At 49.5% G+C, this 218,444-nt stretch overlaps 2 protein-coding genes and 1 non-coding gene across 7 annotated transcripts; 1 reads left to right on the plus strand and 2 right to left on the minus strand.

Moving 5' to 3' along the window:
• Window positions 1-872: 872 nt before the first annotated feature.
• Window positions 873-112,024, plus strand: B4GALNT3 (beta-1,4-N-acetyl-galactosaminyltransferase 3). Of its 3 annotated transcripts, none has more exons than XM_034935066.3 (20): window positions 873-1,479; window positions 83,262-83,365; window positions 84,314-84,391; window positions 92,944-93,039; window positions 93,489-93,579; window positions 93,976-94,076; window positions 96,190-96,257; window positions 97,589-97,667; window positions 97,796-97,862; window positions 99,334-99,477; window positions 100,485-100,594; window positions 101,622-101,722; window positions 102,021-102,082; window positions 102,748-103,537; window positions 106,097-106,416; window positions 107,156-107,309; window positions 107,564-107,636; window positions 108,056-108,209; window positions 108,843-108,969; window positions 110,890-112,024. In XM_034935066.3, the coding sequence occupies exons 1-20, from the start codon at window positions 1,311-1,313 to the stop codon at window positions 110,996-110,998; spliced, it is 2,997 nt and encodes a 998-aa protein (XP_034790957.1). In that variant the 5' UTR covers window positions 873-1,310; the 3' UTR covers window positions 110,999-112,024. The 3 variants fall into 3 exon arrangements, 2 of the variants coding, with proteins under 2 accessions (XP_034790957.1, XP_034790956.1); XM_034935065.3 differs by having other exon boundaries at window positions 957-1,479; window positions 102,745-103,537; XR_004665550.4 differs by lacking the exons at window positions 108,056-108,209; window positions 108,843-108,969; window positions 110,890-112,024 and having other exon boundaries at window positions 951-1,479; window positions 102,745-103,537; window positions 107,161-107,309.
• Window positions 112,025-113,821: 1,797 nt separating this feature from the next.
• On the minus strand, window positions 113,822-214,509 carry NINJ2 (ninjurin 2). 3 transcript variants are annotated; one of them, XM_003820377.6, is made up of 4 exons: window positions 214,309-214,509; window positions 115,475-115,703; window positions 114,743-114,927; window positions 113,822-114,207 (listed from the first exon to the last, which is right to left on the minus strand). In XM_003820377.6, exons 1-3 carry the CDS (start codon window positions 214,477-214,479, stop codon window positions 114,761-114,763), a joined length of 567 nt encoding a protein of 188 aa, XP_003820425.1. In that variant the 5' UTR covers window positions 214,480-214,509; the 3' UTR covers window positions 113,822-114,207; window positions 114,743-114,760. The 3 variants fall into 3 exon arrangements, with proteins under 3 accessions (XP_003820425.1, XP_014202547.1, XP_034790993.1); XM_014347061.4 differs by lacking the exon at window positions 214,309-214,509 and adding an exon at window positions 194,554-194,690; XM_034935102.4 differs by lacking the exon at window positions 214,309-214,509 and adding an exon at window positions 161,455-164,405.
• Window positions 140,633-140,692, minus strand: LOC112436777 (U7 small nuclear RNA). Its single transcript, XR_003025471.1, has one exon. It is a non-coding gene; the product is annotated as a U7 small nuclear RNA (small nuclear RNA).
• Window positions 214,510-218,444: the final 3,935 nt, after the last annotated feature.

A 218,444-nucleotide genomic window follows, 5' to 3' on the forward strand; every position in this document is an offset into this window, starting at 1 on the left:
ATGCTTTACCTGCCTGAAGGCAGAGGACTGGAATACTGATTTTTTTTTTTGAGACAGGGTCTTGCTGTGTTGCCCAGGCTGGAGTGCACTGACGCAATCACGGCTCACTGCAGCCTTGACCTCCAGAGATCAAGAGATCCTCTTGCCTCAGCCTCTCAAAGTGCTGGGACGACAGCCGTGAGCCACCGTGCCTGGCTTATCTTGCTGATCTTTTCAACTCTAAGAGTGAATACCTTTCTTTTCTTTTTAAACTTCTTTTTCGGAACCCTCAAACACCTACTCTCTTCAAACAGCCATTCCAGCCCAGTCTGGGGAAAACTGCTTGCTGGGGTTCACCGTGGGGGCTGTGTGACTTCCCCAGCGCCTCTCGGAGATGTGGTTCAGGCTGGGAAGAAAGGTCTTCAAATCTCAACTGGAAAACGAAGCTATGTCTGAGTTAAGCGCCCAGTGGCTCCCGTGATATTTCACGCCTACTGGTTTCGTCAAGCAGGGAGTCGGGTCGTTGCTGTGGGCGACGAAAGACTCTGAGGCTAAAGCCTTGGGCGTCGCCCAAACCAGCCTCTACTTCGCTTCTGCTTAAAACCACACCGTTAGGCGCCTGGGTGGTGACTCGGTTTCCCTCGGTCACCCAGAGTCCGCATCATCACTCGCCCCCTCCTCATCCCACCCGTTCCCAGTCGGGGGAGGCACCAGGCACCAGTTCTCTGGCCCCACCTCTCGCTCCCCGAGGGAAGCCAGAATGGCCTCTTCGTGTCCCTGGCTTCTCGGGGGCGGAGCCCACCTGTGCCCGGGGCGGGGCCGGGGCGGGGCCGGGGCGGGGCCGGGGCGGGGGCGGGGCCGGGGCGGGGCCGGGGCCCGGGCGGGGGCGGGCCAGGTGCCGCGAGCAGGAGAGCCCAGAGCCGGGAGCCCTGTCCGGGGCTGGCGGAGGCGCGGGCGGAGGCAGGCGGGCGGGCGCCGGGGAAGCCTCCTTCTGGGCAGCGAGTGAGGGCGGGCGCGCAGGGAGGGAGGGCGGCAGCGAGCCTGCGACGGGAGAGGCGCGGGGAGGAGAGCCCGGCGCGGAGCACACGCGCGGAGGAGGAGCCGGGCTCGGCTCCCGGAGAGACCTGCTGGGCGCCCGCGCAGCCCGGAGACCCCTCGCGCCCGGAGCATGAGCCCGAGCCCCGCCGGAGAGCGGCCGGGAGAGACGGCCTCGGCGCAGCCCTGAGACGCTGGGCCGGGACGCGGGGCGCCCTGGGCGCGGGGCCCGGCCAGGGGGCGGCGGCTCGGGGGGTTGGAGCCCGCGCTGGCGGCGGCCGCCTCGGCGCAGCGCCATGGGGAGCCCCCGGGCCGCGCGGCTCCCGCTGCTCCTGCGCCCGGTGAAGCTGCTGCGGAGGCGCTTCCGGCTGCTGCTGGCGCTCGCCGTGGTGTCTGTGGGGCTCTGGACTCTGTATCTGGAACTGGTGGCGTCGGCCCAGGTCGGCGGGAACCCCTTGAACCGGAGTAAGTAGCACCCAGGGGAGGCGAAGGGCGCGGAGGTGCGCGGCGGCGGCGGCTCCTGCGTTGGGGGGACCCGCCTCTCATCCCATCCTCAGACCCGATTTCCCACCCATTTGTCCCTCAGGTGCCCGGCGCCGCCCCGCGCGTACTCGGGGAGAGCTGCGGGCGGGGGAAGCCGCGGGGCCGAGCGCAGAATTCCCGAGCCCGGGCCTGCCCGCCGGCCATGTGGGTCCGGGGCATCCTCGGGGCTCCTCGCGTCTCCCCTCGGAGAGCGACCCGGAGAGAGGCTCCCCGCCCGCCCCGCCGAGACGCTGGCGGAGACCGGGCCCCTCCAGCCGCTCCGGGCTTGCGGTTCCCGGGGAGGAGGTCCGTGGGGTCCACGCGCGAGCTAGGGATTCGGGTGCGGGATGCCCTCGGCCGTCCACACCCAGGCGCGCGCTCCAGTCCGCGCAGCCCAAACTTTGCCCACCGCCTTCTGTTTGGCTCACTCCGTTTCCTCTCCTGCTGCATCTTCTAGGGGGGTTCTTTTTTACCATACCTCGGAGAGTCCCGTCTCTTCCCCGCTTCCCATGCGTCGCTCCTCTCCCAGCCTCCGTCCTCGGTTCTTTGAATCTCCCACCTCCTCGCTGCGCCCTCTCTCTCCTGTTCGGGCCGCCCCTTCTGCCACTTTTCTGAACCCTGAGCAATCTACCAAACTCCCCAGTTTAAGGAGATGATGGACAGCACAGTGGACCGGGCAGCAGGTAGATTCCTACTTCTGTTTTTAACTTAGCCAAAGCCACTTAATATTTCCGTGCCTCAGTTTCCTCCTAGGAGAACAGGAGAGCGTGGTCTCTTTGCCTTTTTACATCAGTAGGTATGGCTGTGCGAGGTGGTTTTCAACGTACTGTGGATGGGCCTAACAAAGTAAAACTGACAGTGACAGGGGCCGTAAAAGATCCTGTAATAGTTGGGAAAAGAAATGGAGAAACTCCCGTTACTACCAGGTGCCCAACCCAAGCCCGGGGGGCCGAGGTTCAAAGTTCTGGCACGTGGCCTCCCATGCCTTCACTTTCCTCCCGCTTTGGGGAAACTCGGACAGAGGGGCTGAGCAAGTTGCTGAGAAGATACTCTGACTCTGACCTATCGTCGTGTCAGCTTCTCTACCCAGAGTTGGGTGTGGTGCTGTGCCTTCTCTTGTGGCCAAAGAGAGAGAATTACTAGGGACAGTCGCTGAGCTGGTTCAGGTTGGAAATGTATATTTATGGCCTAACCGTTCTGTGGTGATGGAAGTCATTCCGGCTGTGAGTTAGAGGAGACTGGCTCTGCCACTAACTAGCGGGGGAATCAAGGGAAAAACGACAGCTTCTCAGGTGAAAATGAGGCCTTTGGTCTAAATGATCTCCAAGGTGTCTTTCAGTCCGGATGCGAAGACTGATTCCAGGGCCAGAGAGCTCAGCACATCACCAGGAAGCCATAGCTTCCACCCCGGGGCCACGGCTCCATGCAGCAGAGCCCTTTCCTCTGATGCCCAAAATCTGCCGCCCATAGTGAATTCTTCCCTCCTCTGGGCCTTGTTCTTCCTTCTGAAAGACAGAGAGTGAATCTATTCTCCCCCGCCATGGCCACTCAGGCCCAAATGGATGAGCTCCTTTGGAGTGTGTGTGGGTGGGGGCCTGGGAGGCGACACCTCTTCCCAGTGTAGCCATCATTTTGTTTAGCCAGTGGGATCTTGTGCACAAATTAAAAACAGAGAGAAAGGCAGTTGCTTTGTGACCTTGGAATCAGTAACCTCCCTTTCTCCCTCTCCTCACTTTTCTTTTACCTCCGGTGTGTGTTTTCTCCTCAAACCTGGATCTAGTTTGCCACAGTCATAATCTGACACTCTGGCCCTCGACCTCTGCCTCTGTCTGCCGTGGGCCGCCTCATTCCGAGCCATCAATTCTTGAGTCTGTTGGTTTCCCCTCCCAGAAGAATCTTAACTCTCTGACTGGGTTTCCTTATTTTTTATTTTCTTTTCCAAACCAATTATCCAGAAAACTCTTCCCAGCCTCTATGCCAGAATTGACTTCGTTTCCTTACTCATGGTTTTTAACAGGAGGCTAAGCTCACACACTGATGCACCTTGTTTCCTCTCTCTTAGAACCCTGAAATTCATCTATTGTGCAGGGTGTCTTTTTGTCCTGGGCTGTCCCGTTATATTCTACTCTCGATTTCCCTGTGGAATGAGATTTAAACAGGAGCTGTGGTTTCTGCCTCCTTGTCTCCCATCCTTTTTTGTTGTTAAGAAGCCCAGACATCTTGCATCAAAGTTCCCTCTTTTCCTATAGGTTTCATTCTCAGCTCAGAGCTATTCCTCTGGAGGGACAGCCAGGGAGGAGGCATTAGGAAAGGAGAGGTAGGAAGGGGGTTGCTAGCATTCCCACCTCCACACTCTTGGATACCAACAGGAACCAGGGTAGTAAAACTGCACCTCCCAGGCCTGTACCTCTGGCCTCAACCACAGCAACCAGAACCAGCTTGTTGGCTCTGCTTTCCAGCAAGCCACCCTGCCTCCCCTCTCTAGCAATCCCTGCCAACTCACTCCACCACCCACCAGCTCCCTGTCATCTGGAAGGCCAGCCCTCATTACCAGGAACCTTTCATTTGCCTGTCCCTGTGTTGAATCTGGTGCTGGAAGAAGAGTATGGAGAGATGGCAGTCACAAACTCCAGGGTTACCAGTAATGACAGGGGAGCATATTTCCTTCTTTATCTTCGTGAAATAACCCAGTAGTTTAAGATGTGGATGATGTGCAATTTGGTTCCATATGCAGAAGGAGATACAACCACAACTGGAGTGGCTTCAGAGAAAAACAACCAAAATCCTTAACAAATAGAAAATGGACAAAAGAATTAGGACTGTTCACGCATTCATTTACACAAATATTTACTTAGCGCATACCTCGAGCCAGGCATTGTGCCAGGCCATGTAGGTGTGATGACCAGGATGTGGTTTCTAGCATCCACAGCTTCATTTAGGAGGAAAGCTAAGGTGCCTATATCAAAATGGTTGTAATATAAAGCAGTCATTAAGTTTTGCAAACATAGGACGCATATGTTTCTGTGACACCTCTCGAAATGGGGGCACAGCTCTCCCAACTAATATTTCATGGAAATGGTGACATTTTGGGACATTTTGAAGAGTTGGTAAGATTTTGGTGGATACAGAAAGGCTATTCGAGACAGAAAGAGTTACATCAACAAAGACCAAGAGTCAGGGAAAGTTTATGTTTGAGAATACTGAGCAGCTGAGTTTGGTGAAACAGAGGGTGTAAGAAGAATAGAGGATGATGCTGTATGTGGAAGGCTGAATAAAGACCTTAAAGAGTGGCATTTATTCAGTAGCTAGCAGAAAGCAGTTGAAAGTTTTAGAATACGGCAGCATTGTAGAATGGGACGGGTAAGGGTAACAATACTTTTGGTGTGGCATGGTGGTTCTGGAACAGGGTCCTGACGAGTCCCCTTGTTGAGCCCAACATTAACTCTTTAGCTGCTGGGTCATGAAGCTGTCCTGGGGAGGGGTCCGGGTGGCAGTGGGACACTCAGAGGGCCTGGGGCAGCCACTGTACTAACACATGCTTAAGGATTTCAGTGTTTTAATAAGTGGTACGGCTATCCTGGTGTGTACTGGCTGAAAAGCAGCCCTGGGAACAAATTGTTATTGGAAGTTAAAGATTCTCCAATTAGGCAGGTTTTCACAAGTTATATACCCATTTGTTCATATTGGATCAGCAAAGATTCTATCTGAAGGCAGAGTTCTGGACTAGAGGCCGGGGGTGGTGGCTCACACCTGTAATCCCAGCACTTTGGGAGGCCGAGGCAGGCGGATCATTTGAGGTCAGGAGTTCGTGACCAGCCTAGCCAACATGGCAAAACCCCATCTCTACTAAAAAAGATAAAAAAAATACCCAGGCATGGTGGCGCACACCTGTAATCCCAGCTACTGGGGAGGCTGAGGCAGGAGAATTGCTTAACCCAGGAGGCAGAGGTTGCAGTGAGCTGAGATTGCACCACTGCACTCCAGCCTGAGTGACAGAGCGAGGCTCTACTTAAAAGAAAAAAAAATGGTTTCTAGAGATGAAATATCTCAGAGCCAAGGGATGACATTTGGGCGCAAATCCAAGACGGAAGGATGGCATGTGCTGGCTCCTTTTAGATCTCCCATTTAAGTGCCAGGATTACTTGCTGGATCCCAAAGTATTCTGAAGCTCAGGAAGCCGTTGGCTTTCGCTGCCTTACCTCTATCTGTACCACATCTCTCTGGTTGGCCTTTGTGACTTCTGGCTGACTCGAGTGGGCTGAGGGAGGCACACCCACGGTGTGAGGCAGTGACTGCAGCTCCGGCCACCACAGCCGTTCTGATTTGGAAACGATACAAGCCCTCCAGTGACAGAGGTAATGCAGGGCACAGCAGTAATCTGAGACGCAGGCAGGGAGAGAGGGAGAAGCAAATGAGACAGATGTGTGGGCAGAGGAGGGATAGTGTGGCATGGAGTTGAAACCCAGTGAAGCAGCAAGCACAACCGCCTCGTGTGCTCCTGTGGGCAGGGACTGTGTCTCATGCAGCTCTGGCGGGTGTGCCTCTCTGTCCCAGGGAACCTCCTTTTCACGTGTCCTGTTTACCTCTCGTGTAGCTCCTTTTCACGTGTCCGGTTTATCGCTCTTTATGCTGATATTCCGGTCACCAGGCTACTATGTGTGTCTTCTAATCAACATTCAATTCTGGGCACATACTAGGCGCTCAGATAAGTACCTTCTCGTTATGAATGTGTCAGCTCTGAATTTCCAAGCACCTGATATTTTCCACTGGTAGATACTGTGTTTATCAGGGACTGATCCAAGAATAGAACTTAGGAATTTTTGTTCCCTGTACCATAATACATATACACAACAATGGCCTTTGAATACAAATACAGAAGATAAGCGATAAGACATCAATGTTTTTTTTTTATCATAAGCGTATTTTCTTTGGCATTGCCTATACGAGGAATGCAGTTTTTGACAATAGGTGACCTTACCCATATTTAGAGTCTCTCCTTTCCCTAGTCTCTCAGTCCCTGTGCTGATGTGGCCGGCGAACCTCAGCAACGCATCTGCCATCTTTACCCTGACTGCTACCCAGGGACCCTCAAGTTGAGGTCCCATTCCCCTGCTTGATGGTGCTGGGGCTGCCTGCCACTCCCTGTCCTGAGAGTTGAGGTCCCATTCCCCTGCTTGATGGTGCTGGGGCTGCCTGCCACTCCCTGTCCTGGGAGTTGAGGTCCCATTCCCCTGCTTGATGGTGCTGGGGCTGCCTGCCACTCCCTGTCCTGGGAGTTGAGGTCCCATTCCCCTGCTTGATGGTGCTGGGGCTGCCTGCCACTCCCTGTCCTGGGAGTTGTTCAGACGCTGTGCATGGTTATAACTGCTTTGTAGCACAAGGTCTTCTGAAAGTGCTTCCGTGCTGGCTTCTGGAGAGGCTGGTAAGTACGCTGCAGTAATTTTCCAGGCCATGGAGCCTGGGCTTGCCCTCTAGTGCTGAGCTTTGTGGAGCAGAGCAGAGCAGCCGACATAGCAGAGTTTGCTTTGGAAGGGGTCCTAGAGGCTGTTCTTGGAGTTGGCCGCTCGCTGTCTAGTTCTCCTCTGCAGCGTTCCACCAGTCTCAAAAACTACGCTTTTATTTTCCACAAGCACTTTTCGTTATATGTAAAGATTATGTGGTCTCAACTAGGCCAACCAGACATTTGGAGTTTTCAGACAATTCTTTGACCTTGTGATTCACATAATTAATAGATTTATATGTTAACCACTATACAAAAATGCGAGTGGAAGAGGTGAGAATAGTCAGATAGTGGCTCTAAAGGGCACTGGGCTGCATGTGTTGTATATTCTGAGCAAAGTGTGACAGATCTTTAAATTTTTGCAGACTCAAGTTAACAAGTGCTACTTTGAATTTAGAAGTATCCATTGGATAAGCAAAAATGAATATTCTTTGTATTCTTGTAATATTTTAGTATATAATTTATTTTTATGTTCAATATGTTCTTTATTTCATAACTACAAAAGGCCTGATACTGACCAACTTTTAAGAAAATAAACATTCAAATCGTCCCTGTGGTTCCTCTTTTTTTTCAAGTATATGTACAGAAAGCTTGATGAGCAGCTTTCACAGACTGAAAATACCTGTGTTGTGAGCACCACGATGAAGACACAGAGTATTACCAGTACCCCAGTACCCCAGGGGGGGCGGTGCTAGGAATCACTACCATCAGCATAGATTAGTTTAACATATTTTAATATTTTATATAAATGGAATAATACAGATTGTGGTTCTTTTTTTATTAGCAATTTTTTAAATTAAATTAATGAAAGTATTTTTTGAGACTGAGTCTTACTCTGTCTCTCAAGCCAGAGTGCAGCGGTGTGATCTTCGCTTATGCAGCCTTGAACTCCTGGGCTCAGTGACAGGAGTGAGCCACTGTGCTCAGCCTCATTTTAAAATGATATTCTTTATGATTATAAAAATAATGCAGCCAGGTGTGGTGGCTCACACCTGTAATCCCAGCACTTTGGGAGGCCAAGGTGGGCAGATCACTTGAGGTCAGGAGTTCGAGACCAGCCCGGCCAACATGATGAAAGCCCATCTCTACTACAACTACAAAAATTAGCTGGGTGTGGTGGTGTGTGCCTGTAGTCCCAGCTACTCGGGAGGCTGAGGCACAAGAATCGCTTGAACCTGGGAAGCAGAGGCTGCAGTGAGCCAAGATGGCGCCACTGCACTCCAGCCTGGGTGACAGCAAGACTGTGTCTTAAATAAATAAATAAACAAAATAAAATAGGGATAAAAATAATCCATGCTTATTATACTAGACAACAGCTGTGTATCTGGACCACGTTAACCCTGCGAAAGCACTTTTTTGCCTTTAGGCCAAGGAAGACCTAAGGCCAAGGAAGACCAGGGGCCTCAAGACTACAGGATACATAGTAGCCTCTGAAATTCCCCAGTAGCACTCTGCCAGGGTGGAATTGAGAACTTCTGCTCATTCCTGTATGAGAACCCTCTAAACATGTTTCTTCTGGGCTTGATCTTAGAAATAGCTGTGCTTCTCTTGAGCGGTTTGTTTTAATTTCTATTGGTCATGTAAGTTGCATAATCACTCTGATTTCTCCCGTCGTGTTGGTTACTAGGAAGCTTTAGGATTCAGTTTTTTCTTCACCTGGAGAAAAGTGTAAAGGATTTTATGATCTGTATTTTTCTACTAATTTTATGACTGTACCTTTATTTTATCTCCCCACTCCCACAACTAACTACTTCCAGTTTATGTCATCTTATATTATATGGTCATTGTAAACTACTTTAGTTTTTCCTGGACCCAATGAAGGCATAAAATAAATCAACAAAAGTGCTATGGTATACATACAAATATGAAGAAGAAATGAACAATCACCTAAAATGTCACCACTCTGACCTAGACATTGTTGAAAAAATGAAGTGTAATAAGCAGTGATAAGCAGATGTTGGATTCCAGGATGCCTTAGACAAAAAGTCTGGATTTAAAAACTTAAAAAGCCAAAAAAGTATTGCCCTGACCTTTTGGGGGGTCTTTATTTAGGTACTGAAAAGTTGAATCACATCCACAAATAAATTATTACGTCTTTCCATATAAGAAGACTACCAAACGCTTAGAATTTACTGACAGATATTGGGGACTGAGCCACTTTTGTTGAAAACAGTGACACCATAGAAGGCAAATTCAATAAAATTGGAGGCATCCTTGACACTACTGAGAGAACAGCTGAGAGACTGGCCAGGGAGGCCAGAAACCTGGTGTGTCATGTGGGCACCCATCCCTGCAAAGGTCTCACACCAGCTCCTCACACCAGCAAGGACACCTCAACGTGAAGATCTATGGCTGCTGCCAGCCTGTGGCTTTTGGATGCATAAAGTCACAAACTCATTTAGAGACCTAGCCCCTGTATTAGCAGCTGAGAATCCCTGCCCGGGGAATAGACTTTGTGTGTCTCTTCCACCCATTTCTTCTTTGAAATTGTGTTCTCGTGGTGCCTAGCAGGGGCTATGTGTGTGTCTCACTCTGCACAGCTCACATTCTGCTTTGTGGCCACACGACCCAGGAAGAGGGCCCACAAATGGATGAGAATAGAGAGAGGTGGGAGTGGAAATAGAGAAACCACATTCCAGGCCGACCAAAGACTTTATGTATAAATGCTCAGGAAATTGAACGTTGTGTATTCTGCAATTTTTATTTATTTTGCAAACCTTGAGTGGCTGCAGAAGTGATTCATTCTAAACTTAAAGCAGAATGTTTATGGAGCATTTACTTTTTGTGGCAGACTCTGAGTGGACTGAAAAGCATTGATAATTCCTGGAAAAACTGTGGAGTCTGAAGGCAGGGCAAGGTTCAAGTTCAAGTGCCATGACTCACCAATCGTGAGACCTTGTAGAAGGTACTTATTCCTTTGTAAGTCTCGGGAGCCTTGTCTGGGTAGTGGAGCTATAATGCTGTTCCCGTAGAGCTTTCCTTATGACTAAATGAGATTTAGTGAGCCTAGCACATATTAGGAGCTCAATGAATATTGGTTCCCATCTCTTCCCTCTCAGTCTGATAGGAATTAGAGAATGGCTGGGCAGGAGGGGGCAAATAGACACATTCCTCAACTGGCCCTTTTTCCAGTGCTTCTTAAACTTCTCAGCCCATGACACAGCTGTGTCCAGTACCCCGGCATTACTATGCCATCCATATCCAGCACTTGCCACCAAATACACATTCTTCAATCACTTTTTTCCTCCATGATGTTCAGCAATGCCTGCATCTTTCCATCCCAGGCAAAGATTTATATTAGGGGTGGGGGCCAGGTTAGGAGTCAAGGATTTTGCCGAGAATGAGAGCTGTCTGGGGGGCTGTACCAGGACACAGAAGCACAGCAACTGGGAAGCGATAGCCTCTCACTCTGCTGCATACCCCTGTGTACACACTGCGAGTTCTGGGAATAAAAGGCAGGAACACCTGGCAGTTATCTCATTAATTATTTATTTTAAAAAAATTTTGTTTTTAGAGATGGGGTCTCACTATGTTGCTCAGGCTGGTCCTGAACTCTTAGGCTCAAGGGATCCTCCCACCTCAGCCTTCCAAAGTGCTGAGATTACAGGCATGAGCCACCGCGCGTGGCCAGTTAATGTACACCGTGCATGGCCAGTGTACATCCTACTTTGTAACTGATTTGCCTGGTTTCCTGTTTACAGGAAATCAGTTTACCTGTAACTAATTTACTGTCCTTTTGAGGGCTTCAGTTCCATAATCTTTGGAGTGAGATGCTTCCTTGCAGGAGTAGATTTGGAAGTTGCCCACGTCACTAAGGGGTGAAAGGGACAGTCGGAAGGGAATATCTTTGACATCCTGGCCCTGGTCTTTCAAGGCTCAGTCGCCTGAACCGAGAGGTGGCAGCTCTCCCAATAGTTCTGACTGCTTTCGCCTCCAAGGTCATCTCTGACAACATGGTCTCCGTACAAGCAGTTGCCTAAAAGATTAAAGGCCTCCCTGCTGAGATCTTCTTACAAATCCTCTGATCCACTGCTTTCCACCCTGCCTGCCAAGCCCAGGTTCAAACGAATGTGTGCAGTGTGTGCTCACGCACACCTCCCTCACCAGCCAGCTGGTCCCGACTGCTCACCAGCACCTCTTAGCAAAGGTGGGCAGGAGGATGAGGACATGGAGGATTCCCTCATGGATCAGGCACACAGCGCAATACGTACTCTCTGTCCCGGGTCTCCTTTCTTTCCATTTCAGCTGAGTAGAGGGCCTGGGAAAGGGCAGTGGAGATGGGCAGCACGTCCCAGGTGAATGACTTCCGATAGCAGAAGGCAGGGGACGTTGCACAGGCACAGAAAATGGGTAGAGAAATGAGGGAACGAAATGGAGGGAGAGACCGCTACCCCATTTTTTCATTTTAGGGACTGTTTTGTTTTGTTTTGAGATGGAGTCTCGCTCTGTCACCCAGGCTGAAGTGCAGTGGCACGATCTCGGCTCATTGTAACCTACGTCCCCCAGGTTCAAGACATTCTCCTGCCTCAATCTCCCGAGTAGCTGGGATTACAGGCATGTGTCACCATGCCCAGCTAATTTTTGTATTTTTAGGTTTCGCCGTGTTGGTCAGGCTGGTCTTGAACTCCTGACCTCAGGTGATGCGCCCGCCTCAGCCTCCCAAAGTGCTGGGATTACAGGCGTGAGCCACCGTGCCCAGTGTAGTGACTGTATTTTTCATATCTGTAAGTTTTATTTTGTTCTATTTCAAATTTGTTGGGTTTTTAAACACTACATTGTGGCTGGGCGCGGTGGCTCACACCTGTAATCACAGCACTTTGGGAGGCCAAGGCAGGCAGAGTTCGAGGTCAGGAGTTTGAGATCAGCCAGGCCAACATGGCAAAACCCTGTCTACTAAAAATACAAAAATTAGCTGGACGTGGTGGCGCATGCCTGTAATCCAAGCTACTCGGGAGGCTGAGGCTGGAGAATCGCTTGAACCCAGGAGGCGGAGGTTTCAGGGAGCTGATTTTGTGCCACTGCACTCCAACGTGGGTGACAGAGTGAGACTCTGTCTCAATAAATAAATAAATAAATAAATAGGCTGGGCACGGTGGCTCATGCCTGAAATCCTGGCACTTTGGGAGGCCGAGGTGGGTGGATCACCTGAGGTCATGAGTTCAAGACCAGCCTGGCCAACATGGTGGAACCCCGTCTCTACTAAAAATACAAAAATTAGCTGGGCATGAGATTACATGCCTGTAATCTCAGCTACTTGGGAGGCTGAGGCAGGTTAATTGCTTGAACCTGGGAGGCAGAGGTTGCAGTGAGCCAAGATTATGCCATTGCACTACTGCCTGGGCAACAGAGCAAGACTCTGTCTCAAAATAATAATAAAAAATAAATAAAAAATAAATATAAATAAAGAAACTACATCCTTCTTCTGCATTTAAAAATTTAAAACAAATTTATTTAATTATCTAAAATTGTTGGTTGCAAGAGGCTGCCAATATGTTAGCATCTGCTTACTGCTCTGATTTTTACATCTTCAAATTTGGCTGCTGGAGATTCTCTTACCTCGTGGAGGGCTTTACTATGTAAATAAAACAGCAGTTTGTCATACTTCTAGCATTTTTAATATTTTGCTGTGGGTATTTTCCAAAAGGAAGTCCTCGGGCTTGAATTTCTAATACCTCCTCCAGCGACAGCAGGCTGTTGTTATTCGGGTGTGTGTGTCTAAGCAAAGGTGAATATTTCCATTTGAGGAATATAGCATAAGCTAAGTGGAAAGTCTGGGGAATACAAACTTTTGTAGGGAACACAAGTTCTGTAGTGCAGAGGCTTGAAGGAGATGAAGATGAAATGGTAGTTGCAACCTCATTGTGGACTCTCCTGAGGGCCAGGTTGCTGAGTTTGGACTTGGTAGGGAGCAACATACATTTATTTTATTGATTAACTGATGTTTTTTATTTTTAGAGACAGTGTCTCAGTCTGTTGCCCAGCCTGGAGTTTGGTGGCATGATCGTGGCTCACTGCAGTCTCAAACTCTTGGACTCAAACAATCACCCCACCTCAGCCTCCCAAGTAGGCAAGACTGCAGGTGCATGCCACCATGCCTGCTTATTTTATTTTATTTTATTTTATTTATTTTTTGAGACGGAGTCTTGCTCTTTCGCCCAGGCTGGTGCATCTTGGCTCACTGCAAGCTCTGCCTCCCGGGTTCACGCCATTCTCCTGCCTCAGCCTCCCGAGTAGCTGGAACTACAGGTGCCCGCCACCACGCCTGGCTAATTTTTTGTATTTTTAGTAGAGGCGGGGTTTCACAGTGTTAGCCAGGATGGTCTTGATCTCCTGACCTCATGATCCGCTGGCCTCGGCCTTGCAAAGTGCTGGGATTGCAGGCTTGAGCCGCCGCGCCCGACCTATGCCTGCTAATTTTAAAATTTTCTTTGTAGAGATAGAGTGTCACTATGTTGCCTAGGCTGGTTCAAACTCCTGGACTCAAGCAATATTTTTGCGTCTATCTCCAAAACTGCTGGGATTACAGGCACAAGCCACTGTGACTGTGTCTAGCCAACATAAATTGTTTAAAGCAGGAGTTTGATATGGAGGGAGTGTTTTCTTTTTTTTCATCCACTGATTTGTACTTTAATTGTTCAAACACTTTTTTTTTGGATACAGAATCTTGCTTTTTCACCCAGGCTGGAGTCTAGTGGTTCACTGCAGCCTCGACTTCTTCAGCTTAAGCAATCCTCCTGCCTTGGCCTCCCTAGTAGCTAGGACCACAGGCATACACCACCATGCCTAGCTAATTTTTAAACTTTTTGTAAAGATGGGCCTCAGTATGTTGCCCAGACTGGTCTTGAACACCTGGGCTCAAGCAATCCTCTTTCCTCAGCCTCCCAAAGTGCTGAGATTACAGGCATGAGCCACCCCACTGCCTTTAAATACTTACCAACCCCTTCTACATCCCAGGAACTTGTGACTGTAGGTTGATTAGGCTGTTGGAAGTTTGCAGGATGGCTAGGACGTAGTGAGGTGGTTACTGCAGTGACCGAGAGGGTGGGTGGTGAGTGCCTAGCCGGAAGGAGTGGCAGATGAAAGCTGAGACACGTCAAGGCAGGAAGTGACAGAGTTTGGCAGTAGGGTTGATGGAGAAGGTGATGGAATACCAAAGTTGTGGGTTTCATACGTGGGTCTCTGGCTGTACTCTGCCACAATCATTTAATTAAGGGTTGTCTTGTGCATCCAGCATCTCAGAAATGGTCTCCTGAGAAAAAAAATGCCTTCATTTGTCCTTGTACTTTCCTCTCTGGAGCTTGAGTACCATGGTGGTCCTACAGAAGAATGCAAAGGGTGGGGAGGCAGACATTCATTCAGCAGGTGTTTACTGAGCACTTGTTATATGCCAGGCTATGCTCTGGGTGTTAGGGAGATCATGGGGAACAAGAAGTTGGAAGAGTTTGCCATCACAGAGCATACATTTCTGGTGAGGAAGAGACAGAGGATAATCGCGTAAACAAACAGATCGGGATTTGAGATGGTGATGCTATTTGGGAAGAAAAAGAAGCAATAATCGCACAAAGGGACTAGCTTGGAGGGTGAGGGGGCTCTCCCAGAAGTGACAGTCCTAAGACAGATAACTCAGGGCTGGAGAACATGACACCAAAAGGGTGTCAGGATTACAAAGACCTCAGGAATTTGGAGAATGGGAGCTGGGTAGAAGAGGAAAAAAATGTAGAACGGAGTCGTTGCTGGTTTTCAGGATAAGCGTCTCCTTCCTAATCCATTGTCCTGAAAACAACATCATCCTTCACCTCACTGGCAGGAATAGAGTCAGCCTCAGACTTGGAGTTTTCTACCAGGAGTGCTTGAGAAAGAGGTACTGGCTAAAGACTGTCTGGGCTGGGCAGAAAATGATCGTGGCTGTTTCTTCTTCATCACAAACCCAGATCCCAAAACCAGTATGGGGGGATGGGGGATGTCCCGTTGAAAGCCAGACTGGAACTAACCCCGTCCCCTCCCTCACAACACTTTTTCCGCACGACCATTAGTGCACTTATCAACCTTAGCATTGGATCAGAGTTATTTTTGTCTGTTTGTCTTCCCCCATGAGATTGTAAATTTCTAGATACTGGACCTGGGCATTTCCCCCTCTTTGTGGAGAGATTTTTAACCTTTTGTGGATCACATACATCCGTAAGAATCTGATGAAGAGGCCAGGCACGGTGGCTCACGCCTGCAATCCAGCACTTTGGGAGACTAAGGTAGGAGGATGGCTTGAGCCCAGGAGTTTGAGACCAGCATGGGCCACATAGCGAGACCCTGTCTCTACATAAAATTTAAAAATTAGCCCAGGCCAAGCATGGTGGCACACACCTGTAATCTCAGCATTTTGGGAGGCTGAGATGGGTGGATCACTTGAGTCCAGGAGTTCAAGATCAGCTTGGGCGACATCGTGAAACCCTGTCTACAAAAAATACAAGAATTAGCTGGAAGTGGTGGCACTACTATAGTCCCAGCTACTCGGGAGGCTCAAGATCACTTGAGCCTGGGAGGCAGAGGTTGCAGTGAGCCAAGATTGCACCACTGCACTCCAGCCTGGGTGACAGAGGGAGACCTTGTCTCAAAAAAAAAAAAAAAGCCAAGTGTGGTGGTGCATGCCTGTGGTCCCAACTGCTCAGGAGGCTAAGGTGGGAGGATCACTTGAGCCCAGGAGTTTGAGGCTGCAATGAGCTGTGATCTCACCGCTGTACTCCAGCCTGGGTGACAGAGTGAGATCCTATCTAAAAAGAAAGAAAAGAAGAGAAGAGAGAAAAGAAAAAAGGAATCTGGTGAAGAAACGGTTACACTTTCCCCAGAAGTTTGCCCATCTCCTGTATATTTTGCATACTATTTTGGGAGGAGGTACACAGTCCCCTGACCCCTATCCATGGTTCCCTAGTTAAGAACTCTACCTGAAGCTTTACCCAGTGCCTGGTATGTTCTTGGAGGCTGATGACTTGGGAATATTCTCCTTATTAAATCTCCTTGCTCTAGTTGCAGGGGACAGATGTTAGGTGGGAGAAAGAGAGCCAGGAAGAGCCCTGCTGCTGGGAGATGCAGAAGAGTGTTTAAATCATCCATCTGGAAGCAGCCATCCAGAGAGCAGTAGCTTCACCCTCACTTCCTGTCCCGGGAGAACCGGAGGTGGGGTCTCCTCCTTGGGCTTGGTCTTCCCTTGGGCTCTGCCGCGCCTCCTCTTCGCCCTGTGCCTGCTGTTTTCCAGTCTCATGACATCCCTCTGCTTGCCTTTCAAAACTCCGCTTATCCTTCTCTCTCATCTCTTCCCTGAAGCCTTCCTCAGTTATTTTAGAACCAGCTGACTTCGTTCTTTCTGGAACTTATGTTGCACCTAAGTTTTCTGAAACTTACAATTGAGCACTGACTTTCTTTCATTCCTACTTCATCTGGGTTGGTCTTGCGTGTCCCAGCTAGGTTGTTAGAGAAGCCAAAGATGGCTCCAGAGTATCTGGTTAGGACAGTTTGCTTCACTCTCCCCACAGCGTTGATGGAATGCTTGGAAGAGGCAGGCAGTTCCCTTAGAATCGGGTCGGCGCAGGCTTCACTGTGCCCGTGTTTCCTCTGTATGGACATGGCCATCCTTGCTGCCTTAACTTCTGGCATTGCTGTTGTGCCCTCCAGGCCATCTGCTGCTGTCTTTGGTCCTCCATTTCTTCCTTCCTTTACCATGGCATAGTGGTGAGAAGCTTTGAAGTCAGACTACCTGACTTTGATCCCTGGCTCCTGTCCTTAGTAAGCTGTGCCTCAGTGAGCATATTATTGAGCCTCAATATGCCCCAGTTTCTTCTCTGTAAAATGGGACTATTAATGGTACCTGTCTCATTGTGTTTTTGTTGTGACAATTAAGTGAAATAATACAGATAAAGTACTTAGAACAGTTTCTAATACATAGTGTTTGATAAATGTTAGCTGATGGCTGGACACAGTGGCTCACATCTGTAATCGCAGTGCTTTTAGAGGTTAGAGGCTGAGGTAAGAGAATCCCTTGAGGCCGGAAGTTTAAGACCCGCCTGGGCAACATAGCAAGACCCCCATCTCTACCAAACAATAAAATAAAATAAAGAAAAATTAGCTGGGCGTGGTGGTGTGCACCTGTAATGCTAGTTATTAATACTTGGGAGGCTGAGGCAGGTGGATCGCTTGAGCATAGGAGTTGGAGGCTGTAGTGAGCTGTGATCACGCCACTGCACCCCAGCCTGGGTGACAGAGCAAGGCCCTGCCTCATAAATAAATAAATGCTTATCTGAGTGCCTAGTATGTGCCCAGAATTGAATGTTGATTTGAAGATACATGCAGTAGATGTTAGGCGCTATTGTTTATTATAACTTAATCAGCTTTTCAATACCCTCTGTCCCTGTTTTGATTGGTTTTAGCATGCTGACTTTCACATATCAAAGAATCCTAGGACAGGGTGGACCCCAGGGGTGCAGACATGGAAGAAAACCAAAAGCAAAGCAGAAGTCCAGAGATTTTAAATTCTGAAATGGATTATACCTGCATTTCTTCTTCTAGGCCCATGGCAGACATCTCCAATAGAACATGAAATTCTTTTACCGAGCTCAGCTGCAGTCTCAGAATTTTCTCAACATTTCTCACCAGGCAGTCACTACAAATTGACTTGAGCTGCCCCTTAAAAAGGTTATCTATTTACCCAGCCTCCTGATTTTACCAGTGAAGAATTTAAAGCCTGGAGAGCTTTAATCAACCTGCCCATATAGCAGTTTATAGGACTCCTGGTGCCTAGACTATCGTTTACAACACACCATGCCACTCACCCTCTGCCTTCGCTCATTCCCTTTTTGTTTGCTGAGGACGCCTGCTTTTAACATCTGAGTTTCACGAGGTCAGGGAGGGTCCTTTCTTTTTCTAACTGCCCTAGCAATCTGGTAGTATATTGTACCTGCATATAGACCGACCTCAAGTCTGTTGATCTATTTTTTTCTTACCAGTGAACTAGCTGAAGTTATTGCCACTCAGTTGGGGGTGGATCATGCCTGTTCCCAACTCAGCTGCCTTTAGGGGTGATCCATATACTGACACCCTGCATTGACATCGATATTGGAGAGTAACCTGCAAAGAAGTTATTGTTGATGTTGAATTGAATTTTCACGTTGCAAGAGAAAGGCCAAGGCTCGGCATTCTTCCTCCAGCAGGCTCCTTTGTTGCACACTCCCGTCCCGAGAAACGGAACCCATTCCAGTGTACAGCTCCTTAAATAAAAGGCAAATGGAGTCATGACTTCCTCTCTCACTTTCTTGAATTGAGAAGGGATGGGAAATAGTGAATAGATGAAGTTGATTTTAAATCACAAGAATCCTGGAACACATGAATGACGAAGCCCTTTGGCAGACAGATTCGTGATGTATTTAAAACATTGCTGTCTTCTCTGTTATTCTTCTCTCTGTGTAGAAATATACAAGTTGATAAGGGCAGATATTTTCATAATCCTAGTTCTGCTTAGCAAATGGAAGTCCACTACTGGCAGTGTGAGGGTAAAAAGTGAAATGGGTGACAGATTAAAGAAAAGTGGCATAGAGGTAGCAACAAATAGGTTCAGAACATGTTTGGAAGATTATAGAGGGGGCACAATGGTTCAGAATGCCTGCAATCCTGGCACTTTCAGAGGCTGCTGCGGGCATATTGCTTGCACCTAGGAGTTTTAGAGCAGCCTGGGCAACATGGCAAGACCCCATCTCTACGAAAAATTTAAAAGTTAGCCAGGCATGGTGGCCTAACCCTGTAGTCCCAGCTACTTGGGAGGCTGAGGTGGGAGGATCGCATGAGCCCAGGAGATCAAGGCTGCAGTGAGCTGTGATCGCACCATTGCGCTCCAGCCTGGGTGGCAGAGTGACACTCTGTCTTTTAAAAAAAAAAAAAAAATTAGAGGAGGTAAAAAAAAAAAATATTCAAGCCTGATTTAGCTTGTTGAGTGAGAATTCAATTTTGCTTTGATGCATGAAAATTGAAAAAATATTTGCATAAAGAAAATTCTCCAGTAGTAAAGCTTTAATTAGGTTGCTTAGGAAATACCACCTGTCTGTTTTAGGGAAGTATTTATTGACTGAAGCAAGAGCTATCAAATTGGAAGTCAACACCATTTTGAGAAAAAGAAATGGGCAAAAACTACCCAAGGTACTTGTTAATACAAAAAAGAATAGGGAAGTTCAGTTTCTGGGATATAGAAATTTGTTATGATATTTTCAGTGATGATTCGTCTAGCAGCTTTTTCAACAGGAAAAAGAATCCTTAAGAAAGGGTTTTTCTATCTTTTTCTGATCCTTTGTATCTCTAAGAAGGTTTGGAAAGTTCCAGGGTGGTGAACACTTTCTCCAGCCAGCAGGGTTTTCATGAACCAATCTTGGGAAGGAAGGGGTGGAAGGGCAGGCAAACAACAGTACCTTGTTTTTACATAGAACCTTTCTCCTGGGAAGTCACAGCTGTGGTTACCTTCAGGATCAGAGGTTGCTACTGCTCTTCTCCCTGAAGGAAGTTTGGTCCTTTTCCACCCATCTGGGAAGGTGTCCTTATGGACAATGGAAGTGGAAAATGACACCCACCTAGCGTGATGAATCCTGGAGTTCACTGGGAAGACAGAGGTTACAGCCTCCTTTATAGAGAGGGCAAACTAAGGCAAGAGGAAGCTGGCACAGACAAACCTATTAAGTCCTGAAGGAATCAAGGCTTCTGACTCAGCTCCAGGTAGGGGATGTAGCAGAGTTCAGAAGCTCAGCAGGCCACAGGAGACAGCCTAGAGTCTCTCTGCAGTGACCTGACTCTTGGTGAAGGTATTTTGTTTCATGGCTGTGGCTTTTTTTTATTATTATTTAAATGAAGCAGGGTCTCAACATGTTGCCCAGGTTGGTGTCAAACTCCTGGGCTCAAGCCATCATCCGACCTCAGCCGCCAGAGTAGCTGGGTTACAAGCACGTGCCACCGTGTTCAGTGATGGCTGTGGCTTTGATGGTGTCACTGTCCCACTCTGCCCAGATCCCTTCCCTGAGCTGTTGTTCTTGGACTGCCAAACTGGGTAGGGGCAGTGGGACTTTGAATCTGGTCATCAGCAGTAAAAGGGGATATACTTAGGGGACCTTTGGTCACCTAACAGCCAAGAGGAGAAACAAAGTGAAGTCAGGGAAATACGGGGGACAGGATCTTACTTCTAAGGACTCTTGATAAGGGGGAAGTTGAGCAACTGTGTCAGGTGCAGATAAAAAGTCCAGAAGAATGATACCTGGGAAGAAACCAGCAAGTTTGGCCAAGGAACAGGGAGAGTTACTGGTGAATTGTGTTAACTGAGACCTGCCGCAGCAGGAGGACGGCAGAAGCCACGTTGTAGAATCATAGAGTATTTAGGCTGGAGGGGAACACCGTGTCCAACTGAGGCCTTTAGTGGTCGGGTGATTTGTCTCTCGTTTTTGCTCATGTAAGTGCAGTGGATCCTGGAGTTTGTTACCAGGATGGGGAGTTCTATTCAGAACTGACCAATTAAAAAAAAAAACCAACCAGGATGGGGAGTTCTTTTTTTTTTTTTTTTTTTGAGATGGAGTCTTGCTCTGTCGCCCAGGCTGGAGTGCAGTGGCGCGATCTCAGCTCACTGCAAGCTCCACCTCCCGGGTTCACGCCATTCTCCTGCCTCAGCCTCCCGAGTAGCTGGGACTACAGGCGCCCGCCACCACCCCCTGGATAATTTTTTTGTATTTTTAGTAGAGACGGGGTTTCACTGCGTTAGCCAGGATGGTCTCAATCTCCTGACCTCATGATCCACCCGCCTCGGCCTCCCAAAGTGCTGAGATTACAGGTGTGAGCCACCACGCCTGGCCCAGGATGGGGAGTTCTATTCAGAACTGACCAATTAAAAAGGAAAAAACATAAGTCCTTTTTCTCTTAAGCATATGGTTAGGGTAAGAATACTCTTGTGGGATTCAGGCTGTGTGGGGTCCAGTCTTGGTTCTGTGGGAACTGGCTCTGTGACTTTGAGCAGGTCAGCTCTGCCCCCGGACGTCAGTTTCCTTTTCCGTAAACACAGAAGGCCTGACGGCGTGGTTCCTGAGGTCCCTCTGATTGACATTACGGAAGGCTTGATGGCGTGGTTCCTGAGGTCCCTCTGATTGACATTACGGAAGGCTTGATGGCATGGTTCCTGAGGTCCCCCTGACTCTGACATTACGGAAGGCTTGATGGCATGGTTCTTGAGGTCCCTCTGACTCTGACATTACAGAAGGCTTGATGGCATGGTTCTTGAGGTCCCTCTGACTCTGACATTACAGAAGGCTTGATGGCATGGTTCTTGAGGTCCCTCTGACTCTGACATTACGGAAGGCTTGATGGCATGGTTCTTCAGGTCCCTCTGACTCTGACATTACGGAAGGCTTGATGGCATGGTTCTTCAGGTCCCTCTGACTCTGACATTACGGAAGGCTTGATGGCATGGTTCTTGAGGTCCCTCTGACTCTGACATTACAGAAGGCTTGATGGCATGGTTCTTGAGGTCCCTCTGACTCTGACATTACGGAAGGCTTGATGGCATGGTTCTTCAGGTCCCTCTGACTCTGACATTACGGAAGGCTTGATGGCATGGTTCTTGAGGTCCCTCTGACTCTGACATTACGGAAGGCTTGATGGCGTGGTTCTTGAGGTCCCTCTGACTCTGACATTACGGAAGGCTTGATGGCGTGGTTCTTGAGGTCCCTCTGACTCTGACATTACGGAAGGCTTGATGGCATGGTTCTTCAGGTCCCTCTGACTCTGACATTACAGAAGGCTTGATGGCATGGTTCTTGAGGTCCCTCTGACTCTGACATTACGGAAGGCTTGATGGCATGGTTCTTGAGGTCCCTCTGACTCTGACATTACGGAAGGCTTGATGGCATGGTTCTTGAGGTCCCTCTGACTCTGACATTACGGAAGGCTTGATGGCATGGTTCTTGAGGTCCCTCTGACTCTGACATTACGGAAGGCTTGATGGCGTGGTTCCTGAGGTCCCCCTGACTGACATTATTCCCAAAGAAAATGCATTGGCCTCAGCACTGGGGATTCTGAGTTGGCCGTGGCTGGAGAAAGACTATGATAAGGAGCCCTGGGGAGATGCCTGGGTTCCTATTGGTGACCTCGCCTTCTCGTTCAAGCAGGACGGGGAGTGGGACCCAGGCCCAGCCTTATCTCCGGGACCGCGGCTGTCCTCACCCCTCCTCCTCTCACCTGAGAATAAAAGGGTAGCCTCCATAGGCGGGGGCTGTGAGGAGGGGTGCAGTTGCGTGGGTTGTGGACGATGGTCCTTTGACCGTGGCTGTCCTCACCCCTCCTCTCACCTGAGAATAAAAGGGTGGGCTCCATAGGCGGGGGCTGTGAGGAGGGGTGCAGTTGCATGGGTCATGGACGATGGTCCTTAGACATCTCTGGGGAGCCTTTGGTGGGAGAGGCGCAGGGACTTGGGGGCACTTCCCCAGGCCCTGGTGACCGTGGTCATCTTTGTCACAGCCTCCTCCTCTGCCCTTCCGGGCGAAGGACTGGACCAGTCCCTCTCAGCCTTGCCTCTATCTCTCCCTGCCTACTCGGCAGCCAACACAGAAACACTGCTGTGTGCTTAGCCCAGGGGTGGGAGGGATTTCTGCCCAGGGATTGGCCATGGAATTGGCTGCTTATTTTGGCAGCTCCCACCACAAAGACCATCAGACGCTGAGGGGAGGCGAGGTGGGAGTTAGTGAGTCATGGCCATGCCTCAGGGAGGGAGGGAGCTTTCACTAGAGGTGCCCCTCAAGGAAGCAGACTTCGCCTCCGAGGAAGAGGGGTGGGACTCTGGATGCTTCCTCCCAGGGTCACTGGCTTAGGTCAACTAAGGGGACGAGCATCCCCATGGCGTTCTGTGTAATGGGAATAATGGCCCTGACCTCACAGTGCCGTGGCAGCAGGTTGAAAAGCTAGCACATCAAGCTCTCAGTGAAGGTTTGCTTTCCTTTCCTTAGTGCGCCTTAGGATATGACGGGGTAGACACCATGGGTGCAGACATGGAGGAAAACCAGAAGCAAATCAGGAGTCCGGCTGCCCACACCCAGTCACTCTTGCTTCTCGTGGTTTCTCCAGTGCCCAGCTGAGGCTGGCCATGGTGGGAAAGTGGGACTTTGCTCTGTGCTGCCTTCTCCTAACCCTGTGTTGTCCTGAGGCCAGGCAGACAGGCCCCAGTCATTACCTCACCGCAGGGCCCCTGTCTGCCAGAGTGCATGGTGGAGCTGCTGGGTGGAGAGCGGAGCTAATTTTAGAGCTGGAGACTCTTTGCCAACAGCCGTGGCTGGGCCCAGGCAGCTGGGCTGGACGGCTGGGGGGAGTCTCAGCCGCCCTGCAGGGAGCCCTGGACACAGCGCTCCAGGTCTGCCCTTGGGGGCATATTCCTGCCTCAGCCTCAGCTGTGGGGAAGCCTGGATGAGCGTCCCTCTGCACAGAGGGTGCTTCCTTCCTCCCTCTTGCATCAAGATATTTCTGTCCTCCATCTCCTCTTTCTAGGTGGCTTTGTAGACCAGAAAACATTGATACGGCATCTTAGATGGTAGGTCAGTGGGCCTCTGAAATGGGGCAGGTAGGGGCAACAGGAAGAAAAGGGTGTCCCCAAATCGTTCTGGGTTTATAGGCTAAATCCAGCCTCCCACTCAACCCCGAGCCAATAATCTAATTGAGTGCTTCTCAACCTCCTTCCTGTTAGTACACAGAGAAAATGACAGGAAAAGATACTTGTAACACACGTAGGGGTATAAAGAGGTTTGTGGTTGGATGTTGCCAGCCCTCAGATTCTGCTGCTCCAAGCACTGAGGGCTGATACTTTGGGACACGTTACCATTTGGAGCCTACCAGCAGCCACAGCACACCAGTGGGGAAGCTCTGATATCGTCCGTCAGTGGCTTGCTACAGTCCATGTATGCCAAGTCCAAGCTTCAGGAAACATCTCCTTGGCTAATCATAGACCTGTGCTGGAAGGGAACCCAGAGAGCATTGAATCTGTGCTCTCTTTTTACAGATGAGGAAACTGAGGCTGAAAGAGGCTTGTCCAAGGTTAAAAAGCTAGTAAGTCAAAATCCCAGTTTTAAGTTCTGTTAGGACAGTCATCCCTTCACTTATCCAACATTTATTGAGTTCCAATAAAGATCAATATTTGGAGGATACAATGATGAAAAAAGTTGTGGGGATTCGTCTGTATTTGGTAAAAAGAAAACCAAGGAAGCCATTCAGGAAGGTCGTTATTTCCGGTGGGAGAGATGGGGATGTGATTGGAGAGAGGCACAGAGGGCTTCAAAACGTGTCTGTTTCTTAAGCATATGCAGCCAGGCACCGTGGCACACACCTATAGCTCCGGCTACTCAGGAGGCTAAGGCGAGAGGTTCACTTGAGCCCAGGGGTTTGAGGCTGAAGTGATGTATGATTGAGGCTGAAGTGATGTATGATAGAGCCTGTGAATTGCAACCACATTCCAGCCTGGGCAACATAGTGAGACCCCATTTCAGAAGGAAAGAAAGTGTACACAGGTGTTATTCTTCTTTTCTCTCTTTTTTTCTGGAGACAGGATCTCACTCTGTCACCCAGGCTGGAGTGCAGTGGCATGATCATGGCTCACTGCAGCCTTAACCCCCTGGGTTCAAGTGATTCTTCCACTTCAGCTTCCTGAGTAGCTGGCACTACAGGTGGATGTCACCTCATCCAGCTAATTTTTTTTTTCCCTTTGGAGAGACAGGGTCTTACCGTGTTGCCCAGGCTGGTCTTGAACTCCTGGGTTCAAGCACTCCTACCACCTCAGTCTCCCAAAGTGCTGGGATTATGGACATAAGCCAGGATGCACGGTTGTAGGTGTTATTCTTTAAACCATCCTATATATTCCTTTAGATGCATATTTCTTTTAAATAGCAATTGATAAATATAGAAAGAAAAGTGAGACAGCTAGAGAAAAGTGGCCTGTGGAGTTAGATAAGGAGAAAGACAAGTAGCTTTGCTGTTACAAGGCAGGGTGATAAGAACCATGGCAAAGCTATTATAGTAACAGCCCAGCTTGGCTGGACACAGTGGCTCATACCTGTAATCCCATAACTTTGGGAGGCCAAGGCAGATGAATCATTTGAGCTCAGGAGTTTGACACCAGCCTGAGCAACATGGTGAAACCCCCTCTCTACCAAAAATACAAAAAATTCACTGGGTGTAGTGGTGTGTGCCTGTGGTCCCAGCTACTCAGGAGGCTGAGGTAGGAGGATCGTTTGAGCCTGGGAGGCAGAGGTTGCAGAGAGCTGAGGTCATGCCACTGCACTCCAGCCTGGGCAACATAGTGAGACCCTGTCCCCCACAATAAACAGTAGCCCAGTTATGTGCACTTGGCACATGTGATCTCATTTAATCCTCACAACGGACACTTTCTATTGTTTCCATTTTACAGGTGAGAAAATTGAAGTTCAGAGGTACTTACCTTGTTCAGAGTTTCATGGTGAATCTTCTTTGCAGTCAGATTCAAGTGCTCACATCTTAGCCATGACACTGCAATGGTGGAGGGGCGAGTTGACTTGCATAGTGAGCTGGCCTTGGGGTGGGATAGGGGAGAAAAAGGCAGGAAAGTTACTAAATCTCTCTAATTTGTTTCCCATTTCATAAAGTGGAACTAACTTTACTTGCTGCTCCTTCTTGTCCAAATAATTTGAATATGAAAGCACTATATCAGCATAAAAGCTGACATTTATGAGGAACTAATCCTGTACCAGCTACTTTTCAGGTGTCACCTTCTCTAATCGTTCCTTGACCCCATCAGGAGCACACGATCCCTGTTTCACAGGCAGACTGCCTCCCTGCTCTTAGCATCCTCCAGTTACACATCTCTTTCCGCCCTGCCTTCCCCGAGGTGCTGGCTTTCACTTGTCAGTGACGGTCATTCTGAGGCTGAGATGTAAGAGATACGAAGTACCTGTCCTTACCCCACCCCTAATGCAAGCAATGCCATCCTGTTGGCACGTGCCACGGTTATCTCTGGGGCCATCACCCTTTGCTGAGAAGGCTGAGGCTTTGAAATCCTTGAGCTTTCACAGTGGTTCTCGGCCTGGCTGCACACTGGAGTACCCGAGGAGCTTTAAGGACTCTAGCTTTAAGAACTATTCATGTAAGACCTCACCCCAAGTCAATCAGTTAGATTTGAGAGGAGGAGTAGCCCAGCATCATTCTCCAGGTGACTCTGAAGGGCAGTCAAGGTAGGGAGCCTCAGGTGTACACTTTCTCTCCAGATGAGCTGAGCTGAGAAATAAAGGGTCAGGAAGAGATGAGAGAACACAGCTAAGCAATGACCTGGATGCCCCCTGGCCCCAGGCTGGCCCAAGGATTAGGCAGGACAAGTCAGGAAATGAGAAAAGAAACAGAGAAGGAAGGAGACAATGAAGTCGACAAGAAAGAGGAGAAAAATTAAAAAAAAAAAAAAACTCATTTTGGTTTGGAGGATGCTAAATTCCTCCCAATAATGGTCCCAGACCTTTCCAGTGGTGTGTATGGTGTGAATTCCGGTGTGTTCTGAACTCAGGTCCATCCTGTGGTGTATGTGGGCTTCAGGAGATACAAAGAAGTGTGAACGCTGTCCAACTGGTATTCCAAGAGCTACGGTGTTCTCGCATAGACAAAATATACACGTCACACATAACACATCCCTTTGGCATGTTCCCCCCAGCACCCAGAAGCCCCCTCATGAGAAGTGAATTCTGGCATACAGGAGGAAGACATGGTGTCGGAGGTGGGATTTGAACTGGGGTGTATGATGCAGAGGACTTAGATGATGAGGCAGGATGAAGACAGAGGAAACAAGCACGGATGTGCCAGGGACAGGACAAGCCTGGCCTGATGTGAGAGGAGGCTGCTACATCCCCAGCAAGCGTGGGCACTGAGAAGAAAGATGTACTTACAGTCCAAGGGCAGCAAAGTTGAGAGAAAAGGAGGGAGAAACCAGCTATGGGAAATGGGTCAGACTCAACAGATATGTGAATGATAGATTAATCACTTGACCACACAAATACATTTTCTGTCTCTACTTGGAGTCTGATTCTATGACATTAGGAACCAGCAAACTGGGACCCCCATGGTGGGGTGGTGTTTACAGATGTTCCACTAGGATCAAGAGATGTGAAGAAACCAAGACCCAGAAATATGTGAATGACCTCAGGGTCGGTAGACCCAAGGCTTCGGCTGGTGACTGAGAATGACAGCAATGATTCTCAACCTCGGCTACGAATGGGATTCCCTAGGAAGCTTAAAAAACAACTGAGGTGATACAAGCATATGATTTATCGACACTCACAGAACTGTTCGTGTAAAATGGATACATTTTATTATATATAAATCATACTTTAAAAAGTTGATTTTTAAACCTAGTCAACTTCTGGTCTACCATGTAAGGAGCTCAGAATCTCTGCCCTTCTGTCCTAACCACAAGTAAAGAGCTGAACAGACTGGGAAATCGACAGTTCTTAGATTCCTCAGAGAAGGGAGGTGAGAAGGAAAACTGCTGTCCCCAAAACTGGGGAGACAGGTAGGCAGATGCAGAGAATCACAACTTACCAAAGCAGAAATCCATGAGCAGAAACCTCTGCAGAAACCAGTGTCTAGGCAGGAAAACCTAAACTGTAATTGATGAATTACTGGAGGCTCAGTGTGAACAAGTCTGAGAATTAAAAATTCCAGGGGACTCAGTCCCAAGCTTGTGTGAGTTTTACCTCTAGGAGCCTGCCAAGTCCTCCCTGTACGTTTTGGAGAAAAATCCCCTTCTACTTCCAGCAGGGGGAGGGAAAAAGAAAGCATTCTGAAATACACCAGAATATTCTTTTTTTTTTTTTTTTTTTTTTGAGACGGAGTCTCACTTTGCCACCCAGGCTAGAGTGCAGTGGCGTGATCTTGGCTCACTGCAACCTCCACCCCTCAAGTTTAAGTGATTCTCCCACCTCAGCCTCCTGAGTACTTGGGATTATAGGTGCCTGCCACTGCACCCGGCTAATTTTTGTCTTTTTAGTAGAGATGGGGTTTCACCATCTTGGCCAGGCTGGTCTTGAACTCCTGACCTCATGATCCACCCGCCTCGGCCTCCCAAGTGCTGGGATTACAGGTGTGAGCCACCAAGCCCGGCCTATTCTGTTTTTCTTAACAAGGCCTGCCCTCAGGGGAAACTATTTTACGAGCCTGACTTGCTGTCCTAACCTACCTAGGGGAGGGGAAATACCCAACACCAGCCCCTTCTGGTCATCCTGTCCCATCTAGAGTGGGGAGAAGTCTGATGTAGATCACAGTCCAGAGGCAGAAGCTCATTTAAAGACTGAGATAAAACTAGAGAATGCATCTGCTCCTGGACACCTAACCACCATATCACTAAAGGCCCTTTTCATAATTTATTTTACTCAGCACATCACTTTCAACAAAAAGTTACGAGGCATACTAAAAGGGAAAAAACACATTTTGAAGAGACTGGACAATTAGAACCAGAGTCAGGTATGGAAGAAATGTTAGAGAGGCCAGACATTTTTTTAAACTATGATTAATAAAATTTTTAATGAAAAAAGTAGACAACATGCAAGAACAGATGGCCAATGTAAGCAGAAAGATGGGAATTCTAAGAATGAATCAAAAGAAACCCTAGAGATCAAAAACCCCTCTAACAGAAATGAAGAATGTCTTCGATGGACTCATTAGTAGATGGGACACAGCTAAGAAAAGGATCTCTGAGCTTTAGGATATGACAATATAAACTTTCAAAACTGAAAAGCATAGAGAAAAAGGACAAAAACATAACAGAATATCCAAGAACTGTGGGACAATTACAAAAGGTGAAATATACATAATGGGATATCAGAAGGAAAAGAGAGAAACAGAAGCAATATTTGAAATGATAGCGACTGACAGTTTTCCCCCAAATTAATGATAAACACCAAACCACAGATCCAAGAAGCTCAGAAGTCATCAAGCAGGATAAACACCAAAATAAAACAATAAACACAATACCTAGCCAGACCATATTCAAACTAAGGAAAATCAAAGATTTTTTTAAAATCTTGCCGTGTGTGGTAGCTTACACCTGTAATCTTAGCACTTTGGGAGGCTGAGGCGGGCAGATCACTTGAGGCCAGGAGTTTGAGACCAGCCTGGCCAACATGGTGAAACCTGGTTTCTACTAAAAATACAAAAACTAGCCCGGTGTGATGGCGCATGCCTGTAGTCCCAGCTACTTGGGAGGCTGAGGCAGGAGAATCACTTGAACCTAGGAGGCAGAGGTTGCAGTGAGCCGAGATCGTGTCACTGAACTCCAGCCTGGGCAACAGAGCGAGACTCTATCTTGAAAAAAAAAAAAAAAGAAAAGAAGAAGAAGACCAAGCAGAGCAGCCTGGGAAACAAAGTGAAACCTTGTCTCTACCAAAAAAAAATTTTTAAATTAGCCAGGCATGGTGGCATACGCCCAGCTACTTTGGGAGGCTGAGGTGGGAGGATCACTAGAGCCCAGGAGGCTGAGGCTGCAATGAGCTGTGGTTACACCATTGCACTCCAGCTTGGGCGACAGAGCAAGGCCCTGTCTCCAAAACAAACAAAAAACCCAAAACTTGTAAGTAGCCAGATAGGGGGAAAACACCTATCAAGAAGCAAAGATAAGAATTAACATCTGACTTCTCAGAAACCGGGTATGGGCCAGTATGGTGACTCATGTATGTAATCCTAGCACTTTGAGATGCAAACAAGAAGTGAGTCGAGTGAAATATTTAAACAGCTGAGAAGAAAAAAACAAAAAAACAAAACCCCATCAACCTAGAATTCTGAACCCTGTGAAATGATTCTTCAAAAGTGAAGCAGAAATACTTTCTCAGACAAACAAAAATTGAAGGAATTTGTTGCCAGTAGACCTGCCTTGCAAGAAATGTTAAAAGTAGTTCTTTAAAGAGAAAGAAAATGATAGGTCAGAAACTTGGATCTACATAAAGAAAAGAAGAATGTTGGAGAATGAATAACTGAAGGTAAAATAAAAATTGTAATTCTTCATTGATCCAACAGATAGGTTTATTCAAAATTATAACAATGTATTCAATTATGTATGCTCATATATACTGATGTATGCTTATATATAAGTGAAATGAATTGCAGCATTAATGCAAGAGATGAATAGGCAGAAATAGGAATATTTTGTTATTGTAAAGTACTTGCACTACCTGTGGAGTGGTATAGTGTTGTTTGAAAGTGGATGTCCCAGCCTGGGCAACATAGCAAGACCCCATCTCTACAACAAAATTTAAAAATTAGATTTTTAAATTTTTTTTAATGATGGCACATGCATGTAGCTCCAGCTACTTGGGAGGCAGAGGTGGGAGGACTGCTTGAGCCCAGGAGCCCAAGGTTGCAGTGAGCTATGATTGCACCTCTTCACTCCTGCCTAGGGAACAGAGTGAAACCCTGTGAAAAAGAAAAGAAAAGAAAAGAAAGAAAAGAAAAAAGAAAGCAGATGTGGATTACTTGTATGTTGTAAACTCTAGGGCTCCACTGGGAAAAAAAAAAGTATAACTGATATGCTAACAAAGGAGAGAAATAATGGAATCATTAAAATGCTCGCTTAAAACCACAGAAGACTGCAGCTATAAAAAAGAATGAGTTCATGTCCTTTGCAGGGACATGGATGAAGCTGGAAACCATCATTTTCAGCAAACTAACACAGGAACAGAAAACCAAATACCACGTTCTCACTCATAAGTGGGAGTTGAACAATGAGAACACATGGACACAGGGAGGGGAACATCATACACTGGGGCCTGTCAGGGGTTGGGGCGGGGGGCAAGGGGAGGGAGAGCATTAGGACAAATACCTAATGTATGCAGGGCTTAAAATCTAGATGATGGGTTGATAAGGGAAGCAAACCACCATGGCACATGTATACCTGTGGAACAAATCTGCATGTTCTGCACATGTATCCCAGAACTTAAAAAAAAAAAAAACCCACAAAATACAGAAAAAGAAAGGAAGACAAAAATAGAAAGAGAGCATAAGGGCAATACATAGACAATAGTAATAAATATGATAGATATTATTAACCCAGGTATTTTAATAATCATTTTAACTGTGAATGGTCAAAATAAACCAATTAAAAGATGGAGATTGTCAGAGTGCATCTAAAAACAAAACCCAGCTGTATATTTTCCACAAGATAACCACTTTAAATAGAAAGACTCATATAGATTAAACGTAAAGGAATGGAGGAAAATATACCATGCTAACACTAATAAAAAGAAAGCAGAAGAATAGATGAATCCACTGTTAGAGTTGAAGACTTCAACATCTCTCTAGAAATTGACAGATGCAGCAGCCAGAAAATTGGTAAAGACATAATTGAACTTAACAGCACCATCCGTCAACTGGCTATAATTGACATCTATGAACTGCTTCATCCAGCAATAGCAGATTACTAATTCTTCGCAAGCTCACATGGAACATTTACCAAGATTGACCATATTCAGGGTGGTAAAACACACCTTAACAAATACAAAAGAATAGAGTTATACAATGTCTGATCTCAGACCACGATGGAATTAAACTAAAAATCAGTAACAGAAAGATAACTGGAAAGTCCTCAAATATATGGATATTTTAAAATGTGCTTTCGAATAACACTTATGTCAAAGAAGAAATCTCAAGAGAAATGTAAAAATCTTGAACTAAATGAAAATATAACCTAAAATTTGTGGGATGCAGTGATAGCAGTGCTTAGAGGGAAATTTATAACACTGAATGCTTATATTAGAAGAGAAGAAAGATCTAACATCAATGACCTAAGCTTCTACCTTAGAAAACTAGGAAAAAAGAGCGAATTAAATTTCAAAAACAGAAGAAAAGAAATAATGAAAATTGGAACAGAAATCAATGAAATTGAAAATAGGAAATCAATACAGAAAGTTAATAAGACCAAAAGCTGTTTCTTTAAAAAGATCAGTAAGATTGATAAGTCTCTAAGCCATGCTAACTAAGAAAAAAAAACAAATTACTAATGTCACAAGTGAAAGAGGAGACATCACTACAGATCTCATGGACATTAAAAGTATAATAAAAGAATATTATGGGCTGGGTATGGTGACTCACGTATGTAATCCTAGCACTTTGGGAGGCAGAAGTGGGCAGATCACTTTAAGCTCAGTAGTTCAAGACCAGCCTGGGCAAAACCCCATCTCTGCAAAAAATACAAAAATTATCTGGGCATAGTGGCTTGTGCCTATAGTCCTAGCTACTCAGGAGGCTGAGGCTGGAGGATCATTTGAGCTGGGAAGTGGTGGTTGCAGTGAGCTGAGATCATGCCCTGCACTCCAGCCTGGGTGACAGAGCGAGACACTGTCTCAAAAAAAAAAAAATTACGGACAACTCTACACCCCAAAATTTGACAACCTAGATGAAATGGACCAATTCTTTGAAAGACACAATCTGCCAAAACTCACACAAGAAGAAATAAACCATCTGAATAGTCATATCTACTAAGGAATTTGAAGAAGTAATTAATAACCTTTCAAAACAGAAAGCCCCAGGCCCAGATGGGTCTGCAGATGATTTCTACTAAACATGTAAGGAGGAAATTATGCCATTTCTCTACAATCTCTTCTAGAAGATAGAAGCAGAGGGAATACTACCTAACTAATTCTATGAGGCCAGCATTACCTTAATACCAGACCCAGACAAAGACCTTACAAGAAAGAAAATTACAGATTAATATCTCTTATGAACATAGATGCAAAAATCCTCAACAAAATATTAGCAAATTGAATCCAACATGTGTAAAAAGATTATACATCATGGCCATTTTTTCTAGGTGTGCAAGGGTGGTTCAACACTTAAAAATCAATTAATGTAATTAATCACATAGGCAAAAAAAGAAAAATTACATGATCATATCAATAGATGCAGAAAAGATATTTGACAAAACCTGACACCTATTCATGATACAAATTCTTTTTTTTTTTTTTTAAGACAGTCTTGCTTTGTTGCCCAGGCTGGAGTGCAGTGGTGCAATCTTGGCTCACTGCAGCCTCGACCTTCTGGGCTCAAACAATCCTTGCTCTTTAGCCTTCTGAGTAGCTGAGATTACAGGCGTGCACCATCATGCCCAGCTAATTTTTGTATTTTTGTAGAGACGGGGTTTTGCCATGTTGCCCAGGCTAGTCTTGAACTCCTGAGCTCAAGCAATCTGCCTGCCTTGGCCTCCCAAAGTGCTGGGATTATAGGCATGAACCACCACACCCAGCCTGATTTGTGATACAAATTCTTAATAAACTAGGAATAGAGGGGAACTTCCTCAACTTGATAAGCAGTATCTACAACCTACAACTAACATTATACTTAATAGTAAGAAACTCAAAGCTTTCCCATTGAAATCAGGAACAAGGCAATAGGCTGGGCGCAGTGGCTTACGCCTGTAATCCCAGCACTTTGGGAGGCCAAGGTGGGCAGATCACGAGGTCAGGAGTTCAAGACCAGTCTGGCCAACATAGTGAAACCTCGTCTCTACTAAAAATACAAAAAAAAATTAGCCAGGTATGGTGGTGGGTGCCTGTAGTTCCAGCTACTCGGGAGGCTGAGGCAGGAAAATTGTGTGAACCCAGGAGGCGGAGGTTGCAGTGAGTGGAGATCATGGCACTGCACTCCAGTTTGGGCACCAGAACGAGACTGTCTAAAAAAAAAAAAAAAAAAAAAAGGAACAAGGCAAGAAAGCCACGTCTCACTGCTCCTTTTCAACATTATACTGGAAGTCCTATCTAATGCAATAAGACAAGAAAAGGGAAAAAAGGTATACAGGTTGAGAAGGAAGAAATAAAACTGTTCACAGATGTCATGATATTCTATATAAAAAATCTGAAAGAACTGACAAGAAAACTGGAACTAATAAGCAAGTATAGAAAGGTTGCAGGATACAGGGATACAGATGTCAATTGCTTTCTGATATACCAGCAATGAACAAGTGGAATTTGAAATTAAAAGCTCATTAATATTCACATTAGCATCCCCCCAAAATGGAATATTTAGGTATAAGTCTAACAAAATATTTACAAGATCTAGATGAGGAAAACTACAAAACTCTCACAAAAGAAATCAAAGAACTAATTAAGTAAAGAGATATTCTATGTTCATGAACAGGAAGAATCGATATTGTCAAAACATTTGTTCTTCCCAACTTGATCTACAGACTCAATGCAATCCCAATCAAAACCCCAGCAAGTTATTTTGTGAATATTGGCAAACTGATTCTAAAATTTATATGGAGAGGCAAAAGACCCAGAAAGTCAAGTCAGTGTTGGAGGCAAAGAACAAAGTCAGAAGACTGACACTATCTGAATTCAAGAGAGTATAGAGCTACAGTAATGAAGACACTGTTATATTGGCAAAAGAATGGATAAGTAGATCAATGGAATGGAATTGAGAGTCCAGAAATAGACCCATATAAATTATATTCAACTGGTCTTTGATAGAAACGCAAAGACATGCAATGTGGTAAAGATAGTCTTGTCAACAAGTGGTGCACACATGCAGAAAAAAAAAAACCTAGACATAGTTCTTACACCCTTTACAAAAATCAACTCAAAGACCTATATGTAAAATTTGAAACTGTAAAACTTCTAGACAACCACATAGGAGAAAACCTAGGTGATCTTGGGTATGCCAGTGACTTTAGATTTTTAGACAACACCAAAGTCAGAATCCATGAGAAACAACCGATAAGCTAGACTTCCTTAAATGTAAAATCTGTTCTGCAAAAGACAATGTCAAAAAGAACAAGAAGACAGTCTACACAATGGGAGAAAACATTTGCAAAAGACATATTTGATAAAGGATTGTAATCCAAAACATACAAAGACAATAAGAAAACAACCCCATTAATGGGCGAAACACCTGAACAGACAATACCAAAGAAGATATAAACATGGCAAGTAAACACATGGAAAGCTGTTTAAGATCATGTGTCATTAGGGAAATGAAAATTAAAACAACAATAAGATATCACTACACACCTATTAGAATGGCCAAAATCCAAAATATTGACAACCTCAAATGTTGACAAGGACATGGAGCAACAGGAACTCTCATTCATTGCTGGTGGGAATGCAAAATGGTACAGCCACTTTGGAATTCAGTTTGGCAGTTTCTTTCAAAACTCAACATACTCTTACCTATTCCTTATTGTAAGGAACTAAGACCTTCTGTACAGTGTTGAAATATAATGGTTTTTTTTTTTTTTTTTGGTTTTTCACGAGAAGGATATAATTCACCATTTTATCTAGCAAGATTTTGAAAACAATGAGAGCATCTCATCTCAACCACTTTCCTTAGCAGTTCCTGCTTTTATTCATTTGCTTTTTATGTTGCCTCAGACACAGTTTTTATTTCATTAAAACATGAATTGTGCAGATTTGGAGGCAGTTTAAAAAAAATGAAAAGTAACAATAGATAGAGGTGGGGGGTGAGTTTTATTAATATCCTGGAAATTGATCACCCAATCAGCAGTAGAGTCCGTGTTGGAAAGGCAGTCCACGCTTCTCCATAGTTCACTCAGCGTGAGGTTCCCTCAATGAAGTTCTCATTTTTAATGACATAGGTCATCATTAGAAAAAGGCCTGGTTGGCCAGGCACAGTGGCTCATGCTTGTAATCCTAGCACTTTGGGAGGTCGAGGCAGGAGGATCCCTTGAGCCCAGGAGTTTGAGACCAGCCTGGGCAACATGGTGAAACCCCATCTCTACAAAAAATACAAAAATTAGCTGGGTGTGGTGGTGTGCGCCTGTTGTCCCAGCTACTCGGGAGGCTGAGGTGGGGAGGTGGGAGGATTGCTTGAGCCCGGAAGGTCAAGGCTGCCGTGAGCCATGATCGTGCTACTGTACTCCAGCCTGGGCAACAGACAGAGTGAGACCTTGTATAATACCTTGAAAGAAAAAAAAAAAAAGCAAGAAACAAAGGAAAAGGTCTCATTGTCCGTTCTTAAATGTAAAGACTCTTAGCTTCATCAGTCAGCGTTCACATTGCATCTGGGGTCCCAAACAGCCAACCCCTTACATTAAACTAAATTCTGCTTAACCAGCCCTCACACTGAACTTAGAAGCCAAGAGTTCAGGAGTATGAGCCCTGGAGTCTCCCTCCCTCTTCCTCCATTTTCTACCATCCCATAGTAGTCATGCAGGATTGGGTGGGACCATAGCTTAAGGTGTTGAGGCCAGCACCCAGGTATAACTTGTATGGCTTCGGAGAATTTCCTGAGCATATGGTTTTCCCCATCTCAGAGACCCGTGTAGTACTGGACGCTGGGACATTGGAATAGGAGTGTAGGAGAAGACCCACAGATTGGCCCCTTGTCACCAGCCCTATCAATTAATGCACACCAAAAACTGGAGCACCAGGCTCCTGAGGCAGTGATGGGGGAGTAAACTGGAAAGGCTGACTGGGGCCTAATGTGTGCGGGGGGGAGTCTTTATTCTTATGTATTCTTTGATAACAGAATCATTAATGAGAGCATTGTCCGGATTTAGTCTCAGGTTTCACTCGTTAAGTTGAAAATGTGAAAAGCCTCTGCCCCTTTAGCTACAAGTGAGGAAACCTGGGTATAAAAAGGAGGCCTGGAGTTCTTGTTCTGGCTCTGCATAGCATAAGCACAGTGCCGGCATTTTACTATTAAATAATAAGAATGTGTGGACCACTTTCTGTGTTCCTGGCACAATGGATGCACTTTGTATGTGGCAGCTCATTTCAATCTTCAGAGCTTCCTTCTCTTTTACAGATTAAATAAACAGAAGCTCAGAAAGGTTAAATAACTTGTCTCAAGTTACACAGTCACACTGTAACAGCCAGGATTTGAAACCAGGTCTATCTGACTTCAGAACCCATGCTCCTAGTCACCTCAGGTCTGCCCCCTAAAAGGGTTTGCTTTAGGGGTTCAGTTTCCTGGGGAGGGCTTTCCAGTTGTTCTCTTTGAGGTTTCTCATTTCCTCCTGAATTCTTGGGTCGTTCTTTTTCCCCTTAGTGCCCCTAACTTTCTTTGTAAACCTTAGTTCAGCTGATCAATGTACCCTCCGCCAAACGTACCGTAAGAAACAAAAGGGTCATCTAGACCTCAGGCATGCAATAGGTGAGGTAAAATTACCTCTAAGGTTGCCTCCTATTTTCAGCACTTGGAAGTACCTGCTGTGTTTCTAGGCCTATGCTTGGGGCTGTTGTGTACAGCTATGCAGGTTGTTCACTGCAAAGATGCTCCCTTCTTAGGGGGTGAATGCGGACCAGAATCTAGCAAGAGCTTCACTTGCCAAACTGCGTGCCTGAGGGGAAGGCACAAAGACACTGGATGGGTTAATGGTAGCCCTGACTCTGCTGGGCTCAGGGGTAAGTCTGGCCCTTGGGTAGCTTTCTTATCTTTATTTAGAAAAGTATCCCCATGAAATAATGGAAGCCGGGTCTGCAGCTCTGCTGTGTTGCAGGTAGTGTGAGGAGTGCAGCAGGTGCTCAGCTACCAAGAATTACAAGAAGATCAATGTTCATGAATGATAGACATTTGAAAAGTTTACATGTATTAAACTTTATTGACAGTATATATTTGTGTTTATATATGCACATCTATAAATATAAAAGCAGATTCACATCATTCTCCTCCCTTGTATTCCAATACACTTTCTTGAGGGGTACATAAAAGGTTGGAATTTGTTAGCTCCTTGAGAGTTGCAGAGAACCCTAAATATGCCCATATATGTGTCATGCCATGTCCCCTGTCCAGGATCATGGCAGAAAAAAGATCCAGAGCTGTGGAATTTGCGAACAAATGGTAGCAATGTAGTCCCTTGTCCATCTCTAGCTCTCACGTTTCTTTTCTGGTATCCAGCAGCCTTGGTCCCTGGGCTCCCTGGATGTCTTCATTTACTCTTAAAAAAAAAATTGAGCTGGATTTCATGTAACATTAACTTTTAAAGGGTACAATTCAGCGGTGGCACATGCATGTAGTCCCAGCACTTTGGGAGGCCGAGGCGGGCAGATCGCTTGAGGTCAGGAGTTCAAGACCAGCCTGGCCAACATGGTGAAACCCTGTATCTACTAAAAATACAAAAATTGTCCAGGCATGGTGGCACACACCTGTGATCCCAGCTACCTGGCAGGCTGAGGCAGGAGAATTGCTTGAACCTGGGAGGCGGAGGTTGCAGTGAGCCAATGTTGCACTCTGCACTCCAGCCTGGGTGACAGAACAAGACTCCATCTCAAAAAAAATTAAAAAATAAAGTGTACAATTCAGCGGCATTTAGTACATATACAATGTTGTACCACCGTCACCTCTGTCTAGTTCCCAAATATTTCCGTCACCCCCAAAGGAGACTCTGCCCATGCGCGTTAAGCAGTCACTCCTTCCCCCTTCCTCAGACCCTGGCAACCTCTATTCTGCCTTCTGTGTCTGTGGATTTACCCAGTCTTGTGTGTGGCTTCTTTCACTTAGCATGACGTTTTCAAAATTCATGCATGTGTAGCATGTTAGTACTTCATTCGTTTATTCATTCTATTTATTTAGAGACAGGGTCTTGCTCTGCCGCCCAGGCTGGAGTGCAGTACAGAGCACGGCTCACTGCAGCCTCCAATTCCTGGGCTCAAGGGATCCTCCCACTCAGCTTCCCTCACTTTAAATTTTTTTTAGAGACGGGTTCTTGCTGTGTTTCTCAGGCTGGTCTCAAACACCTGGCCTCAAGCGATCCTTCCACCTCAGCCGCTGAGAGTACTGGGATTACAGGCATGGGCCACCGCTCCTGGCTTTCATTTATTATTATTATTTAAAAAAAATTTTTTTTGAGATGGAGTTTCACTCTTGTTGCCCAGGCTGGAGTGCAATGCCGCGATCTCGGCTCACTGCAACCTCCGCCTCCCAGGTTCAAGCGATTCTCCTGCCTCAGCCTCCTGAGTAGCTGGGATTACAGGCATGTGCCACCATTCCTGGTTAATTTTGTATTTTTAGTAGAGACGGGGTTTCTCCATGTTGGTCAGGCTGTTCTCACTCAGGTGAACCACCCGCCTCGGCCTCCCAAAGTGCTGGGATTACAGGCGTGAGCCACCGCGCCTGGCCCCTTCATTTATTTTTAAGGCTGAATCATATTCCATTGTATGGATATACCACGTTTTGTTCACCCATTCATCTGTCAATGGACATTTGGGTTGCTTTCACCTTTGGCAATTGTGAATAATGCTGCTATAAACACTGGTGTACAAATATTTGTTTGAATATCTGTTTTCATTTCTTTTGGGTATAGACCCAGGAGCGGAATTCCTGGGTCCCGTGGTAACTCTGTTTAACTTTCTGGAGAACCGGCTTTGTTCATTGTTGTTGAGCACCGAGCCAGGTGGTCACTCTTCCTCATGCTTGACCTCCCGCTCTTTGTGTCTAAGTCAGGAGGTAGTCATTTTGTTTGTCTTGTTTTCAGCACCAGCATTCCCAGGCCCTGCATCCCTGGGCTGTTTTTGTTGCTCTCCTGTTCAGTAGCACAGCCACTCTAGAAAGTGTTTTGATTCTTTACCCTAACCACTTCCTAGCCTGTTTACAGCCACCGGATTCCTAAAGTCTCCTCCTGGGTGTGACACACACTCGATTTCTCAGTCTCTTCTGATGCCTCCCCACCCGCAACTTCCAAACCCACCCCTGATTTCCCATTCAGTGACTAAACAATAAACAAACCTTCCTCTACTCCTCCAGTTTTATACACACACACCCCTTCACTGCCCTGTGGGTTGCGAAGTTCTTCATGCTGTCTCCTGGGATTACTAGTACCTTGGCAGTGCCCCACAGTTGCCCCTGAAGAGAGATTGTTTTTCTGTCTTTCCATTGGATGCTGTTTCTGATTGCGTATCATGAAGCCAGCCTTGTCACTGGCTCTTCCTGCCGCTGAGAGGTGGTTTTGAATGAGATGCTATCCCTCCCCAGCTACCTCTCCACCATGTCCACCCAAGTCCAGTTGTCACCCAGAGCCCAGACACTTCAGAAGCAGCTCACTGAGAGGCCACTGTGTGCTGGCTTTGGATGCTCCAAACCCTCTACCATGCACTAGAATGATGCCCTCTGGACCACGGTTAATTTAAATAACTCCATCTGTGGCCCCATCTCTAGTTGACTTCCTGCTTTTGTTTTGTTCTGATTCCTGTGTGTTTGTCCACACCCACATTGCTAGTTTTTTATTAGCTTTAGGAGACAAGGATCCCTGTGTGTATAAGATAATGGTCTTGGGGCAGGAGGAACAGGCACCATAGAAGGAAGAAAAGTTCCAGATTGGAATGACAAGCTGAGAAAAAGCAGTATGTGGGGCGACGCTAGCTGGTGGAAGACCTGGAAGATGAAGGTGGAGGAATTTACCTTGATAAAGCAGCGTTTATAACTTTGTCTTCTTGGATGTTCCCGCGTCTGTCTTTAAGAGGTTCCTTCAAGCACGCTGGACAGCTAGGGGCTTTCACCGTGGGTCAGAGAGCACCATTCTCGTGCATGGTACAGGGCTGGGAGCGTCCAAAGCCAGCAGACTGTGGCCTCACAGTTTCCATTGCCCTACCCTGGAAAGAATCTTCATGATGGTGTCAGCTGGACAGTAGAATTGGGAAATCCAATGATGAATGGCAAGTTGGTGGATCTGGGGACAGGATAATGGAGCTTTGGCTTACAGAGAGGACACAAAATCTGGTGGGGTATTCTAGAGCAGGGCCCAGAGCCCTTCATAATGTATAATTTGAGATGAGAGTTCTGGGGGAGGATAGAGGGGCATTTAGGGATTGGTGCTGTCCCTTCAGGAAGTTTGAGCTGGTGAGCAGGTGGAATCATGGAAATTGCCTACCTGGCTGTGGTCACTCTTACCTTTGTGTATTTAATTTAGGGCAGTCAAAAACTTAAGATCCATGCAGGTAGCTTCAGTCAAAGAAGCAGATATAAGTGTGAACAAATACTCTGTGTGAGGTATGAGGACTGTGGTGCAAGGGGAGAGCCCGTGCTCTCACTATCTAGAACAGTCCTGGCCCGTGGAGCCCGTGCTCTCACTATCTTATCTACTAGGCCGTGGTGCCCGTGCTCTCACTATCTACTAGGCCGTGGTGCCCGTGCTCTCACTATCTAGAACAGTACTAGCCCGTGGTAGGCACTCAAAAAAAATAATATTTGTTAAGTGAATGAATAAAGGAGTGGTCACTTTATTGGCTCCAGCCCTTACTTTCCATTTGGTTATAGGCCCTGTTTTGCCCATTTGCCCTACTTTTCAAGAGAAACAAGAAATTGAGGGTTTTATGTGAAATTTCCCAAGTTTTAAATGTTGGCTCAAATTTTTCTAAAATACAGTGAGCTAAAGTCAGGAGGCAGCTGTTTTATTTTTCTTGTTTTCAGCACCAGCATTTCCCAGCCCTGCCTCCCTGGGCTGCTCTTGCCGAGGCTTGCTGGCCATTCTCTTGTTGCTCTCTTGTTCGATAGCACAGCATCCTCTAACGTTAGGATTTTGCAACTTCTAACTTAAGGCTTTCATCTCCAGCAGATGCACAAACTTTTAGGAGAAGCAGCTTTTATTTTTTTATGTTTAATTTTTTTAAGAGTTGGGGTCTTGCTCTGTCACCCAGGCTGGAGTACAGTGGAGCAATCATACCTCACTGCAGCCTCAAACTCCTGGGCTCCAGCGATCCTCCCGCCTTGGCCTCCCAAAGTGTTGAGATTACAGGCATGAGCCACGCCCAGCCAGAAGCAACTCTTTAAAATCTTATCTTTCACTTATCAAGCTGGATAAAGGTTCTGAAAGCAAGTTTCAATAGGAGGTTAATGGGAGGATCAAATCTAAGGTTCTGATGCCTTAAATTGTGGTTGTGGCTTGGTTTCTCTAATGGCTTTCTGCTGAATCTAGTCCTGCATGTAACAAGGCTCCAGTGGCAGGTGGTGGGAGCCAGGATAACTGAGCTGGGCAGAATGATGTAGTGGGCAGAACCTTGGCTTTCTAGTATGGACATTCGGCTGGTACACACCTTCCGGTCATTCCACTTGTGCTGAAATACTGAAATATTTCTGTATTGGGAGGTAAATAGCTACTGCCCTGAATCCCGTGGGTGCCCCAACCCGGGACCCACCAGGCCTTCATACTATCCAGCAATGAATGGGGCCATGCCTGGCTATAGTGTGTCTCTAGGACCGTGCTTCAAGGCCAGGGCTGGCATCCATTCTCAGTGGTCAATGCCCGTATTATGGTGCTGTAAGTATTTTGAACTCACCCCTGGATAAATCTGAATTTGAATCCTGGCTCCACTGCTTTTTTTTTTTTTTTTTGACATAGGGTCTCACTTTGTCACCCAGGCTGGAGTGCAGTGGCAAGATCTTGGCTCACTACAACCCCCACCTCCCAGGTTCAAGCGATTCTCCTGCCTCAGCCTCAGCCTCCTGCGTAGCTGGGATTACAGGCTCACCCAGCCACTCCCGGCTAATTTTTGTACTTTTGGTAGAGACAGGGTTTCACCATATAGGCCAGGCTGGTCTCGAACTCCCGACCTCAGGTGATCCACCCCCCTCAGCCTCCCAAAGTGCTGGGATTATAGGTGTGAGCCACTGCGCTGGCCCCACTTTTTACTTGGCTAAGTATTTACTGACAAATTACTTAATCAATGTCTCTCAGCTTATTTCCTTCTTCCATAAAAGAGGGTCTTTCCTCCATAAAAAGGAATACTACTACTAAAACTAATCTATTTGCAGGGTTGTTGTGAAATGTAAGTGTGTAACTGAGATAAGGCTACTGTTATTATTCTATGCTCTAAACAGGAAAACAGCATCCTTTGTACCTTATCTTTATACAAAGGCTTGGAGACATAGGGATCAGATTAGCCAGGTGTGGTGGCGCACACCTGTTGTCCCAGCTACTCGGGAGCCTGAGGAGGGAAGATCACTTGAGCCCAGGAGTTCGAGTCTGCAGTGAACTATGTTTGCGCCGCTGCACTCCAGCCTGGGCATTAGAGTGAGACTCTGTCTCAAAATAAGAAAAAGGAAAAAGAAATAGGGGTCAGAGAACTAGAGGCTGAGGATTGCACAGTGACATGACCCACTGGGTCCCAAAAGTCGGTGGTGCCCAGTTGGCCACTCAACTAGGGAGGTTGTTAAATACAGATGCCTCTACATTTAGAATGAGAAATTCTAATTCAGGAGGTCTGGGTAGAGTCCAGGAATCATTGTTTTTACCAAGTGCCCTGCGATGATCCTGATTAAGAGCTGAATCTGGGAACCATGCTGTTCTCTTGTCGGTCATCTCTGCCTGTGTTTCTTCACACAGAACCGGTGCAGGCGGTACTGTACTTACGGCAGGTGCTCAGTCCACCGGGGATGACTTGATGGATTCACGTGAATCCATGAGTGGGCCTGGGCCAGCCGAGGCAGGGCCTTCCCCTCGCCCTTTATTGCTGCCTCTGTCACAGACCTCATTCCGTCTCCTAGGTGGGATCTAGGCCTCTCCTAAGGCTGAGAGCACAAGACAGGGGAGAACAAGCCTGAGCCTCTTGCTGGGCTTCAGGATAAACCAGACACACAGAATGAGGATTGGGTTGCCTTCCCAGGAGGTGGAGATCTGAGCTAGGCAGATTAACTTGTTTACGAGGGTGTTCTCCATTGCATCCCCCCAGGGCATGGACCCAGTTGGCTGACCTTGTGTGGACCACCTGTTGACAGGGCTTCCTGTGTCCCAGCCTCCTGCAGCCCTCGGCATCAGGTGCTCTGACTTGGAGCAACTGTCGTAGTTAAGCGCCTCTTCTGCCTGGCAGCTGCGCTCATTGCCTCCTAATTATATGCTCTGGGGCCTCCCTTGAAGGTAAAATATTATATCACAGCCTTAGGGGTCTGCTTCCAGTGTTGCATTGGTTCCAAATGATGAGGACAGGCAAGAGGTGTAGGGACACAGGGCTGAGAGACATGTTAAGAGACGGATACAAAGGGATTGGAAAGAGAAAGGAGAAACAGGCAGGGGTGAAAGATGAAATGTTAAGAGAAAGACTGAGAAAGAGGGAGGCCAAGAAAGACATGAAGCAAGGGAAGTTAAAATCTGGAAGGCAGTGAGTGGTGTTCTTAGCACAGATTTGCAGAGGGTAGTGACCCTTGCTATTATTTCAGGAGGAGTGACACATGTGAGCACTTTTTCCTTTTTGTTTAAACAAGTTCTTTTATTTTATTTTGTCTTTTTGAGAGGGTGTCTTGCTCTGCCACCCAAGCTGGAGTGCAGTAGTGTGATCATAGCTCACTGCAGCCTTAATTCCTGGGCTCAAGCAATCCTACCACCTCAGCCTCCAGAGTAGCTGGGACTACAGGCGTGAGCCACTACCCTGGCTAATTTTTTTATTTTTATTTTTTGTAGAGATAGGTTCTTGTTGTGTTGTCCAGGCTGGTCTCGAACTCCAAGGCTTAAGCTATTCTCCTGTCTTGGCTTCCCAAAGGGCTGGGATTACAGGTATGAGCCACCGTGCCCTCCTAAACGAGTTCTTGAGTAGGAACTAGCAGCTAGACAAGATGCAGTGACTCAACAGAGGCAATAATAGGAAGTTTTGGGTTTGCAGCTGCTGGCTGATGTTTTCTACCCTGTTTCCCAGCAAGGAAATCCTGGGGATTGTGAGCGTGTGTGCAGTGACTCACATGACCACAGCCTCCCTGGTTTACAGTCCCAGCCCTGCATACCTGTTCTCTCACCGACACACCTATCCGCTCAGTGACCACACCTCACGATCTCAACTCTGCCCCAGCCACCAAGCCATGGCTGCCACTCACACAGCCTCTTTTTCACTCTGTTGACAGCCACCTCCCTCCTCAAAGCCCATGTTTCCTGGGAGCTGTGACTTCTCTGCCATCAGCTGTCAAATCCTCCGCAGGCTCTTGCATAAAGCATTTTTCCTGTCTGCATCTCAGATTTCTGACCTGTAAAATGAACCTCAGGCTCACTGCTCACGCCTCTTTGCTGTGTGGAGCAGTGAATTAATGTCTTTAAGGAACTTGTTGCTTGTTGGATGAAAGATGCCAAAGTCAGCTTTGCTCCTCCACCCCCACCTGCACTCCTAACAGCCAAGCCCTCCTTTCTTACTGTTTACCATACAGATAAGCTCGTGATGCCTAGAGCAAGTCATTTAAGGTCTGTGAACCTGGGTGGACCTCAGTTCCCCAATCCACTGATCTCTGAACAGCTGCCTCCCATTCACCTGGCAACATTTGACACTGTTGATCACCTACTGCCTTCTTCTTAAAAGTGTAAAAGTGGCCGGGCATGGTGGCTCACGCCTGTAATCCCAGCATTTTGGGTGGCTGAGGTGGGTGGATTGCCTGAGGTCAGGATTTCGAGACCAGCCTGACCAACATGGTGAAACCCCGTCTCTACCAAAAATACAAGAATTAGCCGGGTGTGGTGGCACGCGCCTGTAGTCCCAGCTACTTGGGAAGCTGAGGCAGGAGAATCACTTGAACCTCGGAGACAGAGGTTACAGTGAGCCGAGATCATGCCAAGGCACTCCAGCCTGGGACACAGAGTGAGACTCTGTCTCAATTAAAAAAAAAAAAAGTGTAAAAGTAACACATGCTCATTGCTTAAAAAGAAAGAAAAGTGAAGGCTGAGGCAGGAGGATCACTTCAGCCTGGGAAGTCGAGGCTGCAGTGAGCTGAGATTGCATTACTGCACTCCAGCCTGGGCAACAGCGAGACCCTGTCTATAAAAAAAAAACAAAAACAAAAACACAATTTTTCAAAAAAAAGAAAATGAAATCCAATACTATACACCAGAATTTAAGTAAAATATAAAGACCACTAGTCTTCTCACCTCTATACAATCATGAAATGTGTCTCAAATCCAGCCTCCTCTCTCCACCCCGCAGCCGCCCCCCCACCCTCTTTTTTTCTGAGATGGCGTCTCACTCTGTTGCCCAGGCTGGAGTGCAGTGGCGTGATCTCAGCTCACTGCAACCTCCGCCTCCCGGGCCCAAGCCATCCTTCCACTTCAGCCCCCAAATAGCTGGGACTGTAAGCACAGGCTACCATGGCTGGCTAATTTTTAGCCCGGGAATTTGAGTCTGCAGTGAGCTTTAAATTGCACCCCTGCGCGCCAGCCTGAGCAACAGAGTGAGATTCTGCCAAAAAAACAAACAAAAAAACCCCACATACTGTTATTAATTATCATCACCATGTTGTCAAATCTTCTCTCTTAACCCTTCTGCCCTTAATTCCCTTAACCCTTCTGTCTCTTAACCCTTCTGCCCTCCCCCACAAAAACCCTTGTATGAAAATGTAGTCTTAAAAAGAATTCACCACAGGTTTTTGTTTTTTTTTTTTTTGAGATGGAGTTTCGCTCTTGTTGCCCAGGATGGAGTGCAGTGGCGCGATCTCGGCTCACTGCAACCTCCGCCTCTTGGGTTCAAGCGATCCTCCTGCCTCAGCCTCCAGAGTAGCTGGGATTACAGGTGCACACCACCAAGCCTGGCTAATGTTTTTTGTATTTTTAGTAGAGACAGGGTTTCACCATGTTGGCCAACATGGTCTCAATCTCCTGACCTTGTGATCTGCCCGCCTTGGCCTCCCAACGTGCTGGGAGTACAGGCGTGAGCCACCGCGCCCGGCCTCACCACAGGTTTTAACAGATGTTCTCTACTATGTAATGAGTGAATTAATTAGTTATTTGGTAGCTCTGTTTTGAGACAACTTGGGGCTTCCCTCTCCTCCTAGAATTAACTAACAGCTGGTGAAAGAGCAGAGGGACAGTGACCACCAGGCCAACCTCGCCCAGAGAACTGACAGCAGCATCAGCGGCTCTTACAGCAGCCCCCTTTCCTCTGTTCCCACTGCAGCCTCCAACCCTGGACTCCCTAAGCCCAGAGGGGAAAGGAAGGGCCATCTGCCCAGCCATTTGAACCCTGATCTATCTTGGACTGGAGAATGCTTTGGAGAAACCTGAAATCAAGAATTGGCGCTTGCTGAGATTTGCCTGGGGGAACATTTGCCCCATCCTTGAGTTTGGCTTTTGCATTTTCTGGCCTTTCTCATGCTTTCCTGTCCATTTTCAGAATGTTCCCACTGCATGAAGTATCGTCTCCCTGCCACACTTCATTGTCATGGGGGAGAGTGTCCTGAAGACCCTTGTTTCATGTTGCTGGGGCCCAGGATTGCTGTCTGCAGAGAGATAGGGGTCTGAATAGGTCTGCCTCTCAAATTATCCTGCTTCTGGGGTTGATAGGAGTTGGGGGAGGAGACTGAGGAGCTGGAGACAAAGCTCTGTGGAACCCACCAAGGATTTTAAACCCTCTCCCATGAAGAGCCCTAGATCAGTGACAAGTGGGAGAGTTGCCATTTGCAACTCCATCCATCTATTTTTGTCTTCTTTCATTTGCATAGATCTGAGCCAGGTAAGCATCAGCTGATACTCTTCTTATAAATCAGATTGTAACCCGATTTGTCTGTCTCATTTTTTTACCCTCTAATACAGCACAGGTACAGTATGCCTATAGGTATGTCCCTGAAACATTCTATGCAGTTCAGATTTTTTTTTTTAGGAACTATTTTAAATTCATTAGGCAGGCTTTATTATTTCAGGCATCCATGATGGATCTGCTAGCAACAGGAAAATTGTTCTTCATTTGTGTGTGTTTATTATCAAATCATAGAGTGTAACACTTACAATGGTCCTTAAATATCATCATTTTATAACTAAGAAAACCAAGGATCAGGAGGTCACTGGGATCACAAAGCCAGTGAAAGAACAAGGACCAAAACCTTGGTCTCCTGACTTCTAGCCCACGGCTCTTTCAATCACAGGGACAATGAAATACAGAGAGGTTTAAAACTGTTATCTTCCTATATTTTCATTTCCATCTCTTTTTTCTACTTAAAAACATTTTATTTCTATTTTTTAAAATTCAAAGGTCTATAATATTAAAAGGTGCTTTCACAGAAGTAAGCGCCATAAAAAATTCAATATGCCTTCTAAGTGTTTTCTATGCCTCTGTGATGCCTGCACACATACACATAGAGGCTCCTATACTTACAAGTGCATTTTTATTTATTTTTTATTTTATTTATTTTTTTTGAGACAGAGTCTCACTCTGTCGCCCAGGCTGGAGTGCAGTGGCGCGGTCTCGGCTCACTGCAAGCTCCGCCTCCCGGGTTCACGCCATTCTCCTGCCTCAGCCTCCCGAGTAGCTGGGACTACAGGCGCCTGCCACCACGCCCGGCTAATTTTTTGTATCGTTAGTAGAGACGGGGTTTCACCATGTTAGCAAGGATGGTCTCGATCTCCTGACCTCGTGATCCGCCCGCCTCGGCCTCCCGAAGTGCTGGGATTACAGGCGTGAGCCACCGTGCCCGGCCAAGTGCATTTTTAAATGAATTTTTCATCTTAGAATAGTTTTTCATTTACCCAGCATTGCAAAGGTAGTCTGGAGAGCTCTCACTTAGCTCACACCCAGTTTCCTCTATTATTAGCATCTTGCATTAAGCCCCGGTACATTTGTCATGATTAATGAACCAATATCGGATGTTATTATTAACTCAAGTTCATACTGTATCCTGAATTCCTTTCAGATATCCCTTTTCTGTTCCTAGACCTCTGTAGTCGTTGGGTCTCCCTAAGTTCCTACTGGCCATGACAGATTTAAGCATTTTTTTGATAGCGTCACTTTTGTAATATATATGGCAACCTTTTTTCACATAACTATATGTTTTGAACACCTTTCTGGGTTAGTGTGTGTGGCCTTCCACACCCTTTTAACTCACCACAGTGTTCTGTTGAGTGGCTCTACCCCATCATTTTACACTGCCCTTGGCACAGAGCCCCCGTCTGGAAGTGTCACTGGGCCTGGGTGCTGTCTGGTGGATTAGACAGACGCTTACGCTGTCTTGGAATTTGGACACTGTGGGAACAGAGAACATGGATGTAAATGACCTGACAGAGCTCAGAGAAAAGGAGCCACGTGGCCTGGGGCACTGCTGTTGTGGCGACCCTTCACCCCACGCCCTTCACCCTACATCCCTCACCCCACATCCTACACCCTGCGAGTGGCTCTGTGTTTACATACAAGAGTTTACATCTGTGGTGGAAGCACTTTCTCACAAAAGGGTAGGGCTTATTCTAGGAGGCCCTACCAAAGAAAAGCACTAGGTAGCAGCATGAATCATCCAGCTGTAGGGCCCGTGACTGTGGCATGCGGAACATTCCTGTGCCTGGAAGTCCAGTAGTAGCTTGGTGGACACCTGCCCCTGGAAATCCAGTAGTAGCTTGGTGGACACCTGCCCCTGGAAATCCAGTAGTAGCTTGGTGGACACCTGCGCCTGGAAGTCCAGTAGTAGCTTGGTGGACACCTGTCCCTGGAAATCCAGTAGTAGCTTGGTGGACACCTGCACCTGGAAGTCCAGTAGTAGCTTGGTGGACACCTGCCCCTGGAAATCCAGTAGTAGCTTGGTGGACACCTGCCCCTGGAAATCCAGTAGTAGCTTGGTGGACACCTGCGCCTGGAAGTCCAGTAGTAGCTTGGTGGACACCTGCGCCTGGAAGTCCAGTAGTAGCTTGGTGGACACCTGCGCCTGGAAGTCCAGTAGTAGCTTGGTGGACACCTGCCCCTGGAAATCCAGTAGTAGCTTGGTGGACACCTGTCAGGAGTGCTTGAGTAGAGCGTTGATACTAACCTGTGAAAGAAATTTCTCATGATCATCCATTGTAACTGGAAGAGATCTGAAAAATGACTCGGCCCAAGGTCCCACAGCCAGTGGAGACAGAATGTCTTCTCTTACTGTCTTTTCCGCTGGCCCTGCCAGCCCAGACCTGTCCCTAGGGGGACATCCAATTCATATTCGTTAATGAAGAGAAAGCTTCCAGATCCTTCAAGGTGTCTCTGTTACCTCAGAAGGGCCAGTGCATATTTTGAAACAACTTACTTTTGTTTTTTTTAGACAGGGTCTTGCTCCATCACCCAGGCCACCCAAGCTGGAGTTCAGTGATGCAATCATGGCTTACTGCAGCTTCGAACTCCCAGGCTTGAGCAATCTTCCCACCTCAGCCTCTTGAGTGCCTGGGACTACAGGTGTGTGCCACCATGCCTGGCTAATTTTTAAAAATTTGTTATAGAGATAGGGTCTTACTACATTGCCCAGGCTGGTCTCAAACTCATGGTCTCAAGCAATAAAACAGCTTTTTAATGTTTAAATTACACCCGAGGTTTGGTTCTCTGCAGATGTCCCCCAGAATTGCGCACAGCCTCCAATCGGCCTTATTCCTCTCACTTAATATTTGTCACTATTCCAAACCCCATGTTCAACACTTCACCCATGACCTTTTCCCTCTGACCTCTGATTTGCACAGGCCCTTCCAGCAGAGCTCCAGGCTGTTCTTGCCCAAGCAGAGATTACAAACATACTACTTTGAGGACTGACCCTCCCAGACTTAGCACTTCAGCCTAAGTAAGGGAGAACTAGACAACTCTCTCTGTCTCATGCTACAAAGTGCCCCAGGAGGCCTTTCATACACAATTATTTTTCAGTAAGGAGCCAGGGAACCAGGGTCTTTTCCCCTCATGCACCTTGTGAGGTTGGCAGGACAGCGTGTGACTCATGCCTGGACAGAGGCGCATGCCTTTAACAGCCTTGCTGGGGAGGTGCCCCACTTAGGAGAGGTGGAGATGCACTCTACTGGTTTTTCCTACCCAGCAGGTGTCTAAGACAGACACACTCAGACAACACTGCTTTCCCCATCACTGCCTGTCATCCAGCACTTCAAAGATGATGGACAACGTGTCTGAGGCTGATGGGGCAGAGGACCCCTGCACACCTGCACCTACTAACCTACTGCTGTACCTTTGCCCCACCCCCAGCCCCCTTTGAGAGCTCAGATCCCGCCTAGGAGGGGATGGATGGGCTTGTTAACAGCTGAAAAGTGCTCTGCAAAATGCAGCTGTTTAATCATAAATGGACATTAGAAGGTGGCCTGGGGCCACTGTGCTTTAGGAAACTCATGCGCGTGGAGAGGACAGGAGGAAAGGAGATTTCCAGGGCAGGAGAAACTTGGGAAGCAACACTGAATGGGAAGAGAGGGAGGCTTTCTAGGGGATTTAAATGATACTGAAACCCGGATACGGAATAGGAGAAAAAATACCAACTTGCTCTCAGGGTGTCTTTACTCTCCCCAGTGCAGATTTCATTGACCTAAATCAGGTCTCTGCTCCTATTTGCTGGTACCTAGTTCAAGAGAGTCTTATAAATACACAAAGCCGGAAATGCCTGGGTAGGGGGGTGGCAAGAGGATGCGGTTCCACTCCAGGACAGGATCTGACTCAAATCACACTTCCCTCCTGGATTCCAGACTGTCAGGAGGGATGCCTCCGAGGTGGTGTTTGGAAGGAGGTGCTGAGAGCGGAGCTGGGTTATTCTAAGCGTGGCCCAGGGAAGATCTTGCCAGACTTGTTCATGTGTGACCCCACCCAGTGCCGTGCTCAGCAAGGCAGAGAAGTGTGCTGTGGGTGGTGGGAGCAAGAAAGAGAGGAGGCCGGGACATCTCTATTCCACACATACCCTGTTTCATCCCTTGCTGCATTTCACTAAAATTATCCACTCGCCCCTACGAGACCTGCTGTGTCCTCCTTGAGTCCTTGTTTGGCATACCTTTGTTCCCTTCCATGGCCGAGTGAGTTCAGTCCACATTCATTGAACTGAAAGCTCACAGGTCTTGGAGCCTGGAGAAATAATCGGAACCATTCCCTTTCGTCTCCAGGCAAGATGAGCGATGGGCCCAGGTTGCCTAACCTAGTTAGCTGCATTACACTCCAGAGCATCCAGCTCAAAGCAGGCATTGACAGGGATGGGGCACCCAGAGAAATGGCGCTGGTGCTGCTGTAGGGGTAAGATGTAGCAGCAAGGGGCAGGCAAGAGGGCTCCAGATGATTTCTGCCATGCTGAGCTAGCTGCCTGCTGGCTTTGTAAGCAGTGGAATAAGAAGGCTATTGTGTCAACTCTTTGAGGGGGTGTGGCCTTCCTTGGGGTGAGAAAGCACAATGGGAAGGGCTAGCAGCTCCCCCTGATCCTCTTCCTATTGTGACCTGAGAAACACTCCGTGGGGGGGTTGGACGCTGGGGGGCTGGTCAGGGGAGTTGGCTGGGCTGGGAGGGAAACAGGCCCTTTCAAGAGCAAGTCAGACTCTGGTGAGCTGTTTACCCGCCTCATGCCCAAGGGTGCAATGTGAGTCATTTAATTTAATTGGTTTAATAAGTAAACGGTCTGGGTACAAAGAGGAGGGGGTTGGGTATGAGAGGGAGGGGCGGGGCAAACCCTGCAGAGCTGCTTTGGAAAGAAACCTGTTGCCAGCCCTCTAGGGATGGTCACAATTAAACAGGGAGTGGAGATGCTTTGGGAAGTAGGGAGAAGGGAGAGCCCCAGATGTTGAAGTGGAAAGAGGAGTAGAGGCTATAAGTCGGCCAGCCTCAGATTCTCAGTGCCCATCTGAGTATTCGATTCACTGGGGCTGTGCAGCCATCGCCACTACCTAATTCCAGAGCATTTTCCTCACCCTAGAAAGGAACCTCACCCATTATCAGTCACTCCCAATTCTCCCCACCTCCAGCACTGGAACCACGACTCTCCTTTTGGTCTGTATGGATTTGCCTATTCCTTTTTTTTTTTTTTTTTTTTGAGACAGGGTCTTACTCTGGTGCCCAGGCTGGAGTGCAGTGGCAGCTCACTGCAATTTCTGCCTGCCAAACTCAAGGTATTCTCCCACCTCTGCCTCCCGAGCAGCTGAACTACAGGCGTGTGCCACCACGCTCGGCTAATTTTTTTGTTTTTTGTTTTTTTTTGGTACCTTCCACCATCCACCTTCCATCTTCCGCCTTCCACCTTCCGCCTTCCACCTGCTTCCACCTTCGACCTTCCACCTTCGACCTTCTTCCACCTTCCACCTTCCGCCTTCCACCTTCTGCCTTCCACCTTCTGCCTTCCACCTTCCACCTTCTTCCACCTTCCGCCTTCTGCCTTCCACCTTCGACCTTCTTCCACCTTCCACCTTCCGCCTTCCACCTTCCGCCTTCCACCTTCCGCCTTCTGCCTTCCACCATCCACCTTCCACCTTCCGCCTTCCACCTTCCACCTTCCACCTTCCACCATCCACCATCCACTTTCCACCTTCCGCCTTCCGCCTTCCACCATCCACCATCCACCTTCCACCTTCCACCTTCCGCCTTCCACCATCCACCATCCACCTTCCACCTTCCACCTTCTTCCACCTTCCGCCTTCCGTCTTCCACCTTCCGCCTTCCGCCTTCCACCTTCCGCCTTCCGCCTTCCGCCTTCCACCTTCCGCCTTCCGCCTTCCGCCTTCCACCTTCCGCCTTCCACCTTCCACCTTCAACCTTCTTCCACCTTCCACCTTCCACCTTCTTCCACCTTCCGCCTTCCACCATCCACCTTCCACCTTCCGCCTTCCACCTTCCACCTTCTGCCTTCCACCTTCGACCTTCTTCCACCTTCGAGCTTCCACCTTCCGCCTTCCGCCTTCCACCTTCCACCTTCCGCCTTCCGCCTTCCACCTTCCACCTTCTTCCACCTTCCACCTTCCGCCTTCCGCCTTCCGCCTTCCACCTTCCACCTTCCGCCTTCCACCTTCCACCTTCCGCCTTCCGCCTTCCGCCTTCCACCATCCACCTTCCACCTTCCGCCTTCCACCATCCACCTTCCACCTTCCACCTTCAACCTTCTTCCACCTTCCACCTTCCACCTTCTTCCACCTTCCGCCTTCCACCTTCCACCTTCCGCCTTCCGCCTTCCACCATCCACCTTCCACCTTTCACCTTCTTCCACCTTCCGCCTTCCGCCTTCGACCTTCTTCCACCTTCCACCTTCTTCCACCTTCCGCCTTCCACCTTCCTTCCACCTTCTTCCACCTTCCACCTTCCGCCTTCCGCCTTCCACCTTAGACCTTCTTCCACCTTCGAGCTTCCACCTTCCGCCTTCCGCCTTCCACCTTCCACCTTCTTCCACCTTCCACCTTCTGCCTTCCACCTTCCACCTTCCGCCTTCCACCTTCCGCCTTCCGCCTTCCGCCTTCCACCATCCACCTTCCACCTTCCACCTTCTTCCACCTTCCACCTTCCGCCTTCTGCCTTCCACCTTCGACCTTCTTCCACCTTCCGCCTTCTGCCTTCCACCTTCGACCTTCTTCCACCTTCAAGCTTCCACCTTCCGCCTTCCGCCTTCCGCCTTCCGCCTTCCACCTTCCACCTTCTTCCACCTTCCGCCTTCCGCCTTCCACCTTCGACCTTCTTCCACCTTCCGCCTTCCACCTTCCACCATCCACCTTCCACCTTCCACCTTCTTCCACCTTCCGCCTTCCGCCTTCGACCTTCTTCCACCTTCCGCCTTCCGCCTTTGACCTTCTTCCACCTTCCGCCTTCCACCTTCCACCTTCCACCTTCTTCCACCTTCCACCTTCCGCCTTCCACCTTCCGCCTTCCGCCTTCCGCCTTCCGCCTTCCACCCTCCACCTTCCACCTTCTTCCACCTTCCACCTTCCGCCTTCCACCTTCCACCTTCCGCCTTCCACCTTCCGCCTTCCACCTTCTTCCACCTTCCGCCTTCCACCTTCCACCTTCCGCCTTCCGCCTTCCGCCTTCCGCCTTCCACCTTCCACCTTCTTCCACCTTCCGCCTTCCGCCTTCCGCCTTCCGCCTTCCGCCTTCCGCCTTCCGCCTTCCGCCTTCTGCCTTCCACCTTCCACCTTCCACCTTCCTTCCACCTTCCGCCTTCCACCTTCCACCTTCCGCCTTCCACCTTCCGCCTTCCACCTTCCACCTTCTTCCACCTTCCACCTTCCGCCTTCCACCTTCCACCTTCCACCCTCTGCCTTCCACCTTCCACCTTCCACCTTCCGCCTTCCACCTTCCACCTTCCACCTTCTTCCACCTTCCACCTTCCGCCTTCCGCCTTCCGCCTTCCGCCTTCCGCCTTCCTTCCACCTTCCACCTTCCACCTTCCTTCCACCTTCCACCTTCCACCTTCCGCCTTCCACCTTCTTCCCCCTTCCACCTTCCACCTTCTTCCACCTTCCACCTTCCACCTTCTTCCACCTTCCACCTTCCACCTTCCGCCTTCCGCCTTCCACCTTCTTCCACCTTCGAGCTTCCACCTTCCTTCCACCTTCTTCCACCTTCCGCCTTCCGCCTTCCGCCTTCCGCCTTCCGCCTTCGACCTTCTTCCACCTTCCACCTTCTTCCACCTTCCGCCTTCCACCTTCCTTCCACCTTCTTCCACCTTCCACCTTCCGCCTTCCACCTTAGACCTTCTTCCACCTTCGAGCTTCCACCTTCCGCCTTCCGCCTTCCGCCTTCCACCTTCCACCTTCTTCCACCTTCCACCTTCTGCCTTCCACCTTCCACCTTCCGCCTTCCACCTTCCGCCTTCCGCCTTCCACCATCCACCTTCCACCTTCCACCTTCTTCCACCTTCCACCTTCCGCCTTCCGCCTTCCACCTTCGACCTTCTTCCACCTTCCGCCTTCCGCCTTCCACCTTCGACCTTCTTCCACCTTCAAGCTTCCACCTTCCGCCTTCCGCCTTCCGCCTTCGACCTTCTTCCACCTTCCGCCTTCCGCCTTCCACCATCCACCTTCCACCTTCCACCTTCTTCCACCTTCCGCCTTCCGCCTTCGACCTTCTTCCACCTTCCGCCTTCCGCCTTTGACCTTCTTCCACCTTCCGCCTTCCACCTTCCACCTTCCACCTTCTTCCACCTTCCACCACCTTCCACCATCCACCTTCCGCCTTCCACCTTCCACCTTCCGCCTTCCACCCTCCACCTTCCACCTTCTTCCACCTTCCACCTTCCGCCTTCCACCTTCCACCTTCTGCCTTCCACCTTCTGCCTTCCACCTTCCGCCTTCCACCTTCTTCCACCTTCCGCCTTCCACCTTCCACCTTCCGCCTTCCACCTTCCACCTTCCGCCTTCCGCCTTCCGCCTTCCACCTTCTTCCACCTTCCACCTTCCACCTTCCGCCTTCCGCCTTCCACCTTCCACCTTCCGCCTTCCGCCTTCCGCCTTCCACCTTCCGCCTTCCGCCTTCTGCCTTCCACCTTCCACCTTCCACCTTCCTTCCACCTTCCGCCTTCCACCTTCCACCTTCCGCCTTCCACCTTCCGCCTTCCACCTTCCACCTTCTTCCACCTTCCACCTTCCGCCTTCCACCTTCCACCCTCTGCCTTCCACCTTCCACCTTCCACCTTCCGCCTTCCACCTTCCACCTTCCACCTTCTTCCACCTTCCACCTTCCGCCTTCCGCCTTCCGCCTTCCGCCTTCCGCCTTCCGCCTTCCTTCCACCTTCCACCTTCCTTCCACCTTCCGCCTTCCGCCTTCCACCTTCTTCCCCCTTCCACCTTCCACCTTCTTCCACCTTCCACCTTCCACCTTCTTCCACCTTCCACCTTCCACCTTCCGCCTTCCGCCTTCCACCTTCTTCCACCTTCGAGCTTCCACCTTCCTTCCACCTTCTTCCACCTTCCGCCTTCCGCCTTACACCTTCGACCTTCCACCTTCCACCTTCTTCCACCTTCGAGCTTCCACCTTCCTTCCACCTTCTTCCACCTTCCACCTTCCGTCTTCCGCCTTCGACCTTCCACCTTCCACCTTCTTCCACCTTCCACCTTCCACCTTCCGTCTTCCACCTTCCGCCTTCCACCTTCCACCTTCTTCCACCTTCGACCTTCCACCTTCCACCTTCTTCCACCTTCGACCTTCCACCTTCCACCTTCTTCCACCTTCCACCTTCCACCTTCCACCTTCCACCTTCTTCCACCTTCCACCTTCCACCTTCCGCCTTCCACCTTCGACCTTCTTCCACCTTCCTTCCACCTTCCACCTTCGAGCTTCCACCTTCCACCTTCCGCCTTCCGCCTTCCACCTTCCACCTTCCACCTTCCACCTTCAATCTTCCTTCCACCTTCCACCTTCCACCTTCCGCCTTCCGCCTTCCACCTTCCACCTTCCTTCCGCCTTCCACCTTCCACCTTCCACCTTCCGCCTTCCACCTTCCGCCTTCCGCCTTCCACCTTCCACCTTCCACCTTCAATCTTCCTTCCACCTTCCACCTTCCACCTTCCGCCTTCCGCCTTCCACCTTCCACCTTCCGCCTTCCGCCTTCCGCCTTCCGCCTTCCACCTTCCGCCTTCCGCCTTCCGCCTTCCGCCTTCCACCTTCCACCTTCCACCTTCCACCTTCCACCTTCAATCTTCCTTCCGCCTTCCGCCTTCCGCCTTCCGCCTTCCACCTTCCACCTTCCACCTTCAATCTTCCTTCCACCTTCCACCTTCCACCTTCCACCTTCCGCCTTCCGCCTTCCACCTTCCACCTTCCGCCTTCCGCCTTCCACCTTCCTTCCGCCTTCCACCTTCCACCTTCCACCTTCCTTCCACCTTCCACCTTCCGCCTTCCGCCTTCCACCTTCCACCTTCCACCTTCCACCTTCCTTCCACCTTCCACCTTCCGCCTTCCGCCTTCCACCTTCCACCTTCGATCTTCCTTCCACCTTCCACCTTCCACCTTCGATCTTCCTTCCACCTTCCACCTTCCACCTTCGATCTTCCTTCCACCTTCCACCTTCCACCTTCGATCTTCCTTCCACCTTCCACCTTCCACCTTCGATCTTCCTTCCACCTTCCACCTTCGATCTTCCTTCCACCTTCCACCTTCCACCTTCGATCTTCCTTCCACCTTCCACCTTCCACCTTCCACCTTCTCCCACCTTCCACCTTCTTCCACCTTTGACATTCCACCTTCCACCTTCCGCCTTCCACCTTCGACCTTCTTCCACCTTCCACCTTCCGCCTTCCACTACCATTCTTGGATTTTGCCAACAAAGAACAAAGAATTGAGGGCAAATCTGTAGAGTAAAGTGAAAGCAAATTTATTAAAAAAGTAAAGGAGTAAAACAATGACTATTCCACAAGCAGAGCAGCCCTGAAGGCTGCTGGTTGCCCATTTTATGCTTATTTCTTGATTAGATGCTAAACGGTGTGGGTTATTCGTGCCTCTCATTTTTAGGCCATTTAGGGTTAACTTCCTGATGTCGCTGTGATGTTTGTAAACTGTCATGGTGCTGGCGGGAGCGTAGCAGCGAGGACAACCAGAGGTCACTTTTATCACCATCTTGGTTTTGGTGGGTTTTAGCCGGCTTCTTTCCTGCAGTCTGTTTTATCAGCAAGGTCTTTATGACCTGTATCTTATGCCTCCTATCTTATACCTCCTATCTCATTCTGTGATTAAGAATGGCATCACTTACTGGGAATGCAGTCCAGCAGGTCTTAGCCTTATGTTAGCCAGCCCCTATTCAAGGTGGAGTTGCTCCAGCACCTCTGACAATAGCTCACTGCTGCCTTGGCCTCGAACATTTTTGTATAGACGCGGTCTCCCTATGTTGCCCAGGCTGATCCCTAACTCCTGGCCTCAAGCAGTCCTCTGACCTCAGTTTCCCAAAGCATGCGGATTACAGGCGTGAGCCACTGTGCCCAGTCCATTTCTTTTTATTGCTAAGTTATGTTCTGTTGTGTGGATAGACCACATTTTGCTTCTCCATTCATAGTTGATGATGGACATTTGCATTGTTTCCGCTTTTTGGCTATTAGGAATAATGCTGTGCTGAGGCTTTCATTTCTGTTGGGTGTATACCTGGGAATAGAACTGCTGGGTCAAGTAACTCCATGTTTTGAGGGACTGTCAGATTTTTCCAAATCGGCTACACCATTTTACATTCTCACCAGCCATGTATGAGGGTTCCAATTTCTCTATGTTCTTGCCAACACTTGTTATTGTCTGGTTTTTTTTGTTGTTGTTTGTTTGTTTTGTTTTTTGAGACGGAGTCTCGCTCTGTCCCCCAGGCTGGAGTGCAGTGGCGCGATCTCGGCTCACTGCAAGCTCCACCTCCCGGGTTCACGCCATTCTCCTGCCTCAGCCTCCCAAGTAGCTGGGACTACAGGTGTCCGCCACCACGCCCGGCTAATTTTTTGTATTTTTAGTAGAGGCAGGGTTTCACCATGTTAGCCAGGATGGTCTTGATCTCCTGACCTCGTGATCCGCCCGCCTCGGCCTCCCAAAGTGCTGGGATTACAGGCATGAGCCACCACGCCCAGCCTATTTTTTTTAAATAAAAGACTAATAAATTCTATTAGTATGAGAGCAAGGAGGAAGGCATGGAAGGTTGTTGCACTGTCAACATTAGTTATGGTGGGGAGGCAGAGAAGGAGAAGAGATGCTTTTTTTTCTTATTTATGTCTGATCACTGGTTGTGGTGAATACTTGGGATTTCTAGGAAACAAAAAAGGGTCCATGTATAAGAAGAGTTTAGAATTGAATCAGAATAGTGGTTAAGAACACAAATTCTGGGCTGGGCGTGGTGGCTTACACCTGTAATCCCAGCACTTTGGAAGGCCAAGGTGGGCAGATCACCTGAGGTCAAGAGCTCGAGACCAGCCTGGCCAACATGGTGAAACCTCGTCTCCACTAAAAATACAAAAATTAGCCAGGCTTGGTGGTGGGAGCCTGTAATCCCAGCAACTCGAGAGGCCGAGGCAAGAGAATCGCTTGAACCTGGGAGGTGGAGTCGAGATCGCACCACTGCACTTGAGCCTGGGTGACAGAGCAAGGCTCTGTCTCAAAAAGAAAAGAAAGAAAGAACACAAATTCTGGAACCAAAGACCTGGAGTTCCTGGCTCCACAACTTACTAGCCATGTGGCAAGTTACTTAACCTCTCTGAAGTTCAATTTCCTCATCTGTGAAAGGAAGGCAATAATAGTACCTACCTCAAAGGGTTTTTTTTTTGTTGTCGTTGTTGTTGTTTTTTGAGACAGTCTCACTCTGTTGCCAGGCTGGAGTGCAGTGGCGCAATCTTGGCTCACTGCAACCTCCGCCTCCCTGGGTTCAAGCAGTTCTCCTGCCTCAGCCTCCCGAGTACTGAGTAGCTGGGGCTACAGGCGGGCACCACCACACCCAGCTAATTTTTTTTTTTTGTATTTTAGTAGAGACGGGGTTTCACCATGTTAGCCAGGGTGGTCTCAATCTCCTGACCTCGTGATCCGCCTGCCTCGGCCTCCCAAAGTGCTGGGATTACAGGCGTGAGCCACCGCGCCCGGCCTCAAAGGGTTTTTATGACAATTAAAAGGGATAAATTTGTAAGATGTTTAAGACACTGCCTGGCATATTGTAAATGCTAAATGTGTTAGCTCTTATTATTTTTATCGTCTCGTATTTATCGAACATTTACCGTATGCCACTCTCATTTGATCCTCATAACCCTATTTGGGAAATACTACTAATATAGCTGTTTCACAGAGATGAAAACCAAGGCTTAGAGATTAAGCTAGATGTCTTAGCGCCTGACTCTAAAGTTCTTCCCCTACTGCCTAGAGGGATACTATTATCAGTAACATTGTTTGTTGAACAAGTACCTATGTGCTGGGCATAATGAAAAAAGTAGACAAAAATCCTGCTTTCAGCCGGGCACAGTGGCTCATGCCTGTAATCCCAGCACTTTGGGAGGCTGAGACTGGTGGATCACGAGGTCAGGAGATCGAGACCATCCTGGCTAACGTGGTGAAACCCCGTCTCTACTAAAAACACACGCACAAAAAAATTAGCCAGGCGTGGTGGTGGGTCCCTGTAGTCCCAGCTACTCGGGAGGCTTAGGCAGGAGAATGGCATGAACCCGGGAGGCAGAGCTTGCAGTGAGCCGAGATAGTGCCACTGCACTCCAGCCTGGGCGACAGAGCGAGACTCCGTCTCAAAAAAAAAAAAAAAATCCTGCTTTCATGGAACATACATTCAAAGTATATGTGTGGGGAGAAGATAGATTTTATACACATGCACACATAATATGTCAAGTGGTAATAAATGCTATTGAGAAAAATAATACAGAGTTAGAAAGATAGAGAGTGATAGGCTGGAGGTAGAGTGTTATTATAGATAGGATGATCAGGAAAGGCTTCTGATATTTGAGCAGAGATCTGAGTAAAAAGGGCAAGAAACCTTCTCAGGGAAGTGTGTTTTAGGTAGAGAACATGCAAAGGCCCGGGGTACAGCATGCCTGGCATATTGGAAGGACAGCAAGGAGATCAGGGTAGCTGGAATGAAATGGTGGTAAAGAGATGGGAGACAAGGTCGGAGATTTAATCTGCAAGGCCTTACTCATTGAGCAACCATATAATTGATTGTTTAAATTGGAATATTTTTGAGAGTGAAAGCAGGTACCATTAATAATTGTCAGGGTAACCAGTGTAAACTGGGTCTTTCCCCAATAAACGTTACTCATTGGCCATCAGAAGGATCTTGGATTGTATTTGAGTGATTTGGGAAGTCACCGGAAGGTTCCAAGCAAGGATTGGCGTGGCCTGACTAACATTTTGGTGGAGTTCCTCTGGCTACTAGACCATAGGTGCAGGGGTGGATACAAGGGGACTGGAAGAGCGATGATGTCTAGGACTGGAGTGGTGGAGACGGAGGAGGGAGAAGTCATCAGATTTTGGATGGCTTTTGAAAGTATGGCTGATGAGACTTGCTGAGGGATTGGATATGGGGAGAGGAATCAATGAGGGATTGGATATGGGGAGAGGAATCAAGTAGTTTGAAGATTTTTGACCTGGATGGTTGGAAGGCTGGAGTTGTCATTTACAGGACTGAGAGGTGCAGGTTTGGGAGGAAAAATCAAGAGTTAGGTTAAGTTTCAGATGCCTTTGGTATCCAAGTGAGAGAGTGAGTAAGAAAATTCACTGTATAAGCGGGGAGTTCAGGGAGTGGTCAGGCTAAGGCTAGGGAAGTCATCAATGTACAGATGGTTTCCCAAAAAACCTGCTGAGATCAGCAAGGCAGCAGTGTTGATGGCAAAGACAAATATCGGGGACTGACCCTAAGGTAAGCAATCCAGTGTTTAAAGGTTAAAGGAAAAATGAGGAGCATTTAGCAAAAGGATGAGGAGTAGCCCAAGGGAGAAGATCAGGGATTACAGGGGAATCATAACCTTCTGCTTGACACACTTCTGTACTCTGTGATTTAGGGGGAGGGAGGTAAACATATGTTACTTGTATTTTAGAAACAAAGCTTCTGGGTTCCAGTCAGGGACCCAAGACAGGTGTCTTGTGGGAGGCGAGGGGGTTGGAGGTGGCCCTGTAAAATCTAGGTCTCTTTAGGGACAGTGATGTTATTTCCGTTTTATTTTATTTCAGCGATTTATTTACATTCCCAGACCCAGCAATTCCACCTTCCCCAAAATGCCTATTCATGACCTACTTCACCATGATGTCTTCCCTGACCACCAGGATCCTCCTCTCTGGATTCCAGGAGACTTTGCTGAGTGCTCAGTTATGTACTTGTCATGTTATCAAACCCATCCTTCCTGCGTGAAGCAGGGCTGTGCCATGGGGAAAGCATAGGAGAGGCAGGCTGGGTGTGAACTCCAGCCCAGCCATGCATTAGCGGCCGTGGCAGGACCGTCAGCCATGACTTATCAATTCCTCACCAGTGGGGCTCCACAATACTGGCTTCACAGGATTGGAATGAGAATTAACCAGGCAGTAGTGGGAAGAGTGAGGTCTTTGAAACCAAACAGAATTAGTTTGAATCCCAGTTTAGCTATTTTTAAGATCTGGGGCAAATCATGTAAACTCTTTAAACCTCAGTTTTATCGTTAGGAAAATGGGGAGAATAGTACCTTACAGGGCTGTTGTGCATTGGAAATTAATTCATTCATTTACCTAATTCATCTTTCCAGCTGAATTATGAGGGTAGAGGGGTGAAACAACTGGGCTTTAAGATATTAAGGAACTTGCCAAAGGTCACAAGCTAAAAAGTGGCAGGGCGGGAATTCAGTTCCAGATCTTTCTGCTCTGAAAGTGGTTCTTACCCATCTTCGATCATCCACTCAGAGCCAGACAAGGCAGCTATGCACAGTTGTCTCTTGGTATCCACGAGGGATTGATTCCAGAATTCCCCATGGATACCAAAATCCGAGGATACTCAGGTCCCTTACATAAAATATGGTGCAGTATTTGCATATAACCTACATACATCCTTCCATATGATTTTTTTAAGACTCTGGGTCTCACTCTGTTCCCCAGGCTGGAGTGCAGTGGTGATCATAGCTCACTGCAGCCTCCAACTCAGGGACTCAAGCAATCCTCCCTCCTCAGCCTCTAGGACCACAGGCATGTGCCACCATGCCCGGCTAATTGTTGTTGTTGTAAAGATGGGGTCTGTTATGTTGCTCAGCCTAGTCTCCAACTCCTGGGCTCTAAGCTATCCTCCCACCTCAGCCTCTCAGAGTACTAGAATTACAGGCATGAGGCACTGTGCCCAGCCCCTCCCATATACTTTAAATCATCTCTAGATTACTTCTAATACTTAATACAATGCAATAGCATTTGCAGTTACATAGCATTGTAAATAGTTGTCATGCTGTGTATTTTTAACTTGTATTTTCTATTATCGTATTTTTTATTTTTATTTTTCTGGATATTTTCAATCGCTATTGGTTGAATCCATGGATATGAAACCTGCGGGACCTGTGTATACCAAGGACTGACGATATACATAATAGATGCTCAGAAAATCTAGCTTGTTGTCTGCCCACGTGGCTTCTTCTTTAAAGTCTCTTTTAAAGCTTCCTTCCCACTGTAAGCCATTTCGTGCAACCATCAGAATTCTAATAAACTGATCCAAGAAGCCAATTCAAAATAAATACCAGACTGTGCAGTCTTTGTGAGAAGCCTGTATCTGTTTTTACATGCTGGTGAACTCCAGGGAAACCTAGCTCAGTGCCTCAGCCCACTCAAGGGAATATTTGCATCTTACCCTACAAATTGCCTACAACAGGCTCTTTGAAAGATGGAAAATATATTCCCCTAAGACCTGGGAAGGCTAAACAGTTAATAGCTTCTCAAGGGTTTTATGTATTACTAGGATACCGGCAGCTATCACAGGTCATTAAATATCAAAGTTTATGCTCAAGAAGCCAAAAGAAAAACAATCCAGCTTCTCTGTGCCTCAGTTGTCTTCACAAATACCCCGACTAGGAGAATGTTTCAGAAACCATTTAAGCATCATGCAGGTAAAATGAGAGTCGCACAGATCTGAAGGGTTCAAATGTTCACCGCTGGCAGAACGCGGCTCGGTGGCAATAAGGCTCCCTCCCCTTTCATCCTGGAGCTTTCTCCTAGCATTGGCTCCTTCCCCAAAGCGTCTCTCTTTTCCTTTCTGCTTTTTTTTTTTTTTTTTTTCGGTAAGGATCAGAGTCATCCATCCCATCCCAGGCAGTTTTTATCAGCTCATCTTCTGAGATATCCTTGATTTTCTCTTTGATTCCCACCAGACCGTGTTGATGTGTTGGTTCACTGAGGCTCTTTCAGCCGAATCAGGGACACAAATTTAGGTTGAGCGACTGCTGTTTCTTAGCAACTTAGCAACTGCAGTCTCATCAGCAAAAGGTGAGTAGAGGTGAGCTCCTCACTCAGCCCTCAACAGCGCTCGCCATAACCCTTGGGTTGTTTCCACGGAAAGTACTCTCTCATTGGCCGGGTTAGTCCCTTTCATATTCTCAGCTTTCTACCCTCTTGTTATGTCCTCTGTGTAGGGGAATTTCAACATATATTTGACCTAGCATTGGTTCTATTGCTGCCTCCACTTCATACTCCACTGTTTATGGTTCGGGCCAGCTGTCATGTCCCTCCAGCATGGAGTTAGACCTGGATCAACACGCTGGCTCAGGGAAAAGGGAGTGGTGGGGGAAATTGCTGGGGGTTAGGGGCAAGACAGGACATGGGATAGAGGGTTTTGGAGTAAATTTTGATCCTCTAAAGCTATCCATGCGTCTTAGCAACATCTCTGTTGACCCAGCTATACATGGGTTAGATACAGTTGTATAGAGCAGTTCCATCTGGTCCTTTGACCCGTGATTTTAGCAAATGTGTGAGGCTAAGGACAATAGAGATCTTTGAAACTGATAACAGTGCCAAACAATGTAACTGGCCTGGTTTTCCAGGAGAGATGAACTATTTCAGACATTCTATTGCCATAGCCAGACCACATATCCTGATTTTGAGTTCAGAAAATATGGTCATTAACACATCAAATAACCAGTTGATTTAGTAAGGTTCTCACTTTTCTATTATTATACTTTTCCCTGTAGACATAGAGCTGTATGGGATGTAAAAACCCTGCTCAGTAGTTTAATCAGCCATCATAACGGTCGACGTCTCATTGCATTGCTGAAAGGTAAGAGTAGATCAGTAGAAATTATCTTATGGGATTGTGACTAATAGTATCTGAACTAAAGTAGGTATTTTGACAATTTTCCTGAGGCAGGAGAATCTCTTGAACCTGGGAGGCGGAGGTTGCACTGAGCCGAGATCGTGCCACTGCGCTCCAGCCTGGGTGACAGAGAGAGACTCCGTCTCAAATATATATATATATGAATTGGAGTGTTGCTTTCAAAGGCTCTGACTGTTTTATCTCAACTTTCCAAGAAATACTTGCACATTGTCTGCCTGCATGGGAACTCACTTTTCCCTGGGAACTCACTTTTCCAGGGGATATTCTGAATAGTCAGCTCTTCCATCCTGTAAAGTTTCTTAAGTATTGTAAAACTAACTCCATATGTTTGTATCTTTGATACCTTCAGCTTCCTTTTATGTGCCTTTACATTAAAAACGTAATGACTCTCAGAGAAGTCACACCCCCGGTTCAGGAAGAACAATCAGTTATTCAGAGTTAAGCTGTTTTCACAGGGAAGATTCAGAACATCGCCCTCTCCCCACCCGAGTCTAATGGCGTTAGAAGGATGTGCGGTCCCTCTACCAGCAGGACTCTCGTCATCACCCCTCCTGATGTAGCCCACCCCTCCACCACCATGGGACACCTGAGGATTTGAATCCTGGAGTCACTTAGACCCTCTTTCCCAGGAATTTAAACCCTAAGTCACTTAGACTGTCCTGGGAATTTGAATCCTAAGCAGAGACACACTGAGGTGTCTGGAGCCGGGTCATTGGGTGGCTGTTGAGATCTAATCACTGCCGTGGTTCCTGGCCTTTCCGGGGCCCAGTCGTGTGGTTCTGTCTTTGATTCTGTGAGCTACTCTGTGGTCTTTCCCAGAATTACTCTTGGCCTGAATTAGGAAGGAAGAGAGGGCGGAGAGGCAGGCCATGATGGTAACTGGAAGAAACTACAGTGAAGGACCGTTCTTACCCGCCTCTGTTTTTAGTTCCTGGGCCGTCACTGAGTGACATGGTCCTGCCACACAATCCCGGTATGCGGCTTGCTCACCACGGGGTTCAGAACATCCAAAATGCCACGTTCAGTGGGACGATTCCACTGACACGTCGATGTTGCCGCAACGTCCGATTGCACTAATTCTACGTGCTCGCTCTAAGTTCCCGTACCGGCCTCACTGAGGACAGGCAGCCAACAGTTCGCAGACCTCTGTCGGCACTGAGCTGGAGCTTCCATGGGAGCAGGTAACTTAGCCTCTCTCTGAAGCTGGGATGTGTTGGAACTGCTGCTTTCCACACAGGCTAGTGGACTAGGACCTCCCTGTCCCTGGGGAGAGCCCTACTCCAGGCCCGCTCAGAAGTTCTTTTTTTTTTTTTTTTAACTTATTGGCTGGGATTGCCCCAACCTGACTCTACTCACCTGCCACCCCTCCTCTTTCCACCCAAGGCTTCCCAGACTTTCTGCTTTCTCCATCAAACATGAGCTTTGCCACCAAAGAAGAGAGCAGCCTGGCCTCCCTTGGCCTGCAGCACCTGCTCCTTGTGTGCAGTTTAAAAAAATGTGCCTTCCAAGAGCATGGCAAGCAAGGGCTCTGAGAGATATTTGCACACTCTTGTTCACAGCAGCATTTTCCACAGTAGCAAGAGGTGGAAACAGCCCAAGTGTCTAAGACAGACGAATGGATAACCAAAATGTGGTCTGTCCATACAATAGGATATTCAGCCTTAAAAAAGGAAGGAAATTCTGACAAATGCCACAACATGGGTGAACCTTGAGAACACGTGAAGTGAGAAAAGCCAGACACAAAAGGAAAAATATTGTATGATTCCACTTCTGTGAGGTCAAATTCTGTGAGTAGTCAAATTCATAGAGACAGAAAGTAGAGTGGTGGTTGCCAGGCCCTGGGGGGAAGGGAAAGTGGCAGTTCGTGTTTAATGGGTACAGAGTTTCAGTTCGGCATGATGGGGAGGTTCCAGAGGTGGATGGTGGTGAACAACAGTGTGAATGTTCTTAATGCCATTAAATGTACACTTCAAAATGGTTGACATGGGCCAGGCGTGGTGGCTCACGTCTGTCATCTCAGCAGTTTGAGAGGCCACGAAGGGAGGATCACTTGAGCCTAGGAGTTCAAGACCAGCCTGGGCAACAGAGAGACCCCTGCCTGTACCAAAAAAGAAAAAAAAAAATTAGCCAGGCATGGTGGCACACGCCTGTGGTCCCAGCTACCTGGGGGCTGAGGTGGGATGATTGCTTGAACCTGGGAGGTCAAGGCTGCAGTGAGCCGAGATTGCACCACTGTACTCTGCACTCCAGCTGGGTGACAGAGGGAGACTCTGTTAAAAAAAAAAAAAAAAAAAAAAAAGGTTAAAATGGTAACTTTTATGTTATAGGTATTTTACTAAATACACACTCCCCCTAAAAATTAAATTTAAAAAAGAGAGAAAGCATTCCCTAAAGAAAGCACTTCCTTCGAGGCACCTTTGGACTGTGCCTTTGACATCTGTGCCATTGTGAGTGTCCACAGGGTGCTGGGCCAGTCTTCAGCTGGTTGTTAATTTATCCATGTCAGGGCCAGTGTCTGTCACTGCATTCAGTCCCTAGCCCAGAATCGTGACCCGCAGATGCCTAATCGGTTCTAGCATGATAAATATGCCAGGCCTCTCACTAAACCCTCCTTGTCCTTCCTTCATTCATTCATTCACTCCACATGCATCAAATGCCTGATTTCTATAGTGAGAATATAAAATCAGGCCCAGGCAATGTAATCCTTTTCTGAAGTGGGGATGTGTTGAAACTACTAACTTTAACTCATTTATACAGTGAGAATCTAATAACAAACAAGACCTGGTTTCTGCCTGCATTGTGCTCATTTTCAGCCCTTTCCTAGATTAGGCTCAGCCGGCGTCCTCCCCGGAATACTCTACCTGCAGCTCACTTAACTCCAGCAGCTATGGCTAAGTACTGTGCTGTGGTGCACGAAGTCTTGGGCCGAGAATCAAAGTCCTAGGCTCTAGTCCGGTCCTTAGCACAGGCTTCCCTTTGACATTGAACAAATTAATTAACTTTTCTGCAGGTCTCCATGTCTCCATCGGCAAAATGGAAAGGATTTTTGGCATTGGGATAAAAATAAGAATAAACTAAGAATATGAATCAGCTCCGATAGAAAACATCAGATATAGGCTGCGTGCAGTGGCTCACGCCTGTAATCCCAGCACTTTGGGAGGCTGAGACAGGCAGCTCACGAGGTCAGGAGTTCAAGACCAGCCTGGCCAAATAGTGAAACCCCGTCTCTACTAAAAATACAAAAAATTAGCTGAGTGTGGTGGCAGGCACCTGTAATCCCAGCTACTCGGGAGACTGAGGCAGGAGAATTGCTTGAATCCAGGAGGTGGAGGTTGCAGTGAGCCAAGATCATGCCATTGCACTCTAGCCCAGGCAATGGTGAGAGACTCCATCTCAAAAACAAAAACAAAAACAAAAAAACACACATCAGATAGACTGATCCGTGGTGGGATGGTTGACTAAACCATACAACCCATTCCTCCACCCCGATGTGGTCTAACCTGAAGTTCCATTAAAATGATGTTTCATGGGGAGCAGGAAAGCAGATCCCCATATTCCTTTCTTGAAGAACAAAGTTACTGTCATACATGCCTTCTCCGTCCTATTTATCACTACCAAGGACAGGTTACAACAACCTCAGTTTGACTTTGGCAAGTTATAATCATCAGACCTCGCAGATCTAGCAGCTGGCAGCCCTCCAGATCAGATAATGTACCTTATTTGTTTTCAAGCCTGATGCAGAAAAGAGAAAGGGCTTAATAAGATCCTTAAAAGAGTGTGTTTTTCCAAAAGGAGCCGTCAGGTGGGGAGAGGGCAGGGTGGCCGTGGCTCCTGGCTGCTGGTCCCAAACCCCGTCCCTGTGTGGGCCTGGAAAACTTTTTTGGCCTCAGGGCCATACCTCTTTCTGCTTTCCTTGGATTCCATTGCTTTTGCATTCAACAAACAAAAGGGTCTGTGTGAGATACTTGTTAAGACATGTAAAAAAAAAGAAAAAAGAAAAAGAAAAAAGAAAAGAAAACAAACGAGTTAAATCTCAGCTCCATTATCTAGATGTTGTAGTTCTTGGGCAGATATGCACTCTTCTTACCAGTCAGGACCTCAGTTTTCTCATCTGTAAAATGGGAATAATAATACCTACCGTAAGGACTGTTAGGAAGATTAAATGAGACCATTTATGTCAAGTGCTTAGCGTGATGACTGGCCTGCGCAAACGCACACTCGTTAGCTGTTGTGTTTGTCCTCTGTTAAATGCATGTGGTGGGTTAAACTTGCTGTGTTAAACCTGCCGCTATCCTCTGTTGAACTTGTTGGTGGGTTAAGTGGGTTAATGTACGGAGGAGGGCTTTGTAAACAGTGTTGTTTCCCACCCAGGTCCCTTTTGACATCTTACTGTAGTCAGCCTACAAGTCTAGCCTCTTCATAAATAACACAATTTTATTTATTTATTTATTTATTTATTTATTTATTTATTTATTGTTGTTGAGATGGATTCTCGCTCTGTCGCCCGGGCTGGAGTGCAGTGGCATGATCTTGGCTGACTGCAATCTCCACCTCCTGGGTTCAAGCAGTTCTCCTGCCTCAGCCTCCCGAGTAGCTGGGATTACAGGTATGTGCCACCACACCCCACTAATTTTTGTATTTTTAGCAGAGATGGGGTTTCACCATGTTGGTCAGGCTGGTCTCGAACTCCTGACCTCAGGTCATCCGCCCGCCTCGACCTCCCAAAGTGCTGGGATGACAGGCGTGAGCCACTGTGCTCGGCCAGTAACACAATTGTCATCAAGTATTTCCCATGTCTCTCCTCCTGTCTCCGTTGCTGGCGAGGTGATGCTCTCTTTTCTCCTTTCCAAAGCCACACTCCTGACTGTATTCTTCTCTCCCACTCTTTTTCCAATCTTCAGTTTTTCATTCTGGTTCCTTCTCTTTGTTTCTGTAAGGCGTGTGTCCCTGAAGGCTCTCCAACTATGGAAACCGCCTCCCTCCTCAAGTTAGGGCAGAGTCACTTCCGCCAAGCTGGGAAGAGTTCCTGCTCCCTCCTTCCACCTGGAAAGGAATAGGAGGAAGAGCACAGGCTTTTGACCAGCTACGGGGCTACTGTTCCACTGTGGCCCTAAACCGTTCAGAGCTTCCGTGGGCAATGGTAAACATTGAGGTGAGTTCTGGAGATGTTTCTGCTGAAACGACTCCATTGCCATCTTACAGAGTCAGGGTTTTCCTGTAGCTCTGTTGCTTTTCCTGGACTCTTTGGGACACTGAAGACCAGTTTTCCAGTCCCGGAAAATGTGTGCAGAACATTCTGCCTGAGGTTCCTGCAGGCCTGAGAAACGGAAACTTACTGAGCAATGTCATGTCATTAGCATCCAGTTAGCCCTGATGTCTAATGAGTGTCTGCTCGTTTGCATAATGCAGAACTGGCTTGTGTGTGCCCGGCATGTGGGCATGAGTATGTGTGCCAGAGCGCATCCTCAAGTCCATGGACGCCCGTTCTAACTGCACCTAGGGAAGGGTGGAGCTGAATGTCTCCATTGGTGCTTTTCTATGTATCACAGCGGGTAGCAGAGGACTAAGTACAGCGCACAACAGGTGCTCAGTAAATGCCTGCTGATGGTTGGTTCACTGACTCATTTGCTCATTCTTTCTCAGCCTGCTGATCGCTTACTCCTGACCACCACTAAACTTGCTCTTTGAAAGACTCCAGGGAGGAAAAGGATTGCCCCACATCTTCCCTCTGCATGCAGAAACTCATCCTGTCCCAGGCCAGAAAGAAGATAGGAAAAGACAAGCCTAGCGGGTTCAGAAAAGTCAGTACTGACCTGAGGGATCCCGGAAGCACCTCTGTGGCCCTTCGCTAGGTCCATGGGCTCCGGCCAGTCTTAGAGGTCCCGGGGCCTATTACGTCTAGATTTTCCTAAATCACCCCATTGTATCCAGGGTCTTAAGTCAAAATTCCCCTTCACAGGACTGTGTTTGTTGCTGTAATTGTCACAACACTTACTACTAAATGGGCCCTTAAATGTTGTAGGTGTTTGTTTGTTTGTTTTGTAATGATGATGATGATAATGATGATATCTTAGAGGTGACCCTACGGCCTGGCTAAACCTTCTGTGGCCTCTTCTGATCAAATTCATGGCTTGGAGAATGGATATTTACTGAGCTGGGCTGGGTCCAGACAGACTCCACATTCCCAGAGCAGCGACAGCAGAATAGAAAGGGCGTCTGCCCCCTCTTCCTACCTCCTCTCCTTATCTGCCCCCTTGGTTTTAGACTTTGTGTTTTTGTTTTTTGTTTGTTTGTTTGTTTGTTTGTTTGTTTTAGTAAAAAAATGTTTTATTTATTTATTTATTTTTTTCTTTTTTATTGATCATTCTTGGGTGTTTTCGCAGAGGGGGATTTGGCAGGGTCACAGGACAATAGTGGAGGGAAGGTCAGCAGATAAACAAGTGAACAAAGTTCTCTGGTTTTCCTAGGCAGAGGACCCTGCGGCCTTCCGCAGTGTTTGTGTCCCTGGGTACTTGAGATTAGGGAGTGGTGATGACTCTTAACGAACATGCTGCCTTCAAGCATCTGTGTAACAAAGCACATCTTGCACCGCCCTTAATCCATTCAGCCCTGAGTGGATACAGCACATGTTTCAGAGAGCACAGGGTTGGGGGTAAGGTCACAGATCAACAGGATCCCAAGGCAGAAGAATTTTTCTTAGTACAGAACAAAATGAAAAGTCTCCCATGTCTACCTCTTTCTACACAGACACGGCAACCATCCGATTTCTCAATTTTTTCCCCACCTTTCCCCCCTTTCTATTCCACAAAACCGCCATTGTCTTCATGGCCCGTTCTCAATGAGCTGTTGAGTACACCTCCCAGATGGGGTGGTGGCCGGGCAGAGGAGCTCCTCACTTCCCAGTAGGGGCGGCCGGGCAGAGGCGCCCCTCACTTCCCGGATGGGGCGGCTGGCCGGGCGGGGGGCTGACCCCCCCCACCTCCCTCCCGGACGGGGCGGCTGGCCGGGCAGAGGGGCTCCTCACTTCCCAGTAGGGGCGGCCGGGCAGAGGCGCCCCTCACTTCCCCGACGGGGCGGCTGGCCCGGCGGGGGGCTGACCCCCCGACCTCCCTCCCGGACGGGGCGGCTGGCCGGGCAGAGAGGCTCCTCACTTCCCGGTAGGGGTGGCCGGGCAGAGGCGCCCCTCACCTCCCGGACAGGGCGGCTGGCCGGGCGGGGGGCTGACCCCCCCACCTCCCTCCCGGACGGGGCAGCTGGCCGGGCGGGGGGCTGACCCCCCACCTCCTTCCCGGACAGGGCGGCTGGCCGGGCAGAGAGGCTCCTCACTTCCCGGTAGGGGTGGCCGGGCAGAGGCGCCCCTCACCTCCCGGACAGGGCGGCTGGCCGGGCGGGGGGCTGACCCCCCCACCTCCCTCCCGGACGGGGCAGCTGGCCGGGCGGGGGGCTGACCCCCCCACCTCCCTCCCGGACGGGGCAGCTGGCCGGGCGGGGGGCTGACCCCCCCGCCTCCCTCCCGGACAGAGTGGCTGGCCGGGCAGAGGGGCTCCTCACTTCCCAGAAGGGGCGGCCGGGCAGAGGCGCCCCTCACCTCCCGGACGGGGCGGCTGGCCAGGCGGGGGACTAACCCCCCCACCTCCCTCCCGGACGGGGCGGCTGGCCGGGCCGGGGGCTGACCCCCCCACCTCCCTCCCAGACAGAGCGGCTGGCCGGGCAGAGGGGCTCCTCACTTCCCAGTAGGGGCGGCCGGGCAGAGGCGCCCCTCACTTCCCCGACGGGGCGGCTGGCCCGGCGGGGGGCTGACCCCCCCACCTCCCTCCCGGACGGGGCGGCTGGCCGGGCAGAGGGGCTCCTCACTTCCCGGTAGGGGTGGCCGGGCAGAGGCGCCCCTCACCTCCCGGACAGGGCGGCTGGCCGGGCGGGGGGCTGACCCCCCCACCTCCCTCCCGGACGGGGCAGCTGGCCGGGCGGGGGGCTGACCCCCCCACCTCCCTCCCGGACGGGGCGGCTGGCCGGGCGGGGGGCTGACCCCCCCACCTCCCTCCCGGACGGGGCGGCTGGCCGGGCGGGGGGCTGACCCCCCCGCCTCCCTCCCGGACAGAGCGGCTGGCCGGGCAGAGGGGCTCCTCACTTCCCAGAAGGGGCGGCCGGGCAGAGGCGCCCCTCACCTCCCGGACGGGGCGGCTGGCCAGGCGGGGGACTAACCCCCCCACCTCCCTCCCGGACGGGGCGGCTGGCCGGGCCAGGGGCTGACCCCCCCACCTCCCTCCCAGACAGAGCGGCTGGCCGGGCAGAGGGGCTCCTCACTTCCCAGTAGGGGCGGCCGGGCAGAGGCGCCCCTCACTTCCCCGACGGGGCGGCTGGCCCGGCGGGGGGCTGACCCCCCCACCTCCCTCCCGGACGGGGCGGCTGGCCGGGCAGAGGGGCTCCTCACTTCCCGGTAGGGGTGGCCGGGCAGAGGCGCCCCTCACCTCCCGGACAGGGCGGCTGGCCGGGCGGGGGGCTGACCCCCCCACCTCCCTCCCGGACGGGGCAGCTGGCCGGGCGGGGGGCTGACCCCCCCACCTCCCTCCCGGACGGGGCGGCTGGCCGGGCGGGGTGCTGACCCCCCCACCTCCCTCCCGGACGGGGCGGCTGGCCGGGCGGGGGGCTGACCCCCCCGCCTCCCTCCCGGACAGAGCGGCTGGCCGGGCAGAGGGGCTCCTCACTTCCCAGAAGGGGCGGCCGGGCAGAGGCGCCCCTCACCTCCCGGACGGGGCGGCTGGCCAGGCGGGGGGCTGACCCCCCCACCTCCCTCCCGGACGGGGCAGCTGGCCGGGCGGGGGGCTGACCCCCCCACCTCCCTCCCGGACGGGGCGGCTGGCCGGGCGGGGGGCTGACCCCCCCACCTCCCTCCCGGACGGGGCGGCTGGCCGGGCGGGGGGCTGACCCCCCCGCCTCCCTCCCGGACAGAGCGGCTGGCCGGGCAGAGGGGCTCCTCACTTCCCAGAAGGGGCGGCCGGGCAGAGGCGCCCCTCACCTCCCAGACGGGGCGGCTGGCCAGGCGGGGGGCTAACCCCCCCACCTCCCTCCCAGACAGAGCGGCTGGCCGGGCAGAGGGGCTCCTCACTTCCCAGTAGGGGCGGCCGGGCAGAGGCGCCCCCCCACCTCCTGGACAGGGCGGCTGGCCGGGCAGGGGGCTGATCCCCCCACCTCCCTCCCGGACGGGGCGGCTGGCCAGGCGGGGGGCTGATCCCCCCACCTCCCTCCCGGACGGGGTGGCTGGCCGGGCGGGGGGCTGACCCCCCCACCTCCCTCCCGGACGGGGCGGCTGGCCGGGCAGAGGGGCTCCTCACTTCCCAGTAGGGGCGGCCGGGCAGAGGCACCCCTCGCCTCCCGGACGGGGCGGCTGGCCAGGCGGGGGGCTGACCCCCCCACCTCCCTCCCGGACGAGGCGGCTGGCCAGGCAGAGGGGCTCCTCACTTCCCGGTAGGGGCGGCCGGGCAGAGGCGCCCCTCACCTCCCGGACGGGGCGGCTGGCCGGGCGGGGGGCTGACCCCCCCACCTCCCTCGCGGACGAGGAGGGAGGACGCTCCTCACTTCTCAGACGGGGTGGCTGCCGGGTGGAGGGGCTCCTCACTTCTCAGACGGGGTGGTTGCCAGGCAGAGGGTCTCCTCACTTCTCAGACAGGGCGGCCGGGCAGAGACGCTCCTCACATCCCGGACGGGGCGGCAGGGCAGAGGTGCTCCCCACATCTCAGACGATGGGCGGCCAGGCAGAGACGCTCCTCACTTCCCAGATGTGATGGTGGCCGGGAAGAGGCGCTCCTCACTTCCTAGATGGGATGGCGGCCGGGCAGAGACGCTCCTCACTTTCCAGACTGGGCAGCCAGGCAGAGGGGCTCCTCACATCCCAGACGATGGGCGGTCAGGCGGAGACGCTCCTCACTTCCCAGACGGGGTGGCTGCCAGGCAGAGGCTGCAATCTCGGCACTTAGGGAGGCCAAGGCAGGCGGCTGGGAGGTGGTTGTAGCGAGCCGAGATCACGCCACTGCACTCCAGCCTGGGCGCCATTGAGCACTCGTTTGTTTGTTTTTGTGATAGAGTCTCCCTCTGTCACCCAGGCTGGAGTGCAGTTGTACACTTGTGGCTCATTGCAGCCTCTACCTCCTAGGTTCAATCCTCCTGAGTAGCTGGGAACACAGGTGCGCACCACCACGCCCAGCTAGTTTTTTGTTTTGTTTTATTTTGTTTTTTTTAAAGAAACGAGGTTTCACCATGTTGTCCAGGCTGGTCTCGAACTCTTGAACTCGAGCAGTCCTTCACCCTCCACCTGCTAAAGTGCTGGGATTACAGGCGTGAGCCACCACACCCAGCTGGTTTTATGCTTTAATGTGGATGTTTGGGCCAAGCAGGGATGTTTGGGTGAGCAGGAAGCACTGTCAGCAGGGCAGAAATTCCCAGGCAAACACCTGGCATGGGCTCAGATGCCCTCTCTCGGGCCCCCTTAGTTGGCACCCAGTGGGGCAGTAGGTACAGTCCCTTGTGCCTGTAGCTCGCAAACCTCAGCCTGCCTGCAGCCACAGCCGTTTCAGTAGCTCAGGTGCTAGCTTGGCAGGAAGCTGGGGGAAAGGACAGCTGGTTGTTCTTCAGGTGCCTGCCCTGGCCGTGAGCATCAGCAGGTTCAGGGTAGCGTCGGGGAAGAGACTTATCATGGCCCCGCCCATATCCATCTGCTCATCTAGAGGAACAGGAGGCCTTAGGATTCCACCTTTCTGCGGCTCCTCACTTGCCCCCCACCATGCACACCTGTGCTGGGAGGGAGCATGAGATGGGGCCAGGGGCAGTGTCTGCTTGCAGACACACAGCTGGGTGGCTTACGTGGAGAAGGAAGAGCTTGGGAGCCAGGAAGAGGGGAGCAGGCTCACACTCAAATGCTGTCATGTCCAATTCTCCAGCTGTTTGGGACCGTGGGACAATAGAGTTGGGTCTCCACACTCTCCCTTGCATTTTGGGGGCTTACATGGAGAGATGTTAGTCAAATGAGAGAGAATAAGGAAATGGTCTGGGGGGGTGGTGTGTGTGTGAAGTGTGGGTGGGTGGGTGAGTAGGAGGTCATTGGAGAGGGGATAGGGGAACAGGGGTAGCTGGTGACTCAGTGGGTACCTGACACCGGGTGATAAGATGGCAATAGTGGAGGCAGACACAAATTCTCAAGCACGTTCAATGTAGAGTAGTGGAATTTGGTACACAGGTTTTTGTCCTGGGTTCAAATACTGGCTCGGTCACCTACTGCCTATGTGACTTTTGGCAAGAATTTTAACCTCTAAGCCTTCTTTTCCGGTTTATTCTATTAATTTTTAATTTTTAAATGTTTTTTAGAGACAGGGTCTCATCATATGGCCCAGGCTGGAGTTCAGTGGCAATTCACAGGTGCAGTCATGACACACTACAGCCCGAACCCCTGGGCTCAAGCCATCCTCCCACCTCAGCCTCCTGAGTAGCTGAGATTACAGGTGTGAGCCACTGCACCCAGCTGGTTTATTATATTAAATAAAACACCCAATGTTTCATTTAATATACATATAACAGGCATATGCATGTGTATATAAATGCCTAACACGTAAGTGTTAACCGTTACTGTCGCATTACTAATAATTTTTCTCGCATCAGGTTCCCTGGCGCATCGTGTACTAGAAAGGATAGGTTTAGCCACACAGCCTGGCTCTGCCATTGGAGCATTGGGTTTGCCTTAGGGACTCCCTCCCAGGTGGCAGGCCCCTGGCTTCACCCCTGACTCTCTGTGCCACTTCAGGTTTCTGGCGGGGCTCAGGCCCTGCTGGCTTCTAGCCTTAGCAGCTTTGTCCTGCTGAGGACGTGTGACTGGTCCCACATGCTCTCCAAGGACAGAGCCACAGCCCCTGCTTTTCCATCCCAGGACTCAGTGCTGGTTCCTGGCATTTGCAGAACTGCGCCCTGGATGTCGTGGCCTCGTGTTCATTCCCTTGACAACCTCCTGCTCTCTAGTGGGAGAAGGGCTCTGTTTCCGTTCAGCTCCTCTGGATTTCATCACCTTTTCTCATTCCAGTTTGAGTGTCTGGTGACAGTTCTGTCTACAGACCCCGGGGCTTCTTAGCCAATCATGTACGTTCACCCTGGATCCTCAGGTCCTTTGCATGTGGTGGTGTACATGGAACCAGCCCTCCCGGGCCTCTCCTTCTCCCTCGCTTTCCTAGGGCCCTGGTAGGGCCCGTCCTTCCCCTCTTGCATACCCTTGCCCAGGGACAAGCCCTTTCTAATGGAGCCCTGCCCCAAAAGAGCTTCAGAAAGACCTTTCTGCATCTCCGCCTGCAGGTGTCACCCCTACACCCACTGCTTCCACTTCTTTCTCGGGCTTACTCTCAGCCCCACCTCTCCTGTGGGCATTCATGAGTTGCCTCTAGGCTCCCTACTGATAGAGGGAGCTTGCTTTTGGTTGGGGTCGGGGTTAACCCTTTAGCTCCCTGTCTACCCCCTTGTGATGGACTTGCGCCATCCGCTGGGTTGAGCAGTCTCCACCCAGTTACATCTGTAGGCAGGCAACGTTCGTTTCCACACGAGCAAGCAGTAAGATGTGGAGTGATGGGTGAGGTGAATCTAACTCATTTGGGGCCGATGATGCTACTCCCAGCGTAGATCAGCAGATGATTGGAACAGATTCTGGAGATATATATTGGGCTCCCTTGCCATTTACCATGAAGTGATGTGTGTGCACGTGGCACATTATCTGCAATTTTACTCAGTGAAATAAAACTCCTAGCATAGTGCCTTGCATATGATAAGCACTCGGTAAAGGTGAGCTGCTATGAATATTGCCATTATTACAACTACTTAGGAGCAAAAGCAATACATCCTGCCGTGTACCTTGTAAAATGCCCTGTTGGGCATTGGCAGAAGTTTGAGCGTTGCTATGTCTTAGGCTGATTTAGGGAAGATTTTCCTGTCGTGAGCCATGGCCCTGGCGTGTGATGGGTCAGCTAGTTAGTCCTGGGCCTTTATTAACAGGGTTTAGGATTTATACTTACATGAGAACTTAGTCTGAATTTTTTGCCTGCTAAGTTGAAAGTGCTTTGAAGGGTTTTAGCCCTGGAGTGGAGTTGGGAGGCTCAGGCCTGCAGTCCCAGCACAGAATCTGTAACACCAATGCCAGCCTGGGCAGCGAGAGACTTCCTTTCTCTTAGGTATGAATCACACCAGGCGTCAGGAGAAATAATTGTGAGTTCCAGATCTGCAGCATCATGACTAATAATGCAAATAACAAGCTGCCATGTGTTAAGGGCTTATTATGTTCTGGGTAATAAATCCTTGACACGGATTATCCTGTTCACTGTGTGGCCTTGAGCGGATGACTTTGCCTTTCTGTTTCTGTTTCTTCATCTCTAAAATGGAGAAGACAACACCTAACAGGGAGGTTGAGAAGAGCTAATGAAATAACATATGCGAGAGTCTTAGAAAAAAGCACAAGGGGATATATGCATGACTTATTTTTACCAACGAGGAAGATGGTAATCTTCAGGCCTTTGAAGAGTCTGCATTGCACAGAGGAGGGATGTTGGCAAAGCTCCGGCTGATGGTGAATTTGATAGCCCAGCTTTGTGAGGGCAGAATATGAGGCCCACGGTGGTGCTTTATCTGTCACCTGAGATTGGGGTGTCTGTCTCCTGGCACAAATGTGACACCTGTTGTAGCAGAAACAGGCCCTGGCAGCTGGTGCTCTGGGAGAAGAGGTCTGGCTAGGAGCAGGAGGAGTTCGCTTACCAGAGGGTAAGCGACAAATGTCAGTAGTTAAATCAACACATTTTTCAGCTCCACATTCCCCCAGGGGGGCTAAGCAATGCCTGGTTATTCACTGGCAGGATTAACACAGAGGCAAGGATACAGGAAGAGGAAATATCCCAATGCACAGCACAGCGCCTGACACCTGAGATGCACTTGGTGAATCTTTATGGGGGATGCGGGAGGGTGGGGGGCAAAGAGCAACACTGTGAAACAAAGAGGGGGTGTTACCTATTGCCATGCTGCCACTGCTGGCCCACTGCTTACTACTCTGGTCAATAACATGGAGAAGGCTGAGCACGGTGGCTCACATCTGTAATCCCAGCACTTTGGGAGGCTGAAGTGGGAGAATCACTTGATCCCAGGAGTTCAAGACCAACCTGGACAACATAGAAAGACCCCATCTCTAAAATTTTTTTTTTTAATTAACCAACTATGGTGGCATGCACCTGTAGTCCTAGCTACTCAGGAGGCTAAGGTGGGAGGATTTCTTGAGCTTAGGAGGTCAAGGCTTCAGTAAGCTATGATTGTACCACTGCATTCCAGCCTGGGGGATCCTGTCTCTTAAAAAAAGAAAAATAAGAAAAAAAGAAGCATAGAGGGAAAAGAGTCAGAGAGATACTGAGTATTTTTTAAAGGAGTTGAAACTCATATCTTCTGACTCCCAAATCCAAAACCTCAAACTTGGAAATTTTTAGGAAGAAAACATTTATTGGGTACTAAGACCCCACGCTAGGTCTGGCCCACATAATTTAATCTTCACAGCAGTCCCTGTGGGGCAGGTGTTTTTATTTCCACCATTCAGATGAAGAAACCAGGGCCAAAGAAATTAAATTGTTCAAGCAGTCACAGTTTATAATTGGTAGATATACAATTAGATCTTTATTTTTTATTATTTTTCTTTAAAAAAAAAAGGGAGGGTCTTGTTATGTTGCCCATATGTTGCTAGTCTCAAACTCCTGGGCTCAAGTGATCCTGCTGCCTTGGCCTCCCAAAGTGCTGGGATTCCAGGCATGAGCCACCATGCCAGGCCACAATTAGATCTTTCTGACTCAGAAGGCTTGCTTGTCTTCCTACTCTATCATGAGGACTGCAAAGGAATTTTCCTACTCCTTAAATCCATGAGGGTTGGGCTGTTGACTAGCCCAAGTTTTAGGTATCTCACAGCCACCTAGACTCACCTGTTACCCAGGGGCAAGACCTGACTGGGTTTAACTTCACTGAATTTCCTACCTGTAATCCACTCACCTCCCTAAATGGATTTGTCTTTTGTCACTGAGAGAGCTGCCTCTTACCTTCTGTTAAAGAGAAATAGAACTGCACACTAGTTACAGGTCGTGAAGATGGATTTTATCGAGTACTGCTGCAACACGGGAGAGAGGCTTCAGGACAGGACTGAGCTCAACTCTGAATACAGCAGCAATGACTGCTGATTTATAGCCAGCCAGCAGAGTTGAGGGGTCAGTGGTTGGAAAACGACTGAGACATCAAGAATGGAGGGATTCTTGCTGAACTGGCCTAATGGGACTCTTGCTAAAGGCAAGGGTGGGAGATGAGAAGCTTGGTCAGATGTTAGGGGGCGGGGGGTTCTACTAAACTGACCTAGAAGAATTCTTGCTGAAAACTGGACTAGGTAGGCCCAGGACAGGGCCCAAGGATGAGGTCTCGTAAAAAAGAGTGCTCAGAGGAGCATCTAAGGTTTGGTCAAGGAGAGAGTCCTTGTCACTTCCCAGCAGATGCCAGGACAAGGGCAGCTGAAGACCCACAATGCTAGTTCATTGTGAGGGTTAGTCATCTCCCCTTGGTGTGACTCCCAACAGTCAAGGACTTTGGCTGAACTGAAGACCGTCTTGGAGAAGGAATGTGCACCTGAGATGCACTGTAACTCCCACTGATGGGGCAGGCAGCATTTCGTGCGTATTTCCCCACAAGCTTCTCTTGAGTAAGAAGTTTTTAGTCATAAGAATGAAGATGACCCAGTCATTCAGATGCAGGAGCAAGGCAGGGCCCATCCTCCTCCTCCCCACAGTGTAACTCATGTGTCACCCAGGCACACCTGAACCCACAACTGCTAGCCAGCAGATCCTCGGGGCTGGGAAGGGATGAGCTCTTGCTTTAGATCATGTGTTTGGGTTGGGATTAGGAGATAAACAAGCAGTTTTCCCCTGAGCTCATCCAGAAATGGAGGGTATAGTCTGGGAGCATTCTTTCTCTTTCTCCCTCACTCCTCATATTTTCACATCACTTCAGTGGCCCCAGCATCCTGCTTCCCCAGAACAAACCCCTGCCCTGAACTCACCAGACCTCTTCCTGCCAGCTGGGCCAGCCTGGAAACAGGAGAGACCTTGATGGCAGAGGGATAAAGCTACAGAAGTCCCTGCAACCATAACACGAGTGGAGGGTGAACATCTGCAAAAACCCAGAGACAGATCCCCTGCTGAGGCCTCTGCGCCGGCACTCCTCAAAGTCTATGCCAGAAAGTGACTACAGGAGAAATGTGGGCAGAATGAGAAAACCGGGGCCTGTGAGACAGGGGAGCTCTCTGTTCTGATCCTGCCTGCGGAACAACCAGCTCTGTGACTTTAGACTTGGAGCGCTCTTTCCCTATCTGTGAAATGGGGTCATGGAGCTGGCCTCTCAGGAGATTCATAGAAGGTTAGGATGAAATCATGCCTGTGAGACACTCAGTAAGCATGAAAGGGCCCACACAAAGCATAGTCATGTAAGAAAAGCACTCTCACCCCACACCTGCATTTCAGCGTGCAGCCCCTGATCCCACCCCCTCCCCAGGCCTGTTACAGAAACACTCGTGCATAGCGTGGGTGGCCACCTTCGGTGAAGCCCATATTCGTGGGTGGTGCTCTGTGTTCTGTGTCTGCGTGGCTGTCTGTGTCTCTGCTGGTGCTCACGTAGGGGTTCCTGTGACACTTCTGCCTACTGTCGACTCTTGGCTCCCAGGGGTTGGGGACTGTCAGGCTAATTCCTTCTAAGCAGTGCCCAGCACAGCATCCTGGGGACATCGTGGTGAAGCTGTTGAGGGAAAGGGGAGCTCAGTGGAAATCCGTGGCACACTGGTGTCCTAGTCTTAGCCTTGCCACTACTTGCTAAGTGAGCCTTGATCAGCCATTTGACCAGTGTGGGTCCCATTTTCCTCACTTGAAGGGAGGATGAGGTGATCTCAAAAGCCTCTTTCGCTTCCAGTGGTCTACGGTTCTGGTTTGTGCCTAACAGTGGTTTGATTCCACTTATCCAAAGCCCAGCAATCTCCTCTGAGATGTGAGTCCCAGCCCTCGGGAGTGTCAGCAGTGGCCGGCCGCCGGACTGATTCTCCCCGGCCCTCACCCTGGTGCAGCCCCTTGCCTCCTGACTTGTTGTGAATGCGCGTGCACCCCCCAGTTTCCTGTTCCCTCCCTCCCTCTCTCCATGGTTTGGCTTTTTGCCTTCCCAGGTGCGTGTAAGCCAACCTGGTCCAGAGCCTTCAGGGTACAGACAGCATCAGCCACACACAGCCTCCCGGTGACTCCAGTAATAGCAGGGCCTCTGATCTTGTATCTCCAGTGGTTTATACCTTTGTTTGACAGACATCACATCCCAGGCCCATTCTTTCCTGCCTCTCTCAGCTCCGGCTCTATCCAGCAACCCAGTGATCAACGGTAGGGGGTCCCCACCCATTAGTAAGCCCCTGCTGTTCCCCGGGCTCAGGGCACAGAAACTGAGCAGGAAGGCAAGAGTGTACCACCTGTCACGACCATCTCTCCACGGCAGCTCTTGGGATAAATTGGCCTCCAGAGGCAGCTGGGGGAGAACGAGCTGGTAGTGGGAGGCCCATGGTCCATGCTCACCTGGACTGGCTCCTTCTCTGGTTTCTGGAAGGCGGTGACTGCTGATGGGATGTAAGCTCATCTCCTCTCTCTGCCCTGTGGGCCTTGGCCAATCTGCAGCTATCTCCTGCCCCCAGCCCAGCCCTCTTCCCACCCACCCTCTGAAGAGAGGTGAGAAGGGAAGACGGTTCCCTCCATTAACCTGCCAAATCTTTTAGGTGTATGAGGTTTCCAGGTTACGCTGACCTGAGGGCTCCTCTCTTCCCCTTCCACAGGGTACGGCAGCTGGAGAGAACTGGCCAAGGCTCTGGCCAGCAGGAACATTCCAGCTGTGGATCCACACCTCCAGTTCTACCATCCCCAGAGGCTGAGCCTCGAGGTAGGTGACCAGCCAGTCCATTGTCCCTGCTGATGCCTTAACAAAGGTCCGCAGGTGCTCTGCCCAGTTGCCTTAAGGGTAACCTCTGCTACTCTGGGAGGAGAGGCAGAGGATAAACAGCCCCCAGAGTCCTAGTCTGGCCTCAGGACCTCCTAGCTGAGCCTTAGAGATGTCCATCCAGCCTCCTCAAAGCCAGTAAAAGGAAACTGTTACTGGGGCTGCCACTGGGCCTGGTTTTCTGGTGTCTGCCCTTGTTCCCTAGTTCAGTTTGCCCATGCCGGAACCACTCCAGGCCTGTGACCTCCATCACCCATGGCATGTGGTGCCTCTCACTAGGGTGAGGGCTGGGCTGTGCTGTGCTTGCTGCTGAGATCAGAGGTGACGAGGTGGATGGACACCCCTCCCTGCCCGTAGCTGGGAGTACAGACTTGTGGTGGAGCATTTCCCTGCAGTGCTTCTTGAACCAATGGTCCCTAAGGAGGCAGATTAGAGAAACTGGGGACTAATTCATTCAGGAGCCCCAAGGCTGAGCCTAGAACAGACATGGATCCCAGAGCTGGACCAGCGCCAAACTGAACCTGTGGACCTGCACGATAGAGAGGGTTTGGGGGTGTCCCTGAGGGGCTCCCACTTGTTGGAACCCAAATCTAGAGAGCTGGGGGATAAGGAGGAAGAGGGAGCTGAGGTCCCTGCCCTCAAGAGGTCCTGACCTAAAGAGGGTAAACTGCTTTCCCATATGGGGAGGACAGAAAATTCAGAAAAGTGAAGGAACCCGAGGAGCAGGCACTGATGAAACTATGGAGATGTATTCCCAGGACATGGTGTGAATGACAGACGGCAGCGTGCTCCGAGCCGACGCCTCCTGGGAGCAGGCACTGTGCCTCCTGTCCTGCCCGTAGCTTCTCATCCTAATATTCCTACCAACTTCCTTCTTCATTCTTCCCCTAGGACCATGACATTGACCAAGGGGTGAGCAGTAACAGCAGCTACTTGAAGTGGAACAAGCCTGTCCCCTGGCTCTCAGAGGTGAGGGACTTTCTACTGTACCTGCCCTTTGAGAGAGCTAAAAAATAATGTTTACAGATAATTCCAGAGATCACAGAAAACTTCCTACTAGGGACTTTCTACCGTACCTGCTCTTTGAGAGAGCTAAAAAATAATGTTTACGGATAATTCCAGAGATCACAGAAAACTTTCTACTAGTGAATTTAAAAATTTTTTAAATTATTTATTCAGTTAGTTTTTTGTTGTTGTTTTTAGAGAAGGGGTCTCACTATGTCGGCCAGGCTAGTCTCAAACTTCTGGGCTCAAGCGATCCTCCAGCTTCAGCCTCCTGACTAGCTGGGATTACAGGTGGGCATTACTACACCCAGTTTAGTGATTTCATGAAAATTTTTCACTCCAAGCATTCCAGGTTGATTCAATTTCTCTCTTTAGAGAAGGAACAATCACATTTGCCAAAGGCCTACTGTGTGGCAGGCTTTGTGGATCATGTCATCTCAGCTTTGCGACCCTGTAGAATAGTATCATTATCCTCATTTTATAGGCGGAAAAACAAGGCTCAGGAAAGCTACAAGACTTGCATGGCCATGCCAATCCCCAGTCTTAAAGATAAGCATCCCAAACTGTCTTTCTTGGGCCACTATCTTAAATCCCGTAAGATATTGCAGGAAGAAAAGAGTCCATTGTTAAATAAGCTTTTAAAACTTTAATATACTACCTTGCCTTCCTGGAAAGGTACATTAGCATATGAAAGAGTATGAGAAGTTCTGCAGCCATCTGTTTAACTTGGTTTAGCTCAGCATGTCTCAAACTGAATTGCTGTTTTCCATGAAATGCCTATTATACTCTATGAAACTAGTGCTCGAGGATCCGTAGAAATGCTGTAACGAACATGCACTGGGAAACTCTGCTTTAGAAAACTTACAGGAAGCAGTTAAATGTGAATAAAAGTTATCAGAACCATCATAATATCTTTCATTTTTACAGGCTTTGATAGATTGTGTTTCATCTTTTGGTTTTTTATTTTTTAGAGACAGGGTCTTGCTTTGTTTCCCAGGCCGGAGTGCAGTGACACAATCATAGTTCACTGCATCTTTAACTTCTGAGTAGCTAGGACTACAGGGGTGTACTACCGTTGCCTGGCTAATTTTTAAAATTAATTTTTATAGAGACAGGGTCTCACTATATTGCCCAGGCTGACCTCAAACTCCTGGCCTCAAGCGATCCTCCTGCCTTGGCCTCCCGAAGTGCTGAGATTACAGGCATGAACCACCATACTTGGCCCCAGATTCTTTTTCCTTTGGTGAAGAAACTGAGGCTCAAGGAAGTTAATTAACATACACAAGATTACCTTGAGTAAATAAATCGTTATGTCAAGATTTCCGAGTAGCACGGTGCTTTGGGGATGAAAATTTTAAATTTGAGTTTCCCATTTTACAACTTGTTTAGAACCCAGCGTCTTTAGTCTCGAGGCCCTGCGGACACAGATTCCTTTTCTTGGCTGGGTGGTACTGGCTAGCTCATTGTCTTCATCCATACCTATCATAGAGTGAGCTCTTCAGCCTGGGTGGTTTTATTTGCAATCCACCCACTTGCTCTGGGGCAGGAGTGAAGGAGGCAGTATTGTACTGAATGTGACGTTAGTTATCCACACTGTGAAACTACCTCCTTTTAAAGCCCTGGGAGAGGATGGATTACAATGCTGGCACACCTGCACTGGATGACATCACCAGGTAATTATGCCCCGCCCTACCTGGAGATAGTACTTTGAAAAGAACTTGCTTTACAATCATTTGGTCTGGTGATCCAGCCTTCTCTCCTTTAAGGATAGCATGGATCCTTTTTCTTAATAAACCAATTATTTTGAAAGCTTATAGCGCCATAACATTCTGCATTTATTAATAATTAATTTATCCACTTGTTTTTGCCAATCAAGGCCATATGTATAAACCTATAATGAAACAAAAACAGTGGACAAATAGTAAACAGTGATCAAAATTGGGCTGGGCTTGGTGGCTCAAGCCTGGAATCCTAGAACTTTGGGAAGCCGAAGTGGGAGGATTGCTTGAGCCCAGGAGTTCCAGACCAGCCTGGGCAACATGATGAGACCTTGTCTCTACAAATAATAAAAAAAATAGCTAGCCGTGGTGATGCACGCCTGTGGTCCCAGCTACTCGGAGGGCTGAGGTGGGAGGATTGCTTGAGTGTAGGCAGTTAAGGCTTCAGTGAGCCGAGATTGTGCCACTGCACTCCAGCCTGAGTGACAGAGTTGAGAAGCCCATCTCAAAAAAAAAAAAAAGAAAAAGAAATATTGGCTATTTTAGTAAGTGTGTATGGCCTTTTGGTGGTAAATGACTGATTTCCATTTTTAAATACTAAAAATAGCTTACAAAATCTTCATTACAGTCTTCATGGATGTTCGGGGGTTCACTGATCCAATCCTCTTATTTTATCAATGAGGAGAATAAGGAAGGAAGGTCCTGGAGAGGCCAAACCACACAGCAGTCACACAGCTGCATCATGGTGCCAGCTGGCTTCCAGCCCGGCCTTGCGGTCTCACCACATTCTGGGGACTTCTGTTCCCATCCCCTTGCCTGTCCTTGGCCAGCAGGAAGTTCCCAGGTTAATAATACACGTCGTTTATTGAGCATCTACTACTGTCTGGTAGCTGTCAGGTTGTTCTGTTATCCCTCTTCCAGATAATGGCTCAGAGAGGTCAGCTGAGGGTCACAGAGTTCATGCAGGGCCCTGCTAAAGGTGAGCAAGGGCAGGAGATGAGAAAGATGACGATGGCCTCCTCTTTCACTGTTTCCCTGCCCCGGGCTTTGGCTGGCAGCCCAGGGTCTCTGAGGCCAGAAGTCACTCTGGAGACTCAGCAGCCTCAGACGTTTTACTTGGTGCACCAGAGGCTGACTGATCAGATTGGATGGCTAGGGGCCTGGGCTTCATGGAGTGACTGTTTCAAAACTTGTTCACACTGACACTGATCACAAGACACTCATTAACAAACCCCAGTGCCAATCTGTTCACGTGTTGGTAAATACACTGCTCCATTCACCAAAATGCTATGTCTGCCAGCCAGGCCACTCCCCAAACCCAAAATAGTTACAAGAAAGAAATTTGGTGAGTACAAAGTCAGATCAAAGCAAGTGAGATCAGAGTTCTCGTGGGTTGTTCACACAGGCTTTGAGAAGGCAGTGTCTCTCTTTTGTGGACAGAGCTGTGACACAGACTCCTTCCTGTTCTCAGCCTTTCCTTTAAAAAAAAAAAAAAAAAAAGAAACAGCTTTATTGAACTGTAATTCACATACCATACACTTCACCCATACACTTCGTTTAAAGTGTACTATTCAAGGCTGGGTGTGGTGGCTCACACCTGTAATGCTAGCACTTTGGGAGGCCAAGACGAGAGGATCGCTTGAGGCCAGAAGTTTGAGACCACCCTGGACAGCATAGGGAGACCCCATTTCTACTAAGTAGAAAAATGAGCCAGCTGTAGTGCCGTGTACCTGTAGTTACAGCTATGTGGGCAGCTAAGGAAAAAGGATTGCTCGAGGCCAGGAGTTTGAGGCTGCAGAGAACCATGATTGTGCCACTGCACTCCAGCCTGGGCAACGGAGTGAGACCCTGACCTTAAAAATAAAATAAAATAAAATAGATCGAGTACCTCGAAACTCTGAACAGGACATAGGAGTTCCTGGTGTGTAGGAACCGGTGACCTGATCACCCTGCTGTGTTCCTCTGGGGGAGGCCCCACTGCCGCATGAGTTAGAACTGAACCACTAGCCAGGTACCCTTGGTCTTGCAAGTTTGACTCTGGTTGAGTAGCAGAGGGTATAGCGGAAGCAGAGGGCCAGTCAGCACTCATGTCCTGCGATGGGCTTCCGAGTGCTCCTGGAGGAGGCTGACGGTGCCTGCCTTCGTGCCCCTCTGAACCTCGTACCTCTGCCAGAGCCCCTGGCGCAGGTGACACCCTTTTGTTTACATGTCTGCCTCCTTTGAGGACCAACCTCTGTTTCATCTTTAAGGGGTACAGTGCAGACACTCAGTGCTTATAGAATGGAGGAAGATACTGTTCTGGGCTTAGCTCCTCCAAGCGTTTGTTCATTTAAATAATTAGGATGTGCAGGGAACACAGGGGAGGGAGCTGTTCCCTCTGCCTGGGGACGTCATAGACGGCCTCGGAGAGAACTATTTGAGAAGAGCTTTGAAGGATGAACAGGAGTTTGCCACGTAAGGAAGAAATGAATGGGCCTTCTAATCAGGAAATGGCATTTGTGAAAGCATGGAGAAGGGAAACAGCATGACGATTTTGGCAAAGACAGGGGTTTTGGTGTGGGTGGAGCAAAGGTGTATGGCAGGGAGTGGTGTGAGGTGAGGCTGGAAAAGGTAGGTCAGACTCCGTGTGCTGGGTGAGGCTCTGTTCTGAAGCCTTCTGGGAAGCTTCAGAGGTTTTTTTTTTCTTTTTTTCTTTTCTTTTTTTTTGAGACGGAGTCTCGCTCTGTCGCCCAGGCTGGAGTGCAGTGGTCGGATCTCGGCTCACTGCAACCTCTGCCTTCCGGGTTCACACCATTCTCCTGCCTCAGCCTCCCGAGTAGCTGGGACTACAGGCACCCACCACCGCGCCCGGCTAATTTTTTGTATTTTTAGTAGAGACGAGGTTTCACTGTGTTAGCCAGGATGGTCTCGATCTCCTGACCTCGTGATCCTCCTGCCTCAGCCTCCCAAAGTGCTGGGATTACAGGCGTGAGCCACCGCGCCCAGCAGCTTCGGAGGTTTTAAGCAGCAGAGTGACTTGGTCAGATCCGAGCTTTAGAACGAGAGTTCTGGAAGCGGTGAGGACTCCGTGTGGGGGAGAAGCTGAGATCCAGTTGGAGGCTCTGCTGCGGCCCAGTGAGGGCCTGGCAGGGCCAGTGGATATTCGTGTGTGACCCACACCCCTGCACGATGCCCTCCCCTCTCCCAAGGGTTACTTGCTGTGTGTCCTTGGGGAGTCATTTTACCTCTCTGAGCTTCAATGTCCTCACCCTTAAAATGAGAGGGTTCCAACAGATATCTTCTCCAGCACTTCTGACTTTGGAAGTTTCAAAACCACCATTGGCCATAGACATGCTCTGGTGCTTGGAGTGACCAGTGCCCCTCCCTGGGCCTTAGTCACTGCTGGACAATGGAGCGAGTGGGCAGAGGGCAGGGCTGGTGTGCTGGAGTCCCACGTCCCTGCCAGATACAAAGTCTCCAAGACTCAGAGGGACACAAATCCTTGGGGGACGGGGGTGGTTCTCATCCCAGGCCCAGGGAGGAAGAGGGTACCCTCTGGCCCCTCAGAGACCCCCACCTACAGCCTGAGAGTGGGGTGAAGCATGGTTTGAGGGCTAGCCTAGTGCTGCATAAGGGCCTGGGCTTAGCGCAGGTAGCTCCTCTTCCCACACTCCCAGCCTCTCTGCCTGGGGCTGCCTGCATCATCTGATGATTCCTTTGCTCAGGCAAGAAAGGCCCTGAGGGTGAGGCAGGAGCGGCCAGCCAGTGCCTCCCTCGCCCCTCCTCTCCCTGCCCAGTCCCCCTGTGGCCTCTGGCCTCCAGGCTGAACACAACAGGCTTCTCTGGTGGCATGCCCTCCCCCACTGCCCTCCCTCCTGGGATCTGTATCTCCTAGGGAGGGGGCAGAAAGAAGCCTTTGGAGGAGACAGCTGAGTCTTATAAACTGAACTTGAGGATTTTCCCCCAAAGTAGCACAATGTCCCCATTCTTTCCTTCCTTGAAGCCTTAACCCGCCACCCACCTACCCAGCCCACATTCCCTCTCCCATCCGTTCCAGTCTCCCACTTCTGTTTCTGTGAGTAACGGCTGCTTCCCAAGGCCCACATTCCTGGCATTGACCAGGCCAGTATGCCCCATTAGCACCACACTGCTGCAGGGCAGGGAGAGACAGGTTCTCCTGTGTCTTTCTGGATCCAGCGTTGAGGCAGTGTTCCCCAGAGGCTGCGCCCACCCCACCAGCCACACCAGGGACCTCGGGCACTCCTGTTGAGGAGTTATTCCCTGCCCCCTCCTCTCCCCGCCTGCCCATCCTCCCTCCTACAGATCTCTTGCAGAACTTGTGCCACTTCTTATCTGGGTGTCCCCTCAGAGCTCCTAAGGGCAGCCCAGATTTTGCTATCTGGTGGGCATGGCGGGGAGGCCAGGGCAGGCTGCTGGTAGGGAGTCATCAGGCCCCACCTCCCACAACCTGGACAGAAGCCCTGGGGGAGGGGAGGACATGGGGTGATCCGAGGCCCACTGTCAGGATGATTGGCACAAAGTCCCCACGCTTCCCCTCTCCTCTCAAATTTCCAGCCCTGCCACCCACTCAGAGTGCTGGCTCCTGCCTTCCCCCTTTCTGGGGAAGGGAGTCCTCTGCTCGGGGCCTCCAAGCCCAGTCCTGCAGAGGAGAAAGGGGTTCCGACCCAACTGGCACTGCCCCGAGGCTGTCCCAGGAGCAGCTTGCTCAGAATGAGTCTAGGAGGCCTCAGAGAGCTGTGGGAGACCAAGATGCTGGGAAGCCCAGATGGGCCCCAGCTCACTCCTGCAGTGCCTCCCAGCTGCTTCCCAAGGGGAGCCAGAAGCATGGAGACCACTGGGTAGATAAGGTTTCACCGGCAGACAGCTGTGGCGCTTTCCTCTCCTCAGGATCAGGGACAGGGAGGGGAGGAGAGCAAGTCTTTCCTGAAACCCCAGCCGGCTCCTCCTAGTTCCCTGTCCTCTCGGCTATTCTGTCACGACCGTTGCCCCCCTTGCCTGGGGAATGAACACCAGCCCCCTTCCTGCATGGGAGGTCCAGGGAGAGTATGTGTGTGTGTGTGCATGGCCAGAGCAGACCTTGTCCCCAAGGCCAGGCCATGGGGTGAACATCAGGAACCAGGTTCCTGAAAGAAGTGCTGGGTGCTGGGCTGGGAATGGGATAGAGCGGGCCGGACCCGCACAGTGAGAGGAGCACAAGCCCCTTTCTGCCCAGCCTCCCGGAGCTGAGGAGCTGGGACGGGCATGGGGTGCTCACGCTCCCGGAGCTGAGGAGCTGGGACGGGCATGGGGTGCTCATGCTCCCGGAGCTGAGGAGCTGGGACGGGCATGGGGTGCTCACGCTCCCGGAGCTGAGGATCCGGGACGGGCATGGGGTGCTCACGCTCCCGGAGCTGAGGAGCTGGGACGGGCATGGGGTGCTCAAGCTCCCGGAGCTGAGGAGCTGGGACGGGCATGGGGTGCTCACGCTCCCGGAGCTGAGGATCTGGGACGGGCATGGGGTGCTCACGCTCCTGGAGCTGAGGAGCTGGGACAGGCATGGGGTGCTCACGCTCCCGGAGCTGAGGAGCTGGGGCGGGCATGGGGTGCTCACGCTCCCAGAGCTGAGGAGCTGGGGCGGGCATGGGGTGCTCACGCTCCCGGAGCTGAGGAGCTGGGACGGGCATGGGGTGCTCACGCTCCCGGAGCTGAGGAGCTGGGGCGGGCATGGGGTGCTCACGCTCCCGGAGCTGAGGAGCTGGGACGGGCATGGGGTGCTCACGCTCCCGGAGCTGAGGAGCTGAGACGGGCATGGGGTGCTCATCCTCCTGGAGCTGAGGATCTGGGGCGGGTGTGGGGTGCTCATGCCCCTGGAGCTGAGGAGCTGGGGCGGGCGTGGGGTGCTCATGCTCCTGGAGCTGAGGAGCTGGGGTGGGCATGGGGTGCTCACGCTCCTGGAGCTGAGGAGCTGGGGCGGGCATGGGGTGCTCACGCTCCTGGAGCTGAGGAGCTGGGGCGGGCATGGGGTGCTCACGCTCCTGGACCTGAGGAGCTGGGGCGGGCATGGGGTGCTCATCCTCCTGGAGCTGAGGAGCTGGGGCGGTCATGGGGTGCTCATCCTCCTGGAGCTGAGGATCTGGGGCGGGCGTGGGGTGCTCATGCTCCTGGAGCTGAGGAGCTGGGATGGGCGTGGGGTGCTCATGCTCCTGGAGCTGAGGAGCTGGGGCGGTCATGGGGTGCTCACGCTCCCGGAGCTGAGGAGCTGGGGCGGTCATGGGGTGCTCATCCTCCTGGAGCTGAGGAGCTGGGGCGGTCATGGGGTGCTCATCCTCCTGGAGCTAAGGATCTGGGGCGGGCGTGGGGTGCTCATGCTCCTGGAGCTGAGGAGCTGGGATGGGCATGGGGTGCTCATGCTCCTGGAGCTGAGGAGCTGGGGCGGGCATGGGGTGCTCATCCTCCTGGAGCTGAGGAGCTGGGGCGGGCATGGGGTGCTCATGCTCCTGGAGCTGAGGAGCTGGGGCGGGCATGGGGTGCTCATGCTCCTGGAGCTGAGGATCTGGGGCGGGCATGGGGTGCTCATCCTCCTGGAGCTGAGGATCTGGGGCGGGCGTGGGGTGCTCATCCTCCTGGAGCTGAGGATCCGGGGCGGGCGTGGGGTGCTCATCCTCCTGGAGCTGAGGAGCTGGGGCGGGCATGGGGTGCTCATGCTCCTGGAGCTGAGGAGCTGGGACGGGCATGGGGTGCTCATGCTCCCGGAGCTGAGGAGCTGGGACGGGCATGGGGTGCTCATGCTCACTCACCACTGGCGTCTCCGCCCTGCAGTTCCGGGGCCGTGCTAACCTGCATGTGTTTGAAGACTGGTGTGGCAGCTCTATCCAGCAGCTCAGGAGGAACCTGCATTTCCCACTGTACCCCCATGTGAGTGCCTGAGGGCTGCCTTGGCCACCTCCCTCCACACCTGCCTCCTCTGCCCACTTCTGTCTCTCATCTTTCCTTGCATCTTTTCTGGTCCATATTTTCTCCTTTATCTCTTGAGCTCTCTTTTTGTCTGCCCATAATAGTTCCCTTGTTTCCTTCCTAGGGATTCTTTCAATTTCATCCCCTGCCTCATTTCAGTTTCAGGCTCTCTGGCTCACAATATAGTGTACCCAGGGCCACCATGTACAGTTGTGCTGGTTGTGCACTGTACAAGGTCTCCTGGACAAAGAGGCAAATGGGAGCTGAAATTGAGCCTGCACTCCACTCACAAAGCCACAGCCCTGGTCCCTCCTGTCATAGTCCCCTCCTGGTCTTCCCGCCAACCCTGGCAGGAAGTTTCCTTTTCCCTCTCTTCTGGGTAACTGTTTCCTTCCCCTTTCTTGGCATAGATTCGCACAACCCTGAGGAAGCTTGCTGTGTCCCCCAAATGGACCAACTATGGCCTCCGCATCTTTGGCTACCTGCACCCCTTTACTGATGGTGAGGCCAGCCCCAAAACCCCATCCTTCTTCCTGCTCTAGAGTTCTGCATGGGACCCAAAGAACATAAGATAAGGTTATAGGTAGACTGGACTAACTTCCTGTTAGTCCACCCTCCGGAAGAGAGGGGAAATTGAGTCACATTGCGGTCTTGTCCAACTCCCACAGGCTGCTGCTTTGCTCCCTGGTTTGCAGCGTGGAACCAGCTCATCTCTCCATATAAGTCTTTTCCATCTTCACACTGTCTCCCAGGATGTAGAAACCCCCACTTTACAGAGAGGGAAGCCACAGCATCAAGCCCTGAAGGGAATTTAATCGCTAAGACACTCACAAAAGCCTCCAGCTTTTATGCTGATGCCCTCCTTGCCCTCATCTGGAAACTCTCCCCGCTGCCCAGGGAAAATCCAGTTTGCCATTGCTGCAGATGACAACGCGGAGTTCTGGCTGAGCCTCGATGACCAGGTCTCAGGCCTCCAGCTGCTGGCCAGTGTGGGCAAGGTAGGGCCAGCTCAACCCCGGTCCCTCCCATCTGCTCCTGGAGCCTGTTCATTGAGTCCTCCAGCAGCTGCTCATTACTGTTAGCATCTCTGGTGTGACAGCGGGGAAGAAGGGGTGGAAAAGCGGTCTCCTCCCTCACCCCTACCCCTCTACAAAGGGATAAACTGAGGATGGGGAGGAGTGAGGAGTGGGGAGGAGTGAGGTGTGGGGAGGAGCGAGGAGTGGGGAGGAGTGAGGAGTGGGGAGGTGCGAGGAGTGGGGAGGTGAGAAGTGTAGGGAGGAACAAGGAGTGGAGAAGTGAGAGGAGTGGGGAGGAGCGAGGAGTGGAGAAGTGAGAGGAGTGGGGAGGAGCAAGGAGTGGGGAGGAGCGAGGAGTGGGGAGGTGAGAGGAGTGGGGAGGTGAGAGGAGTGGGGAGGTGAGAGGAGTGGGGAGGTAAGAGGAATGGGGAGGAGCGAGGAGTGGGGAGGTGAGAGGAGTGGGGAGGTGAGAGGAATGGGGAGGTGCAAGGAGTGGGGAGGTGAGAAGTGTAGGGAGGAACGAGGAGTGGAGAAGTGAGAGGAGTGGGGAGGTGAGAAGTGTAGGGAGGAACAAGGAGTGGAGAAGTGAGAGGAGTGGGGAGGAGCGAGGAGTGGAGAAGTGAGAGGAATGGGGAGGAGCGAGGAGTGGGGAGGTGAGAGGAGTGGGGAGGTAAGAGGAGTGGGGAGGAGCAAGGAGTGGGGAGGTGAGAGGAGTGGGGAGGTGAGAAGTGTAGGGAGGAACAAGGAGTGGAGAAGTGAGAGGAGTGGGGAGGAGCGAGGAGTGGAGAAGTGAGAGGAGTGGGGAGGAGCAAGGAGTGGGGAGGAGTGAGGAGTGGGGAGGTGAGAGGAGTGGGGAGGAGTGGGGAGGTGCGAGGAGTGGGGAGGTGAGAGGAGTGGGGAGGTGAGAGGAATGGGGAGGAGCGAGGAGTGGGGAGGTGAGAGGAGTGGGGAGGTGAGAGGAATGGGGAGGTGCGAGGAGTGGGGAGGTGAGAAGTGTAGGGAGGAACGAGGAGTGGAGAAGTGAGAGGAGTGGGGAGGAGCGAGGAGTGGAGAAGTGAGAGGAGTGGGGAGGAGCGAGGAGTGGAGAAGTGAGAGGAATGGGGAGGAGCGAGGAGTGGGGAGGTGAGAGGAGTGGGGAGGTAAGAGGAGTGGGGAGGAGCAAGGAGTGGGGAGGTGAGAGGAGTGGGGAGGTGAGAGGAGTGGGGAGGTGAGAGGAGTGGGGAGGTGAGAGGAGTGGGGAGATGAGAGGAGTGGGGAGGTGAGAGGAGTGGGGAGGAGCGAGGAGTGGGGAGGAGCGAGGAGTGGGGAGGAGCGAGGAGTGGGGAGGTGAGAGGAGTGGGGAGGTGAGAGGAGTGGGGAAGAGCGAGGAATGGGGAGGAGTGAGTAGGGAGGAGTGAAGAGTGGGGAGGTGAGTGGGGAGGAGTTGGAGTTAGGGTGGGGAGTTGTGGGAAAGTGGGGAGTGAGAAGGAAGGAAAAGTGGGAAGGAGTCGGGAAGAGGGAAGAGGAGGGGGGAGTGAGAAAGAGGGAAGAGTGAGAAGTGGGCAGGGGGTGTGGTAGGAGGGAGGAGGAGGGGGTGTAGGGAGGAGGGGGAGTGGGGAGGTGGGGAGAGGAGTAAGGAGTGGGGAGGTGGGAGGAGTGGGGCAGAGAGTGCGGACAGGGAGGAGTGGGGCAGAGAGTGCGGACAGGGAGGAGTGGGGCAGAGAGTGCGGACAGGGAGGAGTGGGGCAGAGAGTGCGGACAGGGAGGAGTGGGGAGCGAGTCTGAGGCTGGGGAAGGACCACAGCGATTCGGCTTGGGACACCCAGCGCAGCATCTCTGGGGCCCTCTGGCCTTGGCCGGGTGCTGACTCGCACTGCAGGTCATCCGGCTGCTCCGGGCTCCTGGCAAGGCGGGCTGCCTCCTGCGTGGGCCACGCTCACTCTCCTTCACTCCCTTCTGTTTTCTCTCCTGCCTCTCTCACCTTCATTCCTCCCGTCTTCCCCCCTTTTTCTCTCACTTCTCTCCTTCGTTCTCATTCCTGGTCTCTGCACTCACCGCCTCGCGTGCTTCCTGTTTTCTCTGCTCCTCCCTCCTCTTCTCTCTTCCACACCTCTAGACTGGAAAGGAGTGGACCGCCCCGGGAGAGTTCGGGAAATTTCGGAGCCAAATTTCCCAGCCAGTGAGGTGAGTAAGGGTCAGGGCAGACGCTGTGAGCACCTCGGTGCCGAGGCCAGGCCTCGGTGGAGCCCGGCTGTGCCCCTGTCCGCCAGCCCAGCTGCCGACTCCAGAGCTTCCGTGTGTCCGGCACCCACACATTCCAGGCAACCGGGACTTTGGCTCAGAAACCGCGAGCCCATCCGTCCTCATTTCACAGATGGGGAAACTGAGGCCCAGAAGCCTGTGACTTACTGCAGGTCACGCAGCTACTTAGTGACACGCGGGACTGCAAAATAGGTCTCCTTCCTCCCGGTCCTTGCCCTCCCCCGTTTCTCCACACCCACAACAGCCTGGACCCCGGACCTGGGCCGCAGGGAGCTCCTCGCCGACGTCCCCCTCGGTCGTCTGGGGACACGAGTCCCTTTCCCTTGCGGGGAGGGAGCGTAGCGCGGCCTCAGAGCGCCCCCTGGTGGCCCACGCGCGCTCACGCAGGCGGGAAGAGCGGGCGTTGCTGGACGTTGCTAACGCTGGGAAGGACGGGTGTGGGGGTGAGCAGAGGTGGGGTGCAGACACAGCTAGATGGAAGGAATACGTTCTGATGCTCGACAGCACAGTAGGGTGACTATAGTAGCAACAATGGATTGTGTATTTTCCAACAACTAGAGAAAAAGATTTGGAATATTCCCAAAACACAGAATGCCAAGTGCTCGAGGTGGGTGAAGGGATCCTAAATCCCCTAGCTTGATCCTTACTCATCCTACGCATGCAACAGAAGACCGTGTGCACCCCATAAATATGCACAAGGGTTACGTATCAATAAAAATAAATTTTAAAATTTTAAGGAGACAATCTTGCTTGCAAAGAGCACTCGCCTGCCAGCTGCCGTGGTGGGTGCTCCATGTGCAGCTCCGCAGAGCAGCTAGTGCGTGGTCCCTGGGGCAAGTCGGCCGGCGGAATCCCACCTCCACCCCTCATCACTCTGGCAGACTACCCAAGCCTTCTGTGCCTCTGTGTTCTCCTCTACGAACAAGGATTACATGAGGTCACATATAGAAAGCATTTAGAACAGTGTCGGCCACAGTCTCTGAGCTCTGACGGCTTCTGTTACTGTTCTTTGGGTTCTTCTGATCATCCTGTGGAGTAGGTACTCTGATTACGCCCATCTCACCAAGAGAAAACAGCTCACACTGTTAGCAAGTGATAGAGTGGGGGCTCAAACCTAGGCAGTTAACTCCTGGCGTTCTAAGAGCAAGGAGAAGGGATGAGGGAGTGTAAGGTGCTGGAAGGGGGTGGGACAGAGCCACGACCCCAGGGCCCATGGAGATGGCGCTCTGCTTCCCTGCCCTCTCTCCCGCCAGCCTGTCAGCCTCCCACAGGTACTACTTCGAGGTGCTGCACAAGCAGAATGAGGAGGGCACCGACCACGTGGAAGTTGCGGTGAGTTTCCTGCTGCTCCCGCCTCTCCCAGCTCAGTTCCTGGCAGTCATCTCCCCTTGTCCCTTGACCCCTGTTGGAAATCCAGCTACCTCCCACCTTCTGCATCTACCCTCTCTCTCCTCTTCCAGTGGCGACGGAACGACCCTGGAGCCAAGTTCACCATCATTGACTCCCTCTCCCTGTCCCTCTTCACAAGTGAGTAGGCTCTGGCCCTGCCCTGGAGATGGAGGCCAGGTGGGGACAGCCTACCCTGGGGGATTTGGCAGGGGAGGAGGGGAGGAGGGGAGGAAGGAAGCTCGAGATGCTTGGGACACGGGTATGAAGGGGTCCAGAACAAGAGTGGGACCTTATGACCAGGAGTCCTTAACTCCCCAGGGTCAGTGACCCCTTTGAGAACCTGCTAGAAGCTCTCTGAGCCCTTGCCTCAGAAAAATGCCCTTGTCTACCCACCCACACACAACATTTTGAATACAACTTCAAGGGAGTCCAGAGACTGTGAGCTCACACCAGATCTAAAAACTCTGAGGCTGGGTGCGGTGGCTCATACCTGTAATCCCAGCACTTTGGGAGGCCGAGGTAGGAGGATTGCTTGAGCCCAGGAGTTCAAGACCAGCCCAGGCCACATAGCGACACCTCATCTCTACAAAAAATTAAAAAATTAACTGGGTGTGGTGGCGCATGCCTGTAGTCACAGCTACTGGGAAGGATCGCTTGAGCCCAGGAGTTCGAAGCTGAAGCTACAGTGAGCTGTGATTGGATCACTGTGCTCCAGCCTGGGCAACAGAGCAAGACGCTGCCTCAAAAGCAAAACAAAACAACACAAAAAAACCCTCTGAGCGAGTCCAATCCCCTATTTTCCAGATAAGGTAACCATGGTTCTTGCAAAGCCATGGCCAGGGCAGAGGAAACCTGTTCACCTGCCTTCAGTGTACAGGAAGTGACCTCTTTCTTCAATGGCATTTTCCATTTCATATCATTTCCTCAGTGAGACTCCCATTCTCAGGCCCCATTGAAAAACATGCCATCCATAGGCCTCCGTGGCAGGTGTAGACAGATGCGTGAACCCAGGAGACAGAGAGCAAAGAAGCAGCCAGCCCCCCACCCCCCTTCTCTGTGGCTGCTTTAACCTGGATGCTGAAACTAGATCACCTGGCTTCAAACTCAGCTTGGCCACCCGTCTGTTGTATGATGTTGGGCAAATGACTTAGATTCTCTATGCCAAAGTTCCTTATCTGTAAACTGGGAATGATCGTAGTACAGAAGGCATGTGGTGCTTTTGGAGATTAGAAGGGTTCATATTTGGGATATTCTTAGAGCAGGGCCTGGCTTATTATTAAGTGCTCTGTAAGCGTTCAATAAATTAGGCATACTTAATGCCACATTTCTAGCAGTCTGCAGTAACACATTTTGAGAAAGTGATGTCTTTCTCCAAGTACGCAACACAGTCGTGTGGGTCAGCCGTGGGGCTGGCAGAGGGGGCCGAAGGCAGATGAATCGTGAAGCCACAGCTGTGGCGGGGGCCAGAGGGAGTGTGGCTGTGCACGTCCTACACCGTCGCCGCTGGAGTCAGGAGCCCCTTCTGCGTCTCTTCCCTCCCCTTCAAGGGCAGTGGGCTGCTGCGCTCCAGGCCACACAGCCTCCTGCTTTCTTTCCTCCCTGTGCCCAGATGAGACGTTCCTACAGATGGATGAGGTGGGCCACATCCCACAGACAGCAGCCAGCCACGTGGACTCCTCCAACGCTCTTCCCAGGGATGAGCAGCCGCCCGCTGACATGCTTCGGCCTGACCCCCGGGACACCCTCTATCGAGGTAAGGCCTCGGCCAGCGCTTGGCGTCCTTTCTGGGGACACTGCACTGCCAGGTCCACTGCTGATGGTGGAGAAGGCTTGAGAGACCTGTCAAGTATCCCAAACACCGTAGAACTTTTTATCTTCCTTATAACATAGAACATGCATACAGAAAAGAGAGCATGTAAATAAGTATAAAATATTTACGTGTAATTTTACAATTCTGCATATCATTATAGAGTGAACGTTTGTGGAACCACCACCCACGAGAAGAAATAGAGTTAGAGCCCGGAAGTCCCCCACACATCCCTTCCCAATCTCACACGTCCCCGCCTCTTACTGCATTCCAACTCTCGTCATCCAAGGAGAGACATATGTGGACACCACAGTGTTAGAGTCTTAATGCATGATTCCTCTTGGGAGTGTTTACATTTTAAAAGATGGCAAAGATGGCCAGGCATGGTGGCTCATTCCTGTCATCCTGGCACTTTGGGATGCTGAGGCCGGAGGATCGCTTGAGCCCAGGAGGTTGAGGCTGCAGTGAGCTGTGATTGAACCACTGCACTCCGGCCTGGGCGACAGAGTGAGATCCTGTCAAAAAAACAAACAAACAAACAAACAAAAAAGTTTCTTTACTCCTCACCCCTCTCAAAAAAATGACAACTGATGCTAAGGGGATGTTCAGCCCATGGTAGGAAATCCAGTTATCGGAGCTGCACGAGGGAGGAGACCTTCTGGCCTCTTAGAAGTTTCTAGACCTTATTGAGGCTATCCCTGCACAGTGACTCTAAGATCAAACGGTGCCTTGTACCTGGGGCTGTGTGCTGAGTCCTCTGCTGCCAGGGTGCTCCTCAAATGGCCCTGCTCCAGGTGCGTGGGGCAGCCTCCAGCTGGCAGCCTCAGCCACAGACGTCGGCAGAACACAGCTGCCGCTTGCGAATACAGAAAGGGCCCTGCTCAGGGCAGAGGACTTCAGCCCCAGTTTCGTGCTCACCTTCACCCTCACTCCTCCTCCTCCACTGTCCTCAGTGCCTCTGATCCCCAAGTCGCATCTCCGCCACGTCCTGCCTGACTGTCCCTACAAACCCAGCTATCTGGTGGATGGGCTTCCTCTGCAGCGCTACCAGGGACTCCGGTTTGTAAGTCTTGGGCCTGGGTCATGGAGAGCAGGGCTGGCAGAGGGATTGCTGCCTGTGACTGGGATGGGAGGTGGTGAGGCTGACTTTCCCATCTTCCCAACATCCCATCCCAGCAGACAGGACGGCCTCACAGGTCCCTGGGCTGGGAAGAACTTGCACTCCCAGATGGACCGCCCTGAATAGACTGTCCAGCAGAGCCTGCACGTGGGTGCTCTGCCTCAGGGCCCCCCCCACACACACCAACTCAGCCCAGCCCCGTGATGATATCAGGTGGCCTAGCTGAGGCTTCTTAAGCTCCCTGCTCCAGGGGCCACACAACCCTACCCTGCCTGGTCAGTCCCGCCAGCTAGTGAGCCAGCAGGACTTACTAAACCCAGAGACCAGGCACTGGGGGAGAAAGAACTATGGAGGTAGCTTTAAAGAACCCAGAACCCATGCGGAAGCCAGACAGGCAGCGTGGCCACTCTCCTGTGCATCCAGATCTAGAGATGATTATAAGGAAGAGCTGGAGGGCAGAAGAAAGAGGTCAGGAGGCATCACCAGGTCAGAGAATGGCTGGGGTGTAATTGAGAAGTTCTTTGGTGGTGGTGACCACGAGCTATGTTTAAGGGGGGCAAAGGAAGCAGTGAAGTAAATAGGAAGAGGGGTTGTTCCAGGGCTGTGGCAGGTTGCAGGTAAAGGTTCAGAGGTTTCAGGAGAGGATCAGGTGGCAGAGGGAGGAAGGAGTGGTTTTGGCTGAAGCTGAGGGACGGGAGCTGGTTCAGGAGGGGAGATGTGGACCAGGGGCTTGACTCAGGGTTGCATTTGGTCCATAGGGCCTGGGATCACTGGCATAACAAGGGGAATGAGAGCCCCATCTGCATCACCACTTTTCATTCAGCGCTCAGAGCAACCCTTCTCTCCCTGCCAAGGGCGGGTCCCTAGCAGCCCTATGTGATCCCAGCCAGGGGCAGGCTTAACCCTGGCTGGCTGATTTCTTACCAAGATCTCACTCTCTTACTCCTGGTGCTGATTTTTCCACTTCCAGGTTCATCTGTCTTTTGTTTACCCCAATGACTATACCCGCCTGAGCCACATGGAGACCCATAATAAATGTTTCTACCAGGAAAACGCCTACTACCAAGACCGGTGAGAGACACTGAGTGGGGCAGGAAGGTGACCTTGCAGAGGGCTCTGCGGGAGCCAGGAGAGCTGCCTGGACCAGGGTGATGGTGGCACCCCAGCCCAAAGTCTTTGCTTTTGCCCTTCCTGAGTACTACACACACACGCGCACACACACACACACACACACACACCCCGCTCACCAGCCTCCTTCCTCCACTCTAGTCTGGGGCAAAACGTCAGACTCCTGCTGAGACTTCCAGCAGAGCCAGGGCTGAGCCCGCCATGCACCGGGTGCCAATGCACACCTCCCTTCCTCCTGCAGGTTCAGCTTTCAGGAGTACATCAAGATTGACCAGCCTGAGAAGCAGGGGCTGGAGCAGCCAGGTACAGAGTGACAGCTGAGGCTTCCAGGTCAGGCTGAGAGGGGCGACCATGGTCTGTTTCCAGGGGAAGTTCAGACCATGCCAGCCCCGCCCCTGAGGAGCTCAAGATCCAGATCACGTGACCTCTCCCTTCATACCCAAGGGAGTGGAGAGCATGACTCCTGCCTTTTCCATATCCAGGCACATGTGGAAAATGACACTATTTTTAGCAGCATGCTGGGGTCAGCTGGAGGAGAGTGAGAGCCCGGGGGAGGTTACTTGGACTGCTGGAGGGGCTCGCTGTCCCTGGCGCACCATTTGGGAGGTTCTGGTTTAGAGAAGCACTGTCTTCTGGGGCCTTTCTTGGGGGATTAGGGCGTGGCTGGGACCATCTGCTGGGTCCCTCAGGTGCTATGCACCTGCCGGGCATGTGATGCCGTTTATCTCACTCAGTCTTCACAAACCCATGGGAGATGCAGTATTATTCCCTTTATGCAGATGAAGAAACTGGGGTTAGTTGAGGTTGAGTACCTTGCCCAGGGTCACACAGTAAGCGATAGAACCTGGATTCAACCCCAGTCTGGAGCCCCATGGTGCGTCACACGTATGACCATCCTCTGTCTTGTATGTCTTGTTTGGAAAGGGTTGGAAACTCCTGACATGAGGAATGGTTGTTATTAATAGCAGGTTTTGAGGAAAACCTTCTAGAAGAGTCCCAGTATGGGGAAGTGGCAGAGGAGACCCCTGCCTCCAACAACCAGAATGCCAGGATGCTCGAGGGAAGACAGACACCTGCCTCCACCCTGGAGCAAGATGCCACTGACTACCGCCTCCGAAGCCTGCGGAAACTCCTGGCTCAGCCCCGGGAGGGCCTGCTGGCCCCCTTCTCCAAGCGGAACTCCACAGCGTCCTTCCCAGGGAGGACCAGCCACATTCCAGCGCAGCAGCCAGAGAAGAGGAAGCAAAAACCCAGCCCTGAGCCCAGCCAAGATTCACCTCATTCTGACAAGTGGCCTCCTGGGCACCCTGTGAAGAACCTGCCTCAGATGAGGGGGCCCAGGCCCAGGCCCGCTGGCGACAGCCCCAGGAAGACTCAGTGGCTGAACCAGGTGGAGTCATACATCGCAGAGCAGAGACGGGGTGACAGGATGCGGCCTCAGGCCCCCGGAAGGGGCTGGCTTGGGGAGGAGGAAGTGGTGGCGGCCGCAGGCCAGGAAGGACAAGTGGAGGGAGAGGAAGAGGGGGAAGAAGAGGACGAGGAAGAGGATATGAGTGAGGTGTTCGAGTACGTACCTGTGTTTGACCCGGTAGTAAACTGGGACCAGACCTTCAGTGCCCGGAATCTCGACTTCCAAGCCCTGAGGACTGACTGGATCGATCTGAGCTGTAACACATCTGGCAACCTGCTGCTTCCAGAGCAGGAAGCTCTGGAGGTCACGCGAGTCTTCTTGAAGAAGCTCAACCAGAGGAGCCGGGGGTAAGGTAAAGGGCTCTCCTGGGGCCAGGGACTGGGGCACGTGGCAGCCAGCTCGCCTGGAAGGCAGGGTCCTAGGGGCTGGTAGCGGGTTCCCCCAGCTGCGGAAATAGCTGGAACTTTGCCCCCAACTCAGGCTTCTGGGAAGGACAAGTGCCCGGGGCCCCTGTCCCTGGAGAGGATCTTGACCAGGCAGGTGTTTGTCCCGCCATTAGGCAAGGTTCTGAAATCCCTGGGTGCCTGGTCCAGGACGTGTGTTGAGGACTGGAAGGACTCAGTAGATGAGGTCCCCTCCTCCGAGGAAGGAGCTAGTAAATAGGCAAACAGGCAAAACAGAGGCTAGAAAAATACAAATTAAGACCCTGCATGTGGGCTGGAAGGGCTAGGGCATGATGCATGACTGGAGTTCTTTGTTTTTTCATTCATTCATCCATTCATTCAACCAGTCAACATTTTTTACGATAAAATTTATATAACATTAAAATCACCATTTCAGGGTGTACCTTTCAGTGGTTTTAAAAGTATATTTACAGGCTGGGCGCGGTGGCTCACGCCTGTAATCCCAGCACTTTGGGAGGCCGAGGTGGGCGGATCACAAAGTCAGGAGATCGAGACCATCCTGGCTAACACGGTGAAACCCCGTCTCTACTAAAAATACAAAAAATTAGCCGGGCATAGTGGCGGGCACCTGTAGTCCCAGCTACTCAGGAGGCTGAGGCAGGAGAATGGCGTGAACCCAGGAGGCGGAGCTTGCAGTGAGCCAAGATTGCGCCACTGCACTCCATCCTGGGCGACAGAGCCAGACTCTGTCTCAAAAAAAAAAAAAAAAAAAAGTATATTTACAGTGTTGTGCAAGCATCACCATTGTCAAATTCCAGAACGTTTTCATCATCTTTGAAACAAATTATACTGGCCAGACGCAGTGGCTCACGCCTCTAATCCCAACACTTTGGGAGACCGGGGTAGGTGGATCACTTGAGGTCAGGAGTTTGAGACCAGCTTGACCAACACAGTGAAACCCCATCTCTAATAAAAATACAAAAATTAGCAGGGCTTGATGGCACACACCTGTATCCCCAGCTACTTGGGAGGCTGAAGCAGGAGAATCACTTGAACCCGGGAGGTGGAGGTTGTAGTGAGCAGAGATCACACCATTGCACTCCAGCCTGGGCGACAGAGCAAGACTCTGTCTCAAAAAAAAAGAAAAAGAAAGAAAAAAAAAAAAGAAACCATATGTGTTAGTGGTTACTTCCCATTCCTCCTCCTACCCCCAGTAGTGTCTGGCAATAACTACTTTCCTTTCTAGCTCTGTGGATTTTCCTATTCCGGACATCTTATGCAAATGGAACCATGTAATGTGTGGCCTTTATATCGGGCTTTTTGCAGAATATTCACTTAGCACAAGTTTCATTCGTGTTGTAGAATCTATTAAACACTTCATTCCTCGATATTGCTGAGTAATATTCTATTGTGTGGATATACCACATTTTTCCATTCACCCGTTGAAGGACATGTGGGTTGTTTCTACTTTTTGACTATTACAAATAAAATGCTGCAATGAACATTCACGCACAAGCTTTTATGTGAACATACTTTCAGTTGTCTTGGGTATATATCTAGGAGTAGAACTTCCGGGTCCTATGGTAACTCTTTAGCATGTTGAGGAGCTGCCACTCTGCTTTTTGAATCAACTGCATCATTTCACATTCCCATCAGCAGGGTATGAAGATTCCAGTTTTTCTACATCCTTATCAACACTTGTTACTTTTCATTTCATTGTGTTTTATTTATTTTTATTGTTATTTTTATTTTTTTCTTGAGACGGAGTCTCGCTCTGTCGCCCAGGCTGGAGTGCAGTGGCGCGATCTCGGCTCATGCAAGCTCCGCCTCCCGGGTTCACGCCATTCTCCTGCCTCAGCCTCCTGAGTAGCTGGAACTACAGGTGCCCACCACCACACCTGGCTAATTTTTTATATTTTTAGTAGAGACAGGGTTTCACCGTATTAGCCAGGCTGGTCTTGATCTCCTGACCGTGTGATCCACCCGCCTTGGCCTCCCAAAATGCTGGGATTACAGGTGTGAGCCACTGCGCCTGGCATTGTGTTTTGTTTTAAATAGCCATCCTGGTGAGTGTGAAATGGTATCACACTGTGGTTTTGGTTTTTATTTCTCTAGTGACTAATGATTTTGAGCCAGCCAATTGACATCTGTCTTATAACTCATTTTGTCTTAGGGAATGTTGATTCGACCGTTTTTATTGAGGGTCAGTTTCTCAGGGAACCTCTTCAGTGTGACCCCTCTTATTCAGCTCATGTACTTAGAATCTTGGAGCTGTAAAAGACCTTCAGGATCATCACAGCTCAATAGGTACATTTTCAAAGAGGGAGGCAGCGAACCCTAGAGAGATTGCGAATCTTGCCTGAGGCCCTACAGCCAGCCAGTGGCAAAGCTAGGACAAAAACCAGGGTCTCCCAACAACTAGCCTTGCAGGCTTCTCACACACCGTGCCACCCTCCCAGTGTGGAAAGGAACTACTCAGCCTCCCCACACTTTCTGCCATAGGAGGTACCAGCTACAGCGCATTGTGAACGTGGAAAAGCGTCAGGACCAGCTACGTGGGGGTCGCTACCTCCTGGAGCTTGAACTGTTGGAACAAGGCCAGCGCGTGGTGCGGCTCTCGGAGTATGTGTCTACACGAGGCTGGCAGGGCATCGATCCAGCTGGTGGGGAGGAGGCCGAGGCCCGGAACCTGCAAGGCCTGGTCTGGGACCCACACAACCGTAGGAGACAGGTCCTGAATACCCGGGCCCAAGAGCCCAAGCTGTGCTGGCCTCAGGGTTTCTCCTGGAGTCACCGAGCCGTGGTCCACTTCGTCGTGCCTGGTGAGCCTCAAGCTGAGCCTCGACATTCTCAGGGGCGGGGTCCTAACACTGTCAGGAGCACCCACATCTGCTTGCACTGATTTGATCCCATAAGCACTTCTGAGAAAGACCACCTTATAGTTGAGGAAACTGAGGCTCACAAAAGGAAAGTCACTGGTTTAAGGTTGTGTGGCTAGTAAATGTTGCTGCTAAAAACAAACACTGCCTCATCGGCCAGTGCTCTTTCTTTCATACTAGGTTTCAGGATTGGGTGTGATAACTGGGGTTGCTAACACTGGGGATGATCATTGGTCTGGGGAAGTAAGACGGAGGGTACTTAATGAAGTGATGAGCAGGGTTTTATATGAGAAGGAGGAACACACAACAGGCAGAAGTGTAACAACAGAGGTAGGATGATGGGGATAGGACGACGATACTAAGAGGGACAGATAACAGGGTTTCACTAGTAGAGCGTGGCCGGGCTACTGACAATGAGCCCCAGCCAAGGCCTTCTCGTGGGTCCCCTGCCTGGGAGGAGGGAACATGGGGAGCAGGATGTGGAGGCCCCCGTAACTGGTGAGCACTCCCTCTGCCTCACGTCTCTGTGCTGCACTGCTAATGGTTTTGCAGAGTTGCACTGTCCCCTCAGCCGAGGTCCGACGGGCACTCCTGACTCACATGGGAGCTGGGAGTGGAGGCGCTCATCCGCTCATCTTCACCTTGTCTGTGTTTCTTTCTCCTGCCTGACCCCCTGGGGTAGTGAAGAACCAGGCACGCTGGGTACAGCAATTCATCAAAGACATGGAAAACCTGTCCCAGGTCACCGGTGACCCACACTTCAATATCGTCATCACTGACTATAGCAGCGAGGACATGGATGTTGAGATGGCGCTGAAGAGGTCCAAGCTGCGGAGGTGAGGGGCACCACCAGCCAGGGGGTGGCATGGGCCACATCCATCCTAAAGTCCTAGGGCTGCTGGGTCCAGGGTAGAGCCAGGAGTCCTGCCCAGCCTTCCTGATTCCTAGTGTCCAACTTTTCCCAGAGGGCTCACCTGCCCATAATCCCATCCCAGGAGCACACATCATCTCTCTTCTATGCCTGCCAACTTCCTCCAGGGGACCACCGCAGCTGAGTCCTGATACTCAGCCCTCTCTCCCCTTCCTGCAGCTACCAGTACGTGAAGCTAAGTGGAAACTTTGAACGCTCAGCTGGACTTCAGGCTGGCATAGACCTCGTGAAGGTAAAGGGCCTGGATGGGGCCTGCGAGATGGAATTCAAGGCTGGTTAAGAGGTAGAGAGACATTTGGGGTAAATGAGGTGGTGAGCCCCTCAGGGAGGACGGGAATGAGGACACAGGAGGTCCTCTCTGCTGTGCTGCAGGCCAGTGCTAGGGTGGGACCAGCAAATCACAGTGGAGCATTTGCCCAGTTGTCCAGGGTCCTTGGAGCCCATAAAGCGTGGGGAGGAGTCAGAATTCACTCTGATGGTTAAGACCTGTGCTCCAGTGTTCAGCACTGTGGAACTCTGCCCAGCAGCTGGTTTTGTGGGAGTTTGTGAATCGCTCCAATAGGGAAGACTCCGAGGCTTCTCCTAGATGGCGACCTGACCTCCTAGCTCTGGTCTGCAGGGTCTGCTGACCCTGCCCACATCTGTCCCCAGGACCCGCACAGCATCATCTTCCTCTGTGACCTCCACATCCACTTCCCAGCTGGAGTCATCGATGCCATTCGGAAGCACTGTGTGGAGGGAAAGATGGCCTTTGCCCCCATGGTGATGAGGCTGCATTGTGGGGCCACCCCCCAGTGGCCTGAGGGTGAGCCCTGCTCAGACTGGGGAGGGAGGAAAGACTTCTCTGATCTTGGCTCTTAACTCTAGAGCTGGGAACAGTCATATCTATGAGCGTCAGCATCCTCCTCCCCTGCCCCACCCTGCCCTCCTGTGGCCTTCACTCCCCGGAAAACTCACCAGACAAGGTCCCCTTGGGCTGAGCTGACAGCCACAGCAGCAGGTGCAGCAGTGCACACCTCCTGCGCCGTCTTCTCCTTGATTCATTCATCACACACTTACTAAGCACTGCTGTGTGCCAGATGCTCTGCCCTGTGGGGATTCAAAGATGGGAAAGGTAGCCTCCCTGCCTGTGGAAAGGGAAACGGACATGTAAACTGACACACAGCTGTGTCTTCTGTGGCTGCCGCTGTCCGATCCATTTGTAGGGTTGTCATCAGCCCGTGGGCACAGCCTGGTAGCACTGCTGAGCCCTGAACCTTAGTTAGGGGTCTTTCCTCCAAAACAGGCAAAGTACTTGTTCAGCTAAGACAGTTTTCAGCCTCCCTCACCCCCAGCCTCTGACTTTCAGAAGAGCCTCTAGGCACACAGCCTGGAAGCCTCCTTCCTTCCTCCTCCTGGCCTCTGGCTCATCTCACCCGAAGCTCCTGTCTGTCCACAGGCTACTGGGAGGTGAATGGGTTCGGGCTGCTTGGCATCTACAAGTCTGACCTGGACAGGATTGGGGGCATGAACACCAAGGAGTTCCGAGACCGCTGGGGCGGGGAAGACTGGGAGCTGCTGGACAGGTGACTGGGAAGAGGAGGGCATCCACGAGGCCTGGGAATTCCATGGCGCTCCAGGCAGGGAGCCAGGCTACAGCAGCCTAGCTGTCCCCCTCGGCCGCAGAGTCCCAAAGCACGGTAAAGAGCACTGGACTCGGAGGACGCCCTCAAATCACCGGCCTCGCTGGGACTCAGTTTCTCTATTAAAGGGGTGTGACTCGCCCTCTGTCTGTGTCACAGGGTTGGTGTGAAAATTAACATGCCTGGCACACCGTGTACCAGGTGCACCAAGCTGTGTAGACATAAACCATGATGTTCTCAGCACCAAGCAGGGCACCGTGGGAGAGAATGCATCCTCCCCAGCCCGAGGGTAGTGCGCCTCCCGTCAGCTGCCGAGTGGGGAGCCCAGAGTTGTGGGAATGGATAAGTAGACCTGGCAAAGGTCAGGAAAGACTTTGGGGCCAGCAGAAGAGACAGTGTAGACCACTGAAGGGCAAGAGGACATCCAGGAGGTGCCGGGTCATGAGACACCAAGGGACCTGGGGGTTTGGAGCAGGAGGAAAGGGTCAATGAGATGAAAAGCCTCAGAGAAGAACACAGTACAAGCTGCTGCCTTGGCAGGTGGACAAGGAGAGCAAGATTGGGCAGGGACACCAGGCCATGGGTGGTGAGGAGGCGGAGGCTGTTCTGTGTGAGGTTCCTCTTTCAAGAAATGTGCCGCCAAGAGAAGGGGCAGAGAGAGGATGGTGCCTTGAGATCTGAGCCTATGGTGAGGGAGCAAAGGAGAGGGGAGGGTACCCTGCAGAAGGGCATAAGCGCTGTAACAGCATCCACAGGAGGTGGACAGGGCAAGGTCAGGAGCACTGGGGGCGGGACCTCGACACGAAGACACGCTCACTTCTTCCCGAGAGGCAGGACAAAATGCATCCACCAGTCACTGGGTCCCTATACATGGCCGGCCATCCACATCCGTTACCTCGTTTATTTCTCCCCGGACCTCAGTGAGGTCGGCATCATGATCTCCATTTTCCAGATGAGAAGACTGAGTCTTGAAGAGAAGTTAATAACTTGCCCCAAATCTCACTCACTTAAGTGTTAGAGGCTTGAAAACTAGGTCTATTGGTGTTTTTTCCCGTTGAGGGAAGAAAGAAAAGGAAGGTGACACACTAAGGGAATTCGAGTGAAAAGGGGGAAGGTAAAGGAACTTAGATAACTGGGAGCTCATAAAAAGGGTCTGAGATCAAAGGAGCCCCCAGGGCAGCTGGAAGCCTTGATTTGGGAAGCCGGGTCCAGCAGTCACCTCCACCTTGATCTCTGTGCTGGGCTTTTGCTGCCATGCACGGCTCCCGTGCAGCCCTGAACCTCCTGCCTCCTCGGAGGCTCAGGCATCCAGTTCGGCCACTCTCAGCCCTGCCAGAAGTGCAGCCTCCCTGTGAGAGGAACACCCTGCAGGCTGCGCATGCACAGAAGGCCGGGGGAGGGCCTGGGCGCCAGGTGTCTCAGTGCAGCAGCCCTGCCTTCCTCCGTCTATGACATGTGCCCTGGAGGCTGGGCGCCAGTTATGGGGCACTCAGAGTGTGCCAGGAGCTGTGCTGAGCCGTCAGCATCCATCCTTCTCGTCTTCCCCACCTCTGATGTGTATATAGTATGTCTACTCTAATATTAGATAGATAGAATTCTATATCACACATTATCCTCTCATTACACGTATGTGATAATCGTCCTCCTAGAGATGAGCAGACAGGCTCTGAAAGAAGGCGTGACGTACCCAGTCATGCAGCTGGGATCCAAACCCAGGCTGCCTGGCTTCAAAGCCCACAGCCGTCCACTGCACCTGCCTTCCCTGCCCCGTGGGGAGCGAACAGAGGGTCTGTGGTCGATGGGGAGGGGCCCGCCAGCTGCCTTCTGTGCTTCTGTTGGCTCATCCGGCTGCTCCTCCTCCAGGATACTCCAAGCGGGCCTGGACGTGGAGCGTCTCTCCCTCAGGAATTTCTTCCATCATTTCCATTCCAAGCGAGGCATGTGGAGCCGCCGCCAGATGAAGACGCTGTAGCCGGAGGGTGTCCGCTGGGCCCAGCACTCCCCGCTCTGGACTAGCAGCGGCTCCCCAGGGCCCTGCTACTGTTCAGGGATGGGGAGTGGGGTGACGGCTGGACCCCAAGAGGCCTCGAAGCTGACGGCCCGCTCCACCTGGAGCTGTCCCCTCACAGAGGCGGGTTCCGGGGCTCCTGTCTCTGCCTCCTGGGCCTTCAGAAGGGAGGACTTTGAGAGAGAGGCCAGGAGGGGCCACTTGCTCAGTCGAGCACGGGAAGAGCTCCTGAGAAGGACGGGTCGGGAAGGAGAGATCTGACTGAGCGACACCATCCTCATCCACGAAGGTGCACGCCCACATCCCCCAAGCGCTCCTCACACCAAGCGCTGACACCAGACCCTCTTCTAGTGGACATGTTTTATTGGGGGGCGGGGATTTTAAACACAGAAAACCGAAACTGCTGTCCAGAGCGGGGGTGAGGTTGTGCACTGAGGGACTGTCCCCACGTGCAGGCCTCCCGCCCACTCCTATGTCCCTTGGGCGTTGTCCCTGGCCGCGGGGCTGGTCCCACGTGGGGCGGGTCTCTGCTCCACCCCAGGCTCGTGCCTTCCAGAGACACACGTCTCCCAGTAGCCACCAAACAGCTGGCCACTGATTAGGGCATTAACTTCCTCCGGATGGCTCACGTCAGACCAGAAGCACAGAACGGGCTGTTTCTGGTGCTTGGGCATTGGGAGGTGGGGAGCTGGCGGGCAGGGGGCTTGCCACTCCCTGGCACTGGACATTGAGGCCTGCAGAACAGGCAGGGTGATGAAGGCAGGAGAGAGAAGCCCTTTCCCTTCCCGGCGTGCCTGTGGGTAAGGCCTCCCGAGAGGACATGGAGAAGAGGTAAAGAGGATGTGGACATATCTGTCAATTTCCTTAGGCAAGAAGCGGGTGGGGGCTGGACAGAAAGGGACGAAAAGGGAAGTGGAAGCTGTGAGCCTCACAGTCCAGCTCCACTGCAGACCTGCCCTTCTGCCCACCTGGCCTTGAGTGGAAGAAGAGGAAAGGGTGTATGGGGGCAAATCCCTGGACGGGGAGCAGGATAAGAAGGGGGCGGGATGAGAGGTTTGGGGAGGTGAGGACATTGCCCTGAGATATCCCCTGGAAGCAGGGAGAGGAGTGGGACAGGAGGAACTGAAGAGTGGGGCAGTTTCAGGGAAAATAGCCCTTAGCCTTTTTAGTCGACGCCACCCTTTCTGTCACCTGGTGACCTTGTACTTCTCTTGCACTTATAACCCCGGTGCTTTTGTGGCTGGGGGTTTTTCTATTGCTGCTGCTGCCTCCGCCGCTGCTGTGAATTCACCCATGGTGCATTGGACACTGGATCTTGAACTCCAGAGTCTGTTTAGGGAGGTGAGCACAGGGCTGGGGGAGGTGCGGCGGGGCCCAGAAGACCAGGCCACTGAGCCCGCGCTCCAGGCTGTGACGGTCCAAACGACAGCACTGGAGCTGCAGGGTCTGCCTAGTGGGCTCTGCATTCCCTGAGAGCACGAGTTTGGCACATGGGAGAATAGAGCCCGTGGAGAACCTTCTGGGGGTTTGGCGAGAATCCCTGCCTCCCTTTAAGGAATCATGAAGGACAGAGACTTTTGATATTGTGGCTTAGGAAGGCCATACCTGCTTCCTGGGCTGTGGCTTCTTCTGGTCCCTGCTGAGGCCGACTGGCCCCTGGAGAAGGATCGCGGGGCATAGGCTGGGGCTGTAGTTGGCCAGTGGGGCTGCCAGTTTCTTTCTGGGACCACTCTCGTCCTCGGGCATTGCACTGGAAGGCTGGAACCAGCCCAAACTGCCCACCTGCTTCACTTCCAATGACTAGGAGCCAGCCCAGCCTCCTGCCCTGCCCACACCCCTGCGCCCTGGGCCAGTGCCTTGCGTTTGATGTTACCTCCACACCATCTGCCTTAAGAGGAAGGGCCGGGTGAGGCCCCTACTCCCTAGAGAAATGTCTTGGGTAGGGGAGGGTGTGGGATGGTGGGAGGGGAAGCATTAAATACAGCAACTTCTTAGAAAAAAAAAAAGGTGCTTGTCTTTTCCTGTTGCTCTTCACGGATGTAAAGGATTGGGCTGAGGGGCCCAGGTGGGCGTGCCAAGGACCCTCCCACACCACCCTCCACCCTTACCACAAGTGTGATGCCTGCTGTGTGTGCGATGGCCTTCTCTGCACTGCGGTTTACTCAGGAAGAAGACAACATTGTTCCTGTCTGAGCAGCTCACCGTGTAATAGACTAGGCATTTTCTGTTCAGCAGATTAATGGAGGTTGGTGGTTTTAGCCGAGGAAAGCTATGGATACGCTGGGTGGAGAAGGCTAGATAAAGGGCCAGAATGGTTTGGTGAGCAGTTTAGAGAAGCCAACGAGTGGCTGCTTCTAAACTGGCAGACCTTCTAAAAATCATTTCTGTTTGAGTTGGCAATGCTTTGCTAATGCTTTACAGATTTACCTTGCTCGTTATATTTGGCCCAGGCAAAGATCAAAATGAGTTTGCAGTCCTTAAACACATGCCTAAGGGAAGCTGAGACTGAAAGCCAGAATAGCTTACAGCAGGTTCGTGGAGAAGATTGTGCATATGTGCATCCACCTGCAATGGACTAATCTACAGTTCATGGGGCAGATGACGATCAGCGCAAGGAACTGGGCCAGGAACATTGGCTCCGAGCAGAACCCACAGAGGAGGAAGTAATTTGAAAGCCTTCCCACCCTCCAGGTCTGGGGTTTGCTCTCTTGAGCCCTCTCCAAGGCACAGATGGAGACCAGCCTGGATGCCTGAGCCTGCAGGACTAGACAAGTAAGTGGACTCGAGTGGATTTGAAGAAACCTTTATAGATATAGATTCCATTTTACAAGAAGGGAAAACTGAGGCCTGGAGCAGAAGGAAGCAGTGGGGTAGAGTCAGAACCAGCATCCTTAAGCCGGGCAGACTTGGCCTTAGACAGACATGCCTTACTTAGGTCCAGCAGATGCTACCAGGAAGGTATGGCTGGCAGTACCTGCGTCTGAGCTCAGGACTCCAGACCAAGATGGAAGTCCCTTAGACCAATAACAAAAAAATCACTTTTTAACTCAGGTGCTGTGGGTAGGGAGCAAGGGCAGCTATACTGTCCTTTCAGAAGCTCTCCTGGGCTGTGGAAAGTGCCCACGAGCCTGGCAGATCACGGAGGAAGGAGGCAGAAGTTCCAGGCCCAGAACCTGTTGGGGAAGCAGAGAAGAGGCAATGAGGATGGCAGGCCAGATCAATGCCCCTCAACCTTCAGCATGCCCAGGATGCACCTGGCCACGTTACTCATGCACGTGCCTGTAGCACATGCTCGAGCAGAGCCTGAGATTCTGCATTTCCAGCAAGTTCCTGGGTGGTTTGTGGATGCTGCTGACCCATGGACCACAGTCAGTAGCAAGAGCTGCTAGACAGTGGCAGGGAGAAATGCCCCATCTCCACCTTTCCTCTTGCCGGAGGGGCAGAGTCAACCACTAATGGCATCGCCTCCACCCTGTCCCAGACCGTGGGAAAACCTGAGCCTGAGAGCAGAGAGCCATTAACACAGCAGTGGGGCTTCGTGCAAGCCTCGCCGAGGCCAGGCTCTTGCAGATCCTCTCCTTGCTCTCGGAGCTACAGGCCTTCCCCCTTTGTTTGGCAAGGGATCTGTTTCTTGCCCCAAAGCCCCAGAGGAGAGAGAAGAGCCACCTGGGGAGTCCCTGGAGCTGGGGTTCCTCCATCCTCCCTCACCTGGGTCCCAGGCTGCATTCAGAGAGGATTCCTTGAGGCCCTGGCAGCCAGGAACCCTGTCTTATGTGCCCCGAAGGCTGTAATGAAAACATTGATGACCACAGTGAAGAAGACCAAGATGGTGGCTGCGTTGTTGAGCTGGTTGAGTCGCCACTGCTTTTCTACCTCATTCAGGTTCAGCCGTGCTGCAGGGAAGTGGAGTGGGGGGAAAGGGTCAGAGACGGGGCCACAGCACGGAGCTGCCCCCACAACACCCACCAGAGTTTGGAGAGAGGGGCCCTTCAGAAACCCATGTGGCAGAAATCAAGGGAGGTGGTCGTCATCGGGCTGAGATGCCTCTGCCCTCGCCAACCAGTAGATGGGGCACCCTAGTGTGCTTCATCCCACCAGGATTTGGGAACTTAAGCTGGGTCCTGTAGGCGTGGGGACGAGTGCTCATGGAGAAGCGGTGAGCGAGTGAGTGAGTTAGCAGTTAGCGAGGTGCTGGCGCAGTCATTCAGCAGGTACTGCAGAGGGTCTGCTCCATGGGATACCAGGAGACAGGACAGGGCGCCTGCCCTCGCAGGGTGGAAGTTGGTCTTTGGGCCTCTGTTAGCGGAGGGCTCGCTGCAGGTCAGCGTGTGGTTGCGAAGCTGCCTGTGCCAATGCAGGGTGGCCCAGGGGACACGTGGGGCCTTTCTGCCAGCCACGGGTGCCGAGGCAGAAGGTCTGACTGCAGGCTGGGCTCCTCACCAATGACCACGAGCAGGACACCGATGACCACCTGCAGGAGCAGAGAGAGGCTGATGAGGGTGACCAGGGTGGGGTAGTAGTGAGAGGATGGTCCCTGCTCCAGCACCGCCTTCAGCCGCATGGCGTTGGACATGAACAGGGCCACGTCCAGCATGCTCTCCGCCACGCTCTTCTTGGTGGCGTAATGGTTCAGGTTGATGGGCTGGCTCCTGGGGTCGGAGCTTCCAGGCTGTAGGGGAGAAAGCGCAGACTTACCAAGGGGAGCTCTGGAAGGGAAGCAGTTGAGAGGTGGGAGAGAGGAGAGAGGTCTTAAAGCTCTTTCCAAACCAGATGGGAAGCTCAGGGCAAATGACACCCTTAGTTTCATGGCCTGATAAAATGAAGGGTTGGACGAGAAAACCCATAAGGACCTCTGCACTCTGAAATGACTTTCTGTTGCAGTTGATACTTCCTGGAGAGTCACCCCTTCCCTCACACCTTCACACATCTGGCTGGAGAAAGCCGGGAGGGTTCTCTGCTGCTGGTAAAATGCACCTTCCTCACCCTATTCACTATTTTACCTGGGCCAGGCCTCAGCTTTGGGCTGTGTTCTTTTCCTCTGAGAGGAAAGCACCTGAGAAGACAATAAAAAGAGCTTGGAGGCTTGGGTGAAATAGAGAAAGGCACCTCCTCTCGCATAATGCTGTGGCCCCCAAGGCAGGGTGCACAGCTCAGCAGCTGATCATCGGCTGGATTTCCAACCCTCAGGAGCACTGGAGCTGCCGCCCTGCTCAGGCACACACGCTGTCAGACACAGGCTCTCAGCATACACATGCATGCATGCATGAGTGTATACACACAGTAATGCATACTAGTTAAACACTCACATCATTTTAATTATTACTTTTGGCTAGGATTTATTGAAGCATAATTTACTAAAGCTTCTCCAGAAGCCACTAACTCCAAAAGACAGAATCACAATACAGGGCATATGCTGTGGGCCTCTGGGTTGGGCCAAGAAATTCAGACTGGGCACCATGACCAAGGGCAATCTGCAGTCACTCAAGAGTACTTGGAAGATTGATTTAGCAGTGGTGCTTGGAACAGATTGGGCCAGGAAGGGCTAGAAGCAGGGAGAGTCATTTAAAAGTTACAGTATTGATTTAGGATCAGGGTGAAAAGGAACTGAAGTGGAGCAAGGTGAGACAGGAAGGAATGGAGGACTCTGAAGGATGCTACGGCCTGGAGGTAGGGAAGATGACCAGCAGATCACCATGACAGGACAGATACCTGCCGAGTGGGGAGAGACGGATGGATTGAAGGATGCTACGGCCTGGAGGTAGGGAAGATGACCCAGCAGATCACCATGACAGGACAGATACCTGCCGAGTGGGGACAGATGGATGGATAGATGGATGCGTGCCTATATATGCACAGTGGTGCATACTAGTTAAACACTCATAATTTGTTTTTAATTTTTTTGGCTAGGATTCATTGAAGCATAATTTACATTTGATTTTGTTTTGAAGTATAAGATGAAGGGATGGATGGATGGATGGAGAGATTGGTGGGTGGATGGATGGATGGATGGATGCGTGGATGATTGGATAGGCAGGTCTCAGAGGGTCTGGAATGTTCCTTGTACTTCATGCAGCCCCAGCAAGTCACTTCACTTCTCTGTACCTCAGGGATTTACACAGAGGACAGTTGATTTACACATAGGCTAACTGATTTACCTATCTATCAGAACCTTTGGATTCTATGAGCCCTTAGGATACCCTGAAATGAGGCTGAGTGCGGTGGCTCATGCCCATAAAACTCCAGCACTTTGAGAGGCCAAGGCAGGGGGATCATTTGAGGTCAGGAGTTTGAGACTAGCCTGGCCAACATGGCAAAATCCCGTCTCTACTAAAAATACAAAAAAATCAGCTGGGTATGGTGTCACACGCCTGTAATCCCAGCTACTCAGGAGGCTGAGGCAGGAGAATCACTTGAACCAGGAGGCAGAGGTTGCAGTGAGCAGAGATCACACCATTGCACTCCAGCCTGGGTGGCAGAGTAAGACTCTTGTCTCAAAACAAAAACAAAAACAAAAACAAAACTCTGAAATGCAGTGGTCTCCAGACTTTCTTGATAGTGTAATCTCAGCATTAAAAACTGTTTTGGCCATGCATCCTCAATATATGTACATTCTTCCATTATCAACTGTACATATTTTTATTGGACTAATTATATATATAGTAAAATATGCAAAAGTAGAAACATTTGAAAGGATTACATAAAATTCAATATAAATAGAAGTTTAATTTTCTTATCCTAAAATATGGTCTTGGGCACTCGTCTTTGGAGATCCAGCTCTAATCCACATGCCTGGCTACAGATTGGACCAATCCTCTCCTAGGCCAACAGAAGGGAGCCTCTCTTCCCCAGTCCTTCTCCTAACGTTTGCCTTCAAAACTCAGCCCCACGTTTCCACCCTGCTCTTCTCACTTCCTTTCCAAGCTCCTGGCCCTTTGCTCTGTTTGCCAGGAGGGTGCACACGCACAGACACATTCAAGAGGCACAGGGTGGTCATGGGTGCTAACAGCACCTGCTCTGATGGAATCCACCCTGACAGCCTGTGCCCCGCAGGCTGCCCCTCTCTGACTCTGTGGACCAGTCACTGGAGGATCAAACATACAGGAGTGGCTCTTTCACTCTGACCACACTCCAGGCCATCAGCTTTCTACACGGGGCAGTTCCCTGCACCTGGGTTGTTCATTATTGAGATTCCGAGTGTCCTCAACTTCTGGTCGGGGCAGGACTCACAGAGGGTAATCAGGAGTGTGCACTTTGGCCAGTGGAGCAATTTAAACACTTTCTCTGGGAGAGTAGAATGGAGACCAGCGGGTAGCATTCCTTCAATAGATTGACTGTACATGCCAGGCGGTGCTTGGGGCTGTGAGGACCCCAATGCCAAACAAGGCATAGTTGCTGTCCCTCCTTGGGATCCCGGGTAAGCACTGGGCCACAGGCTGCTCACAACAGGCCCTGGCAAACTCCTTTTGACAGCCACCAAAATCAGGCTGGGGCCCAGGGCCCACAGAAATAAGAAAAAAGGCCATAGGCACGAAAGGAATGGAGTGCTCACTATCTCTCCCGTCTTCCTTCGTGTTTGATTTTGCTGGAGCCGGGGTTTCAGCTGGTGCTGGGGGCAGCCAGTGAGGTTGGAGGAGGTAGGGACGGAGGGTGAATGAGGACCTGCATGGACTTGGGAGGCCACACACGGTGTTCAGGGCCTTTGGAAATCCAGTTCAAGCAAGGCTGGCTTGTCTAGGGCCAGCTGGCCTGGTTGGTTAGGGCCAGGGATCCCAGGGCCAACACTTCACAAAGGCCCATGGTCGCTGTCGGCCCCAAGGCTGCAACCTGTGGTCTTAGCCCATTTGGTGAAGGTTTGTCCTCGGTCTCCAAGAGCACTCATTAGGCAAGAGAGTCTCACCCCCTGCCCCCAAATTCAAAGTGTCTCTGCCCAGGTTCAACTGTGCCCCCTGGCCTCCCTGCCCCATGGCTGTGCCACCCCTCCTCTCTCTTCCCCATCCTCCAGTTTGTCCAGTAGCAGCAAGCTTTGCCCTTTCTCCTCCTTCGTGGTCTAGCTCAGAGGGAGACAGACCCCCTTCCCCCAGATGTATTGTTAACAGTGGACAAAACCTTACACCCAAACCTCTAGTGGTATGTGTTGAGCACTGACCAAATAGTGGGGGAAGGGGTGGCAGGGGGTGGCAGGGGTGAGTACTGGGGCAGCACAGAGGTCTTCCCAACCTCTATGGAAGGTATTGCTATTTGTAAGTTTTAACAGAGCTGGTTGGCTTTTGTTGTTACATTAATCTAAGAGCCATTGCTTCACAGAGGACGTGAGGCTCGCAGTGTGCTTAGGGGGTGCGCCTCATCCTTTCCTCTCTAAATGCGGGGCCGACTCAGGCCTGCCTTTCACTGCGGGTGCTGGGCGGGATCAGGGTGTCCCCTCCTGCTCCGCAGGCGCCGGTTTTCCAGAGTGTCCACACGGTGGCGCGCGCGGTCCAGAGAAGTGACTTGGGCACCGCGGCTGCCGGGTGGTGTTTCCACCCCGAGGAACCCACGCGCAGGACGGGATTCATGGGAAACCTGGACCCCTCCGAGGCCCAGGACGGGAGCCTCGCCCACAAGTCTGGACGGGCCGAACTAAAACCCACCAAACGCGTGCGTCAAGCCAGAGTTCAAGAATCAACCGAAGGTGAAATGGGGCCAGCGTGGGGTGGGGAGACCGAGAAGGGAGGGGCCTCCAGCACAACCTGCAGCCCAGGGGACGGCGGGCAGAAGGGCCGTCAGTGAGGCCCTGGGCGAAGGTGCCTGGAAAGGGGTCCTCTCATTGCAGCATCTTTAAAAGCAGGGAACGGGTTTTTCTAATCCTTGTGGGCCAGTTTAGGTGCAGCCCTGCTCAGAGGCAGAGGGATGGATGGAATGACCTGAGGGCCCTCCCTTCTAGTGGGAGGAGAGGATCAGATAAAGCCCTAAATCCTGCAGGGGGGTCATCCTTTTCGCCCACAGCCCAGGGACTGGGAGCAACTCCACAAGGGTCAGGATGACAAAGGAGTGGGGAGCGCAGCAGGGTGGCCCCGCTCCTGCTCAGAGGAGCTGGCCCTTTAAGGCCAGGCCCAGGCGGGTCGGGAACAGAGACCCGGGAATGTGGGCTGGACTGAGGAGCAGAGCCACCCAGCATGAGTCATTCCTGTTTCACCGGACTCTTCACCGCTGGCTCTCGCTTGCCGCCCTCCCCTTGCCCTGGCCCTGGCCCTGGCCCTGGCCTCTGCGCCCTCCCTGCAGAGCTGGTCCGGGTGGGCTGGCGGCTTCCACCCGCCACAAGCGCACAGGGCTCTGCCCACTCCCCGCCCCTTTTCTGCTGATCCTCGAGGAGCAGGGGGCCGGTGGGCTAGGACTGCTGGTTTCTGGGCCCAGCTCTGCCTCTGGGCTTGGAACTTTGGTGCTGAGTTTCCACATCTATAAAACTGGAGGAAAATCCCATCTCTGGAGGGCAGAGGCCATGGACAGCAGAACGACACTTTGCTCCTTCACAGAAGGAAGGACAGAATCCAAGCGGTTCCCATTTTCCCAGGCTGAGATCCCTCTCTAAATGAGGCTGGCTCTCGGTATCTTCCTCAGGTCTCATTCTGCCCCGCCCCACTTGCCCCTCCCCTGCCACTCAAGGGCGGCAGGACACTGACCCAAGACTCATTGCTTTGGGCTCCCAGAGTCCCTGTTCAAGGCGCGGTTGCCTGTGGGAAAGGCTGCCCATCAAAATCTGGCCAAGCAATGACACCTGGACAGACGGGGAGTTTGGGGCGGCATGAAGCTGGAGCGCGGCCAGTGCAGGGAAGGTGGGAGTAGATCCAGAGTTTGATCTGGACGCCCCTGGGCATCTGGGCAACAAGAGGACGTGGGTTTGGTGATTGGCATGGGATGAGGCAGGGGGGTGGGGGACACCAGAGACCCAGCGGTTTGCCCCATTCCTGGGCCTGCCCGGCACAGTCATTACCCTCCCTCTTCCGCGCCCTCCTCTCTCGTTCCAGCTCAGACTTCCCTGTCACCTAGGCCTCTTGCCAAGTCCCAGCTCCTAAGGCTGGTGCGATTCCATCCCTTGAAGTCAAGGATTGCTTCATTGTTCTGCCAGACAGCCCTTTATCCCTTAATCCTTGTTGGCCTATATTTTTGTTTATTTACAGAACTTAGGTTGGATAGGAAAGGAATGCCTTTTTTAACAGAAAAGTAAACATGTTTTTCATTGTTTATCCACTTTATGGTCAGTGGGGACCATAAGCTCCAACAGATCATTCTGCTCTTTCTTGGAAACAAGATTACAGGGCTGTTCTCCCAGAGGGCCGTGGAGGTTGGGTAAACCCCAGAGTGGTAAGTAACTGCCCTACCAAAAAGCCATGGAGCCCGCAGATCAGTGTGTTTAGGCCCTGGGGCCTGTGGCAGGCAGTGTGTGTCCCATGGGAAGTGTAGGCCTGGTGAGGGGAGTTGTAGCAGCCCGGAGGGCGTCACCAAAGGCACCTTGACCACATTCCAGCCCTGCTTTAATGAGTGAGCAATCCGGGCCGGGAGCACTGGACGCCTTTTCTTATCTGCGAGGTCGAAGGGACTGGAACACAGGCTTCCTTGGGTCCTTCCTAGCACGGAGTAATCTAGGGATGGGAAAGCCGGCTCTGAGCAGAGAATCCCGGGGGCTGAGGACGTCGCTGAGAGGCCACTGCACGGCATGGGTGACCCTCCCATGAGTCGTTCCTGCCAGCCCTGAGAACACCCACGTGGGAGCTTCCTGTGTGCCAGCTCACAGTCAGGGCTACACACTAGCAGGGAGCTTCCTGTGTGCCAGCGCACAGTCAGGGCTACACACTAGCAGGGAGCTTCCTGTGTGCCAGCGCACAGTCAGGGCTACACACTAGCAGGGAGCTTCCTGTGTGCCAGCGCACAGTCAGGGCTACACACTAGCAGGGAGCTTCCTGTGGGCCAGCGCACAGTCAGGGCTACACACTAGCAGGGAGCTTCCTGTGTGCCAGCGCACAGTCAGGGCTACACACTAGCAGGGAGCTTCCTGTGTGCCAGCGCACAGTCAGGGCTACACACTAGCAGGGAGCTTCCTGTGTGCCAGCGCACAGTCAGGGCTACACACTAGCAGGGAGCTTCCTGTGGGCCAGCGCACAGTCAGGGCTACACACTAGCAGGGAGCTTCCTGTGGGCCAGCGCACAGTCAGGGCTACACACTAGCAGGGAGCTTCCTGTGGGCCAGCTCACAGTCAGGGCTACACACTAGCAGGGAGCTTCCTGTGTGCCAGCGCACAGTCAGGGCTACACACTAGCAGGGAGCTTCCTGTGGGCCAGCGCACAGTCAGGGCTACACACTAGCAGGCCCAGAGGAACAGGGGCCTGTCACCCTGCTGGTGGCCTCAAAATGACCGACTGCCCGGGAAAGCCAGGCCTCCCTTGAGAAGGGGACAGTGGCGACCTAGGCTTTTGGAAAGCTGATTTCTCACAAAGGGAAAGGGTGGGTCCCAGCCTGGGAAGAGTGATTCGTTCAAAGGAAGGGGCTTAGGTGAGCTTTTAATTCGGTGTCAGTCCCCTTGTCAGAATTCAGTTGGGAAGGTTGCCTGGGCCTGTCCCACTGTGTGCACACACAGTGGGCTGTCAGCACACTGGAACGATGGTGGTTCCCACTTACAGAGGACATACCTTGTGCCTGGCACAGGGTTAAACACAGGACATGAGTCACCTTATGTAGTCCTCACAACAGTTCTGCGAAGTAGATGAGGGCATCATCATCACAGTTGAGAAAATGGAGGCTCAGAGAGGCTAAGTAACTTGCCCAAGATCACACAGCACAGAGTTTTAAATCCCAATCCTCTATGTGCCAGAGCCTGTAAATTTTTTTTTTTTTTTTTTTGAGATGGAGTTTCACTTTTGTTGCCCAGGCTGGAGTGCAGTGGCACAATCTCAGCTCACTGCAACCTCCCACTCCAGGGTTCAAGCGATTCTCCTGCCTCAGCCTCCCGAGTAGCTGGGATTATAGGTGTGTGCCACCACACCCAGCTAATTTTTTTTTTTTTTTTGAGACAGAGTCTCGCTCTGTCGCCTAGGCTGGAGTGCAGTGGCGCAATCTCAGCTCACTGCAAGCTCCGCCTCCCGGGTTGATGCCATTCTCCTGCCTCAGCCTCCCGAGTAGCTGGGACTACAGGCGCCTGCCACCACACCCGGCTAATTTTTCTTATTTTTAGTAGAGACGGGGTTTCACCATGTTGCCCAGGCTCGTCTCGAACTCATGACCTCAGGTGATTCACCTGCCTCAGCCTCCCAAAGTACTGGGATTATAGGCGTGAGCCACCACACCAGGCCCAGAGCCTGTAATTTTCACCCTTACTCTACTGCGCCCAAGAAGTGGAAGACATACTCCCTACTCCAAGGAGTTTAAGATCGAAAGATAAACACATGCAGTCTGGCTGGGTGTGGTGGCGCAAGCCTATTGCCATCCCAGCTATTTAGGAGGCTGAGACAGGAGAATTGCTTGAACCTCAGAGGCGGAGGTTGCAGTGGGACAAGATTGCACCACTGCACTCCAGCCTGGGCAACAGAGCAAGAGTCCATCTAAAACGAAAAAAACAGAAAAACAAAAAACAAACAAACAAACAAAAAAACAGATAAAAAACAAAAACATATGCAGCCTAAGATGAAAGAAGACTAGTCCCATAGGGTACACATGCACACTTACTAAGAGGAGGCATAACCTCTACCTGAGTGAAACTTGTCTGAGGCTTTCCTGAATCTGCAGTGGGGCTGTGTCCCTGAGCCCCTGCACTGCTGCCTCAGAAGGGGCACTAGACCCAAAGACCCAAAGGCAAAAGGCTTGGGTTCAAACTGGTAAGAAGGGACCTGGGTGACTGGAAGAACAGGGTTGAGAGAAGGAATGTTATCTGTACCTTTTGAATTTTGAAACATGTGAACGAACTATCATCTTAAAAAATAAATTTGGCCGGGCAAGGTGACTCACGCCTGTAATCCCAGCAGTTTGGGAGGCGGATCATGAGGTCAAGAGTTCGAGACCAGCCTGGCCAACATGATGAAACCCCGTCTCTACTAAAAATACAAAATTAGTTGGGTGTGGTGGTGCATGCTTATAATCCCAGCAACTTGGGAAGCTGAGGCAGGAGAATCACTTGAACCTGGGAAGGCAGAAGTTGCAGTGAGCCGAGATGGTGCCACTGCCCTCCAGCCTGGGCAACAAGAGGAAAACTCTGTCTCTAAAATAAATAAATAAATAGGCCAGGCGTGGAGGGAGGTTGCAGTGAGCTGATATTGTGCCACTGTACTCCAGCCTGGGTGACAGAGCGAGACTCCATCTCAAAAATAATAATAATAATAATAATAATAATAATAAAAAATTGGTAACAAAAGCAAATATGCACTCTGCTATGGTCTGAATGTGCCCCCTAAAGTTTATGGGTTGGAAACTTAATCTCTGCTGTAATAGTGTTGAGAAGTGGGAACTTTAAGAGGCAATTGGGTCACGAGGGCTCTGCCCTCATTTATGCCATTATCATGGCAGTGGGTCAGGTTATCTCAGGATTTAAAAAAAAAAAAGATGAGCTTGGCTCCCTTCCTCTCTCGTGCTTGCAAGCTCTCTGGCCCTGCCACCTTCTACCAGGGAAGGATGTGGCATGAAGGCCCTCACCAGATGCCAATGCAATGTTCTTGGACTTGCCAGTCTCCAGAACCATGAGCCAAATACACTTCTATTGTTTATAAATCACCCAGTCTCAGTTATTCTGTTATAGCAACACAAAACAGACCAAGACATACCCCCAAAAGGCCAGTGGTTAAAATAAACATGTTAAAACAAAAGTGAATTTATGACTTCATCTCACCCAGACCCTAGCTGGTCCTCCTCTGAAGTGGGAATAATATCTGCCCTGTCTAGCACAAAGGGCTGTTAGAAAGATCAATAGGATCATGTGGGGGAATGTGCTTTGAAAACTGTGAAGTATTAAACAAATATGAGATGAGAGGGAAATCTATCCCACAGAGGATTATACTCCCACGTGTGGGCCTAGAGGCATTTCAAATACTGTGTTGTGACTCAGGGCCCGTCCCAGCCCCAGTTTTGAAGTAGGCACCATTTATGGTCCTAACAACTTCCATTGTGTTTGAAATGCCTCCCGTACCCATTGGGCAGCCTCTCTCCTCGCTCCTGCTGGCTCTCGCCTTCGAGCCGCCTGCAGGAAGGGAAACACTCACACAAGCCCACCTGCATTGGGTCTCCAGGGTCACTGTTACTCAAGGGTAGTCCTCTCTCCTGGGGCCCCCACCCACCTCTCTAGCCTGGTCCCCAGCTCCTCCTCCCACCCCTGAAGAGCGAACCCTGTGCCAGGCTCTGTGATGCTCAGACGTGCGGGGCCACACCAGATTACTCACTGTTCCCTGAACACACCCCACCCTTCCCAGCTGCTCCTGCTCTGCTCCAGGACTAAAGGCCTTTCTTTCTTCACCATGCTCCCCCCGGGGAAAGCCTCCCCTCCTTTCTAGACCCTGTCCCCAAGTGCACTCCACCAAGGCCCTGTTTGAAAGAAGGTCGCCTGCTCCCTGGCCTGTACTGGCCTTGGGCGTTGTTGAGTCCTCCTGAGACGGCTCCTTCTGCTGCCCACTTTAGCACACGGACCCCATCTTCCACCGGCCTGAGTCTCCATGGAGCCTAGCTCAGCACCTTGCCCACATGAGGTACACAATGAATGATGATCGCATTGAATTTTTATGAGACAGCTTTTTCAAAAAAGGCAAAAGTAAGGCTCTTTAAGGGTGGGGCTTCAGGCACAGGGGCTTCTGGGTGGGGGAGAGGAGTTTGGGGAGTGAATCTTTGCTCTTAAACACCCCCACTGCAGGGAGAGCCCTTTTTTCCCTAGATCCTGCCTTTGCTCAGCAGTCCTGAGGGAGCCTCAGGGAATGAATGACTGGGGCTGGAAGCTGCAGCTGGTCTTCAGGCCAAAAGCTGTAAAAGCCCAGACCCCTGAGGCCTTCTGTCTGGGGCAGGCCCCATGCAGGCTCCTGACTGCAGCCAAGAGCAGGGATCTCGCCCTTAAAAATCAACAGTCTCTAATCCACGTCGGGGTGGGGTTTCTTTTGCATGTTATTCCAGCAATAATACGTAACTGGTCCAGAAACCGCCTCTGAGCCCTGGGCACAGTCTCACTGAGAGTTCCAGCCCTTGCCCCGAGCTGCAAGCTGGGGCCTAAAGCTGCAGCACCGAGAGGCCACGTGGGGCGAGGCCTCCCCGGAAGGCCTGCGGCGCCGCCGGTGTCCACCAGGGGGCGCCAGGAAACAGCGCGGGGCGGTCCCAGCTCAACCCGCCGGCGCGGGCACACCCGGGCTTTGACCCCTTTGTGATCGAGGAGACGGACGGGTTTCTCTCTAACAAAAGGGGGCTATAAATTACAAACGGAAGCGGAGTGTGTAGGGAAGAACAGGAAAGCACGTGCGTTGAAACCGGAACTCGGGGCTGCTTGCTTGCTTATTTATTTTAGTTATTACTGTTTTCTTGGGGCAGGCCCTTGCTCTGTCGCCCAGGCTGCGGGGTGGTGGCCCCGTCATAGCTCACTGCAGCCTCGACCTCGGGGCTCAAGCGATCCTCCTGCTTCAGTCTCCCAAAGTGCCGGGACTGCAGGCGCGAGCCGCCACCCCGGCCTCCGTGCTCTTTCTTAGGGAGCATTTTCCACCTCCCCTGCAAGAGGCCGTTTTGTCAGTAGCTTTCAGAAAAGACTGTTGTCATCTCGGGGTTCAGAGTTAATCGTGGATTTACCTACCACACAGAAATTTCCAAAGAATCGATCTGCTCCCTCTCAATATCCACCCTAAACAAGAGCACTTTCCCAATCAGCACCTTGTCCTGGGGCTTCCAGACCCATCTGGCCTTTTGCTCTTTGCTCTATGCCCACTTTAGCTGTGAGGTTCTCAGAGACATTCCCCAAAGCCCTCCCAGCCGATCTCTGCTGACTTCAATCCTACTCATCCCTCAGGGGCTAACAAAATTGCTAAAATTTAAACAGTAATAATTAAATAATGATACTGCTGTATGTCAGGCACGACTCCACAAAGCAGGTATTAATACAGATGGTCCCCAGCTTTCGCACCATCGTAAGTGATACACTTTACAAACTGTCCTTCGAGTAGCCAAACAACCACTCTCTTTTTCACTTTCAGTACATTATTCAATGAATTACACAAGATATTCAATAGTCTCTTATAAAGTAGGCTTTGTGTTAGATGATGTTGCCCAGCAGTAGGCTGGTGTAAGTGGGCTGAGCACGCTGAAGTTAAGCTAGGCTAAACTATGAAGTTCAGTAGGCTAAGTGTATTAAATGCATTTTGACTTACAATATTTTCAACTTACTATGGGTTTATCAGAATGTAGCTCTATCATAAGTTGAGAAGCAACACTAGTCTCATATATATATATATACATATATATAGGTACATATATATATAAATATTTTGGCACGATCTTGGCTCACTGCAACCTCCACCTCCTGGATTCAAGCAATTCTCCTGCCTCAGCCTCCCAAGTAACTGGGATGTAGTCCCATTCTACAAGTGAAGAAGTTGAGGCTCAAAGAGGTCAAATGCCCAAAGTCACCAGATACTGAGGGATGGCCCCAGTGTCTAAATCCTAAGCCTGCGTTTTTCTCCTATATGCCAGTGGTCCTCCATGTGTGCTCCTTGAAGTAGCAGCAGCAACATCACCTGAAAACTCACTAGAAATGAAAAATTTTTAAATTTTTGTAGAGATGGGGTCTCACCATGTTGGCCAGGCTATTCTCGAACTCCCGAGTTCAAGCGATTCTCCCACCTCAGCCTCCCAAACTGTTGGGATTACAGGCGTGAGCCACTGCACCAGGCCCCGAGATCACCCTTTTATTTTTATTTTTTTTTAAGACAGGGTCTCCCTCTGTCACCCTAAGGGAGGAGACCATCCCTCACATTGTCTTATGCCCAATTTCTGCCTCCAAAGAAAGAAGAAGTAAAAACTAAAAGGCAGAAATGAAATCCACAAGCAGACAGCCCGGCCCCACACCCTGGGCCTGGTAGTTAAAGATCGACCCCTGACGTAATCAGTTATTTGTATAAGAAAAGCACTGTGAAGATCCCTGTCCTGTTCTGTTCCGTTCTAATTACCGGTGCATGCAGCCCCCGGTCACGTACCCCCTGCTTACTCAATCAATCATGACCCTCTCATGCGGACCCCCTTAAAAGTTGTGAGCCCTTAAAAGGGACAGGAATTGCTCACTCGGGGAGTTCGGTTGTTGGAGATGTGAATCTTGCCGAAGCTCCTGGCCGAATAAAGCCCTTCTTTCTTTAACTCGGTGTCTGAGGGGTGTTGTCTGCGGCTTGCCCTGCTACAACCCAGGCTGGAGTGCAGTGGTGCAATCATGGCTCACTGTAGCTTCAAACTCCCGGGCTCAAGGGATCCTCTTGCCATAGCCTCCTGGGTAGCTGGGACTACAAGTGCACACCACTACACTACATTTTTAAAACGTTTTTTGTAGGAATATGGTCTCGCTATGTTGCCCAGGCTGGTTTTGAACTCCTGGCCTCAAGGGATCCTCTCATCTTGCACCCTCAAAGTGCTAGGATTACAAGCATGAACCACTACACCCGGCCAAGAGCACCCATTTTTTAAGTATTAGAGCCGGCCTTTGAACCCAGCCAGGCTCTGGATTCTGTGTCCTTAACTGCTACAGCCCTGAAAGCATAGGCTGTGTAAGTCCCTCAACAATGGGGACCAGTCTAAAATATTTATAGGTAGCATATCTAGATCATTCCAGAGAGGAGTGAATGGATCCAAACTGTCTTTTGAACCAGCAGCCAGAGGCCCCAGCAGCTCCTGTCTTCCCAGCCCAGTGCTGCCAGCTGCTGCTGCTCATGAGTCTGTAAGGGTCTAGTGCTTTTATTCCCAGGTCCTTCTCATGTCCTCACTCAGAAGCACTTAGAGCCTCTCGTTTTTGCTGAACCTTAGATTTTGTGATGGAGCCTAAATCCAGACAGGAAACCTAAACAGGGGTAAGTGGAAAGGACTTTCAGAACAATTAATCATGAAGCAAAATGTCAACATTCCACATAAGGGTGTATATGAGTTTTGTATGTCCCCACTAGATTATACATTTCCAAAAGGTAAGAGTTATTTCCTCGGGATTTCAGGCAATTAGAATAAGAAGCAATGAGAGCTGAGCCTGCAGTCTCTGGCTATCGTCCAGGTGAGACCTCATGAAGTAGATCAGATCTGACAGTGAGATGGGAAAAAGGGAAGGTGGTGAATTTCCCACCCCACCAAGCCCTGCAGACAGCCTGCCAAGATTCCTACTGAGTTCAATGCAACACACCTGTTTCCAGCTCCTAGCACGAGCTAGGCATCTAGGATACAACGAAGATCCCTGCCTTCCCGAAGCCCCTGCGAAAGAAAACTAGACTCTTGAGACCCCCAAATTCACCATGCCGAAGAGAAAGTTAAGCTTGGACATGGAGTCACACAAAACAAAACAAAAACAAAACAAAACAAACAAAACAAAACAAAACAACTGCCTTCCTTGTGTTCCCAAACGGCAGTCATTTCACATGCTTACTTTATCGTACATAAAATGCGGATTCACTGAGTCCAGGACAAATACATAATTGATCCGCCCCCACTCCCTCTTGTCACATGTAAAATGTAGATTCATCGAGCACTATCAGAGCCTCACAAGAATGTGCCCCGAGCCTCAGTGCCTACCCAACCTCCTTTTAAAAAACCTTCCCCTCTTGCTTTGCTCTTTCCCTTTAAATACTGAAATTCCCAAAATCCTCTTTGGAAAAAGCATAGGTCACAGATCCTATGGTGTTTCTTTTCTCTGAGTTCACCCTCAACCTTGGCAAAACAAATCTCTCCTCAATGGAGATCTGCCTCAGTCACGTTTCGGTTTACATCCTATTCTCCTAATCCCCTAAAATGACAAAGCTTAGCAGAGAATAAGAGAATAAGCACTGGGCTGGGAAGACAGGAGCTGCTGGGGCCTCTGGCTGCTGGTTCAAAAGACGGTTTGGATCCATTCACTCCTCTCTGGAATGATCTAGATATGCTACCTATAAATATTTTAGACTGGTCCCCATTGTTGAGGGACTTACACAGCCTATGCTTCCAGGGCTGTAGCAGTTAAGGACACAGAATCCAGAGCCTGTATAAAGTGTATAAAGGGGGAAGCCAGGAGATAGAGAGCTTATCCATCCCTCCCCAGTGGAAAAGCTTCATGGGAACAAGGGGGCGCCTCACCTGGAGTGCTGAATGAATGAAGGAGTGAATGAATGATGCATTTGTCAGCAGTGTGCGGTGGCTCACGCCTGTAATCCCAGCACTTTGGGAGGCCAAGGCGGGTGGATCACTTGAGGTCAGGAGTTTGAGATGAGCCTGAGCAAAATGGTGAAACCCCATCTCTACTAAAAATACAAAAATTAGCCAGATGTGGTAGTGCATGCCTATAATTCCAGCTACTCGGGAGGCTGAGGCAGGAGAATCACTTGAACCTGGGAGGCAAAGGTTGCAGGGAGAGAAGATCACACCACTGCACTCCAGCCTGCAAGACAGAGAGAGACCCTGTCTCAAAAATATATATATATATATATATCCATTTTTCATTCACTGCATTCAGAAGAGACTTCAAAGGCAGGACCAGGGTGAGCTGAACTCCATGAACTTCTTCTGTGGCACCTTCTGGGGGTGCCTGCCAATGGCTATAGTATACGAACACCTTGACTGCGCTGCTGACTCCCCTCCATATGCCACGGCAGCCACAATGTGTTTTCTGTGTGTGTGTCTGTGTGTGTGTGTCTGTGTGTATGCGTGTGTGTCTGTGTGTGCATGAGTGTCTGTGTGAATGTGTGTATGCATGTGTCTGTGTGTCTGTGTGTGTGTCTGTATGTTTGTGTGTGTGTGCCTGTGTGTCTGTGTGTATTCATGTGTGTTTGTGTGTATGTGTGTGTCCATGTCTCTGTGCGTGTGTCTGTGTGAATGTGTGTGTTCATGTCTTGTGTATGTGTCTGTGTGTGTCTGTGTCTGTGTGTGCGTGTCTCTGTGCCTCTGTGTGTGTGTGCATGTGTCTCTGTGTGTGTATGTGTGTCTGTGTCTGTCTCTGTGTGCGTGTGTGTGTCTATTGTCCCTGAGCTCAGCAGTATCCTGGGTCCTGGCCCTAGACCCATAGATGAGACAGGCTACAGACAAGGCAGGGATACTGGTGCATTATCCGGAGGGAGCTCGGGGGGCCCAGGAGGTCAAGATAGAGAAGTCCCTGAGCACTGAGTCCGGGGATCAAAGCCCCTCCTGATTGGTGGGCCAGCCTGAATCTGCTGCACCTGCCAGCTTCAGCCAATCCAAGGAGGCCTGGGCCTGGAACCAGCCTGCCTGGATTGCCCTGGCCCTAGGACTCATGCCTTTTCCCTGCCAGCAAAGCAGGTCCAGCCTGGGTCCTCATACCGGGGCTCTCCTGTCCTCCCTCAGGATTCGAAATGTGGCCAGTCACACATTTTCCCAGCCCTGACACCTGCACCTGAGCAGCAGCTCTTTTAAGGGGGCCAGGGTCTGCTCTGGGGAGAAGGTAAGCAGGGGAGGGCGAGCAAGTGGGTGCAGGGATGTGATCCCGCTGCTGACCGTCCAACTCATGCAGCTTCGGTGCTTCCCAGCTCACACGTCTGTAGAAAGAGGAGACACCCCTTCCTCCTCATGGTGAGAAGCTAGTGTCTGGTGAAATAGGTGAACTGCTGCCAAACTCAGCAAAACCCTCAGCAAAAGTCAATGTAAGTTCCAGGCGATGTCTAACTCAGCCCCAAGGTGTCCTGAGAACCAGATTCTCTGTGGACGCTGAACATGCAAAAAGCCCAGCCCTGGAGGGATTCCAATCCACAGCCTCTCCCTGGTTCCCTGCACTGACCCCATGTGCGGCCAGGCTCCCTGTGCATCCCCCTTCACTTCTCACAGAGGCCCTGTGAGGGGAAACAGGCTCCAGAGAGGACAGAACTTACCCAAAGTCACACGGCTAGGAGATCAGAGGCAAGATTTGAACCCGGGTCTGTCCTCACCACTGTGTTCCTCCTCCTGCAGCTCTTAGGCCAGAGCCCTGGGGAAACCTTTCCTCCAGTGCCTAACACAGAATTTGGCTGGGAGCGTGTGCTCAGGAGTGAATGAATGAATGGGCGCAGGCGGGCAGGCATGCTAGAGTGAATGAATGAATGGACGCAGGCAGGCAGGCATGCTAGAGTGAATGAATGAATGGATGCAGGCGGGCAGGCATGCTAGAGTGAATGAATGAATGGACGCAGGCAGGCAGGCATGCTAGAGTGAATGAATGAATGGATGCAGGCGGGCAGGCATGCTAGAGTGAATGAATGAATGGATGCAGGCGGGCAGGCATGCTAGAGTGAATGAATGAATGGATGCAGGCGGGCAGGCATGCTAGAGTGAATGAATGAATGGGCGCAGGCGGGCAGGCATGCTAGAGTGAATGAATGAATGGACGCAGGCGGGCAGGCATGCTAGAGGGAATGAATGAATGGACGCAGGCAGGCAGGCATGCTAGAGTGAATGAATGAATGGGCGCAGGCAGGCAGGCATGCTAGAGTGAATGAATGAATGGGCGCAGGCAGGCAGGCATGCTAGAGTGAATGAATGAATGGGCACAGGCAGGCATGCTAGAGTGAATGAATGAATGGATGCAGGCGGGCAGGCATGCTAGTGTGAATGAATGAATGGACGCAGGCGGGCAGGCATGCTAGAGGGAATGAATGAATGGGCGCAGGCAGGCATGCTAGAGGGAATGAATGAATGGACGCAGGCAGGCAAGCATGCTAGAGTGAATGAATGAATGGGCGCAGGCAGGCAGGCATGCTAGAGTGAATGAATGAATGGATGCAGGCGGGCAGGCATGCTAGAGTGAATGAATGAATGGGCGCAGGCAGGCAGGCATGCTAGAGTGAATGAATGAATGGGCGCAGGCAGGCATGCTAGAGTGAATGAATGAATGGATGCAGGCGGGCAGGCATGCTAGAGTGAATGAATGAATGGGCGCAGGCAGGCAGGCATGCTAGAGTGAATGAATGAATGGATGCAGGCGGGCAGGCATGCTAGTGTGAATGAATGAATGGATGCAGGCGGGCAGGCATGCTAGAGTGAATGAATGAATGGGCGCAGGCAGGCAGGCATGCTAGTGTGAATGAATGAATGGGCGCAGGCAGGCAGGCATGCTAGAGTGAATGAATGAATGGATGCAGGCGGGCAGGCATGCTAGAGTGAATGAATGAATGGACGCAGGCAGGCAGGCATGCTAGAGTGAATGAATGAATGGACGCAGGCGGGCAGGCATGCTAGAGTGAATGAATGAATGGATGCAGGCGGGCAGGCATGCTAGAGTGAATGAATGAATGGATGCAGGCGGGCAGGCATGCTAGAGTGAATGAATGAATGGGCGCAGGCAGGCAGGCATGCTAGAGTGAATGAATGAATGGATGCAGGCGGGCAGGCATGCTAGTGTGAATGAATGAATGGATGCAGGCGGGCAGGCATGCTAGAGTGAATGAATGAATGGGCGCAGGCAGGCAGGCATGCTAGTGTGAATGAATGAATGGGCGCAGGCAGGCAGGCATGCTAGAGTGAATGAATGAATGGATGCAGGCGGGCAGGCATGCTAGAGTGAATGAATGAATGGACGCAGGCAGGCAGGCATGCTAGAGTGAATGAATGAATGGACGCAGGCGGGCAGGCATGCTAGAGTGAATGAATGAATGGATGCAGGCGGGCAGGCATGCTAGAGTGAATGAATGAATGGGCGCAGGCAGGCAGGCATGCTAGAGTGAATGAATGAATGGACGCAGGCGGGCAGGCATGCTAGAGTGAATGAATGAATGGATGCAGGCGGGCAGGCATGCTAGAGTGAATGAATGAATGGGCGCAGGCAGGCAGGCATGCTAGAGTGAATGAATGAATGGGCGCAGGCAGGCAGGCATGCTAGAGTGAATGAATGAATGGATGCAGGCGGGCAGGCATGCTAGTGTGAATGAATGAATGGATGCAAGCGGGCAGGCATGCTAGTGTGAATGAATGAATGGATGCAGGCGGGCAGGCATGCTAGAGTGAATGAATGAATGGACGCAGGCAGGCAGGCATGCTAGAGTGAATGAATGAATGGACGCAGGCGGGCAGGCATGCTAGAGTGAATGAATGAATTGATGCAGGCGGGCAGGCATGCTAGAGTGAATGAATGAATGGATGCAGGCGGGCAGGCATGCTAGAGTGAATGAATGAATGGACGCAGGCAGGCAGGCATGCTAGTGTGAATGAATGAATGGGCGCAGGCAGGCAGGCATGCTAGAGTGAATGAATGAATGGGCGCAGGCAGGCAGGCATGCTAGAGTGAATGAATGAATGGGCGCAGGCGGGCAGGCATGCTAGAGTGAATGAATGAATGGGCGCAGGCGGGCAGGCATGCTAGAGTGAATGAATGAATGGACGCAGGCAGGCAAGCATGCTAGTCCTGCCCTTAGCGCTGGCCCAGATTCAGGCTAGAAGCGCCCTTTCCACAGCTCAGAGCGATGCCCCAGGGCAACCAGGCAAGTGTCAGGTCCCTGCTGTGCCCTCACCCTCTTTCTAAAAATACTAACGAGCGAGAGACCTCCAAGGCCACCAAACAGATATCCAGTTGTTCTCTGGGGTCAGTCCTTCACAGCCTGAGGCTGCCACCTGGCACCTGCCGCCTCTGGGCCTCCCGCCTGACAGCTGACCCCTGTCATCGCTGTGACTTCACTGTAAGGCAAAGTCCAGTTTGGCAGAGGTGGGGACTCCTGAGCAGCCAGGTCCAGCTTGGCCCAGCCTTGCCCATGCTGAATTGTGGGATACCAGGACAACTTGGGGTCTCCAACCCTGAGCCCAGTCAAAGCAAACCCTTCTTTTTTGCTGGGGCTCTATTTCCACGGCCATGAAATGGAGGCGGTCAAGCCCTGCAAAGCCTCGAAGTGTGAGTGGCAGCCTGGCTTGAGGACGTGGACACTTAGAACCAGGACAGCGGAGTTGAGACCTGGCCCTGCCCCTTCATAGCTGCATGGCTTGGGAGCTCTCTCAGTCACCTACTGAAATGGGGATCGTAAGATTACAGAACAGTGATAGCATTAACCTATTTTTAAAGATCTATATTTATATACGTAGATCAATCTGATAGGGTGCAGACTAAAATATTAAGCATCGTCTTGAGGCGATAGGATGTCAGATATTATTTTCTTTTTTTTGCTTTATCTGTATTTTCTAATTTTTCTTCAATGAACATTTGGAGTAAAAAAAAACCCAAAATGTTAAAGCAACAACCAGATAATTAGTACTTAAGTATTTGTCCTGACTTACAGGACAGTTTGAGAATGATGTTTATGAAAGTGGTTTAGAAACTGTAAAGTTCTTTGCAAATGTAAATGGTCCTTATCATTTTCTCCAAGGGCATTTTGGAACTACAGGGATGGGGACAGAATCGTTTCCTGGCCAGGTGCGGTGGCTCACACCTTTAATCCCAGCACTTAGGGAGGCTGAGGCGGGCGGATCACCTGAGGTCAGGAGTTTGAGACCAGCCTGGCCAACATAGTGAAACCCCATCTCTACTAAAAATTAAAAAATTAGCCGAGCATGGTGGCACCTGCCTGTAATCCCAGCACTTTGGGAGGCGGAGGCAGGTGGATCATCTGAGATGAGGAGTTTGAGATCAGCCTGGCCAACATAGTGAAACCCCATATCTACTAAAAATACAAAATTTAGCCAGGTGTAGTGGCGGGTGCCTGTAATCCCAGCTGCTCAGGAGGCTGAGGCAGGAGAATCACTTGAACCCGGGAGGCAGAGGTTGCAATGAGCCGAGATTGCACCACTGCACTTCAGACTGGGGGATGGAGTGAGACGTCTCTCAAAACAAAAACAAAAACAAAAATTTAATTAAAAATAAAAGCAGGCTAGGGGCGCGCTCACACCCGTAATCCCAGCACTTTGGGAGGTGGAGGCGGGTGGATCAGGAGTTCGAGACCAGCCTGTTCAATATGGTGAAACCCCGTCTCTACTAAAAATAAAAGAAAATTAGCTGGGCGTGGTGGCGGGCCCCTGTAGTCCCACCTACTTAGGAGGCTGAGGCAGGAGAATCACTTGAACCGGAGAGGCAGAGGTTGAAGTGAGCTGAGATCGCGCCACTGCGCTCCAGCCTGGGAGACAGAGCGAGACTCCGTCTCAATAAACACATAAATAAAAGCAAATCCTTCTTTTCGCTAAGGCTGCATTTCCACTGCCATGAAATGGAGGCTGTCTCTGCAGTGACCTTCACCTGCCGCCAGTGGTTCTCTCCCCGCCATTCACTGGGCTCTGGGGCTCTGGGCTTCCCTGCTGCAAGCTCTTAACCCTTAGCGTGAGCAGATGGTAGAACTGCCCATGCCTAGAAGGTTCCATACCAACTTCCGGAATAAACGAGGCCAAAGGGAAAGAGTAGGTTCGCCGGGAGCAATCCCACACCAGGAAGCCCCACGATTCAACAGCGCCACCCAGGATTTCAGTGTCAGTCCTATCCTCATCAGGCAGGCAGCGGTTGGAGGAAGGGAATGGTTGGAGGGAAGGGAAGGGAATGGTTGGAGGGAAGGGAAGGGAATGGTTGGAGGGAAGGGAGGCTGAGCACAGGCACGGCCACACTGTGTTGCACCCTGGCCTGCTCTGCGGATGAGTCAGCAGCATCGATTAAGCACCCACTGTGTGCAATGTCCTGAACTCTGTGCCGAGATGATAGCTCTGTTTGCTTTCCAGCCAATCAGCAAATATTTATTGAGCATCTGTCTATTTGGGGCAAGTCAGAGTACAGAGGGCATGGCTTAGAAAGGAACAGCTCAGACGGAGTTTGTGATTAATTACGGGAATGGGTGCCAAGTGAGAGATACAAAGGGTGGAAGAGCAGGAGCGCCTCCATCCAGGGGCGTGGAGGAAGCTCTGCGGATCTCAGGGCCATCTCAGCTGGCTCCAGACAGACAAGAAGGCTCCTTCAGTGTTCTTCTGGTAATCACAGAAGCTCTGCGTTGGGAACCAGTACCCTAACAGAGGAGACTGGTAAAAGGTTTCCAGATGAGCATTAATGTAACCCACAGTAATTTGCATGGCCCAGTAAAAAGGAACATATGGGGCCCCTCGTTCAAATTGATTAAGAGTGACCCTCAGGAATGAAGTCTAAAACAGGAAAAAAGAAAAAAAAAGATTCAGAATTTCAAGATGGCAAAAGCAGAGAATTAGACCAAATGCAGGACACAGGGCCCTCCTGAGCAGGCCCTGGGAAGCTAGCCCAGCCTACCTGGAAGAGCAGGAGATAAGAATTTGGGATTTCTGGTTACCAGGAGGATCACAGGCCTTGGGAAAGCCAGTGGCTGCTTCATTATTTCCATCCCGGGTCAAGTTTGGCCTCCAGAAGGTGAGATGGCCCAGCCAGATCTGGCTCTGTCCTTAGCCCTTCCCTCTGGTGGCCTGCCACTCTCAGATGATGGTGTCAACAAGAGCAGAGGCTGCTGGCTCTTTTCTCAAAAGCCAGGACCAGGGAACAGCGCAAAATACAAAGGCCAATGCCTTCACTGGAGGAAGGGGTGGGAGCTGCTTCTCCCTGGGCAGTGCACACCCACTCAAAGGCATCCAACCTCAAAGTGCATAAGCTCCCATCCGCCCACAGGGCATGCGTTTCGGCCCTATGTCCAACCTTCCCGTCTTATAAATCAGGACACAGAACCATCGGGGCAAGGGACCTCTCCAAGGCAACAGAACTGGGCAGTGCTGAAACTGGGACAAAGGCTTCTGTGACTCCCACCAGGGTCCTTTCCCCAACAGCCAGGTGCCTTTCTGTGCCCTCTGACTGGATCGTAGGGATCCAGGTGTGGGGATCCCTCTGCAGTGACCTTCACCTTCGGGGCCCTGCTCGCATGAGAATCACTGTCGTCCACGGGGGACGCCATTCACTGGGCTCTGGTGTTGTGGAATGGAGTTGAAGTTTGGATGGAAGAGCTCACTGTCCCCTCTGCAGGCCTTTAACCCTTAGTGTGAGCAGATGGTAGAACCCCTGCCAGTGCCAAGAGGGGTTCATACCAACATCTGGGATAAACAAGGCCAAAGGGAAAGCGTAGGCTCCCCAAGCGCAGTTTCTTTTCTTGCTACTAAACACCTGTGGGAGGAGGAGGCTCAGCCCTTCCTGTGGAGCATCTCTGCCAGGGTTCAATAGTATTGGACTAGAGTCCTGATCTCGGTCAACAAAAAGACTAGGGGACCGGGAGGCAAGAGTCAGCTCATCAGGACGGGCTGCAAACGGGGAGGTCTGCATCCAGGGTGAAGCTGCCCCTCCACAGGAAGCAGGCCCAGGAACCCCTGGCAATGCAGACAGGCTGAACCCACAGCACAGCCCCCATGGCGGGAGCAACTCCCAGTCAAGCAGCGGCAGGAAGTGCCCCAAAGGTGTCCACTTTTATTGTGCAGGACAGAATGTCTGCACATGCACCATCTTACAGAATTTGCACAGCTGCCTAAGGACAGAAGCTGAGGCTGCATTGTAAGGACACGCAAAGGGAGCCCCAGAGGACTGAAGTCCCTTTCTTAGGGCTCTTCAGGCTCTCTGACCAGTGAAGTTCTAGAGCTGGGAGGGGAGCTGGGCTTTCCTAGTCTTGGCCCGATGCTTGTGGTCTGGCCTCTGACCACTCTCCATCTCATCCTGCCCAGCGCTGAGCCATTCTTCCCTGCCCCGGGGCCTCTGTGCAGGTGGGGGATGGGGGTGGCCAGGGACCCCGTGCCTCACAGGCAGGTCACCAGGATTTGTAGAGCAGATTGAACACCCCATCCCCCGTGTTTGAAATGCCCTCTGGGCCCTTCCTCACCGTCCACCCTGGAAGCTCTTCCTTCCGTTAAGCTGGTTATTTCCACCACAGGGCCTTGGTGACACCTCCCACCTGATCACTATCCGTTCTCTCACTGGACGGTGAACTCCTTCAGGGTAGGAGCCGTAGTATGAGGCTGGCACTTACTGACAACTAGTAGTTGTTTTATCCATGAAGGGAGGGGACGACCTACACAGGCCTACACTTTAGACATGAAACGACAGCCAACATAGTCCCCAGACCAGTGTGTCATCCTTCCACTATGTAAACACAGATAGGTTTCCCCTTGAAAAAAATTCCCACTATGTGAAAAGCCAAATCAATTTACAAGACAGCAAAATGGCGGAAGGAAGGGAAGGGACGGAAGGGACGGAAGGGAGGGAAGGGACGGAAGGGAGGGAAGGGACGGAAGGGAGGGAAGGGAGGAGGAGACATCTTGCAAATGGACTCCCCGCAGACTCCTTCAAATAGTCCCCTTTGTGAATCTCTTTCTAACCTTAGAATGAGGAAAACCTTTATAACTATGACATCAAATCTGGAAGCCATAAAGGATTAATACATTTGACTGCATAAAATTTAAATTATTTGAATGCAAAATGATAATAGCATATACCCTTATAGCGCTCATTTCATGTCAAACCCTGCACAGAACACTTTATATATCTGAAGTCCTGTCATTCTCATAACAATCCCTGGGATAAGTACTGTCCTTATCTAAGGGACTCTGAGGTTAAGTAACTAAACTATGGTCATTCAGCTAGTAAGTTACAGACAAAACCAAGTAGCCTGCCTTCAGAGTGTGTGCTCCAGCCATTTCCTCAACCACCACACACCACACAAAATCAGGAGACAAATAGAAATGGGGGGAACACTGCTGCACAGAGCACAAAGGACTGATTATCCTGAAGTCTGTGGAGGCCTTAAAAATGAGCCAACAGAAAAACTGAGTACAAACAAGCAAGCCCCTGAAGAAACATCACGAATGTGTGTAATAGATATGATAGCCTACATGATTGGTGAAGACTTAAGAGACTGATAATACTCAGTGTTGGTGAAGACATGGCTAAGCAAGCACTTTCACATCCTTGGTAGAAATGTAAATTACTACCAAATGTACCAGAATTGTTACAATCATTTTTTTGGAGGACAATCTGACAATTATCTATTAAAATTTAAAATAGTCTTACCTAGTAAGTCCGCTTCTAGGAGTCTCCCACAGAATAAGTCTCCCACAGAAAATGCTCCCCAAAGCTCAAAAAGACAAGCTATTCAATGCATCATTATTGATAATGTCAAAAACTGGGAATGAGCCAAATTGTAATCAAGGGTGTGTGGGCTAAATAAGCTGGCCTACAACCACACAATTAAATCCTACATATGTCTTTGAAAAGAGAGAGGTGTTCTTGTTCAATCAGTAAAAAACAATGGACAAAATGAAACAAAACAAAAAGAATGAGGTAGATCCCTATGATTAGATACAGAAGATATCTAAAATGTATTTAGTGGGGAGCAAGTCAGTAAGAACATGATATGATTCTATATTGGTAAAAATGAAACAAAGTATTCAGAGGATCTACTTTATATTTCTATGCATTAGAATAAGCATAGGAAACAGATATGGGAGGAATTTCTATCACACTAAGGACTTTCCCTTTCTTCCTAAGTTATATATTTTCCCAGTTGTAGGTTGTTTTCTCATGGGAGTTTGGTTTCATTAAAAACCAGGGAACCTGCTAGACAAATTCTAGAAGAGCTCTAACACTTCCACTTCTAATTTTTCACACCTAAGACATCATCCTGTTATAATCAGGAAAAATATAATAAAGATGAAATTAAATATGCGATAAATAGCAAAAAACACCTTCCCTGTTTGTTTCTTTCTTCTATAAGCATGTGCTGGGTATGCCTCCTGAGTCCTAGGCACTGATGTCTCAGGCTGGGCATGCAGAGACGAATCCATATGGCTCCTGCTCTCAAGAAACTTCTGGAAGGGGGGAAACAGATGGTACATTTAGGGGGGTATTGTCTCCTGGACTCAGTTTTCCTCCGTGGGGTGAGGCAGATGGGCTGCTGTGGCAGCCGTCTCAGAGAGGGCGGGGTCTCCCTGTCAGGACCCAAGGGATCCTAGGGTATGGGTGGAAGGCAGAGGTGGAGCGGTGTGGGGCAGCGGATCAGGGAGGGGCTGATGAGGCACTTAGGCTTTGTCCTGAGGGCAGCAGGGAGCAGTAGGAAGGTTATCCGCAGCCAGTGGCATCCTTAGAGCAGCGTCTTATTTTTTATTTTCGTTATTTTCTGTAGAGACGGTGTCTTGCTATATTGCACAGGCTGGTCTGGAATCCTGGTCTCAAACAAGTGGTCCTCCTGCCTCAGCCTCCCAATGTGCTGTAGCAGCATTTTAGCAGGACCATGATGGAAGCGGCTCGAAGGATGGGCTGGAGCGGAGAGCCATGCGCGGGAGCCCTGCTGGAGGTCTGCAGCACAGCATTGGCAGTGGGTATAAAAATGGGACTGCCCCAAGAGAGGGTGAGGAAACAGAACTGGCAGGACTGGGTGAGCGATTGGATGCTGAGGGTGGGGAAAGGGAGGGGTGAAGGACGACACCCTGTGCCTCTGGCTGGGGGGCAACTTTGTGCCTTCATAGTCTAAAAACGCACCCTCAGCGTTGCAGCCCCAATAGGACTCAGTTGATGAACAACTTTCCAGGAATGTGGCTCTTGCGTGAAAGGGGCACCTGCGGGAACCTGCACAGACGCAGCTGCCTGGTGGGATTACGGCAGTCCGCCCAGCCACTGCCCAGGGCGCCTGGAAGCCTGTCAAGGGCATAGTCCTTTGTGGCTGATGCTTACAGCTGATCAGAACCCAGGACACTAGCGCTTACTATCAAGGTTATAGGGAGGCTGATGCTTACAGCTGATCAGAACCCAGGACACTAGCACTTACTATCAAGGTTATAGGGAGGTGGCAGAGAAAAGAAGTTCAGCGAGACTGGTGCCTCTTTTCAAAATGGTATGACAGTCCCTAGGTTCTCTGGCTCCTGTTTCTGGATTCAGTGCTGTGAGGGCCTCTCACCGTCATGTGGTCTGTGTGAACCAACCATCAGGGCAGTTTAGGTACTGCACGGTGTTGGGGCCCCAGTCCTTAGCAGGGTTCAAGCAGCGGGTGCCATGCCTAGATCTTACAATTCCCGGCAGCATCTCCCTTCACCTCCTGCTTGCTGAGAGCACTTCGGTGGGCAGAAATAGCCCTGTCACTCATGCCCAGCTGCACACACGTCAACAACCTGGGGCTGTGCGCTCTCCTGATGCAAGGTCCTTTCTGCTAGTCATGACTACTAAGACCTGCTGCCCAGGACTGAGTGCTGACTCACCTACTACGTTGGTCAGAGGGTTGGGGGCAACTCTGATTGCAGAAGCTCTCTGGATGGGCAGTGCTAGCGGAGTTCCATAGAGCTGGTCTTAAAAGCAGGGGCCTTTTGGCTGAGCTCCGAGTCCCTGGAGGGACAGTGTCTGCTGTGAACAGATGTCACGGAGGGAGCAGTGCGGTGTCACCAGTCTGGCTTCTCTCCCCAGGTCCCTTGGGCACGTCTTATCTTATCGTGCAGCTGGGCTGGGGGTGCTGCCAGACTTTGTGGGAGCTGGCTGCAAGGGCCAAGGGTGTTTCTTCAGAGATATTTCTCAGGTTCTGGGCCTCATTGGAACAGGAAAGCCTTCTGAAAGAGTGACGTGGCCGGCGGCAGGTATGGTGTGTGACTTAACTAGTCAATTTTGAGCAAACAGAGGCCCCCAGGCGTTTTTCCCGGGTCACCCCCTTTGCCCCTCCTGCTCTGCTCATCCTTCCACCTGTTCCTTTAGCCTGAAGGCCTGGAGCCCCAGCCGCCAGGCTGTAGCCAAACGCATATCTTGTTTGCATTCTCGGTGAACTTACCATTAATCTGTGACAGATGAAAAATAGGAACTTTGAAGCCAGAATGGGGTCAAGTCTGGCTTTACTGCCTGCTGCTAGGTGACCTTGGACAAGCCATAGTGTCTGAGCCATAGTGTCCCCAAGGGCAAAATGGGGTAAAAGATAGTCCCTACCTCACTGGGCTGCTGCGACAACAGTAGGGCACACATAAAACAGTTCGGTGTCTGCTGCATAACATGAGGGAGTTATCGTTGCCGGAGGGATTCAGAGTGGACCCGTCACGGTACATTCTTGTGAATATCCAACAAAAAGGTGTTGAACATATAAAACAGTTCGGTGTCTGCTAGATAACATGAGGGAGTCATCGTCATTGCCGGAGGGATTCAGAGTGGACCCGTCACGGTACATTCTTGTGAATATCCAACAAAAAGGTGTTGAACAAATGGAGAAAGATATTAGACACAGATTATGAAGAAACAGAATAACTAGCTTCTCTGGCCAGGCGCGGTGGCTCACTCCTGTAATCCCAGCACTTTGGGAAGTCGAGGCTGGTGGATCACTTGAGGTTAGGAGTTCAAGACCAGCCTGGCCAACGTGGTGAAACCCCGTCTCTACTGAAAATACAAAATTAGCCGGGCGAGGTGGCGCATGCCTGTAATCCCAGCTACTTGGGAGGCTGAGGCAGAAGAATTGCTTGAACCCAGGAGGTGGAGGTTGCAGTGAGCCAAGATTGTGCCATTGCCCTCCAGCCTGGGCACCAAAAGAAAAACTCCATCTCAAAAAAAAAAAAAATCAATTACAAATTATTTGGTTAGTTGTAAGAAGCAGAACATACTAAGGAATGTAGTCCAAGTCCAAGCTCTGTTCAGGGATAAATACTATCATTATAAAAATTAGTGAAAATAAGCCAACTGAAATTCATCTCAGAAAAGTTATGAAAAGACAATAAAACACACCTTAGGAAAACAGCAAGGAAGAACAAAATTAAGATAATTACAGAAATTTGTGAGTTACAAGGATATCAGTAGATTGAGTAAATGAAACTACGGAATGGATTTTTTTAAAGAAAAGTAAAATAAATCCTTTCCCTAAAAATGCAATCAAGAAAAAAACAGGGAAAAAAAATGAACAGACAAAAGTAGAGTGGATACAGATGTTATAAATATAGTAGGAAAGAAGATTTTTTAATGGAAAAAATCCAGAAATCTATGTTAAATATAGGAACCATTCTCAATTTATTAGGTTCACTGCAATACTAACTGGGTGTAATGACTACATTGTTCATTTGGTAAAGTATTAAGGCACAATTACTAAGAACTCTTAGGGGAAGAAAAGAATAAGAAGGCAAGAATTTCCCTGCAATACATCAACATTTACTACTCAGTCAACTTTGAAACAGATCTGAAAATCTAGCGATTGTTAAAGAAGCATCACAGGCAGGGCGCAGTGGCTCATGCCTGTGATGAAGCTCCCAGCTTCATCAGAAATTTGTGAGTTACAAGGATATCAGTAGATGAAGCTCCCATCTTCATCACAGCTTCCCAGCACTATGGGACGCTGAGGTAGGAGGATCACTTAAGCCCGGGAGGTTGAGACTAGCCTGGGCAACAGGGCAAAACCCTGTCTCTACAAAAAATAAAATTAGCCAGGCGTGGTGGTGCAGGCCTGTAGTTCCAGCTACTCAAGAGGCTGAGGTGGGAGGAGCGCTTGAGCCCAGGAGGTTGAGGCTGCAGTGAACCGTGAGTGTGCCACTGCCTCCAGCCTGGATGACAGAGTGAGACCCTGTCTCAGAAAGGAGGAGGAGGAGCAGAAGGAGGAGGAGGAAGAGGATGAGGAGAAGGAGGAAGAGGAGGAGGAAGTGGAAGAATAAGAGGAAGAAAGAAAAGAAGAAGAAGCAGCAGCAGCAGCAACAGCAGCATCACCAACTTCTCAGGGAAGGGGGCAAATTATTTATCAAATAAATTACAAATAGCTTAAATAAAAGTAAAAAAGAAATGACAGAGGGAAACTTCCTCAACTTGATAAAGAATATCTACAAAAAACCTGTGGCTAACATCACACTTAATGGTAAAAAACTAAGAGCTTTTCCACGAAGACAGGGAACAAGGCAAGACATCCCCTCTCACCACTCCCTTTCAACATCATACTGGAACTCCAGGCTAACGCAATAAGATGAGAAAAAAATGTATACAGATTGGGAAGAAAGAAACAAGATTGTCTTTGTTCACAGATGACAAGATTGTCTATGTAGAAAATTGAAAATAATAAAGAAAATCGAAAATAATAAAGAAAATCCCTGGAACTAATAAGCAAGTATTACAAGGTTGCAGGATACAAGGTTAATATACAAAAGTCCATTGTTTTCCTATAGATCATCAATGAATAAGTGGAATCTGAAATTAAATACACAATGCCATTACATTAGTCCTCAAAAAATCAACTACTCATGTACTCCATAAATATGTACAGATATTAAGTATCAATAAAAATGAATTACTTACATATAAATCTAACAAAATAATTACAAGATCTATGTGAGGAAAACTACAAAACTCTGATGAAAGAAACCAAAGAACTGGGCCAGGTGCTGTGGCTCATGACTGTAATTCCAACACTTTGGGAGGCGAAGGTGGGTGAATCACTTGAGTCCGGGAGTTCACAGCCACCCTGGGCAATATAGCAAGATCCCATCTCAATTTTTTTTAAAAAACAAAAACAAAACAAAAAAAAGGAAGAAAAGGAAGAAAGAAAACAACTGAATAAATAGAGAGCTATTCCATGTTCATGAATAGAAAGACTCAATATTGTCAAGACATCGGTTCTTCCTAACTTGATCTATAGATTCAATGCAATCCCAATCAAAATCCCAGCAAGTTATTTTGTAGATATCAACAAACCGATTCTAAAGTTTACATAGAGAGGCAAAAGATGCAGAATAGCCAACTCAATATTAAAGGAAAAAAATAAAGTCAGAGGACTGACACCACCCGACTTCAAGACTTATTTAATACAAAGCTACAGTAATCAACACAGTGTGATATTATCAAAAGGATAGACAAGTAGATCAATGGAACAGAATATAGAGTCCAGAAATAGACCCACATAAATAGAGTCAACTGATCTTTGACAAAGGAGCACAGATAATACAATGTAGCAAAGATACTCTTTTCAACTAATTGTGCTGTAATAACTGGACATCCACATGCAAAAAGAAAAAAAAAAGAATCTAGACATAGACCTACATGCTTCGCAAAAGTTAACTCAAAATGGATCATAGACCTGCATGTAAAACACAAAACTATAAAACTCCTGGACAGTAGCATAGGAGAAAATCTAGATGATGTAACGTAACATAGGATAGGATGACACAGGATTTCCATCCTAGGTTATTGTTATGTCATAACAATATGACTTTTTATATACAACACTAAATGCAAAATTCATGAAAGAAATAATTGATAAACTGGACTTTATTAAATTAAACGCCTCTGCTCTGTAAAAGACAATGTGAAGAGAATCAGAAGATAAGCCACAGACTGGGAGTAAATATTTGCAAAAAATACTGGCCAGGCGTGGTGGCTCACGACTGTAATCCCAGCACTTTGGGAGGCCAAGGCGGGTGGATCACCTGAGGTTGGAAGTTCAAGACCAGTCTGGCCAACTAAAAATACAAAATTAGCCGGGCGTGTTGGTGCATGCCTGTAATCCCAGTTACTCGGGAGGCTGAGGCAGGAGAATGGCTTGAACCCGGGAGGCAGAGGTTGCGGTGAGCCAAGATCATGCCATTGCACTCCAGCCTGGGCAACAAGAGTTAAACTCCATCTTAGGGGGCAAAAAAAAACACTTTTGATAAAGGACAGTTATCTAAAATATGTAAATTCTTAGACTTTTAAAATTCAACAATCAGAATATGAACCTGATTTGAAAAAATAGGCCAAAGACGTCTTCACAGACACCTCATCAATGAAGACATAAAATGGCAAGTAAGTATATAAAAAGATGTCCACATGATACGTCATCAGGAAAGTGCATATTAAAACAACAATTTGATGAGAATGGCCAAAATCCAGAACACTGACAATACCAAATGCTGACGAGGATGTGGAACAACATCCTTGTTCATTGCTGGTGGGAATGCAAAATGGTACAGCCACTTTGGAACACAGTTCGGCAATTTCTTTCAAAATTCAACATACTCTTCCATACGATCCAGCAACCACGCTCCTTGGGATTTTCCCAAATGAACTGAAAACTTACGTTCACACAAAAATCTGCACATGGATGTTTACGGAAGCTTTATATATAACTGCCGAAACTTGGAAGCTACCAAAATGAAAATACTCTGTATGAGAGTATGATGGTGGAAATACGTCATTATGCATTTGTCCAAAACTGTAGAACATACAACAGCAGGAGTGAACTCTAATGTAAACGATAGATGTTGCGTGATAAGGATGTGTCAACGCAGCTTCATTAGCTGCAACAAATGGACCGCTCTGCTGGGGGATGTTGATAATGGGGGCGGCTGTGCATATGTAGGGACAGGAGGCATATGGGGAGTTTCTGTACCTTCCTCCCAATTTCGCTGTGAATTTCGCTGTGAATTTTACTCTAAAAAATAAAGTTTAAAAAGAAAGAAACAAACAAACAATAAAACCAAAGACAAGATAGTGACTCAATGGAGAAGAATTTTCCAAATATAAAAAAGTGGCAAGCTGAGTGCGGTGGCTCACACCTATAATCCCAGCACTTTGGGAGGTTGAAGCAGGGGCATCCCTGGATGCCAGGAGTTGGAGACCAGCCTGGGGAACATGGCAAAATCCTGTCTCTACCAAAAATACAAAAAATTAGCCGGGCGTAGCGGCATGTGCCTGTAGTCCCAGCTACAGGAGGCTGAGGTAGGAGGATCACTTGAGCCCAGGAAGTCGAGGTTGCAGTGAGCCATTATTGCACCATCCCACTCCAGCCTGGACGATGAGAGTGAGACCCTGTCTCAAAAAAAAAAAAAAAAAAAAAAGGCAGAATTCACAGTGGAAAAGATTAAATAAACATAAAAAAGTTAAGCTTCTGTCACATGAAAAACTTTTTAAAATTAAAAGTCACGTCATAACTATTACAAATTTACACCCTAAACCAAATAACACACCTATTAAGCACAATTATGATCCCAGTTTTCTAAAATAAAACAAAATGCCTTAATATACAAAGGGGAAAAATGGAAGGCGAAACACTACGTGGTTGGTAGTTGTAGGCTGTGGGTTTCCGGGTGATGGCTGGTTCCACCATCTGTGTGACCTTGTGCAAGTCAGTTCCCCCTTCTGTGCCTCAGTCTCCCCATGTGTAGCATGAAAATGATAATGGCACCTTCCTGACAGGGTTGCTATGAGCACTACATGGGTTACTGCATGTAAAGTACTTGTAAGAGTGTGCAGCACTCAATAAATCTCAGTGTTGCTATTATTATACGTTTTCTTACAGATGGGCTTTTGAGATTTCCACTGTTTACCCAGGATACTAAGGGTTGTACTAAGAACATGGTGACACAGGAGAACATAGTCTGACATGGACAGACTTAAAGATTATAAGGAACAAACAAGTGAAAATAGGTCAGACAAATCAAAGAGTAAGGGCAGCACATATTATTCATGTTACATAAAACCAAGGAGCTGTTCCTTGTATATGATGAATTGAAGAAGTCTTGAAGACATTGCGTCTTGAGGCAAAGTAGGGCCAAGTGAAATTTCCACTTCTCTTGCCATTGGCCAAGAACATTTCATGGAGGAGATAGAATCTCAGAAGCTGAAGAAGAGGCGAATGTATCAGTGGGAGTTACCATTAACAATGAACACCAAGAAGTGTCGCAGGAGGCTGCACCCCGACAGTGCAGCCAACTCTGCACTGAAGGTGTAGAGGGTCTGGGGCATGGTGGCTTTTGGGGAATGCTGGGCTATTACAGGCCAGAGGGCCCAGAGGCCTTTGCCTTGTTGAAGCCCTCTAGTATAATGCTGGACCCTTCTGGTTTAAAGCAACATTTATTATCACCAGTAGGATTTTTCTTTGTAGCTCTGGGCTAATTTATGTAGGTAGGAGGCCCCCTGCGGAGAAAGCTTGGTCTCTCGTATATAAACACAAGCATCTGCAGATAAGTTTCCTGTAAGGAAATGAGCTTGTTAACGGGTGGGAAAGGGAAGAACTGCTCACTCACACAATCATGTATAATGTGTGTGTATGCGTGTGTGTCTGTGTATAGATATGTACAGACAGCACTTTGCCAACACCCTGTTTCTGGTATGCGCAAGGATGTTTCCATACTTGGCTGCTTCACAGGTGTTTTCACTGACTTCCCCCTGGGCACCGAGGGGGTAAGTGCGGATCTACGTCTAGCAGGTAGCTGTGTCCACAGCTCCATTCCGCCCCCACTCTCCTCCTTGCCCTCCCTCTGCCCAGAGGGAGGAAACTGGCAGTGGATTCCAGAGAGGACTGGAGAGGGCTGCCCGAGCTTGCCCATCTTACCAGACAGGGCTATGTCTAAGGTGTGAGTGCTGTGGACCTGGCCACAGGCCACTTTCGAAGGAGCTCACCCGTGACTCAGCTTGGGCTGTGAGAAATGAGGAGAAAGTGGGGGAGACATTTAAAACATAGTCATCAATTCAATCTAATTAGAGTCATTTGAGGTCCACCTAATAGACACCAAACTGTTAATAGCAATTATCTTTGGCCGATAGAATTAAGGAAAATTTTAATCCTGCTTAATATTATTTTCTACAATATTTTAATTTTAACTTTTTTTGGAGACAGGATCTTTCTTTGTCACCCAGGCTGCAGTTCAGTGGCACAATCACGGCTCACTGGAGCCCCGACTTCCTGGCCTCTAGCGATCCTCTCATCTCAGCTTCCCAAGTACCCGGGACCACAGATGTGCACCACCACACCCAGCTAGTTTTCATATTTTTCGTAAGGACGGGGTTTCACCATGTTGGCCAGGCTGGTCTCGAACTCCTGGGCTCAAGTGATCCACCTGCCTCAGCCTCCCAAAGTGCTGGGATTACAGGCGTGAGTCACTGCGCCCAGCCTACAATGCTTGTATTTTTGTTACAAGGATGTATTTCTTGTACCAGCCGAAAAAGAGAAATATTGAAATAAATAAAGCACAAATTTAGAAAGTATTCCAGGCCGGGTGAGGTGGATCATGGCTGTAATCCCAGCACTTTGGGAGGCCGAGGCGGGTGGATCACCTGAGGTTAGGAGTTCGAGACCAGCTTGGCCAACATGGAGAAACCTTGTCTCTACTAAAAATACCAAAAAACTAGCCAGGTGTGGTGGCAGGCGCCTGTAATCCCAGCTACTTGGGGGGCTGAGGCAGGAGAATTTCTTGAACGCGGGAGGCGGAGCTTGCAGTGAGCCGAGATGGCGCCGTCGCACTACGAGAGAGACTTCCTCTCAAACAAAGTATTCCTCCCCCCGCCCCGGTTAATTTGTCAGTGATAAGAAATGAGAATAACGAAGCTAAATCTTAGACATTTGGGGGGTCATAGCCCCCAAGAAAAGGGTGAGTGTCCTAGCTACAGCACAAGCCATCACACGTTGAGCAGCGTGTAAGACCTCACAACATGATCTCTGCAACATCCTACAAGGGGGTATTATCCCCCCATTTACTGGTGAGAAAACAACTCAGAGAGGTTAAGAGACTTATCAGGATGCCCCGCATGTTCGTGGCTTCATTGGGATTTGAACCCTGACTTGCCTCAGTAGAGTTGGGGGATTAGAACCACTCAGTCCCAGCAAGTCTGGAAGCGTGGAGGCCCTCCCAGCCCCACGACTGCGCTTGGCCTACTGCCTCTCCTCCTCAGCTTGGTCAGACCTGCACCCCAGCACGCCCGGGGGGCTCACATTCCTCCCCGAGATGCCGCCACTGATTCACCATGGTGCCAGTGTCGGGCACAGGAGTAGCCGTGCACTCAGGATACCTCTGATGCCAAGGTTTGCGCAGCTCTGGCCCAGCCCGCCTCCTTCTGCCCAGCTGCCAGGGCCCCGATACTCAGCCCTCCCCTGCCTGGTTTCTGAGTCTGAGGAATGTGCCCAGAAGCAAATTGGCGCTGAGATTCACATTTACTCCTTTACTCCTTCCAAACGCCTGAGCCACTGGGGGGTCTTGGCTACTTCCAAGCTTCAATTCCTCGGGGCTGAATTTCTCAGTGATCTTGGGAGGTCCTTGCAGCTGAGTCCTTCTGGGAGACATACAATGAAGGTGGTCAAGGCTATGAGGGGAAAAGGTGGTCAAGATAACGAGGGAAATGGAGCTAGAGGCTTTACAAAACGGGTGGGGGCCAGGTGCAGTGGCTTAGGCCTGTAATCCTAGCACTTTGGGAGGCCGAGTTGGGCAGAATGCCTGGGCTCAGGAGTTCGAGACCAGCCTGGGCAACATGGTGAAACCCCATCTCTACTAAAATACAAAAAAAGATAGCCGGGCATGGGTGATGCACACCTGTAGTCCCAGCTACTCAGGAGGCTGAAGCAGGAGAATCACTTGAATCCGGGAGGCGGAGGTTGCAGTGAGCTGAGATCGCGCCACTGCACTCCAGCCTGGGCAACAGAGGGAGACTCCATCTCCAAAAATAAATAAATAATAAAATAAAATTAAAAAGGGTGGAGTGGAGAAACGGTTTGAAATTAGACGGATGGCAAGGCGGGTGGCAGAATTTTTTTGGTGTGTGTGTGTGTGTGTGTGTGTGTGTGTGTGTTTTTGAGACAGTCTCCCTCTGCTGCCCAGGCTGGAGTGCATGGTGTCATCATAGCTCACGGCAACCTTGACCTCCCGAGCTCAGGCAATCCTCCCACCTCGGCCTCCAAAAGTCCTGGGATTACAAGCATGAGCCACCATGCCTGGCCCAGAATTGTTGTAAGTTTCTTTTTTTCTATTTGTTAGGGTTGTTCTAGTATTTACATAATTTAAAAAAATCAATCTTGAGTTTCCAAAGGGTGAAAACAAGATATGTAGAAATCTATCTGAACTCTCAATAGTTAAAACACTCCCAATTCCTTTGGTAGGGAGATCTCTGTCCTTTGAAAACAGGTCCACCTTGACCAGAAGACTTACTATTTAGTTCTCTCCTCCCTGTGATTTGCTCTCTCCTGCATTTGCAGAACTGGCAGAGCATTGTGAATGCTCAGAATTTGTGGAATAAATGCATGAACTGGGTTTGCATCCTCATTTAGAATGCATGTAACTAGGTAGCTGCTTCTTGTATTATTTACTATGAATTTAAAAATATATCTTTTTAAAAATTAACTTTAAAAAAATAAAACAGGCCGGGCGCAGTGGCTCACGCCTGTAATCCCAGCACTTTGGGAGGCTGAGGCAGGCGGATCACGAGGTCAGGAGATCGAGACCATCCTGGCTAACACGGTGAAACCCCGTCTCTACTAAATATACAAAAAAAATTAGCCAGGCGTGGTGGCGGGCGCCTGTAGTCCCAGCTACACGGGAGGCTGAGGCAGGAGAATGGTGTGAACCTGGGAGGCGGTGCTTGCAGTGAGTCGAGATCAGGCCACTGCACTCCAGCCTGGGCCACAGAAGCAAGACTCCATCTCAAAATAAATAAATAAATAAATAAAACAAATAGCCAGGTGCGGTGGCTCATGCCTGTAATCCCAGCACTTTGGGAGGCCGAGGTGGGCAGATCACTTGAGGCCAGGAATTCATTCTAGACCAGCCTGGCCAACATGGCAAAACCCCATCTCTACTAAAAATACAAAAAAATTATCTGGGTGTGGTGGCGGGTGCCTGTAATCCCAGCTACTCGGGAGGCTGAGGCAGGAGAATCACTTGAACCTGGGAGGCGGAGGTTGCAGTGAACCAAGATCACGCCAAGGTGGCAGTGAGCCAAGATCAGCCTGGGCGATAGAGTGCAACTCTGTGTCAAAAAAATAAACAAATAAAATAAAATGATTTCCATGGGAATAAGAGAGTAGAGTCTGACCCAGTTTATTTATCTGTCTGACTTGATACACACCATTTTAAGGTACTGACATCTCCAGATGAAGCCAGTAGCAATCCCTTAATTAAATAACCATTCAATTAAGAACAGCTGTGTCAATTCAGACGCAATGTCCTGTGTGGTGATGACTGAGGAACCCCATGCATAAGGTACGCTGGAGGCTTCCACACTCAATGGGGATGACACTGGAGAACTGCAGACTGAGCCATAATCCACACACCACACAATTCACCTATTTAAAGTGTACGGTTCAGTGGCTTTTAGTATTTACAGAGTTGTGCAAACATCATCACAATCCATTCTAGAACATTTTCATCATCCCCAAAAGAAACCCAGTGCCCATCCCTTCCTTATCCCCAGCCCCAGCCTAGGCAACCACTAATCTACTTTCTGTCTGTATCGATTTTGGATAGTTCCCGTCAGTGGGATCACATACTCTGTGGTCCTTTGTGTTGTTCATTTAGCATAATGTTTTCAAAGTTCATTCATGCTGTAGCATGTTTCAGTACTTCGTTTCTTTTTATCATTGAATAGATATTTCATTGGATATACATTTTGCTTATACATTCCTCAGCTGATAGGAATTTGAGTTGTTTCCACCTTTTCACTATTATAAATAATGCTGCTGTGCACATTGGTTCATTGTGTGAATGTATATACCTAGGAGTGGAGTTAATTGCTGGGTCATACCGTACCTCTGTGATTAGCTTTTTGAGGAACTGCCAGACTGCTTTCCAAAGTGGCTGCACCATTTTGCATTCCAGCCAGTAATGTAGGAGATTCCAGTTTCTCCTCATCCTTACCAATACTTGCTATTACCTGCTTTTTTGAAAATAACAGTCCCCTAATGAGTGTAAAGTGCTGTCTCATTGTGGGTTTTCTTTTGCTTTATTTTTTGAGACAGGGTCTCACTCTGTTGCCCAGGCTGGAGTGCAGTGGTGCAATCATGGCTCACTGAAGCCTGGACCTCTTGGGCTCAAGTGATCCTCCCACCTCAACCTCTTGACTAGTTAGAGCTACAGGCACATGGCCACCATGCAAGCTAATTTTTAATTTTTTTTTTGTAGAGATGAGATCTCACTATGTTGCCCAGGCTGGTCTTGAACTACTGGGCTCAAGCAATCCTTCTGCTTCCACCTCCAAAAGTGCTAGGATTTTAAGCATGAGCCACCACACTGGGCCTGTTTGCGGTTTTGAGTTTATATTTTCTTGCTGGCTAATGATGTTAAACATCTTTTCATGTGCTTATTGGCCATTTGTATATTTTCTTTGGAAAAATGTTTATTCAGCTCATTTGCCCTAAAATTTGATTATTTGTCTTGTTATTATAAAGTTGTAAGAGTGCTTTTTATATACTGTATACAAGTCCCTTATAAGATATATGATTTGTAAATATTTCTCCCATTATCTGGATTCTCTTTTCACTTCCTTGATGGTGCCATTTGAAACGCAACCTTTTTTAATACTCATGAAGCCAAATTTATTTTTTCTCTGTTACTGTGCTTTTGGTGTCATATCTAAGAAGGCTTTCCTGCATGACGGTTTACTTACATTTTGTTCTAAGAATTTTAGATTTTAGCTTTTACATTTAAGTCTATGATCCATTTTGAATTAATTTTTGCACATGGTATGAGGTAAGAGTCCAACTTTATTCTTTTCCATGTGGACATCCAGTTATCCCAGCACCATTTGTTGAAAAGACTATTCTTTTTCTTTTTTTTTTTTTGAGATGGAGTCTCACTCTGTCACCCAGGCTGGAGTGTAGTGGTGCGATCTTGGCTCAGTGCAACCTCTGCCTCCCAGGTTCAAGCGATCCTCCTGCCTCAACCCCCTGAGTAGCTGGGACTACAGGCACGCACCACCACACCTGGCTAATTTTTGTATTTTTAATAGAGATGGGGTTTTGCCATCTTGGCCAGTCTGGTTTCAAACTCCTGACCTCAAGTGATCTGCCTGCCTCAGCCTCCCAAAGTGCTGGGACTACAGGCATGAGTCACTGCGCCTGGCCAAAAAGACCATTCTCTCCCCCGCTGAATCGTCATAGAATTGGTGTATATGTCTGTCCTTACGCCAGCATCACACTGACTTGATTACTGTAGCTTTGTAGTAAGTTTTCCTGTTGGGACGCGTGAGTCCTCCAGCCTTCTTTTTCAAGATCATTTGAGCCATTCTGGGTTCCTTGAAATTCCGCACAGTTCTAGGATCAGCTCTGCAAAGTCTGCTGGGGTTTTGATGGGAACCGCGTTAAATCTGTAGACCAATTTGGGGAGTATCGCTATCTTAACAACAGTAAAGGGATTTTTTAAAGTATAAGCTGCGAGGACAAAATAGACTGGAAGAGGAAATAAGTAGAACGAGGAGTAGTAAATGAATGTCTTGGCCGAGCAATAGAGGCCACAGCCTGGCCGGGTGCGGTGGCTCACGCCTGTAATCCCAGCACTTTGGGAGGCTGAGGCGGGCAGATCACTTGAGGTCAGGAGTTCGAGACCAGCCTGGTCAACATGGTGAAACCCCGTCTCTACTAAAAATACAAAAATTAGCCAGGCGTGGTGGTGGGCACCTGTAATCCCAGCTACTCGGGAGGCTGAGGCACAAGAATCGCTTGAACCTGGGAGGCGGAGGTTGCAGTGAGCTGAGATGGCGCCATTGCTCTCCAGCCTGGGCGACAGAGCGAGACTCAGTCCCAACAACAACAACAATAGCAAAAAAAGCCACAGCCTGACGCTTGCAGGAAGGAACCAACAGGATACGAGGAATCCAGGAAGGCACTGGGTGTGGGGACACAGGTGCAAGGGAGGTAGGAACGAGGTACAGACCTGAGACGGAGGATGGGCTGAAAGTCTATTTACAGAGCAGTTCAACCCTCCGACTCCTTCACCACCCCCTCAAAGCCTGTTGACAGATCCTCCCCAAGGCAAGTGACCAGAGGTTTGTTATTTTCCAGAGCAGTGCTCTTGCGGTGTGGTCCAGGAACTGGTTTAGGTCCACAAACTGTTACTAGCCCCAGTAAGATAAGTACAGGAAGCAAGAATATGTGTTTAGGATTTTCACGGAAATTTGACATTGCCTCAGCACTCAGTGTGTGATCAGTGGGTTCTCCTGGCTGAAGGATACAGGCCAGTTTGGATGTCTGAACTCCCAGAGTGAGGCATGTGCCGTGTGAGATGCGGCCTACTCATGCCCAGCAGGACCACGTACATGTCCCTGACAGAATGGGAGTTTCAAAACTCCGCCTTCCCCACAGATAGTCCGCAAAGTGCTGCTCTAGAGGCTGGCAGGCTCGGCTGTGCGTCATGGGGAGAGGGTTGAGGCAACTGCTGAAAATCTGCATTCAGAACACTGGGACACCCAGCTGTCCTCCCACTTTCATTCCTGAAAACTGGCAGCTAGGCTTATACCCTCCCCCAACACCTATCCCCAGACAGAAGTCCAGATGATTCCTATCGGAAAAGACTACCTTGGGGCTGGGAATAGCGCATGTGCCTGTAGTCCCAGCTATTTGGGAGGCTGAGGCCGGAGGATCGCTTGAGCCCAGGAGTTCGAAGCTGCAGTGAGCTGTGATTGCACCACTGCGCTCCAGCCGGAGAGACAGAGCAAGACAAAAATAAAAAATAAAAGAGATGACATAATCTAGAGAGACAACATTAAGACACTGACATCTGGAGTCCACTCAGCAAAGAAGCTAACACCCACCCTACATTTCTGCAGTGAAGCTCCCCAGCAAACAAGCCCTACCCATGCAGATAAAGCTTCACATAACCTGGAAGATGAGGGGTTTTGGGGTTTGTTTTTCGAATGGGTTCTATATTAATATGGTTCGGAACTCAAAAGATTCAAAAGGTACAATGAAAAGGTCCACTTTGTCCTTCACAACTTAGCTCTCCTTCCAGTAAGCTTTTTGGTGCCTCACTGTTTAATATACACAGAAAGCCTACATGAAAGATGGAGACCAAAATAAAGAAATAAGAGAGGAGACAGAGAGAATGTAGGGAGCAGAAGAAAAGTGCAAAAAAGGAAAAGAATAATAACATCTGCAGAGAAAAAAGAGAAGCTATTCCATCAATGTAATAAGAACTGTGTCTTACTTTAGTTTATTTATTATTTTTAAAAATTATTAATAGAGATGTTGCCCAGGCTTGTCTAGAACTCCTGGCCTCAAGCCATCTGCCTGCCTCAGCCTCCCAAAGTGCTGGGATTATAGGCATGAGCCACCTTGCCCAGCCAATATTCTATTTCAAAAAGGAATATTCGGAGACCAAAGAAAAGAGAACTCTTGGAAACTAAAAATATGAAATTAAAAATATAAAAATTAAAAATTCAACTTGATAGAGAAATATTTATAAAATCTCATAGAAAGTAGAACAAAAAGATAGAGATAAAAAATTAGATACAAAAGACAAAACTAAAGGATCACATCAGAAGATCCAACATCCTAACACTGAGAGTTCAAGATGAGCTGAACAAAGAAAAGAGAAAGGCAAAAATTATTAAATAAGCAATTCAGATTTTTTTTCTAGAGCAGAAAACATCAATTTTGGGGTCAAAAGGACTTACCAAGTGCCCCATATAATGAATGAGGAACAACTCACCCCAAGCCACATCATTGTCAGCTTTTGGAACTGGAGGTCAGAAGGAATCTAACAACTTCCAGACATGAGCTCCAGAGGACAGAGGAGTGAAATGGCACTGGATGTCACAGCAGCCACACTAGAAGCTACAATTCTATACTGAACCCACTAGCAATTGCGGGAAGACGGTTTAGGTAAGTTAGTCCACAAAAATTGTCCTTCCTTTGCTCACTTTCTTAGGGAGTTACTGGAAGGTGTGCGCCACCAAAATCAAGGAAGAAGACAAGGAACCCACAGGACCGTGGGCCGAGTTGCTTTGGCACTAAGCAGAACAGAGGGGAAAGGAAGAAAGAGTGGAGCAAAGGAAGGGAGGGAGAGAGGACGACGCTTTGAACTGGGTGCATGGAGAAAGCAGTCGGGAGACCAAGAGGTTCCTCCCGGCATTTGAATCCCCCGCCCCAACTCTTCCGGAGGCCCAGCTGCAATCCTGTCCTTTGGCTTTGTGAGACACCAGATACCCTTGTAATAAATTCCACTTCTTATTTCACTAGTTCACATTGCATTTCAGTCACTTGCAACCAAAAAATTTCTCCTGATATATTGCTACTCAAGGTATTCGAACCTGGGAGCTTGCTGGAAATGCAGAACCTCAGGCCTCCCGCAGATCTACTCAACCAGAATCTGCATTTTAGCAGGATTCCCAGGTGACTTACAGCCACATCAGAGTCTGAGAAGCACTGTCCTGATATATCCACCTTGCAAGGTAGGGTGGCGAGCATATTAGGGATAATAGGTAAAATATTTGACTACATAGTAGGTACTCTGTAAGGGATGATGACTGGAGTAGAAATACTTTGGAATTACGATCTCAGAAAGAGTTCCTGGGACCATGGCAAATGGTGGCTTTGCACCAAATTACAAAAGCAAGCACACAACCAAAAAGACAGAAAGCGCAATATCCCAAGAAACAGGTTCAGCTCTACTCCAGGAGCCTGTTGGGTTACTCAGCCCAGGTGTTGACATAGGAAAGCCATTAAGAAAACCCTTCTCAGGTGTGGCCATTGGCTGTGAGTGAGTGATTGACAGTCAGATCCGGTAAGATGCTTGGCTGGGGGAATGCTGAGCTAATGCCACCTTTCTCAGTAGAGCAAGCATTCTGCCCCAGCACTCAGGAAGTAGGTCAGGAGGAGATATCCTGTGTGAGCAGCTCCAAATTGCTTTTTCAGGCAGAAACCTGTGGCCCACAGGACTGGGGGTGGAAGGGGAATGGGGATGAGAGGAGGCTGGGGGCCTGCTGCGGGGTGGAGATAGGAAATCACATCCTCATTCTTGGCAGGAGCAAAGTTGCCTGTCACATAGTTTTCCTGGCTCCAGTCCTTTGGCCATCAGCCACCGTCTTTGTGCTGGGGGTTCCGTTGACTTGCCAACGCAAGCCAATTTAAATGGAAGCTGGGGCTTAAAAGGAAATGTGCGCTTGTAGGAGCTGGTGTTCCATCTGGGCCCTCGGTGTGCTGTGGATGGATGGAGGATGAGTATCCAAGGTCTGGATCTTCCCTAGGAGCTAGCGGTCATTGTTTTCGAATTGTCCACCAATTACGTGGCACTGTACTCAACCCTTAAGAGTCTTTACCAAGCACACCAGCCCTCCAAGAATTTATATGCTAGAGTCCCCAGTCCTTTAGACTATCGTTAGGAATCTTATCCTATTCAGCAACAACAAACTCTACCATCATCCAACGGCCGTCCTTGTGAAGGCTGACCATAGTAATCAACTCTGCAGCCACCACTACAGCAATAAAAGCCGAATGTTACCCTTGAATAATAGCAAACAATAATGTGCTTATTACTGGCCTGGCACTTTTCTAAGTACATATTTTAATTCATCTAATTCTCACAGCAACTTCATGAGGTCAAATACAATTGCAGTCCTCATTTTACAGATGAGAAAGCTGAGACGTAAACGAGACATTAAACGAGATTACACAACTAGCAAATGGCAGAACTGGGAGTCAAACCCAGGCAATCTGGCTCCAGAGCTCCTGCCCTTTAGCCGCTGTACCCAAGCCGTGACACAGGGACAGCTTGGTGGGCAAGGGTCAGGCACAGTCCTCCTGCTAGCTAATCCCATCTCAGCCCTCACTAGCTAGCTGGCTTCAGCTAAATATGAATAACTCAGCAATGTGGTGAGGTGCAAGAGCTGAGGCGTCAGAGGAAAAGATCTGGATTCTACGTCCTGATGCTGCCACCTGGAAAAGAAGGACACTGATGCTGACTGAATGCAGAGCACGTATCAGGTCCACGTTTAATCTTCCCAGCTAGCCTGTGTGACCTGAGGCAAGTCACTGTCCCTCTCTGGGTCTCTGTTTTCTAATATGGAAAGTGGACCAGGTGCTTTCTGGGTTGTTGTTGTTTAATTCAATCTAGGCAACACTCGCTCACAGAAGAATTAATGCACACACACTGCGCCACTCTAGGGGCTGAACGCACGCACGGCGCCACACGCTAGGGGCTGTACGCACGCACGGCGCCACGCGCTAGGTGCTGAACGCACGCACGGCGCCACGCGCTAGGTCCTGAACGCACGCACGGCGCCACGCGCTAGGTCCTGAACGCACGCACGGCGCCACGCGCTAGGTCCTGAACGCACGCACGGCGCCACGCGCTAGGTGCTGAACGCACGCACGGCGCCACGCGCTAGGTGCTGAACGCACGCACGGCGCCACGCGCTAGGTCCTGAACGCACGCACGGCGCCACGCGCTAGGTGCTGAACGCACGCACGGCGCCACGCGCTAGGTCCTGAACGCACGCACGGCGCCACGCGCTAGGTGCTGAACGCACGCACGGCGCCACGCGCTAGGTGCTGAACGCACGCACGGCGCCACGCGCTAGGTCCTGAACGCACGCACGGCGCCACGCGCTAGGGGCTGAACGCACGCACGGCGCCACGCGCTAGGGGCTGTACGCACGCACGGCGCCACGCGCTAGGTCCTGAACGCACGCACGGCGCCACGCGCTAGGTCCTGAACGCACGCACGGCGCCACGCTAGGTGCTGAAAGGGCCGCAAAGATGAGTAAAATGCAGAGCGGGCCTTCGCAAGGCTCACAGCCCAATTCTCTTTTCCATTTTGTAGTCCTTGTGAGCTGAGCAAGGCATTATCATCCTTTTATTTAAAACAATAGGGGAAACACCGGGCGTGGTGGCTCACACCTGTAATCCCAGCACTTTGGGAGGCTGAGGCGGGTGGATCACGAGGTCAGGAGATCGAGACCATCCTGGTTAACATGGTGAAACCCCGTCTCTACTAAACATACAAAAAAAATTAGCCGGGCGTGGTGGCGGGTGCCTGTAGTCCCAGCTACTCAGGAGGCTGAGGCAGGAGAATGGCGTGAACCCGGGAGGCGGAGCTTGCAGTGAGCCGAGATTGCACCACTGCACTCCAGCCTGGGTGACAGAGTGAGACTCTGCCTCAAAAAAAAAAAAAAAAAAAAAATAGGGGAAAACAACAACAACAGCAGCAATAGGGTACTTGTCTCAGCTACTGAGGAGGCTCAGGCAGGAGGATTGTTTGAGCCTAGGAGGTCTAGGCTGCAGTGAGTCATGATGGCACCACTGCACTCCAGCCTAGGCGACAGAGTGGCAAGACCCTGTCTTAAAAAAAAAAAAAAAAAAAAGACGAAGGAGAGAAATAATGTTTGACCATGGAAGGTCACACATTTTTGTTGTAGCTAGAGCATGATCCCAAGTCGACTCCAAGTCTGGGCCTCTTTCCGCTCCCAGCTGTCCTACTAGCCTAATTCATCTTGGCATCACTGGGGCCAAAAGCTACAAACTCCATTTTGAGCTCTAACTTTGCAGAGTCATTTCCACCCTTCTGCCTTCCCCATCCCAACAAGTGCACATGCACACACACATTGCCGGACACCCAGCAGACACAGAATCAATGCTTTTGCGTGAGTGAAACAGCCCCTCTGGCAGCCCTCTTCACCTGCCCAGTCCCCAGTGCCCAGCACCCAGTGCTGAGCTGGTGAAGATCCCATGGCCAGAGGCACACTTACCATATACATCATGACTCAGATCCCATTTGCTGACTTGGAACTGAAGCCTCTTGCCCCACCAAGCAATTACTGGAGAACAGGAAGTCTCAACGGAAAATGAGGTCAGCCTGGTGGCTGAGAGGAAAAGGGTCAGCGAGCACAGCCTTCTGCCCCCGTGGGTCCCCACAGCAGCCAGCCCAGGGCCCTGCATGCAGCAGATGCCCACCACAGCTTCACTGGTGGGTTAGCTGCTCTGAGCGACTCTGTTCAGCCCAGCCGCAGGAGGGGGTTACCAGGCAGGGACTTAATATGTGGCTCTAGAGTCTGAAGGAGACAACTTCAACTCAACCTTGTTTAGCAGAACTGGGCTATGACAAGGACAACCACAGCACTGGAAATCTATTCTTTTTTTTTTTTTTTTTTTTTGAGACGGAATTTTGCTCTTGTTGCCCAGGCTGGAGTGCAATGGTGCAATCTCGGTTCACTGCAACCTCTGCCCTCCAGGTTCCAGTGATTCTCCTGCCTCAGCCTCCCAAGTAGCTGGGATTACAGGCACCCGCCACCATACCTGGCTAATTTTTTGTCTTTTTAGTAGAGACGGGGTTTCACCATGTTGGCCAGGCTGGTCTCAAACTCCTGACCTCAGGTGATCCATTTGCCTCAACCTCCCAAAATGCTGGGATTACAGGCATAAGCCACGGCACCTAGGCTGGACATCTATTCTTTAAAGAACTCTGTGTTACCAAATTCAGTTCTGCAATCTGTCCCAAGAACTTCCTTTTCTGTGCCCTAAGTTACGATAGAGGAAGAGGCACATCATCCCCAGGCCTGCCTGCCTTTCTTTCTTTCCTTCTTTTCTTTCCTCCTTTTCTTTCTTTTTCTTTCCCTCTTTCTTTCTTTCTCTTCCTTCCTTCCTTCCTTTCTTTCTCTCTCTCTCTCTTTCTTTCTTTCTTTTTCTTTCTTTCCTTCTTTCTTTCTTCCTTCTTTCTTTTTGTCTTGCTCTGTGACCCAGGCTGGAGTGCAGTGGCACGATCTTGGCTCATTACAACCTCCACCTCCTGGGTTTACGCAATTCTCCTGCTTCAGCCTCCTGCATAGCTCAGATTGCAAGGGCACACCACCACACCCAGCTAATTTTTGTATTTTTAGTAGAGACGGGGTTTCATCATGTTGGCCAGGCTGGTCTCGAACTCCTGACCTCAAGTGATCTGCCTGTCTCAGCCTCCCAAAGTGCTGGGATTATAGGCATGAGCCACGGTGCCCGGCTCCCAGGCCTTTCTTGAAGTGGCATAAAAGTAAGAAAGGATTTTAGAAATCATTTAGTCTAAACTCCCCCTGGTCACACCTTTGGAAGCATTTCCCTGTAGATATTCTTGCCCACCATACCTCTTTCTTGGCAATAAATAACCTGCTAGAAGTCAGAAGAGAGAAAAACTTCCATGAGTTTCCAGGAAGCGAGGCCATTATTACTTGTTGTAGGAGGTTGCCCCCCAATATCTATTTGACCTTCTTGCAGGATAGTAGAATATTTGACGGGATGCATGACCACTTAGCTAAAGTCAGCATTTCCCAATCCGTCTTGCAGCAGCAGGGCTGTATGACCAAGGTCTGGCTAATGAGAACTTAGCAAGAAGAATTGTGGCCCTAAAAGGAAGGCACCTGTCTTCTCTGTCCCCTCCCTCCCTTTTTCCCAGGCTGGAATGTGGAGATTGTGGCGAGCATCTTCAATCATGTGTATAAGGGACATATCCCAGGAGCAGAGCAACAAGCTAGAAGGAGCCTGGGTCCCAAACACCGTGGAGCTACTGTATTATCCCTGGACTGTCTGCACGCAGACTATTACACACAGGCGAGAAATAAACTTCCATTTTGGTCTAAGCTGTTATTATTTGGCGTCTTGCGTCAGTGAAACCTGCATCCTAACACAACACTCTGTGGGGTGTTGGGGCAGTCGCAATCTCCCGTTCTCTGAGAAACCGCCAATTCCACACACCTAGGAGGTAGCCTGGTGACATTATATCCGGTCCAGGAATATCTGGCTCAGGCTGGGTAGAGTAGGGGCAGGAGTCCTGTCCAAGCAGGGCCAATCAGATTTTCCCTTCCATTAATCTGGAACTGAGATTCACTGTTGCTATTCAACCTCCACGGACTACATGAACCAAGATGCACCAGGAGAAGCAAAAATGAGAGGCCAGGCAGCCCCAGAGAAGCAGAGGGAAGGAGCTGTCTGGGTTGGTGGGGCTCGAGGTTCTGGCCCAGGCACTTGGACGACCTCCCTGATCTCCCTGTTGTGTGGTTCTTGGGAGAGATCCTGACACTTTATGATAAACTCCCTCTTTTGGTCTCAGATGCTTTAGGTTCCTTTCTGTCACCCGTAACCCAAAGTACCTGAGTCTCTTCTGATCCTTGTAAAGATCTGTGTATCCTCAAAACCAGGGGACCCATGTGTCTGCAGCACACCCTTGGCACACCGGGTCCTCTCCATCACTGCAATCATAGAAGGTCCTGAGGTGAACTAGGTGGATTGACAGATTGATCGCCTGATCGGCTGATTGGTGAATCAATCCATGGGTCTTCCAAGGGATGCTAAACGGGCCTCATGGAATCACAGAATCAGGGTGAAAGGGACAAAAGGCATCAGGCAAGGTGTGACCAGAAAGGCTTCGTGACATGTCCAAAGCGTGCAATTCAGTGGCAGAGTTTCAACTGGACCCCAGCCCAGCACTCCCAGGTTCACTCCTCCTCCCCTGCCATCCCTGGCTGGCCCAATCTGGGGGTGCTCTGACACACCAGGAATAGTTTCCCCATGCTAATGAGCAAAATCCCTGTGACAGCTATGTCAAATCAAGCATATCTGCGGCTCCTAAGAAAAATGAAAATGTATCCTTTTCTCCTTTTTCTGGGTCTTTCTCTATAATTCTAAATCTCATCATGCATTTTAAATAATAAATGGGCTGGGCACGGTGGCTCATGCCTATAATCCCAGCACTTTTGTAGGCTGAGGCAGGTGGATCACCTGAGGTCAGGAGTTCAAGACTAGCCTAGCCAATATGGTGAAACCCCATCTCTACTAAAAGTACAAAAAATTAGCTGGGCATGGTGGCAGGCACCTGTAATCCCAGCTACTTGGGAGGCTGAGGCAGGAGAATTGCTTGAACTTAGGAGGCAGAGGTTGCAGTGAGCCAAGATTGCGCCATTACACTCCAGCCTAGGAGACAGAACGAGACTCTGTCTCAAAAATAAATAAATAGGCCAGGCGCGGTGGCCCACGCCTGTAATCCCAGCACTTTGGGAGGCTGAGGCGGGCAGATCACGAGGTCAGGAGATCGAGACCATCCTGGCTAATACGGTGAAACCCCATCTCTACTAAAAATTCAAAAAATTAGCCGGGCGTGGTGGTGGGCGCCTGTAGTCCCAGCTACTCAGGAGGCTGAGGCAGGAGAATGGCGTGAACCCAGGAGATGGAGCTTGCAGTGAGCCGAGATCGCGCCACTGCACTCCACCCCGGGCGACAGAGCGAGACTTTGTCTCAAAAAATAATAATAATAAATAAAATAAATAAATAAATTAATTAATTAAAAATGGCCTTTCTTCTCTGGAAGGAGCAATGATGGTACCTCCACCATGTGCCAGGCCCCACGCTGGCATTTTCTTTCCAGGTGCTATTTATTTAAGCCCTTCCAGAAGCCACAGGCATGTGGGGTGGAGAAAGGCCAAGCAGCTTGTCCATAGCACGTGGCTAGTAAGAACGGTGTCTTACACGATGTCCTACTGCCTCCTAAAGAAGACCATCCTTAGCGATGGTTGCTGCCTTGACTTTCCAGCCTTCTCCACAGGCACCTGCTCAGCTTGGTTTGGGTCCATGGGTATTGGGAAGTTACTAATCCCACTGTAGTTTATACCTCATGACTTCTTGCATTCTGCTGAATATTCTAGACTGCATGAGGGAGAGGACTGTGTGTAGGTCCAGGGACTTGGTCTTGGGAGAACATAAGTCTGGGTCGTTGGGTGGTGGCAGAACAAAATGTTTGGAGATGGAATCTAGATGATCATCTGTGCGTGAGCTTCATGCCCAGGGGACATGGTGGGGTGGGGGTGGCGGTGTGCCTGTGTGCCCACGGGGGGCTCAGCAGATGGCACTCTTCCCTCACAGTCCTGCCGGGCCTGGCTCCCTCCCTCTGTCTTCTTCCCCTTGCATTCCCTACTTGCCTCTGTACACGTCTTCCTCCTCCATGCCTAGACGTTCTTTAGTACCTGTGCTCTAAGAGGATTCCTGCTTCCCTCTTATCCAGAGAAGTCACTTAGTTAGCTCATTTTTTTTTCCTCCAAAGAAGGGAACAAAGGCTTGACACCTCAGGGCTCAGCCTGCCTGTTTTTTGAGCTGTGTTTGCACCCAGAGCTGCGTGTCTGTCTAGCTCAGGTTCCCAGAGGCCTAGGGGCAGGACCATGTCTTCACACGTCGGGCAGCGTGCATTGTCAGCGCTCTATGAAAAACAAATAGCAGTTATGCAAAGACAAGGAAGCTGCTGGCTCATGGAGGCTGTGGTCCCGAGCTCAAAAGATGCAGGCTTGAGGTCTTAACTGCTTCCATTTAGCGCACAAGCCCACGTCCCTGACACCAGCCACAGGAGGATTCTGCACTCCCATGGTCTCTCTGAAGAGTCAGGAGAGCGGTTTGTGTGAATGTGTAAGGTAGGGGAGGACTCTCTGATTTCATTATGGATTATAGAAATAATAACCTACAGTCATCTTTCAGCTCTGATAAATGAGTGACTCTCAAAGGAGATATGCACGCCCCATTAGGAAGCTACATCCAAATCTCAGCAATCAGGGTGCTAAATGAGAACACCTTATATTTACCAAGAGGAGCATGATTTTTTTAAATGACCGACAGCTTTTCCAAAGGCTAGATCTGCTTCTCATTCTTTTCTCTACTAAGAAACTCTGGCTCACGCCTGTAATCCCAGCACTTTGGGAGGCCGAGGCAGGTGGATCACCTGAGGTCAGGAGTTCAAGACCAGCCTGACCAACATAGAGAAATCCCGTCTCTACCAAAAATACAAAACTAGCCGGGCGTAGTGGCGCATGCCTGTAATCCCAACTACTTGGGAGGCTGAGGCAGAATTGCTTGAACCCGGGAGCCGGAGGTTGCAGTGAGCCGAGATCACACCATTGCACTCTAGCCCCGGGCGACAAGAGCGAAACTCCATCTTAAAAAAAAAGAAACTCTGCTCACCCTTCAAAGCCCAGCTCCACTGCCACAGCCCTTGGGAAGCCTTCCTCAGCTCCTTTCGGCTAAATTTATCCCTCTTTCTCAGTTCTCCCAAAGCATTTGCTTCACTCCACTAGTACAGCACGTACCATGGGCTATTAGAGGGCTATGTGTGGGACTGTCATCCTGTGGGCTGCATGCATCCCAAGCACAGGAAATGTGCCTCACACGACTTCACATGCCCTTTTCAGGGTCATCTGACAAGCAAGGGAAAATCCTACAATTGGCAGAGCAGTTGTGTTGATGTAGGAAGTGTCTGAGAGGAAAGGGCTGAAAGGAAAAGTGAGGCACACTCTCGGAGAGCTAGAATATCATTCCAGGGGGTTTTAGCTAGGGTGAGGGGCTGCAGAAAGCAGTACTTGTAATGGGCCAGAGGTATAGTAGTTAGAGAAAGCTGATAAGAATTTGTTGCGGTAAAGGAAGTTCTCAGGAAGGTAAAGGACCGGTTCAAGGAAACTTCTGAGTATAAAAAAACCAGGACTGCATTGCCATTTCAACGGGTTGCCTGGACTAGATTTTGAAGCAAAGTCCTATAGTCAGGAAAACTCCAGGAGCTGACTTGGACTTCTCCAAGAACAGAGGCTGGAGGAGGAAAGAAGGAAGCAAAGGCCATGGTAATGACCTTACCATTGGGATAAACTGTGTCAAGCTGCACTGAGTAACCAGGTTGTGTCCTATAAGTTACTAATCCCACCATGGTTTATACCTCATGACTTCTGGCATTCTGCTGAATATTCTAGACTGCCTGAGAGAGAGGACTGTGTGTAGGTCCAGGGGTTTGGTCTTGGGAGTACATAAGACTGGGTCGTTGGGTGGTGGCAGAACAAAATGTTTGGAGATGGAATCTAGACGATCATCTGTGCGTGAGCTTCATTACAGTGAACAGTGGGACTGCTCTGGTCCCAGGGTAATGACGGTGACAGTGCTGCAGGTTGCAGGAAACCCACCCCATTCCCCCTCCAAATAGGAAAGAGGCCACGATGCCAAGAAAAGGGACTTCTTGACTACAAAATGGGCCTAGCTACCAACTTATAAATTAGAAGCAAGATTTCTGAGTGGTGTCAGGAAACTGCTAGTGTTCTCCTCTCTTGTACCTTTAAGATTTATCCAAAATGAGACACCTTTCTATACAGTAGCATCTGATGTGACCGAAGTGTGGAGACAAGAATCCCTAGTTGAACCAATGAAGGATCAAAAGACCCTAAAAGCTTACCTTGGCATCTCAGGCACTTGGAAAGCTAGCATTGCCTCCAGTTCTTTAAAAAAAAGTGTGCTCAGCCAGGCGCAGTGGCTCATGCCTGTAATCCCAGCACTTTGGGAGGCCAAGGTAGGCGGATCACCTGAGGTCAAGAGTTCAAGACCAGCCTGGCCAACATGGTGAAACCCCGTCTCTACTAAAAATACAAAAATTAGCCAGACGTGGTGGCACAGACCTGTAATCCCTGCTACTCGGGAGGCTGAGGCAGGAGAATCGCTGGAACCTGGGAGGCGGAGGTTGCAGTGAGCTGATCACTCCATTGCACTCCAGCCTGGGTGACAAAGCAAGACTCCGTCTCAAAAACAAAAAAGTGTGTTCACCCCCTGTTCTTGCCCTAGGTCCCTAATCTAAGCGAAGTTGTTGTAGTAAAGCCTGGGATGCACTAAGAGGACAACAGAGGAAAGACACTGGGGGAAGAGCCCACAGCAGTCAGAGCACGTCCTCCCCTCACGAAGCCTTCCCTAAAGCCCTGGCCGCGTGCTGAGAATCCTTCTTTCTAATCCTGCCCCTGCATATCCGTGGCCGAAGCATTCCTTCTGCCTCCAGACCTGCCTCCACAACAGCTGATGAGGCAAGTGTCCTGGCCGAAGCGCAGCAGTTCACATCCCCTTTCTTCCCGGCCTTGACATTAGAGGATGCCTGTGCAGCTCTGAAGCTCCTGGGGATAAAAGGCTCAGGCTGCTGTGCTTCTTCTCACAGGTCCCTGAGCTCCCCCAGGGCTTTCCTACGCAGAAGGCCGGCTGGCTGAGCACTCCCAGCTGCAGCCCCGCTGGCGTCGCTGTGTTTTCTGTGCTCTGCGCTCACTCCCCAGGACGTTCTGGTTTCCTCATCTCAGCTCTCTTTGTTTAGCCACAGAGATTGGGCAACTTCTGTTAGGCAGCGAGGTCGGGGCCCTGCCTCCTAAGAAGGGGCCTCTCCCTCACAGGTCAGTCTGAAGTCACTTGTTCTCCAAGCCCTTGCTCACCCCAGGGCCCTGACACTCAAGTCCATCCAACACCAGGTGCCTCTTTCTCTGGGCACTTGGTGCCCAGGTAAAATTTTCAGATATTATTGCTGTTTTTAACATTATTCAGTGAATAACGTACTCTGGTGGTCTGAAAGGGATAAGGGGGGATTCTGATTTACGGATTTAATGTCAGACTGCATAAAAGCCTCCTCTCTCTCCTTCGAAAGTTTTCTAGGGTGCTAGGTGGCAGCAACCCTGTTCTGTCAATAGGACCATCTGAACCCGTAGGAGCTCCTGGCTGGACAATGCCAAGGCGCGGCTGCAGTGTGTGGTTAAAAGTCCCGTGGAGAGTTGGTAATGAGGAGGTGGGGGTGAGGAGTTGGTAATGAGGAGGTGGGGGTGAGGAGTTGGTAATGAGGTGGGGGTGAGGAGTTGGTAATGAGGTGGGGGTGAGGAGTTGGTAATGAGGTGGGGTGAGGAGTTGGTAAAGAGGTAGGGGTGAGGAGTTGGTAATGAGGTGGGGGTGAGTAGTTGGTAATGAGGTGGGGGTGAGGAGTTGGTAATGAGGTGGGGGTGAGGAGTTGGTAATGAGGTGGGGGTGAGGGGGGAGTGTTGAGAAGGCAGTATGCCACTCTGGAACCCCAGAACAGCATTTTTTAGGACTCAGGGCCCAGAGGCGTTTTAGGACTATGGAAACTTACCACAGGAAGGGCTTTAGTAATCAGTTGTGCCTGATCTGTCTATTTTACAGAGGAAGAAACTGAGGCTCAGAGAGGCATATAACCTACCAGCAGGCTTTGGTTAGTGATCTGGGTTGACCCAGTGAAGGTCAGTCTGACAGCACTGTGGCCTGGGGCCCTCTCAGTCACAGCGCCAGAGCCTCGGGCTCCAAGGAGACTGCAGTTTTGGATCAGGAGCCGAATTGCCTCTTATCGCAGAAGTTCTGCCTCCGTCTGCAGGGAAAAGGAGGCTCTTGGCCTCCCAGGGTAGCAAAAGGCAAACACACTTGGTTACCAGGAGCCCTTGAGAAGGTGGCAAGAGTGGAGAAGAGCAAACACCTGACTCCCTCCATCTCTGGCTTTGGCTCTAGACTCAGATGGTTTAGAGCCAAGGCCTCCAACGGCCTCTCAGAGCTCTCAGAGAGCCCTGTTCAGGTGCAGAAAAACTGGTCTCATGTCTTCTCCATGGGTCCCCACAAACAACAGATTATCAGAAAGGTCAGGCTTCTTTCTGACAGGGGCAGCAAAACTAAATCCCAGAACTTCAAAAGGTCACGTGTCTTGTGGAGAAATAGTTGGGGAGTGAGGTGCCCACAATTTCTTTTGAGGAGAGCAGTGGCTAGAAGAAATGGTCCAGGAGGGGGGCAGTTTATTGTCAGGACCATTGGATGGAGTCCAGCAAGTATTTATCAGGAGTTGATGGTGTGTCCAGCCCCAAGCTGGCCACTTGGGGTAGGGGATACAGAGTATGTTTAGGACTTGGCCCCTGCTTACAAGGTGCTTGCTGGCGATATAAGACTTTCATATGTGATTCAAAAAAGAGAAAAGGCAGAAGCTATGTTAATGGCCAAAGAGAACATGCTTTAGAAGGAATGAGAAAAATCAGTGTGGGCTCATCTAGTTCTGAAGAGCTTCATGGAGTGGGGCAATCTTTATACAGCCACACACCCTGCAGTCAGTGTGTGAACTGAGGAGAGAGGTGGGAATGAGCATAGGAACTCACCCTTTCTAACCTCCTTTGTACACAGGCTGTGAGCTAGAATTAGAATGTAAAGAACGCTGTGTCCTCCAAGGGTGGCATATTGCCTGCGGAGTCCTCCTGGGCCCTTGCAGGATGTGGCCAAGATGCTTGGTGCTGCAGATAGTCTCCCGGAAGAGAGGGGCTTACACATTCTTGGTAAGCTGTGGCTGGGTTTAGAATGATTCCTTGGGAAAAGGGGTAGCAAAGTAACTGTCCTAAAGAAGCCCCAGGTATCCTGAGCCCAGCAGCCTTACATAAAGTAGTATTGCACAGTGACTCCATTTCAGGGTCTGGATTTAGACTTGGCTTTGAGTCCTATCTCTGCAGCTTTTAGTAACTGTGTGACATTGTCATTGACCTCTCTAAGCTTCAGTTTCCTCATCTATAAAGTGAAGATAATATTCCTTAATGGTCAGGGTTATAGTGAGGACTAAGTGAGGGAGGGCTCAGCTGCCAGCTTGGCATCCTCAGCCCATGGCAGCCGTGTCATGGCTTTGTGCTCCAGTTTGTTGCCAGGGCCTGGTGTTTCATGGTTCACTCTCTTGTCTGACTGTTTCCCAGATCAGGCAAGCCCTGAAGCGTCCTTTCATCCCTTTGGACACCTAGTGAGGGGAGAGTGCAGGCAGTGTGGGAATGGGAAACTGGATGTCATAGCTGGGTGTCCATTCTATAGCTCGTGGGCATCCTGCCATGGGCCCAGGACATAGTCAAGAGACCTGGATGGAAATAGGCCCCAAACTACTTCACTAGGAGCTTTGTTTTCCTAGACCACAGTTTCTTCATCTATAAAATAAACAGCTTAAATTAGACCAGCGATCCCCGCTTTGTGGGAAGGGGAGAGGGTCTCAGACAGTATGGGGTCCCTGAATCCAGATGCACAGCAAACATTGCCTAGAGAACAAATAGATGATGCGTCTCACACATAAAGCCTGTGCTGTTTGTCAAATGCACAGAGGTGCTGCTATAATTTTTAAGATACATGTAAAAAGTATTATTGAATGCATGGTAGCTTTTTCTCAGCATGCAGTTCTTCATTTGTAGATACTAAAAGTACAATTATGATTACTTGGAAGGATCCAAAAGTGGTTCTGAAGTTTGTTTATTTGTTTTTGAGACAGAGTCTTACTCTGTCACCCAGGCTGGAGTGCAGTGGCGCAATCTTGGCTCACTGCAACCTCTGCCTCCTGGGTTGGAGAAATTCTCCTGCCTCAGCCTCCGGAGTAGCTGGGATTACAGGTGTGCACCACAATGCCTGGCTAATTTTTGTATTTTTAGTAGAGACGGGGTTTTGCCATGTTGGCCAGGCTGGTCTTAAACTCCTGACCTCAAGTGATCCACCCACCTCGGCCTCCCAGAGTGCTGGGATTACAGGCATGAACCACTGCTCCCGGCCAAGGATTTGAAATTTTAAAGAGGTACTCAGGCTTGAAAAGTTTGGCTACCACTGGATGAGATGAAGGACTTAACCTCTCCTGGATGTGGCTCCTAATTCCAACCTAACAAACAAGTACTCCTGAGTCTCTAGCCTCACGTCCTTCTTGAAGAAATAGCAGCTACTCGAAGAGGTTCCCCTGTGGCAGTGAAGACAAACTAGAAGGAGAGACAAGTAAGAAAGAGTAGTGTACAACCAGGCATGGTAATTCACACCTGTAATCCCCGCACTTTAGGAGGCTGAGGCAGGAGGATTGCTTGAGCCCAGGAGTTCAAGACCAGCCTGGGCAACCTAGAGAGATGCCATCTCTATAAAAAATTTAAAAAAAAAATTAGCCAGGCATGATGGCACACACTTGTAGTCCCAGCTACTTGGGAGGCTGAAATGGGAGAATTGCTTGATCCTGGGAGTTTGAGGCTGTAGTGAGCTGTGATTGCACCACTGCACTCCACCCTAGGTGACAGGGTGAGACCCTGTCAGAAAGAAAAGAAAGAAAAAGAAAAAAAGAAAGAAAGAAAAGAAAAAAAGAAAAAAGAAAAGAAAAGAGAGAGAGGCTGGGCACGGTGGTTCACACCTGTAATCCCAGCACTTTGGGAGGCCAAGACGGGAGATGGGAGATCAAGAGATCAAGACCATCCTGGCCAACATGGCGAAACCCCATCTCTACTAAAAATACAAAAATTAGCTGGGCATAGTGGCGTGTGCCTGTAGTCCCAGCTACTCGAGAGGCTGAGGCAGGAGAATCACTTGAACCCGGAAGGCAGAGGTTGCAGTGAGCCAAGATTGCGCCACTGCACTCCAGCCTGGCGACAGAGTGAGACTCTGTCTCAGAAAGAAAAAAAAAAAAAAAAAAGGAAGAAAAGAGAGAAAAAGAATAGTGTGGCCAGGCACTGTGGCTCACACCCGTAATCCCAGCACTTTGGGAGGCCGAGGTGGGTGGAACACAAGGTCAGGAGTTCATGACCAGCCTGGCCAAGATGGCGAAACACTGTCTCTACTAAAATTAGCCGGGCATGGTGGCAGGTGCCTGTAATCCCAGCTGCTCGGGAGGCTGAGGTAGAGAATTGCTTGAACCTGGGAGGCGGAGGCTGCAGTGAGCTGAGATCACGCCACTGTACTCCATCCTGGGCGACAGAGCAAGACTGTGTCGGGGAAAAAAAAATTAAAAAAAGGCCAGGCGCAGTGGCTCATGCCTGTAATCCCAGCACTCTGGGAGGCCGAGGCGGGCGGATCACGAGGTCAGGAGATCTCTACTAAAAAATACAAAAAATTAGCCGGGCACGGTGGTGGGCGCCTGTAGTCCCAGCTACTCAGGAGGCTGAGGCAGGAGAATGGCGTGAACCCGGGAAGTGGAGCTTGCAGTGAGCTGAGATCACGCCACTGCACTCCAGCCTGGGAGACAGAGTGAGACTCCGTCCCCCAAAAAAAAAAAAAAAGAACGAAAGAAAGAAAGAAAGGGGCTACCCAAAGAGAGGAAGACAACTTTTATAAGAAAATCTGGGAAATGCTCAGGATTCTATTTGTTTAAAGGCCCTTTTTAAGAAATGCTTGCCACTTCCTAGTATTTGTCATTGTTTCCTACTGCACACGTTTGCAGCATATGGGAAGTGGGAGGAGTTAGAATGTCCTCCAAATTCCCTTGACACCCAGTTCCCACCTTCATCCTCTAGAAAAATGTGTTGCTTTGTTTTGTTTAACTTTTCAGGTCACAGACCCTTTCAGAATCTGATAAAGGTGATGGACCCCCTACCTCACCCTAAATGCAGTCGCACATGGATAACTTTTCTTTTTTTTTTAATTTTTTTTTTCATGAATAACTTTTCACATAATTTCAGCAGGGTCATCGCCTCCTGAGTTCACATGGACCCCCTTGGGAATTTATGGACACCCCCACCCAGGTTAGGAAAACCTGCTCTTGTGTGGGTTGCTTCAAACAAGTTTAAATTTGCCTTCTCTTAGTTGTCCATAGATCTAAGCTTTTTCTAAAAGTCCCATGGAACTTGTAATGAGACCTCTAAATGTCCCATATCCCAAAATGCTGTTGTAGGCTTCTTAGATTTTGGAAGACCAGGTCAGCAAAAGACAGCATGCACTCAGGTGGAATATTGCAAAGGTAGACATCAGCTCAAGGCTAGCTTCTCTGGGCAGCTGGTGCAAGGTGAATGGAAGCAAGATAGGGGCTCAGGAACAGAGTCCATCTGAGAGCCAGCGCTCCCTCCTGACTGTGACAGTTTTGTAAGTTTCTGTCCTAGGAGCTGTGGGCCTGCAGACCTGTGGTCCTTGAAGTGGAAAGCTGCTCCCATCTCTAGGAAGGATCTCCCAGCCTCTGTCCCCCTCCCCCACTGCTACCTGAGCAGCTCTCCCTTCACCTCAGGCCCTGTGTGAACACACCTTACTTCAGGGTTCCTACCCCGGCAGCCCGCCCTGTCTGTTAGTGCTGTGAGTCTCTGAATGTACCAGCCAAAATCAGGGAAGGTTTCTTCCCACCCACTCAAAACTTCACTTTTCTCATCATCCAAACTCCGAATCTAAAAGCCCAGTTGTTATTTACCAACTTGCGTCCAAATCCACTCTTGGGCTTACTTTGCAACCAGCATGTACTCTGGGATGAGTGAGAAGCGACAGGCTAGGAAGGGATCTGGGGTTTACTAGTGACAGGCCAGGCTGCTAGGTTTGGCTGAGGTGCCGCAATTTGCACCAGGCAAGGGAGGTGAATTCAAATACCAGGATGTTGGGCAATATTTCAAAGAGTGAGGCTGGGCATGGTGGCTCATGCCTGTAATCCCAGTACTCTGGGAGGCTGAGGCAGAAGGATCGCTTGAGCCCAGGAGTTCAAGACCAGACTGGGCAACATAATGAGACCCTGTCTCTACAAAAAATTTTAAAAGTAGCTGGGTGTGGTTGTGCACACGCCTGTAGTCCCAGCTGCTCAGAAGGCAGAGGTAGGAGGATCGCTTGAGCCCAGGAGGTCAAGGCTGCAGTGAGCCGTGATCACACCACTGCACTCCAGCCTTGGTGACAGAGCGAGACTCTGTCTCAAAAACAAAAACAAAAACAAAAACAAAAACAAAAAACAAAGAATGAAATTCATTGCTATTACAGCCCTTCCTCTACCCTCACCCTGAACTCTACGTCCCATCCTCTTACTCTACAACGTACTATGCAAATGACTCATTGTTCTCTACAATGTTACCCTGCTGGGTTCAATTCCATCTGAGCTTTGTAGGACTCCAAACCTATGTGTAAAGGTATGAGCACTTCAAAGGAAGATTGGCAGGGAAGGCCAATCCTTCTGCTTATGTATTTTATTCTTTGATTTTAAAAATCAATTTATCCAATAGATATTTATGGAGCACTAACTGGGTTAGGATACTAGTGTATGGGGATACAGAAAAATACAAAGATATACCAGGATACTGGAATATGGGAAAATGTATGAATGAATGAGATCTGGATTCACTTTCAAGGAGCTTGCCGTCTAGTAGAGGAAATGACATACAAATAAGCCACAACACATGGTATAAAAAATATATATGGCCGGGCACAGTGGCTCACACTTGTAATCCCAGCACTTTGGGAGGCAGAGGCAGGTAGATGACCTGAGGTCAGCAGTTCAAGACCAGCCTGGCCAACATGGTGAAACCCTGTCTCTACTAAAAATACAAACAATTAGCCAGGCGTGGTGGCATGTGCCTGTAATCTCAGCAACTTGGGAGGCTGAGGCAGGAGAATTGCTTGAACCCAGGAGATGGAGGTTGCAGTGAGCCGAGATTGCGCCACTGCACTCCAACCTGGGAGACAGAGTGAGACTCCATCTCAAAAAAAAAAAAAAAGATGGCTGGGCGCGGTGGCTCACGCCTGTAATCCCAGCACTTTGGGAGGCCGAGGTGGGTGGATCACCTGAGGTAAGGAGTTCGAGACCAGCCTGGCCAACATGGTGAAACCCTGTCTTTACTAAAAATACAAATATCATCCCGGCATGGTCGTGAGCGCCTATAATCCCGGCTACTTGGGAGGCTGAGTAATGAGAATTGCTTGAACCTGGGAGGTGGAGGTTGCAGTGATCGTGCCACTGCACTCCTGCCTGGGCAACAAGAGAGAGACTTCATCTCAAAAAAAAAAAAAAAAAAAGATATATATATATATTTGCCCTAGCTTAGTAACTATCATTAGCAAGTGATATTTAAGCTGGACTCTGAAGGATGGGTAAGAGTTGGAGAGACAAAGATGAGGAAAAGGCATCTAGGTGGTAGGAATGGTATGCCAAGAGCCTTGGAAGCAGCAGGTGGACCTACATGCAGACTAGCAAATAGTTCTATTTGGCAAGAACATAGGGAGAGGGAGTAGACAGAGAGAAGGTCAGAAAGCCAAGGTGAAGTCGAGACCTTGCATTTCAGGCTGAAGAGTAGTTTGGGAATTTCAGGGGAATCACTGAAGGTTTTTGAGTAGAGTTTGTGGTGATCATAGCTGTATCCTAGAAAAATTAATTTGGGAGTTCTCTGGAGGCTACGTTGAAGAAAAAGAAAGCATTGGGTAGGGGTATTAGAAGAGGGAACATCTACAGGAGCCTTTTCCAGCAAGCTACTTCTGGTCAACTAAGCCAAAAGGGACCTTGGCCTCTGTTCTCTATGGTCCTTACTGTCTGGACCTCTCATGGACGGTACAGACAGACAATATAGTTGTTAGGGGCAGAGTCTACTATAAAGTACCTTCTCAGAGCTTGGTCCACCATGTGGAATAATTATATCCAGATTTGTTTTAAAGATTAAATGAGATAGACTCTATCAAAACACTTATTAGCACAGAGGGAACGGATAAGCAATTTTTAATAAATGGTTGATAGGATAATCATTATCCTATGACTCATCTTGTAGATACGTGTGTCTAAAACTGGAATCACCTCCTTTATGGGTAGGAAGCCACAGCTTCTTGTACCAAGTAGATGATCAATGAATATGAAATAAATAGATATCATGATCGGTGAGGGATTAGGCTGTAAGAGTTTCATTAAATTTAGGAGAATCATTCCCTTTGAATGAGGACTGACATATTTCTTGCCTGAAGTGTTCCCTGTTCTCAGAAGTACAATCACTATAACTTGGCAGATAGGATGGGATGAGTTTGTCCTTGAGACAGGACATCAAGCCCCAGTTTTGGGTAATGTTTTGACTTCACTGGTCCTGGCAAGCATTAATCTGAAGTCACTAGGCCTCTGGGCCTGTTCCTAATGGGCCTGTGTCCACCCAGTGACGAGGTATTCATAAGAAGCCCTCCTAATATCTGCTGGCTACATTCACGGGAACCTTGGTGTAGGCCTGAAAAAAGAGCTGCGTTAGCGAGGAGGTAGTGGGAGCTAAGAGTTATTATACAGCAATATTTAGGCGCTGGACTCCTGGTTGCTTTTCCCAATTCTATTGCCCAGAACTAAGAAATTTTGGACACTCTCTTCTTTCTGCCGCAGGGCCTAATCATCAAGGCATCCCTGAATACTGACTGCCTCCTACCAGTGCCTGCTACCTACAAAGGCATTGATGCACTAAGTGCCACAGGGCCCTCCAGGACTTAAAAGAGTTTCACTCTAGCTGAACATAAAAGGTGAAACACAGAAGAAATATGGCACTGTGGTTAAGGGTATAAACAATGGAGTCAGGGTGCCTTGTTCAAATCCTGGCTTTCTCACTAGCTGACACGAGGCAGTCAAACTTTCTGTCCCTTAGTTTCCCTATCTCTAAAGTAGGAATAATAATAATAGTATCTACCAAATGGGGTACTATTAAGAGTTAAATAAAATAACTTAGCTTGGTGCAGTAGCTTGCGCCTATAATCCCAGCACTTTGAAAGGCTGAGGCGGGAGGACTGCTTGAGCCCAAGAGTTCAAGACCAGCCTGGGCAGCATAGTGAGACCCTGTCTCTACAAAAATTAAAAGATTACGCAGGTGTGGTAAGACATGCCTGCAGTTACAGCTACTCAAAAGGCTGAGACGGAAAGGTTCTCTGAGCCTAGGAGTTCAAGGTTGCAGTGAGCTATGATTGTACCACTGTACACCAGCCTGGGTGACAGAGCCAGACCCCATCTCAAAAAAATAATTCAATAAAATAATTTGTGTAAAGTGCTAAATACAGTAACGGCCCATAGCAAGCACCTAATAACTGTTAACTATTATTTTTGAATTAAATCATAGCATCCAACCTGAAAAGCAATATATGGCAATAAGGAATTTTCTAGGCCATGCCTTTAGAATTTTTATCATCCTTTTAGAATTGAAGCTTCTTGTTAGAAGATTCTGTCCTGTATTTTCATGGATGCCCCAACAGCCACCCTCCCTGCCTTGCAATCAAACAGGTGCTCAAATATTTTTTGAGAATATAATTAAGTACATTTCTACTTTCTAATTTCTAAATGAATGAAATAGAGAACTAGGAAACTTAGGACAGTAAGACTGATGTCAGCTGGGCAATCAGAGAAGGCTTCATGGAGGAGGTGAGACTGACGTAGACCTTGACAAGTTCAATAGGATTTAGATGGATAAAGTGAAGCAAGGAAAATTCTAATTATTGGAGCCTCGAATGGGTTGGGTGTTCATGAGAGGCAGGGGCAGACTTCGTGGGTACAGCTGCAGCATACTGCACACACATTAAGGGTGGCACCTCTGTGCCCAGACCTGGGCTTAAGTGGAACCAGACTCGCCTGGGACAGACTTTGGGCGCAGTGACAGGAGCCCATCAGCTGCTCAAGAGACCCCTGCCAAAATCTCAACTGGAGCTGGGCACAGTGGCGCATGCCTGTAATCCCTGGGCACAGTGGTGCATGCCTGTAATCCCAGCTACTTGCGTGCCTGAGGCAGGAGAACCCGGGAAGTGGAGGTTGCAGTAAGCCGAAATTGGGCCACTGCACTCCAGCCTGAGCGACAGAGCGAGACTCCGTCTCAAAAAGAAAAAAAAAGTCTCAATCAGCTAGGCCAAGTCCTTCCTGTCCTGTCCCTGTCCCTGCCGCATTCTCCCCGCCCTGCCCCCGGCTCCTCTTTCACACCCTGTGCCAGACAGAAGGCCTGGGAGTGAAAAGACTGGCCATGGGGACAGAGAGCTGGATCCAAAGGTCAAGGCTGAGTTTGCCAGAGCCTGCAGGATCCCTGCACCGCTTTACTGGATCCCCAGGTTGAGCTGAGATGCTGCTCTGGGTGGAGAAGGGGCTATGAGCCTCTGGCAGGCCTCTGTGTCACACCTTTCCACCAGGGAAAACTGGGTGTGGATGTTTCCCCTTCGTATGTACTCTGAGATCTCTATGAGGAGTCTTCCTAGAGGGGAAGGGGGAAGCCTCCTCATAGAGATCTCAGAGGACATAGGAAGGAGCCAGGTCTTTCCGTTCTTCTGCGTCTCCTCACAGCGTCACCTACAAGGGTCTGGCACACAGTGGACACTCTTCCCGGCTTTTCTGGTACAGAGTGACCAACATAACAGTTAATAGCATTTCCTCATTTTACAGACAGGGAAAGCAAAAAACATAAGCATGGTAATGCATATGTAATATGTGTCTATGGCAGAGGCATTCGAACCAGAATGACTCCATCTTGAATAGGGGCTGGTAAAATGAGGCTGAGACCTGCTAGGTGGCATTCCCAGGAGGTTAGGCGTTCTTAGTCACAGGATGAGATAGGAGGTCAGCACAAGACACAGGTCACAAAGGCCCTGCTGATAAAGCAGGATGCAGTAAGGAAGCCGGCCAAAACCCACCAAAACCAAGACGGCGTTGAAAGTGACCGCTGGTTGTCCTCACTGCTCAGTATATGCCAATTATACATTAGCATGCTAAGAGACACTCCCACCAGCACCATGGCAGTTTACAAATGCCATGGCAACACCTGGAAATTATCCTATATGGTCTAAAAGAAGGAGGAGTCCTCAACTGGGGGAGGGGGAAAATCTCCATCTCCTTCCCAAAAAGCTCATGAATAACCCACCCCTTGTTTAGCATATGATCAAGAAATAACCATAAAAATAGCCAACCAGCAGCCCTCAGGGTTGCTTTGCCTATAGAGTAGCCATTCTCGTGTTTCTTTACTTGTCTAGCAAACTCGCTTTCACTTTACTTCATGGACTAGCCCAGAGTTCTTGTACAAGATCCAAAAAACCCTCTCTTGGGGTCTGGATCGGGACCCCTTTCCGGCAATGATACCCTTTTCATGTGGTAATTCATTTAATCCTTACAATGATCCTCTGAGGTAGGTCCCATTATTATCTTCATTTTACATGTGGGAAAACTGAAGCCTGAAGGATGAAGAGCTTCCCAAGTTCACCCAAGGAGTAAGTGGTCCACAGGACTAGGAGCCTGGGATTTGCGCCGAGGCAGTCTGGCTCTGTTCTCCATTGGCCACTGCGATGCCACCTGGGTGGAGGGAGCACAGGTCCAATGGCGGGGAGAGTACAATACAACCCAAGATCCTGTCTTCCAGGTCTCTCCACACAATTAACCTACTCAAAACTTCATGACAGGCCAGCAAGCTTGTCCAACCCACAGCCTGTGGGCCCCGTGCAGCCCAGGACGGCTTTGAACGCGGCCCAAAACAAATTCGTAAATTGTCTTAAAACATTATGAGTTCTTGGTTGGGCATGGTGACTCACGCCTGTAATCCCAGCACTTTGGGAGGCCAAGGCAGGTGGATCACCTGAGGTCAGGAGTTTGAGACCAGCCTGACCAACATGGAGAAACCTCGTCTCTACTAAAAATGCAAAATTAACCAGGCCTGGTGGCGCATGCCTGTAATCCCAGCTACCCAGCTACTCAGGAGACTGAGGCAGGAGAATCGCTTGAACCTGGGAGGCAGAGGTTGCGGCGAGCCGAGATCGTGCCATTGCACTCCAGCCTGGGCGACAAGAGCAAAACTCAAAAAAAAAAAAAAAAAAAATATATATATATATATATATATATGAAGTTTTTTTGCGATTTTTTTAAAGTTTATCAGCCATTGTTAGTGTTGCTGTATTTTATGTGTGGGGCAAGACAATTCTTCCAATGTGGCCCAGGGAAACAAAACAATTGGACACCCTGGATGATGAAAAAGAGCACTCTTCAGCCCCTGCTGTCACCAAAGCCCCACCTCAGTTCTTGCCCTTAGGTAACGCCAAGATAGCAAAATGGAATTTTACCAAACCGCTCTTAGGTTCCTTCCCCAGGAGACCAGAAATGCCCTGGGGACTGCCTGCCTTTGAGGCAAATTTTTTTCCTTTTTAAAGAAAGTGGTAAACATCTGAAAATAGAGTTTTTGAAAGAAAGTGACTCTTCAGTTGTAATTATAGCAGAGTGGGTCATTGCTTTCTATCAGCAAGAAAGCTGCTTCTTTTTTTTTTTATTCTCTTTTTCTTGGTTTTTTGTTTTGTTTTGTTTTGTTTTTTGAGACGGAGTCTCGCTCAGTTGCCCAGGCTGGAGTGCAGTGGTGTGATCTCGGCTCACTGCAACCTCCACCTCCCGGGTTCAAGCGATTCTCCTGCCTCAGCCTCCCGAGTAGCTGGGACTGCAGGCTCCGGCCACCACGCCTGGCTAATTTTTTTGTATTTTTAGCACAGACGGAGTTTCACCATGTTGACAGGCTGGTCTCGAACTCCTGGCCTCAGGTGATCTGCCCGCCTCGGCCTCCCAAACTGCTGGGATTACAGGCGTGAGCCACCGCTCCCCGCCGCTGCTTCTAAATATAGCCTGTATAATGCAAATCCCCAAAGAGGGCCAGCCTCTGGCCCCATTCAGCTTCCTCCCTCAGAGGCTGGGGGCGAGCGCCCTGGGCGGGGCGGCGGGCTCCCTCCGGAGAGGCCCCAGCCCGGCCTCGTGCCCCTCCACAGCAGGCTTCGGGCCCTGCGCACAGACCCAAATGGCGCGGGAGGAGGAAGAAGGGGTCAGCTTCAAGCCTGACGTTCTAGGGGGGAGCCGCTTCTTAAGTACGTGCTAGGATCAAGGGTGCATTTGCAAACTTTTCAAAATGCCTTAGAAGAGGTAGGAGTCAAGCCCTTGGGATCTGGAGGGGAAGGAGGAGAGTCAGTTAAACCGCAGAAAGGTTGGTGGGGAATGGGCTCAGTAATGGCCCCTGTCACAGCCTCGGGCCGGGACTCGCCAGCTCATTTTCTATTTCTAACTCAATGCCAGGCACTGAGCACTGTGCTCAACCTAGTAATTTGGAGACGGAGGTGGATATGCATATAACAGAACAGGATGCTCTCCGGACAAACGTTCTGAAAGAAAACCAAACGGAAGATCCTCCCGCCTCTGCTGGGCAGTCTCTAATGACCCCTGGGGTATGTTCCAGACATGCGTGGGCATCTGCGAATTTACTCACCTGACAGCTGCCTCTACCTTTTTATTTTTAATTTTTATTTATTTATTTATTTATTTTGAGACGGAGTCTCCCTCTGTCACCAGGCGGGAGTGCAGTGGCGTGATCTCTGCTCAATGCAACCTCCGCCTCCCGGGCTCAAGCTATTCTCCTGCCTCAGCCTCCCGAGTAGCTGGGAGTACAGGCGCGCGCCACCACGCCCAGCTAATTTTTGTATTTTTAGTACAGACGGGGTTTCACCATGTTGGCCAGGATGGTTTCTATCTCTTGACTTCGTGATCCGCCTGCCTCGGCCTCCAAAGTGCTGGGATTACAGGCGTGAGCCACCGCGCCTGGCCTGCCTCTACCTCTGATCCCTGGGATCAGAAATGAGAAATGCAAAGATTGTCCCTGTGTTATGTGTGTACTGTTTGTAATTGTAATTCACAATCCCCTTTCTTGCTCCTCACCCCATATTCAATTAAGAGAGAAAGGTGAAAAACACAAAGCACAAAATGTTTCCAGGAAACTATCTGAAACTCCTGGAAGGCTAGATTTAGGTATAAACAGAGTAGAACTCCAGATTTCTGCAATGCTCCTTAGGGGCTGAGCTTCCTGCATGCCCTTGACAATTAGAGGAGTTTTTTTTAATACTTCAAAATTATTCCAGAAAGGCATGCAGATGAGAAGATAACCAGGTTATGAGGAAGCCCAAGGTATTTGGCAAGGATGCTCAAGTTTTGGGGAAGGTCAGCTGAAATAGCAATTTGTGGGTGGACTATTAGCAGGGAGTTGACTGGAGAATTAATCAGACGTTGAAGGGACATGGGGGACCAGGAGGATGAAGTCTGAACTCGGGCTCAGGATATGGAAAAAGATTCAGTAAAGCTGAGATTCCTGTGTGCTTAAAGTCCTAACCAGCCCCAGGGTGTCTGAGGCACGCTGGTAAGTAGAATCAGAGATTCCATTCAGCAAAAGCAGACAGGAAAACAAATCTCTTTTCTTTGTTTGTCCTGGTTGAAAACCAAACACGGTAGCCGTTTGATGAAATTCCAGTGTCAGGAGTGTTTGGGCAGGGAAGGGAGGGTAAAATTGCAGCTAGCCTCTGACCACAGGGAAATCAGCCTAACGGCTCCATTCAGGCCATTCTTCAGCCCTGCACTCTGGAATGTTCACAGGGTGTCTGTGCATCTCCCCTGATTCCAGCCCACAGGACACTTGCTCTCTCTTTCTTGTGACCCCAACATGTCAGCTGGCAAGACTCAACATTCCTGTCTGGGACTGAGCAGCTTGAACCACTTGTATGAGTCACAGGTAATTTTCAGCAGTGTGAGAAAACACTGAATGAAGAGAAGTACTAGGTCCTGAGGAGGCTTAGCTCTGGGGTAATGGAGATGGGGGTGGGGGTGGAGAGAGGGTTCTAAAGGTCAACTGCAATGTCCCCCAGTTTTCATGTATCTTCATCAACATAGACAAATCCCAGCGGATCTAAGCTTTTGAAAACTTGACCTTTTGTAAAAATGAGGAAACTGAAGTTATAGCCCTTTCTGGAGTGTGGAAGCTTTGGAAACATCGCACCACAGTGAAGCAAGCCGGGGAGGGTGCCAGCCCAAACCAGAACCAAGTGTGGGCATTTCATGCCATGAGCACGAAAGGTTAGTGGGCCGGGTTGAGCTTGGGCAAGATCTCACAAGATCTTAGATCCAGTGTATTTTCTGTCAGTAGATTTCAATCAGAAAGGTCGTGAAATATACCTCAGCCTGGCATTGGGCTTGGGGCAAAGATCTAGGACCTTTTTTTCCAGGGAAGTTCTCTGAGAACTGAATCAATTCCTGCCCTCTAATCTATCTTGCATCCCTTCCTGAACCAACCTCCCTAAAACTGTGCCCCACTCCTCCATTAAAAAAAAACAAGGCCGGGCACGGTGGCTCACACCTGTAATCCTAGCTCTTTGGGAGGCCGAGGTGGATGGATCACCTGAGGTCAGCAGTTCAAGACCAACTTGGCCAACATGGTGAAACCCTGTCTCTACTAAAAATACAAAAATTAGCCAGACATGGTGGCACGTGCCTGTAATCCCAGCTACCCGGGTTGCTGAGGCAGGCGAATCACTGGTTCCACCAGGAGGTGGATGCTGCAGTGAGCCGAGATGGTGCCACTGCATTCCAGCCTGGGCAACAGAAAGAGACTGTCTCCAAAAAAAAAAATCATGTCATTTAAAAACTTCTGAGGCTGGGCCCAGTGGCCCATGCCCGTAATCCCAGCACTTTGGGAGGCTGAGGCGGGCAGATCACTTGAGGCCAGGAGTTCAAGACCAGCCTGGCCAACATGGCAAAATCCCGTCTCTACTAAAATACAAAAATTAGCTGAGCGTGGTGCCACATGCCTGTAGTCCCAGCTACTCAGGAGGCTGAGGCAGGAGAATCATTTGAACCCAGGAGGTGGAGGTTGCAGTGAGCCAAGACTGCCCCACTGCACTCTATCCTGGGCAACAGAGTGAGACTGTGTAAAAAAAAAAAACCACTTTAGAGTTTTCTACTGTCTGCTAAATCGAGTACACATTCCTTTGCCTGGTTATTTAAAAATCCCCCATAATTCGGCCCCACCCCACCTATCCAGTTGTGCTTTCCCCCACACACACCATCTGATCTGGTCAGAAAGGCCTTTGCACTGTCCCAGATAGCTTACTCATTCCTGCCTGTTTCATTCCCAGTTTTCTCCACATTCATTCCTGAATCTGAATTTATTCTTCTTTAACAAAACCAAAAGACCCCACCTTAGGATATTTGGCCAACTACTTCAGTTTGCATTTCTCCATCTCCAAGTAATTACCAAGTCACGCCTTGATATATATACCTCCCCCAATAGACTATAAGCCACCATGAGTTCAGCACAACTTATGTAAGTTATAGTGCCTCACATAAATTGTGCTCACTAAATAAATGTTGATTAGTTGCAGTTTTTTTTTTTTTTTTTTTTTTGCACTGTCTCCCGGGCTGGAGTACAATGGCACGATCTCGGCTCACTGCAACCTCCGCCTCCCAGGTTCACACGATTCTCCTGCCTCAGCCTCCCTAGTAGCTGGGATCACTGGCGCACACCACCACAGCCGGCTAATTTTTTGTATTTTTAGTAGAGACGGAATTTCACCATGTTGGCCAGAATGGTCTTGAACTTCTGACCTCGTGATCCGCCTGCTTCGGCCTCCTAAAGTGCTGGGATTACAGGCATGAGCCACCGCGCCCGGCCTAGTTGCAGTTCTTTTTCTTCTACAGTAAAGGCCAAACACACACAAAATCAGTCTCCTCCCAATCCTCTAAGTTTAGTAGCACAGAGAGAAAATGTAGAGAACGGTCGTACCCAAGATATTAAGGGGGGATGAGTTCGAGACAAAATAAAATGTTTGCCCAACGCTGACATTTTAAATGCTCATCTGAAAATTGGCACCTCCAGAATGTTGCCCTCTTCAGAGCATTCAGACCCAGGGCACCGTAACATTAAATTCCTTTGTGTTTAAGACATTTCCTCTTAATTCTCTTTCTCTTTGAGGGAATGGTATAAGTACAAGAGGTTGGAAGAAACCATACACTTCTTTTTTAAAAAATAGAGACAGGAGCTGGTCATGTTGCCCAGGCCAGTCTAGAATTCTTGGTCTCACGCTAATCCTTCCCCATTGCCCTGCCAAAGTGCTGGGATTACAGGTGTCAGTCACTACACCCAGTCCCCATATACTTTTTTTTTTTTTTTGAGACGGAGTTTTGCTCTTGTTGCCTAGGCTGGAGTGCAATGGCATGATCTTCGCTCACTGCAACCCTCGCCTCCCCGGTTCAAGTGATCCTCCTGCCTCAGCCTCCTGAGTAGCTGGGATTACTGGCACGTGCCACCACATCCTAAATTTTGTATTTTTAGTAAAGACAGGATTTCGCCATGTTGGCCAGGCTGGTCTTGAACTCCTGACCTCAGGTGATCTGCCTGCCTCGGCCTCCCGAAGTGCTGGGATTACAGGCATGAGCCACCAGGCCTGGCCCCTGTATACTTCTTTAAATGCAATAGAGCAGACATATAGACCAGTGGAATAGAATAGAGCCCCAAAATAAACCCTTGCATATATGGTAAACTGATTTTCAGCAAGGCTTTCAAGACCACTCAATGGGGAAAGGATAATCTTTTCAGTAAATGGTGCTGGAAAAACTGGATAGTCCCACATACAAAAGAATGAAACTGGACCCTTACCTTATGCCATATACAGAAACTAACTCAAAATGAACCAAAGACCTAAACTTGAGAGTTAACACTGTAAAACTCTTAAAAGAAAACACAGGGAAAAACCTTCATGACATTGGACTTCACAATGATTTCTAGAATATGACAGCAAAATCGCAGGCAACAAAAGAAAAAAACAGATAAATTAGATTTCATCAAAATACAGAACTTGCGCACCAAAGGACGCTATTAAAAGAGTGAAAAGGGGCCGGGCGCGGCGGTTCACGCCTGTAATCCCAGCACTTCGGGAGGCCGAGGTGGGCAGATCATCTGAGGTCAGGAGTTCGAGACCAGTCTGGCCAACATGGTGAAACGCTGTCTCTAATAAAAACACAAAAAAATTAGCCGAGCATGGTGGCAGGTGCCTGTAATCCCAGCTACTCAGGAGGCTGAGGCAGGAGAATCGCTTGAGCCTGGGACGCAGAGGTTGCAGTGAGCCAAGAGTGTGCCACTGCACGCCAGCCCGGGCAACAGAGCGAGACTCTGTATAAAAATAAATAAATAAATAGGCCAGGCGTGGCGGCTTACGCCTGTAATCCTAGCACTTTGGGAGGCCGACGTGGGTGGATTACCTTAGGTCGGGAGTTCGAGGCCAGCCTGACCAACATGGAGAAACCCCGTCTCTACTAAAAACACAAAATTAGCCAGGCGTGGTGGCACGTGCCTGTAATCCAAGCTACTCGGGAGGCTGAGGCAGAAGAATCACTTGAACCTGGGAGGCAGAGGTTGTGGTGAGCTGAGATCATGCCATTGCACTCCAGCTTGGGCAACAAGAGCAAAACTCCATCTCAAATAAATAAATAAATAAATAGATAAATAAATAAATAAAAATTAAAAAATAAAAGAGTGAAAAGACAACCTACAGAATGGGAGAAAATATTTGTAAACCATATTTCTGTTAAGGAATTAATATCCAGAATAGATAAAGAACTCCTACAACTTAACAGCGAGAAAACCAAACAACTCAATTCAAAAAAGGAGAAGGAACTAGGGTAGACATTTCTCCAAAGAAGACACACAAATGGCCAACAAGCTTCATGAAAAAAGGCTCAATGTCACCAGTCATTAGACAAATACAAATCAAAACAAAATGAGATACAACTTCTTACCTGTTAGGATGACTATTTGAAAAAAATGAAAGAAGAAAGAAAAAAAGCAAGTTTTGGTAAGGATACAGAGAAACTGAAATTCTCATGCATGACTGGTGAGAACGTAAATGATGCAGCCAGCAGCCACTGTGGAAAACAGCTTGGCAGTTCCTCAAAAAGTTAGAGAATTACCATATGACTTACCAATTTCTTTCCTAGGTGTGTACCCCAAAAAACTGAAAGAAAGGACTCAGATACCTATACACCAATGTTAATGGCAGCATGTTCACAACAGCGAAAACAAGCCAGTGTCCATCAGCAGACGAATGGATAACCAAATGCGATATATTCATACAATGGAATATTATTCAGGCTAGAAAGGAAGGAAATTCTGGCCAGGCACAGTGGCTCACACCTGTAATCCCAGCACTTTGGGAGGCCCAGGCTGGCAGATCACAAGGTCAGGAGTTCAAGACCAGCCTGGCCAACATGGTAAAACCCCATCTCTACTAAAAATACAAAAACTAGCCAGGCGTGGTGGTGCACTCCTGTAATCCTAGCTGCTCAGGAGGCTGAGGCAGGAGAATTGCTTGAACCTGGGAGGCGGGGGTTGCAGTGAGCCAAGATTGTGCCACTGCACTCCAGCCTGGGCGACAGAGCGAGACTTCATCTCAAAAAAAAAGAAGAAGGCTGGGCATGGTGGCTCAAGGTTGTAATCCCAGCACTTTGGGAGGCCGAGGCAGGCGGATCACGAGGTCAGGAGTTCGCGACCAGCCTGGCCAACATGGTGAAACCCCCGTCTCTACTAAAAATACAAAAATTAGCTGGGCATGGTGGCAGGCACCTGAAATCCCAGCTACTCAGGAGGCTGAGGCAGGAGAATCGCTTGAACCCTAGAGGCAGAGGTTGCAGTGACCCAAGATTGTACCACTGCACTCCAGCCTAGGCGACAGAGTGAGACTCCATCTCAAAAAAAAAAAAGAAAAAGAAAAAGAAAAACGTTTACCCCAATTAATGTACCCCAAATGCCATTGGGTAGGGCCTTGCAGAAGGAATGCTAAGTAGGGGCTTTGACACAACCCAATTCCCTGTGGCAACCAGCTGTTGCTGGTTTAGGTTAGTGATTAGTGCTTACGGGTGGGGTAAAAGAAATACAGCCTTGGCTTATGAATACCTAGGCACAGAATGTCCCCACCTTGGCCCTATGGGGCAGCTGTTCTCACAACCCTGTGAGTTCTTCCCAAGGAATCAGGGCCAAACAAAGGATTAAGGACCTCAAAAAAAGGGAGTTCTCATTCCAGCTCCTTCAGCAGAGTCACTGTACCTTGAAGGACCGGCACCATTTGTGCTTCAGGGAAAACAACAAAGGCCTCTACCAGAAGGTGGGAGTGGGAACTCTCCCCTGCACCCCTATGCTTTAGGAGGAAGGTGCTGCCCACATGCTGAGCCAGTTGCAGGAGAGCACCTAGGCCTGCTGCATTCCACCTCCTGCAGAGACACCTGTGTGCTCCTGTGTTGTAGCTTGTTAAGGGAGTGTAGACTTGTCCTTCTTGTGTTGAGTAATTTTTCAGGGAGGCTGGAAGAACTAGAAGGTAAATTTCCTCTGTACTCCAGCCAGGGTTCCAGGAGCCAGGCCCATCGCTCCGATATATGCGTACGTTGTGTTGTTATTTCCTATTAAATCCGATCTTTTCACCCACCACTGAGTATTACACTAGCACTGACACTTAGTTTTTTGTTTGTTTGTTTTGAGACAGAGTCTCACTCTGTCACCCAGGCTGGAGTGCAGTGGCGTGATCTCGGCTCACTGCAAGCTCCGCCTCCCAGGTTCACGCCATTCTCCTGCTTCAGCCTCCCAAATAGCTGGGACTACAGGCGCCCGCCACCACGCCTGGCTAATTTTTTGTATTTTTAGTAGAGACGGGGTTTCACCGTGTTAGCCATGATGGTCTTGATCTCCTGACCTCGTGATCCACCCGCCTCGGCCTCCCAAAGTGCTGGGATTACAGGCGTGAGCCACCGCGCCCGGCCAACACTTAGTTTTAAATCCAGTTTAATATTTTATACACAGGTTCTTGTACTGGTTTCCACTTATTTTATGTAAGTCTTGAATTCCCCCACAAAATTACAAACCTCTCGGGAACCATGCTCCACCCTGCTTTAGCACCTATGTTCCCTCCCACATCCAGTACACAGTGAACATTACATCAGTATCAATCGGTATATGGGAGTATGTAAATAACCTAGTGTATATCCATAGTAAGTAATACTCTGCAACAGTTAAAAAAATAAGGTGGATCTATATATTCTGACATGGAGAGATTTCCAATTCATATTCTTTTGCCCCCGAAAATTAAAGCAATCAGGCACAGTACAAAACCCTCTATGTAGAAGGAAGTAAAAGAAACAAGGGCCTGGTCCATCCGTTTATTTCCTTCCTCCTACGTACCCCTAGTCGCAGACATTTGTTACAATCTCCTGTGGCAGAACTCAGTAATTTCCTGTATTTTCCCTTTCAAAAAGAACTGTAGTTAATGTTAAATAAATGTCTAAGTCACTTGCCATAGGACTTGCCACAATAATAGTCACACTTATATGGGGCTGTCATTGCTCATAGTGCTTTACATGAATTAACTCATTTAACCCTCACAATAGTCTTATAAGACACTGAGGCACAGAGAGGTGAAGTAACTTGCCCTAGGTCAGACAGCACAGCAAGGAGGTGGCCGACCCAGGATTCAAGCCTGGACAGTCTAGCTCAGGAGCCTGTGTCCTTAACCTCTATGTTGAAGGTGCTCTTCTTTTTTTCTACTTTTTGTGTATGCCTCAGTGATGGCACTCAGAATGCTGTGTAAGAATGAACGGAAAAGAAAAAAAAGTCCCCATTGCCACCCTAACCTATGGCTCCGTTTATGGACTTGTAGGTTTGAGGTACCTATAAGGAGCTACTGATGCCTTCTGGAAACTATGTGTGGGCTGCTACTGAGAGAACATGACCATTTGCTGTGAATGTGTTAGTCAAGTGATATACACAGATCTCCCCAGCAAGTGCCTCCTGAGGACGGGTTCCAGCCCCAACCCTAGATCATGTCAAGTACAGCTCCAGCTATTAAGCTGGCTAATGATGGTCCCGGTGTAACAAATCCCACCTGATTGAAACCGGCAGGGGTAGACCCGCTAACTTTTACAGAAACATAGGTACAAAGTATAAGGTTCCTAGGATTCTGATTCTTCGCTCTTCAAAGGCCTAAGGAATGAAGATTGATGCCATCTAAAAGCAAATTAGGAGGCCTTGCCCAGGCCCAGGCCCCCGAATAGTGTATTGGAGATGACACGGTGTTTAGTGCTGTTTCAGGTTAAGTCAGCGTCCCTCCAATGTGCCAGACCTACTGTCACAGCAATATGTATCCCCAGTTCACACACGGAATGTTTGCTCTCTGGCAGCCAAATGCACTGGAACTGGCAGTAATGATCTCACAAAAGCAGGAAAGCTGAGCAGTCAGTCACATGATTACCAAGGTATTGAGATGGAAGAACTGGGCATCACTTAATGAAAATATCTTGGCATCTTAGAATCAGAAGTTTCCAAACTTGGAGGCAGTTTAAGAACCATCATATCCAAAGTCCTTGTTTTACAAATGTGGCAACTGAAGCTTTAAAAAAAAGGTAGGCCTCCGGGCTCCTTGCCTGAGCAAAGTTAAAGTGTACTTCTTTCAATACAATTCATTCAGACCTCCCTTTCAATGACAGCAGGGCCTTTAGTCTCAACTACAGTCATTAATTCATCCCTGGTACTTGACTTCTATTCCTCCTTTCTTCTTAATGGTCCTGTTTTTATTTTATTTTGTTTTATTTTTGAGACTGAGTCTTGCCCTGTCACCCAGGCTGGAGTGTAGTGGTGTGATATGGGCTCACTGCAACCTCAGCCTCTAGGGTTCAAGTGAGTCTCGTGCCTCAGCATCCCAAGTAGGGCTAATATCTGTATTTTTAGTAGAGACCCTGTCTCTTCACTATGTCGTCCAGGCTGGTCTTGTACTCCTGGCCTCAAGTGATCTACCCACCTCGGCCTCCCAAAGTGCTGGGATTACAGGTGTGAATCATTGTGCTAGGCCACATTTTTTTTAATTGTTCTGTTTGTGTTGTGTTTACTCATACAGAAAAGGAGAATCATACCCCCATTCCACCACCCCACTCCAACCCCTCCACTGTGGCTCCAATGCTACAGACCACTCCTAACTTCAGTCCCGGAAGAATGGAAGGAAGGCTGCAACTTAAGAGACTGCGGTTAGAAGTGATCTTCATAAATTGTTTGCCTTGCCTGTGTCTAGAGTCCTTAAGGTATGGGTCCTCCAGGCGGTTTTCAGGCTGTTCTCTTATGTAACCATGTTTATGAGGTGAAATTATTTGACAATGTGCTTGTACTATTTTCAAATAATGAAAACCAGCCATTGCCCTATTAATGTCTCATCAGAACAAAAATTCTGCCTTCCGTGTGCAGACTGCTCACTGGTTTTCAAAACTACCGCTTCTCCCTTCTGGAACAGCCCTACCTTCCCACTTGGAAGGGGGCATGGGAAAGTGGCTGCACTGAGTTGCCCCTCCTGTCTCCCTTCCCTCCCCCAACCCAACCCCCTCCACCTCCTGCTTTGCAAATTCTCTAGGTTGATGTCTACCTTGATCTGCAGGTGGGTTCCAGTTGGAGAGTCTCTGGACAAAAGCAAAGCCTACTTTTCTCCCCAGGGTGAAAGGAGTGGGGAGAGGCCATGAGGATGGGAGGAGTGTGCTCCAAATCAAAATGCTTCTCCTGGAAGTCAGGAAAGAATTCCAGATCACCAGCTCTGAACAGACTCGTGCTAAAGAAACAGGCTAGGGCCGGGCGCGGTGGCTCACGCCTGTAATCCCAGCACTCTGGGAGGCCGAGGCGGGCGGATCACAAGGTCAGGAGATAGAGACCATCCTGGCTAACAGGGTGAAACCCCATCTCTACTAAAAAATACAAAAAATGAGCCGGGCGTGGTGGCGGGCGCCTGTAGTCCCATCTACTCGGGAGGCTGAGGGAGGAGAATTGCTTGAACCCGGGAGGTGGAGGTTGCAGTAAGCCGAGATCGCGCCACTGCACTCCAGCCTGGGCGACAGAGCGAGACTCCGTCTCAAAAAAAAAAAAAAAAAAAACCAGGCTGTAAGGGAAGTCTCTTCTAACACTGCCCTGGAGCTAGGTCATTTCCTAGACTGGCTCAGAAAAGACCTGTCTTTGAGGACAATGGCGCTTTAGGGTAGAATCTAGCGGAACACCACCTTTCGACATGGTCCCGGCATGGCCTCCCCTTGGGGCGTGGAAGGCGGGAAAGGGCACGTATTTCGGTTTGACAGCCTGAGATGTGAATCCCGGTTGAGCCATTGACTAGCTGTGACCTTGAGCACATTCACTTTCCTGAACTTCAAGTTTTCTCATCTGTGAGTCGCGGTTAATAATACTTACACTGTGGCCCTAAAAAATCAGAGAGAAAAAAAAGTCTATGCAAAATGCCTGCTTCATACAAAGGGCCCAGAAGTGGTAGTTTTGTTTGTTTGTTTTTGTTTTTGAGGCTGGAGCGCAATGGTGCGATCTCGGCTCACTGCACCCTCCGCCTCCCGAGTTCAAGCGATCCTCCTGCCTCAGCCTCCAGGGTAGGTGGGACTACAGGCACCCGCCACCACGCCCGGCTCATTTTTGTATTTTTAGTAGAGACGGGGTTTCGCCATGCTGGCCAGGCTGGTCTTGAACTCCTGACCTCAGGTCCCCCCGCCTCGGCCTGCCAAAGTGCTGGGATTACCGGCGTGAGCCACCGCGCCCGGCGCTATTATTATTAATAACTAAGGGAAGCCCAGGGAAAACTCAGCAGAAATCACGGACTCTTGTGAGGAAAAAGGAACCGAAATAGCCCAGACTGGCGCTCCCCGGACTCCGCAGCTGGCGGCGCTGCCCACGGAGGGGGCGGGCTGGGAGTGGGGGATCCGGGGGAGACGAAGGTGAAGGAGCTGCGGGGCTAGTTCCGCGCCGGGAAAAGGTGAGGGCGGCCCTGGGCCTCCCGCGGGGGAAGGAAGAGATGAAGCCACGTGACAGAGCTCAAAGCCGGGCCCCGAGCGCGCCGCAGACCGGATGCGGGAAGTGGGCTCGGGGCCCCGCTCCCCTGCCCGGCTCGCCCGCCCGCGTCAGCTGACCTGGTTTCCGCGGGCCCCGCGCCCTCGCGCTCCCGGGCCGCGGCCGTCCCCACGCCCCACGCCGCGCCCGCCGGCCCGGCCCTCCCTCCCTCCCCAGCTGGCCCGGCCGCCGCGGCCTCTTCCGCCCGGCGCCCGCGCATTCCTGCCATTCCCCCGAGTCGGCCCGCGGGCTACGGCCGCCTGCGGAGCACAGGAACCTTCACCTCCCGAGGACAGGCGCCTTCCCCTCGGGACCCGGCTGCCCTGCTGCCTGCGCCGCTCTGTCCCCCTGCAGCTGCCCAAGCCTCCAGCAGGGGCCACCGAGGGCTCCAGGAGCACCCCAGGCCCGTTCTTCTGGCCCACAGCGCCCCTGCTGTGACCCTCAGCGACCCTCCTGCCCTGCCCTCCGGCGGCGCGGCTGTCTGGAGACTCTGCACCGTCGCGGCCTCGCCGCCTCCCAGCCCCGCGCCGGGTGGGGACGGGAGGGTGGCGTTCCTGAGTCCGCGGAGGAAAGGGTCGCAGCTGCAGTCGCGCCAGCCCTCGGGCCTACATCCGCTCCGCTGCGACGCGGCTCACAAACTAGGGAGGGGAGAAGGGAAGAAAGACCCGATTCGGGAACACGGCTTTGTCCCTGGAACTGTACCTCATGTCCCCTCACTTAATCCTCACAAGACCTGTGGGGGCGTGTCGTCATTTTAGGGCTGGAGATGAGGAAACCGAGGCTCGGAGAGATGAAGCGTTGTACGGCCACCGAGCGGCTGCTTTGCAACGAAGCCAAAGCCAACGTTTGTTCTTAGCGGCAGTAGTTTGAGCCACGCCTTACCGCAACGAGTCTGCCATCAGCCAAGAGGTCACATCTTTTCTGGAACTTGCTCCCCCCTCACATCATGGGAGCAGTCAGTCTACTCTTCCAGTAGAAACTGTTGTGCCACTTTTGGGGGGAATCTTGAGCTACCAACTCATCTCTCAGGTCTTAGATTACACTTTCCTTGACCCCACCGGGTGCTCCAGCGCCTCTGCTTCCGGTTTTGATAGCCCTTATGATATCACCTATTGCAATTGCCCATTTCCTTGTCTGTCTCCCTCTGCAGATGGAGTGAAGGCACCTGAGCGCAGGAACCATGGTCTTCATTGCTGCCTCAGCATTAGCGGAAGTGCCACGGGCCGGCTCCCAGGGGGCCAGAGTTTGCCAGGAACACCATTGACTACCACTGAACTAGAGTCTGCAAGTTAAAGTAAGGCAAGAAGGAAAACCAGAAACAACTGTAAAAACCTGACCTTTCGTCACCTTAATACTGGCCATCATTTATCGAGTGCTTATTATATAACAGACATTGTTCTCAGTGTGTGAGTGCAGTGTTCCTCAAACCTAAATGTGGGTCTGAATCGCAGCGGATCTTGGTAAAATGCAGTTTCTCATTCAGTACCTCTGGGGCGGGGCCTGAGATTCTGCATTTCCAACAAGCTCCCAGGATACTTTGTATAGAAAGGCTTTGGTGTATTAACTTACTCGATCTTCTTAATAATCCTATGAAATACTACTGCTATTCCCATTTTACAGATGAGGAAACAGAGGTTAAGCATATATGAACTTACATCAAAATAAATAGACTGCAGGGCAAGGAGGGAGGGGAGAATAGTGTGGGCAGTGTACAGTGCAGAAACAAAGTTCTAGGCAGAGGAAAAAGGATTTACAGAAAGCCTGGCATACAGGGCAGGGGGACGGGGCCTGCACACGGGGCTGTTTCACCGTTAGACGTTATATGCACAGTACTTGGGGCTATGGGCTTCCTGAAGGTCCCAAGTATTTGAGACCTGAAAAAAATTTATTGACACCTACATAGGAAAAGTGAACATTTAAATTAATAATTCCAAAATTCAAATCACGAATTGTTTCAAAAATTTTACATGATAGAATTCATATTTAGTAAGTGATATGGGTATATTTTAATGCATTTGATTTTAAAAACGGGGTAGGGCCTACTAAGAACAGGCCAAGCCCTGGCCGCAGTGGGTTTGGATATAATCCTGAGGGCAGCTGGGAACCACTGAGAGAAGCAGGAGAATGTTCTCTGTGGCTACAGTGAGGAGAATGGATTGGAGGGAGGCCAGACTGGAGGCCCAGTGGCTAGAGACCAGATAGGCAGTTACAGTCTTCCAGACTGCGAGACAATCTCTCTTTAGTGCCAAGATTAGCATAAAATCATAGCATTATATAACCCAATTATTCTTTGATTCCTGCGGCCCCAATCTGACTCAGCATTCTAAATTTACTTAAGATCTGGGGACAAGGGTTTTTGGCAAATCCTTGAAGGCAAATGATGTTACAGTCAATCAGTATATGCCTTGAGCCAGACAGACATGGGTACGGGCCTCAGTTCTGCTGCTTGCTAGCTATGTGACTTTGCACAAGTGATTTAACTTCTCTGGGCCTTGGATTCCTTACTGGTAACACGAGCATAATCGATTCCTCACAGAATTAAGTGAGAAAACTATGTATATAGGACTTCTTATGGAGTGGGTACTTAGAAATAAATGGTAGCTGTTATCATTTATGTGCCTTTGTTCTGAAATCTGCTTAAGTTTTCTCTAGGAAGTAACAGAGGGTAGAATAAATTATTTAGTATTTTCATCAATCTTCTGAGATAAAAATTATTATCCTCATTTTGCAGATAAGGAAAAGGGCTCAGAGATTAGATCACAGCTCTGTGAAGTAGGGGCACAAAGTGGTCAACCTGGAAGAGCTGGACTTTATTTTGCTTGCACTTCTGTCCATGCACTCTCTCCAGCAGTTGACATTTGCCCTCTTTGATGGCTCCACGACCAGTTTCCCTTAGTCATGGCATGAGTCAGCCGTGAGGGCTGATGGCACATCACCGAATACTCTGCTGTGGCGCCACTAGCCTCCATTTACCTTCTTCTCCAACGTTTTCCAGCCTCCCTCATACCTTGCCACCCAGTTTTATAGCTTCTGGATTTTCCTTATTCAAGAGCTTGTTTCTGAGACTCAGCACCGCCCCAGACTGGGATGTCTTCCAGAGTACCTCCCTTTCAAGGGAGCAGATAAGTAGGTCACATCGGGATGGCGAGGGAGGAAGCTGACTTCTTACGGGAGGAGGAAAAATACTGCAGGTCACATGGAGAATAGAAAACAAAATAACAGGGTTTCTCTCTTTTCCTAATTCTCTCACACAATCTCACAGGGACAGCCCGCTGCCGGCCACTACTACTGTGACTAGCATTCTGGAAACAGCATAGGCAGTACTGATTTCTTGGACCTCGAGGGCACTAGTGGCAACTTGAGGATAAGCCTTGTCTACCCTGTGCTCCCCTCCATCCTACCTGCCTCCTCTTCAGGCTACTCCATAGCCCCCAGGATATTTTTTTCTCCTACGCGGTGAAGCGAAATCTCAGCTTTTACAGGAGTGTCCACCTCGTGGACTGCCCCTTGAGGGCCTGAAAGCACAGAGCTCTGCAGGGAAGCTCTGTGGGGCAGGAGGGCACTGCCTGTGAGTGCCTGGAGCAGCCCAGGATCCCATTTACATAGACTCCTTTGCAGCAACCGGGTTAGGTCATGGGCTTTGCAAGATTCCTGCTCCCCTTCCCAACCCTAGTGAAGGCAGTTCACAACAAGGAATGTGGGTGAGCATTAAATTACATAGATCACCGTGAAAACCAGAGAAAAAGAGGGACAGAGGAAGGGTGCGGCATTAAAGATCCAATGCTACCAACCCCACCCTGCCCCACTATCCCTTGGGACGGAGCCCTGTTTGAATCATAACACTGGGCGGTCACATTTCTAGGAAACTGCAGCTGAAGAGGAAAGGTCCTAGTTGTGTGAGTGAGGCTGTATACAGATTAGGACTGAAAATGTGTATCCGGGCAGACAATCGGTCTCTGGACTCCACACCCGAGGCACAAGACAAGCACACAAAACAAAATGACCAAAGCCTGACCCCTCAAACCTGAGGGTAAACAAACCTGCTTCCCTGGACGAGGGTTGTGGAAACAGGGAGTTCACCTCTGGAGAGGCGCAGGGGTTTTCCATTCTCCTGGCATGGAGCCTGGTCAACTTCTAGCTCAGAGACTCGCTGTTCCAGGATACTGGGAGCTCTTTCACAGAAGCTTGGAGGTGATGCTGCAGACTTTGGGCTGGCACTCTCTCCCACCTGACTTCCACATTGCCCCCTGCCCTCCCTACCCCTGTTCCCAAGGCCCTCAAACTGTTCAGGGGTGCCAGGCCCCTCTGTTCCTTCTCTTCCACCCCTGTAGAAGGCATATTCCCCCATCCCTCAGGTGTCTGTGCCCAGGTGCCCTGTGGGAAAGCCCACTCTTGCCTTCAGTAGCTCTCTTCCCTCTCCTGAGACGCAAGGCTGGGTGACAGGAGACAGACATTCATCTTCACCCGAGCCCTTCATTATGCTTAATCTTTCTAGTGGGAGTGGGCCTGTCAAACACGTCTCTTTCCTAGGTTGGAGTAATCCCAAAGCACCTCTCATCATAGTGGCTGTAAATCCCACAAGTATGTGGCATGCACATAGTAGCGCTGACAGTGTGGTGGTGCCCCACACTGAAACAAGAAGTTTGGACTTGAGAGGCTTAGAACCTTTGTCTTCTTAGAAAGTGACTGGCAGCTCCTCCTCCCTGGCACCTGCTCCAACCTGGGCCCCTTGATCTGCTGACATCTCTGCGTGACTCTGGGTGCGTTGCTTACTCCAGGTCTAGTGCAGGTGCTACAGGACTACCTGGGAGAAAGGAGCCAGTCTTGAAGTCTCCATTTCTCCCATACATCAGTCACTTATGGATTTAAGTAAGACCTTAGTATGCATCGGGATCACCAGGGGACTTGTGAAAATACAGATTGCAGAAACCCTCATCTCCAGGGTTTCTGATTTGGTGGGTCTAAGGATTTGCATTTCTAACAAGTGATGGGGTGCTGCTGTTCCAGGGACCACATTTGAAAACCACTGAGTTCGAGTATAGCAAAAAGAAAACCTAGGTTTCAGTCCTGCCCTGCCACTTCCAGGCTCTGTGGTGTTGTCTTTGACCTTCCTGAGCTTCACTTCTGCATCCATTAATGGTGTAGTAATGACCACTGGGTAGTTGGGAGGATTCATTTGCATCATGTGTTTGAAAGACCCTTTCACTGTGCATGGCAAATTGGATACATCAATTAGTCAACAAATACATTTTTTTTTTGGATGGAATTTCACTCTTGTCACCCAGGCTGGAGTGCAATGGTGTGATCCTCGGCTCACTGCAACCTCCGCCTCCTGAGTTCAAGCGATTCTCCAGCCTCAGCCTCCCAAGTAGCTGGGACTATAGGCACCTGCCACCACACCTGGCTAATTTTTGTTTGTATTTTTAGTAGAGACAGGGTTTCACCATGTTGGCCAAGCTGGTCACAAACTCCTGACCTCAGATGATCCGCCTGCCTTGGCCTCCCAAAGTGTGGGGATTACAGGCGTGAGCCACTGCGCCCGGCCTAACAAATACATATTTATTGAGTAGTCTGTCTGTTGTTCATTAGATACCCTGCCCAATGCCATGAAGATTCTAAGGCCCAGTTAAACATCACACGTCTCTGGACCTTGATTTTTTCCTCTTTAAAACAAGGGCTAGACCCGTTCATCAGGGATGAACTGACCGAATGAATGGTCGTGTTCATGAGTGTTCTTTGCTCTGCAGAGGCACCTGGGCTCTCAGATAGAGGTCCAGGAAAGGCCTGGACAAGGAATAAAACATTTGGCTGTCACCTGCAAATCTAAGCACCCCATACTCCCATCAGAGTTGGACTCTGCACAGGACCTGGAAGGCCTATTAGTCTAATGAACCAAATTTGGCCTTCAGGGTCCATCATGATCTGATTCCAACCTACCATTACAATCCTATTTCTCACTTTTCTCTTCCTTTCACCTTAGAGTCTAAACAAATCTATCTACTCATCCTTCCCCAGATATGCCCTGTGTTTTCCTGCCTCCAGCTTTTTGTTCACACTGTTTTCGGCACTAGAATATTCTTGCACTATTCAAAGTCCTATTCATCCTTCGCAGCTCATTCAATGACTATATTTTCAAAGAAGTCATCCATCTATCTATCTATCTATCTATCTATCTATCTATCTATCTATCTCAAGTGATTTTATCTTTTTCTTTTTTTTTTTCGAGACGGAGTCACTGTTGCCCAGGCTGGACTGCAGTGGCGCGATCTCGGCTCACTGCAACCTCCGCCTCCCAGGTTCAAGCGATTCTCCTGCCTCAGCCTCCAGAGTAGCTGGGATTACAGGCATGTGCCACCACACTCGGCTAATTTTTGTATTTTTAGTAGAGACGGGGTTTTGCCATGTTGGCCAGACTGGTCTCAAACTCCTGACCTCAGGTGATCGGCCCACCTTGGCCTCCCAAAGTGTTGGGATTACAGATATGAGCCACCACGCCCAGCTGGGATGTCACATTTCTAGTCTTGGAGCATATTCAGATACAAAAAATAAGAGTTGTCCTATGTAAAACTATTAAAAAGTGGAACAGCCACTTAAAAGGAGATGCCTACTTATACACAATAGTCATGTATAAACTTTATTTTTTATGGTAATCAGAAACAGTGAATAAATGTGTGTGTGTGTGTGTGTATATATATATATATATATATAGTAGCCCATGAAATCTACTCATTTGCATATAGGCACACCTGCTTCTCTAATTTTCTTTTCTAAACTACAAGTTTTTTTCTATTCTAAATATAATATATGGGTTAGTAGAAAACGTGCAAAGGAAATAAAAAGTGAAAAGAAAAGTAACAGATGAAAATAAATCATTCATAAACCCATAATCCAGAAATAACTAGTATTAACCTTTTGGTTTATTTTTTCCAATAGTTTTCCTACACGTTTATTCTATATGATTTTTAAAGGAAATTGAGATGAAGTGTTTATGAGCTTTTGTATCTTACTTCTTTAACCTATGATTAGCGTTTTGATATTCCCTTAAGTATTCTTCCAAAACATAAAAAATTGTTCCATATTTATTTACAGATGTATCAAACTTTAACCATTTCTTCATTATTGGACTCCCCATTTTTTGTTATGAATAATATTTCAATGAACATCTTTGCATATCTAAACACAACTTCGATCATTTTCTTAGGCTGATTCTAGAAGTGAGATTAGTAGATTTTTTTTTTTTTTTTTGGAGGTGAGGGATAGAGTCTCACTTTGTTGCCCAGGCTGGAGTGCAGTGGTGTGATCTCAGCTCACTGCAACCTCTGCCTCCCAGGTTCAAGCGATTCTCATGCCTCAGCCTCCTGAGTAGCTGGGATTACAGGCGCTCACCACCACACCTGGCTAATTTTTTTATATTTTTAGTAGAGACGGGGTTTCACTATGTTTCCCAGGCTGGCCTCAAAGTGAGCTCAGGTGATGTACCAGAGTGCTAGGATTATAGGTGTAAGCCACTGCTCCTGGCAAGTCATTTTAAAATCTCTTGGCCAGGTGCGGTGGCTCACGCCTGTAATCCCATCACTTTGGGAAGCCAAGGCTAGCAGATCATGAGGTCAGGAGTCCGAGACCAGCCTGGCCAACATAGTGAAACCCTGTCTCTTCCAAAAATTACAAAAATTAGCCGGGCGTGGTGGCGGGTGCCTGTAGTCCCAGCTAATCAGGAGGCTGAGGCAGGAGAATTGCTTGAACCCGGGAGGCGGAGGTTGTGGTGAGCCGAGTTCGCGCCACTGCACTCCAGCCTGGGCAACACAGTGAGACTCAGTCTATATATGGATATCTTGACACATATTATACTATCAAATTGTTTTCTGGAACTTCCATTTGAAAATACTTCTGGAGACTTCTGGTTTCTGATTCTGCATGTAAGGCACTTGGAATTAGCCACTCTATCCTAACGAGTAAAAAGCTGAAGAAACGGAAAAATCAACAACTCTTCTTGGATCCAAAAGAGTGGGAAAGACATAGGGCAAACCACTGCCCCTAACATCAGTGAGACAGACAGGTGCATACAGGGAGTCATGGCTTACTGGGGCAGACTCACAAGGGCAATTCTCCTCGGGAGTTAGTGCCAGCTAGGAAAACCTGAACTGTAGTCGACAAACTGCTTGGAGGCTCAGAATGGACAAGTCTGAGAGTTAAAAACTCCAGGGTGACCCAGTCATGGGGGTGGGCATTGGAGGAAATGCTTTTGTGAGTTTTACCTCTAGGAGCTGCCCAAATTCTATAGTAAATGTCAGAGAAAAATCTCCTCATGCTTCTGGCAGGGGGAAGGGAGAAGGAAACATTTCAAAATAGGCCAGAGCATTCTGTTGGTTCTTCTTAACAAGGCCTGACCTCAGGAGAACTATTTAACCAGAGCCAAACTTTGCTAGGGTTTTATTAGAGCCCAGGTGACCTGGGGGAAGGGGAAGATCCGACTGCAGCGCACTCTAGCTGTCCTGACCCACCTAAGGTGTGGGTACTAGAAGCATTTGTGATGTTCAGTCCAGAGGCATGGGCTCGCTGAAAGACTGACACCCAACCACAGAGCTGTGGAACACTTCCCCTCCCCTCACATTTTACCACCACATACTAAGGCCTATTTACGGCAGTTCCTTTTGCCTTATACATACCTATCAAGAAAAAGTTACAAGGCATACTAAAAGGCAAAAACCACAATTGGAAGAGAAGAGCAAGCATTAGAACTAGACATGGCAGGGATATTGGACTTTATCAGACCAAGGATTTAAAACAACTATGATGAATATGCTAGGGGTGCTAATGAATAAAGCAGATGGCATGCAAGAAGAGATGGGCAACGTAAGTGGAGAGACGGACACCCTAAGAGAGAACCAAAAAGAAACGCCAGAGGTCAAAACACTGACAGAAATGAAGAATGCCATTGATGGGCTCATTAGTAGACGGGACATGGCTAAGGAAAGAATCTCTGAGCTTACGCATATCTCATAGAAGACCCCTACATGGAAAAGCAAAGAGACAAAGGCTGAGAAAAATAGAACAGACTATTCAAGAACTGTGGGACAACTACAACAGGTATCATATATGTGTAATGGAAATAAATGAAGGAGGAGGCAGAAAGGAACAGAAAAAATATTTGAAACAATAATGACTGAGCATTTCTCTCAAATTAATGCTAGATGCCAAATTATAGATACAGGAAACTCAGGAAAAAATCAAGCAGGATAAATACCTAAAGAGCTACAAAAAAATCGAAGACAAAGAAAAAATCCTGAAAGAATACACAAGAAAAAAAAATCTTACCTATTGAAGAACAAAGATAAGAATTACGTCTGATTTCTCCTCAGACACATGCAGAGAAGAAAGTGGAGTGAAATCTTCAAAGCATTGAAGGAAAAAAATCCACCAACCTGGAATTCTCTGTCTTGCAAAATTATCCCTCTAAAGGGAAGGAGAAATAAAGACTTTCTCAGACAAACAAAACTAAGAGGATTTATTGCTAGTAGCTCTGTCTTGCAAGAAATATTGAAAGAATTTCTTTAGAAAGAAGGAAAATGAAGCTGGGCATGGTGGCTCATGTCTGTAATCCCAGCTCTTGGGGAGGCCAAGGCAGGCAGATCACTTGAGGCCAGGACTTCCAGAAAGAAGGAAAATGAAATAGGTCAGAAACCCAGATCTATGTAAAGAAAAGGGAACTATCAAAGAAAGAATCAATGAAGGTGAAAGAAAAACTTTTTTTCTTATTCTTTTTTAAAATTAACAAATGAAAAAATTCAGCCAGGCGTGGTGACTCATGCCTGTAATCCCAGCACTTTGGGAGGCTGAGGTGGGCAGATCACTTGAGGTCACAAGTTCAAGACCAGCCTGGCCAATATAGTGAAACCCCACGTCTACTAAAAATACAAAAATTAGCTGGGCGTGGTGGCAGGCACCTGTAACCCAGCTACTTGGGAGGCTGAGGCAGGAGAATCGCTTGAACCCGGGAAGCAAAGGTTGCAGTGAGCCGAGATCACACCATTGCACTGCAGCCTGGGCAACAAGAGCAAAACTCTGTCTCAAAAAAAAAAAAGAAAAAGAAAAAGAAAAAAATTCATATATTTGTGATATACAAAGTAATATTTTGTTTCTTTTTTTTTTTTTTTTTTTTTTTGAGATGGAGTCTTGCTCTGTCACCCAGGCTGGAGTGCAGTGGTGCAATCTTGGCTCACTGCAAGCTCCACATCCCAGGTTCACACCATTCTCCTGCCTCAGCCTCCCGAGTAGCTGGGACTACAGGCACCCGCCACCATGCCCAGCTAATGTTTTGTATTTTTAGTAGAGACGAGTTTCACCTTGTTAGCCAGGATGGTCTCGATCTCTTGACCCGTGATCTGCCCGCCTCTGCCTCCCAAAGTGCTGGGATTACAGGCTGAGCCATATTTTGTTTCTTATACTTAATTGATCTAACAGTTTGTTCAAAATGAACAAATCAAAATATCAACAATATATTTGATTATGTATACTTATGTATATGTTTTATGATGTATACACATATATATGTATACATATATGTGCATAAAATGAATGCCAGCAATGATACGTGGAACGGGATGGAGGAATTAGGATTGTTTTGTTATCATAAGGTACTCACACGATCCATGAAATGGTATAGTGTTATTTGAAAGTGCACTTGGATTTGTTGTATTTGTAAACTGCAAACTCTAGGGCAATAACTAAAAAAAGTTAAAAAAAAAAGTACAACTGATACACTATGAATGGAGATAAAACAGGAACATATAAAATGCTCAGTTAAAACCACCAAAGGCAAAAAAAAAAAAAGTGGAAGACAAAAATAGGAGCAAAGAATGAGGGCAACAAATAGAAAAACAGTAACAAATGTGGTAGATCCAACTATATCAGTAATCACTTTGAATGTCAATGGTCTAAGTGCATAATTGAAAGGCAGAAATTGTCAGGATGGACACAAAAAGAAGATCCAACTGTACGTTGTCTACAAGAAACTCACATTAACCATAAAGATACATATAGATCAGCTGAGTGTGGTATCTCACCCCTGTAACCCAGCACTTTGGGAGGCTGAAATGGGAGAATCACTGGAAGCCAGGAGTAAGACTAGCCTGGGCAATATGGTGAGACCCCATCTCTACAAAGAATAAGAAAATAGCTGGGTGTGGTGGTGTGTGCCTGTAGTCCTAGCTGCTTGGGAGGCTGAAGTGGGAGGATTGCTTGTGCCAAGGCATTTCAGGCTGCAGTGAGCCAAGATGGTGCCACTGCACTCCAGCCTGGGTGATGGGTGATAGAGTAAGACCTTGTATCAAACAAAAAAAGACACATATGGATTAAAAGTAAATGGATGGGGCCGGGCATAGTGGCTCACGCCTGTAATCCCACACTTTGGGAGGCCGAGGTGGGCAGATCACCTGTCAGGAGTTCGAGACCAGCCTGACCAACATGGAGAAACCCCGTCTCTACTAAAAATATAAAAATTAGCCCGGCATGGTGGCACATGCGTATAACCCCAGCTACTCGGGACCCTGAGGCAGGATAATTGCTTGAACTCGGGAGGCAGAGGTTGCGATGAGCCGAGATCATGCCATTGCACTCCAGCTTAGGCAACAAGAGTGAAACTCCATCTCAAAAAAAATAAAATAAAATAAAGAATTATACACCACACCAACTGGGGTTTAGTCCAGGTATGCAGGACTGGTTCAACATTTGAAAATCAATTAATGCTAGGTGCAGTGGCTCATGCCTTTAACCCTAGCACTTTGGGAGGCCAAGGTGGGCGGATCACCTGAGGTTGGGAGTTCAAGACAAGCCTGACCAACATGGAGAAACCTGTCTCTACTAAAAATACAAAATTAGCCGGGCGTGGTGACACCCGCCTGTAATCTCAGCTGCTCGGGAGGCTGAGGCAGGGGAATCACTTGAACCTGGGAGGTGGAGGTTGCAGTGAACTGAGATTGCACTATTGCACTCCAGCCTGGGCAACAAGATCCAAACTCCATTTCAAAAAAATAAAATAAAATAAAATAAAATAAAAACAAAAGAAAATCAATTAATGTAATTAATCACATCAACTGACTAAAAAAGAAAAATCACATGATCATATTAATAGATGTAGAAAAAGTATTTGGCAAAATTCAACACCCATTCATGATAAAAACTCTCAGTACACTAGAGAATTTCCTCAATTTGATAAAGAATATCTACAAAAAGCCTATAACTAACATCATACTTAATGATAAGAAAGTAGAAGCACTCCCACTAAGATTAGAAACAGGCAAGGATGTCTCCTGTCACCACTGCTTCATACATTGAATTTGCATTCAGTATGAACAAGTCTTAGCAGTTTCCCAGTCTTTGCTAGGAAGTCCTAGTAAATGCAATGTAGTTCCTTCAGAAAAAGGAAATGAAGGGACTACAGATTGGGAGTGAAGAAATAAAACTGTCTCTGTTTGCAGATGACATGATTGTCTATGTAGAAAATCTAAATGAACTGACCAAAAATCTGCTGGAACTAATAAGCAATTATAGCAAGGTTGCAGGATACAAGGTTAATACATAAAATGCAATCACTTTCCTATGAAACAGCACTGAACAAGTAGAATCTGAAACTTAAAACACTACCATTTACATTAGCACCTAAAAAAGTGAAATGCCTATGTATAAATCTAACAAAATATGTACAATATCTATTATGAGGAAAACTACAAAACTGATTAAATAAATCAAAGAACTAAATAAATGAAGGGGACAAGCGCGGTGGCTCACGTCTGTAATCTCAGCACTTTGGGAGGCTGAGGCGGGTGGATCACTTGAGATCACGAGTTCGAGACCAGCCTGGTCAACATGGCAAAACCCTGTCACTACTAAAAATACAAAAATTAGCTGGACATGGTGGCACGCACCTGTAATCCCAGCTACTCAGGAGGCTGAGACAGGAGAATTGCTTCAACCTGGGAAGCGGAGTTTGCAGTGAGCTGAGATTGTGCCACTGTACTCCAGCCTGGGTGACAGAGCAAGACTCCATCTTAATAAATAAATAAATAAATTTATAAATAAATAGAGAGATAGATATTCCATGTTTATGGATAAGAGGACTCACTATAGATTCAAACAATCCCAATCAAAATCAGTTGTGAATATCAACAAACTAATTGTATAGTTAGTTTATATAGAGAAGCAAAAGACCCGCAGGGCGTGGTGGCTCGCGCCTGTAATCCCAGCACTTTGGGAGGCTGAGGTGGGTGGATCACAAGGTCAAGAGATCGAGACCATCCTGGCCAACATGGTGAAACCCCATCTCTACTAAAAATACAAAAAATTAGCTGGGCGTGGTGGTGGGCACCTGTTGTCCCAGCTACTTGGGAAGCTGAGGCAGGAGAATCACTTGAACCCAGGAGGCGGAGGTTGCAGTGAGCCAAGATTACGTCACTGCACTCCAGCCTGGAGACAGAGTGAGACTCTGTCTAAAAATAAAATAAAATAAAATAAACCCAAAATAGGTGACAAAATATTGAAGGAAAAGAACAAAGTCAGAGGACTGACACTACCCAACTTGAAGAATTACTGTAAAGTGGCCAGGCATGGTGGCTCACACCTGTAATCCCAGCACTTTGGGAGGTGGAGGCTGGTGGATCACAAGGTCAGGAGTTCGAGACCAGCCTGGCCAAGATGGTGAAACCCCATCTCTACTAAAAATACAAAAATTAGCCGGATGTGGTGGCGGGCCCCTGTAATCCCAGCTACTCGGGAGGCTGAGGCAGGAGAATCGCTTGAACTTGGGAGGTGGAGGTTGCAGTGAGCCAAGATTGCACCACTGCACTCTAGCCTGGGTGACAGAGCAAGACTCTGTCTCAAAAAAAAAAAAAAATTACTGTAAAGCTACAATAATTAAGACAATGTGTTTTGGACAAATAATAGACAAATAGATCAATGGAACAGAATAGTGAACCCAGAAATACACCCAACTGATCTTTGATAAAGGAACAAAGACAATACGATGTAGCAGAGATAGTCTTTTCAACGAATGGTGCCAGAATAACCGGGCATCCACGTGTAAAAATATGAATCTAAGCACAGACCTTCCACCCTCTACAAGAATTAATTCAAAGTGGACTATAAACCTAAATGTAAAATGTGAAACTATAAAACTCATAAATGATAATATAGGAGAAAATCTAGATGACCTTGAATATGCTTACGACTTTTTATATATAATACCAAAGGGTACAATCCATGAAAGAAATAATAAACTGGATTTTATTAACATTGAAAACTTCTACTCTGTGAAAGGCAATGTCAACAGAATAAGACAAGCCACAGACTGGGAGAAAATATCTGCAAAAGATGCATCTAATAAAGAGTTGTTATCCAAAACAGACAAAGAATCTTAAAATTCAACAGCAAGAAAATAAGGCCGGGCACAGTGGCTCACACCTGTAATCCCAGCACTTTGGGAGGCTGAGGCGGGTGGATCACAAGGTCAGGAGTTTGAGACCAGCCTGGCCAACATAGTGAAACTCCGCCTCTATTAAAAATACAAAAATTAGCCGGGCATGGTGGTGCATGCCTGTAGTCCCAGCTACTCAGGAGGCTGAGGCAGGAGGATCGCTTGAACCCGGGAAGCGGAGGTTGCGGTGAGCCGAGATCGGGCCACTGCACTCCAGCCTGGAAGACAGAGCGAGACTCCTTCTCAAAAAATAAATAAATAAATAAATAACCCCACTAAATATGGGCAAAAAACCTGAACAGCCACCTCACTAAAGAAGATGCAAAGGTAGCAGAAAAGCATATGAGAAGATTCTCCACATCTTATGTTACTAGGGAAATGCAAATTAAAACAAAAATGGGATATCACTGCACAGCTACTAGAATGGCCAACATCCAGAACACTGACAATACCAAATGCTGATGAGAATGTGGAACACCCATTCATTGCTGGTGGACATGCAAAACAGTATAGCCATTTTGGAAGACAGTTTGGCAGTTCCTTCCAAAACTCAACACACTCTTACCATATGATCCAGCAATTGCAATCCTTGGTATCTTCCCAAATGAATTCAGAATTTGTGTTTACACAAAAACCTACACAGGCTTTTTTTTTTTTTTTTTTTTTTTTGAGGCAGAGTCTCACTCTGTCACTCAGGCTGGAGTGCAGTGGTGCGATCTCAGCTGGCTGCAACCTCCGCCTCCCGGGTTCAAGCGATTCTCCTGCCTTAGCCTCCCGAGTAGCTGGGATTACAAGCACCTGCCACCATGCCCGGCTAATTTTTGTATTTTTAGTAGAAGTGGGGTTTCACCATGTTAGCGATAGCCAGGCTGGTCTCGAACTCCTGACCTCAAGTGATCCACTCACCTCGGCCTCCCAAAGTGCTGGGATTACAGGTGTGAGCCACTGCGCCCAGCCGAGTGGCTTTATACAGAATGATACGTAATGCCAAAACTTGGAAGCAACCAAGATGTCCTTCGGTAGGTGAATAAAATAAACAGTAGTACATCCAGACACTGGAATATTATTCAGTTCTAAAAAGAAATGAGCTATCAAGCCATGAAAAGAGATGGAGGAAACTTCAGTGCTATTACTGAGTGAGAGAAGCCAATCTGAAAAGGCTACATATTGTATGATTCCAACTATGTGACACTCTGGAAAAGGCAAAACAAAAAGGCAGTCATTGCTAGGGGTTCAGAGGGGAAGGAGCAATGAAGAGGCAGAATGCAGAGGATTTTTAGGGCAGTGAAACTTCTCTATTATGCTATGCTATACTATACTATACTATGCTATGCTATGCTATGCTATGCTATGCTATGCTATGCTATGCTATACTATACTATACTATGCTATGCTATAGCGGTGGAAACATGTTATTACGCATAGAATGTTTAACACCAAGAGTGAACCCTCATGTAAACTGTAGATTTTGGGTCATAATGATGTGTCAATGTAAGGCTCATCAGTTGTAAAAAAAACAATGTACCATTTTGGTGGAGGAAGTTGATAATGGGGAGTCTATGCATGTGGGGCGTGGGGCTATATGGGAGATCTCTGGCCTTCCTTCTGCATTTTGCCATGAATCTAAAACTGCTATTATATATACAGTTGCTATTCTCTCTATATATAACTGCTATTATATATTATATATAATATATTATATATATAATATATAACTGCTTATATATATATGTCTTTAAAAGCAATAAAACAAACAAACAAAAATACTCCCAGAGTACTTTGTCTATAGACCTTCTTCTATTCATAAGTATTTTTACCTCCACTCCCATCTCATTCTATCTGTATCTTGCTCTACTTAACCTGAGCTATACTGAATTTGCATTCGGTTTGGACAAGTCTTAGTTCCTCTTTTGGCAGATCATCTTCACATTTCCATCAACATGCAGCACAGGTGGAAAAAAAGGGGCCAATAACTGGATCTGCCTGGGGAATCTGGAAGCCCAAGAGGAGCTGCATTTTGGGAAGGAGCCAGGCTAGGGGCTTAAACTCTGTACTTGGGGGTAGGGTTGCAACACTGGCTTGAAGGGGAAGAAAGGGATTATCCTCAACCTTTCATACATCCAGACTCTGGGAGATGCGCAGGCTTAGCTCCCTGGCAGGGCTACCAGTGAAGGCAGGGAGAAGGGCAGAGGCTTGGAGGCCACAGCCACAGGCTATAGAAGAGAAGGAGCAGCTCCAGGCATCCAGCTGGTGGAGGCCACCTGCCCTGAGTGCTGTGCGCCACTCTTCACAGCCAGCTGTGCTGCTGCTACCCATCCCAGTCTCACAGGTCTTGACCTGGAGACACATTTGCAACATTGATTATAGAGGCTCAAGTTAATGTTATTTTAGATTAGAGTTTCCCAAACTTCAGTTGTGCCATGTTCAGGGTTTCAATGTCTCAGTGCAGTAGTAGGTGCAGGCACACACACCTGTGATCCATGTCACCCAGGGCTGCCGTACTTCTGAACAGGTCAGACAGAAACAGTTACTGAGACATTGAGGGTATGCCCAGGTCATGTGCAAGGACTGTATAAAGGTGTCAAAAAACTTTCTGCCACTTACTTGAGGCTCATCCGAAGCAATAAAAATGGAATTGCCTGGACATGTGGCTCATGCCTATAATCCCAACACTTTGGGAGGCCAAGACAGGAAGATCACTTGAGACCAGCAGTTAGAGACCAGCCTGGGCAATACAGTGAGACCCCAATCACTAAAAAAAGAAAAAAAAAATTAGCTGGGCATGGTAGTGCACATGTGTGGTCCCAGCTATTTAGGAGGCTGAGGCAGGAGGATAACTTGGGCCCAGGAGGTTAAGGCTGCAGTGAGCCAAGATTGCACCACTGCACTCCTGCCTGTGTGACACAGCAAGATCCTGTCTGTTAAAAAAAAAAAAAAAAAAAAAAAGGAATCACAGGTCTGATAAGTTGTTATGCTTTCTTTCTTTTTTCTTTTCTTTTTCTTTTTCTTTTTTTTTTTTTGAGACAGAGTCTTGCTCTGTTACCCAGCCTGGAGTGCAGTGGCACGATCTCAGCTCACCACAACCTCTGCCTCCCAGGTTCAAGCAACTCTCCTGCCTCAGCCTCCTGAGTAGCTGGGACTACAGGCGTACACCACCACGCCTAGCTAATTTTTGTATTTTTAGTAGAGACAGGGTTTCACTATGTTGGCCAGGATGGTCTGCAACCCCTGACCTCGTGATCCGCCCACCTCAGACTCCCAAAGTGCTGGGGTTACAGGCGTGAGCCACCTAGCCCGGCCCTGTTATGCTCTTTCTAATGAATACTGAAACTATAAAGATGGCCAGCTATGGTGGCTCACACCTGTAATCCCAGCACTTTGGGAGGCCGAGGCTTGTGGATCATTTGAGGTCAGGAGTGCAAGACTAGCCTGGCCAATATGATGAAACCCTATCTCTACTAAAAATACGAAAATTAGCCAAGTGTGGTGGTACATGCCTATAATCCCAGCTACTTGGGAAGCTGAGGCAGGAGAATCACTTGAACCCAGGAGGCGGAGGTTGCAGTGAGCTGAGATTTTGCCACTACACTCCACCCTAGGCGACAGAGTGAGACTCCATCTCAAAAAAAACTGTAAAAATAAACACTATAATAAAAAGTTGTCAGCCATTGATGTACCTTTACCACCCATTGGTGATAATTGTACCACATTTTGGGGAAACATTGTTTTAACTAAAGAGTGTTATTGTTTTGTTTTTAGAGATAGGGTCTGGCTCTGCCGCCCAGGCTGGAGTGCAATGGCATGATTGTAGCTCACTGCAACCTTGAACTCCTGGCTTCAAACAATCTTCCCACCTCAGCCTCCCGAGTAGTGGGGACTACAGGTGCACACCACCATGCCTAGCTAATTACTTTTAAATTTTTAATAGAGATAGGGTCTTGCTATGTTGCCCAGGCTGGTCTCTAGCTCTTGAGCTCAAATGATCCTCCTGCCTCAGCCTCCAAAATGCTAGGATTACAGGCGTAGGCCACCGTGCCCAGCCAAAGGTGGACAATAAATTGTAGAAAATAATGGATAACCTTCTGAGCAAAGGAAAATGTAAGATACAAGAATTAAATAGCATATTAGAAGAGAGTGAATGACAAATGAAGAGAAAGGTACACTAACACCTCAGTTACCTGCTAGAGAGAGACGTTCATCAAGCCTAGCCAGTCATTTCCTTCTCCTTCCTCCCACCACCTCTTTCCTTCTGAACCTCTGGTTCAGATGCAGAGTCCTTAGCCTGTAACTGTGGATTGTTCAACCCATCAGCACATAAGAAACTTGCTCTTCTGAGAATGAAAATAAGCAGCAACACAATTTCCTTAACAACCAAGGATCTTATAGAGGCAAGAACTAGAAGTAAGAAGAAAACACACACTAGGGACAGAAGACATGGACTGGAGGTCTTGGGCCAATTAGGTGACCTTATTCCTATCTCAGAGCCTCTCCAACTCATGGCTTCCTCAACTCATTCATTTAACAAATGTTTTCTAAAGCACTGACCGTGTACCAAGAGTTGCCTCATGCACTCGGGCTGCAGCAGTGAATAAAACAGGGGAGGCCCTGCCCTCAGAGATCTTGTGTCCTAGTGAGAGTGACAGGCAATACACACTAAATAAATAAGCAGTGTAACTTTAGGTGGTGAGCAGTGCTATGAAAGAAATTAAACAAATGATAAAGACGAATTGGAGAGGAGGCATCCTGTGAAGAGGTTGGCCAGGGGAGGGCTCCCGGGGGAAGTCACATTTGAGCTGAGACCTGAATGTACTAGGAAGGGCCAGCCAGGAGATAAGCCAGGGAAAGAAGGTTCCAGACAGAGGGACAAGCAAGCCTTGCGGTGGGACTGCTCTCGGGGCTGGCTGCCAATCCAGGAAAACAGCACTGGGTATGCAGTTGTACTAGGTGAATCATTTTGACACAGCACACCAAGCAGTCCTACAGTTCCCTGGTGGTGTCTCAAGGGCGGAGGGGCCAAGGACAGAGACTCTGCCAGATTCACGCCACCCTGCCCAAAACACACACAGAGAACGAGAGAGAGAGAGACGCGTGCACATACTCTGCTTCAACAAAACAGCTCTTCTTTAATCCGAAGTGTATATTGGGTGGCTGCTTAAGATTTTGTTCGAGGACCAGGTTCAGGGATCAGAAATTCTTGATCTCAAAAGTCCTTTTCCACACTTTGTTTGATTCTCTGCAATGTTACACAACCTCAGCAGTGGTCATAGAAGGGTTCATTCTATTCTATCCATTGGCAAGGAGTCAGAGAGTGCAGCTCCCAGCAATCTGGCTCTCCTCTCACCATAACATCCCACCCTTTCCCCTCCAGCAGTGGACTGGAACCTCTGATGCCTTCCAAGCCCATCCCAGCTACAGAGGGACACACATCTCTGCCTCTTCCTAGGAGATTAGACTGATTTCCTTTCCTTGCACTGTCCAAATGAGACGCTTTCTGTCCTACACAGTAGAGCTTTGTGAAGACAGCCGAGAAACGGCTCAAGTTTTTTCCAACCTGTAAAATGCAAAGTTGGCCAGCTGCCTCTCTTCCTAGCCTCAAAACTCATATATTTCCTGTCTCCAAAGAACTGCCCGGCAGCTCTAAGAGAAGTCTCTACTGTCCTGGGGTTTGGGGAAAGCACTGCTCAGAATGTGAAATCATTTTCTGGTAATACGGATCTAATTAGCTCTTTGACTGACAAGAGGAAGCAGAGGCCAAAAGGGATTTAACCAATCTGTTTTTCAGATATTTCAAAACAAGTGAAGAACCAGATAGGGAAACAGAGAGAAAGAGAAAATAAAGAGACAAAGCCTAGGGAGCATTTGGAGAAGGGAGTGAGTAAGAAAGAGAACGGGGAGGGAGAATATCAAGTGACTAAAGTATCAATCCTCTGTTCTTCCAGCTTCACCTCTACTCCCGGTCTCCCCTCTGCTCTCTTCCAGAGAGAACTTACTTGAAGGTCGATGTTTTCTCTTGCTGATTCCATCTCGCTGCCCTCAAGTCCCTTCACACGCACCGGGTGCCGGGAACAGACTGCGTGGGCTCCTCCAGGCTCCGCCGTCTGAGTCTCTGCTGCTTTTTTCGGGTGGGAGAGAGCACACAGCTGGCGGGACAGACCTGCCATTCATCCCTCTGATGTGGGATGCCCGTCTTGGCTGCAGCCCCTGGGGGAGGTGTGCACATGCACACACGTGTGAGTGTATGTGTGTGCACATGCACACACGTGTGTGTATGTGTGTGCACATGCACACACGTGTGAGTGTATGTGTGTGCACATGTGTGTGCTCCAGGAGGTGGCACATGGCACACTGATAGGTGACCTTTTGAGTTGGTAGTGACAGCATCATTTTCACCAGTGGCTCCGGTGACCTTCCAGTCCCAGCGGAGCCATCTGAGGTCACCCAGCCTGCTTTGAGCTAGTAGCTTTATGACTGGCAAAGAAATCCTGCGTGTTTATCAAGCAAATTGAAAAACAGCCTGAGGACAACGCTATCTGACTTCACCGCTGGGTCCAGTCCCCAGTCGCCACGGGTGGAGTGACCTCCAGCACAGTCTCAATACTGAGGCAGAGGGATTTCCGTTGTTCTTTGCTTTGTTCCCTATATCCCTAAAAGTTTTTTAAAAAATTGTAGTTTACCTAATAGGCTCCAAAGCATAGGCTTTGTTCTGCAAAGTGAGTGAACAATACGTTTTTACTGACGGATTGTTTGATTCCTTTCAACTCCTCCCTTGATTAGCCATAGAGGGAGCAGGGAGTAGTTGTACCTTCGAAGCTTGTTTATGCAAACAGTGGTATTCTCCCTACTTTTAAAATAAAATTACCAGGAGGGAGTCTTTTTTTAGAAAGTTTTTTTTTTCCTCTCCTGTTTACCTTAGAGCCCAAAACTCTTCTGGCTTGTTCCCGAAGCAAGGTTTAGACACAAGCTTGTGCAGGTGTGGGTGTGGGGATGTCTGTAGACATGCATGGCAGGGTGTTAACCTGTAATCCAATTCAGGGCTTGAAGAGGTGCGGGCAGGAGGAAGACAGGCAGAGTCAACACGTTTACCCTCACCACATTCAAATGTAAAAAAGAAAGGCGATTTCTTCAGTTCTATGAAACGCCTTTATAAGTTCCCATCCCTCTGGACAGCGGTGCGAGGGAGGGTTGGATGATTGGATGGGGGCCATATTTTAGTCTAATCTATGAAGCATAGTTGGATTTAATCATTTAAATGGCAAACAGTCCACTTTAGACACAATGCTCAGTCTTTCGGATTTGCAGAAGATGGCACCTAGGTGCACAGGAGGGCGGGGTGGGGACGGTTCTTGCATCTATCCTGTGGCCTCTCCATCTCGGCTCCTTTCTGTTCTGGAGCTGCTGGGCCCACGGGCCCGCCCGAATTGCTGACTGCTGAGGAGACACAGGTCCCGCTCCTGGGTCTTCTGCTGGCCTTGGTGGCTGATGTCTGATATTAGGCCAGAGTCACTCATGGGTGATTCTCTTTCTGCCTTTGAGATCCAGTGTTCTCCCTTGCTGTCTGCGCTACCTTGGCTCGTGGCAATGTGGACCATCCTGAGACCTGGCTTTGACTTGTATGTGCCCCCATCCCACTGTATCCGCTCAGTGGCCCACATCTCTAAGATAAGCCCCTCGAAATTTTCCTGTGAGATGCTTGACCAGTGCTCCTGAGCCCCCTTGGGCACATGGGGACTGAGGGCTGCTGACGAAGGGCAGGGGAAAGGCAAGCTCAGCCCCACTTCCAGCAGAGTTTGCTGTGATGTGGCTGCTCCAACTGACACAGGGCAGCCTGCGAGGTGATCTCCTTCCACATTCCTGAATGGAATGAGACCTGGAACCCACTCTTCTCAGCACTCCTTAAAAAGTCTACCAGTAATATCTATCACCCCACCCCTCATAATAATACCACTACGTATCAAGCACTATTCTAAGCACTTTTTTTTTTTTTGAGATGGAGTCTCGCTCTGTTGCACAAGCTGGAGTGCAGTGGCGCCATCTCGGCTCACTGCAACCTCTGCCTCCCGGGTTCAAACGATTCTCCTGCCTCAGTCTCCCGAGTAGCTCAGATTACTTCTTCCCATAGTCCCCTTAATCTAGAATCAGAAAATGTACGCTTTGTCTTCTTTTTTTTTTTTTTTTTTTCCTGTTTGGCTGGGATGTATCTGATGTAGAACTCTATGACAACAATTCAAAGGGAAATGAAGAAATTTAGAAAATCCTCTCTCTCAAGAAAACCTGGTTGTCAAAAATATTGTCTTGGCTGGGCAGCGTGGCTCATACCTGTGATCCCAGCACTTCGGGAGGCCAAAGCAGGAGGATCTCTTGAGCCCAGGAGTTCAAGACCAGCTTGAGCAACATAGTGAGATCCCATCTGTAGAAGAACTTTTTGGCTGGACATGGTGGCTCACACCTGTAATCCCAGCATTGTGGGAAGTAGAGGCAGGAGGTCACTTGAGCCCAGGGGTTCAAGACCAGCCTGGAAAACACAGTGAGATCCTGTCTCTACAAAAAAAAAAATTTTTTTTTAATTTAGCTAGATGTGGCAGCTTGCAGCACCTGTAGTCCCAGGTACTTGGGAGGCTGAGGTGGGAGGATTGCTCAAGCCTGGGAGCTGAAGGCTGCAGTGAGCTATGATCATGACACTGTACTCCAGCCTGAGTTGACAAAGCAAGACCATGTCTAAAAAAAAAAAAAAAAAAAAAAAAAAAAACAACTTTCTGGAAAACCTTATTTCAGATGCCAGAAGCAAAATATTAACTATTTATTTCTCTTTGCACTCCTGTTGTGAAAATCCTCATTATCTTTTAAATAATATGGATACATCTGGCTGAATAGAGGGAAACAGGAACAAAAAAATGCAAAAGAGAAAAGTACTTGAATATATTTCAAAAAATTTCCTATTAATAAGCACATTGGTTTGAAAAGGAAACAGCTGTAATTGGTTATAATAATGGTTTTGGTTTGGCAAGATCTTTCTGGATTTGGACCTTTCCCCATCTCATAAGCATCATTTGGAAGTAAACAGAAAAAAGGCTTTGGAAAATGGTTTATCTACCATATCACGCTGTAACCCTGGACCAGGGGTCAGCAAAGTTTTTCTTTTTCATTTTTCCCTTTTATGAAATTCAAATTGCTATATGAAGCTTTTTTAATTTTAATTTTAATTTTTTGAGACGGGGTCTCACTCTGTCACCCAGGCTGGTGTGCAGTGGCACAATCTCTGCTCACTGCAACCTCTGCCTCCTGGGCTTAAGTGATCCTCCCACCTCAGGCCCCAACCCCCAGCCCAGTAGCTGGGATTACAGGCGCGTGCCACCATGCCTGGCTAATTTCTGTATTTTTTGTAGAGACGGGGGTTTTGCCATGTTGCCCAGGCTGGCCTCAAACTCCTGAGCTCAAGCGATCCGCTCACCTCGATCTCTCAAAGTGCTGGAATTACAGGCGTGAGTCACCATGCCCAGCCAGCAAACTTTTTCTGTAAGGGGCCAGAGAGCCAATATTTTTTAGCCTTTGTGTTTCATATGGTTTCTGCTGCGATGACTCACTTCTATAATAATGTGAAAGCAGTCATACACAACATGTAAATGAACGAGTGTGGGAGTGTTCCAATAAAACTTTATTTACAAAAAGAGTCAGATATTCATAAAAACAGACCGGAGTTGGCTCCACAGGCTGTAGTCTGCTGACCCCCGCTCTAGGATTTAATCAGAGTCTTTGAAGTCTAATTCCCACTTCAGAGGCAACTACTGAGTCTCTACCACGTGGATATTGGGTTAAACACTGCGGGGCTATAAAAGCACCACATGCACGCCCTGGTGAGACACCTGATGGCAAGGGAAGCTGTAGTGAAGAGTGTTGCTGCCATTTGGCTGGTGCTGAAACTGCACCTACGTGGAGGTTATCACTGTGGATGGAAATGGTTTCTATTGTTCTTTACTGCTAGGGTGATTTTTGTGGTGTAAAGCCAGAGGGACATTTTTAGGGAGACTGTCTCTTGGAAAGCATATTTTAGAATATCCTTGAACTTACAGATAAGTAGACACTCAGAGTGACTCAGAAACTACTCTGAGTCTAGTTTCATGGAATGAGG

Source organism: Pan paniscus, chromosome 10, assembly GCF_029289425.2.
Source record: "Pan paniscus chromosome 10, NHGRI_mPanPan1-v2.0_pri, whole genome shotgun sequence".
Lineage (NCBI taxonomy): Eukaryota > Metazoa > Chordata > Mammalia > Primates > Hominidae > Pan > Pan paniscus.

What these genes read in the sequence shown, in the direction of transcription:
- B4GALNT3 (XM_034935065.3), top strand. Translation starts at nt 1,311, where the DNA reads ATGGGGAGCCCCCGGGCCGCGCGGCTCCCGCTGCTCCTGCGCCCGGTG. An exon ending in CCCAGAGGCTGAGCCTCGAG is followed by an intron (nt 83,366 to 84,313) that starts GTAGGTGACCAG and finishes TTCTTCCCCTAG; the next exon opens with GACCATGACATTGACCAAGG. An exon ending in CAAATTTCCCAGCCAGTGAG is followed by an intron (nt 96,258 to 97,588) that starts GTGAGTAAGGGT and finishes CTCTCCCGCCAG; the next exon opens with CCTGTCAGCCTCCCACAGGT.
- NINJ2 (XM_003820377.6), bottom strand. Translation starts at nt 214,479, where the DNA reads ATGGCAGGTCTGTCCCGCCAGCTGTGTGCTCTCTCCCACCCGAAAAAA. An exon ending in GAGAAAACATCGACCTTCAA is followed by an intron (nt 115,704 to 214,308) that starts GTAAGTTCTCTC and finishes TCTCCCCTACAG; the next exon opens with CCTGGAAGCTCCGACCCCAG. An exon ending in TGTCCTGCTCGTGGTCATTG is followed by an intron (nt 114,928 to 115,474) that starts GTGAGGAGCCCA and finishes ACTTCCCTGCAG; the next exon opens with CACGGCTGAACCTGAATGAG.